Source organism: Euleptes europaea, chromosome 15 (genome assembly GCF_029931775.1).
Source record: "Euleptes europaea isolate rEulEur1 chromosome 15, rEulEur1.hap1, whole genome shotgun sequence".
Classification (NCBI taxonomy): Eukaryota; Metazoa; Chordata; class Lepidosauria; order Squamata; family Sphaerodactylidae; genus Euleptes; species Euleptes europaea.
Genome location: NC_079326.1, coordinates 44,707,051 through 44,995,408, shown reverse-complemented (window position 1 = coordinate 44,995,408; position 288,358 = coordinate 44,707,051). Strand labels below are relative to the sequence as shown.

The following is a 288,358-nucleotide window of genomic DNA, read 5'->3' as shown; positions in this document are numbered from 1 at the left end:
GAAAGTCTTAGCAAGCAAATTAATCTCCCGCATCATGACGCGCTTGGCCTCCTAGTGCCTGTTGTGTACACAGCCAGAGAGAGGCAGAGATTAAATCAGTTTGACAAATATTCCTATTTGCAATGGGTGAAAAAGGAAATCAGAGCTTAGAGGCCTTTATGGCTGTTTGCTCACAACTTTACCAGGCAAACTAGAGCAGGGCTGGTCAGCTTGCGGGGACCTGCCCCCCCTCCCACACCTCTGCCCGGGGCCTGAATGAGTCATCGGGCTTATGTCTAGTTTTGCAAGCTTGGAGAAGTCGTTAGGTTAAGTTTCAGAGCATCTTTTTCCATTTGCTGACGTCAGGGTGATGAAGTAAACGGAGGCAGCCCTACACATTTGTGCACTTCCAGGGCTGCGGAGGTAAATGACAACGGTGGTAACCATTGGTTGGGAGAGCATTTAAAACCTTGTTGGACTGATAGATGTGTAATTGTGCTAAGAAATCAAGCAATTTCCTTCATGACTGTGCCAGGGGTGCCGTTGTGCCAACCGTTCTGTGCAAATGAGAGTATTGGCAGTGTTGAGTGGAATCCAGCCAATTGGAAGGCTAGAAGGAGAACCTTAGAAGGGGGCTCCACCTTCCTAACATATGCCTCATGGGGTTTACCAAACCTAGAGATCTCCTGGAATTGCAACTGTTCTCCAGTTTACGGAAATCAGTTCCCCTGGAGGAAACAGCAGCTTCAGTCATGGATTCTATGGCATTAAACCCCTGCTAAATTCTCTCCCCTCCCCAAGCACCACACACAAATCTCCAGGAATTTCTCAATCCCGCATTGGCATCTCTACTCGCTGCTGACCCATACACCCGTCCTCCAGTGGGAGCAACATGGGTTTAACTGGACTCCTACTGGTACTGAGTGGGATTTTGTTTGGACCTTATCAAGTCCAGCAGTCTGTTCACACAGTGACCAACAAGGTGCCTCTAGGAAGTCCACAAACAAGACAACTGCAGCAGCATCCTGCCTGTGTTCCACAGCACCTAAAATAGTAGGCATGCTCCTCTGATACTGGAGATAATAGGTATGCATCATGACTGGTATCCATGTTTACTAGTAGTCATGAATAGCCCTCTCCTCCATGAACATGTCAACCTTGAGCCGGTTACCTGAAACTGACTTCTGTTGGGATCAAACTCAGGTAGTGAGCAGAGCTTGGGCTACAGTACTGCAGTTTACCACTCTGCACCACAGGGCTTATAGACAAAGCCAAGTGAAATACTTATTACACTTTGGAGAATCATAATCATAATCTTCCCTTCGGCCTGACCTGGATGGCCCAGGCTAGCCTGATCTTGTCAGATCTCAGAAGCTAAGCAGGGTCGGTCCTGGCTAGTACTTGGATGGGAGACCACGAAGGAATACCAGAGTCGCTATGCAGAGGAAGGCAACGGCAAACCACCTCTGTTAGTCTCTTGCCTTGAAAACCCTACTTTTGGGTTGCCCCAAATCAGCTGCAACTTTGCACACACAATCTTCACTTCCAGGATTTTCTTATCCAGACAGGAAAATCTGGGACCTGAATAATAGTGAGACATCTAATGACACGTGCATAGTTGGGGAAAGGGCTGTGACTGATCATCTGATTTGGGATTTCCATTATTCCACATGCTGCCAAGGATGGGAGCTGGGACAGGATGACCAGGAAAGTTCCAAGTGGGCCGTTGCCTTAGAGGGCCATTACCAACCAGCACCAAACCAAGCTTCACCGGTGTGGTGACGAGCTTCAGTGGGCCACGGTGGTGTAGATGTGTCTGACAAACATGCCTATGCCTGTCATAATTGTCACCATGGCCTGGGTTTGAGCCTGAAAATGCCTGCAGTGCTTCCAACTTGGTGTAGTGGTTAAGAGCCAGTGTGGTGTGGTGGTTAAGAGCAGTGGTTTGGAACGGTGGTCTCTGATCTGGAGAACCGGGTTTGATTCCCCACTCCTCCACATGAGCGGCGGAGGCTAATCTGGTGAACTGGATTTGTTTGCCCGCTTCTACACACGAAGCCACCTGGGTGACCTTGGGCTAGTCACACTCTCTCAGCCCCACCAACCTCACAGGGTGTCTGTTGTGGGGAGGGGAAGGAACGGTGATTGTAAGCCGGTGTGATTCTTCCTTAAGTGGTAGAGAAAGTCGGCATATAAAAACCCTCTTCTTCTTCTTCTTCTTCTTCTTCTTCTTCTTCTCCTTCTCCTTCTCCTTCTTCTTGTACTTCTACTTGGCTTGGCTTCTCCCAGGCCACCTTAGCAACCAAATATGGGAACACACACAGGGAATCCTTAGGATCGTTCTGTGAGATCATTGTTGACTGACTTCCGTTATTCCCTTTTTACTAACTAAACAAACCATAATCTGTCCACATGTCCAAGCCAGAATAAGATGTTAAACCCAGTTCAAAGTCCATTTTCCCTCTTAAGGAGCTTGGTTCAGTGGATTAATGTGGAGAGCAGTCTGGTTTGAGTCTCTCCCCTGGTGCTGCAATAAAATCGATGTTGCTATGCTTACAATTTTCTTTTGGCCGGTTAGACTTGCAACCTCCAAGCTTCTTGGGCTGGGAATTTCCTCCTTTATAGAAATATTTAATCTTCCCAAAGGCCATTTAGTTTGACCCTACTTCAGTGAAAGTGGCTGGTGAATCATTTCCTTAAAATTATAACCTCAAACCACTTGGTCGAGCGCAGCCTCTTTTATTGGTTTCTGAATAAGTACAAATCAAGTGGTTTGAAGATACTTTCACAGCAGTGGCCTTCGACCCACAAATCACACTTAAAACTAGAATAATTTTTACGTGATAGTTTTGGGAGGAAAGCCATATAGCCGCCGGTGAATACAAATGCAGGAGACGTCTTCTTGCATTTAAGCTGTTGTTTTGGAGGAATGGTAGAAGGCATCTCTTAACACATCATCAGAGTAATGTCTTCATATTTTGCAGTGGCCAAAATGAAGGTAATCTCCTGAGTTTCTCCCTTTCTCTCCCTTTCTTTCCACTTAGCTAAAATTATAGGGTATATTTCCAGGCAACTATCCAGTTGTGATGAAGATACATTTCCTTTCCAGGAGTGGCTATAAAGTGTGTGAATTTTCTGGCAGTGCCTTACTGCGTTTAAAAAAAAAAAATCCCCCCTAGTTTCCATTTCTGGGTGGAACCAAGAGGGCATTGTGCCGCTGTCCATTGGAGAAAAGAGGCAGCAGGACATTCTGCTGGAGCTCGAAATTAGCATTACAGACCCATTCTTAGTCATTCCACATAAGCAGTCAGCCTGAAGAACACACTTCAGGTCAAATTCCTTTGCTGTGTGAATGGGGCAAGGGGAAACGAGAAGACTGCTTAAGAAGAATTAAGAAGAGAGAAGTGACCTGAGGTTGTTGCAAGTCATAATCCTCAACCTCATGCTCAGCTTGAAGTAACGTGGCCTGTTTCTGCTGCGGTGGCCTAGTGCAAATTCAGATGCGGGAAGGTAAAGGTAAAGTGTGCTGTTGAGCAACAATGGACTCATAGTGAACCCATGAAGTTCTGCCGCATGGGGTTTTCATGGCAAAAGAGAGACTGACAGAGATGGATTGAACATAAGAAAAGCCCTGCTGTATCAGACCGCAGCCCATCAAGTCCAGCAGTCTGTTCACATGGTGGCCAACCAGGTGCCTCTAGGAAGCCCCCAAACAAGACGACTGCAGCAGCATTGTCCTGTCTGTATTTCACAGAACCTAATATAATAGGCATGCTCATCTAATCCTGGACAGAATAGGTATGCATCATGACTAGTATCCATTTTGACTAGTAGCCATGAATAGCCCTCTCCTCCATGAACATGTCCACTCCCCTCTTCAAGCTTCCCAAGTTGGCAGCCATCCCCACATCCTGGGGCAGGGAGTTCCACAATTTAACTATGCGTTGTGTGAAGAAATACTTCCCTTTAACTGTTTTGAATCTCTCACCCTCCAGCTTCAGCAGATGACCCCGCGTTCTAGTATTATGAGAGAGGGAGAAAAGCTTCTCCCTGTCCACTCTCTCCATACCATGCATAATTTTATAGACCTCGATCATGTCTCCGCTTAACCGCCTTCTTTCCAAGCTAAACAGCCCTAAGCGTCTTAACCGCTCCTCATAGGGCAGTTGCTCTAGCCCCCAAATCATTTTGGTTTCTCTTTTCTGCACTTACCATCGCCACTGCCTGGCTCTGCATAGCAGTCCCAGTCTTCTCTGGTGGTCTCCCATCCAAGTACCGACCAGGTTTAGCTTCTGAGCTGTGACAAGATCGGGCTGGTGTGGGCTGTTAGGGCTGCAGCAAGAAGAGTCTGGTTGCAATTTAATACACTGGCACTGCAATACCATTTCTTTCTTTCTTTAGAAGAGTTTGTTAACCACTTTTCAACTGTAACCTTTTGACCTATTTAAAAACCACAAATACAGAAATCTTTAAAACAATGATGTTTAAAAGGGAAGCCTACTTCCCAGCACCAATATATTACACAGCCTGTATAGCGTAACAGCCCAGTCTAAATGTAAAGGTTCTCTGGAACAGATAAGCCTTTAAAGAAATCTGGAACGCCATCTGGAATGTGGTCTTCCAGTCTCCAGGTACTAGCTCCAGGTACTACCCTCCTAGCTCCAGGTACTACCCTCCAGGTAGGGTTGCCAACCTCCAAGTACTAAGTTAACACAACCTATGCTGAATTAAGCTACGTTTACACAACAATGACAGCACAGTGGCTCAATAATTAATTATAACATGATTTTTTACTAAACAGAGTAAATATAGAAACTCCATAGAAGTGTATCCTTATCTACTGTTTTGGTTTTGGTTTTGTCTTGGACTCTGTATCCTGCTGAGGTGTCGTCTTCTTCTTTTGAAAATAGAATCCTTCTGGTGAAGCAACCAAGGTTCTGCAAAAAGAAAAAAGACTGTTGTTGTTGTTGTTGTTGTTGTTGTTGTTATTATTATTTTCTATAAGATTTTGTAGATAAGGATACACTTCTATGGAGTTTCTATATTTACTCTGTTTAGTAAAGATTTATGTTGTAATTAATTATTGAGCCACCGTGTTGTCATTGGTGTGTAAACCTCCAGGTACTAGCCGGAGATCTCCTGCTATTACAACTGATCTCCAGCTGATAGAGATCAGTTCACCTGGACAAAATGTCCGCTTTGGCGAGTGGACTCTATGGCATTGAAGTCCCTCCCCTCCCCAAACCCTGCCCTCCTCAGGTTCTGCCCCAAAAACCTCCCGCCGGTGGCGAAGAGGGACCTGGCAACTCTACCAAGAGGGCATTGTATAGGTGAGGGACAGCAATGGAAAATACCCTCTCTTGGGTCCCAGCCGGCCAACTTCGGTTAAGGCCTGTTCCCAAGGAAGGCCCTTCCTCAAGTCCTGGGTTGGACAATCTAAGTGGAGTGCTTTTTAGGTACCCAAGACCCAAGTCATTTAAGGCACGAAAAGGCAAAACCAGCACCTTGTACAGGGTTTGGAAACAAATTGGAAGCCAATACAAATGGCATGTGTGAGTGTAAAGTGCCGTCAAGTCGCAGTCGACTTATGGCGACCCCTTATGGGGTTTTCAAGGCAAGAGATTAACAGAGGTGGTTTGCCAGTGCCTTCCTCTGCACAGCAACCCTGGTATTCCTTGGTGGTCTCCCATCCAAATACTAACCAGGGCTGACCCTGCTTAGCTTCTGAGATCTGATGAGATCAGGCTAGCCTGGGCCATCCAGGTCAGGCATAACATAACATCCAGGACAAATGGCATAACACTGGCTAAATGTGGCCATGGCAGCATGTGCTACTATGGTCCCTCGATGGTACATTTTTGCCCCATTTCTGAACCATCTTCAAGGGCAGCCCTATGTAGGGCATGTTGCAGTAGTCAAGCCTGGATGTTACTACTGCATGTGTAACTGTGGCAAGGTTGCCTTTCTCTCAGAACAAGTGCAGGCCTCAGCTGGGGTAAAAGGCATTCTGGGAAACTTGCAACACTTGTTTGTCTAGAGAGAACACGAGACTCCAGAAGTACCCCCAGGTTGCATACTTGGTCATTAACAGTGTCAGCCTTTACCCGCTACAAAAGCCTGAACACCTACCACATTGGCTCGCATCTTGCTTGCCAGTCAAAGGGAAGGAGCCAGGTGTTGTAATGGTAAGGAGCTCAGATGTATCTGTTTCATACGATTATACCGCTTCCTCACATGTGCTGGAAAGCTTGGTCATTGTTGTCAACCTCCTTACAAAAAGCTTGTTGTACTCACCACTATTTTTTAAAAAAGCTTCAGTCGCATTCTTATCAGCCATTGTGAACAATCAGAAGAATGTGTTACTACGAGGATGACTTATTCCTTCGGCACCCCATAAAACCAATGGCAACGATAGTCACAAAGAAGACCTCAGGCTACAAACAGACTATTGAACAGCTTGAAAAGATAAAATTCCTCAGTTCAAAATCTGGGGGGAGGGGAGGTACATTAAAGTCTGGCACCTAACTGAAAGTAGTAGTAAGTATAGGGGGAAAGGCATTGCAAAGATGAGGCGCCACCACTGAAAAAGCCCTGTTAATGGCCGTCTCTCACCTCACCCCTGCAGGTAGGGGCACAAAGAGGATCCTTGACTGGTAGGCTCGACAGAATGAGAGGAGGTATAAAAATCTTCCTCATGTATGATATGCTAGCACATCTGGGGGAAAACAACATTAAACTTTATCTCTGATATATTAGTTTATGTGATACAGGAATGACATACGAGAGCACTGAAGGAACCAGTCCCTCGGTCTTCCTGTCTGTTGTCCACTGGCCTGCTAAGGACCAGCAGGGGAATTTTTTTTAAGGGTGGCACCATGCCAATGGTGTGACATCACTTCTGGCAAACAACTGGAAGCGATGTCACATCAGTGGCATGACACTGACACGATGCTCTAGGATTTGGACAAAACTCTATGGTTTGGCGTGACATCATTCCACCCTCGCCATCCCTGCCTCTCCCGCTGGTTGCCATCCAGCCCAGAATTTTAACCACTCCAGCTACTAGAGTCTCATTGACTCCAATTAACTACAACAGAACTGATTGGGTTTCTTGGTTTAAATATGTCGGGGAGCAACTTTGTTCCAGCGTGAAGTGTGGCTGACTTGGAATGTGGACTTTCGTCCTGCCAGCGGACCCCAGTCTTATTTTTCCTAACTCTAGTCGAGTCGCTCCGCTTTGTGTAGTTCGAGTCCCAGCAGCTGCAAACATCCCACTGTATTTCGGCCAACTGTGGGATACCAGACCGCGCGAGTGCCAAAAAATTAGGAGCAGCGGTTGAACATGCATAGTTGGCACCGCACATCAGCCCCAAATAATTACAGCCACGTCCTGAGGAGAAGCCAGGCACGAGGACCGAAACCGGCCGTCGCTGTTCATTTGCGTCGAGCTCCTCCAGCGGGACAAAGAAAGAAAGAAAGGAAAAAACTTTCTCAAAGCCCTTGCATGGGATTGCTGGAACAGCTGGAACACTTTTATTTTGAAGAAAGGGCAGCCTTCAAAGGCCAGCTTCCAAACGGTTTGCTTCCCAGTGCGAGGGAGACTCGGCTGAAGACTCTGACCAGCGTGTGTCAGAAGTGACTTGAAGTCATCTGGCAAGCCTGTTTTCTTTTGGTACCTGTCTTAGCAACTTGGCAAAGCTTCCTGTTTTCCTTGCACCGCTGAAAGGATTCCAGCGGACGTCCCCTGCCTCGATCGACTTGACTCCCAAACGCCAGCACAGCCTACATGCTCTGGGATTGCTTAGACGTGATGTGGCTTCTATGGCCCCAGTTTGTTCGACGGTCAGAGAGAGGGAGGGAGGTTTTCCCCAGCACCAAGAAAAAAACCGGTGTGTTCTCTGCAGCTCAGTAGTTAAGGACAAGTTTCCTGCTCCCAGATTTTCCTCTGGAACTGTTTTCCAGGACGAGGCAATCCCCCCTCCCCATTTAAATGGATGATTGTGTTACCATTAGGAAAAAGCATCTCCAAAGACCTATCTTTCGGTAAGTCGTACCATCCTTCCTCTGGAGAAAACAACAACAACATGCTGAGCCTTTTTTGCTTCCCCTCCTGCATCTCTTTTTGCTTACTTGGTTTGCAGATAGGAAAGCAAACAGCGGGCTTTCCGACTGCAGAAGTCTGGAGTTTTAACTCCCTGTGCCTGTCAGCAGTGTTTTGCAATGCTTTAGTCACTTTAGTGAAGGCTGGAGTAAACTTTAGTGGAAGTTTTTTTAAAAAAAGAAAAGAAACAAGGCAGGCAACCCACTTTCACTTGAGTTTTATGTGGGGTTTTCATGTTTGTGAAAGGCACGCTGAAACGGATTTCTTTTCCGAAAGCCCTGCAGTCTTCTGATCGTGTTCTGGAATGGTACTTCAGATACAGGGCAGTTTTCATGCTTGCTTTAGTGGATTCTGTTGCATGCCAAAAATGTAATATGGATGCATCTTTGCAATTTTTAGATGAACAAGTTTTCGTTTCGGGTTGTTTAGCTTGGAAAGAAGGCGGTTAAGGGGAGACATGATAGAGGTCTATAAAATTGTGCATGGTATGGAGAGAGTGGACAGGGACAAGCTTTTCTCCCTCTCTCATAATACTAGAACGCGGGGTCATCTGCTGAAGCTGGAGGGTGAGAGATTCAAAACAGATAAAAGGAAGTATTTCTTCACACAACGCATAGTTAAATTGTGGAACTCCCTGCCCCAGGATGTGGGGATGGCTGCCAACTTGGGAAGCTTGAAGAGGGGAGTGGACATGTTCATGGAGGAGAGGGCTATCCATAGCTACTAGTAAAAATGGATACTAATCATGATGCAAACGTATTCTCTCCAGGATGAGAGAAGCATTCCTATTATATTAGGTGCTTTGGAACACAGGCAGGTTAATACTATTGCAGTTGTCCTGTTTGTGGGCTTCCTAAAGGCACCTGGTTGGTCTCTGTGTGAACAGACTGCTGGATAGGGTTGCCAGGTCCCTCTTCGCCATCAGCGGGAGGTTTTTGCGGCAGAGCCTGAGGAGGGCAGGGTTTGAGGAGGGGAGGGACTTCAATGCCATAGAGTCCAATTGCCAAAGCAGCCATTTTCTCCAGGGGAACTGATCTCTATTGGCTGGAGATCAATTGTAATAGCAGGAGATCTCCAGCTAGTACCTGGAGGATGGCAACCCTACTGCTGGACTTGATGGATCTTGGGCTGATCCAGCATGGCCTTTCTTATGTTCTTATGTAACATGTAGAGCAATTTAGTATCCATATTCAACCACATTGCATAAAAAACTCCAACAACTACTTAGTCAGTATGACCCTATGAATGTTTTCTCAGAGGTTAAGTGCCGCTTACTTTGATGGGACTTACTCCCCAGTAAGTATGCATAGGATTGCAGGCCAAATGTATAAAAATGCTATCTTGGCTAACTATCAATCAACTGAGCAATTTGAGAGTTGATAGCTATGATCTTGCATATGGTTGATGCTTAAAGCTCATTGAAGTCACCTAGATTTATACAACTTCACTATGTGGAAGATTGCTTCCAGTATGATCTGTGGGCTTCAAGCAAAAATCAGGACCAACAGACATTTGTATACAGCCTCATCCAAATACTAATATGTATTCTCAATATATTTTGACCTGTAAAATAACGAGAAAAGTCCATCAGACAGCAACTGTATTTTTAAAATATGTATATTTTTTTATTAAAGGTATGGCAAAGGTCCTTCCACTAAGCTTGAAGAATTATGTACTTTGCTGTACTCAAATTTTTCATTTTGACTGAATGGCTTCTCAAGTTTGCAATCCTGGTTCTGTGAGCAAGAAATTATGTGTGTGTGTGTCAAGCGCTGTCAAGTCTCAGCCAATTTATGGCGATCCCTTAGGCTTTCCAAGGCAAGAGATGGAGTTGGTTTGCTGAACGAAAAACAAAAAACGGAGCAATCTGAAAGGGGGGGGAGAAATCCGTGTCTCGATTTTAAAAAGCCTTTCTTCTGCTCAGAAAGAACTCCCAGGAAACAGGAATCATTTGAATCCCTGCCTCTTTACATGCTGCTTTGTATTTGGCTGTGACAGAAACCAAGCTTGTGTTTCCCGCACTTTGCCTTATGCATGGGGATTTCACCCGGGCTGAGAGGGAAAGAGATGGAAGAATCAGGTTAACAGAGGAACAGGAAGACCTGGGATTTGTGAGGGTTGGCAGTAGGCTTACCAGGTCTTGCAGATCCACTGGCGGGAGCTTTTCTTTGGTGCGCGATGCCCGCGCATGCCTGGCGCAATGCGCCCACGTGCCTGGCATGACGCGCCTACATCACTTCTGGTTTTACCCAGAAGCGATGTGGATGCTCTGTCATTCTCTGCCAAAACTCTATGGTTTCCATAGAGTTTCGGCAGAGGCTGCTAGAGCTTCCGCGTCACTTTTGGGTAAAACCAAAAGGGACGTGGATGCATTGCGCTGGCACGCGTTGCCCGCTGGCCCTCAGGTGGTCGGCGGGCAGCCCGGTGGATTGGCAGGATTTTACCCGCCACCACCGGGCACTTGGCAACCCTAGCTGGCAGCGAGGCCACCTCTAATGGACAAAAAAACTCATGCATAACTCCAAGGAACAACTGAGACAGATGGGGGGTGAATGTGAGTGAAAGTACCCATGCATAAACGACCATTGTCAGGCATTCTCTGTAAGCCTCCCAGGGCCTTTGACAGGCAAGCGCGCATATCACGGTGGAGCAGTGGGGCCTGGAGAGCCTAGTGACGTGGTCTACCCACAGCATGTGGAAGCCAGTAGAAATGAACTAGGGGGAATCCTGAGGTTGCAGAGTGAACAGCACATCTTCAGATGCAGGTTGGAGGAATTACATCACTTCTGTTAGTAGAAACTTAACCCAGCAGGAAGAGGACTGGGCCAGGCCCTTGACCCTGAGGTTTTTAGTTCCCCGCTGTTACATCTCCAGAATTTGCAGCATTTGTAAAGCTGATCCCTGCAACATTTAACACTGAAGCTAGGTTATCTGTCATGCAAATATCAAAGCCTATATTGGCCGGAATGTCAGTGCTCATTGTGTATGTGTTAAGTGCCGTCAAGTCGCTTCCGACTCATGGCGACCCTATGAATCAACGTCCTCCAAAATGTCCTATCTTTAGCAGCCTTGCTTAGATCTTGAGGGCCGTGGCTTCCTTTATAGAGTCAATCCATCTCTTGTTGGATCTTCCTCTTTTCCTACTGCCTTCAACTTTTCCAAGCATTATTATCTTTTCCAGTGACTCTTGTCTTCCCATAATGTGACCAAAATGCGACAGCCTGAATTTAGTCATTTTAGCTTCTAGGGTCAGTTCAGGCTTGATTTGATCTATAACCCACTGATTTGTTTTTTAGCAGTTCACGGTATCTAGGGTTGCCAGCCTCCAGGTACTAGAAGGAGATCTGCCATTACAACTGATCCAGCTGATAGAGTTCAGTTCGCCTGGAGAAAATGGCCTTTTTAGCAATTGGACTCTATGGCATTGAAGTACTTCCCCTCCCCAAACCCTGCCCTCCTCAAGCTCCGCCCCAAAAACCTCGCGCCTGTGGCGAAGAGGGACCTGGCAACCCTAACAGTATCTGTAACACATTACGGTTTAAAAATGGCTTTATGCCACCATGGATGCTGCACTTTAATAAATCTGAAAGACTGGTTCATGTACTATAAATTAAGGGATATATTTAATAAGGATAACCTTACGGGGTTTAGTCAAAATAAATCTAAACTCGAAATTATATTAAATAAGGGGAATAAAGGGTTGATAGGAAGAGTTTATAAATTATTGATTGAAATGAACCTAGAACAGGAAAGGATTAAACCAGTGATGGTGAAATGGATGAGGGAATTAGGTTATAATATTGATTTGGAAATATGGTTAAATCTATGGAAGAAGGAATATAAATTTACCATCACCAATGAAATAAGAGAAAATTTATATAAAATGTTTTACAGATGGTATATAACCCCAGTATTGTTAAGTAAAATGAAAAAAGGAGATAAGGGTTTATGTTGGAAGTGTGGAATTGAAATAGGTACTTTTATGCATCTTTGGTGGTTTTGTAAAAAAAATAAGAGATTTTGGAGATTGGTAATAAAAGAAACCAATAATTTGATTAGTATAAATGTGAAAAGGGATCCCGCTTTCTGTTTATTGGGTATCCCAAAAGAAAATATGGATAAATTTGACAGAGTCATATGCCAGTATAGTTTTGCGGCAGCAAGAATTACAATTGCAAAAACCTGGAAGCAAATAAATAAATCTTCTATTAAAGACTGGAGAGAAAAATTATGGATGTATATGCGGATGACCAAACTTACAGATTTGTTACATGGTAAAGACATGGAACAGTTTAAAAAAACATGGTCTAGGGCCGCCGCATATTGGGATAAATTGGCGAAGATGAATTTTACAAGTATAGTTAATGAATTATAGATTAATGTCTTTTTGAATACATGGAGATAATGATAGTAATTTTAAACATTGTCAAAGCACTTCTCCGGAAGTCCAGAGGTGGTGGGAACACTGTTTGGGGGTGGGGGTGGGTAATGGAGCACTGTATTTTGCAATTTTATATTATATAATTGTAATTATGATGGCTTTATAAGTGCTCTTTTTTGTATTTTTATATTTTGTATGTTTTCTTTTTTATGTTTTGATTTAAGCATATCATAATTTTTTTTAATTATTTTGAAAAATAATAATAAAAATGTATATATAAAAAAATCTGAAAAACTGAAATGTGCTTGTTGTGTCATACATTTAAGGACATGCTAAACTGCAGTCCTGTGCATTGATTTCAGTGGGTTTCGAGCATCTCTGCCCATCAAATTTAAGCCCTGCCCTGCTCCTAGAATGTAAATGTCTGCATTGCAAAGATTGCCTTGTGCTGTTCGCAGCTGAAGTTGATATAGTTTTCAGCTCATGGGGCAGAGCTAGCAGTAGGGTTGCCAACCTCCAGGTACTAGCTGGAGATCTCCTGCTATACAACTGATCTCCAGCTGATAGAGATCAGTTCACCGGGAGAAAATGTCCGCTTTGGCGAGTGGACTCTATGGCATTGAAGTCCCTCCCCTCTCCAAACCCCGCCCTCATAGAGACAAAATGCCATCCCGAGTGGATTAAACAACACCTTTCGAAATCCATTGATATCCCTGGGTTTAGAATGGTGTAACTGTTGGCAACCCAATCAGTAAGCTTCATGACTGACTAGGGATTTCTCCAGTTCTAGCCTAACACTCTAACCACTACACCACACTGAGTCTTGAAGGTTAGCGAGGGTTTTATGGAAAAAATGAGGAGGTGAAAGAAAACAATGTAATCTGAAATGGGACCATGTGGACTGTGTTTTGTACACCTGGAATATACACCTGCTTTGTAGACACAGAAATATGAATAGTGGACAATAAAGCAGAAGTGGGCGGGAAACACCTGCCTTGTTTTGGCATCAGAATGCCGTTCGGCTGCGTTTAAACACCTGTTGTGTTGTTTGGATCCAGCTTCTTAGTTGTCCCCCTTCAAAGTGGAAGGTAGGTTGATCCCCCAGATACGTTGAGGGTAAACCAGCCGTAAATGGAGTGGGATTTAAAGAGGGCTAGTAAGGAAGGAAAGTTAAACAACAACACCAACACAGTTCTCTCTGCATATATTTTGACAGGGCGGCATTAATAGCAGTGAAGCATGCGGATTGTCAGGTGCAAGATGTTCCATTGCACACATGTATGGTTTGAATTTCCAATGTGGCATGTGATATCCAACAGTGCTAATGTGGCTAAGTGTGTTTGACATTGTTGCTTTTTAAAAAGTCATTTGAGGGGGGTCAAAGCGGATATGACAATCAGGAGGTCTATGCATGAATCCCAGGGTGTGTGTGTGTTTGTAAGGGTAATATCTGACGTTCATCCTGTCCTTCATCCAAGGAGCTCCGGACAAGGATGTGTTTCTCAGTGTGTTATCCTCATGACTTTCCTTTGAGGGGCGTTAGGTTGAGAGAGAATATCTGTCCCAGCGTTGCCTAGAATGCTTTACGGCTGTGTAGAAAATTGAAATTGTTGAAGACTTTCTATTCCTTGGCTCCATCCTCAACCAAAAGGGAGACTGCAGCCAAGAAATCAGAAGGAGATTGAGACTAAGGAGGTCAGCTGTGAAGGAGCTAGAAAAGATTCTTAAGTGTAACGGCATGTCACTGGCAACCAAGATCAAGATAATTGAATAAGAACCTTCTTAGAGTTATCAGTTCGTAGGAGTGGACATCTCATGTTATTTTTAAATACTCTTTGAGGAAAGATATTATATGAGTGAAGAAGGTCTCTCCTATGTAGCAAGATATCTGGCATACATGTCAGCACGAATCTTTGGGACCCGTTTGTTGCAGGTAGATATTCAACTTCAACCAGATCCACTTGCTGTCTTAGCTGTCTAGTAAGTTGGCTTAATGCTTTGATTATGCTGTTTTTGTCTTTCCATTTGCCTCTCTTCCAGGGTTCAGCTTCAATTAGGAGTGCTAGTCTATTTTTTTTGCAATTGGTATTGGGAGTGTTGATTTTGTGAAGACAAAGGTTTGTTTGCGTAGGCAGTATCCGTAATGGGTGCATTTGGTGTTAAAGTAAGTAGTTCTAGCTGGGAAGATATATTCCCTAGTTGGTGTACTAGAAACTTCATAGTTTCGCCCACCAACATAGCAAAGTTGGCAACTAATGTTAAAGGTAATTTATGCCATGGTATTCCCTATTACTGTTTCAGTTTCAGTCACCTTTATTGGCATGATGATTCCCTATTACTATGTATGGGTGTGAAAGCTGGACGTTGAAGAAAGCTGATAGGAAGAAAATAGATTCCGTTGAAATGTGGTGTTGGAGGAGAGTGTTACGGGTACCGTGGATGGCCAAAAAAAGCAAATCAGTGGGTTATAGATCAAATCAAGCCTGAACTGACCCTAGAAGCTAAAACGATTAAACTGAAGATATCGTATTCTGGTCACATTATGAGAAGACAAGAGTCACTGGAAAAGACAATCATGCTAGGAAAAGTTGAGGGCCGCAGGAAAAGAGGAAGACCCAACAAGAGATGGATTGACTCAATAAAGGAAGCCACAGCCCTCAGTTTGCAAGATCAGAGCAAGGCTGTCAAAGATAGGACATTTTGGAGGACTTGGATTCATTGGGTCGCCATGAGTCAGAAGTGACTTGACAGCACTTAACACACATACACAGAAAATTGAAACTGGGCCTCAGCGATCTTAAGCCAATGCTCTAACCGCTGCACTACACTCATGCTTAGGCAGGTGGTGGGAGGGAAGAAAGATGCCAGTGGAGGGGTCTGGTGATGGGCCAAGGAGGGGAGGGGCCCCTGATACCCCGAAACCTGGAGCCGACCCTGAACATAGCTATCCCCCAGGAACAGTTATTAGCCCTGGAAGAGAGAATAAAGCTGAGCATCCTGAACATAAGACTACAAGAACATAAGAAATGCCATGCTGGATCAGACCAAGGCCCATCAAGTCCAGCAGTATGTTCATACGAATGAGTACATGAAGCTGCCTTATATTGAATCAGATCCTTGGTCCATTAAAGTCAGCATTGTCTCCTCAGACTGGCAGCAGTTCTCCAGGGTCTCAGGCTGGCGTCCTTCACATCACCTACTTGCCTAGTCCCTTTAACTGGAGATACCTGGGATTGAACCTGGGACCTTGTGTACACCAAGCAGATGCCCTACCACTGAGCCACAGCCCATCCAGTGGCCAACTAGGTGCCTCTAGGAAGCCCACAAACAAGATGACTGCAGCAGCATCCTGCCTGTGTTCCACAGCACCTAATATAATAGGCATGCTCCTCTGATACTAGAGAGAATAGGTTGTCTTGTTGACTTGAAAATGTTCAGAGAGCTTTTCCAGGTGGGACATCTTTCTTGATCAGTTTCCATTAGACCATCTCATTCATACATAACTGCTGGGTTGAGACACGTGTGCTTGTCTGTCCATCGAAGAGGTTAATACAGGGAAAGCTTAAGAGTCGCTCAGTTCCCCTGAAGAAGAAGAATTGGTTTTTATATGCCGACTTTCTCTATCACTTAAGGGAGACTCAAACCAGCTTACAATCACCTTCCCTTCCCCTCCCCACAACAGACACCCTGTGAAGTAGGTGGGGCTAAGAGAGCTCTAACAGAGCTGTAACTTGCCCAAGGTCACCCAGCTGGCTTCATGTGGAGGAGTCAGGAAACAAACCTGGTTCTCCAGATTAACCTCCGCTGCTCACGTGGAGGAGTGGGGAATCAAACCCGGTTCTCCAGATCAGACTCCACCACTCCAAACCACCGCTCTTAACCATTACACCATGCTGGCTCTCAGTGCTCTAATCTGAGAGCCCATTCAGACTGTCCAGCAGAGAAAGAAACCACCAGAGAGCAATAAAGGCCAAGGCGGCACTGAGCGCTGAGCCGATCCCGACAGAGCTCCAGAAATGCGGTATTATTTTGTTTTCCATCCGACTGACTTGTATTCCAGCAGACTTTATTTAATTCTTTTTTAAAAAGTTTTTGTCCTTTTATGTACATTTGAAAAAGTTAATCATGGAAAAAGTGACACAAGCTGTCTAGTCACCTAAGAATGATTATGTTAAAATTTTAAAAGCCCGGAAAGCTATAAATAGGGACTAAAGAGGGACTTGAATCCTATTAAATTCATGCCAATTGAGGACCCTGCTCCCAAATTGCAACTAATGGGAAAAACCCAGATAAGTGACTTGTGGATAAAGCTTTATTGTCACTGTGTGTGTGTGTGTGTGTGTGTGTGTGTGTGTGTGTGTGTGTGTGTGTGTGTACGTACACAGGCTCTTCTGTAAGTTTAGAATTCTTTCCAGATTCTGCAGATTTAAATCATTTGGTCTGGCCACGCTATTTCATATGCTAAAACTGACATTTAATAGCAGAACACACTGCTACGACCTTTGAAATGCCGAGTTAATGCACATTAGATATGCCTGCTCCATTCTGATCGGAAAGAGATCTGGGTCTCTGAAATGTCGGACTTAACAGAGATGGGTCGCAAAAACAGAAATAAAACAATAGGGTCTCTTTAAGTGCTCGAGAAACAATCGAAACGGTAACCTCTCCTTTCATCTCTACCAGATTAATGCTTTCAAAAACTCTTTTTATTCAGCATCAGGAAGGAGAAGAAAGATAAGTGTTTCAACCAGGTCTCTTGAATTGCTGCACATCTTGAACAAAAGTAGTATTTTAAAAAGGATATAAAATCTTTCCATTACCTCATCTAATTATTTGGAAATTATTTGCGATGAAAAATGCGAGGAGAAGAAACATTATGAGATAATTGAAAATCAAAGAGGATAGCATCAAAACCCCGAAGCGGTGGTCTCGAGTAGTGAGTGACGGCCGCTCCCTGGGATGGTTTGAAAGGTAAATTCATGGGATGCCTTCATGGCTATTAGCCATAATTGTTAAATGGGGCCTTCATGGTCAGAGGCAGAATGTGTAATCTGAATACCAGCTGCTGTGACCCACCAACGACCTCTGTGACCTGCTCACCACGAGCTTTCTGCCTAGCATTGTGTAGTGGTTAAGAGCAGTGGTTTGGAGCGGTGGAACTCTGATCTGGAGAACCGGGTTTGATTCCCCACTCCTCCACATGAGCGGCGGGCTCTAATCTGGTGAACCGGGTTGGTTTCCCCACTCCAACACATGAAGCCATATGGGTGACCTTGGGCTAGTCACAGCTCTCCCAGCCCCACCTACCTCACAGGGTGTCTGTTGTGGGGAGGGGAATGGAAGGTGATTGTAAGGAAGTTTGATTCTTCCTTAAGTGGTAGAGAAAGTTGGCATATAAAAACCAACTCTTCTTCTACTTCTATTTGGATTAGTTGGACCATTGGTTTCATCCTGCAGGGCTAGGGTTGGTGGCTGGAGATCTCCCTCTATTACAACTCCAGGTGGTGATTGGAGATCTCCCTCTATTACAACTGATCTCCAGGCAATAGAGATCAGTTCTCCTGGAGAAAATGGCTGCTTTGGCAATTGGACAATATGGCATTGTCCCATACGCTCTCCCCCTGCATTTCCCTGCATTTTGCCCATGTTTTCAGATACCTGTTTTATCTCGAATTTGAAAATGCAGGCAAAACATGGAGAAACGTAAGGGAGGGGGAGTTAGGCAATCTCCGATGGTTGGAAATTACATGCATAATTAAAAAAAGGCCCGAAGTCGTCAGAGGGGTGACGGCGAGTGAAACAACCATGCATAAAAGACCATAACTCCCACCCTATAGAATGGGTTGCCCAAGAAAGTGAGGGTTGTGCCATCTATGTAGGAGGGGCTACAACTACTCCCATTTGCTAGAACATTTAATGGGGTGTAGGCTGCAAGGGGGTGCTATGAGATTTGATTGTATTTTAAAGAAACATGCATTTGTAATCCTCCTTGAGTTATGGGAAAGGTGGGATTTAAGCATTTCAATGAAATAAATAAATAGAAAGGAGACCATAGGAGTAACCCAACAAAGCAAGAGCGATGCAGGGTGAGATCATAAAAAATAAGAACCATCTAAAAGGTGAGGGAAAAGTTCAGCTAGAAGCTTGGGTAAATAGAAACACGTTCACCCGGCTCCTGTAAATATTAAGAGGGAGATAAAATGTGTTTAAGAGAGTTGACTGGTAAGAAGAGACGATCAAGAGCCGTTTAAGTTATCCATGACACACTGCCATTGGGTATTTCATAATAATGCAAGAAGATAAGAGAGAATCCTTGAAGGCATCAGATATACTAAATTAAAGCAATAGAAACCCCCAGTATTCTGTTGACAGAAGAATCCTCACATCTTGAAGTTTTATGGTAATCAAAGTATAACTTGGCATTTCAGGAGATTGACAGCAATGGAAAAATAACTTTGGGGCAGTTATTGAGTGGGTAGATATTTTGGAATAAAATTGATCATGGCTGAATGCAATGATAAGGGACTCAGCATTGGCTCACTCTCTTTCAGCAGACATGAGGTGAAGTCCAAATAATTTGTAAAATGAAAGGTTGCAGTTGAAGGCTGAAAATTGGAATTAAGTTTTTGTTTGATTGTTTTTAAATCCAGAAGGTACGCCTTCTCAACACTTAAAACAATGCAGAATTTTCAGAACAGAAGGTCCAAAATATGTACATAGGACATCAATACCAGTATCAAACATGCTTTTACGGAATATCTTTCTGGTTTTCAAGCCATTCACTGTTTGGAGACTCAGTTGCACAGTATAAACATGGACAGTCAACTGTCTCTTTCTTTTAGTGGTTTTTCAAAAACTGAAGAATGACCAAAGTTATGCAAAGATCATGGACCTTTGAAGGCCAGGCTACATGTTGGTGGGATACATATGAATGTTGCCAATTCCCATCTCCTCAGTAATGTGCAGTTGGAAAAAAAGTGTGATGTGATGTCATCTTCTTAATAGATTAGATCAGGGGTCCCCAACCCTTTTGAGCATGTGGGCCCATTTGGAATTCTGACAGGGCATGGTGGGCGCAATAACAAAATGGCTGCTGCAGAAGGTGGAGCCAGCCACAAAACGATTGCCACGGCTTAACTTTAGTCACCCAGTGCAGATCCTTGTGATGTGGTGGCAGCTATGGTGGCAGATTTTTAAAATCTGCTCATCCAATCAGATGCCTTGCTGGGCAAAAGACTTATCTGGCCCCACCCACTTCCTAAAAACAATTAGTGGGTGAATCCCTCATTGGAGCAAAGGGATAGTTAAAAATAATTCATGGTAGGCGTAGACATTGAACCTTCCCAAAATTTGAAAAATATTGATTCCCCCGCCCCCTGCCGCCACTAAGTTCACATCCCTAAAGGGAAGTGACAAATTCCCATTCAGTTGATGGAAATCATTTCCAACAGGAGAGATCAATACACATCCCATTACTCCCATATCCCCATTACTCCTGCTGTAGAGAGCTCGATAAACACAGCAGAACTGATTAAATGTCATTTGCGTTTTGCAAATATGGATTGATCCTATCTGTTGCTGCAAATTCCTCTTTTCTAACCTGATTAAATCCTACTCTTTGTATTAAGTTCCCTTGGAAGAATATTCTTTGTGTGACACTGCACTTTTCGGAGGTGAATTTAATGTTAACAAAGAGCTGATCCAATCTAGTAGTCTAGGGCTGTTAACGCATGACTAATTTGGTCTGCTTCTCCCCCCCTAATGTAGCGGTTTTCCAGTGGTCACACGCACGCTGTCCCCGCTCTGCGGATCAAATCTACCACGAGCGCGATTTACTTGCGTGTTTTCCAAGACCCGTCTTATCGCGAAATACAGATCACAATCAAGATAAATCTGGTTGTTTCGTCATGTGTGCGCTTCTGGGTTATTCCATTAGTCCTTGCCACCCAAGACTGCATGTGCGTGTGCGTGTGTGTGATAATCACCCGGCCAAACGCAACCGGGAGTGATTTTTTTTATTAGCGCCTGGCCGCCCTAAAGAGGGGTGTGTGTGTGAAATTCCCTGCCAAAGAGAGGAGGGGGGGCTCCTCCGGTAGATCAGCCACCCACTGACACCAGGCCCCATGTACACCTCTCACCGAGGCCGCGCCTCTCCCTCACGGGCTCACTCCCCTCAGGGGCTCAAAACCTCCCCTCCCCTAGCCAGGAAAGCGAGTGGGCGACGCCACTAAGCCTGACGAGACGGCCCAAGCGTCCGCTCGTATCTCGTGGCTCCCGCGGCACCCGCTGAGCTGCCGCTCAGCTGGCCAGTGGACTCAGTGTTCCCTGCTCTAGCCGCGCCTGCCCCAAGCTTTCGAGCCTCCTGCCGCCTCAAAAATGGAGACAGCGTTGCTGCGGGCCGGAGAGCTCGGCTTTTTGCTTCAGAGCAGGAGGGCAGAAGAAAAACTAACGTCCTGAAGTGAGTTGCGTTGGTATACCGGCATATCATTCTAGGGGGGAGAAGAAAAAAAAGGAAGACGTCAATCACATGACTGTGATGTAATGACGTCGGTAGCGACGGAGCACTCCCCAAATATCCGTTATCCCATGTCCCAAATGCATGGAGCATCGGGTGGTGCACATAGTGTGTGATGGGAGACGGACGTGCGTTTACTTTTATGATCCCAGATTAAAATAGTGTGAGATGAGAGAGAGATTAACCAGTGACATCTTGCCCATGCGTTAATGGCTAGGATTCTTTTCCTTTAAGTTGGTAGTAATTCAGCTGTATCCTTCAAAGGGAGATTGTAACTCATAATTTCACTCTCAACTCAGAGTGCTTTTCAAACATTGCATTCGGAGGTATCCGTCTGTGCTTTCTCATGCTACTTGAGATCCTCCCGATATAAGTGGTTGCCATTTCTTCTGCATAGGGCACCGTGCATATTTTTCGCTTCAGTACATGCTGTGTGAAACCCTGACCTTTGTGGGACTTTTCGGGAGGCTGCAGCAACACGGGGAAGATTAAAAGCACAAAGTGTCACTAGAACAGACCGGTCTGGCTGCATTCTGGCCATTAATAGCAACACTCTTTGATCAACTGAGTGTTTTTTTTTTTTTTTACCTGCTTTTCATTAGCAATGCAGTCAGATTTTCTGGAAAAAATTGACCACATCAATACATCACTTGGAGTAGTTGATGTTTTTTAAATTGCCAGAGTTCATGTATTTTCCACTCCCATAGCCTGCTTAACAACCTATTTTGGAATACATAGATATTCTTCTTACGTATTTCTTGTGAGTAAGCATGCACACCAATTAGCACTTATGTCTTCATTAGGATTCCCGTCTTCTCTCCTGCTGCTAGTGCTAAAAGGTGAACATTGTTGTTGTTACTATTTGTTTTATTATTAATCTCTGTTCGAGAAAACCTTGCTGAAAGATTTAAACATTCAGGAATGACCTGCTAACCTTTTGACTACAATGAATCTTGTGTGTTGCTCAGATTTTGCATGTAAATTGGTTGCTGCTGTAATCTGCGTAAAGCACATGACTACACCGGTACTAGGGTAGCATATTCCCATTACTCCTGCTGTAGAGAGCTCCATTAACACAGCAGGTTTTCGCAAATATGGATAGATCCTATCTGTTGCTGCAAATTCCCCTTTCCTAATCTGATTAAATCCAACTAACACATGCTCTGAGACTTCAGGGCGACTGTAGGATTACCTTTTTGGATATATCCTCCCAAGCGCTATAACATTTTTGTGGAATCCCCCATGATCTGAAAATGTTTCTGTTTTGTTGAGATGCTCAACAAAAATTGCCCCGTTGGTTTCCAGAGGGAGAATCTCATTACTTAAAATCTCTAACAATTGACTGTTCATTGGCAAAGGACAATGCCTAAAGTGTGGTTCAGAAATACAAGTAATGGGGGCATCATAGTAGTCGACCTCCTCATTCTGATCGGTTCTACAGCCCGAATTCCTATTGCATTGTTCACTGAATGTCCCATGCTGTCGATTTCATTGACTCAAGCCAGTTTGATTCTTCTTAAGTGGCTGAGAAAGTCGGCATATAAAAACCAACTCTTCTTCTTCTAAATCCACGCAGCAGTGTCAAAATCGGTGTAACAGCTTACCAGCTTGGTCTGATAACAAATGTATGTCGTCCTCATTTTGCATCAGTTAAAGTTTCTAGTGTTCAAGGGTGGTCCCGCATAGATCATGGTACAGTTCTTGAGTCTTAAGGGTATTGTAGCCTGACTAGATTGAGTCTAAGTTAGGCTGCAATGAGTCAGGAATCTCATACAGTCAATATTCTGTCCTTTCACTGCAGTTCCCCTCTGTTAGGGCTCTGGATGCTGTTGACGCCTTTAACCCAGATATCGGAATTAGCATTTGATATTGTTTCAATCTATGAAAAGGACGAGATTTTTTTTCCTTTCTTCGTTTCTCTTCATATTTGCCAGTGGTTTCAATTCTCCACTTTTTCTGTCAGTTTTGAACATTTGGTGTTGTGTTCACACGTGGTATGGGTTTTAATATGCTATTTGTAGGACATTTATATACATGGTATACATCATTTATAGGAGCCCCATGGTTCAGAGCAGTAAGCTCTGCTCACGACCAGAGTTCGATCCTGATGAAAGTCGGTTTCAGGTTAGCTGGCTCATGGTTGACTCAGCCTTCCATCCTTCTGAGGTCAGTAAAATGAGTACTCAGCTTGCTGGGAGTACAGTGTAGATGACTGGGGAAGGCAATGGCAAACCACCTCGTAAAAACAGTCTGCCTAGTAAACGTTGGGAAATAACGTCACCTCATGGGTCAGGAATGCCCCGGTGCTTGTACAGGGGACGACCTTTACCTTAACCTATACATCATTTATATGGATTTATTGATGTGCAAATGATGTTTCAAAATGCTTACACGTTACAAGAAGAAATTTAGTGCGAAGAAACAAAAGGGAAATGAAACTGGAGAATCACAGGTTTGGTTTGTACAGGGGAGAACTACCACAGAAACAGATCTCGGCAGAATGAATGAGCCTGGCTTTGCCAGGGCGGGCTGGCTAGAAATATAAAAAATGAATAGAATAAAATAATAAATCTGAAATCCTCTCTAATATATAATAGGACCCTGAAAAAAAGAATGCCACTCTAGACACTGATGGTGAGAATTTTCAATAGCAACTATACATACTCATAATTTCCCTCCAAAAGTATGCCTGAGGTAATAATGCAACTGTTACATTTTTCAAAGTCTAATTAGTACAATGTCAGCTGCAGGAAGTGCTGGATCTATTCTAAAAATGATGTTGCGGGGAGGATCATCAAAAAGGTTGGCACAGCTACCACTTAATGAAATGGCTTTCATCAGACTCCAAATAGACCAGATTTCAAAAAGCATGATTGATGAGGTTCTCTCATGGTGTGCCATGGTTGCCCATCCCTATCATAAATCTTCGTTATCACATTTGTGATATTATCAACCCTTCCTTCAGGGATATCAGGACAGTGTACACATGGAATTGCCTACTTTATTCTCACAACAGTCCTGACAGGTAGATTATGATGAATGCTAATCCTAGGTCACCCGGTAAGGTTCATCGCAGAGCAGAAATTTGAACCCAAGTCTAGTCATCATTCTGCCCGCATCACTATGCCATCTTTCTTTGCTTAAATCTTTGTTCCTGAATATTACAGCCCAAAACAGCAAGTGAAATCCCATTTGAAATGTGCACATGAAGCTGCCTTATACTGGATCAGACCCCTGTCTACTCAGACTGGCAGCGGCTCTCCAGGGTCTCAGGCGGAGGTCTTTCGCATCACCTACTTGCCTAGACCCTTTAACTGGAGATGCTGGGGATTGAACCTGGGACCTTCTGCATATCAAGCAGATGCTCTACCACTAAGCCACAGCCCCTCTGTTATAATTGCATGGGACAGAGAGCCTTAAACATGGCATTTGGGTTGTTATGTTAAAGGCAGGGTTGATGTACTGCTACATGGTCAGCAAAGCCAGAACTCTGGCCCTCTGGCCTTTAAAAAAATTAAGTTAAAATATTTGTAACTTCTCTTAAAAAGTCAGATTTTATCTGGGTTTTTGAATCCAGGTTTTTCCAACACAATAGATGTTTGTATTATTTGAAGAACAACATTTCTACCAAAACCTACGCCCATAATTCAGTATCCGAGCCAAATGTATACTAATGGGTAATGTTGTGAATGTTCGAGCAAATGTCTTTTGCAGATTTTTCGGCTGCATGGAGTTTTCAGAGTGAAGTTCTGTTATTCAATTTGAAAGCTTTTATTGCATAATTTGGCTCACTCCGTTTCTTCTCTGTGTTGCACAAGCCAATTAGGGTGGCATTTCCCAATGGTGTTATTTTGGAAACTGAGGAATAGCATCTGTACATTGTACAAAACATACGGTCTGAATGATTGACTGGTGGCACTGTTTCTAGTTTGCCCGATGATGTACTTTGTTGAAATGGAAAACATTTTGAGTGCTTTCAGATGTTCCCAGGATGACAAGCAAAGATGGCGTCATCTGCAGTATTTCAAATCATGTAATCGTAATGTATTTTTAAACATTATAAGAGGCCTTTCATTTAGTTTCTGCAATTGCCGGTCTTTAGATGAACAATCCAATCCAATGGCTTTGTGGGTAAGGAGCTTCCATCCACCCATACAAAGGCTTCATCCTATACAGGGTTGTCTCCATTCATTTCATCCTTAGGGGTATCTGTGTATACATATCCCCATATTTACTTGTGCATACAAGTAAAAAGTAAGTACAGAACTTATTAACTTATCAAAACTGCTACGTCAAGTCTGGGTGTCAAGTGCACACATTTTAAAAAGGGAGATTGCCTTACCCATATTGATAACATTGTTGTTATGAAGGATAGAGAAGGAATATTCTGAAGAACCATTGGGCCGAATCCAAAGACTCTCTTCCATTAAGTGAGGAATCATCCTTAAGGAGCCTTCCTTCCCATCCTTGCATAGGAAGAAGACTCCTCACTTAAGTGAAGGGAATCTTAGATCCAACGTAGTCACTGGGATCTAGTCGCTGTGCAAACAGAAAGCATCACTGCTTACACAGGTTGGGATAGGGTTGCCAGCTCTGGGTTGGGAAATACCGGGAGATTTTTGGGACGGAGCCTGAGGAGGGTGAGGTTTGGGGAGGGGAGGGACTTCAGTGCCATAGAGTGCAATTGCCAAAGTGGCCATTTTCTCGAGGTGAACCAGGTGATCGGCTGGAGATCAGTTGTAATAGCAGGAGACCTCCAGCTAGTGCCTGGAGGTTGGCAGCCCTAGGTTGGCTTGATTTCCCCCAACCAACTATTTCAACTGGTACTCCAGTTTGTGAGGATCTCCCACTTCTTTGGAGTAGGTTCGTGTCTGTGTGACTTTCTGTCAGTATGTTGGGAACTGGGAAGCAGTCAGGAATGCCCCATTTCACGAGCAGAATTCTTACAGATCTTAGAATACCAACCCAATGTTTTTTCTTTCATTTTAATCTTGAATATATCTAACGATGGGCCTTTTGACATGGTAATCAGTAAACACAGTTGTTAACTGTAAGAAAGGGAAATTTTGTGAGGATCTTAGTTCACCCAAAAACCTTTTCTGCCCCCTAGAGTACACCTCAGGGGAGATGAACCCTGCAGAACTGCATCCACACTTGACTGCCATCTCAGAAGGGTCTCCTCCCTGTCTAACACTTCTGGTTTGCATCACCTTGAAAATTGTTGCAATCCACCCTTGGTGTCTTTACCCCAATCCAGCTCACATGATCCTGGGGAAACCGTTCATTGGATTGGCTCTTTTTGGAGGGAACATCTGCATATAGCTTCTTTCTGATTGGTCTTAGAAAAGCCCTCTCCTTCCTGGGAACCCTAAAATAAAGGCTAGCAAAGAGGAGGCTTTTGTCAGCGTCTAACTATGAACTTTGGAAAGCCAGGAGACCTGAGAATCCTAAGTCCAGAGTAAGCTAGAAACAATACCTTTTCTAAGTCTTGTATTTCTCTTTCCTGATTCTCCTCATTTGTCTATCTCCCAGGGTGCTTAGACATCAGTGAGGTGTAGTGGTTAAGAGCGGTGGTTAAGAGCAGTGGCTTGGAGCGGTGGACTCTAATTTGCAGAACCAGGTTTGATTCTCCGCTCCTCCACATGAGCAGCAGACGCTAATCTGGTGAACCAGGTTGGTTTCCCCACTCCTACACATGAAGTCAGCTGGGTGACCTTGGGCTAATCACAGCTCTCTTAGAGCTCTCTCAGCCCCACCTACCTCACAGGGTGGCTGTTGTGGGGAGGGGAGGGGAAGGGAAGAAGTTTTATTAGCTGGTTTGATTCTCCCTTATGGGGAGAGAAAGTCGGCATACAAAAACAAACTCCTCCTCCTCCACTTCCTCCTCCTCCTCCTCCTTCTAGAATAAACTTTTAAAATTGGATCCTCAGTGGCTTCTTTTAGGCTAAAATCCCCCCATGTCCAGCTGCTCAACTCTCTGTACTAGATATGCAGGAAAGGCTGAAGAAGATGGAGTTGACTGGCGCTGCAGATGAAGGACTTGCCCAGTTCTCCCTTCTGGGGATGAGAAGAGGCTTTGTCACCCCCACACTGTAGCTCCTGAGTTCTGGGGCAGTCCATCAGGTCCACAAAAGTATTAACATCCCAGATGGTGGCAGTTCTGCCTGAGAGCAGAGGGTCTGAATAGACTAGGTGTTGCCCAAAGTGATTTAAAACCCACACACTCTGCAGTGGACCCCCCTACTTCTTTACAAACCTCACTGTGAATTCCCCCTCCCCACTCTCTTTAGTCTTCCTTTAAGGATATTTGAAATGGCACAAAACTGATAAGGTGGTGACTTCTACAATCTAGTGGCTAAAATAGTCAGCAGTACATATTAAAATGCAATGTCCCATTATTATGAATATTCTGCTGCAACATGGGGAAATATTTAGAGAGCTCTCCTTCTAAATCCTGCCCATGTTTGCTTTGCAAAGAACTGTTAAAACTCCATCTAGGAAGATGTGCACATGACAGACAATTTCTCCCATCATTGTTTACTTGTCTCCTGCCCTGAGGGATAAATTTCTATCTGACATGTTAGCCAAACGGTATTTCAGGGTAGCTCAATGCATTGTGTTGCCATGGAGACTCTCTGATCTCAGGTTCTGTATTTTAAGTTAGGTTTTTTGATTATTGGCTTGGGGTTAACTGGCGTTTGAATTCTGTAGTTAGTATTGTAACCTGATAGTTTATTGTTGGCGTACATCTTTGTGCCAGTGGCATGCATCCAACGACGTAGTTCCTCCAACAGAACTGCATTTCTTTTGCTGATTTCTGTCAATTTCCCTCTTCTTGCTACCGACCTCCACTTTGTCACTTGCCCTGTTCTTGAAGATCTGCTGATTCCCAGGGGCAGAATTTCAGGGCTGCAAAGTGGACTGTAGCAGGACAGGAAAAGTCTTCTTCCAGAGTCCATGGATGGTTGGATACATGCCACAGTCTTAGCTTATAAAGCATAGTGTAGTGGTTAAGAGTGGTGGTTTGGAGTGGTGGACTCTAATCTGGAGAACCGGGTTTGATTCCCCACTCCTCCACATGACCGGCAGACGCTAATCTGGTGAACTGGGTTGGTTTCTCCACTCCTACACATGAAGCCTGCTGGGTGACCTTGGACTAGTCACAACTCTCTTAGAGCTCTCTCAGCCCCACCTACCTCACAGGGTGTCTGTTGTGGGGAGGGGGAAGGGAAGGGAAGGTGATTGTAAGCCGGTTTGATTCTTCCTTAAATGGTAGAGAAAGTCAGCATATAAAAACCAACTCTTCTTCTACTTCTTCTAATATGTAAATATGTGTTAGATATATTGTCGTGGTCAATATATATTGTCATGATGTCGTGGTCGGAGTGTTGAACTAGGATCTGGGAGACCCAGGTTTGAATCCCTACTCTGCCATGAAGAATGCTGTGTGACCTTGGACCATCTACTCTTAACCTACCTCTCGTTTTTGTTGTGAGGATAAAATAGAGGCAAGGAACATAGGGTTGCCAACCTCCAGCCTGGAGGTCTCCTGGAATTAGAACTGATCACCAGGTGACAGAGATCACTTCCCCTAGAGAAAATGGCTGCTGTGGAGACTGGACTCTGTGGCATTACACCGTGTTGAGGCCCCTCCCCAAATCTCACCCCCCAGCCTCCACCTCCAAAGTCTCCAGGAATTTCCCAACCTAGAGTTGGCAAGCTTAAGGGAGCATGATGTTGCAGGGAAATGGGAGTCCCATTGGGGAGAAAAGCAGGGGTGTACATAGTTATTTAAGGTACGTACAATATTTGCTAAGAGTGTTCTGAGCAGAGCTGCTGAGACGAATATTCGTTAAATTTCTCTTCTGTGGAAAGTTGTGTTATTGACAAGGAAGAATCTTTTTTAAACAGGAATTCTAATCACATGATAAGTGTAGCCTTTTGGAACGTTTGTACAGTCTTCTCCATCTGGGCTTGTGTCCTGGACTTGAAGAAAAAATAAGGAAGACTTTGAAGGAACTGGCAATAGCAGAAATGAAACTAAATATCTAGCTCGAGCTTAGCTTTAGTTAGGGTGTATGATTTTAAGCAAATGCTACGGACCTCGTGACTGAAACATTCGGATGCAACACAAAAGGTTGGTGCAAAAGCCAAGGCAAAGCAACATTCCACCCTCAATCCTGAACATGCACAACTATTAAAGTGGACATGTTCATGGAGGATAGGGATATTCATGGCTACTAGTAAAGATGGATACTAGTCGTGATGCATACCTATTCTCTCCAGGATCGGATGGGCATGCCTATTATATTAGGTGCTTTGGAACCCAGGCAGGATGCTGCTGCTGGAGTCGTCTTGTTTGTGGGCTTCCTGGAGGCACCTGGTTGGCCACTGTGTGAACAGACTGCTGGACTTGATGGGCCTCGGTCTGATCCAGGAGGCCTTTCTTATGTTCAGAAGAAGAAGAAGAAGAAGAGGAGGAGGAGGAGGAGGAAGAAGAAGAAGTTCTTATGTTCTAATTGCCATCATGAGAGTGCATTAATAAAAGGAAGCAGGGCAACGGCATTTCTAAACTGACTACTCGAAAATGATAGAAGGAAACAGAGAAGGAGGATCTGCATTCACTGATGTTTACTTCTCTGCACACATTTTCTGGAGTTGTATAAATCTTTTGCTGTCTCCCCATCTTCAGCATCCGTATCTGGCGAAATCTCTCGCTCTGTGCCACCGTGAAGGGAAATGGACTATATATAAACAAATGTCACTGGCTTGTTCTTCGTTACACACGATTTGACCCCCATTTCCTTGTGTACTTTTTGGGCGGCAGTGACCCATCTGAGTTTTCTCAGATGAGAGAGGAGGTTTATAGAATGCAGGGAACACGAAGCTCATGGGAAAATGCCTTTGGTAACCTTTTCCCTGTTCCTTTTCTCAACTGCATGAAATGTGTCTGGCTCGGCCTGCGATTATTGATTACTCAGTTACTGACTTGACATGGATGTACAGCAGAGAGCTGCTTGACAGAGCAAAGTCAAGCTTCCAATTAAAAATACGAGGGCCGAAAATAACTTTTAAACAAACATCCCAATAATAGAAGAGGGAGCGACTTGTAGCTGTCTGAATAGTTCAATCTGGGAAATTGTCGCGGTGAGTTATCGGCACAGCGTGGACTCAAGGTCCCGTAGCTGTTAACACTCTTGAAATATTTCTCCCAGAAAAGTAGTCCCAAGTTACATGTCAGGCTGTTTCCTGAAATGTTCTGACAATATAGTTTTAGTGTAACCAGAAACCAAGTTATGAACAGATTTAGGACCTCATTGGTGAGCACGGAATAGCTCGACTGGCGAGTTCTTGACTTTCGTAACGGATGATGGATTAAAGGACTCAGTTATCTTGGAGCAAGCCCTTGTTGAAAGTGGACCAATACTGTGTGCTCCTTCATACTAAGGTTGTTGTCGCAAATCACATGCGTTGCTTGAACTCTGTGCAGTTGTTAAAAGATTAACGTATGTACGAATGTGGGTGGTTTAGTTTAAAGAAGACTGGATAAAAGTGTATCAAATTACACATGGGGAGGAGAAAGTAGACAGAGATGACTTTTTCCTCTCTGCCATAAACTGGCTGCATATTCAGGGCACCAAAGAAAAGTACTTCCTGATACAAAGAGTAATTGTCCTGTGGTATTCATTGTTACAGGATTTATCGATGGCCGGTAGTCTAGGTAGCAATGAAAAGGATTAGAGTCCCAAGGTTCAACAACATGGTGCCCATGAGCGCCATTATGCCTACTAACACCTTTCTTGGCACCCACCAAGTGTTTTTAGAAAGTGGGCAGGGCCAGTTGGGGCTTTTGCCCAGCAAGGATTCAGATTGGCCATTAGAGATCTGATTGGCTGTACAATTTTTTTTAATGTTGCTTTGGCAGCAGCTGCTACCACAGCACAAGGATCTTCAATGTGTCGCTGAAGGTAAGCTGTGGCGGCCGTTTTGTGGCTGGCTCCTGCACTTATAGCAGGAATTCTGTGGATGTGCCCACAATCCTATATCAGAATACTATAGGTTGCCACAGGACCCTGGATTAGACAAAGACAAATCCTTGAAGGAAACACCTGTCAATGGCTGTTAGGCATAACGACTAATTTTTCCCCCTATATCTTGATGACTGAGTATGCTGTGAAAGGAATACTTCTAGAGGAGCCTAAGATTATAAAGGCAACTTTGGATGAAATATACGTGAACAAATTTTAGACTTTACAATTTACAAATGTCAGCTTACTCAGTCTAAGGACTGTAAATTTTCTTATATACGCAGGCACTTTCAAAATGGCGCAGAATTGTATTATTTTGGACCACTGAAGAAGGCTTCACAGCCAGAACGCGTATGGTCTGAGCTGAGATATTGTTTGGGTATATTGTCACACTGTTGTCATTCTGTGTTTTTATCTTTATTTGGCATGTTCAGCACAGATACATAGAGGCTAGAACATGGCTACATACAAGTTGTTTATATTTACGTTAATTTTGTGTTTGCATTAAATTTATTCTATATTATTCACAAAATCACTTGTATCAATATTAGCCCATGATTCATGTTGATTCCTTGCCTTTTGGGTACCTTATTCTAGTTCTACAGGGTTAAGGTCCCCCCCTTTTTTGTTGTGAGTACATGGAAAGTCCATCTTTAGAGGCAGAAACCTCTGATTATCAGTTCTGGGGGAAGCAAAAACGGGGCAGAATTGTCACTCATGACTTGTAGGCCTCTAGGACATCTGGCTGGCCACTGCTGGATGACATGGGCCATTGGTGTGATCCAGCACAGTTGCTCTTATGTATTTTTATGAACATTTTGAAATGCTACATAAATACTCCCCGGTTTTACACAATCAAATGTAAAGGTCAGGATGTCAGCAGCTGATGTGATGCTGGAATACACCATCTGTGGTGTTATGCCATCTTTGCTAGAAGACTCGGGAGGTCACACTTGGGCTCAGCACTGTGAAGAGCCTTGCGTGGTGTTGTGCAATGCTGTTGCTGTACTGAGAACGCCCATGAGGGTCATGCGCACACAGTTTTCATGTCATGGAATGTTGTCAGCCACATAAGAACATAAGAAAGGCCCTGCTGGATCAGACCAAGGTCCATCAAGTCCAGCAGTCTGTTCACACAGTGGCCAACCAGGTGCCTTTAGGAAGCCACAAACAAGACGAGTGCAGCAGCACCATCCTGCCTGTGTTCCACAGCACCCAAAATAATAGGCCTGCTCCTCTGATACTAGAGAGAACAGGTATGCATCATGACTAGTATCCATTCCAACTAATAGCCATGAATACCCCTTTCCTCCATGAACATGTCCACTCCTCTCTTAAAGCCTCCAAGCTGGCAGCCATCACCACATCCTGGGGCAGGGAGTTCCACAATTTAACTATTTGTTGTGTGAAAAAATACTTCCTTTTATCTGTTTTGAATCTCTCACCCTCCAGCTTCAGCAGATGACCCCGCGTTCTAGTATTATGGGAAACAGATTAGCCTTCCTCCAAGCAGGTGGTTGCTGTAACTGCATTGATGCAACACAGTAACACTGAAAAATACAGATTTCCAAAACACAGTATTAGTTTGCACCTCTAGATTGCACCCATAGAAAGGTCAAGCATTCAACAGTCTATTGACATTAATGGCTGATGGAGCAAAACTTCCACAGTGAAAAAAGAAATCACCTGCCAGATATGAAGTCATTTAAGCAACATCTGTCAATCATATTTTTTATCCTTCCTTTCCTCAAATGAGCTGATAGAGAGCCAGTGTGGTGTAGTGGTTAGGAGTGGTGGTCTGGAGTGATGGACTTTGATCTGGAGAACCCGGTTTGATTCCCCACTCCTCCACATGAGTGGCGGAGACTAATCTGGTGAAGTGGATTTGTTTCCCCACTCTTACAGATGAAGCCAGCTGAGTGACCTTGGGCTAGTCACAGCTCTCTCAGCCTCACCTACCTCACAGGGTGTCTGCTGTGGGGAGGGGAAGGGAAGGTGATTGTAAGCCGGTTTGATTCTTCCTCAAGTGGCAGAGAAAGACGGCATATAAAAACCACCTCTTCTTCTGATAAACATTTCTGAAAAGATTATACTTAAGGAACTGGATTGATTGACAGATTCTTTGCTCAGCTCCCCAATGGAGCAAAATTGCACCATCCTGCCTCACCCATTTGGAGTATACCATTTATAAATGCATTAATTGTGTGGTCTGTTCTCAGAGCGTACTTGAGAAACTGATTGTGAGATCTGTGCTTGCACGTTGTTGCATTTGATGTGTATATCACTTTGTTGAATTTTGCATTTTTTGCATGGATATCTAGCTTCCTCAGAGGTGGGACATGCACCTCAGGTGGTGGGGAGGGCAAGCTGCCATTCCCTGCTCCCCATGGATTGAATTAGCAGGAGATCTCCTGCTACTACCTGGCAGTTGGCAACCCTAACTGCACCGCAGGGCCAAATTCTGAGTGGGACTACCACAGCATGGTTGGAGGAGCAATTCCCGCCTTCCCCTGTGCCTTTTCCTGATCTGAAACAGCACCAGGAGGTGTTATTTCCTGGTGGGAACTCACTGCTTTAAAATGGTGGGGTGTCCCTAGTCGCCCGGTAGTCTAGTGCCAAGAACACCACCATAGTTGACTGACCAATTTATCCATTTCTCAAGTGGCAAGCTGCAGCATCAAGAACATGCAGTAGACTCAGAAGGTAGTGGTAGGTATAGATATCCATGGTTCAAAATCATACTTTATTATCTTGGTTTTCAGTTCAGACCTAAATGAACATACCTCCTTCTCAATCCACATGTGCATGCTGGGTAGGGCTGTCAGGTCCCTTTTCGCTACCGGCGGGAGGTTTTTGGAGTGGAGCCTGAGGAGGGAGGGGTTTGAAGAGAGGAGAGTCTTCCGTGCCATAGAGTCCAATTGCCAAAGCAGCCATTTTCTCCAGGGGGACTGATCTCTATTGGCTGAGATCAGTTGTAATAGCAGGAGACCTCCTTCCACCACCTGGAGGTTGGCAACTCTATGAATCAGAACTTGGTCCATCAAAGTCAGTATTGTCTATTCAGACTGGCAGCAGCTCTCCAGGGTCTCAGGCACAGGTCTTTCACATCACCTACTTGCCCAGTCCCTTTAACTGGAGATGCCGGGGATTGAACCAGGGGCCTTCAACATGCCAAGCAGAGGCTCTACCACTGAGCCACAGCCCCTCCCCACAGCGTTTCATCTTTTTAGTTTGTCAAGGGCTAAACGACCCCCTAAGGTTTCTTCTACATTTATTTTTACATGACATTTTTCTTTTACAAATTTAGCCATCATGGTTGCGTTATCAAGGAGGAGAACAGCATGGGGCGAGATGGGGAAACTGTAATCTTTTCCTTCCCTGCATTTTCTTGCAGTAAAAGGCAGCCCCAAGCTTTTTCTGCCTCCACTGGGCAAACATTACTAGTATCCAATAATAAAAAAATCCTGGCAACTAAATTTGAAAAAAGAAAAAAAGTGACATTTAAGAGAGACATGGAAGTAACCGTAACATGTAGCTGAGTCCTAATTCCAAGATCAGGGACCTTTGTTTAATTGATGCAAGTCAGTTTGGAAGACAATTATTTGAAAAATGGAATACAAATCAATAAATACACATGGCATTATCTTTTCCTGGGGGGAAATCTGATCTACAGTGGCCTCATATTTTCTCTAGCATTGCCAGCTCTGGGGTGGAGATTTTGTGGGTGGAGCCTGGGAAGGGAGGGGTTGAGGAGGGGCAGGGCTTCAGTGGGATGCAATGCTATAGAGTCCACCCTCCAAAGCAGCCCTTTTCTCCAGGGGAATTCATCTCTGTCACCTGGAGATCAGTTCTACTTCCAGGAGATCTCCAGGCCACACCTGGAGGCCGGGAACCGTATGTACACCAAGCATGAGAATGCTCGTTCATTCCTCAAAATTACAGAATTAAAGCGCAATCTAAGCGATAAACAGCAAAACAGACAGACATAAAACAGTCAACTAGAATGTGCCAACTAAAGCCAAACTGAGATTAAAAAGAAAATGGTGGGAAGTAGCAGACTTCTAAATGGAGATGAACCCTAAAAGAACCAAAAATGCACAACAGTATTTCACACACACCCATAATGGGTACAGATTTTAAAAATAATGATAATATACCGTCATATTTTGTATGCAAGACCCAGTCCATGAGGGAATCCATATGCAAATCAGAACTTGCTGAATGAGAAAACATTTTCCCCCAGCATTAGGGTTGCCAACTTCCAGGTGGTGGAAGAAAAATAGACACCACCACTGTACTAGTATCGGGATGATTAGGAAATCAGTACAGGAGCGAAAAACATATAGAGTGCAAAAATAGATTTATGTGTGCTACTTAACTAAACACAACTATGTACATACACAACAAACAAACATATGAGACCTACAATATGACAACAAGGTACACCATGTAGGTGACAAAATTGTATATAGAGGAAATTCAAATAAGAATTTTAAAATGTCTCTGCTAGAGTACACACGTCATCATCAGGTAATTTTTCATGTAGTCTTGAATAGTTGTGTATGTACATAGTTGTGTTTAGTTAAGTAGCACACATAAATCTAGCTTCCAGGTGGTGGCTGGAGATCTCCTGCTATTACAACTGATCTCCAGCCAATAAAGATCAGTTCACCTGGAGAAAATGGCTGCTTTGGCAATTGGACTCTATGGCATTGAAGTCTCTTCCCTCCTCAAACCCCACCCTCCTCAGGCTCCGCCCCCCAAATCTCCCGCTGATAGAAAAGAGGGTCCTGGCAACCCTACTGATTCAGTAGAAGGCAGCTTCCTGTGTTCACAGGGGAAGATAAGAGAGATCAGCCTGACAATTCCAGGAGCACCTACATCCAGTAGGGGGGACTCAGTGGATAGGGTTGCCATCCTCCAGGTGGGGCCTGGAGTTCTCCCAGAATTGCACAACAGATCTCCAGACTACAAAGATCAATTTCCCTGGAAGAAATGGCCGCTTTGGAGAGCGACCTTTATGACATCACATTCCCTCTGAGTTCCACCCTCCCCAGACACCAACCCCAAATGTTCAAGAATTCCCCAAGCTGCCACTGGAAATCATATTCCCCTTTAGGGTTGCCAATCTCCAGGTGGTGATCTCCTGCTATTACAACGGATCTCCAGGAAATAGAAATCAGTTCCCCTGGAGAAAATGGCCGCTTTGGCAACTGGACTCTATGGCATTTAAGTCCCTCCCCTCTCCAAACCCCGCCCTCCTCAGACTCCACCCCCAAAATCTCCAGGTATTTCCTAGCCCAGAGCTGGCAGTCCTATTCCCCTTTTTTTTCTTGAAGGACGGATGTCAACCTTCTGATGACAGAGGCCAGAGACTCCCTCCTTTCATGTCTGTAGTCTCAGGACAGCTGGTAGTTGGAGCAGCATTCTTTCTGATAGGGAAGGGGGAACTGAGTTCTCTACAGCTGCTTGTTCTTTGACTGGTAACTGGGGACCGCCATTACAACTGGTCTCCAGCCAACAGAGATCAGTTCACCTGGAGAACATAGCTGCTTTGGCAACAGGACTCTATGGCATTGAAGTCCCTCCCCTCCCCAAACCCCGACTTCTTCAGGCTCCGCCCCAAAGACCTCCCACCAGTGGCAAAAAGGGACCTGGCAACCCTGCCTCCAAGGAATACCGGGGCCGTAATGCGGAGGCAGGCAATGACCTTTGAATGTCTCTTGCCTTGAAAACCCCGCTAGGGGTCATCAGAAGTCAGCTGTGACTTGACGACAAAATAAATAAAAAAATAAATAAGGGCATAGTGAAGGGGTCCACAGCTTTTGACTCTAGAGCCAAATGTAGCTGAGTAGAAAGCCAAATCTTTACCACTTCGGCTTTGTAGAGGTGAGGGGTATAAATATTTTAATAAATACATTTACGTTATGGTATATTAGAGGGGTAGGCGGGTTGCTAGAATAACTGGTGTGTGTGAAGGGAATGGCGGGCATTTGTAGGAATAAAGGGTTTCTTAGAGATGCTTTCCCCCCAAAAAAAGGGAAATGGCAGAGGTGACCAGTTGCCAGTAATTCAAGTACAAATTGATGCCACGGCACTAAAACAATCACCCACTGTGCTCCTTTGTAAACGTAGGACTTACTGTGACCCAGCACGTGCCATTTCCTAATAAAGGACTCATAACAACCAGCGTTTGGGCTGCAGAAATTGCAATCAACATGTCAAATGTTGGTAATGTTAAATTGTATGTTTTTAATTATGCAAGTAGGCCTCTTATACTGGCTCTTGGTTGCTCCCTTGCTCTGAATTTTGACGTAGTTTGGCCTTTTTAATTATAAAAAGTTGCTGTCCCCTGGTCTAATGGGTCAGATTTTGCACCTGAGAGATATGATATTAGAGAAGTTGCACTCTTTCACTTTTTAATATAATTTTCAGTTGTATTAAGTGGTTAAAAAGGGGGGATGACCTAAACCGTTCTGGCTAGGGTTGCCAGCTCTGGGCTGGGAAATACCTGGATATTTTGGGGGTGGAGGTTGAGGGGGTGGGTTTGGGGAGGGGAGGGACTTCAATGGGGTATAATGCCATAGAGTCCTCCTCCCAAAGCAGCTGTTTCCTCCAGGTGAACTGATCTCTGCTGCCTGGAGATCAGTTGTAATAGTGGGAGATCTCCAGCCACCACCCAGAGGTTGGCAACTCTAATTCTGGCTCTCTGTTGGCATATCCTAATCAAAACGGTATTAACGTTGAGAAGACATTTGTTTTTGCTTTTTTAAAGATGGAATTTACTTTGAAAGGGGAAGGTCACAACAGCGTTGAAATAACCTTGTCAAACTGCTGATGGCAGCATGCAGCCTTCAAACAGACCCTGGGAATGGTTCGCAGTAGGGCTGCTGGTACGGGCCCACATGAAACCCAGTCAAGTGAGAAACTGATAACAAGGTTGAATTTCCTCCTCCATGATAGGCTGGCAGGAAAATCTGTGATGGGTCAGATAGCAACACATCTCGTGGAGAAACATGGGGGCTCACACAGAAGGCAAGCCACAAACCAGTTGCTACGGCATCTTAAATAGGGTTGCCAGCCTCCGGGTAGCAGCTGGAGATCTCCTGTTATTACAACTGATCTCCAGCCAATAGAGATCAGTTCCCCTAAAGAAAATGGCCGCTTTGGCAATTGGACCCTACGACATCGAAGTCCCTCCCCTTCCCAAACCCTCTCCTCCTAAAGATAAAATGGACAGAAGTGATAGAGTCATATGTCAATATGGTTTTGCAGCAGCAAGAATTACAATAGCTAAAACCTGGAAGTAAATAAACCTTCAATTAATGACTGGAGAGAGAAATTATGGATGTATATGCGGATGGCCAAATTAACAGATTCTTTACATGGAAAGGATATGGAAGAATTTAAGAAAACATGGTCAAAGGCCATCGCATTTTGGGACAAACTGGCGAACATGAATTTTACTAATTTAGTTATTGAGTTATAGATAAATTGTTAATATATTTTATAATATTGTTAGTATACTAATTTTAAAACTGTTAAAACACTTCTCCGGAAGTTCACTATGGTGATGGGACACTGTATTAAGGTGGGTGGTGGGTTTGGGCATAGTGAACTTTGTAATTTTTACTATATTATGTAGTTTCAACGATTTGTAAGTGCTCTTTTGTATTTTCTTTTCTATTTTTATCTGTTTGTTTTGTTTTGCTTTTCATTATAAAAACAATAAAAATTTATTTAAAAAAAAGAAAAGAAAAAAAGAAAATGGCCGCTTTGGCAATTGAAGTCCTTCCCCTTCCCAAACTCTACGACATTGAAGTCCCTCCCCTTCCCAAACCCTCTCCTCCTCAGACTCCACCCCCAAAATTTCCAGGTATTTCCCAACCCAGAGCTGGCAACCCTACTTCTTCTTCATTCCTAATGAAAATCTTGGCCAGAGTTTGCTTCATGGAACACTTTGATTAGCCTGTTGTGGAACACTTATGCATTGCACGTGATTCTTGACGGGTGCTCTAGAGCATGTACGCATGTGCTAGAGCGTTTGACAAAGCCTGTTGGACTCCATTATTGCTTCATGTGAAATATGTGCAGATCTGTATGGGAGAACATGTTACATACTGGTAGCAGTGGACAGGCCCCAGGGAGGATTTTTGGCAGCCCTACCTGGGACCTATATATCTGAAGGACATGTTCATGGAGGATAGGGCTATCCATGGCTACTAGTCAAAATGAATTCTAGTTATGATGCATACCTATTCTCTCTAGTATCAGAGGAGCACGCCTATTATATTAGGTGCTGTGGAACACAGGCAGGATAATGCTGCTGCAGCCGTCTTGTTTGTGGGCTTCCTAGAGGCACCTGGTTGGCCACTGTGTGAACAGACTGATGGACTTGATGGGTCTTGGTCTGGGTGACCTTGGGCCAGACAGGCACTCCCAGCCTAACCTACCTCTCAGGATTGTTGTGAGGATAAAACAGAAAAGAGGAGAGCAATGTAAGCCACTTTGGGTTTGATTCCCCACTCCTACATGTGAAGCCAGCTGGGTGACCTTGGGCTAGTCACACTGTCTCAGCCCCACCTACCTCACAGGGTGTCTGTTGTGGGGAGGGGAAGGGAAGGTGATTGTAAGCCGGTTTGATTCTTCCTTAAGTTGTAGAGAAAGTCAGCATATAAAAAACAACTCTTCTTCATCTGACACTTAAATAAGCCACATTTCCATGTTCTTAAGCAGAGGTTCCCAAACTTATTGAGTCATGAAGCACTCTTCAAGAGAGAAATTCGTCATGGAGCACTAATTTTCACCTAGCACCTCTATATTAAACTAAACGAGAGTAGTATTTTTCTTTCCAATCTCTTCATGGAGCACTAGGAGATGTTTCACGGAGTTTGAGAACCTCTGTTCTAAAGGTTAGCTGGTAAGCAGTATTAACTGTTTCTCTGTGACGTAAATGCTAGATGCGTCTGTGCCCCAGGCAATGTGTTCTTTTTTAGAGCACTTAGGAGTTTTATATCCTTTCAGATGGAGGCAGAAACAAAGGAAGAATCAAATCATTCAAAGGGACATAACCGGTCAACTCTATAATCGGCTGGAATGAGTGTGGTGGATATTAGCGTTAGTAATAAAATAATGCACATTGGAGAAATATGGTTAACAAGTTAGTTCTTATGGCTGGTAAAGCTAAATATTAGCAATACATTCTAACCAACATTCTACAATGCAACGAAGTCAGTAAAGTGTTCGTGGGTATTTGCCAAGGGTGAAATGTGGCATTAAACATGCCATGTTCTGTTTACAAAGGAAACAATGATTATAGAGAGGAACGAAGGAATATTGACATGCTTTAGCAGCATTGCAGGAGCAAGAGTTTAAAAGGACTGGTATATAGTAGTACATAGAAGAAGAGAGCTGTGACTGGCTCAAGGTCACCCAGCTGGCTTAGTGTGTAGGAGTGGGGAAACAAATCCAGTTCACCAGACTAGCGTCCGCTGCTCATATGGAGGAGTGGGGAATCAAACCCGGTTTTCCAGATCAGTGTCTACCACCATTAACCACTATACTACACTGGCTATTTAACGGCTAGCTGTGTTCCTTAAAATATTCAATATTAATGTTTATATTTATGCACTGATTAACTTAAAGATCCGTTGGGAAGCTTCAGAAAAATATGAAATGGACGCTCGTTGGCTTGGATCAAACCTCCCTTTGCATGGGTAGAAAATGAGAAGAAGGTACAAAGAGGGAGCGATTTCCGTCAGTTCCCTTCATCTGCTAACCCCATATACTTCCCCATTCAGGGGTATCCCCTGACTCTCGAGTGTGATTTGGGGGAGGAGCCAGGGCTGCAGCAAGAAGAAGGAATGAGAAAATCCATATTTTGCAAGTCAATATGAACGGCCTCAAAATTAAAATGGCTTCAAAAATCAATGCCGTTATACCAAGGGCTGTGTATAAATCAAATAAACCAAACAATACTGTAGGAAGAAGAAGAGTTGATTTTTATATGCTGACTTTCTCTACCTTTTAAGGAGAATCAAACCAGCTTACAATCTCCTTCCCTTCCCCTCCCCACAACAGAAACCCTGTGAGATAGGTGGGGCTGAGAGAGCTCTCTCAGGGGCTGAGAGAGCTCTCTCAGGGTGGGCTGAGAGAGCTGTGACTGGCCCAAAATCACACAGCTGGCATCATGTGTAGGAGTGGGGAAACCAACCCGGTTCACCAGATTAGAATCCACTGCTCATGTGGAGGAGTGGGGAAGTAAACCCGGTTCTCTCACATCTGCCCACTTTTCCATTGTGATCATCATCACACTACTTCAGCTCATTTATAACCACCCCAAATTATTTTAGTTTTGTTTGCTGTTTTGCTTGTTTTCTATGACCTCTTATATGTCACACTATGGCACCTTTCTGTAGTGTTCTGAGGTGACACGTGTTATGCTGCCTCCTTGCCTTCCTTAGCATATCTTACTTATTTTATCTTACTTATTTTCACAGTCACTAAATGCTCTTGGTGTAGAGTTCTTAGTTAGACCCGAAGAACAGGATGGCTTAGTTATTTTTGGCACAATGATAGAATGATCAGCATGTTGGGGTGGCTGTAAGGTAAAAGAGGAACCTTTACTTTAAATTCAACAGCAGCTCTTAAACATAAATTGAGTTTATTTAGAAGTATAACAACATAATGGTTTCAGTAAAGTTCATAAGCGTGATGGTTTCAGATAGGCACAGTTCTTGTTTCTCTAAAGTTCCTTAAATAGATCTAGCTACAAAGTCTTATTTTTTCACTTGCCACTTAGGCTAATAACTTCCACAAAGAACACAGATTTCTCTCACAGCACCTCACTCTGCACCCGCTCAAATCTCTTCTACTCTCACACCCAAAAACTCTCTCTACACACCAGTCCACCCCTTGGGGTGGAGTGGAGCCTCCCTTCTTACGCCAGAGGCTTACATTTAAACCCACAGCAACATGTATATAAAACTTAGGGTTGCCAGGTCCTTCTTTGCCACTGGCAGGAGGTTTTTGGGGCAGAGCCTGAGGAGGGCGGGGTTTGGGGAGGGAGTTCATTGCCATAGAGTCCGATTGCCCCAGAAGCCATTTTCTCCAGGTGAACTGATCTCTATCGACTGGAAATCAGTTGTAATAGCAGGAGATATCCAGCTACTAACTAAAGGTTGGCAACCCTAATAAAACCTCACATTAAATCACAGGGCTGGATAGGAAGGCAAATATGATTCCTTTGCTGAATAGATTGACATGGTTGACCAAAATAAATAAAACATGCACAAAATATTTTCATGGCAGAACACCACATTTACTATTCCCATTTCAGATTCTTTGCCATTTTGGTGATTTATAATAATCCCAAATACTGATAAGAGTCCTTTGTTGTATCCTACAGCAATAAGAAAGAAAGTTCATTCTAAAGGAGTGTCAATGTCCCCTTTGACTCATGTTTGCATCTAGATTTGAGTATGACCATTTGAGAAGCCACGACATTTCAGTTACATTAAATTAAGCCCAGTTAATCATTTATTTACCCTTTACTAGTAAAACCTAATACCTTTGTTTGTAAAAAGGCTTCTAGCAAAATGTTAAGTGCTTGTAATAAACGGAGCCGCAACGCCGGCAAATTGTCTGGGCTGCAGGGTCACGTTAGGAGTGCCGTGTCCTGCCTTTGGGGGAACAAGGAGGGCTTCTTCCATTTAAAGTCAAGGGTTGGAATCTGACTTTGAACCTGGCATTGATACAGTAGTCCTTTTGATTTTGTTGGGGCTGTTACGGACAGCAATATCCTTTTATCAGTGTGGTGACAGAACGTGCCATCAGGTTGCAGCCAACTTCAGGCACCTCATGGAGTTTTCAAGGTAAGAGAAGAACAGAGGTAGTTTGCCATTGCCTGCCTCTGCGTCACAACCCGTGACTTTCTTGGTGGTCTCCCATCCAAGTACTAACCAGCTTCTGAGATCTGATGAGATTGGGATAGCCGGAGCCATCCAGGTCAGGGCTGGATAGGAAGGCAAATATGATTCCTTTGCTGAATAGATTGACATGGTTGACCAAAAATGTGGGGTACATATGCAGAGACAGCCACTCTCTCCCACGCTAACATACTTCACAAGGTTGTTGTGAACCCATGAAGTTGCCTTACACTGTCTTTTAAGTGCAGATCAGCCCACTGCCTGGTTGGTCAGACCAAGTTGGCTCCGATTACATGATCCCGACCACAAAACCAGTCCAAAAAAATAAAAAAAATTGGAGAAAGCACACAGACGTGCATCTGAGCAACAGTGAATAGCCGAACCCAAAAAAGCCAAATATTTATTCAGCTTTTTTAGGAATTAGCTATTCAGCTTCGAGGAAATACCCAGGTTATGGCATTCAGTAAAGCCGAAACCTGAACATTGCTGAAATGACTAATTTTGAGTTTATTTTTAGTTCGGGTATACCAATATGCACAACCGTACTCCAGGGCGTTGGGCAGAGGTCTTTCATCTCACCTGTTCCATCCTTCTCCTTTTAGCAAGAGATGCTGGGGATTGAACTTGGGATCTTCTGCATGCAAAGCAGATGGTCTTCCACTGAGCCACGGCTCCTCCAATGAGCAGCAGTGGCTCACGTGGTGGGATACATGGAATATGCTAACTCTACTCACTGAGTTCCACTGGAGGGGGAGGGGGATACAGTGCCCTTTCCAGAGGGTGTCAGGAGGCAGCATGGGAGGTGCTGTGGCCATGGCTGCCACAGGAGCAAGCATGTAGTTACTGAGTGATTAGCAGAACATGACACAGACACATGTGATGTCCTTGGCACCTTTGCCGCCATAATCGAAATGCCTTCCAGTGAAGACACTGTATCCCTTCTTCTTTTAATTGTGCTTGGTGCTGGGAGTTGGGATACTTCCTGCCACCCACCACAAAAGCTCGTGCTGGTTGTGAGGACAAAATGAAGGAGGGAAAAACCATGGGTTGGGTCCAACCAGTAGTGTCAACTGGTAGAAAGGGTAGAAGGGAGACCCCTTTGACTACCAAAGAGGCTGTGTTGGCAACCATTGGACCTGCATGGTAGGGTTGCCAACCTCCAGATACTAAACCAAAAAAAAACAGCACAATATAAATATGCAAATTACAAATATATTAGTGAAAAAAGTGAATGTACATATACAATATACAAAATTACAAAACACAACACACAAACAAGCACAGATAATTTTCTCCAGTCCAGAATCCTGCTTGAACAACAGCAATGCTGAGTACAATGTATTACCGGTATGTATAAAAGGTCTCAAAAATAGTTGGAATAATAATTCTCTTTTTTCTTCCTTTCAGAATGAAATAATAACTTGATCTGGAGATAAACATCAAAGCTGTCCCAAAGCTGAACAATCTGGACGTGTTGTCTAGATCATTTAACACGTTTCGCTTTGAGCTTCATCAGCCAAAAATCCTATGCAAGAAAATAAACCATCATAGATAAACCACAGTAGGTTCAAGTTTTCAATGAGCCATGTCAGCTTCACCCAAAGTATCTGGGGACTTAGATACTTTGGGTGAAGCTGTCATGGCTCGTTGAAAACTTGAATCTACTGTGGTTTATCTATGATGGTTTATTTTCTTGCAAAGGATTTTTGGCTGAAGAAGCTCAAAGCAAAACGTGTTAAATGATCTAGACAACACGTCCAGATTGTCCAGCTTTGGGACAGCTTTGATGTTTATCTCCAGATCAAGTTATTATTTCATTCTGAAAGGAAGAAAAAGGAGAATTATTATTCCAACTATTTTTGAGACCTTACTTACCTTTATACATAGTACATTGTACTCAGGATTGCTGTTGTTCAAGTAGGATTCTGGACTGGAGAAAATTATCTGTGCTTGTTTGTGTGTTGGTGTTTTGTAATTTTGTAATTTTTTATACTGTATATGTACATTCACTTTTTTCACTTTTTGCACTAATATATTTGTGATTTGCATATTTATATTGTGCTGTTTTTTTGGTTTGGTATACTCAATTTACAGCACAGAGCCTTTGTTTTTCTGGTGAACCTCCAGATACTAGCTGGAGATCTACTACTATTACAACTGATCTCCAGCCGATAGAGATCAGTTCACCTGGTGAAAATGGCCACTGTGGCCATTGGACTCTATAGCATTCAGGTCCCTCCTCTCCCCCAAACCTCGCCTTCCTCAGTCTCTACCCCAAAAACCTCCTGCTGGTGGCGAAGAGGGACCAGGCAACCCTACTGCATGGACAAAAATGTTGCAGAACAGGGGCTGTAATAAGGAGGAGAATTGGGTGAGGTTGAGCCCAAAATCTGGCAGGATCTAACCTCATGTGTGCCACCCTGAGCTTCTTGGAGGAGTGTGGGATAAAAGTAGGAAAGATGCTAAAAAATACAAAACCTGCTACATTCCATCATGACCAACTCTTATTGAAGGCACAGGGGCAGAGTCAATAAAGAGGCTAGAAACAGAAATTCTCTGGCAGTGTGACACCGTGGAGAAATTTCAGTTTTAAAACAATTTAGGATACTAGATTATAACAGTGGTTGTGTCATGGGAAGCATGCACTGCAAATTGGCAATTTCAAGTGATCAGCTGTTCCAGATTGGTAATCCTCTTTATATATAAAAAGCCCAAAGGTAATTAATAAGCATAGTATGGAGGCTGTACAGCTAATCCCAAAGACAGCACTGAGAGGTGAACATGGCATCTCTTTCCCATCATCTTTGTGGCTGTACACCAAATGTGGCCTGTTTCCCAGAACCTTTCACGATCATTTTATGTCTAGCCAATGAATTTGGTACTCGTAGTATAAAAGTACATCTTGGCCAAGAAAGCATAACTAAACAAAGTTGCCTAAAATATGACAAACTATTTATGAGATTAGAAGGAAATAAGCATAGCATTGGAACAAGTTTTCACAACATTTGCCAGAGTTTACTGGAATAGATAACGGTCTTTTATGCAGGGACGTTTCCCTGTGGTCACCCCCACCGACTGCTTCGGAGCTTCCTTTTGATTATGCATGACTTTTCCACCATCAGAGGTTGCCTCAGTTAGCAATCAGGTATCGTGAATGGTGTGTAGCTTTCCTTAATGGCTGATTTTGGATGGTTTTATCCAATTTGTATTCGGTTTTATCCAAATGTATGTTCTTCCTTTTGATATGCCAATAAAGGCGTGTTGTGTTGTGTTGTTGTGCTGTTCTATTGCAGACCAACACGGCTATCCTCTGAAACTATCTAGGGAATATAAATGGAATCTTTGAAATATTACAGAGATATTGTCATTAATAGAAATCTAGGCTTCTACGGGCAGAACTGTACCAGGCACAAACGATTTTCAGAATAATTTGCAAATGATTGGCTATCAGACTCTAATATTTTATGAAGACTATTGCAGCGAGGTTTTTCCAATAACTTGAATAGCCGTGGATTAGGAGAGGTTGGATAAACTGTGCTATATCCTATCTCTACACCTCAGACATCTTTCACCGTGACAACGGGGTAGCGGGGGAGGAAAAGCTGTCATTTACTGTAATCTTAAGAAATTAATTTTGGTGCGAGATTTAGTTGTAGATTAACAGTGCACTCCTAAATGGAGTTATACTCTTCTAGGCCTATTGACTTCTACGGACTTAGAAGGATGTAACTTTGTTCAGGATGGCACGGCAAATATGACTCTGGATTTAATCAGCAAAGTTCACAGAATGTCAATACAGTCTCCCTCTCCAAGGGATGAGTCAGCAATTCTGTAACGCAGAAGAAAACCGACTCTATTTCTGACCAAATGAAAGCTTCTTTTTCTTTCTTTTCTTTTTTTGAGCATTTTGCTAGTTGCCAGGGATATAGCGGACCTTTGTCAGTCGCACAATCCAACTGATGATGCTAGCAGGAAATGATTTAAATTGTGTAATTACGGCTGCCTTAATTGCTCCTTGGGACATCTGCCTCTATACAACCATGCGAGTCGCTTGTTTTCTGCACCTAGGCAGGCAGAGGAGTTGCAATGTGACCCGACAAAGAAGGCTCCTCCGAGTACCGGATTGCTGGCTTGTTTTCCAGATGCAGCTGTCAGCCCTCCAGGAAGTTCAACTAACCTTGCTTCTATGGTCCATTAACCTTGCGGTTAACATATGCCAAGACATGCATCTCCCTGCTCCCCACTCTTATTCACTAGTGAAACATTGACTGGGAATTTAATATTAAGGAGGTTGCCAGCTATGGGCGGGGAAATCATAGAATCATAGAATTGGAAGGGACCACCAGGGTCATCTAGTCCAACCCCATGCACAATGCAGGAAATTAACAACTACCTCCTCCTACATCCCCAGTGACCCCAACCCTCCACCCGCCATGCAGGATCCCACAATCAAAGCACTCCCGACAGATGGCCACCTAGCCTCTGCTTAAAGACTTCCAAAGATGGGGACTCCACCACCCTCCGAGGAGGGTGATTTGGAGATTCCTGGAGATTTGGAGGTGGACGCTGGGGATAAGGTTGCCAGCTCCAGGTTGGGAAATATTTGGAGATTTTGGGGGCAGAGCCTGAGGAGGGTGGGATTTGGTGAGGGGAGGGACTTCAATGCCATAGAGTCCAGTTGCCAAAGCAGCCGTTTTCTCCAGGGGAGATAATCTCTATCGGCTGGAGATCAGTTGTAATAGCGGGAGATCTCCAGCCACCATCTGGAGGTTGGCAGCCCTAGCTAGGGAGGGTGTGGTTTGAGGATGAGAGGGACTTCAGCAGGTGATAATGCCATAGAGGCTATCCTCTAAAGCAGTTATTTTCCTAGGCGAATTAATCTCTGTTGTCTGGAGATCATAGGGTTAATGCTATTGCCCAAGGGCACCCGATCACTCTGCTTTTCAGATAATGATTTGATTGGGGGGAAAACACACACACCAAAAAATCAGTTCTTTGGAATGCACATTCCTGCTCAATTACATGCATTCATCTGAACACCATGTGGTGCTCCCAGAACAAATTTTACAGTCAGCTGACTCTCTAAAGGAAAATATAGATCCTTCTTTTCTCTGGGCAAAGATTTATTCCTGGTGTGTCAGAGTGACGGTCCACAAATCCCGTTCTTCCGGTTGAAACAGCTTTCAATTTTCAAGCTTTCTATCTTTAAATGACAAATGCTCCTTGGGAAGAAGTTTTCCATGCACCTGCATTTTGACCCCCAGCCACAAACAAGACAGGAAATTATAGCTCAGATGCTTTTTTATGTAGTTTTTCCAGCGTTCATGATTTGCACCCCTGCATTATTGGTGAGGGCTGACTTTTTAAAACACTGGTGTTTCTCCCCTTCATTTTGTTTCAAACAAACACTGACAGATGTGGGAAATATACCTTCCTTGGGATCATCCTATGTATATTCAATTCCTTGTCTGTTCAAATAATCTGTGTCCTTCAAGCTGCTGGACTAAATTCTGAAATATTAGGCTCACCGCAGGGCCAGGGCCTTCAGGCACGTTCAAGTGAAGTTCCTACATGGATTCATTGATTTTTTCATATATTTATGTTATTTATAGCATGCCTTACTTCCTAAGATGCAAGGTGAATTATGCAGAGTAAATCAATACACTCGATAGGATGAGACATCTAATAAGCAATGTAATAGGACTGGGACTGGAGAAATCTCAGACAAAGCATACGTATTAAACACAATGTGAAACAAGCAGTAAATTGTACTACGTGAGTAGAATACTGTGCACTGAGAAAAGATCGTTCATATAGCAACAGATAACACATATTATACACACTGGTAAAGTCCACAGGTCCTGACCTGGTTGACCCTGGCTAGCCTGATCTCATCAGATCTCAGCAGTTAAGCAGGGTTGGCCCTGGTTAGTTCTTGGATGGGATACCACCAAAGAAATCTAGTGTTGTTATGCTGAGGAACCACCTCTGTTAATCCCTTTCCTTGAAAACCCTAATGCACTGACATAAGTCAGCTGTGACTTCAGTTCTTCACACACACACACACACACAAAGACCATAGACATGCTGCCTTCCTTGAAACATCTCCTGGACCATTTTAATATAGCCCTATCACCTTTATAACAATGTCCTCCTGCACAATTTTGTTTTATATACTTTGCAAAATACCTCCTGATCTCCTCAGGCAGGGCATTCCACAAAATGGGGGCCTCTACTAGGGTTGCCAACCCCTGTTTGGGGTGGGGGATAGCATACGCCAAGCTCCCCTTTCCCATTACCACTCAGACAAGAAGCCAGAGAGAAATAAAATTTAATAATGGCCGTCGGGCTGACAGCGTGGAGTCACTTCCAGGAAAACCCAGAAGCGATGTCAGTCCTCACTAGGTATCACCAAAAACTCTATGGCTTTACCATAGAGCATAGACAGGTAATGATTTTGCCCATTTACGGGCCTGTACCTGAAGAAGGCCTGTCTCCAAAGAGTAAAGCCGTCATGGTGGCGCATAGGAGGAGAGGTGGTCCTGCTGATATGAGGGTCCAACTCCATGAAGGTCTGTGACCATATGTAATGACCAGTACCTTGAATTGAACCTAATAGGTTATGGGAAGTCAATTTGGGTTGCCAGCTCCAGATTGGGAAATACTTAGAGATGTGAGGGGTTGAGCCTGAGAAAGGCGGGGTTTGGGGAGGGGAGGGACTTCAATGGGCTATAATATAATATAATATAATATAATATAATATAATATAATATAATATAATATAATATAATAGTTTCCGTCTAGAGATTATTAGGAATTTTCTAACAGTTAGAGGGGTTCCTCAGTGGAACAGGCATCCTCTGGAGGTGGTAAGCTCTCCTTCCCTGGAGGTTTTTAGGAAGAGGTTAGATGGCCATCTGTCAGCAATGCTGATTCTACGACCTTAAGCAGATGATGAGAGGGAGGGCATCTTGGCCATCTTCTGGGCATGGAGAAGGGGTCACTGGGGGTGTGGGGGGGAGGTACTTGTGAATTTCCTGCATTGTGCAGGGGGTTGGCCTAGATTCCAACGCTATGATTCTATGATAATGCCATAGGGTCCTCCTTCCAAAGTGGCCATTTTCTCCAGGGGAACTGATTTCTATCAGCTGGGGATCAGTTGTAATAGAGGGAGAGCTCCAGTCACCACCTGGAGGTTGACAACCCTACAGCCAATGGTGTGGCTACAAGATGGGTGTAATATGCACGCTCCTGCCAGCCCTCGATAATTACCAAGCTTCTGCATTCTGCACCACAGTCTTCAGCCTCATGTATTTGAGTAGTCGTGTGGGAACTGCAACACTGCACAACATTTAACGCAGTCACTCACAGCTTCCCCACAATGGTCGTCAGACTTGCAGTCATACTTCTTTTCAAACTGCTTTTAAAATCCTGATGTTTTCAGCTGGAGGACAGGCCAGGTCACACGTTACCGCCTCCCTCTTGGTGGCGATATCAAATGAAGGCAACATTGGACTCTTTGTTCCGTGAATTCGACGGATCTCTAGTCTTGGCTACACTGAGAATTAATTAACATTTAAAAATCAATTTCGGCATTGCAGTCATCATTCATTTCCCTGTCGTATCTTAATTGTGTGATCCATTACCAGGCATGCTTATGAAGTGCCTATTGATAGGCCTCAGAGCTAACTAAGAAAAAAACACCACCCACCAGGCAAATGGTCATTCCAGCAAACAAACAGCTCCTAGTTCTTGGACTAACTGGTCTTAATCGTCATGTTCCGTGACAGCCTGTGACCCCTTGTGCTGAATGCAACCCACACCAGCCATGTATCGGGTTGCCAAGTCCCTGTTTGCTATTGATGGGAGGTTTTTGGGGCGGAGACTGAGGAGGGTGGGGTTTGGAGAGGGGAGGGACTTCAATGCCATAGAGTCCAACTGCCAAAACGGCCATTTTTTCCCAGGTGAACTGATTTCTATTGGCTGGAGATCAGTTGTAATAGCAGGAGATCTCCAGCTAGCACCTGGAGGTTGGCAACCCTAGCCATGTAGAAGAAGAAGATGAGTTGGTTTTTATATGCTGACTTTCTCTACCACTTAAGGAAGAATCACACCAGCTTACAATCACCTTCCCTTCCCCTCCCCACGACAGACACCCTGTGAGGTAGGTGGAGCTGAGAGAGTGTGACTAGCCCAAGGTCACCCAGCTGGCTTCATGTGTAGGAGTGCGGAAACCAACCCGATCCACCAGATTAGAGTCTGCTGCTCATGTGTAGGAGTGGGGAATCAAACCCGGTTCTCCAAATTAGAGTCCACCGCTCTTTACTACACCTCTGTAAATCTTTTCTCACCCCTTAAGCTGCTTTAGAACTACCGTATATCTTCTTAAGTATTCTCTTTGTTCAGCCTCAAAAATATCTAAAATAAATCCAGGATTTGCAGGAAAATGTATGCCAGAATGGGAGAACCCTCCCTTCGGCACTGAGATAGCATTCCAAATGAATGCGACGAGGGGATGATGTTTGACTTCCGCAAATTATATCAGGGCCCTCTCCAGGCACTGGAGTCTTTCCACCATACCACAGCATTGTAAGATAAAGAGGCATTGAAGAAACATAATGGAGAAGGCACTCTGCTTGTATCAATGGGGCCAGCTCTGTGATCTCCGCCTAGCTTTCAAAGCACCTAAGGATACAACTCGATGTTTTCAATCTTCTCTTTCTTTCCGTAGTGAAAGCATACAGAAAACGTGAACTCTTTGTTAGGGCAAGGCTAACCCGGTATTGCCTTCCCCTTTCTACAAGAAAGGATGCCCTCTTGACATGAAGCACTGGAAACTTTTATGGCAATGCGCATTTGAAGAGGTTCTCATTATAAAGAGAGTTCTCTGAGCGCTAAATGCCCGACGTTCACACTCAGTGCAAGGTTAGGTATTTATATGCTGTTCATTGGAAGCGTTCCACTTTGATACCATTAGAGTTATTACGTAGTTCCATTTGGGAAAGTGTTGAAGCAATTTCAAGGACTAGGGAAGGGAAACAGACATCTCTAATTAGAAGAAGGAGAGTGGTATGCCAAATGGAAAATCTCCTTCCTCCAGTTTTCTCCAGAAAAGTTTTGAACAAGTAGAAGAGTTGGTTTTTATATGCCGACTTTCTCTACCACTTAAGGAAGAATCAAACCGGCTTACAATCACCTTCCCTTCCTCTCCCCACAACAGACACTTTGTGAGGTGGGTGGGGCTGAGAGAGGGTAGAGAACAGTGACTAGCCCAAGGTCACCCAGCTGGCTTTATGTGCAGGAGTGGGGAAACCAACCCAGTTCACCCGGTTAGAGTTCGCTGCTGATGTGGAGGAGTGGGGAATCCAACCCAGTTCTCCAGATTACAGTCCACTGCTCTTAACCACTATGCCACGCTGTAACTCTTCTATCGAATATAGCAATTGCTGCCTTTGGAAGAACTGGGCTTGCCTTCTCTCTGTTCTGCTCAGCAAACCTGTGGCAAAGAGGCCCTTCTTCTATATTGAGATAGGCCTTGCCCCTGGCTCAGGTTCCTTTCCACTCCCTGGCTAACTAGTAAAAATTAATACTAGTCATGATGCATACCTATCATCTCCAGGACCAGAAGAGCATGCCTGTTATATTAGGTGCTTTGGAACACAGGCAGGATGCTGCTGCTGTCATCTTCTTTGTGGGCTTCCTAGAGGCACCTGGTTGGCCACTGTGTGAACAGACCTTGGTCTGATCCAGCATGGCCTTTCTTATGTTCTTATGTTCCTATGGACAATATAACCAGGCACGGACAGTTGCTTCTGTTCTTTTTACATATTCTTTACTTGATACCGGAAAGGTCACTAGTGAGGAAAGATGAGGCATTTCTGGAAAGTAAAATTAGCTAAGTAAGGACTGGAAACACCCCCTCCCAGAATCTTGAACGTATTTAGATGGCTAAAGATCTTCTGGAATTCATTCTTACTAATTTCTGAGTCAGGGACCCCCTGTTTTTTCTTCTATTGTTCCAATGAGTAAGTGCAGGGGAATTTAGATTGGGAGTGGAAGTTTGCCCATATGGAGGCTAGGCAAATGGTAAGGCTATACCCTTCTCTCCTCCTACCCTATGGAGACAGGCTGGCTTCTCCACAAAGTTCAGCCTGTATGTCACCACTGATCTAGATAGGGGTCCTTGCAGCTGCTATCAAAGCTGAGGAAAGGGGCTAGGGACCCTTTCCCAGATCGCCAAACGTCGGGTCTAGATTGGCCCCGAGTCACTCCGAGAACTTCCACACCACGGGTTTGATGTTCTGCGTATTTTGGACAGATTCCCATTTTGCAAGCCATCAAAATCGCTTGGAGGCTTTCACTGGAAAAACAATGGCCTTTTAATTAGCTCCAACCACTGCATTAATTGCTGGGTGACACACTAGCTGATCTCCAGGAAGGAACCGTTAAAATCAAATAGAGAAATCTGCCTTCTCCAGTTGAGGGCCTGTCTCTGTCACGAATTTGCTAAGTTGGGCGTCTTAGTCAAAATACTCAAGCTCAACTTGCCCACAGACTCACAGTAATAGTACTGGCTAACTAACTAACTGAGTTGTTTCAGGATTACCAAGACAATGAGAAGTGGAATGAATGCTATACAGATTATTAACGTTTGTTGACTTTTCTGAAGGCAAGTCTAGCTTTACTCACAAATCATCACTATGTTAGCCATGAAAGAAAATCAGAAGGAATTAAGGACAGGCACATACACAGAAATGTTTACTGGGTCCTTTTCAAACAGCATGAAATTCTCAGAGTTTGTGCTACACACCCCAAGAATCTACCTTGCAAAATTTCGGGCAGATAGGAGCAATCATCCCAGCTAGGGGACACTTGCGATGCAGGCACATAGAGGCGTGAGAGTGTTGGTGTGTGTTTCTTCCTTTCCTTTAGGGTTGCCAACCTCCAGGTACTGGGGAAAACAAAGACAACACTGTACAAGTATCTGGAAATTTGGAAATCAGTACAGGAGCGAAAACAATTTTAACAAAGTGCAAAAAATTCTTTTATAAGCTACTACAAAAATACAGAGGCAACACAAGACAAGGTGTACAAAGAAGACCTACAAAAGCCTTCTATAAGTGTTCATATGTACAATAAGAGTAATTTATCAAATCTTCCAAAGTTGTCTTTGATATGTCTTCTTTGTACACCTTGTCTTGTGTTGTCTCTGTATTTTTGTAGTAGCTTATAAAAGAATTTTTTGCACTTCGTTAAAATTATTTTCGCTCCTGTACTGATTTCCAAACCTCCAGGTACTAGCTGGAGATCTCCCAATATTACATCTGATTTCCAGCAGACAGAGATCAGTTCACTTGGAGAAAATGGCAGCTTTGGCAAGTGGACTCTATGGCATTGAAGTCCCTCCCCTCCCAAAACCCTGCCCCCCTCAGGCTCCGCCCCAAAACCTCCCACTGGTGGCAAAGAGGGATCTGGCAACCCTACTTTCCTGGGGTGAGTGGGGCCTTACAACCAAAGAGTTGTAAGGTTTTTTTAAAATTATGAAACACCATTTGTTTTCAAGAAACATTCCTCATTCCAAATGTTCTGCAGACCAACAGTATGTTACAGGTGTTCCTGTAATTTAAAATAGAATACAAATTACAGCTCCTTGGTTTTGACATTCTAATAGATAATACGCGACTCGTTTATCAAATTAAACAGCTGTGCCGGGTGAATGGTTTGGCCTGACATACTCCTTGTAGAAGAGAATCGCCTAATAATTTTGAACCTCACCCAACCTACTAATTCACATTAGGAGGAAATTTGCTTGTACATTTGGATGTGAGGGAATCTTCTCCTGGATTAATGTACTTATTCTATGGTTTTTAACATCCAAATGCAGTCAAAGTGCTGGGTTGAAATGTATAACTGCAAGATTGCCGGCTCCTGGTGTGTGTATGTGTGTGGTGTGTGTGTGTATGTGAATTCTAAGTTCAATTCTAAGTAGAGTTACACCTTTCTAAGTGTTCGGAAGACAATAGGTTTAGAAGGGTTAAAAGTCAGATATGAAGCAGGGAAAAGTTAACGCAGCGTGTTATTTTGCATAGTAAAAAGCCGATGGGCAAAAGGCATCAATATAAAGTGGTGATATGCCTTTGAAATATTGAATGTATTCTGATGGGCTGAAATTGACTAAAATTATGAAAAGTGGCTGGCCGCTGCGGGAAATAAAAACAGAGTGGCAGAAATGCAACGGGTTTGCACTGAAGAAAGGGTGGCTGAAGAAGATTATAACGGAAACAGGGAGAAGCTACCGGAAACCTGTACCACCCACTTGCCTTGGACTGCTACCATTATTGTATTACCACCCATTTGTTGGACTGCTACCAGTTATGTATTATTATTTTGAACAAAAAATGATATTGAGGCCACTGTTAGCATCCTTAGAAAGAATGAGGATGCACTTGTAATTACATACATATGAAGACTCATATGTGAATATAGTTTAATTAATTGAAACTGTGTTTTGATATATTATATTATATTATATTATATTATATTATATTATATTATATTATATTATATTATATTATATTATATTATATTATATTATATCATAAGGGTTACATTGATGCCATAGTGGCTGCATATTTCTTATCAGTCTCTAGACCCTAGCAAGGCAATGGTACTTTTTGGAGTTATAAAAAAATGCGGCGACGAGACTCCTCATAAGGGTCTCTCCCCGAGAGCATATCAAGCCAGTGCTCCGCCAACTGCCCTGGCTCCAGCTGGAGTATCGGATCAGGTTCAAGGTGCTGGTTTTGACCTTTAAAGCCTTACACAGCCTGGGAACTTCGTATCTTCGGGACCACCTCTCCTGGTATACCCCTCAAAGATCTCTATGATAATCTGATAACAACCTACTGGTGGTCCCTGGCCCTAAGAGTGTGCAGCTGTCCTCGACAGGAGCCAGGCCCTTTTCGGCCCTGGCGCCGGCCTGGTGGACTGCTCTGTCCGGTGACATCAGGGCCCTGTGGGACCTTAAAGACTTCCGCAGGGCCTGCAAGACAGAGCTATTCCGCCAGGCCTATGGCTGAGGACAGCTGTGAATGTCATCTGCTGGCCTTAGGGTTGCCAACCTGCAGGTAATAGCAGAAGGTCTCCTGCTGTTACAACTAATCTCCAGCCGACAGAGCTCAGTTCACCTGGAGAAAATGTCCACTTTGGCAATAGGACTCTGTGGCATTGAAGTCCCTCCCCTCCCCAAAAACCTCTCGCCAGTGGCAAAGAGGGATCTGGTAACCCTAGCTGGCCTCCCTATCCCCCTCCTTTTATATTATTTTATGTTAACTGAGGGGTAACCTGCCACCTATCTCTGGCAACATGAGTGGTATTTAGGTGCCATCTGTAGTTTTTGTAGTTTCTAAGTTTTAATTGGGATTTTATTGTTTTAAATTTAGACTTTTTTGTTTGATTTTATTAATGATTACATTGATGTATTTTATATGACGTTACCCGCTCTGAGCCTGGCTTCGGCCGGGGAGGGCGGGCTAGAAATCACAAAATAAATAAAATAAATAAATAAAAAGAGGACTGCTTTCAGGTGTGGCTTATAATGTCAGATCAGTATTTTAGTATTTAGGAGGAATTGTTGAGGGAAATGGAATATGGAGACTGAATGTCCCATTTTGAATTGAACCAGCCAACCAAATCTGCAGCTGCAGGCTTCCGCTTTAAATGTTTAACATACCCTGAAGAGTGAATGGCTATCAACTGGAAAATATCCAAGCAAATAAACTAAATAGTCTAAGCCTTGCCGTTTGGTCACAGGATGGCTTTTCCTGAGAGAAGACAGCCCGGTTTCTTGTTCTCACATATATTTAAGTCTGTGGGAATACTTTAGAATGAAAGTGAAAACTTGGCAGACTCCATATAATTCGGGCTTCCCTCGTAGTCACATGGGCCACATTGCTTAAGCTCTTCCCAAACATTTCAGAGAACGTGAGCCAAGTTATGATTCCATTTACAACATAGAAGTTTCACATGTTATCAACGCTACACAATTTTAAAAGTCATTTTTTTCCCGGAACTTGCTTTGCATTTGCATTGCCAAAAGGTGGGCATCTTCTGATCCAAGATGTGGACATCTTTGTCTCAGGATTCCTTCTTTGGCTTTCGTTTATTCATGTTATTTTGGTCTGGTGGGTTTCACATTGAAGAGACTTTTTAGGTTAGGCTGGCTTTGGGGCAATTTTCAAATGGGGGTTTCCTTATGTGGCAGGTGGACTGGATTCAGCCGTGCAGGCCAGGTTTAAACAGATTTACAGAAGAAAGGGCAGCGTGGTCAAACTTTTTGCGTTCCAAACCTAAATAGGAGTCTCCAAGACAGTTGTTTTTTAGGCAAGATGCAGTGAAACTCTAAGCAAAGTTATACCCTGTTATGATTTGGGGACGCAAGGTGCTTCCAAGTGCATCGGGGAGTTCCTTGGATCCTGAGTAGTAAATAAGATTCATATTTGACTGTGTGGGATCCTGCCTGAAGGTCAACACCTGAAAGCTCAGACGAGTGCAAACTTGGTTGCCCGCTAAACTTAGACAGCGGTTGTTTATGCATGGGAGTTTTACCTGAGGTTAATTGCTTGCCGGACCCACACTTTTCTGTTGGGAGTCTGTGCACCAACAGTCTCCAAGTACAAATCAGGTAGTATTTGAATCCCCGCCCCTTGAAATGCTGCTTCATAATTGGCTGTAGTGAGAGAAAAGTTCCCTCCTCCCCAAACCCAATTGCCACATTCAAAAGCATTTTAAGAACATAAAACAAAAAATAGAGCAATCTGAAAAGAAAGGGGGGGGAATCCAAGCCTTGTTTTTAAAAAGCCTTTTTCTGCTCTGAAAAAGCTTAGAGGAAGCAGGAAGTATTTGAATCCCCGCCTCTGGACAGACTGCTTTGTAATTGGCTGTGAGCGAAACTAAGCTTGAGTGTCCCACACTTTGCTTTATGCATGGAGATTTCACCCGGGCTGAGCTCAGGAGAGAGGGAAGAATCGGGTTAATAGAGGAATGGAAATTTCCAGGATTTGTGAGGGCTGGCAGCGAGGTCATCTCTAATGGAAGGAAAACTCATGCATAACTCCAAGGAACAATCGACACAGACCGGGGGCGAACATGAGTGAAAATACCCATGCATAAACGACTAGTATGAGCCAATATATTAGGGGCTCTTTCATGTTGTAGCACCATAACCGTTTGTTTCCACTGCCTCCCCCTCCTACCAGTGCATGTTGCTGATATACCGATGAGCCATGGCTGTGTACGCGGATTGAAAAAATTTGGGCATAAGAGTAATGAAGATAGGCTCAGTCTTTTTCTGGTACTAGTCTGTTTAGTGGAACTAGTGCCAAATGATAGGTATCATTTCCTAATTTCAGATCACAGGCATGAGAGCTACAAAGGTAACGTTAATATCACAGTCCAAAGCCTCCCCACCCCCCCACAATCTTTGGCCTCTAAATCTGTAATTGCTTCTTTTCAAGATATTGTGTTTCCCTGGCTCCCGAGTGCTGAACTCAGATGGCATTTTTGCCCATTTAATTAGCTGTGCTGATGCGAGGACTCATTCTGAAAACTTAAAGCTGTTCTCCGTGATGCTCAGCACACATCTGCTCCCCACGGACTGGCATGAACCCGCTGCACATGCTGTTCTCTGTGATATGTCCCCCAGATTTATTGGCTCAGGAAATGAAAGGTGGCAGCAATATTCATTTACTTTACTATACACTCATGCTCTTTTGTAAGGTCTGGAGTCAATGGTAATTGCTCTGTATTGATGCCGTATTCAGATTATGCCCAAATCTGCTTCTTTAGGCCCTTCCTTGGATATATAATACAAGTGGGGAACCTGCAAGGACGCATCCTTTCACTTTTTATGAACTGTTGTAAACACTGGTTCTTGTAGGTTATCCGGGCTGTGTAACCGTGGTCTTGGAATTTTCTTTCCTGACGTTTCGCCAGCAGCTGTGGCAGGCATCTTCAGAGTAGTAACACTGAAGGACAGTGTCTCTCAGTGTCAAGTGTGTAGGAAGAGTCAGAGAGGGGTTGGGTTTGAGCTGAGTACTGTCCTGCAGACGTAATGTGCTAATCATTGTCCTGTAAGTATCAAGATAATGTACTAATGAGAGTGTGGTATGTTAATATGGAAGCATTGTATCCTGAAATTATCTGGTAATGTGTGAAATCCAAAACTAATCTGCATGGCTATTGTTGACTGTAGCCTTTGTTAGTCTGGAGGTTTTTCAGGGCAGGAAGCCAAGCCTTATTCATTCTTAAACTCTCTTCTTTTCTGTTAAAGTTGTGCTGATGTTTATGAATTTCAATGGCTTCTCTGTGCAATCTGACAAAATAGTTGGTAGAATTGTCCAGTCTTTCAGTGTCTTGGAATAAGACCCTGTGTCCTGTTTGTGTCAGTCCATGTTCAGCCACTGCTGATTTCTCAGGTTGGCCAAGTCTGCAGTATCTTTCATGTTCTTTTATCCTTGTTTGTATGCTGCATTTTGTGGTCCCGATGTAAACTTCTCCACAGCTGCAAAGTATACGATATACTCCTGCAGAGGTGAGGGGGTCTCTTTTGTCTTTTGCTGATCGTAGCATTTGTTGTATTTTCTTGGTGGGTTTAAACACTGTTTGTAGGTTATGTTTTTTCAAAAGTTTCTCCATCCTATCAGAGACTCCTTTAATAAATGGCAAGAATACCTTTCCTATGGGAGACTGTTTTTCCTGAGTTTTCTGATTTTTATTTGGTTTAATGGCCCTTCTGATTTCATTCTTGGAATAGCCGTTTGCTAGCAGTGTGTGATTTAAATTATTAGTTTCTTCCTTGAGAAACTGTGGTTCACAGATCCGTCTTGCACGGTCCATTAATGTTTTGATTATTCCTCTTTTCTGTCGGGGGTGGTGGTTGGAGTTTTTGTGTAAGTAGCGATCTGTGTGAGTTGGTTTCCGGTAGACCTTGTGACCTAACTGAAAGTTTGTTTTACGGATGACAAGGGTATCAAGAAATGGGAGTTTACCCTCAATTTCCTTTTCCATGGTAAACTGAATGTTTGGATGGATATTATTAAGATGGTTTAGAAAGTCCATTAATTTTTCTTCACCATGGCTCCAAATGGTAAATGTATCATCTACGAACCTGAACCAGACTGTAGGTTTGTAAGGTGCCGATTCTAATGCTGTCTTTTCAAAATATTCCATGTAAAAATTTGCTATTACTAAACTGAGTGGACTTCCCATAGCTACTCCATCAATCTGTTCATAAAATTCTTGATCCCATAGGAAATAACTTGTGGTCAAACAATGGTGAAATAAGGCTATTATATCTTCTTCGTTGTGTTGTAAACACCCTTCTTCTCTCTCCTCCTTTTATTTTTAACAAGTTATTATGTAGTGTAACGTATGCAATAATTACAATGAAAAACCGAAACTACAAAACAAGAGACAGAGGAGGTTTAAAAAAGGGTGCATCTATTCAGAGTATGGTGTGGAAAGTCAGAGTATAAATTCCAGGAAGATGGTTAAATTCTTCCCCAGATATCAAAAGCTCCTTGTTTGTGAAAATTATATATATATATATTTAAAAGCATGCAAGGGAGAAGAATTTTCTTCTTGCCATCCGTTCTCTTGTTTCCTAATTTTCCAGTTTTCCCATTATATCTTTGTACCTCATCTCTTAACCATATTCAGAGGTCCAGCTGATGGATTTTTTTGTCTTTATAAGGTCTGCATTTTGACATCAACCATGAATTGCTAAGCTACAGACTAAATTGCGTGTTCATTAGGCGTAAAGCTTGGTCCTGGGTGAGCACACAGACCAAGTATTAATGGAGGCAAAGGATGATGTAATATAAAAATAGAGCTCACAGTGGAGGGGGGGCTCCGTGACTTTATGTGCAGGTTCAGTCCCCAGTATCTCCACTTCAAGGGTCTCCAGTAGTCAGATGTTGAGAGAAAGACCTATATCTGCCAGAAAACTGTTGGTAGTCAGAGTAGACCATACCAAACTTCAACAATACTCTGTGGGTTTTCAAATTAGATATATCAAATTAAATGCTGGTTCACCTTCCCGCCCCCCCCCCCCCCACTGGTTTGTACAATTGCCAACTCTGGGTTAGGAAATTCCTGGAAATTTGGGGGTAGAGACCGGAAGGTTATAGTTTAGAGAGGCGGTATAATGCCATAGAATCCACCCTCAAAAGTAACCATTTTCTCCAGGCGGACTGATCTCTGTAGTCGGGAGATCAGTTGTTATTCTGGAAGATCTTCAAGAGACATTTATATATGATTTAAACCAGTGTTATGGAATCACATATAAGTACACAGCTCTTAAAGAACTTAAGATTTTCAGGCCATCCGTTATTTGCTGTGTTTCTGAAGTTCAGGAGATCTTGCAATCTGCAAGAAATAAAAGAAAACATCCTGCATGCGACAGGCTCTGTGCATACTTTGTCATTGATTGGAACAGCAATAAAAAAGTTGGGTGGATTTTCTTTTAGTTACCCATGAGATATATCAAGATTATTCGTCTGGACTTGTTAGGCGTACATCCTTGAAGTGACTGTATGACAAAGAGGACATCGTTTTTAAAAGCTTTCCAAAACACAGCTTTGTCCAAATTAAAAACAACGGTCAGATTTACTGAGACCACAGGTGGGTGGAGCACTCCCACTTCTCCCAGCCCTCTCTGAAAAAAGTCCCCAGGTCAGAAGTGTACAGCTGTGTTTTCATAAAGCAAATGTACAGTACAGTTCCAGCACAGCAATGGCAAAGGAACAAAGATCCTGCGTAGAATTCAATTGGGACGCACAAAATTGCATTGACATTGGAGTTCATTAAAGACATGGGACTGGTTCAAACATGCATGTTTATTGCTTGGTGATGACTGAAGTGCCAGTTAGTTTCACGAGCTATCGCAGAGAACAAATACTCCACGCTAATGACTTGGCACTGTGTAAAATTAAGTGCCGAGTAAACAAATGATGAGAAATGTGCATACGTGGATCATCTCCATGAATTCATGAAGCTGCCTTAGAATCATAGTTGGAAGGGACCACCAGAGTCATCTAGTCCAACCCCCTGAACAATACAGGAAATTCACAACTACCTACCCCACATACCCCCAGTGCCCAGAAGATGGCCAAGATGCCCTCCCCCTCATCATCTGCTTAAGGTTATAGAATCAGCATTGCTGACAGATGGCCATCTAGCCTCTGCTTAAAAACCTCCAGGGAAGGAGAGCTCACCACCTCGCAAGGAAGCCTGTTCCACTGATGACCCGCTCTTACTATTAGAAAGTTCTTCCTAATGTCTAGATGGAAACTCTTCTGATTTAATTTTAACCCGTTGGTTCTGGTCCGACCTTCTGGGCCTTATACTGAGTCGTACTATTCTTCTATCAACGTCAGAATTGTTTGCTCAGACTATTAGCAGGCCTCCAAGGTCTCACCGTGCAATCCACAAGCCCCCCCCCCCCCCGGAGCCATGTAAGAGCCGACGTGTCTCCCAGGCCAGTGTCTGTGCCACTTGGCCATGCAAACTGGCATGGATGCCGACATAGGGCCACTTATGCCAGCCTCCCTGGGTGCCAGCAGCTATGTGGGACTTGGGCGCCTGCAGGGCCTCCCGGTGACTTTCCCCCAGCGCATCTCCCCACGTCGGCATCCTACAGGGAGTTCCCAGGAGCAGAGCTGCCTTTAAGCAGTTTCCTAACCCCTTTTGGGCCAGGAGCACACCATTTTGCAGGCATCCAGTTATTCCCACAAAATCATGATGAAACTCTATGGGGAGTTCCATGGGTTTCCTCCTGAAAATACCTTTTACATTTTTTTAGAGCTGCTCTGGACGTGGTTCAGCTGTGGTGCTTCCGGCTGCCACCAAACCCCCACCCCCACACAGGAATGGGCTGCCTGTCAGTGGTCTTGTACATCACGGGCAAACAGATGCTAGAGGTTGAATCCTGGACCTTCTGCATGCAAAGCAGATGCTTTGCCATTGAGCCACAGCCAGATACAGGGATCCCCCCCCCCCGGTTGATACCAGTGGAGGCACAGCAACAGCAAGGATAGCCTGTTCCCCCCCCCCTCTGTGGAACTGAACAAGAAGGGCAACTCACAAGTAGCACAACGTGACAATGTCGGGTTAGACTGGAATCCCCGAAACAGAAAGATGGAGAGAGAAAATGGCTGAATATGCAGTGATGGCTAAGATGTCGTTTCTGTTGAATAGAAGACGTCCAGAGGAGTTTCAGAAGAAATGGAAATTTTATTATGATAATGCTCAATTGAAATTTTATTACTGTGCAGCAGAGTAATCTAAATATGAAGAACAGTTATTGATAGAGTAGGCAATAATGACGCAGGATAGAGTTTAGAGCTGATTTATTAGAAACAGGAATTAGCAATTCATAACTTGATTAATTCTATATGTAAGGTAGATGGTCTTAAAAAAAAATAAGCAAAGATTCATTAGGTAGCCATGCAAATATGTAGTCAAGAATGATAGTTTCTGACATAAAGTAAACCAACTTATTATAACGTAGTCTTTCAAGAATGATATGTTACTGCCCTGCTGTTATTAAAGCTGTTAATATATGGCACCCTTTGGAAGGTTTGTTAAATGGTATGTATGAGTATGTAAGTATGTTTTGTTTTGAATTTTAATAAAAAATTATGGAAAAAATGTTGGGTTAGATCCAGACAGGGAACCCTCCATAAACAGTGTGCGCAAGGGAGCTGTAGGTCTGCAGCTGAAGAGGGGAACCAGTGAAAACCAACCTCCTTCCATCAGCATAAACCCCACACTGGATCCCAGTCTGCGTTTTCCTAAGACTCTGATTTTCTGAAGGTTGCTGATCTTAGCCTTGGGCCTTTAACAGGCTGGAAAACTACATTGAGTTATTTTATGCTGTAATAAGGTAACAAAATCAGGGCATTAGAGAGAGCTTGTCTAATTTTTTTTAATACGGCATATATAAAAGTTAATCAAGCTTATCAAATATTGAGCTAAGGTTTAAAGAAGTCCTAGAGGATGAGCCTTGAGGCCTCATTATTTTCAATTAATCATCATTTTATGTGTCGGTACTGTAGCTTTGTTTTTTGACACAAGAGGCAGAAATGTAGAACTAATTTTCTCAAAGGAAATTAAATGACCACTAAAGCTGGATCTCATTTAAATGTATCTCTTTGTCCCAAAGTTTGTACAATATTAATACATGTGCATGAACAGACCTACTCACAGCAGTGTAAGTGAAATCATATGCCAAGTGATTCTCACCTTTTAAAATCCAAAAATTATATTATTCTAACAGTAAAGTGAAAAAATCCTGGAAGGCATCTCAGAACGGAGAAAATGGAAAGCTTAGAAATGCTTAATGAAGGAAAATATTTCTGGGTTAGAAATTTTGTGTCTGAAGAGTGTAGGTTAGCAGGAGAAGGGTATTTACAGAGGTTGCCCCACCAAGTTTAAAGCAAAGGTACCTTCACATGACTACTTCCATACACAGCAACAGTTAGCTAGTTGATTTGAGTTATTTATGAGTTGTATATGAGTTTTGATGTCTGCTCTTGCACAGAAACCATCCATTTTTTAAAACCTCCCTTTTAAAGTTTTGTTTTGTGTTTCTTTGCAAACCTGGGGCTACCCCCAGAACTTGCTGGATCATCTACTCTTTCTGTACCTGGCCCCAGTGTGCAGATTTTTTGATCCACACTCTGAAGCCAAGTTCGAAATTAGTTATATGCTTAATTGTTCACCACCACCACCCCAAAAAAATTGCCTGATATGGACTTGATATAATCCAGGAGCATAGTTTGTTGAATGCAGTTGAGTGTCAAGAAAGAGAGACAAGAGTAACTGGTTGGCCACTGTGTGAACAGACTGCTGGACTTGATGGACCTTGGTCTGATTCAGCATGGCCTTTCTTATGTTCTTATGTGTTCAAGCCCCTGAGACCTTATAGAATCACGTAGGTGGAGATCTTAAGGTAGGAGAATTTCAAACTTCATCTTTCCATGATTTTTCATGGGCCTCCAGCTTGTACCATTATATTTAACCTTTGCCTTCAGAAACTGTTTCTGCTACATTCCCCCTACCCGTAGTGACTAAGAACATCAAGGGTTGTTTTTTTAATTATTGTTTTTTTGTTTTTTTGTGCTCAAGTAACATTTGACTCATAGCAACTCCAGTACAGGGAAATTATTCAATCCCCAAATATTTGTATGATTAAGCCTTGAGCATGCTCAAAGGCAACATGACTATTGAAGATAGACTGAAGGTACATTTCCAAGGTCAAATAATACAAATAGGTTACCCAGAAGGCTCAATTACTCCCTTCTTCTTTTTTTCAAGTCATTCACGCAAAACTTTGTTTTTTTTCTGGAAATACTGTAAGGTTCTCCTTGTACCTGACTAAAATAAGCCTATGGGAGCAGGAGAGCTGAGACTATTACTATCAAGAACAAAAAAATTGCTGAAGCAACAGCATGTGTTGTAACTTTAAATAGATTCAAACACAAACAATGGAAACACTTGTAATGTATACAAATGTTCACCTACAATTGTTAGAAATTTCCAGAGGACAAACTGGTATTTAAGCTCATATTTATTGTTTGGCTGAAAAATAATCACTATCATTATAGGTGCCATGTATTTGGAGGAAGCACATCTATTGCACCTGAAGGTTTATGGAATATGCATCTTTGTGCATTAAGTACACACAGATATATGCCTCTTCCTGTGTCCTTTCTCATGCTGCAGAACCCCTTTCAGTGTGAATTAGCCAACTCAGTATCAGAGATGTGAGTAGATTTTGTTTTTGCTGCCTGCATCTTTCAAGATAACGCTTTTACTTTTCCCCAGTTAGAATGTGAGGCAAGTGATCATATGGGAGAAACGTAATGGATGTACCATTGAAGAGAGTTGAAACATGCTCTGTGACTTTAATATCTCTGTCAGTTGTCCTACAAAGTGTGGTTTGTTGCGGGGGTGCTAAGCTGGGGCTCTAAACTTTGGTTTGTAGTTGGCTTACTATATGGCTTGTCATGATGTCTGAATGCCGAAATCCCAGTTCATTCAGTACCACTGGCCATATCAGCCTCCTTCATACAGAGAAGGAATCATAGAGCAACATAAAACCTTGCCATACTCAACTATCAGTGGTGCTTTGTAAGGATGAGTCCACCATCCTTTCTTCTGCTTTCTTTTCCTAATTCCCCTCTCTGATTCAGCCAGTAGGACTTTACTTCAGATACTTCAGCCTTTCCAAAAGGGGCATTTAAAAGGCAGTGTGACAAAAGAGCTTGCTTAAACCTTGCTTTTTTCAGTTGGCCAATATGCACAATGGAAATTGCTCCATGTACAGTGATGTTACAGTCAAAAGAAGTTCACCACCCCCATACAGCCACAGCATCCTTGGTGGCGCAAATAAACCAATTTCTGCTTCCCGTTCTGTTTTCCTTCCCCCCTTTTTTATCTGATGCTCAATTCTCCTCAACATCATATGTTTTTCTTATAATCAGTTTGCATGATCTGTGCTCATAGGGTCATGGGAGTGAATCTTTTTTTTTTTTAACCTATGGACAGCTCGTAATTGGGGTGAATATATCCAGAATTTGCATATAGGATCCCAAATCACCCCCCACAGAAGTAAAAGATGAATATTGGATTTCATTTAACTGACTGTGTAATAATTTTTCTCCATTTTTCTTCTTCTCAACAGATTAAGATGTTTGGTAAAGCAACTGGAGAAAGGTGACGTCAATGTGATTGATCTGAAGAAGAATATCGAATATGCTGCATCTGTCTTGGAAGCAGTATATATTGATGAAACAAGGTAAGTTTTCAGAACCATTGACTGATCAGCCTGGAGAAACCTGTATGTCCATCTAACATCCAGACAGATATTCCTAAATCATATCAGTTCTGAGCAAGAGATAATAACAACAAACTGTTAAATTTTTGAAAACAATCATTGCGAGCACTCCTAAGTAGTTATATTCAGAATGCTGCTATGGTCAGTTTAGTGGGGATTACTCCCAGGAAAGCATTCTTAGGATTGTACTGTCATAGTCTGAAAGTGCCCAGACCTGGATAGCCTGATCTCGCCAGATCTTTGAAGCTAAGCAGGGTTGCCCCTGGTTAGTATTTGGATGGGCAACCTCCAAAGAATACCAGGGTCATGACACAGAGACAGGCAAGGGCAAACCACCTCCGAATGTCTCTTGCCTTGAAAACCTTACAGGGTCATCATAAGTCAGCTGTAACATGATGGCATACACACACACAGTCTTATAGTGCTTGCTTTATGTTAATCTTAAAGATTCAGGAATATAGTAAACAAGACGTTTTAAATTCTAGGTCTGCTTCTGAGAGCTGGCATAGTATATTGTCTGAGAGCAACCCCTGACCCAGGAAAGCCCTGGTCTGAACCTTGTTTCTGCCATGAATTTACTCGGTCTTGGGCAAGCCAAATTCTCTCAATCTTAAATGAGCAGATAATATCACTGACTTGATTTGTAAGGTCATTGTAAGGAATATCGAGTCTATTCGAGGTCCTCTGACCACTCAACAAGCACTACCTAAATACAATTGTTATTAAGTTTATATGTAGAATATTAGATTATCTTCTGCTGCATTACAGGGTCACTGTTCCCGTGACCTGCGTTCTCAGTGTGAGAGATTAAGGTACATTTATTAGAATGGGTACTCTGTGTGGTTCAGTTAGGCAGGCAATGTGTGATCTCTCTCTCCATAGTCTTTGAAAAATTAGCTTTTACCCACTCATTGTCTCTAATTCTCTGAACTGGATAACCAATAAAAAAGGTGTCTTTCCTTCTTTAAAAAAAAGGGAAAAAATAGCTTTTGCATTGCTATAAATGTAGAAAGCCATCATGGTTATCAAGCCTTGTACATACTGGAATTTCGCTGAAATAGTTTCACAGCTGATCTTTACGTGTTTCGTTTTTACTGCTTTTAAGACGGCTACGTAAGTGAAACTGTATCTAGTGCAAGATCAATTTTTCAGTGTGTTTACCTAAGTTTTAAATTTCACTACTGTGACCTTTTAACATTTCCTTCGGAACTGGATGTGCTTCTAAGCGTGGCTGCCAAAATGTGTCCAGTATCGCTCAGATATAGAGTGTGTGTCTGGTCCTATTTCCTTATTAAATTTAGAAAGGTCTGAGTTTTTCATAATTCAAGGAGCCAGTCTTGCTCTACTAAATGTGATATATGTGATTGTTTCACTGTATGGTTTATATGCTCATTACACATCTGGTGTTTTTGAATTGAAGGGACAAAAGGCATGGCCTGTCTGTGATTCATTATTACTTCTAGGGAGAAATAAAAATTAATAGAACATTATGCAACAAGTCTGCCTCATTTTCAGACTTTCGCCGCAATCCCATATGAAATCACTCCATTCTAAGCCTATTCGAATCGATGGCTTTAGACTGGAATATAACTCTGCCAAGGGCTGCACTGCTAGTGTAGCAGCTATTTATTATAGCCTATCGCTACTTTATATAAACATTTTATGGTCTAATTCCATCAGCAGAAGAAATTTACAGTGCCCCATTAAGATAGGCGATACATATTTTTCTGTGCAGGACTCGGAAGCCAACATTTCAAGACTCTGAACAGTATCCACCTTATTTGCAGCTCAGAAAGTTTAACCAACGTTCAGAATAGATCAGTTCAGCCGTAATGCAAAGCGATGGCTTACTGTAACTATGGTTAATTTGTGAAATATGGACTCTGCTCATAGACAGGCCATTTATGGAGGCTGTTTCGGTCGTGGTCACCCTGCTGACTGCTTGGGTGCTTCCTTTTGATTATGCATGCCTTTCCCGATGGTCACAGGTCACCTCGCTCTCCCTACACATCTCCCCCATGTTTTCTGGATGCTGGCTAAACAGCCTTCAGAAAATGCAGAGGGAAATGCATGGAGAGAGCTAGGCGACCTCTGACTGTCGGGAAAGGCATGCATAAACAAAACGAAGCACCCGAGAAGACGGCGGGGGTGTGTGTGACCATGGGGAAACAGCCCTGCATCAATGGCCACAGTTACTCAAATCCTGATTTGCTTCAACAAAAGCTGGTATCCTAACCTTCACTCTGACCAGATGTCTCCATAGTTGAGGAGTACGCAAGGACATTACTGAAGAACATAATACATGATAGTGGTCTATAAAATTATGGATGGTATGGAGTGGACAGGGAAAAGCTTTTCTCCCTCTCTCATAATACTAGAACGCGGGGTCATCTGCTGAAGCTGGAGGGTGACAGATTCAAAACAGATAAAAGGAAGTATTTCTTCACACAATACACCGTTAAATAGTGGAACTCCCAGCCCCAGGATGTGGTGATGGCTGCCAACTTGGAAGGCTTTAAGGGGGGAATGGACATGTTCATGGAGGAGAGGGGTATTCATGGCTGTTAGTAAAAATGAATACTTGTCATGATGCATACCTATTCTCTCCAGGATCAGAGGAGCAGGCCTATTATAATAGGTGCTTTGGAACATAGGCAGGATAATGCTGCTGCAGTTGTCTTCTTTGTGGACCTTGGTCTGATCCAGCATAACCTTTCTTATGTTATGTTATAAGAAACCAGGCTGTATGCCCTTGTGCATCATGTGGAACCATAGTTAAAATGGTGGTTAATAATCCAAGTTCCGACTTTCAGATAGCGGTTTGATGGGCCTTAACTAAGCACAGTTAGCGGAGTGGTCAGCATTCAGACAATCACACTAGTTGTACTTAGTTGAATTAAACCACCATTTCGCGAGATGTTTGAACTGAGTCATTGTATTAAAGCCCCTATCTGAATCTCAGTACTGATCAATTAAAAAAAATCTAAAGTAAATTACAAAACTTAATCTAAACTTAGATCTTGAAATCACTGAAGACCACCACTAAAAAAGCAACTGGACACAGCAGGGGTCCTAATTTTACAATATTTTACAGCCACTCCAGCAAGGGCATGGGTTGGGAAGGGCAGTCCCTTTTGCCCATGATTCTGATCCCGTATGATTATTCCCCTTTTATATTTAGGGTTGCCAACCTGGAGATCTCCTGCTATTACAATTGATCTCCAGATGTTCAAGATCAGTTCCCCTGGAGAAAATGGCTGCTTTGAAAGATGGACTCTATGGCATTATGCCCTCCTGAGGCCCCTCTTCTCCCCAAACCCCACCCAAACCCAGAGCTGGCCACCCTAATTTATAGTAGTGTCGGTGGTTAACTCCGCTTTTCAAAATGATAAACAAAAGTTACTCCCACGCCATCTACCCATCTTTATTATGGCCCACAGCCATACAGAAGCAGAACAAACAACGTTAATTCATTAATTACCTAAAATAATATCTCTACGTCTCATTCAGCTCAGTATATCAGACAGTGAAAAGGGTTAGAGGTTATCAGAGTAAATTATACACAAGGTATTATCTCAGCCTGCATTTTCATAGTAGAGGACAGGAACCAAACTGTTAGTGTCTGACTCCTGAGAGACATGTGAATTTAAAAACTACTTTTAAAAAAACAAACACCCACTAACACAGGCTAAATGTGAGGGTCTCTGTTTATGTGTCTCTGCTTCCCATCACCTGCTATCAGTGAACTCGTAAAAGCAGTTCACACCTTCTGGTCTCAGGCGCCAGGCCTGATTGCTCCAAGTATCTTCCCCCCCGCTGTTCTTCCTGTCAGTACTCCCTCAGGCCGATGCGGCCTTGGAAGTGTGATAGCTTCACCAGACTTCCTGGGACTCGTCTGATGTTTTGTATTATGCCAAGCTTGTAACTTCCCATAACAATAAGTGTGAACCCCAGTGCCCCAGTGCCCTGGAGTCAATATATTCTGTAAACCCGATTAGCCCCTCACTTGCAACTTGCTACCTGTGCCTGTCTCATCTCCTGATGTCTTCAATAAATCCTTTGTTTCTTTATCAACGTCTGAACATTTGATTTGGAGAAGTAAACTCAGAGAGAGGGGATCTCTCACATTAAGTTGCAAGTCATTGCCTCTCGAACTGCTGCTGTACCTTTTGGGACAGAATGTCAGGCGACGAGGAAAACACCCCTACTACCCCTGACGCACCGGACGGACCGGTGGTACCGGAGAAACCGGACCCCAAGGAGGAGGGTGCCAAGCCAAAGAAGCCTAGGGATCCCATCCCCGACCAAGGCCGGGACGGACGTCCCCGAGGACTTTTTAACAATTGGCTGGACTCCCCCAAGGGTTGGTCTCTCTCCCGAACCGCGGCGAAGGATCGCCGTTTGGCCTTTCCCAGCACGGGACTTGAGGGGGACCCGGCGCGCAAGGAGGCCCTGATGGAAGAGGAACGCAGGCAGTGGCTGGAGGATCGCCAAGCCATGCAGGAGCAGATGGAGTCCATGCGGCTTGTGATGGGTGAGATGGCAGCGGCCCTGGACGCGCTAAAAGTGCAACCGCCTGCCGGCAACCCCCCGGACGGAACACCGGCAGCCCCTCCCGCGCCTCCTAGCCTCCCGTCCCGCCGGGACCTGAAAGTCACGTATGACGGTTCAGGGGACCAGTTGACCTTCTTCATGGTCCAAGTGGACATTTTTATGCGAGAACAAGGCCGAACCTTCACTTCCGAGGAGTCCCGGGTGCAGTACGTGGCTTCCTTACTGCAAGGGGAGGCGGCCGCCTGGATGGTGTTGCAGTATGAACTCCGCTCACCGGTGCTGCGGACCCTGGACGAGTTTATGGTGGCACTCCGAAACCGCTTTGAGGACCCGACTCTGGGTGAGCGGGCTAAAGCCTCCCTGATGCAACTGCGCCAAGGGACCAAATCGGTGGCGCAGTATGCAAGTGAGTTCCAGTCACTGGCCAGCCGAATCCTGGACTGGAGTGAGGCCACTTTGGTACAGTGTTTCAGGGAGGGCCTCAACCCGGACCTCCAACATTGGGCTTTTATGCAAGGGAACCCCCCAGATGTGGAAGGTTGGGTTCGCCACGCTGCCGACATCGAGAATCGCAAACAACTCCTGACCTTGTCCAAACAACGCGTTGGACGAGACCCGAGACCCCGGAGTGACCGGGGCCGAGACTTCCGACCGAGAGGGAGCGGGGGTCCCTCGGCCGCTGAACGCCGCAAGCGTTTTGAGACCGGTGTCTGCCTGACCTGCGGGGGAAAGGGACACTTTGCGTCGCAATGCCCCTCTCGTTCCGGTCGTCCCAACCCCCCTCGCCAAACCCCGACCGAACCGCAGAAGGCGACCGCTGAGGACCAGCCCCGCCGCAGAAGCGGACCATCGGGCCGACGTTCCGGCGCACCCTCCGCTCTCCAGGCGCGCCCCCAGGATGTGATTTCCACCAACCTTCCATTACATTTCTTGGGTACGTGATTTCCCACCAAGGGTTAGAAATGGACCCCGCAAAGGTCCAGGCGGTGCTAGATTGGGAACCCCCCACTACCCGCCGCCAGCTTCAGCAGTTTTTGGGATTCGCTAACTTTTACCGAAACTTCATTCCCAACTTTGCCCAAGTTGCGCTTCCTCTCACTGCCCTGTTGCGTACCAAGGACAAGGGGGCTAGCGCCACGCTTCCCTCAGCCCGTTTGCAATGGTCCCCCCAGTGCCAGCAGGCTTTTGAACGTTTAAAGCTACTTTTTTCATCCGAACCCGTTTTGGCTCACCCGGATTGCACCAAGCCTTTCGTGGTGCAGGTGGATGCCTCGGATGTGGCCATGGGCGGGGCCCTCTTGCAGAGGGATGAAGGGGGGCGGTTGAGACCATGCGCCTACTTCTCCAAAAAGTTTTCCCAGTCCGAAATCAACTGGGCTATTTGGGAGAAGGAGGCGGCGGCAGTCAAACACGCCCTCACCATATGGAGACACTTCCTAGAGGGTGCCGAGCTGCCGTTTGAGGTGTGTACCGATCACAAGAATCTCGAAGCTCTCAAGGGAGCTAGAAAGCTCAACGCCAAACAAATTCGGTGGGCCCAATTTTTCGCCAAATTCCGGTTCACTCTCAAACATGTCCCGGGCAAGGAAAATGCCCTAGCCGACGCTTTGTCACGACTTCCCCAGTATCGCAACGAGTTCGATCGCCCTGTCGACTCCCTGTTCACTCCCGAGCAGCGTGGGGAGGTCCCCAGCCTAGCCGTCACTACCCGGTCCCAAGCCCGTCGACCGGAGACCCCCCCTATGCTCAAAGGTATCCCGGAAGCCTTCCAACAGCGGCTCCGGGACGCCTCCTTACAGGAGGAGGAGCACCATCTCCTCCCTGCTGGCCTGGAACGAACCAACACTTGGTGGATGCAAGGGGGAAAACTGTATGTCCCATCCTCCCTTCGCAAAGAGGTATTGGGACTTGTACATGGTGCCAGGTTGGCGGGTCATTTTGGGTTCATAAAAACACTTCACCTGGTACGGAGGCAGTTCTGGTGGCCCGGTATGAGAGCCGATGTGGAGCTGTATGTGCGCAGCTGCCCCACTTGCGCCACAGCTAAGAAACGGATGGGAAAACCCCCAGGGCTTCTCAAACCGCTGGAGAACCCCTCCCGCCCCTGGGAAGTCATAGCCATGGATTTTATCACCGACCTACCTCCTAGTCGGGGAAAAACGGTTCTCTGGGTAATCACGGACCTTTTTTCCAAACAGGTCCATTTTGTTCCATGTGCAGGTCTTCCTTCAGCCCAAGGTTTGGCTAAACTATTTGTTACACATGTCCTCAGGCTACACTCGGTCCCGAGGAAGGTCCTCTCCGACCGGGGGGTCCAGTTTGTTGCCAAATTCTGGCGAGCCTTCCTAAAGCTCATGGGGGTGGAGGAGCAGGGTTTGTCTTCCGCCTATCACCCCCAGACGGATGGTCAAACGGAACGAGTAAACGCGGTGGTTGAATGTTATTTGCGTTGCTATGTAAATTTTCACCAAGATGACTGGGTCGACCTGCTGCCATTCGCCGAATATGCGTACAACAATGCGCCTCATTCCTCTACCGGCTTTAGTCCCTTCCAAGTAATATACGGGACGGAATTCGGTCCTTTCGGTTCCGCCCCCGTCACGCCAGAGCTCCAAACCACCCCTGATCTTCAGGAGTGGATTCAGGCAGTTAAATCTACCTGGCCTTGGCTGCTCAAAAATCTTGAGAAGGCAAAAAGCAAGTACAAGGAACAGGCAGACAAACACCGGTCTCCGGGATGGGAGCTAAAGGTGGGGGAGCAAGTGTATCTGTCCACCAAAAACCTCCGCTCTCTTCGTCCCTGCAAAAAACTGAGCGACCGTTATGTGGGACCTTTCCCCATCACCAGAGTAATCAATGAGGTTACCGTGGAACTGAAACTCCCAAAGACCCTCAAGGGAGTCCATCCCGTATTTCATATTAGTCTCCTCAAACCTTATGTAGCAGCTCCCCAGTTCCACCCCCCTCCCGACAATGAGATTCCTACTGTGGTAGGAGGGGATACCCATCTGGAAATATCCAAGGTCTTAGATTCCAAATGGAAGAAGGGGAAACTGTTTTACTTTGTTCGTTGGAAAAACCTTGGGTCCGCTCACGACGAGTGGGTGGCCGCACCCCACATGGCGGCCCCTCGCTTGGTCCGAGAATTCCACCTCGCTTATCCCGATAAGCCTCGCCCTCTCGAGGACCCCGGGGGGGGGCCTTAAGGGGGGCAGAATGTGAGGGTCTCTGTTTATGTGTCTCTGCTTCCCATCACCTGCTATCAGTGAACTCGTAAAAGCAGTTCACACCTTCTGGTCTCAGGCGCCAGGCCTGATTGCTCCAAGTATCTTCCCCCCCGCTGTTCTTCCTGTCAGTACTCCCTCAGGCCGATGCGGCCTTGGAAGTGTGATAGCTTCACCAGACTTCCTGGGACTCGTCTGATGTTTTGTATTATGCCAAGCTTGTAACTTCCCATAACAATAAGTGTGAACCCCAGTGCCCCAGTGCCCTGGAGTCAATATATTCTGTAAACCCGATTAGCCCCTCACTTGCAACTTGCTACCTGTGCCTGTCTCATCTCCTGATGTCTTCAATAAATCCTTTGTTTCTTTATCAACGTCTGAACATTTGATTTGGAGAAGTAAACTCAGAGAGAGGGGATCTCTCACACTAAACAACCCATCTGTTCTGGGATTACATAACCTTCTTAAAGAAGATGATGAAAAGAAACCCCAGCTGTTAAAAGTATTTGGAAAGCTTAATTTTTTTTTGGCTTGCCTGAGTGTAATTTAAAAATTGCAGAAAGGGACAAAAAGAAAGATAGACTCATAGAATCATAGAGTTGGAAGGGAACACCAGGGTCATCTAGTCCAACCCCCTGCACAATGGCTGGCTATCATTGGTGTTTTTTCTTCACAGACTCTAAGGGACTCAGTATAAAACTAAAATTATTTCTGCCCAAACTAGCACTTAGTGACTACCAGTTATTTACAAAAACATTTTACAGAATTTTGTCAACAAACTTTTATTTAATGGATTGTGAATGGAATTGCACTGCATAAAAGGTGCCTGAGGAGGGCAGGGTCTGGGGAGGGGATTTCAATGCCATAGAGTCCAATCGCCAAAGCGGCTATTTTCTTCAGGTGAACTGATCTCTATTGGCTGGAAGATCGGCAGCTACTACCTGGAGGTTGGCAACCCTAAGCCCAGGAGGTATCACCTTTGGGTTCTCCAGGTGAGGTGTGTATTGATAAGAATGAGACAGCACTGTCGAATGGCAGGTTTCTCAATCTATGATCACATCTTCCTTGAATAATTTGGCAAACTCGCTCTTAAAGGTAAAAAAGGTAAAGGTCCCCTGTGCAAGCACCGGGTCATTCCTGACCCATGGGGTGACGTCACATCCCGACGTTTTCTAGGCAGACTTTGTTAATGGGGTGGTTTGTCAGTGCCTTCCCCCATCATCTTCCCTTTACCCCCAGCAAGCTGGGTACTCATTTTACCAACCTCGGAAGGCTGGAAGGCTGAGTCAACCTTCAGCCGGCTACCTGAAACCAACTTTCGTCGGGATTGAACTCAGGATGTGAGCAGAGATTGGACTGCAGTACTGCAGCTTACCACTCTGCGCCACAGGGCTCTTAGTAGGACACAAAACCAATTTTTCTGGTTCAAACAGGTACTCAAAGCTTAGCTAGCTGGCACCAATTGTTCGTGTCACAGTCCCGAACATTTTACTGGAAATAAATTCCACTGATATCACTACGACTTAGATCCAAAGAATTTGCTTTAATCACAGTCTTACACACCACTCTAGGCCTTTGTATTACAGCCCAAGGCCAACATGTATCATTTCATACTGACTTGGAAAGTTTCCAGTGTCCCTGTTTTTCGGGAGAGACTGGTTTTATTTGCACATACTGGAACTATTAAATATTTTCAAGAATTCTATGGAACATTTGAATGAAAGATTTCCCAAAGTTTCCCCAGCTGATTCTGGGCAATAATTGATTAAAAAAATATATATTCTGTTGATGCTTGGCACTGACATAAAAGGAAAAACAAAACAGAAAAGATTTTTCTATAGGTTGTGCTGTGGTAATTCTGAGTGTAATTATGCTGTGGTAAATGGTAAATTGGGAATACTGATGAGGATTACTGGTAATTTTTCAGATTTTAAGCAGTCCTGGGGAAATGCCAGCAAATCTGATATTTACCAGTAAATCTCAAAGCTAACTGTGCCTTTAATGTCTGAATGTTATCCTTATTCCCAAAATTAAATGAAAAAAGGCATTTAGAGCAGTTCCTCAGTGGAACAGGCTTCCTCGGGAGGTGGTAAGTGCTCCTTCCCTGGAGGTTTTTAAGCAGAGGCTAGATGGCCATCTCCCTGACCTGGATGGCCCAGGCTAGCCTGATCTCATCAGATCTCAGAAGCTAAGCAGGGTCAGCCTTGGTTAGTATTTGTATGGGAGACCACCAAGGAATACCAGGGTTGCTTTGCAGAGGAAGGCACTGGCAAACCACCTCTGTTAGTCTCTTGCCATGAAAACCCCAAAAAGGGTCACCATAAGTCGGCTGCGACTTGACAACACTTTACACACACAGAGATGGCTCTCTGTCAGCAGTGCTGATTCTATGACCTTAGGCAGTTCATGAGAGAGAGGGCACCTTGGCCATCTTCTGGGCATGGAGTAGGGGTTATTGTGGTGTGTGTGGGAGGTAGTTTTGAAATTCCTGCATTGTGCAGGAGGTTGGACTAGATGACCCTGGTGGTCCCTTCCAACTCTATGATTCTATGATTCAACATGTCACAATTGTGTCAAAAATGTGCTTTGTGAGATAAACATTTCTAACATTTCCTCCTTGGCCTCCTAAAAATCTCGATAATTACCACTAAATCATAGAATCATAGAGTTGGAAGGTAGCATATAGACCATCTTGCCCAACCCCCTGCTCACACCAATATCCACCGATGTCTGGCATTTGTTGCTGTCATTTGCTGTAACGTATCTACGTAAACTGTATCCTTTTGAAATAAGAATGTGAACAGCAACAGAAGTAACAGGAATATCCAGATGTCTTTAAAAGTCCCATGTGGGGCTGTGCTTCCAATATGGTGACTGATAAATTATGATAATACACAAAGGACGGTGTTTAAATCTAGAAGGCTGCTGCCCATAAGAAATCAAACCAAAATGTCCATCTGGCCCAGGATTTGGAACAGATCCCAGCCAGAAGCTTGATATGTATCAAGAGGGCCTTAACTATCCCTTGTTAAGCCAACTTGCACAACCACCAAATAAAAAAAGGTTGTGTGAAAGAGCAACTCGGACTTGGGATGCCCCTTTAAAGAGAAGGGGGGTAACACAGCTGTGCCCCTACAGAAAGGCTGCCTGCTGGACATTACATGTGGCTTGGTTTCATCTTTTTTGTACTATTTCATCCAGTTCCCCTCCTAATTCCATCACCCTTCCCACATAGCTTTTGTCTGTGCAGGTCATATTATCTTCAACATAGCAGTTTTGGGTAGTCCAAGGGAACTCCCTCCTTGTTCTTTCACCAGCAGAAAAGCTGGCCAGATCCAACCCAATGGACCTCAGATTATTACCAAATTTGACAGCACGAGTAGCAATCAGATTCAGTTCTGCAAATAGAACTATTGTGCTCAAATATCCACTAATTGTCAGGGCAGAGCTCCACTAAAGAGTAGCGTGAACTGTGAATGTAGACTGTCAGATATAGAATAGATGTTTGGTTGCATTAGGGTTGCCAGCTCTGGGTTGGGAAATACCTGGAGATTTTGGGGCAGAGCCTGAGGAGGGTGGGGTTTGGAGAGGGGAGTAACTTCAATGCCATAGAATCCAATTGCTGAAGCTGTCATTTTCTCCAGGTGAATGGATCTCTATTGGCTGGAAATCAGTTGTAATAGTGACTCTCCAGGGCTTTTCAGGTCAGAAAAATGGCACAGGGAGAAGGCTTAAGCCTCCTTTCCCTATGCACAGCAGTCTCAGTCCCAGTTGCCCCCCCACCCGCACATTGGGTTGCCAACTCCCAGGTGGTGGCTGGAGATCTCCCAGAATTACAGCTGATCTCCAGATGACAGATATCAGATCTTTCTGCCGCTTCAGAGGGTGGGCTGAATGCCATTATACCCTGCTGAGCTCCCTTCCTTCCCCAAACCCCACCCTCCTCAGGCTCCATCCCCAAATCTCCAGGAGTTTCCAAACCCAGAATTGACAGCCCTGCTTGTTTACTGGAGTTCTGAGCATGGGAGGAAAAAGGAGGGAGGAGTAGGGTTGTCAGCCTCCAGGTACTAGCAGGAGATCTGCTATTACAACTTATCTCCAGCCGATAGAGATCAATTCACCTGGAGAAAATGGCTGCTTTGGCAATTGGACTCTATGGCATTGAAGTCCCTCCCCTCCCCAAACCCCACCCTCCTCAGGCTCCACCCCAAAACCTCCTGCCAGTGGAGAAGAGGGACCTGGCAACCCTAGGGAGGAGAGACATGAAGACAACGTAACATAAATAGGCATATATGAGTGACCAGAGCAAATATTGAATGGTAATCTGACAATATGATTTTAAGATTGGTGTCCCCACAATTATGTATTTATTTTAGAAATCTAAGTTTTCATAAATGTTCTGAATTCATTAAAGAACACTCTACTGTCGCGGTTCGGGCCGTTAAGTGCCTACACTCTTAGAATGTACCATTTACTGAGAAATGGAGTTATCTATTCAGCGAGACACCACTAGACCGGAATCAACGGTTCCTAGAAACTTGTTATTGCTTCTAGGACATCTCTTGAACACGCCAATAAATTTATAATAATGGACAAGAGTAGAAGTATATATAAAAAACACATTTATTTACATTATACAATATATGCTTTTTGGTTGCAAAGCCTTAAAATATCATATAAGGATAGACATCATTAGTCTTAAACATGTTTATGTAGCAAGTAATCATTCACATTCTCTATGCCTCCATAAAGGAGTATCTTAGTCAGAATATACTCATAAAGTATCCTTAGTGCAATGCACCTTCATTCAGAATATAAGGTTACAAAAATCCTGTCAAAATATGGTTAATTCTTCGGAGAAAGATTTGGTTAGAAGCATCCTAACTTAAATCATTCAAAACATCATAACATTTCTGTACAGAAGACACACTATACCTTGCTGTGTCATCTGTGTCACCTGGAGTCCTTTAAAGACTTCTATTAATATCCTTAACTGATCATCATTAAGATCAGGCATTGTCTATGTACATGCTATGCATGCTCTTTCTAGTTTTAGACAGCAATGCTGAATATATAAATACTATGTGTTAGCTTAAAGCTATTTACAGTCTCTTTGACTGTGCCAATGTGTGTATGTGCATTGTGCATATCTCACAGAGTACAGAGAATCTCCTTTCCCTTCAGGAACTTCTCTGGTCTCTTGCTCTGAGGAGGTTCAGAAGTCCCTCTGTTAAGTAGAGGACGTTCTGACACAATCTCAGAGGTCTAGCTATTAGCCCTGTATTCAGGATGCTTCTTAGCATTGGTAAGCCAAATAGGCTTAGTTTGTAAGAATCCATAAATCTGATGGACTCTCAGTGTTCCAATACATGGAAAGATCACTGCACTTAGATTCCTATTCAAAGAATAGGAATTCTAAGGGTCTCTATCCTCTTCTAGGAATAGAGCAGTCTCACAAGAAGACTGTAAGTAAGATATGTTGAAATATCCAGATCTTGATACCTCAAGATATCTCTGAAAACTTCTGTCCACGCAAGAACAGAGTTTCAATGTTTTACATCTCAAGCCTTTTGAGATGGAGGTGCTACGCCAGACAGCTGCAGTCTGCCAGCCATAGAACTCTAAAGTGCCAGCTGGACTGTGGCTGTTATTTATACTTTTTCTAGACCCATTAAGAGTGAAGAGTGTTCCTTTTCCCCTCTTCCTTAGTCTTCAAAAGGGTACCTTTATTCCCCTTTCTTATCCGATACCAGGAGCTTAGTGGCTTCTGCTCCTGTCTTATGTCCTTATATGGATTTCCTTTTCTTTCAGTCCTCTGTGCCTAAAGTATAAATACTCATTTCTGAGTTACATGATCAAGTTACATATTTAATTTCTATACCATCCTCTTCGTTAGGACTATACGCATTAAATGAGACTACTTAGAAATCTGTAGCACAACGTTTAACTATATAACTCATGAAACATAATTTTAGCTGACATTGTCACTTTGCAAAGTGTTTTGTTTACATTAGTTAGCAGGTTTGCATCTGGCAAGATTACAGTAGAGCAAGGAAGCATATTACTCTTATCTTTAAGAGAACTATAATGCCTTTAGGCTATATTTTAAGCACAATTTCAACTATTAATGCACTCTTAGTACATTAAGATATCTTAAGACCTTGAAAAGGCCATTTAAGATTCTGACATCTGGCAGCTAAGTCAGAAAGATGACTTTTACGCTGCCCCTTCAAGGGCAAGCCAGAGTAACTTTAGTAGTTAGCTTTGATAGAGCTAACCTTGAGAGTAGTCAGTCAGCCTGACACAGAGTTGCCTGTCAGCATGACACAGACTTTCATTATACATTACACAAACCTCTGTATGTGTATGATGTGTTTAAGCTCTATATGGAATTAATTCTGCACATGTTCACAAGATACCATGATCATGTCAGGGGCTGTCATACTTATGTCTGATCCCTGAGCTTGCTCCAAGGTATACATGAAGTCATTGTGTATGTGGCCTTCTGTGCTCTTTCCAGTAAAGGAGAAATAAATCTCTGTGCCGCCCACTCCCTTCTATCTTTTCCTGTGGCTTATGGCCAAGACAAAGACACTTGAACCAAACTGAGCTAAATCTGTACCCTTCATTCAAGTGAATGATTGCATCCTTGCAGGCATGGAGGCCTTTGCCTATGAATTTTCATCCAATAGATCATTAGAATGACTTTTAAAGGATGCTGTTGGAAAGAACCAGCCCTAGTGGGAATTCGATTATTTGCTACTTGGTAGGTTGGACATACGTTTGTACATATCGATAAACCTGAACTGAAAATAAACCAAAAAATAGCAGTTTTGGTTATTTTCGTGCTTTGGGTTTACTGAACACCAGAACCTGAGTGTCTCTCTGAAGCCCAATAGGCGATTCCCAAAAAAGTCACATTCGGCTTTTTCGGGTTCGGCTGTTCATCTTTGCTCAGAGGCACGGCTCTGTGCTTTCTCTCCTTTTTCTATCTCCCCCCCTTTTTTGTTAGGGACCCATACTTGGGGCCCTTTTGAGATGGGGACCATGTAATTGGAGCCAACTTGGTCTGACCAACCTTTCAGTGGGTTGATCTGGATTCCCTTATAATGGGCCTGAATTTTTCGGTAAACCCGGTAATAAGCCGAATACCAATATTTACTAGTGTGGGTATTTGCCTATTCCGAGTTTACCCAAAAAAATTGAACCCAATAAACCCGAACCCGAAATTTACCGATTTTTTTCCCACAACCCTGGTTGCTATTGGAACTTTACTTTGGAGGGCAGGACATTCAGGAGGACTGGGGTATATAGTTAAAGGCAAACCAGGTTTGGGAAGGTATGGAATGTGTCCAGAGATGACCTGAGACAGGCTATCCAAATGGTGCCCCTTTGGGTGTTGAATAATATCTATCTATCTGGTACATTTTTATCCAGTCCTTCTTCCAAAGATCTGAGGGTGGTGTACGTGGTTCTCCCCCTAGACTATCCTCAGAGCAATCCTGTGAGAGAGGTTGGGTGAAATAATTAATAATTTGCTGGCCTTTAATGGTGTCCCCATTTCTGCTGTGGGCCAGCAGAGAGGTTGAGAGTGAGGCAAAAATTTTGTTATCACAGATAGTGGCATCATTAACTGTGGAGGCCATGAAACCTGGGCTAAGTAATTGAATTTTCAGGAAATTAATCAAGACAGGAATAAGATTATCTTGAATGGAATTACCATGGAGGTCTCATGATAAGCCTCTTGGAAGTTTCTACAAATTTATCAAGAGAAGAGGAAGACCCTAAAGAGAACTGAAGAATAATGAGGAACAAAAAAAAAGTGATTTAAAAAAATATATTACTTTGGTTTTCCATGAATGTCTATCACTGGCAGAGAAGCCCTCCTGTTTGGGTGAGATAATAGCCAGAGAAAACATAAAAAAGAAATGTGAAAGGAAAGGCATTAATTAGCAAACAGTTGTATGATGGTTCTTGTAGGTTATCCGGGCTGTGTAACCGTGGTCTTGGAATTTTCTTTCCTGACGTTTCGCCAGCAACTGTGGCAGGCATCTTCAGAGTAGTAACACTGAAGGACAGTGTTACTACTCTGAAGATGCCTGCCACAGTTGCTGGCGAAACGTCAGGAAAGAAAATTCCAAGACCACGGTTACACAGTCCGGATAACCTACAAGAACCAATGAACTCTGACCGTGAAAGCCTTCGACAACAGTTGTATGATGGTTCAGCCTCTCAATGTGCCCCTGGCATGACTGAAGAAAAGGAGAAAACATCCCGAGAGGGTGGAAAAAGTTTATTGTTCATATAAAAGTCAGAGGAATGCGTGTGCTGAGCAATGAGCTTTGTCTCAAGGCAAAAGATTGCATCCTTCAGGGAAGTCTATGTAAGACATCAACAGCATAATGAGAAAATGAGTAATTTTCATTGCCAAGAGCAGTCCCCCCCCCCCCACACACATATATACGTGGAACTCCCTATGTTGCTGAAGGAACACATTTTTTTTCTCTTGAGAAAAAGCTTTCCTGCACAAAATGTGTACAAATTGTGTATTTATACAAAATAAAATTGGGGGGTTGACAGCACTGGGGCTCCTCTCCTCTTTCTTGCCTTTCATCAAGAAATGGCCCCCTTTTCTCATCCATGTGTGTTTGAGGAAAAATACATTTATGTAATCACTGCTGTATTGAGGGCATTGTTCATCTTTATATGTAGCTTTAGTTCTTGTCCATTGCTCATTGAACCTACTATTTGTTTTGTCAGATGATGATCCAATCCATGTTTACCAATATGATGGGAAAAGAGGGGAATCTTCTTTTATTGAATCAATTTTTCTCATTATTGCAAAAGTAATGTAAAATATGATTGATAGATTTATCAAATTTGTTTTTGGGTGATGTGTTTGACAGATGCCAAGTATTCACGCTTGAGTACCCTGCATAGAGAGGTGGCATAGAAACCATTCAAATAAAATAATGTGTCAACACAGGAATTTAAAAGCAGCCCTGCTGGATTAGACCACCAGTCCATCTAGCTTAGCGTCTTTTCCTCCACAACGGCTAGCCAGATGCCCGTAAACAGGGAATGTAGGCAGCATAGAATTGTTTCAGATTTTTCAAGGGTATAATAAACAAATCAGAACTCCTTAAAATCAAAAAGGACCAATCTAGATGAGAGGGTAGCAGAGCAATACGTTTTTTTTTTGCAATAAATTGCAAAATCCTAAACAGTGAACTATATAAAAACATTAAAACCTACGAAGAGCCCTAGTAGAGCATATTAATGGTCCATCCAGTCCTGCATTCGGTTTCACACAATGGTTGACCACCGTGGAAGGCCCACAGCAGGAGCACAGTCTCTCACAGCATGCAAAGGTAAACTGCCTCCAAACACAGAGGTCCCATTCAATTATATCAATTTATCAAATTTTCAACAAGACTGCATCTATGGATGCCTAAATCCAGAGATTGGATCCATGAACAGGCAAGACATTTTCTACAAACCTGAGAAAACCCCAGGTTTGCAGAAAAATCTGAAATCTAAAACACACACACACAGTGGGGTGTTAAAACTTCCCAAAATTATTGAAGCAGCACCTATACCTTTAAGAAATAGATACCTTCTTCAGAGGCCAGTGTTGGGGTTGCTAGGCAACCACAAAAATATTGCTAGCCTTGGTTTCTGTCAGTAAGGGCAGGAGAAGATGCATGGCCCTTTCCAGTCCTGTTTTGGTCTTTGAGAGAGGGCTTAGTGGGGCCAGACACAGCTGTAACCACTGGAAGACCCAGCTGCTCGCTACTATTCAGCAGCAGCCACCACATGAAAGCTAGCACAGCATTGTAGTTAGAGTTTCAGACAAGAATCTGGGAAACCCAAATTCAAATCCCCACTCTGTTGTGGAAGCTCACTGAGTGTCTTTGGGCGTCACAGAATCCTAGCCTAACATACCTCACAAGGTTGTTATGAGGATAAAATGGAGAACGATATAAACGATATAAACTGCTTTGGATTCCCACTGGGGAGAAAGGTGGAGTATAAATGAAGTAAATAAATAATAAATATAACTAAAGATGGGAGGCAGATAAAAGGTAGATTGGCTGGTGGGTGGGAAGGAGAGAAGGAAGCAGGGAAAGGGGAGGGGATATGGAGACTGCCAGGACAAGGAAATGAAGAAATAGTAGGGGAGAGGATACAGGGGGAAATGAGATGCTCCCGCAAGTCCTTGTGGGTCCCCTACTTGTATAATTCTAAACCTTCATTAACAAAAATTATAAAGCTTACAGTAATACACTAACAATTGAATGCATATATTCTTTATATATTTTAACTTGGTACTTATTTTCCCATTCACATGTTTAAAAGGTGTGGCTCTAAAAATTTATGCTTCTATAATATGCTTACTTGTAGGAGACTCTTGGACACTGAGGATGAACTCTCGGATATCCAGTCCGATTCAGTCCCACTGGAAGTACGGGATTGGTTGGCTTCTACCTTCACGAGGAAAATGGGGATGACAAAAAGGAGGCCAGAGGAAAAACCCAAATTTCGAAGCATCGTGCATGCAGTGCAAGCTGGGATATTTGTAGAAAGGTGAGTGATCATTCTCTTTAATAATATGTCAGGGAATTAATACACAATTTACATCAAGGTTGGTGACCAAGCAAGCACTGAAGAATTTCTGATCTTTAACTCTGAATTCAAAAGTTGGCAAACAGTTGAACCATTTGCTGGATGCTATCATCCATGAACTCTGGAAGATCTGGCTATAAAATTGGATACTCGTTCCTAATTGTATCTAAATAACAACAAAAAGATTGATTATCTTACAGTTATATCTCATGTTATTCATAATGCAGTACAGCATTCTTTTAATGTGATATTTGACATGATCTTGACATGACATGAAACAAAGATGTAAGAGAACTTAAAATGTGATAAAGAAAGAATGACAAAGCTAGCATTTTATTTGTTAATTAATTTATATTCCCCTTGGTGACCATAAAATGTTGTTCTCAGATCTTTTGTTTGTTTGTTTATATTCCCTCCTTGTCCTTGGTGTAAATGTCACCATGAACGTTTGAAGATAAATATGATATACGCCCAGTTGGAACTGAAAGAGTTCTCAAATATATGTAATGGCTAAGTATTCTGAAAGGCCAGTCGCATTTATTTAGTGATTGTATTCATAGACAGCCTTCAACTAAAACGTCCCCAAGAGAGTTTACAGAGGTAAAAGTCAATAAAAAGCCACCGAAATAAAATAAATATTCAGTCTAAAATACTGTAAAATTGCATTATGCTTGCCACATCAAGGGTTGGATCCAGACTAAATTTTCCATCAGCAATATGGAACTCTCCTCCCTCCCACTGCAGCCTGCTACCCTCCATAGAATGGTGCTCCTGGTGGATAAAGTCCCTGTGGGAAAATATGAGGGGGTCTGCAGCGAGAAGGGGAAATCAGTGGAAATTTCCAGGTTAGTCTGGATCCAACCCCACAGATCTGATTTAAAGGTTCTCTGGAAAAGGCTGGTCTTCAGACCCATCCAAGAGTCTTTTAGGGAAACAGTCATTCTCAACTCCTGAATGGAGAAAGGTCCTAAAGGAGGTAGCATCCCATCAGTTCCCATGGCAGTTCCCAAAGGAAGACCTCAAGTGCATAAATTCAGAAATCCAGTAGATTAATTGATTATCAGTGCAATCCTTGACAGAGTTACACTCTTCTAAGTCCATTGAAGCCGATGGGTTTAAAAGCATGTAATTCTGCTTAGGATTGTGATCTAATTGTCGCTGGGTTGAGATGTAAAGTATCTGCCCTGGCAAAGAACTTTTCAGGGCTTTTTCTTCCATACACTTTCATGAAGCTCTTACTTCATTAACCCTACCCATATAAAAGTGACTTCATGAGAAACGATCCCAAGTAGGTGCCTTTTCACTTTGATTTCTTGTCTTCTAGAATGTATCGAAGAACTTCTAACATGGTTGGTTTGGCCTATCCAGCAGAAGTGATATCAACTTTTAAGGTAAGGTCAGTTCAAGAACTGTTTAGAATATCTGGCTTGGCCCTGCTGGAACTTTTCTGCGTAGTGAATTATTTCTGTTCACAAAGTGACACTTCCTTGCCTCCCTTGTCTGCTGAAGCTCAAAAAGCCCCTTGTAATACTTCTCTTGAGAGACGGGACCAGTTTGGGGGCGTTTGAGGCTGCAGTGGAAGGGGGAAGCAAGAAAGTTACTCTCAATGTGTGGAAATCCTTCTGTCCACAGAATCACTCTGGTAGGTCTAAGCCTGTGTGTCGCTCTGTCTGAATAACTGTATCATCAGATTACTTTCTGTATGAAAAAAATTAGCTTTGCCAAAACCCAAAGGGCCTAGTTCACCTGAAAACAAGAGGTTCTTACGTTCTTCATCTTAATCTGTATATAATCAAATGTATTAGCTTGTTGTAATTATCTGTAAAATACTGAAAGGTATAGATGTTCTTAATTATTTCCTTCCTCCTTTGCTGGTCTCTACAGGATGTTGATAAATGGTCATTTGATGTGTTTGCCCTCAACGAAGCAAGTGGCGGGCACAGCCTGAAATTCATGATGTACGAATTGTTTACCAGATACGACCTTTTGAGCCGTTTCAAGGTAGGAAATAAAGAAAGCTAATTCTCCCTGTAAATAATATCTATGACGACATATTGTAATGACTAGAATTTGATGGAAAATAGCATAAGAAGCAATCTAAGAATGGGCCGCATCCTGCCACTCTAGTGGGCTGAGACCCTATTGTGAGGACAAAATGAACCTTGCTCTGATGGAATGTACTACTGCATGGGGTGATAGGATACAGCCCATGAAACCTGTTCCTTAAATATGGAATTGTCAAAGTCAAATGTACAGTGCTCACAATTGAGGGCAGGAGGAACACCCGATGAAGGACGATGCCTACAAGCCGAATTCAGGCAGGCTGAACACTAATCAAGGTAGACAAGCTTCTAGCAGAGAATGACCCATTGATGGCCTTCCTCAGTCATCAACTGTACAAACAGAAGAGGGCTGAACTTGAAGTGATAATGGCTGGCATTGGGTATATCTTTCAGTACAGTTGGAAGCAGAATTACACCCTTACAAGGCCATTAACATCAATAGACTTTAAAGGGTGTAACTATTCTTGTGTGTCTGCTTGTTCACTAATCACTACTAATCCTAAAGAGAGTTACTCCAGTCTAAGCCCCTTCATTTCAATGAGCTTAGACTGGAGTAACTCTGTTTAGGATTGCACTGCAAGTTACCCTTTAATGAAAGCAGTGCACATAAGCAAGGGAAGCTACAATTTGCCTGACCAGCCCAAGGGCTTTTGGCATTTTTCTTCCAGCCTGGTTCACTTAGACTATCAGAGCCTGTTGGGGAGAAAAATCCATAAAGCAATAGAATGCCATAAGGGAAGGAAGGGAAGGGTCAGGGTGACTGGGGTGGAATCACTCACAACATGCTAAGCTAATAAAAAAATTCAATGAGTACATGATGTATTTGTGCATCCGTGTCTGATAAACACACCTCCATTCTTGAGAAACCATAACTCTAATTTACTCGTATGAATGAAAAGTTGTTGTCTGAATGTGCCCTGAAATGATCCTATATTTTATCCCAGCAGGTGCAGGAATTTTTGTTTATTTCTCTTTATTGCATCGTTCTAGTGACATTTGGACACTGAAATGGCACAATTAGCAGGGCGTGTTGTCTGACAAACCTCGTAATTGCAATGCGAATTTTCTCGTTAATTTGTTTTTACAAATTTTGTCTTTTTCAGATCCCTGTTCCCAGTCTTATTTCGTTTGGGGAGGCTCTGGAAATAGGCTACAGCAAATACAAAAACCCTTACCACAACTTAATCCACGCAGCGGATGTCACACACACGGTGCATTGCATCATGCTTCTGACTGGTATCATGGTAAGAAATGTCAAGGCCATATGTTCTTGATGCATGCACAGAGTATGCCCCTAAAAGTTGACTAGGTAAATAACCTAAACCTGTTCCTAGAAAGGCAAAGGTCACACTCCATTACCGTTAGGGGAAATTTTAGCCACAGGCATCTGGGGCAGCTGTCATAGGCCCCAGGCTGGGGTGGGGGTAGGGTTAGAACATAAGAACATAAGAAAAGCCGTGTTGGATCAGACCAAGGCCCATCAAGTCCAGCAATCTGTTCACACAGTGGCCAACCAGGTGCCTCTAGGAAGCCCACAAACAAGACAACTACAGCAGCACCATCCTGCCTGTGTTCTACAGAACCTAATATATTTCTCATGCTCCTCTGATCCTGGAGAGAATAGGTGTGCATCATGACTAGCATCCATTTTAACTAGTAGCCATGGTTGGTAGCCATCACCACATCCTGGGGCAGGGAGTTCCACAATTTAATTATGCGTTGCATGAATAATTTTCTGGGTTGCCAGGTGGTTTGAAATGGTGGGCAATTCACATCAGTGTTGGAGTCGAAAGGAGAGAGAAAGACACCTAATCTAAAGAGTGCTATTCCCTATTACAAGTGACCAGCGAATCTGGTAGCACATGTGCGGAAGTAAAAGAGCACGGCTTCTACAGAAGAGACCTATAGATGCATCCTGCTCCTTGCAGGTCCAGGAAGAGAGAGCTGGAAGGGCAGATAAAACAGATAAAAGGAAGTATTTCTTCACACAACGCATAGTTAAATTGTGGAACTCCCTGACCCAGGATGTGGTGATGGATGCCAAGTTGGAAGGCTTTAAGAGGGGAGTGGACGTGTTCATGGAGGAGAGGGCTAACCATGGCTACTAGTCAAAATGGCTCCTAGTCATGATGCACACCTATTCTCTCCAGTATCAGAGGAGCATGCCTGTTATATTAGGTGGAACACAGGCTTGACAATGCTGCTACAGTCATTTTATTTGGGGGCTTCCTAGAGGATGTGGTCGGCCACTGTGTGAACAGACTACTGGGCTTGATGGACCTTAGTCTCATCCAGCATGGCCTTTCTTATGTTCTTATGATGGCAGCAGTGGGGAATGAGACAAGGCCTCCCTATACTTTGCCGTTTTCGGTGGCCAGCCCAGACTGATGTCAGTCTTTTAAATCATTAGCATGAAGGGCCCAAACTACATAATGTCCTACATTAGAAACAAGGTAAGGCACGTTTTACGTTTTATTGGCATAAAGTTTACCTGGAGTGGAGCTATTTGCCTATCATGGACTCTTGTTTTTGTTGGCTAGCACTGGCTCACTGAACTGGAAATACTAGCAATGATTTTTGCAGCTGCAGTCCATGACTACGAGCACAATGGGACGACGAACAATTTCCACATTCAGACCAGGTAAGCCTACTGCAGAAATAGGGTTGCCGACCTCCAGGTGGTGGCTGGAGATCTCCGGCTATTACATCTGATCTACAGGGCACAGAAATTAGTTCAGCTGGAGAAAATGGCCACTTAGGAAGGTGGACTCTATGGCATTGAAGTCCCTCCCCTCCCCAAACCCTGCCCTCCTCAGGCTCCACCCCCAAAGTCTCCAGGTATTTTCAAACCCAGAGCTGGCCACCCTAGCCATTCCCTGCTGGATATCATGCTGTCATTGCACGATAGTAATCATTCACAACTCTATTTTCCTGTGTAAGGAAGACAATTCAGGAGGTGAAGGGTCACTGGGTAGTACTATAAACTGTACTGAGATATTAAATGATGAGTGGATTCAGCTTATGTCCGCTTTGAGGATCCTGGATTTCTCCCTCTCTGGCAGCAGCTGGAACCTTGGAGTCTCTGCTCTCTTTGCAGACGAGGATTGGGAGAGCCTTCCAGAAGTTGTTGCTTAGTGACATGGTGGAAATAAAATGGAATCTTCTGGAGACAAAAAGCAGACAAAAATCACTAGTTTAGGATGAAGGAATGCGGTTTGGATCCACTGGAAGTATTTTTGCTCGTTCTTACTTCCTGTCTCTCACTATCCCTAGGGTTGTCAGTCTTCAGGTGTGGCCTGAGATCTCCTGGAATGACAACTGATCTCCAGACCACATATGCTGGAGAAAATGGCTGCTTTGGAGCATGGACTCTTTGGCTTTATACCCTGCTGAAGTCTCTCCCTTCCCCAAAATCCACCTTCCCAGGCTTCACCCCCAAATCCCCAAGAATTTCCCAACCCTGAGTTGACAGCCCTACTTGTTTCCTGAAAGTCGCATTTCGGGCTGCAGTGGGAGAAAGCCACTGAGAAAGTTGTGCTCCGTGGGTAAAAATCCTTCTGCCCTCAGAAACGATCCAGCAGATCCAAGGCTGGGTCTAGGGCTGTGCATATCAATAAACCCGAACCAAAAACATACCGAAAAGAGCCTTTTTGGTAAATTTCGGGTTTAAGTTTACTGAGTCTCTAAAACGGGGGAGGATGGCAAAGCCGAATTTGCAAAACCCCCAAAAGCCAGATAACTAAATATCCTGCTTTTTCGTGAATGGCTTTTATTCTGGGGGCTGCTAGCGCTCGGTGGGTTGAAGAGGTGCAATCCCTCCAAGGGCATAAAGACACTTTGTAATGAGAATACACTCTTAATAAAGTTTTGTTTCTGTTACTGTCATTTGATGAAGAAAAGAGAGCTCAGTGGTTTCACTATTCAGAAGATAAATGCTCAGAATATGCGTGTTGATTTATTTATCTAATGTTGTATCTGATCCTATGGTGACCCCGTCAGCCTTTTCCCAAACTAACATTTACAGATGTCAGCTAATAATAACATTTACTATTCAGTCCAGCAATTCCCAATTTAAACCACTTTTCTGTTTTGATCCTAAGTGCTGTGAAAAATGGAAGAAAAAGTCATCTCATCCCATTCAGAATTTGCTACTAAAACAAAATGCCAAAAAGACTTTACTCAGGGAAATATTTCCCACCCTTCTGTTCTTAAATGATATTGTATTATAAATCTTTCTGCTGACACGCAAGCAGATTATCCTATAATATTGTCCTCTGGACTATAGCTTACATTTTTTTCAAAGTGATATACATTAACATAAATTGGAGATGAGCAAAGTTGCCTCTTTGGCATTTGCAGTCTAACTTATATGCTGCTTCACGGTTTATCTATTGTTGCATGGCACTACCCCAACTGTCGTGTAGCAGTGCTCTGAGAGGGCAGACTTTTTATAAGATGGCAAAATGCTGTTCTCAGCATTTGGACTCAGCCAGATATAAATCCTTTTATTAACCTAACAGAAAGATAAACCCATAATGAAGCAATCAACTCTCACATAATTTCATTCTCTACATCTAGGTCGGATGTTGCCATTTTGTACAATGATCGCTCGGTTCTTGAAAACCATCATGTGAGTGCTGCTTACAGAATAATGCAAGAAGAAGAAATGAACATCCTGGTAAACTTAACCAAAGATGAATGGCGGTAAGACTTGAAAATATATTAAGGATACTCATCAGAAGCCTGATTCATGTTGTCTCAGCAGTCACAAAACCATGCCCCATTAGCTATTTACCATGTCTCCAAGGTACCATGTGACAACCTCATCCAGTATGGGTTTTCTGTATCGCAAAGGTCTGTCCCAAGTGAGTGTTGCCCTTCAATAAGAGTATTAACTGGGTGACCTGGGAGACAGCCAACAAGGAATGGTTTGGTGGAAGTGACCATACTGTGAAGCTCTTAATCATACATTTCCCATTAGTATTTAAGAGCTTAATTCAGGAATAATTTGACATTATGGAAAACCAGCCATAGCATATGAACTGTTTCATTCACAACGATTCTCTAAATTAAGGGTTGAGTCACACGTGGCTAGCTATTATTCATCACTTAATGATCTGAAGGTTAACATTGGGACTACTTTCACTGAATGCTAGATGCTATGAAAGTTCTGGCTATGGTTGTTGATCAGGGGTGGTTCTTTGACACATGCAAGCCACATTTGAATCATAATAGGTTCCAGTGGTACTATTGCAGAATAGAACAGGCCATTTGGGTCAGTATTCTGATCTCAGCAATGGCCAGCCCCTGGGAAGCCTACAAGCAAGGCATTATTTGGGCTCTGGCAGCTGTCTGGTATTACCTGGTAGCTTCTGCTAGATGATCTCTCGAAGTCCAAATGTAATATTTAGAGTGGCTTACCAGATGGTTCTTCCATATCTTCAACATAGCAAGTTGCAATACAATTTCCTGAAGGCATCCACTGCTGTCATAGAAACTCTTTATGTAGCCCCCCCCCCATAGAATTCTCTTGATGAGCTGTGCTAAAGTTTAGAGTCAAGCACAGTAAATCACCAGTTGGAAAAAGCCTCTTATGTAGGGCAGCTGTAGTAGTGTTCAGCCCCAAGGGTTGGTATTGGAAAATAAGAACATAAGAAAGACCATGCTGGATCAGACCAAGGTCCATCAAGTCCAGCAGTCCATTCACACATTGGCCAACCAGTTGCTTCTAGGACGCCCACAAACAAGACAAATGCAGCAGCATTGTCCTGCCTGTGTTCCAATTCACCTACTATAATAGGCATGCTCCACTGATCCTGGAAATAATGTATTGTTCAGGTTAACCAGACACCTCTTGATGTTCATGAATTTTATTCTGTATTGCTAGGCTGGCTTTATCTTACAGCCAATTTGTCATTTTGTTGACTGCCTTTATTGTCTCTGATGTATTTTTTCTATCAGTTTTAACTTTTGCTGGTTATTGTGGTGTTTGAGGTTAAGTTTAGTTATTCTTGTAGCATTTTGTTTCCGGTAATATGTTTCTAGAGTTTTTTCTAGTACTTCTTTGTTGTAATTTCTTGATTACGTAAGCCACCTTGAGTATTATTTCCAACAAGATGACAACTTAGGAGTAGTTGTGAGGGATGGAAAATTCCATCCGCTTCTCCAGCGTGGTGTAGTGGTTAAGAGCAGTGGACTCTAATCCAGAGAACCGGGTTTGATTCCCGACTCCTCCACATGAGCGGGGGACTCTAATCTGGTGAACAGGGTTGGTTTCCCCACTCCTCCACATGAAGCCTTCTGGGAGACCTTGGGCCAGTCACAGTTCTCTCAGAACTCTATCAGCCCCACCTACCTCACAGGGTGTCTGTTGTGGGGAGAGGAAGGGAAGGCAATTGTAAGCCGCTTTGAGACTCCTTAAAAAAGAAGAGAAAATCGGGGTGTAAAAACCAACTCTTCTTCTTCTGCCAATTTTTTACATTCTTGCAAAGCATTTATTTATTTATTTATTTGTTTGTTTGTTTGTTTATTTGCTAGGCAATTCAAGATGTCAGCCATGTTTTAGCTTTGTTTTTGTTTTTGAAATTTTGCACCTGCACAGATGTCACATTACTTTTAAAGGGAGGGTTAACCCCCTAATTTTGAAATATTTCTGTTTATAATTTTTTATATTTTTTAAAAAACTAGGGGTTGCCCCAGTTTTGCAGAAAGATATACCCTAGCCCCCTTTGCGGACTTTTAGATTTGCACAGGAAGGTCACCCATTGTTATTAGATGCATGATAGAAAGGCAGGGGATAAACTCTCAGAATAAATAACAGAAAGCATTAGAAACAACAGTGGCAAGGGAGATAGGAATAAGGCGAATAGTCTTCTCAACACCAAGACAAATCGTAGTCTGACCTCTTACGGCAACCGAACTGATGAAATAGAAGCTGTAAGGGTTCATCCAGAAGATCCACTGCAAAGTTCTTTGTAGAAAGGAGCAAGAGTCCAGTAGCACCTTAAAGCCTAACACAATTTCTGGCAGGGCATGAACTTGTTGAAGAAGCGGTATCTGAAGAAGTAATCTGTAGCTCACGAAAGCTCATAGCCTGCCAGAAATTTTGTTAGTCTTTAAGGTGCTACTGGACTCCTGCTCTTTTCTAGTACTATTGACAGTCTAACACGGCTACCCATCATGAAAGTTCTTTGTGATTGGTATACTGAGAGGGCAGATGATATAACTTCATATGAGAGACTGGAATGAACTGTTGTGCTTAGTGTTACAAGACAGCTATAGTGAGGTACTAGCTGGAGATCTGCTACTACAATTAATCTACAGCTGATAGAAATCAGTTCACCTGGAGAAAATGGCCGCTTTGGCAATTGGACTCTATGGCGTTGAAGTCCCTCCCCTCCCCAGACCCCACCCTCCTCAGGCTCCATCCCAAAAACCTCCTGCCAGTGGCAAAGAGGGACCTGTCAACCCTAGCGATAGTGTTTGAGTGAGAGAGCAAACTTTATGCAGGATAAAAAGTTCCCCCAACATGGCATTAGGGCCATCCCTCTGCCTGCCCTTCACATAGTTTTAGAAGTGCTTTCTCTCAGTGACTGACGGTCCTTTATGAGTGACTGAAGAGTAATAAGGGAACATGGCAATATTATCCAATTCCTGTGGATCTGTATAAAGAGACTGGAGTGTCTCATATCTGTATCTCATTGCCAGCTTGGTTAAAAATAATTAAACTATGAACAAATAAATGCCCTTACAAAATTATTTTTATGGAAGAAGAAGAAGAAGAAGAAGAAGAAGAGTTAGTGTTTTATATGCTGACTTTTTCTACCACTTAAGGAAGAATCAGACCGGCTTATAATCACCTTTCCTTCCCCTCCCCACAACAGACACCCTGTGAGGTAGGTGGGGCTGAGAGAGTTTGACTAGCCCAAGGTCACCCAGCTGGCTTCATGTGGAGGAGTGGGGAATCAAACCCGGTTTTCCAGAACAGAGTCCACTGCTCCAAACCACCGCTTTTAACCACTACACCACGCTTGATCTCCAGGGATGTCAAAGCTTCCATGACAGTATTTCTTTATGCAGAAAATGATAGATCTCGTTATTTCAAACCTATTTGGCCCATTGTTGCAGTAATGATGTTGTTTGGGTTGAAGGACATTGTTTCATATAAATGTACAGGAGGAACCAAAGTTAATTGCTTGCCTGCAGTTAGCTCAGGCAAGTCAAGAATTTTACTCACCACCAGTTACTATGGCTGCACATTGTCATTTCAACACAAATAATAGGCCCACTTGGTAATGTCAGTTGCAACCCCAGAGTTATACCTACTTGAAATCAGAATGGAAAAATCAAGCTGAGTTGTTTTACCTTCAGATTTTATACATGGTCTTAAGCTAGAGAGACATCACCTTTTCAAAAGAGGGGTTCATAGAACGGCTGTTTAGGATATTTTTAACCAGGTTAATAGCAGTATAATCCTGTGCAGAGTTGCTCCAGGTTAAACTGATTCATTGCCATGGGTTTAGACTAGAATCACTCTGCATATTAGTAGCAGTAGGCTGCAATCCTAAGAACATTTTCTTGGGAGCAAGCCCCATAGATATAAAAAGTAGACCTGTTTAGGATTGCTGTGATAGTCTGTGTGACCTCCATATTCCAGAAAGGGATTTTTAAAAATGCAGTAATAGTCACAAGATTATATCTCAGCAGCAAACTAGGTCCAAACTTTTCTGAGTCACGAAGGCATAGCCAAGGGATGGTTTTTCTGCAGTGTTGACTCACACCTTCAGCCAACCAGACCAAAAGAGATAAAAAGTAAAGTAGGAGGTAGATTTATGCCTGAGAGTCATGAGCATGTTGTAGATTAGTAAAGGGAAAGTTGACAAGATTATTTGTGTACTGAATTTATAATAGGCTCTTGCCATTCTCAGATTCATAATTCACAGTGTTACTCATGGGCAGTCAACAGTCCAAACACATGATGTGGCCTCCAACTTACGGTAACTCTTGCTACTCCATCAGCCAGCATGGTGTAGTGGTTAAGAGCGGAGGTTTGGAGCGGTGGACTCTAATCTGGAGAACCGGGTTTGATTCCCCACTCCTCCACATGAGTGTTGGACGCTAATCTGGTGAACTGGATTTGTTTCCCCACTCCCACACATAAAGCCAGCTGGGTGACCTTGGGCTAGTCACCACTCTCTTACATCTCTCTCAGCCCCACCTACCTCACAGGGTGTCTGTTGTGAGGAGGGGAAGGGAAGGTGATTGTAAGCCGGTTTGATTCTCCCTTAAGTGGTAGAGAAAGTCGGCATATAAAAACCCGCTCTTCTTCTTCATATTCATTGCATCACTAAATTTGGTTGTTTTTCATATGAAAACCATCTCTTTTTCTTCTTCATATTCATTGCATCACTAAATTTGGTTGTTCTGCTACTGGGAGGCAGCAGCATCCCAGTATTCATGGATTTCACCATTTGTGGTGATCCTGGGAACAGATCCCCCCACAAATGGCGAGGGTCTCCTGTGCTCCAGAGCTGCATTGGTCCCACATATGGTGAGAAGGTGCTCCATTCACTGCATCAGCTGCTCCTCACTATCCTCTTGTGTACAACCATCCAAACAGCCACAGCTTCTATGCAGATACTCCTCTTTGCAGCCCCTACACTGTGGAACAGTCTCCCCAAGTGCATGAGTACAGCCTCCCCCGCATACGATTAGCATTCAGAAGTTGTTTTGCACACAAAGTATGCACTTATTCTTTGATCCACTCTCACAAAAGTTCGGTATCCTTGACGAATGCTTCGTTGAGTGGATGTAGTAATATGTGTTTTTACTACGTGGTAGATGTGCTTTCGCCCTGACCTGGATGGCTCAGGCTAGCCTGATTTCGTCAGATCTCAGAAGCTAAGCAGGGTCAGCCCTGGTTAGTATTTGGATGGGAGACCACCAAGGAAGTCCAGGGTTGATGTGCAGAGGAAGGCACTGGCAAACCACCTCTGTTAGTCTCTTGCCTTGAAAACCCCATAAGGGGTCGCCATAAATCGGCTGCGACTTGACGGCACTTTACACACACAGAGAGGTGCTTTCAGAATCGTGTCTTAACAGGTGAATATTGGAAGTGCCATCTGGTGACTCTTTGTTGAGACTGATTGCGATAAATCGTGATCGTGTGGATCATCGATTAAACACACACACAAAATGCAAGACACGTTGCTTTCTTTCACAAAATATAGAAGTTTGCTATCTCAAAAGGAGGGGTAAAACTGGGATGTAAAATCACAACTCTTAACTACAACTGCTTTCCTAAACTCTTGCCAGCACATGGCTAGCAGTCTCCAAGGCTTAAAACACAGTAAAGAATATGGCTACCGTTCTCTGCTCTTGTTTCCTGTTTGGGCTTATAAATCGAAGAGAGGAAGTGAAGTGGGGCTCTTCTTAACAAAAGAAGCAGGTTTTTTTTAATTTCTAGGAGTGCGCCAGAGCATCACATGACTAATGGTTTTTGATCTGACCAATTAACCTTGGCCAAGTGGCTAACATCATCTTCCTGAGACAATGTAAACGAAACCCAAACATTTAACCCTATTGTGATCCTGGCAGAGACAAAACTCGCAGACTAATTCCCAACACTCTTGGATTATCAAACTGGCTGTCTCCCTGGCTACTCATCTTTTTAGGAAGGCCTGATGTACTCTTTGAGGAACGCTGCCTTAAGGGTTCTATTTGACAAGGAATTCTCCACCCTCTACATGGGTATTTCGATCCACTTCGTCTCTTCTGTCGCTGTTTCCCAGGGAAGTAAGGGCAATGCCTGAGGCAGACTCATGCCCTCACATCATTCTGCGGAACGCCATGGCGAGGAAAATAAAGCCAAGCATCCCACCCCAAGTGTCTGAAGCGCTCGTAATGATAGTTTATCATTCAGTAAAGAGGAATAACAATACAGCGGGGGTGAAACGGTAATGGCAGGGTTGGCTTTTAAAATGCGCATCTGCAGTCGACAATCACGAGGGGTGGAGGTTTGCTGTTAATAACGATTTTAAGTGCTTTTTAATTTTTTTATCTATATAAAATGTTCACTTGGCACGGACGGGTAAATTAATCCAGGCTTTGTAATCAAACGTCTCATTGCAACATAAATGCATTTGTAAACTAGTAATTGTGATTGCCTTCAGGGAACTGCGCAGCCTAGTCATTGAGATGGTCTTGTCTACAGACATGTCAGGTCATTTCCAGCAAATCAAAACCATGAGGCACACTCTGCAGCAGACGGAGGGGTAAGTTGTTTCCTCTCGCTTTTGCCTCTTGTTGGGCCAGGGGGTTATTTTTATTTTAAAATTTCTAGCCCGCCCTCATCAGCCAAGGCCAGGCTTAGGGTTGGTAACAGCAATAAAAAAAACCAGTCGCATATACATATATCTCATTAAAACATTTATAACAATAAAATACAACACATTTTCAAAGCCCTACTGAATCCCCTGCTCTAACTTAGAGACAAGTCAACAACAACGCATGCAAATAAATACCGTCCCTCCCTTCCCTCACTCCTTCTGACGTCTCTCCCCCCCACCCCGTGATTTTCTTACTTTACTTTGAACACATGAAGCTGCCTTATACTGAATCAGACCCTGGGTCCATCAAAATCAGTATTGTCATGCTTGTATAAGCATGGCTGCTGCCCAGTTGTTTTTTGGTTCGATGGAACTTTACGCAGGGCTTCTGCATAGCCCCACTGGAATGAACAGAGGAGGCTGCTGGGCTTCCCGTTCTCAGTGTAGTTGACTGCTGCTTCCAAGTTATTAATTGTATAATAAATACTATGCTTAATAAAGCTGATTGTTTTTCAAGCGCCTGCCAGTTGTTGATAGAGATGGAAGGGGCTGCTAATTCACTCTGGAGATCCTTCCCCCACTTTCCCCGGCTGTAGTGGCAGATTTGTTTCCTACAATACTTTGCTTGCAAAGTGTGATGCTGTCAGTAAAGCAGGTGGTGGCTAATAAACCAGATTTCTTGTTACAAAAAAAAAAATCAATATTGTCTACTCAGACCAGCAGCGGCTCTCCAGGGTCTCAGGCGGAGGTCTTTCACATCACCTCCTTGCCTAGTCCCTTGAACTGGAGATGCCAGGGATTGAACCTGGGACCTTCTGCATGCCAAGCAGATGCTCTGCCACTGAGCCACAGCCCCTACCCAGCCACAGCCTTCCCCTTCCCATGCTCTTTCTCTCCCCCTCTCACTTTCTGCCCACCTTCATCTCCCTTCTGGTGCAGAAGCAAGCCACCCTCCTAATTTCCCCCTCTTAGAAAAAAGCTTTTAATCTGACCCTCTGGTAGAGGTCCCTGTCTGACAGTCAGGTTCTCCGAGGGTCTGTAGCCCCGGCCGCCCTGCTTCCTCCCACCCATCTAGCCAAGAGAAACACAAACAAACAAGGAGAGGGCTAGACAGAAAAGAAAAACCATCTCCCAGCTGAAGGGAACCGGTCTCCTCCCAAACCCTGCTTTTAATCCTAGAATAATCAGCGCTATCAGGTTGTATAGTTAAATTGAGTCCCTGCCTTGGGGCAATGCATGCTGTTGTTGTGAGATAATGAGGGAATGTCTTTGCATTGACAGGATAGACAAAGCCAAAGCCATGTCTCTGGTTCTGCATGCTGCTGACATAAGCCATCCTGCAAAGTCCTGGGAACTGCACCACCGGTGGACCATGGCACTGATGGAAGAGTTTTTTCGACAGGTGCCATTTTTCAAAATGCATTTGTAAATGTTGCTAGTTCTAGGCTTTCCATAACTCACCCTGCTGATGGGTTCCTGGATCCATTTCTTAGGATCACGGCCCAAGCATCATTTATCTGGGCCTGGCATACAACCATAATGCTCCACCAATCCCAACCTGTAATATTGGCCATTTATGCATGGCTTTTTCCACAGAGTGGTAAGCTGCAGTACTGCAGTCCAAGCTCTGCTCACGACCTGAGTTAGATCCCGATGGAAGTCGGTTTCAGGTAGCCGGCTCAAGGTTGACTCAGCCTTCCATCCTTCCGAGGTCGGTAAAATGAGTCCCCAGCTTGCTGGGGGTAAAGGGAAGACGACTGGGGAAGGCACTGGCAAACCACCCCATAAAGAAAGTCTGCCTAGTAAACGTTGGGATGTGACGTCACCCCATGGGTCAGGAATGACCCGGTGCTTGCATAGGGGACCTTTACCTTTTTCCCCCTTCAGGGTCACCCCGCTGACTACTTCAGGGCTTTGCCTTGATTATGTATGCATTTTCCGACCGTCAGTAGTCGCCTCTCTCTCCCCTCGAGTTTCCGTGCATTTTGCTCGTGTTTTCTGATTTGGGAGGAGACATGCAGTTAAGTATTTGACTCAACAGAGGAAGCCACGGCCTTCAGTTTGCAAGACCAGAGCAAGCCTGTCAGTGATAGGATGTTTTGGAGGTCATTAATTCATAGGGTCACCATAAGTCAGAAGCAGCTTGACAGAACATACACATACACACATAGGGGACTTCAATGTAACTTTGGTTGAATCATACTTCAGTATTCTACATTTTTGACTACCTAATTAGATTTAGATTTAATATGGCTCTTTTGTGAAGCATTTCAGCTATAATTAAACTTGCTAATAGCAGGCGGAAATATGTCACCAGCTGTACCTGGTGTTGTATTTTGAACTGATAAAGAAGAAACAGCTATGAAATGCTGGTGTTTAGTGTTTTCCTTGGTATTTGTGAATAGAATATTTTTGTACCTAGAGCCCAAGAACATGTTACAGGAACTCTGTCGATTTCAGTGGAGCTTAAAAGCCTAAAAATAAAAAAGCTTATTTTAAAAAATGTAAGTATGATTAAGTGCATCTCCTTAAATGACAAAAAAAGGGAAATAGCCATTTCTTGCTTACTATTCTTGCTGTTATTTGGTCTAACCTCTTCTTATTTGGGCAGAAAACTTCTACAAGCACTTATCTGACTAGGTCATAATAAACATTTACATAGTTAAGCCTGTCCACTTCATCAGGTAGTGAAAAGTCATTGATACCTGTGCTAGGAGGCAACACCAAGGAAGGCCTTAGGCAGCGTGGTGTAGTGGTTAGGAGAGGTGGACTCTTATCTGTAGATCCGGGTTTGATTCCCCACTCCTCCACATGAACGGCGGACTCTAATCTGGTGAACCGGGTCAGTTTCCCCACTCCTACATGTGAAGCCAGCAGGGTGACCTTGGGCTAGTCACAGTTCTCTCAGAACTCTCTCAGACCCACCTACCTCATAAGGTGTCTGTTGTGGGGAGGGGAAGGGAAGGAGATTGCAAGACGGTTTGATTCTCCTTAAAAGGTAGAGGAAGTCAGCATATAAAAACCAACTCTTCTTCTTCTCTGCCAAGGCAACTGATTGACCGCTGTGTGAAATAGGCTGCTTGGATCGATGGACCACCGGACTTACCCAGCAGGGCACCTGTTATGTTCTTGTGTATTGCTACAGGGTTTTGTTTCTTTTAGATGAGAAACTCACTGGCAAATTTGGGTGGCTTTATGACATCTTTGTAAATTTACAAGCAGACTATAGGGAAAGTAAATACTCCTGCAGCAGCCATCAGAACTGGTGGTCCTGCGCCAGATTTCCAAGGAGATAAGATTCCCAAAGTTTCTGGAAATTCCCTAGCCCTTCCCTCCAGGTTGCCGCCAGGACTAAACTCAACTCAGGACTCTTTAGTCACTGCTTTCTGACTATTTTCCAACTGCTTCTGTGTCCCTCCCACAAGCTCTGAGCCAAAGGTAAAGGAGAGATTTCTTAAGGCACTAAGTAAAATATCACCAATCTGCAACCATGATTAATACTCTTTTGTCAAGTCTCTGAATACCAATTATTCTCTGGCAGGTGAGCCATAGCAGTGGTCCCACTTATGCTATGAAGACAGCAAACCTCATAACAATGTGTTCTTGCTCACTGGCCCAGCCTCCTCCACACATTCATCTACAGCTGTCTACGGTCTTTTATGCTTGGCTGTTTCACTCGCCGTCACCCCTCAGACGATTTTGGGTCTTTGTGCTGATTATCCAGGCTGTTTCCCACCATCAGAGGTCACCTCGCTCTCCTCCTGCTTTTCCCCACGTTTTGCCCGCATTTTCAGACACCTCCTCTATGAATGTATCTCCCTGCATATATCGAAGAGCTAGATGCAAATTCCCTCCCAGCCAGCATCCATTTTTGCTGGTGCGCATTGCTCACTTGGATTGGCATCTTAATGTTGGGAGTGATTATTTTGTTTAACCACAGCGACATAACCTAGTGACAAAAAAATTAATAGGTTTAGGTTATCATTCAAACCCCACACATTCATGGCATTTCTGTTACAAACTGGGTACAAAGTGTTTCCCTTTTCTGTTATAACCAGTGGGGAAACACTGTTTGCATATGCATGGGATTCTTTTGTGTGTGTGTTCGTTCTCCTTCTGGAACAATATTGCCTGCAAGCTGGTTTTGTTAAACAGTTGGAGGTATGTTTTGGTGCATTCGGTGACTTGCTTTCAGCTGTGCATTTAGATTTACTGTTTCAATGCTTTTTCTCCCCAGGGAGACAAAGAGGCTGAACTGGGGCTGCCATTTTCTCCCCTCTGTGATCGTAAATCTACCATGGTGGCTCAGTCCCAAATAGGTAATGCTCAGAGTGTGTCTGTCTGTCTGTGCGTGTGTCTTTTAAAATCTGTTCTGGTCAAAGCAACGATGGTGGGAACTTCGTCAAATAGGAATACCCAGGTTTTTAAGCCTGAAGAACGTCTTGCTTCATCAACCAACTGAATTCACCCAGTTAAGGCTTCTGGGAAGACTGGGGCCTTTACTCTTTAAAAGCCCCACTCCCTGAGGAGAAATGTAGGCTAGTCTCACTGGTTTTAGAAAAGAAGGGGGTGAGAACAATAATTACAAAAAATTATGTTTGTATATTTAAATATAATTTTAATATAGTGCTTGGCTTTTCTGGGTAACAGCGATAACAATAACAACAACCACCACATCAAGAGATCTGTCGCCAGTCTCCTGGGCGGGGTTGCCAGGTCCCTCTTCGTCACCGGTGGGAGGTTTTTGGGGCGGAGCCTCAGGAGGGCGGGGTTTGGGGAGGGGAGGGACCAATGCCATAGAGTCTAGTTGCCAAAGCGGCCATTTTATCCAGGTGAACTGATCTCTGTCACCTGGAGATCAATTGTAATAGGAGGAGATCTCCAGCTAGTACCTGGAGGTTGGCAACCCTACTCCTGGCTCTGGAGTCAGAAACTCACCTGCTGCAGGTTGCTTATGCTTGGGGCCACCTGTGCTGTCTGGCCAGCCAGCAAGGAAGAAGATGGTGGTCTGTAAAGCTACTGCACTCCCCTTGCTTGGTGTGGAGATGCAGGGGAAGTGTAGTAGGGCTGCCAACTCCAGGTTAGGAAATACCTGGACAATTTGGGGGTGGAGTCTGAGGAGGGCGGGGTTTGGGGAGGGGGGCTTCAATGGGGTACAGTGTCACACAGTCCAACTGCCAAAGCGGCCATTTTCTCCAGGGGAGCTGATCTGTGTCACCTGGAGATCAGTTGCAATAGCAGGAGATCTCCAGCCACCACCTGGAGGTTGGCAACCCTTGGTTACAGTCGGGCTGCACCACTGGCCCTTGAGACAGCTCGGCCTACTCAGCTTGGAAGGCAGCTTCCAGGACAGAGGCTGAGCTGCCTCAGGTGACTTCCTTTACCTCTCTGGGAGTTTGAATGGTTAAAGGCCCGTTGTGATGCGCCACTTTCTGGTGTAAACCGGAAGTGACGCAGTCACGATGGTGCGGCTGCGCACACAAGCAATCCCCACTTCTGAGCTGGGCAATGGTTTGGCAGGCAATTGCCCGCCAGCCTAAGTGACCTGGCAACCCTACCCGCCACATACTGATTGAGGGTTACTTATGGTTCTGCTGTCATCTCCTCCCAGTGCCAAACAGCTATATGATTAAGCCAGAGGTGTCAAGGTTTTCCTGGAGACTGAAGAGTGGCTGCAATCTTTCCCAAATTCTTTCCACCAGCATTAGTTTGCTCATGCGAGCAGTGTGCTCATGTGAGCGGTGGTTCCTGCAAACGAGTCATCTGCAACACCTTTGGCACTGACTCGATCCCCTGTACGTGAGAGCTGGCTTTGCTGATTCAGCAATGCACTGAGCACATTCTCAGATGTAGCTCTCTCGTGCCGTCAAATATAGAAAGTGGAAATATAGAGCTGGAAGGGACCTCACGGGTCCTCCAGTTCAACCCTCTGCACATTGCAGGACATTCTTCCCTGGCTCCTGAGTCACTGCGAGACCCGGCCTCCCCACAGAGAGAGTTTTCCCAAGGTCCCCCCTACAGCCCCAGTGTCCCCTGCCTAGCTAACAAATGATAGGGGAGGCTCAAGTGGAAGAGTCTCTCCCTCTGATCATAACCATTTTCAATAAGATAACAAGCTCCAGTTTGCTTTTGTGATCGGTGCATTTATCTAACATGTAGAGAAGATGCGACATCTGCTGCCGTTCCATCTCCTATCGAATTTTTTTGCCTGTTCAGTTCCCCGCAGGGAATAATGCTTTGTTCTCTGTGCAATTTCTTGCCTTGAGGAGCATTTTGTTTAAAAAAGACATTGTTCAGTACTGACATCTCAGAACTGAGGGTTGAATTCAGTTCTCCCAGGGATATTGCTTGTTTCCATTCACTGATTTGACAGAACACCGCTAACACATTGTGAACTTATACTTGTTCGGAATAATAAACAATAATTTGGAATATCAACTCAGTCACAAAATGGTCCTGATTCAGACATCCTCACAGGCAGCAGCATGGAAAGATCTCTTCTGCTCAGAAGGTCCCAGGTTCAATCTCCGGCATCTCCAGTTAAAGGGACCCGGCAAGTAGGTGATATAAAAGACCTCTGCCTGAGACCCTGGAGAGCCGTTTCTGCTCTGAGTAAACAATACTGACTTCGATGGACCAAGGGTCTGGTTCAGTATAAGGCAGCTTCATGTGTTCATGTGATTATTTGGATGTAGAAGACTTTTTCCACCCATAGTTTACATCTGCTACCACATTTTTATCTTACCCTCCCTCTAAGGCAGCCTTTCCAGACCTGGAACCCACGGAGCATGGGCCCCAGTGGATTTTAAGAACATGACAGGAACTCATGTGACATAAGAGTCATGTAACAGGAAAAGGGAAAGCCAGAATTAATACGCCAGCAGTATCAAGGCCAGGACTGAGCTTTATTTATAGAGTTGCCAACCTCCAGGTACTAACTGGAGACCTCCTGCTATTACAACTGTTCCCCAGCCAATAGAGATCAGTTCACCTGGAGAAAATGGCCACTTGGGCAATTGGACTCTATGGCATTGAAGTCCCTCCCCTCTCCAAACCTCAGGATCAGCTCCAAAAACCTCTCGCCGGTGGCAAAGAGGGACCTAGAACCCTACTGGCCTGCCATTCCATTCCATTCCATTCCCCTCACCTACACCTCATCCTTGTCTACTTCCAATATGCCAGGAACCATTTTGGGTGGCTTTGGCAGTATCTGTCCAAACTGTGTTTTGTTGTTGTCTTTTTTCCAGATTTCACTGTCAACTTTGGGGATTTTAAAACTTTTTGAGAATATTTGTACAAATGGAAGGGTTCCCCTGGGTTTGCAGAACCCAGAATGGTTTTTGGAACTGGCCTGTTTGAGTGGACTTTTGGGACCTGTTTTGTGGTGACTGGCCCTTGGCTATTAGACAAAAGGACGGATATTCAATTGTTCTTTAACACTCAGCTGGTAAAAGTCACCTCATGCTGAAGAAATAAGTAGTTACTCACTATACTTATGAGTGCCTCTTTTTCTTTAGAAAGTTCAGAGTGCTAATGTGGAGCTTCCAGAGGTTTCCGAAGTGGCATAATTCCCTTTTACCTTCAATAATGCTAGAGTACTGGGTGTTCCAAAACCCACTTAGATTCTGCTGTTACTTACTTACCGACAGGCCAAAGAAAGGGGAAACTCAACACATTCTTTTATTCTTCTCCTACAGGTTTCATTGATTTCATAGTGAAGCCAACATTTTCTCTCCTTACTGACTCCATGGAGAAAATTGTTTTTCCTCTTATAGAGGAAGCTTCAAAATTGGAAAGCCCTCCTTTTGTGACAACACCCAGGTATGATTTTTTTAAACATTATCCAATAAATGCTTTTTTTTTATTTAGCCACAATATAACTTTCGCTCTTAAGGTTTTCAATTTATTGAACACTGAAAAATAGCTAATAGGATATCGCCACCTAATGGCGATTTTTAACAACTGTATTGCAGACGTCTATTATACAGGACAGAAACAACTTCTTATACAGAGAATTAAATTCCAACAAATTGGAACTGAAATTTTCTGTTGGCAATATCAGGGAAGAAGAGTTTCTTGGAAATGCCTAGCTCAAGTATGAAGGCTATTTAGCCAAGGAAAATGTTGAGGAAGTTAGTTTTTCAGCCGCAGTTATGATAGGACTGCCATCTGAGGAAGTTTCTGAAGGTAGCTTTGTTGGTAGGGTTGCCAGCTTCGGGTTGGGAAATACCTGGAGATTTTGGGGGTGGAGCCTGAGGAAGGCGGGGTTTGGGGAAGAGAGGGACTTCAGTGCCATAGAGTCCAATTGCCAAAGAGGCCATTTTCTCCAGGGGAACTGATTCCTGGAGATCAGTTGTAATAGTGGGAGATCTCCAGCCACCACCTGGAGATTGGCAACCCTATGTGTTGTCCTAGAAGAGCTAGATTTGAGTCCAGTAGGACCTTAGATGTTGGAGGTGTGAGCTCTTGAGAGTCAAAGCTCCCTTCGTGAGATGCCATCCGAGCCAAGGAAATTTGTCGTTGAAGAAAAGGTTTGCAGTTCTGCATCTCATAGTTCAAGGACACTGAAGGTTTTGATGTCATATCCTAGATTTAAAAAAGGAAGAAGCAGTTCTACTATTTGACTCGGGGAAGAAGAAAGCAGGAGGTCAGGGGTACTCTTGATATTCTTCATCCAGTTTGTGTTCTGTTCTTTACTTGTTCGATGCAGGAAAAAATATCTATGGGCTCTGTCTGTTTGCCTTTCCCATGGGAAAGCACATAGGGTTGCCAACCTCCAGGTACTAGTTGGAGATCTCCCGCTATTACAACTGATCTCCAGCTGATAGAGATCAGTTCCCCTGGAGAAAATGGCCACTTTGGCAATTGGACTCTGTGGCAATGAAGTCCCTTCCCTCCCCAAACCCCACCCACCCTTTTCAGGTTCCGAATTTCTCCAGGTGTTTCCCAACCTGGAGCTGGCAACCCTATCTGCACATACTCTCTGGAGGCACCTGGGATTTTACTGCTTCAGTAATAATGTGCCATTCATTTCACTCGAAAAAGTCCTATCAAATATCCCTGTGCAAGGAACTTCCATGGCACACCATACAACTGAGCCCTCTTACTCTGTTTCCAATCTGGTTCATTTCTCCTTCCTCTCTAGTGAGAACAGCACTGGAGTCAGCAGCAGCGACGCTCACAAAAGAATCGGGGCTCGAAGCGCCGCGTGCTATGGTGGGACTTGCTCAGAAAACTCGTTAGCAACGGTGGATTTAATGAGCTTCAAGGACAACTTGGTTCAGGTCATCCAAGAAAACAAAGACAGGTGGAAAGAGTTAGCCGAAAAAGGTATAGTTCAACTTTGCCAATTTACCTGGGCACGTCATCGCCATGCAGTTCGATTCCCCCATTGTATATCTGCCTTCATCTACATTTATTATGTTTGCTTGGAATGGGCAACTATTGCCTGTGATAATTTTGAAGTAGGATGAGTCATGTGCACCAGGGAAGAACAATCCCTTCGACTTTGGTATCCCCCTGTGTGCCCAGTAGAGTCTTGTGCACACGGGTAAGCTGGTTTGATTCTTCCTTAAATGGTAGAGAAAGTCGGCATATAAAAACCAATTCTTCTTCTGCTTCTGCTTCTTCTGCTGCTGCTTCTGCTGCTTCTTCTTCTTCTGCATCTGCTGCTTCTGCTGCTTCTGCTTCTGCTTCTGCTGCTGCTGCTGCTGCTATGAAGGAGCTCCTGGATGCTGTCAGCTTCCAGCAAGCTGGTCAGCAGCAAAGATCACCATTTTTGAAAAAGGCATAGCCCTTTCTTGTGTATATGGAATATTTCAATTAACAACATCTTTGATTGCCATTGGAAGGAGGATCACAATCTGAATACCCACATGTTGAAATTTTGGACTACGCACTGTAACAACGCTAGTTCTAGCATTCGAATATCGCCCAAGCTTTCTTTTAAGTGACGTGATTAATGGGTACAGTTTGCAAAGTGTGGGCTTTATAGTTCTATATAAAGAGCAACCTTCACTTCCCTGTTGTGAGAGTTGCTACATTAGTGTTCATTTTCACGAAGCCGAAGCTTTTTCCAGTGAACCCAACTGCTGCTTTTATTTATTTAATTTATTAATTAATCATGTTTATAGCCCACCCTCCCCAGCAAGCCGGGCTCAGGGTGGCTTACAACATAATCATTCAATACTATAAAAACACAGAAGCAATTAAAATAAAAAGCATAAATAGTCCAAACCCAAACAGATTTTAAACAGCCCCAAAGTCCTCATTAGATATAGGAATAAAATAGTATAGCAATGCTCAGACTCTTGATATCAAAGCATGAACGTACCGATGGCTCCCATTGTGTGATAAAATCTGGATGTTGAAATTACTTATTGAAATCTGACCACACTCTGTGTACTGGATTGGATTGTCTTTTTTCCCAGTCTGGAGTTCGGGGCCTTGATTTGGAGGAGAGGGGATTGTTTTGCCAGTTCCCCCTCCCATGGGGAACTGATTGGATGGTAGTTGTATCCTGGATGGAATTCTCTCAGCCCCACCTACCTCACAAGGTGTCTGTGTGAGGAGAGGAAGGGAAGGAAATTGTAAGCCGGTTTCTCCTTAAAAGGTAGAGAAAGTCGGCGTATAAGAACATAAGAAAAGCCATGCTGGGTCAGACCAAGGCCCATCAAGTCCAGCAGTTTGTTCTCACAGTGGCCAACCAGGTGCCTCTAGGAAGTCCCCAAACAAGACAACAGCAGCAGCACCGCCCTGCCTGTGTTCCACAGCACCTAATATAATAGGCATGCTCCTCTGATCCTGGAGAGAACAGGTGTGCATCATGACTTGTTTCATTTTAACTAGTAGCCATGAATACCCCTCTCCTCCATGAACATGGAGGAAACCAACTCTTCTTCTTCTTCAAGTGTTACATATAAGGGGTCTCAGAGTAAGAGTAAAAACATTACACAGTCAAAAAGCAAAAAGATGAGATTTATGAAGCCCCTGGGGAAATTGTGGGCAGTATTTGGCTTGGTGAGCTGGGCAGGCCTGCCGTAGAGGAAAGCCACTGCATGACCAAACAAACCTAATGTGTGTGTTTTGTTCTCTTCCCTAGAAGAACTTGTGCAAAATGTTGGCGGGCAGCACAAAGGCCAGCCTAAAGACCAAAGCCGACCTGCCACAGGCACGCAATTAGAGGAGGTGGCAACTAGGACGCCAAACGAGAATAAGCAGGGAAGCGACGACACAGCGTTGTCAATAGACCCGCCCCCCAACTCCGTGGTTCTTCAAATGAACTCTCTCAATTCACCTATCAATGTACCTGGCTCTGAGACCGTGTCTAAACTTCCTGCAAATATGAAAGGAATGGCCGATGGACAGCAAGAAACTCAGGCTACCGCTCCTCTAAATGGTAATACCCCATTGTCAATTATGTGTCCTCGAGGATTTTTCAGGAGGTGTATGCCGTGCTCTTGTTCTATCACTATTAAGTCAGACCTGCTGATCACAGGAGGGAAGGAGGCATGGTGTTGGCCAATCTCATCAGATCTTGGAAGCTAAGTGGTGTTGGTACTTGGATGGGAGACCGCCAAGGAAAATTCTGCAGAGGAAGGCCATGGCAAACCACCTCTGCTTCTCACTTGCCTTGAAAGCCCCTCGGTGGGGTATCCATAAGTCTTGGATGGGAGACCGCCAAGGAAAACTCTGCAGAGGAAGGCAACAGCAAACCGCCTCTGCTACTCACCTGCCTTGAGTAGCCATATGTCATAGAATCCATAGAAGCCATACGGTGTGGTTGCCATATGTCGGATGTGACTTGACAGCACTGATGTATTGGCCACATCTGCAGTTAATGGAAGATCCATGGGATAGGCATGCACAAAGACTGATGTGTCACCACATGGAAAAATTAAATATGTGCCCCCCTCCAACAATTTCTGATGGGTGAAATAGCTCTGATGGACATGCAATGCTTTCAGGCTATGTTCTCAGGGCTGATTCACATGTCACAAAGTGTCTGTGTATGTCATGAGGACTTTGGATCACGCATATGTTGGGATTCCATGCTTCCCAGGCACATACAGGTCCAAGTCAGATTGGGACAGCAATGCACAATGAGAATGGGCGCCAGCCTTCCCATCAGCACATTTTGTCAAGCTGAAATGTCCCAAAGGACATTTCTCTGTTGGGGGAACTGAAAAAAGCTTTGCTTTTTAAGTATGGGATGATTTTAAAACATTTTAAAACATTTAGAAGAAGAGTTGTTTTTTATATGCTGACTTTCTCTACCACTTACGGGAGACTCAAACTGGCTTACAATCACCTTCCCTTCCCCTCTCCACAACAGATACCCTGCGAGGTAGGTGGGGCTGAGAGAGTTCTAACAGAGCTGTGACTTGCCCAAGGTCAGCAGCTGGCTTCGTGTGTAGGAGCGGGGAAACAAATCCACCAGATTAGCCTCCACCGCTCATGTGGAGGAGTGGGAAATCAAACCCAGTCCTCCAGATCAGGCTCCACCGCTCCAAACCACTGCTCTTAACCACTACACCATGCTGTATGAGAAAGTTTGGCTTCCAATATTTTAACAGAAGCCTTTGTTGTCACTTTAAATAGTTGCTGTAAGTGTTGCTGCAAAGTAATGTTAAGGATGCTCCCCCCAGAAAATAATGATGACTGATTTCTTTTTCTGTCTGTGTAATTCTCTTCCTGTTATTACTGTACCTCCCACTAATTGTAGGCACTTAACATCATCAGAAGCCTTTTTCTAATTTTACATCATAATGAGATGCATTCCAAATAGAAGAAGTAGGTATAGAAGTTTCATTTCATTAGTATTGAAGATTACTTTGATGGTATGGAGTGGGAGAAGAGAATCGCAAAAAGAACAAGAACATGCCGTCGAGTCGCAGCTGACTCACAGGGACCCTGTCCACAGGACGTTCCAGGCAAGAGACAAGCAGAAGTGATTTGTTTGTGCCTTCCTCGGCATAGCAACCCTGGTCTTCCTTGGTAGTCTTCCATCCAAGTACTGACTATGGCCAACCCCGCTAAGCCGGGCTATTCAGGCTGCTATAGCCAAAACACCTTCATAAATATATATTGTGATAAGCAACTTGAGTTAAAGGTGATGAAACTAATAATAGAATCATAGAGTTGGAAGGGGCCATACATAGCAATTCTGCATATTCAGATTATCAAGCATTCGTTGTAAGTCAGGGTTGCCAGGTCCCTCTTCGCCACCGGCGGGAGGTTTTTGGGGCGGAACCTAAGGAGGGCAGAGGTGGGGAGGGACTTCAATGCCATAGAATCCAATTGCCAAAGCGGTCATTTTCTCCAGATGAACTGATCTCTATCGGCTGGAGATCAGTTGTAATAGCCGGAGATCTCCAGCTAGTACCTGGAGATTGGCAACCAAGTACTATAAATATCATGCAACTAGGGACAAGCAGAAGTTTGCATTGTGGCAATTCAGAGTATATGAACTACGGGTGCCAGTAATTTTTGAGCCAAATGAGCCAAAGGCTGGTGGCTCGGATCTTACCATTCCACTCGGCTAAGTTTGGAGACTTCCTTGGGCCTGAGGAACTTTCCATCCAAGGACGTGGTGCTTCCATTGGTGGAATAGCCAAGCTGTTCGAGGAAGGCACCTTGGACTGGAGGAAGGATACATGCCAGTATAATTTACCCAGTTTATCTCACATAGTCCCCTAAGGGTGAATAAGTGTCAGACGCAGGGATATGTTGGTTATCCTCTCTTCTTTGCTGCAAATCCCAAATATGCCTTGCAAGATACAAGGAACCTTCAGGTTACGTAACCAGTGCTTTGGCCCTTAGGGAGCTAAAAGTGAAGTCCTATGGGAATGTGCACAGGCTTTTGGTGACGTTTACCAGATGTTTGTGTGTGTTTTCTGTCAGGTGAGCCTAAACTTTGCAAGAATACAGAAGAGCCAGTACAAGCATCAGAACCAAACCAGGCTATGATACGCAACTAGAAGACCTGCATCTTCCTTGTTTCTTGCCATTTTGAAAATGAGAGGTAAAGTGCTCTTTTTCTGCAGTGTATCAGTGACCCTCCACCTAGGTCTTTTAAAAAACAGCAACACACCATTAAATATGCTCGACTTGCTTTGAGAATTGACAAATTCACAAAACAGGAGGCGAGGAGGAGGAAGAGATGATTCCTAAGCCCCACCTCAAATTAGGTTCCAATTTGGGATAGAAGAAGAAAAGGTGTTTTTTGAGCTGACTTTCGCTACCACTTAAGAAAGAATCAAACTGGCTTACAATCACCTTCCCTTCTCCTCCCCACAACAGACACCCTGTGGGGCAAGTCGCAGCTCTTAAAGTGGGGCTAGTCACAGCTCTTATAGCTCTCTCAGCCCCACCTACCTCACCTTACAAGATGATTGTAAGCTGGTTTGATTCTTCCTTAAGTGGTAGTGAAAGTCTTCTTCTTCTTCTTGTTCTCGCTGCTCACAAAACCTGGTGAGCCTTTAACTATCAAGAGAGAAATCTGGATACGTAAGTGATTGTGAAACCCGGAATACCTCCTTGGCCTCTGAATTCATTGCACGTTTGACATCTGCCAGTCTTGCTCTGAGTTCATGATCTGTTTCCTACGATAACATGAAACAGCCTATTCTGTTATTCGGAACATGTTTAGATTTTCAAATTATTCAAATACCTTTATTGGCATAGTACAATCTGCAGTATATAAAAGGATAAAAGTTAAAGTAAAATAAAATTAATATAAATCATTTCTTAATGTTGTGATTCTACTTTCGACTGGATTCCCATTGGTTGACTGCTATCATCAGAACTTTTGCCACGTTTTTGGCTATCTCAGGATCCTTATCAGCTATTAGTTTGTAAAGTATTTTTGTATTATTTGAGGAGAAGTTCAAAACTATAGGTTTTTTGAGGTTTCCTCTTGGGGAATCATAAAGATGGCAGTCCAAAAGAATATGAGACAGGGAGTCAGGACCTCCCGCGCCACATCTGCAGACTCTTTCAGTGTAAGGTGTTTTCAGGAATCTGCCATGGAGGATCGCTGAAGGCAATGAATTAGTTCTAGCTTGCATAAAGACTTTCCTGAGCTTAGGATTGTCAAGATGGTCCAGGTAGTTTAAATAGAAATTAGGTGGAAGTCCAAAGTATTGAGGTGAGCAAATTGGCGGCGTTAAAGGAAATTTGCGCTGGAGCTAGTGATCGGCTAGTCTTTGTTTTATTAGACTTAGGATATAACTCTCGCTGGACAGAAGCAGGGAGTCCAGGTCGATGCCTATCTGGGCAATTTTCTTTTTAATCTTGATTGTCCATTCAGAACGTTCAGTCCAGTAGAGGTCTTCTAGTAGGTATTTTAACAGGGTTGATTCCCCCGCATGATAATGGATCCGTAGCCAACATTTTATGGCAGATGACCAGGCCCTAGTTGTTACTAATTTTTGATTTGTTTCGGAGCAGATGGTGAGATAAGAGACACAATTTGGGAGCCCTACAAGACGTCTGAGAAAGCGGCCTTGGATCCGTTCCACTTCATCTGAGTAGTCATGAATCCAGATTGTCAGAGTGCATAGCAGTTGTGACAATACTTTCAGATTGAAGATTTGTAGTGCTGCTGGGATTTGTTGGTTCCCTTGATGGTAGAAGATCCTTACTATGGCCTGTGGTGAACATCTGGCTTGGTTCACTGTGCGTGTTTTGTGCTGTGTCCAGCTTAAATTATAGGTAAAAGTCAGACCTAGATATTTGAAACTCTTGACCTGTTCTAAGGTGGTGCTGCTGACTTTCCAATTATAATGTCTCCAGGTTTTGGCAAAGACCATAATCTTTGATTTTTCTGCATTGATGGTGAGCCCATTTTGTTGACAATAGGCAGTGAAGGCCAGGAGGTATCTTTTAAAGCCAATTGGAATCCTGGCCAAGATTACAGCATTGTTGGCATACAGTAGCAGGGGAGTTAGATGATTGTTCAGTTTAGGCGGATGACCGTCTACCTTGTCAAGAGCTGTAGCTAGGTCATTGATGAACAAATTAAAAAGATGATGGGCCATGACACACCCTTGCCTCACGCCTTTTTGACTGGAATTTTTGTTGTTAGGTCACTATTAGTGTTGAATTTAACCTGACAGGTTGTCTTGGTATACAGGCGGCGTATTAGTGCAAGGAGTCGCTAGTCTATTTTCAGTTTTTCCAATTTCTGCCATAGGAGGTCTTTGGAAATTGTGTCGAAGGCTCCTTTTAGGTCAATAAAGGCCACAAAAAGCTTCCCCCCTTCTCCTCTCATGTATTTTTCAGCTAGTGACATTAGAATTAGACAATGGTCCAGAGTAGTTTTTCCAGGTCTGAACCCAATTTGCTCACAGCCCAGGATGGCTTAGGAAGTTATCCAGTGATTGAGTTTCTTCTCAAGGTGTTTGCCATACAGCTTCCCAATAACTGATAGTAAACTGCTCGGATGAAAGTTTTCCGGTAAGTCTGGTGCACCTTTTTTGAATATGGGAATGATTATTGAGTTAAGCCATGCCTCGGGCAGAATTCCATAGTGGTTTAGTATGGAGAAAAAGTTCGCGAGAGCATGAGTCCACCAATCCGCTAAATTTTTTCGCAGCTCATTTGGGATGCCATCAGGGCCAGGAGATTTGTGTTTTTTCAGTGAGTTAATTAATGATAAAATTTCTTCGATAACAACTGGAGGCCAAGCTGGGATGGAGGATGAAATTACTTTGTTATTGTCAGCCAAAGACTGTGTATAGTCATTGAATATATTGGTATAATGCTGGACCCATATCAATTTGGAGATGTTTGGACTTGATGTTTTATCAGAGCGTTGTAAAACTTTTGTCACACAGGTCCAGAATTCTCTTGTGTTATTGGATTTTGCTTTGGTCAGAAGTGATGCCCATTTCTGATCAGAGTAGTTTTTCTTTTTCAGTGAAATCAGTTTGGTATAGGTTGATTTAGTGTAATAATATTCCTGCCAGCTGTGGTAGTCTTCTTTCTGTCTTGCGTCATGAAATTTCCGACGTAGGTCCTTTTTCTTCTGGAGTTTAGATTTGCAAAGTCCACCTTGGAAAAAAGCAGATAGTGGCACATGATGCCAGCAAAAAACCCAAACTTTAAACATAGAAAGGCTTGTGACACCTTAAAATCTAGCAGCGTTGTTGATGCATATACTAGATCCCACTTCATCAGATCACAATAAATCTATTCATCTTCAAGCTCCCAAAAAAGCTTTTGCTTCTGCCGCAAAAATGGTTTATTTAGGTTTTTTGCAATATGTTGTCTCCTTTATGTCCTACTTAAATGCTCCCGTTGATCTTTCTCCAGTTAAATGCCTGAAGTATCACATTACAGTAAAGTCATTTTTCTTCTCTTTAATTCTATTGCAGGATGAATAAAACGGCACTAAAGCAACTTCATTTCCCACCAGGCTGTTATCTTCCCTGCCAAATCATCCTTGGACCATTTTATCTATATGTAGGGCTGATGGATACAAATGTTTGCCTTTGAAAAACTACACAGCCTTGAGCGGGTAACTCGAGGTGCTTATAATAGAGCTCAAGATTTGGCGTTATTTTCTTTCTGCTTCATTCTGCCATCCTGAACTGAGCTGGAATACATTTTTTAGGCACAAAAAGAAGAAGGAAGAAATTATTTCACTCAATGACACCACCCGTTACCATTTCACCATATACAAATATGTGCCACAGAAGACTGATATATAGAGACTTCAAAGACTGATCTAGGTAGATACTTGTAGATGAAAGGTGGGGCGCAGAGCTGAAGTTTCTACTCCATTTTTTTTTTTTTTGCGGTCATATTGCATAATGATATTTATACCCAAATGTCCAGTTTTTAAAAACTTTCTGGAAGGGTGGGCAGGGGAAAATTCAGGAATCATCGGAAGTCTCCTAAGTTGAGCAACGAACGACTGTACCTCAACGCCATGTCCTTATGTGGTGAAGGTTGGTTGAAAGCTACCAACATGGTGGTACATCGGAGTACACGATAAGGTCACCGGGCAAGGGAGGGCCATGCTTCTGTGGTACAGCACAGATGCAGAGGTCCCCAGGGTCAATCCATCTCCAGTTAAAAGGATCTCAGGTAGCTGGCCTGGGAGAAACCTCCATCTAACACTGGAGAACTTCTGCCTGTCACAATAGGTGTGACCGGGCTGGAGGTGGTCTGATTCCAGATAAAGTGGCTTCATGTGCTCAATGCCAGCTCCAATAGGTATGCTGTGGAATGATATCATTTCCGTAGACAAAGAACCACCACCGATTGGGACGCATGGGTGTAACTTGTTTAAAACCACTGGCAAAGTAGCACGTGGGAGACACTGAGAATCGGAAGCCTGCTGGCCCCCTCAGGGCATTACAAGGACGACACATGATGTCATAGGAACTTTGGTGATGTCATAGGAATTTGAGTGGCTCGGCACTGCTCTGTGGGTTTTCTCTGCTTCTTTTGGCCTTCCCCTATTTGAGCTGTGTATGTTCCACACTATCAGGGATCGGTATAAGAGAATACCAAGAAGTCGTAACGTCAGTTGCCATGAAAGCCATATATGAGCTGTGCATCTTGTGTATGAATTATTTAATTTCAGGGGTGGGGGTGGGGAGGGGTTGTGTGTGCATACCGAGAATGAAAATGAAATAAAAAAATCTTTTGTGAATAAGGGCCACTGCTTGCATTTAGCATGGACTTCGTGTACCGTGCAGTAAACAAATGACATTTTAATGAATAAACTGTATGATATATTGTGTAAGGCAAGTTATAGTTTTGCTAAGACTGAAAGCTTTCATTTGCATATACACACAGAGAGAGAGAAACATAAATATGTTCAAGCTATTACCCAGGGATCTGGATCAGTCGCTGCACCCTTACCTTTATGTTGTCTTATGAAATTGCTCTGCCCTTATAATAGAAGTGGTTTGCTTCATAGATAATCAAAAAGTTAGAAAAGAAAGGCATCAAGAGTTTCTGAACACTCGGGTTCATCCTCAGAATTCCTGAGGAAAACATCAAAATTCCCTAGTCCAGAGCACTATTGTCTCAACATTTCCATTTCTTACAACAAAGCTCTTGGATAAGCAACAAATACTTCTAGGGAGAAAGCTGAAGCGACAGTGGAAGAAGTGGCAGAACCAGAACCATTTAAAACATGGACCTCAAACCACCCTGAAGGAGGGGGGAAAGAAGAAGAGCCGGCTCTTGCCCCTACTTGGTACCTGCCCCATCTGCGGCTCAGGCAACTGGACTCTGGGGGCAGTGGTGGATCCCACCCACTTGGTATAGGGTGAGGGTCATCCCTTGTTTGGCCCAGGCAGGGGGTCTGGCAGTGGGGTGGCAGTGATTCTACAGCCTCATCCTGGACTTTTGCCCAGGGTCCCAGAATCATTAATCTGCCCCTTGGACTCTTCAGCCTATATCGGTCACCTATATGGTTGCCAACCTCCAGGTACTAGCTGTAGATCTCCTGCTATTACAACTGGTCTCCAGCTGATAGAGATCAGTGGAAAAACTGCACTAGATCTTGCACCCATGGGAATATGGGTAAGATCCAAATGGCTGTGTTTTATTTGGTTTCAGAGCCATAAAGGTAAAGGTAGTCACCGTGCAAGCACCGGGTCATTCCTGACCCATGGGGTGATGTCACATCCCGATGTTTACTAGGCAGACTATGTTTACGGGGTAGTTTGCCATTGCCTTCCCCAGTCGTCTACACTTTACCCTCAGCAAGCTGGGTACTCATTTTACTGAGCTTGGAAGGATGGAAGGCTGAGTCAACCTTGAGCGGGCTACCTGAAACCGACTTCTTCAAAATTGAGATGCATAACAAATCATTCATTATAATAAAGCAAAAAGGAATACAAATTGCACAGAACTCTTATGGAGCAAGAGCAACCATCCCTCAACCTTTTACAAGTAATGAAGACATCCATCAGCCACCCTTTTCACCTAGCATGTAACTACTTATCCTATTATATTTTGTTGCTTCCAAAGAGGCTTAGTCACCCACTAGGAAGCGACAGAGGTCAGATCAGTGAGTGACTTAGTCCATTACCTCATTAGCCAATCTGGCCATCTGCCGCTGGGAATACAACCTCCGTTCCGAAATCCTTACTGGTGGTTTTGAAGAGTTATGTTTGGAAGCTCATTGACTGGGGGATTTAGCAGCATTGTGCTAATGAAGTCTGCTAATTATGACATGTAGCTGGTAGACATATGTTGGTATCCTTCTCCGGAGATGGAAATCATAATGATGAGGAATTTGAAGACACAAGGGAAGGGATCAATTACCCAAATATACATACCACTCAATGAGGTCAAAAAGGCCATTTGAGACATAAGGAGCACACAGACACGGACCCATGGGACAGGGAAGCATGATGCATACGCCAGAGAAGGTTGTAGGATAAGGGTCTATTATCAAGTATATAACATAACTGAGCGAAGTAAGTTCCACCTTCTCTTTTCACTGACAAGAACCCCTCTAATTCTAACCTTGCAATAGTTCAGCATTGCTAATTAAGATTAAATTCCCACGACCCAAAAGGAGAAGAATTGTCTCAGAACTGCCTATCTGAAGGTGGAAAATAATGCTGCACTGGGCACAGAATTGCCATCAAAACTGGCAGTCTTGTATAAAGGCCCTCTGGCTATTTATGTGACATCATTGTGCTTTGTATTTAGGGCTGCTGGGGGGGGGGGATGGTGGCGGCGGAAAGTGCTGTCAAGTCTTAGCCAATTTACGGAGACCCCGTAAGGCTTTCAAGGCAAGAAAGGAACAGAGGTGCTTTGCCATTGCCTGACTCTGCGTAGCAAACCTGGACTTCCTTGGTGGTCTCCCATCCAAGTACTAACCAGAGCCAACCCTGCTTAGCTTCTGATATCTGATGAGATCAGGCTAGAATTGGGGCATCCAATAGGGGAACAAAATTGTGGAATCCCTGGTCAACCTAGAAGTCTATGGCAGTGGGCAAGTCATGTCTTATAATATTGGGGCTGGGGATGGATGGTGTGAAGGAGACCCAGTGGGAATCTTGGCCTGGGACCCATGGTGCCTCTCAGCAACTCAGTCTGTGCTTCCGTTATTCCACATCATGGATAGGGATGCTGCCAATTTTGCCAAGAAGAAGAGTTGGCTTTTATACGCCGACTTTGTCTACCATTTAAAGAAGAATCAAACCGGCTTACAATCACCTTCCCTTCCCCTCCCCTCATTATGACTTAGTGATGTGAATGGCTGCCAATCAGTTTGAATCAGCATTGTCTGTGTGCGAGTGCAGTTTTGGGAAAACCCCAATGCAAACTGGCTCAGGAAGTCTTTGAGGTTGCTCAGCATGAACCCAACAGACCAAGATCGTGTCTGATCACCGCCTTCAAACACAATAAGTTCACCAATCAAACTTGAGAGCCAGTGTGGTGAAGTGGTTAAGAGCGTTGGTTTGGAGTGGTGGACTCTGATCTGGAGAACCGGGTTTGGTTCCTCACTTCTCCACATGAGCAGTGGATGCTAATCTGGTGAACTGGCTTGGTTTCCCCACTCCTACACATAAAGCCAGCTGGGTGACTTTGGGCTAGTCACAGTTCTCTCCAAACTCTCCCAGCCTCACCTACCTCACAGGGTGTTTGTTGTGGGGAGAGGAAGGGAAGGAGATGGCAAGCTGGTTTGATTCTCCTTAAAAGGTAGAGAAAGTCAGCATATAAATAAAAAACCCAAAACCAACCTACTTTGATGTATCCTTTAAAAAAAATTTTTTAAAGATATTATTCATGACTGACATCTCCAAGCAATGAATTTGGTCTCCCAGGGATATTACTTGTTCTGTTCACTGAACTGACAGAACACTCCTACATAGTGAGAAATAATATAGTGATTCCACTGAATAATAACAAGTCATTCGAAATATCAGTTCCCATGGTGTGTGCCTCACAAGGCAACACAACTTTGCCCATTGTCCTAACAATGTCTTTGCTTTTGTTCAGTAATTAAAAGCAACGTAAAACAGAGTGTTTATTGCAAATATTTTTTTTATAGTTTTAGGATAATTTTTGGAAGGCTGTCGTTAATGGTGGAGACTTTTTTTTTTTAACCACAAACATTAGGGGTGTGCACCGATTTTTAAAGGTATTTTTGGGATACAGGTTTATTAGACCCGGAAATTTTAAAAAAAATCCAGAAAAAGCTGAGCACTTAATTCGGCTTTCCACGAAAAATTGAGTTTTGGGGGGTTAATAAGCCCGAAAAATACGGGGCGCAGAGCTGAAGGCTGGGCTTAGAGCAAGCTCAGCCCTCAGTTCTGTGCGCGGGCAGCCCAGTCCTAACTGGGGGGGGGGGGCAAACTGGCTTAGGAGCTGGCATGACCCCAGCACCAGCATTAGTGCCACTTGTGCCAGCTAAACTGGCACTAACGCCAGCCCCAGGGAGCAGCATGAGCCACGGACACCAGTACAGCCTTGCTGGCAGCATTTTCCTGGCATGCGGGCTCATGCCAGCATCAAAGGGGGCGTTCCCAGGGGGGAGCTGGCCAAGTTACGCCTGGAAAAAGGCAGGTGTAGCCCCAAGAAACCCTATAGGGGAGTTTCACGGAGTTTTGTTAAAATGACTTTTTTACTTTCCTTTTGGGGGCCGCGAAGTCACTCAGGAGGCAGTGTGGTGGCGCCATCCTCGGGCACTTCTTAACCACCACCACCCCTTAGGATTGCGCAGTAAGTCTGTTTATGTTTCTGCTTCTGCATCACTGAATCCAAGCCTTTGGCTGGAATAAGATCCATCATCTGAGTGAGGAGTATTCGATAGAACTCTAGGGGCTAACTTTGTTCATTTGTGAAGCATAGGGTGTTTATTGGTTGTAGAGTGCGCACTAGATGGTAGACAACATGGGAAACATGTATCACCTGTCCTGGGAGTGCAGCAGTTCTGTAAGCAAGTGCACTAAAGGTAAAGGTCCCCTGTGCAAGCACTGGGTCATTCCTGATCCATGGGGTGATGTCACATCCCGACTTTTACTAGGCAGACTTTGTTTACGGGGTGGTTTGCCAGTGCCTTCCCCAGTCATCTTCCCTTTACCCCCAGCAAGCTGGGTACTCATTTTACCAACCTCGGAAGGAGGAAGGCTGAGTTAACCTTGAGACGGCTACCTGAAACCAACTTCCGTTGGGATCGAACTCATGTTGTGAGCAGAGCTTGGACTGCAGTACTGCAACTTACCACTCTAAATTTCCAGAGCAAATTGGTTCCTGGTAGTTGCTCTTTTATTACATGACTAAATACGATTCTAGCCATTTGTTTTTCTTTCTAATTGCCGAAGAGTAAAATAGTGTCCCAACCATAGCTAGAAAAAGGAGAGCGCTGAGATGTTATGGAATAATAAAAATCATGTACAGAAACATACGGGGGAACTTTATGAGTCTAAAATGGCTCATAAACAGCTTTTTTATTGACACTCACCTGGAAAATGTCATCCCAATAGAGAGCTTAGTGGTCCATCCACAAGTGTAGTAGCAATTCACTCCACAGTTTTGTAAGAAATGTTCAAGGCCTGTAAGCTTAATTAACATGGAATTTATGGTTTGGAGCTCAATTGCAACAAAAATAAAAATATATGCAGTGTACTAAATGTGCAGTAAAACATGATTCGCTAAACCCTATTATGGGTCAAGGCTCATTAGAATAGTGTTTTGCAAAAGAACAAGGTACTTCACTCTGTCTGAAGTCAGGAAATGTATCCCTGGAGATTTATTTTTCATTGCACCCCATTAATCTTTGGAGGGACCAAAGGATATAATAAATACTGCACACATGAAGTCACAATCAATTTATGACACCTTTAAGCAGGTTCCGCCCAATGAATATTAAAATACTGCAAATGTAAATATGAAACTGTAGGATGCACTTAAAATGGGTGCTTCAAAGAGCAAAGAGTCAAGGTCCCTGATAGAAAGACCATGTAGAAAAGGAAAGAAAAATGTACATGGTTAAATATGCCATCAAATGCCAGCAATGCCCTTCCACTCTCTATATCGGACAAACAGGTCAGTCCCTATGCAAAAGAAGGGTTGGGATCACTGGGGATGTGGGGGGAGGTAGTTGTTAATTTCCTGCATTGTGCAGGGGGTTGGACTAGGAGGATGACCCTGGTGGTCCCTTCCAACTCTATGATTCTATGATTCTAATAAGTGGCCATAAATCCGACTTTAAAAACCAGAACACCAGTGGGAGAACATTTTAATCTTCCATGTCATTCCACTGCTGACCTAAGAGTGGCAGTCCTCAAACAAAGGAATTTCAAGGGGAAATTACAACCCGAGATTGCTGAATCTGAGAATTCACAAGTGCAGAACAATAGACACTGGGCTGAATAGGGTCATAGGATTTTTATCTCACTAAAAGTGAAAGGTAAAGGTCCTTTGTGCAAGCACCGGGTCATTCCTGACCCATGGGGTGATGTCACATCCCGACGTTTACTAGGCAGACTTTCTTTATGGGGTGGGTTTGCCAGTGCCTTCCCCAGTCATCTTCCCTTTACCCCCAGCAAGCTGGGTACTCGTTTGACCGACCTCGGAAGGATGGAAGGCTGAGTCAACCTTGAGCCGGCTACCTGAAACCAACTTCCTTTGGGATCGAACTCAGGTGTGAGCAGGGCTACAGATGCTAATTTTCTGCATCCTAAGTATGCAATAACATAAATACAGTAGTGAAAGACTAAATCAAAAATGTGACATGAGTTCATTTGCATGATCATAAAACACACTTATGCTGAGATCAGGAAAAGTTGCAAATGAAAAATCTGTGTGTAGTAATGGCAATGTTCACTTTGAGCATTACCGCTTAAGATATCTGTTTATATATATATAAATATATATTTATATATATATTTAAAATTCAACCAATCGCGATTTAGTCTCTTTGATCCTGAGTCATCACCAGATAAAATTACTGCTTTTTTAATGCAAAGAATATGCATTTGAAAATGTGGAAATTAAGCCCTAAATCATCGAGGGCTCATAGAGGTCTGCCATCCTGATGTGAAGATCGACATCTGAGCTTTTTGTGCCGCAACCACAAACAGAGCCATCTGCCTCTTGTATTCATATCCGCATTGCAAGCATTTTATCAGTTTTTTTCCATGGCTTTCCCAAATGATGTAAGAATCTTTGGTGGGAAGTAGAAAACTCAGTTAGAGATCTCTAGCATTCGTATCAGAACTCAAGTTCCCAGAGATCACTTGACTGCCCCTTTTGATACTTTTATGATGGATCAAGCTTGAAGAAGAAGGGTTGGTTTGTATATGCCGGCTTTCTCTACCACTTAAGGGAGAATCAAACTGGCTTACAATCACCTTCCCTTCCCCTCCCCACAACAGACACCCTGTGAGGTAGGTGGGGCTGAGAGAGCTCTAAGAGAGCTGTGACTAGCCCAAGGTCACCCACTGGCTTCATGTGTAGGAGTGGGGAAACCAATCCGGTTCACCAGATTAGCATCCGCCGCTCATGTGGAGGAGTGGGGAATCAAACCCGGTTCTCCAGATCAGAGTCCTCCGCTCCAAACCACCGCTCTTAACCACTTCACCACGCTGGCACTCTTGAGTGTGCCAACCATCTGCTGTGCAGAGGAACTTGGGTGTGTTATTTTAATCCTGCAACAGGAACTCACACTAGAGACAGGAATCCAAATGGAGAGCGCAGTATCCAGCAAAGATGCATAGGACCACTTTGGCACACATGGGACCCAATCCATCAATTAGAACTGTACGTGGAAACCCGCTGTCCCCTCCCACAAAGATTGCCCTTGTACTCCCTGAGTGTTGGTCTGTACATTCCTGTGCGAATAAGGACTGCAGTGTACAATAAGCATGAAAGTTACAGCCAATGGTGGTGATGGTGATAATGATGATAATAATAATAAACACCCACCTGCCATCCATATAACATTTTTATTTATTATTATTGACCTCCATGTCAGTTTTTAATCAATTTCTACGGAGTGTTTTAAAAAAAGCAGTTAAAAGGCCCATATAATGTAGAACCCCCTTGATAAATGCAATAAACAAATGACATATTCAGAGGAGGGGAATCAGCATCCCATTAGAACAGGGAAAGGAAGATGAGAACGACATATGGTTGTATAATTAGCGTGATTAGAAAGGCACGAGAGAACCGAGGGGAAGCTTTAGGGAATGTGTAATAAGAAACCAACATCTCTAGTTCCTTGTTAAGTCAACTTTAAAACCACACTTTATTGTTTAAAAAGGGAGCACAGAAAAAAGAAAGCAGACACAATCTAGCCAAAGTTAAGCATTTCAGGCTACAATCCTGTGCATGCTTCCCTTGGGAGTGAATCCTATTGAGCTCAGTGAGATTTACTTCCAAGTAGACGTGCTCAGGACTGCATGGTTAGCAACCTCTTTCATTTCTGTGGACACAGATTTAAGCACATGCTTTGTTTGCCATGGGAATCCCTTGCCACAACTTTCCCACAAACCCTGTCCCCCCCCCCCACACACACATACACACACCATTAGGTAGCTGAGGCAGAGTTGGTGGTTCAAGGGCTTGGCTCTGGATGTTGCTGGTGTCACGGCTATTTTCTCCAGGTGATCTGATCTCTATCAGCTGGAGATCACTTTTAAGAGCAGGAGATCTCCAGCTAGTACCTAGAGGTTGGCAACCCTATACTGGAGTCATGGTGAGTGTTGGATTTGTGATGGAGAGGCAGCAGCATTCCTGAGCAACAGGTTGTCTTGAAACAACCTGGCCATGTCATTGAAAATCCAGAATGCATCATAAATCTTTTAACCAAACCCTTCCCCATTAACAGTAGTTTAGGATTGAAATACCAGAACCTGGACTAGGATTGCCTGGGCCCCCACTCCCCAAGCCACTGGTGGGGGGGTAGGGTTGCCAGATCCAATTTAGGAAACTCCTAGAGATTTGGGGACGGAGCCTGGGGAGGACACTAGGATTGGGGCTGGGGGAGGGGAGGGACTTCAATGCCATACAGTCCAATTGCCAAAGCAGCCATTTTCTCTAGGGAAACTTATCCCTAACGGCTGGAGATCAGTTGAAATAGCAGGAGATCTCCAGCTTGTACCTGGAGGCTGGCAACCCTAGGAGGACAGGGACCTCAGTGGGGTACAATACCATGCAGTCTGACTGAAGGACTGTGAAAAAATACACCAGTTTGTCTAAATGTATCTTGCCTTTTATTTTGCAGCATTGAAATCTGTACTATTTACAATTGATCTTAGACTGCATTCAGAGTTTCAGGCGTGGCAGCACTAAAGAGAGACGACTTAACATGTTTGCAAACTACATATCAGAAGTCATTAAAAACAAGAAGGAAAATGGCTGTAAAAGAAAGGGTTAACCCCCCCCCCCATTATAAGGTATCTCAGGCCAATTCAGCAAACTGCTGTCAATTCCACAATGAAATATTTCCTGCTATTGGTACTGAGGTGAAGACTTTGGGTCAGGAACACGAAGCGTCGGAGTTCCATTGTAAGTACGGAAAGTTTAGCAGTTCAGTTATTAATAAGAAAGGTCCCCCCACAGACCCTCGGCACCAGTTATGGGCTCCACTCTTCGTCTCTTTCGTTGACCCCTTCGTCTTCCTCTGGGAATGCGGAGCCAGTCTGGTTTTTCAGGTGCTTAACCCCTGCAAGTAGAAAGTGTCTTTAACACCACACAAGCAAGCCAAAAGCCTTTGTCTTTTCTGTGGAAGGAAGAAGTAAATCAAATCAAATCTGTGTATAGCATCAGGCTGCCTGAAGAAGTTATTCTTGTTGGCAAGATTATGTTTAAATGGACCACAACAGTGGCACCTTGGGGCTATCAGAGGAAGCATTCAGATATCTCTCTGGATCCAGCTCTGACACTTCCTCCAGCTTCTCCAAATGTATGAGGACATCAAAGGGAAAATAGGGTTGCCAAGTCCAGATTGGGACATTCCTGGAGATTTGGGGGTAGAGCCTGAGGAGGGCAGGGTTTTGGGGAGGAGAGGGACCTCAGTGGGATATACCATATACAGTCCACCCTCCAAAGCAGCCATTTTCTCTAGGGAAACTGATCTCTGTGGTCAGGAGAGCCGTTGTAATTCCAGGAAATCTCCAGGCCTTACCTGGAGATTGGCAACTCTAGGAAGGGAGGAAGGAGCTAGGACGTTCCTGCTCTCCCTCCACCTACCAGCTGCCATTATGAGGCTGTAAGAGGGAGAGCAGAGATCCATCCACCGCTCCTGGTTCCAGTTCCAACTTTTCTTAGAAGCATAGTCTTTTCCTGTGAGTCTTGTCTTCTCATAATGGGACCAAAGCACGATAGCCACTGTTTAGTCATTTCAGCTTCTAGGGAAAGTTCAGGCTCGATTCAACCTACAACCCACTTATTTGTCTTTTTGGCATTTTCTGCTAAAGCCCCCCAAATATCTGTTTTGAGCTGGCTCCCTGGACCCAAATTTTACCAGAGCAGTGCAGAAACCAGCCAAGTTAATACAGGAAGGGAAACCATAACTTGACAGAGCCTGTGGCTTCTCTTACAAGTTACTGGAGCAGCGTGCCACCCAAAATCAATTTTCTACACCGTTCCAGTAACAGAAGACCTAGCCCTCTGGTTATATTTATATCCACATCACTCAAAATGCATTTTCAGTTTGCAGGGTTGCCAAGGCCGTTGCCTCGATGCGAGCGGCATAGCTGTTGACAACTCTCAATATAAACCAGTGCTTCTTTCGTAAAAGGAAGATTTGGGTTATTTGATACCATCCGTCACCTCCATTCCTTTTGCCACGGCATACCTGTCTGCTATAATTCAATGTAGCCCCCTCAGCTTTCTTGCTCAGAGGACATTCTGGGAGAAAACGCACGGTCGCTTTATCCTCCTTTAATCCCTGTTTTAGCCAGGATCGAACGCACGCGTTTCGCCTAATGTGCGTTCGATCCTGGCTAAAACAGGGATTAAAGGAGGATAAAGTGACCATGCGTTTTCACCGTCTGTTTATACAAAGCACAGCTGCCCTGAAGTCATTCTGTTCACCCTCTGCGGTACCTTTTGTGTTCGGCTATGACTGGGCTCCTCATTCCCGAATGGAGATCTCTGGGCTCTGACTGAAATGCTGTTTGGCATTTCAGCTTTTGTCTGGCGGTGTTCTTCCTCTCTCACCATCTGTCCTACAGCAAGGCTTCTCAGCATACCGATGATTTCCCTGGGCCCAGGTTTCCTTTCTACCCCACAACAATCAGAAGGCACCCCTAGGTTCGCCTGCCTCAGAATGACCCTGATCGATTTCCCTGATGTCACAAATTGAGTGAGAAGGGTATCGATGTTTGAGGCTTTTTTTTTTGGTCTCGCTTCTGAAGCGTGCTATGTTCTTCGTTCCTTTCCCTCAAAAGGTTCCAATTTCACTGCAGGTAATTTAATCCAATTAATGTCGAGGAGGAAAGCCTGAATGCCAAGTCGTTTTCTGTAAGCAGGCGCTCATACGCTCTGAACTGGTAATGCATTTTAGATTAAATCACCACCTCCGAGCATATTTGCAGATTCGGGACAAATTATCTGCGCAAACGAGGCCACTCTCTGACATTCCCACAGTCGTAGCATGAAATCTCCAGTGGGAAAATGAAAATCTGACAGCTGGCTACCCTATCTGGCTAAATGGACATGAAATTTGAAAGTAAGCTTCAACAATATGCCACAACGCTGCTAAACATTCTTGGCCTGTACAGTAGCTCAAACGGTTGATACAGATCCAAGCTGCTGATTAAATTCAATAAATTAAAACTTTTAAAGTTGGCTTTTAAACATAATGTGGGTTACCTATAGAAGAACTGATCTAAAGATTCTCTAAGGCACTCCCAGAGTGTTCCTGATCTCCTCATTCAACTCAATAGGAGAGTTTTGTAATATTTCATCTACCAGGGGGGGGAAAAGTTTGTCTGGAGCTGATAATGCTACAAAAGAAACTAATGACTACTACCGGTTGAGTATCCCTTATCTGGACTGCTTGGGACCAGAAATGGTCCATATTTTGGATCTTTCCGTATACTGGAATATTTTGGAATTTTTGCATATACATAATGAGATGTCATTTAGAGGAGGGTGCTGCATTAGTTTTCTGCTGCCCCAGAAGGTCAGACCAGAACTAATGGGTTGAAATTAAATCAAAAGAGTTTCCATCTAGATATTAGGAAGAATTTTCTAACAGTTAGAGTGGCTCCCCAGTGGAACAGGCTTCCTCGGGAGGTGGTAAGTGCTCCTTCCCTGGAGGTTTTTAAGCAGAGGCTAGATGGCCATCTGTCAGCAAGGCTGATTCTATGACCTTAGGCAGATGATGAGAGGGAGGGCATCTTGGCCATCTTCTGGGAATGGAGCAGGGGACACTTGGTGTGTGGGGGGGAGGTAGTTGTGAAAGTCCTGCATTGTGCAGGGGGTTGGACTAGATGACCCTGGTGGTCCCTTCCAACTCTATGATTCTATGATTCTATCTTGGGGATGGGACCCAAATTCATTTATGTTTTATATACCATTTATACACATAGCCTGAATGTAATTTTAAACGATTTTAAAAATAATTTTGTGTACATTGAACCATCAGAAAGCAAAGGTGTAGCTATCTCACCAGAATACCTGTATCAGCAGTTAAACAAGAGCAACAACAAACAAACTAACAACGGCAGGCTTTCAGTCTCCACCTACAATGCTGTGTACACTGCATTTTATTTTTTTAGGTGAGAATAAACATTGAAAGAAAGCAGCACGGATCTGCCTGCATGCCAGCTCGAAGGGTCCAGTTTTCAGATCAGTTCGGATATGGGATGTCCAGTTAAGGGATACTCTGTCTGTACTGTATTCTCAGTTCTCAAAGGGGGGAAATTGCCTCTTGTTTGATTTAAGGCTGAGTTTTTCTTTTTGTTTTGTGTGACATCAGAATGTAACTGAGGCATTGTAGTTTACCAAAAAGAAAGCATCATACAGGAGCATCTTCAATCTTTGTTTAAAATCCTGGGGTGGGAGGTAGAAACATTAGTTCTTGTTTTTTTACAACTGGATATATGTATGCCAAGGAAATATGTCTAGCCACTTTCCTGTTGGGTGAAAGACAAATACCAGAAGGATAGCCATGTTAATTGGTTACCACAAAAACAACCAAACCAGAATTTAAAGATGAATTGAGCTTTTGTGATCTAGAACCCACCACAGATGGGTGAAATATATTCTCAGAGCCCAGTGATTATTTTTTCATGTGTGTGTATGTACATACACATATACTCTTCCCAACTGAGAGTTCACTGTATAAATCTGATCTGCAAAATATTATGTCATGATAAATCTGTTGGTCCTTAAGATGCCACAATATATGCCAGCGTGGTGTAGTGGTTAAGAGCGGTGGAGTCTGATCTGGAGAACTGGGTATGATTCCCCTCTCCACATGAGTGGCGGACTCTAATCTGGTGAACCAGCTTGTTTTCCCCACTCCTACACATGAAGCCAGCTGGGTGACCTTGGGCTAGTCACAGTTCTCTCTGAACTCTCTCAGCCACACATACTTCACCAGGTGTCTGTTGTGAGGAGAGGAAGGGAAGGTGATTGCAAACTGGGAGGGCATCTTGGCCATCTTCTGGTCACTAGGGGTGTGGAGGGGGGAGGTAGTTGTGAATTTCCTGCATTGTGCAGGGGGTTGGACTTGATGGCCCTGGTGGTCCCTTCCAACTCTATGATTCTATGGTTTGAACCTCCTTAAAGTAGAGAAAATTAGGGTATAAAAACCAACTCCTACTCCTCCTCTTCTACCTGTCAACATTTTATTCTACATTGTCTCAAAGGAGCTTGAGACAGCATGCACGGTTCTCCCCTCCTCCACTGTATTTTCACAACAATCCTATGAGGTAGATTAGGCTGAGAAAGAGAGCGACAGAGCCAAGATCACTCAAAGACCTTCACGGTGAACTGAACCCAGGCCTTCAAAGTCCTAGTCCGGCTCTCTAACCCCCGTACCACACTACAAGGTCCCTTTATGTCCTCTGAATGTTTGATTAGGAATGTATTATAAATGGATGTATTTTTCCCTCTTACGTACCAAGACGTCTGCTGCTCATCTAAATCTTGTTTATGGGAACAACGTACCTCATTTTCTATATACAACGGAAAAACCTAGCCTGGGACTTTGGCCCTGATTAATCAACCCATTTTAGATAAGGCCTCTTAATTTGCAGCCATGCTATATTAAGGTTTGCTTTGAAATAGTTTAAGGGGTCAGGCAGCATTGGGTCAGTATGTCAGGGAAGAGAAAGGAAAACTCTGGTCTCCCAAGAGTCTATTTTGGGCATTGTGGTCGAGTCCTTTTTTAAAGAAAAGAAACTCGGCCCTTGTATCTATATCTAAGACATATTTTGCACGGAACAAGTTCTGAAAACATTATATTCCCCAAAGTTCTGCAACAGGCTAGGGAAGGAAGGTTCTCAGAAGGAGACAGTCCAAAGGCCCATGGATAGGGTTGCCAACCCCCAGGTAATTACAATTAATCTCCTGCTATTACAACTGATCTCCAGCGGATAGAGATTAGTTCACCTGGAGAAAATGGCCGCTTTGGCAATTGGACTCTATGGCATTGAAGTCCCTCCCCTCCCCAAACCACGCCCTCCTCAGGCTCTGCCCTAAAAACCTCCTGCTGGTGGCAAAGAGGGACCTGGCTACCCTACCCATAGAGTAATTTGCCCTTCGGAGTTTAGACAGTCCTTTTTCCAATATGCTCATGAGTTACCTGTAGATCCATAAAAGACCATCACTGTCAAAACAAACTAATACTATGCAGTAAAAACAGGAATATTTTCTGCCTCAAGATGAGTTCAGAATTGCCACAGATGCTTCAAAGGTAATGCTGCTTAGTCGTGTTGCCAACCTCCAGGTACTAGCTGGAGATCTCCTGCTATTACAAGTGATCTCCAGGTGAAATAGATGAGTTCACCTGGAGAATATTTGGTAATTGGACTCTATGTCATTGAAGTCCCTCCCCTCCCCAAACCCCACCCTCCTCAAGCTCCACCTCAAAAATCTCCAGGTATTTCCCAACCCAGAGCAGGCAACCCTACTGCTTAGTGGCATCTGGGGAATCCCCTGGAATTACAGCTCATCTCCAGAGTACAGAGATCAGTTCTCCTGGAGGACATGGATGCTTTGGAGATTGGATTGTATGGCACTGTACCCCACTGAGGTCCCTGTCCTCCCCAGGCTCCCTCTCCAAATCTCCTACTTTCCTTTGAATGCAGGATTCCAAATAGCACTGAATCCTGCAGGGTTGCCTTTAGCAACTCGAATGGTGTCACACATTTCTGTTGAGCCCCCTCCTCTCCCCAAACTTCTCCCTTCTCAAGCATCATTCCCAAATCTCCATGAATCTGCCAAGCTGGAGTTGGTAACCCCAAGAACTCCATAACCTCCAACCTCCAGGTAGCAGCTGGAGGTCTCCAGCTATTACAACTGATCTCCAACTGATAGAGATCAGTTCACCTTAGGGTTGCCAACCTCCAGGTGGTGGCAGGAGATCTCCCACTATTACAACTGATCTCCAGCCAATAGAGATCAATTCATCTGGAGAAAATGGCGGCGTTGGCAATTGGACTCTATGGCATTGAAGTCCCTCCCCTCTCCAAACCCCCACCCTCCTCAGGCTCCACCTCCAAAACCTCCAGCCGGTGGTGAAGAGGGAGCTGGAAACCCCACTGTGAATTGTCTGGAAACCCTAGTTCACCTGGAGAAAATAGCCAATTTGGCAATTGGACTCTATGGCATTGAAGTTCCTCCCTTCCCCAAACCCCGCCTTCCTCAGGCTCCGCCCCCAAAACCTCTTGCCGGTGGTGAAGAGGGAGCTGGAAACCCTAATAGCATGGTGTAAAAAACTCAGAATGGTCATCAATGACCACACCGCAGCTGGGGCAAAGTGAAACTGAAATATGGGATCAAAAGGAACAAAACTGGCCCGATCGCTTCCTCCCTGCCCCTCAGGGCAGTCAATGGAGGAACACAGAAAGGCTGTTTTCAAAATGGAAGTGTGCCTCTTTATTCTCTCAGACTGCCCAGCTTCAGTTCCTTTTAAATCACGTTTTAAAAGTTGCTATGAGCAGGGGTGGATCCTCATGACTGGCATAGAGAAAAGCTTCTTCGGCACAATGCTGCCATATCTGCTGAGTGCACAAAGCGTGCGTGAGCGAGAGAGAGACCTGGGGTTTGGTTTAGCTTGTGGCTGAACTGCGATGCGACTCTTTTGCTGACAGCGTTCAAAAACGGCAGCCGTGAAGGCTTTCATCCCTTCAGGCAAGCTTTGCCAGCGTGCAAACATTTCACATGCGCTGGTTCCTCCGTTCCCTCACTAGTCCTCAGACAGAACGCGCCAGCCAGTCAGGAGACTTCCGATGGAAGAAATCACTTGAGTTGAACCCAAGGCCTGCTGCTTAGTCAGCGGTATTCACCGAAAGCAAGATGAGGTTTCTGAACTGATTTCTCTCTCTCAAGCCCTACAGTTCTTAGCTGGGTGCCCTTAACAATTGCTTTAGATTTGCCCAAGGGGCAAGAAAAACACCGAATATTTATAATAAAATTCCACATTGGGGTCACATGAGTGGTGGCACACTGGAGTTTTCTTGTCAGGCCAAACTGGATGAGTCTGACCTTGTGAGCGTCAACTCACACGACATTTTGTCCAACTGTGGTTTGTCAGCATGTGTTTGTTAGAATTATCACAATAAATATTATGTACGACAGCTTTAGGGTTGCCAGGTCCTTCTTCGCCATTGGCGGGAGGTTTCTGGGGTGGAGCCTAAGGAGGGCGGGGTTGGGGAGGGACTTCAGTGCCATAGAGTCCAATGGCCAAAGCGGCCATTTTCTCCAGGTGAACTAATCTCTTATCGGCTGGAGATCAGCTGTAATAGCAGGAGATCTCCAGGTAGTACCTGGAGGTTGGCAACCCTATAAAGTTTCAAAACTGGGATTGTCAACTCTGGGTTGGGACTAGGGTTGCCAGGTCCCTCTTCGCCACCAGCAAGAGGTTTTGAGGCAGAGCTTGAGGAGGGTGGGGTTTGGGGAGGGGAGGGACTTCAATGCCATAGAGTCCAATTGCCAAAGCGGCCACTTTCTCCAGGTGAACTGATCTCTATCGGCTGGAGATCAGTTGTAATAGCAGGAGATCTCCAGCTATTACCTGGAGGTTGGCAAAAAGGAAACCCAGGAAACCAACATGACAGTTTTTTATGCATTTGTTTAGTGTGCTGATAGGCATCAGTTGAACAACAGAAGACAAAGCAAAGTTGACAGATCTCAGAAACCCTCTCATGGGTATGTTAAAACAGCTCTCTTCCTTGGTTACCATGCCACCCAAAATAACAACCACCATTGTTCTCTCTTATATCTCCCTGTAAAGCATCCTAGAGAAGACGTATTTGCAGAACCGCTTGCAATAGACAGCAATGTCAAAAATAAATGCACGGAGTGAACATTAATAAAATGAGAACAATTCCATTCCCTCAGTGGAAACCAAATATTTATCTCCTCACATGATTGTATTTGCCTGGATGGTGGATGGGAAGGGAATGTAGGGGGGAAATCCCATGTACACTTAACGGAAGATATCTTATTTTAAGTATGGAACTGAGGTTTTACTACCAATAAGTACTTTTGCCCTCAGCCCGATACAGCAGCAGATGTTGGCTTGGAAGCCGGAGGGGAAATGTCATAGAAACACTGCAACACAAACATTCGATCCTTGAATTGGTTTAGCTGCAGACAGCTGATCATCCTGAACTTTAGGGAAACATAGGCAAGAAGCCCAGTAATGCTTCTTCTATACAGAAGAAGAGTTGATTTTTATATGCCAGCTTTCTCTGCCACTTAAGGGAGACTCAAACCAGCTTACAATCCCCTCCTTCTCCTCACAACAGACACCCTGTGAGGTAGGTGGGGCTGAGAGAGCTCTAAGAGAGCTGTGACTAGCCCAAAGTCAGCCAGCTGGCTTCATATGTAGGTGTGGGGAAACCAACCCAGTTGACCAGATGTGTCCATTGCTCATGTGGAGTGGGGAATCAAACCTGGTTCTCCAGATCAGAGTCCACCACTCCAAACCATCGCTCTTAACCGCTACACCATGCTGGCTCTCAGATATTCACTGTTATGTGTAGCAGGCAAATCCTTTTTGTTAAGTGTTAACCTCCAGGTGGTGGCTGGAGATCTCTCGCTATTACAACTAATCCCCAGGCGATAGAAATCAGTTCACCTGGAGAAAATGGCAGCTTGGCAATTGGCCTCTATGGCATTGAAGTCCCTCCTCTCTCCAAACCCCGCCCTCTTCAGGCTCCACCCCCAAAATCTCCAACCCAGAGCTGGCAAGCCTATTGATGTGGTCTTTACGTGATTTTTAGAAGCCAGAATGGGCAAGGATCCAGGGCACAGGCCTTCACTGATGTTTGGGAAATTCCTTGAGATACAGAGGTGCTGCTTGCAGAAGGCAGAGTTTGGGGAGGGAGCCCAGGCAGGATTTGATTTCATAAAGTCCACCATACAAAGCCGCTATTTCTTTGGGGGGAAACTGATCTTTGTACTCTGGAGCTCAGCTGTAATTCCGGGAGAACTCCAAGCCCCACCTGGAGATTGGCAACCCTACTCCCAGCCCTTTGTAAAGGCTAGTGTACTAGTGGGGGAAACAATATGACAAGGAAGGTTATTAGTGATCTGCAACAACTGAGCTGGCTCAGTTTTCTAAGTTTTCTCGGAAAAAAGCTTTAGAGGATCTGAGCTTTTTTCTGAGAATTTGCTTAAAAATAAAACTTGGGAAAACTGGATCCATTCTGAACCGCACCAGTGATTTTTCCCTTGAAAAGAATAAGCGCTTAATATTTAAAATATGTACAAATGGAATGTTAACCCCTGCAAGGCATATGGATGACAGTTTTCCAGGTGGACAGAATCTGGTCTGTTGATTGGAGCGCATGTGACGGACATCACAATGAGCAGCAAACCCCATGGAATCTGATCAGTTCATCTGATGCAAAAAAGATGGCCATCGATATCCAGGCTTGGATCCAGCACAAACGCTATGTGAAGTCCATGCAAGAATCCCCAGTCTTCCTGGCTCTGTCCTGCCCAAGCATATTTCCAACCTGCTTAGATGGGGGACCCAGATGGAGCAATAGCCCCATGGGTCAAGAAGCTGCAGTGGGGAGGGGAAGATGGGTAAAATGGCTGTTTTGCTTCTTTCCGACAGCAGAGCTCTTATCAAGCAAGAGGCGGGGAGAGCGGTTTTGCCCCCTTCCCTCTCCCTGCTGTGGTCTCTTGACCCACATGGCTATCATTTCATGCAGATCACATTACTTTGGAAATAAACTATACCAAGTTTAGAAATGGCTGCTGGAGAGGTGGGAAAGTGGTGAAGATCAGTTACTGTCAGCACCTTCTGCTAAAGAATCACTGCAGCCAATCCCCAGGGTCATTTGCTGCACAGAACAAAATGCGATTAAAATTGGAGAAGGTCTGCTAGGCATATTGAAAACCGGTATCTGATGGATTGGCTCACTGGAAATGACAATAATGCTAGGAAAAGTTGATGGCAATAGGAAAAGAGGAAGACCCAACATGAGATGGATTGGCTCAATCAAGGAAGCCACAGCCATCCATTTGCAAGACCTGAGCAAGGCTTTTACTAACAGGATGTTTTGGAGGTAATTCATTCATATAGGGCCACTGTAAGTCAAAAGTTACTTCATGGCACTTGACACACACAAGGTCTGCTAGGCATATTGAAAACTGGCATTTGATCGATGCCCTTATAGTTGGGTTTGCCTTTCCTATCAGCTTGGATATTTATGACAGAATTAAAGTCTTGGAATGAAATATCTCTTATTGCAAGAAAAACTCATAGGAACATGACTGTTTGGTCCTAATAAGATGTTTGGTTTCAGAAATAAAGGTAAAGGTAGTCCCCTGTGCAAGCACCGAGTCATTACTGGCCCATAGAGTGACGTTTACTAGGCAGACTATGGTCATTTACGCATGGGTATTTGGACTCATGTTCGCCCCCGTCTGACTCAGTTGTTCCTTGGAGTTAGGATTGCCAACCTCCAGGTAGTAGCTGGAGATCTCATGCTATTACAACTGATCTCTAGCAGATAGAGATCAGTTCACCTGGAGAAAATGGCCGCTTTGGCAATTGGACTCTATGGCATTGAAATCCCTCCCCTTCCCAAACCCTGCCCTCCTCAGGCCCCAAAAACCTCCCGCTGGTGGGGAAGAGGGACCTGGCAACCATACTTGGAGTTCTGCATGAGTTAGAAATGACCTCGCTGCCAGCCCTCGCAATGTCCGGGTCTTCCCATTCCGCTGTTCACCCAACTCTTTCCTCTCCCCTGAGCTCAGCCCGGCTGAAATCTCAGTGCAAAAGGCAAAGCAGGGGACACAGAAGCTTGCTTTCTCTCAGCCAGTCACAAAGCAGAGGTGGGGATTAAAAGAGGTGGGGATTAAAATGCTTCCTGCTTCCTCAGGGCTCTTTCTGAGCAAAAGAAAGGCTTTTTAAAACCCAGGCTTGAAATTCTCCCCCCCCCCCCACCACCTTCATTTCAGATTGCTCCGGGTTTTGTTTTTGGTTCTTAAAAGGCTTTTTAATGCGGCATTTGGGGTTGGGGGGTAGGTTTCCTCTCACAGGAATCCCTGCGAAGTAAGCCAATTACAAAGCATCATTTAAAGGGGCGGGACTTGATTTGAATTTGGAGACCGCTGGTGCAGAGATTCCCAACAGGAAAGTGTGGGTCCAGCCAGCAACGAACCTCAGGTGAAGCTCCCATGCATAAATGACCTATGTTTACGGGGTGGTTTTCCATTGCCTTCCCCAGTCGTCTACACTTTACCCCCAGCAAGCCGGGTAGTCATTTTACAGACCTCAGAAGGGTGGAAGGCTGAGTCTAGAAATAGGGTGCCAAGAATTAAACATGCAATGAGCCTTCAGAACCACTGGAGGGAACATTGTCACTAAATATAGCAAGTTTGAATCCAAGTACAAGGAATCCATCTGAAGCCCTTCTCCTTGTTCTCGTCACATTGACCACAATGAAAATGAAGGTATCCTCGCTACGCTGCAGAAAGTAATAAAATAAGACAACAGTGTAACTATGGCTGGACAGCAGAGGTTCTTTGCCCTGAGCGCGGCCACATGCGCTTCTACACTTTCTGCCTTACAACAAAAAAAGCACAAAGAAAAAAAACCTAACGGTAGGTGTGGTACTTTAGGAAAGAATAATTCTAGCCTACAAATACCATTCCTTTCCCTAGATTTAACAGCTGTTGGCTATTCATCTACCATTTCACACTTTAAAAAAAGGGGGAAATGAAATTTAATTTTTCCTTGACAATTTAAAGAGAAATGTTGCCACATCTCTCACGCAATTGACCGATCTACTTGACAGCAGATAATGCAGTATCCACTTCTCAGAAAGTGTCTTTAGCTGTTTTATCCAGGGAGTGATATATTTATTTCGTGCAATATTATTTTGTGGACATGCTAAAACAATGTGGGCTAGGGAGTTTACTTGATCCAGACAAAATGGGCATTTGCGTTCTTCTGTGATAATTTTATCGTATTGCCCTTGTGTCTCGGCTGAGTCTAAGGCATTACATCTCACCAATAAGAAAGCTCATCTAAACTTATGGACCATAAATACCATTGATAAAGAACAAATTTGATATACCCATTTCGCATACAATTCATGCAGGACAACTAAACACGTCACAGCGTTGATTCTCATCACATGCTAAAAGCACTGAATGCCTTACTGAAACCAATGGGAATCGTTATTGAGGACAATGGGCCCAGCAGGTTTTTAACTCTACTTAGGATGGCACTATTAACCACCTGGTTTACGTACACTGATTTTCAAGGTAAAGTCCTGAAATCCTGCTACATCTTAATTACGGATTACATGGATTCCTGCAGGAGAAAAATTATATATGTCCAAACCTCACAGGTGGTAGATGGCTTGCTTCAAGTAAACCAGTGGCTCCCTCAAGAGTATCTTGGAAGGTATTTACCCATTATACCTGCTGGCACCTCCATGAGGGAGACATTTAGGGCCAACTAGGCTTTACAACATCCACGGGTCCAGCCCAGAGACACCGATACCATTTCAGAGAAGAATCCAGCCATTTAAAAATGCTGCAAGGGCCCAATCCTGATCAGGCCTGTGGCAGGACCAGGCAATCTTGTTTCCCCTCCCACATGCCTTTTCAAGTGCCAAAACAGTCCCCCTCGTGGCATTTTTAAATGGATGAATTCTTCCCTAAAATGTGTTGGAGTCTGCAGGTCATCATATTTGTGGACCCTGTAACATCGAGACCATTAATGCATGGCTGTTTCCTCGCGGTCACCCCACCGACTACTTCAGGGCTTCGCTTTGATTATGCTTGCATTTTCCGACCATCAGAGGTCGACTCTCCCCGCGCATTTCCGTGCATTTTGCCCACGTTTTCTGGATTCATGTTTAGCCATCATCCAGAAAACGCTGGGGAAACGTGTGGAAACACGCGGGGAGAGCGAGGCGACAGCTGACAATTGGAAAATGCAAGCATAATCAAAGCAAAGCCCCGAAGTAGTCATCGGGGTGACCGCGAGGAAACAGCCATGACTAAATGGCCCTATTTTGGCACTCAGTCATGAAGCTGACTGCGTGACCTTGGGCCAGTTTTAGGGATCCCTTCTTACTGTAGTTCACTGAACCACGTGGCTATGTGGTACCCATGAGCCCAGGAATCATCTTTCCCAGAGTCAGAAGGAAATGCTGGCAAGAGGCGAAAGTGAAGAATATCCACAACCACCAATACCTTCCACTGATAGATCCCTGAATCCAACCCATCCTGTTTCCTGTTACTTTGATTTTAGGTGTTTTTCCCCAATGGCTCAGCATTTTCCAGATTATCTTGACGTAAGTATGAAAAGCAAGGTTCTCCTCATTCCCCCAAAAGCTAGATTGGTATAGTAGGAAGAATGTTGGTCTAGAACTGGGGAGATCCAGGTCCAAATGGCCACTCTACTATGGCCATTTCCTCTGTTGAAGTCTAAGTTACCTCACAGGGCTGTTGTGAAAATTAAAGGAGAATGGGGAAGTTAAATATGCCACCCTGAGCTCCTTGGGGGAAGGTTATGAAAAAAACAAAGAGATAAGATCTAGTACAAAACTCTAATTTGTAACTGCACCTGTTGTACAAGCCTGTTCTTTTCATGGCTTACACAGAGCTGGAATCTTGCCTACTTATGAGAGGGATTGCTAGTTTGTGTACAAAGCTGGCTCTCCAAACCGAAGCTGCCAGAAATACGACAGCCTCATGGAGTTGTCCTTAGCTGCTCATGAAGTCGTTCTCAAGAAACACCTTCCCATGCTAATCCTGGACCTTTCACCCTGGCGATCGACTGCAAAGGGGCTCCCTGGAATTGTGAACATGACCAGAAAGGCACCGCAAGTCGCTTCCCATGAAGCTAGGGTTGCCAGGTCCCTTTGCACTATCGGCGGGAGATTTTTGGGGCGGAACCTGAGGAGGGGTTTTGGGAGGGGAGGGATTTCAATGCCATAGAGCCCAATTGCCAAAGCGGCCATTTTCTCCAGGGGAACTGATCTCTATCGGCTGGAGATCAGTTGCAATAGCAGGAGATCTTCTGCTATTACCTGGAGGTTGGCAACCCTACATGAAGCCGCATAGTTAAAGCCACTACAGCATCAGAAACCACATTCCTGGCAGATGTTACAGAACCCGCCAGCTGATCTGAGCATGGATTTGGAACAGGTGGCAGCTCCCTGCCCTGCCCTGCTTTCATTTTGCAAAGCAATTTCCACGTATTAACACTGTTATCCTTACAACAGCTCTTTAAGTTAAGCTACTAGTATTGTCCCCATGCCCTGACCTAGATAGCCCAGGCTAGCCTGATCTCATCAAATCTCAGAAGCTAAGCAGGGTCGACCCTGGCAAGTATTTGGATGGGAGATCTCCAAGGAGTACCAGTGGTCGGGACATGGAGGCAGGCAATGGCAAAAACCACCTCTGAATATGTGTTGCCTTGAAAACCCTACAGGGTTGCACTACATCAGCTTTGACTTGATGGCACTTTATACACACACAAAGCCACATGTGGGAGGGAAGGTAGGGCTACCAACCTCCAGGTCCTAGCTGGAGATCTCCTGCTATTACAACTGATCTCCAGCCGATAGAGATCAGTTCACCTGGAGAAAATGGCTGCTTTAGCAATTGGTCTCTATGGTATTGAAGTCCCTCCCCTCTCCAACCCCCACCCTCCTCAGGCTCCACCCCAAAAACATCCCACTGGTGGCGAAGTGGGACCTGGCAATCCTAAGGGAAGGTGACATAGCACAGCCAGATCTCGTTGGATTTCTGAAGGTGAGCAGGGTCGGTACGTGGGTGAGAGACCACCGAGGAAGACTGCTGAGGAAGGCACTGGCAAACCACCTCTGCTTCTCACATGCCTTGAAAGCCCCTTTATGTATGGACATAAAGCCACATGGAAGAGATGAAATTTGAGGCAACAACATTGCGGAACACAGATCAATCTCTTCATTACTACACATACCTCATGTGAAGTGTGGATGTGTGAATAATGGAGATAGATGTTTGGGCAAGAGGTCCCAAAACACACAAAAGGAGCCAACGAATAACATCTGTAATGAACCAAAAAAACTACACTCTCCAGTCTACAAGGCTGCCAAGCACACACACAATACGCCGGCATCCGCCAGCATCCAGTCAGCGCCACAGGGGAGAAGAGAGTTTTTCAAGAGCAAAATGGAGACACTGTCTCCCAACATCCATTAAGCACAGAAACATAATCTTCGTGAGGATCCTCTCCTGAATGGTTATCTGGCTGCTTTTGCTCGAGAGATTATCTTTGCAATCAATAGCACTCAGATTGATTTTTCCGGCATGGTGCATTCCAGTAAAACACACACATGCACAGAAGGGAAAAACGTTTCCTGCCTGCTGGATTGAGCCTCTGCTGGTTGTTGTTGTTTTTTTTTTTTTTTTGTAATGCAAATCAAAACACAGAAGAAGGGGAATAGAGGAAGAACACAGGGCTGTTGGTTCTACAGTAGGATTATACAAGGCCTCTGAATAAGCATCGTTGTTGCAGATGGCAGCCCGTTGTACTCAATACCCCAATGGAACATAGAAAGAAAAGGAGGGTTATGATGTGGAGAGTCACAGAGCAATGGTATAGCAAACCTTGTGCATACAGAAGATGCTGGGCTGAATCCTCCACATCTCCAGGTAAAAGAATCACAGGCAACAGGCAATGCGAAAGACTTTCTCAGCCTAAGCCCTCAGAGAGCTGCTGTCAATCAAAATGGACAGCACAGGGATTGAGGAGCCAATGCTCCAGTTCTAAGGCAGCTTCTCTACATCTTCACAGAGTACGTCGTGGCAGCCCCGAGGGACATCCTGTGTTTTCTAGCTTAGCCTTGTACAAGATAGCGCACCACTTACCATGCCTTGTTGCTAAGAGTTCTATTTTTAAAGACAGCTGGCAAAACTAGATGTAGAGGCGTCCACAGGTCTGACCCATGGACGTTGCTGCCATTTTAAAAGGCAGCAAGGCCCTATCTTGATCGGGCCTGCATCGCAGAGGATCTCTTGTTCTCCTGCCCCGAGCCTTGCAAAACATCTGCAAGAGGGTAGCGCTTGGATACTGTTTTCGGCAAAGCTGATCTCTGAGTGTAAGCAAAGTGATGAGCTTTCTAGGTCTAGGACCATAAAGGGGGAAAAGTATGCTTTGTGGGCTTCCGGAGCAGACAAATGGCCTTGTCAGCTATGGGGACACCATGTTGAAAGGGCTTGTTTTGTGCACATCTTGGTTTTCTAGATATGTGAGGCAGTGTGGTTAGGGTTTCGGACCACAATCCAAGGCCCTGATTCAAATCTCCATTTAGCCCTGAAGTTTGTTGGGTGACTGTCTGCAGTGTGGGGGTGGGCTGTGAAAATTTCCCCCTTCCATCCATGAAAATCCTCCATGGGCTCCAAGCCCTATGGAGTGATGTCACATATCTTAGAATACACATATACTTGCTTTGTGTCCATAGCATTCATAATGCAATCCTTTGCTGAGTTACTCCAGTCTAGGCCCACTGACATGAATGGGTTTAGACTGGAGTAACTCAGCATAGGACTGCTCTGTTAGTGACTCCTGTAGTATTGGCAAAGGCATTTCTCACCTTCTTAGATCAGTTCATTCATTATGTTCTTCCTTAGATAATTTCAGCTAATCACAATAATCTAAATATGTAACAGTGATTTCTGTCACATCTGTCTTGAGAGATCCCAGAAATGACATTATCAGTCATTACTTGACGGGTCATGATGATTTTGTTGCCAGTTTAAGTGACCATCAGGTTTAGGGACAGAAAACAAGGGGAGAGCCTCCCTAAATCCCCCCATGCAACCATGGATGAAAGAACAGTGAGCTACCCTTGAGAACCCCTGAGTCAGACCACACTTCTGACCTGCGGCCATTCTTCCCTGGAGAAAGTTCATGACCTGTGGATGGCAATGTGCCTCTTTTCTGTCCACATTATGATCCATTTATGAAAAACAAATTAAGATTTGCATTGTTTTGGGTCTTGAGAGGTGAAACAAAGCCATGAACAAAAGTCATGATCAGGAACAAAAACCAGGCCTTAGCTTTATAAGAAACAGTACCTGAACAGTACCTTTCATGGCTGGAGGGGTATAGACACTCTGCTTCCTTTGTTTGGGGGAGGCATTCTGTGACTACGAATAAAACAAAAAAGATGTTTTAAGAAAACTGAGAGTACGGAAATAAACAATAAACTTTGTTAAACACAACCAACATTTATTCCTGAGGGGTCCCCAATCTTTTCGAGCCTGTGAGCGCCTTTATTTGATTGTTTGTTTTATTAGACTTATAGCCCACCCACCCCAGCAGATGCCAAGCTCAGGGCGGCTCACGCAGTAATAGATATACAATAAAACAACATAAGCATATAAATTATGATACAGAATGATGGGCACAATCACAAAATGGCCACCTCAGGAGGAAGAGCCACACACACAGAGGAAGCCCAAGTGCAGGTGACACAAGGAGCAAATTTTTTTTTAATTCATCAGGAAAGAGGAGGGTGAGAGAGAATAAAACCAACACTGTGGTGGTAACTTTTGCTGAAACAATATTGTTTTAATCTGTACAGCCAGTCAGATCTCCAATGAGCCCCATGACTCCACCCACCTTCCAAAAACACTCGAGCACACAGTAAATTGTCATTAGGTGCCACAGCATCCATGGAAACCACACTGGTGCCCCTGGTTTAATCTGTTAATGTTTGCATTAGGACTAAACTAAACTGAGGGAAGACATCACTTTTTATTAAACATTTGCACAACAATAACATCTATTCTCCATTTTATGCTAATCTGGGATGGGAGCTGTTCTAAAACGGGATGAAAGTGTTTGCCCATTTAGAGAGAAAGTGAAGGCTGATCTACGAATTATTACCTTCTCTCACCCAATTGGCATTGTGATGTCATTATGTAGTCAAATCTGGCTGGTCACAGAGTGTTGTGATGTCAAGACATTCACTAGGTTATTCCTTATTGGCTAGGAGGATCAATATTCCTGGAAAGACAATGACCTCTCTTAAATAAAATGTTGCAGAAGCAGCAGATTATGGGATGGACAAGGAGTAGGCAAAGGGAGTTGAAGGGAAATTTCCTCTCAAGCTGTCTTGAATGTCAGAATTAATGCAGCACTTTTTTGTACATTACATTTTTATTTCTGTGTTATGCACCCTGAGTGTCCTTGGTGTGGAGCATGTTTTTAAAAAAATTAACACAAAAGAGAAGATTAGGGCATTTGACTCATAGTGTTAGGCACTCTGCCTTCCTTTAATGGTTAAAGACTGTGTATTGTCACATGTACTCTAATCACTGGATCACAAGTGAGCAACTATGAGCCTTCTTTAGATCTTCATACTGTACTCACCAACATGCCCTACAACTAGCCAAAGCCACATGAACCCCTCTATGCACAAAGGACAAGATCCTCTCTGCCTTCCAAAGTCGGTCAGTTCTCCCATGTCCAAAGCACACAAAAAAAAAAGTTTTGACATTCAAAGGTTGATCAGTAGCCATTTAACAATACACACAAACAACAAATGTGCTCTCAAATCCCAGTCAAAGCATTTTCCTGTGTTAGCAGATATGTTAAGTATGCAAAGAAGCGCCAGACTTACCTCTAGCTGTCTAACTAGCTAAGGAGGGAGAGAAAAGGCTAGTCAGGCAGCTAGAGGCTCTCTCTCTCTATCTAAAATGTAGTTCCTTAATAAAGAACAACTTTATGCTTAATCAGTGAGTCTGATGCTTCTCTGCATATTAACATATCTGCCACAAAGGTTATGGGCCCAGTAAACCTTCTGTGGGCAGATATTTTAAGCATCAGAGAAGCGCTGGGCTCAACTTTATCTTTAATCAGTGAGACCAGTGCTTCTCTGCATACTTAACATATCTGGCAACATCCTGTAAAACAAACCTGTATTCTCATGAGGTGGGGGCTGCTACACCTGCCCTTCTTGACTTGGTTCAGCACCTGGGGCTATGTGCACATCGCTCAGTCACATCACCTGTTATAACCCCAATTGGCTGTTTGGGAGTGAGGTGAAACATTGCCTCTTAACAGAACTGACTTCATCATATACACAGAAGGATCAGGGCTGAACCTCCTCACCCAGTTATCAAATAGAATTGTGGCAGCAAATGGATGACTCCTGCCAAAATACAGCATACAAGGCAGGTGAGCCATCTACCAGTTAAGAAAAACTCTAGATACCATTAAAATGTAAAATTGACTGGGATTATATAAGAAACTGTAGGGCATATATCTCAAGATGTTGAGGGTATTTTTAGAGTGGGTTCTCTCTGTACCAGTTCCTGGAATTCTTATAAGGAGTTGACACCACTGGAACATCACATTTTGTTATCTTTCATGTGAAAAATATTAAATTATTATTTTAAAAGATCTATCCAATGTCAAAATACCACCAATATCACTTGAGTGGTACAAAATGATTTTAAAATGTTCAGTTTCGCACATCAAATAAAGTTCTGCAAATTCATCCCACACCATGTAATCATCATGAGATCACAGAAGTGGAGACTATTTTAATGTCTTAGCTTTAAAAGCTTTACAGTATTTTCTTGGATATTTAGGTCTGGTACCCAAGAAGAATATTTTTAACATGCTGAGTTTAATCAATGAAGATTTAGCAAAGATACCAGTAAGACCTCTGTCTGTGTCTGTCTGTCTGTCTCTGTCTGTGTCTGTCTGTCTGTCTCTCTCTGTCTCTGTCTCTCTCTGTCACTGTCTCTGTCTGTCTGTCTCTGTCTCTGTTTGTCTGTTTGTCTGTCTGTCTGTCTCTGTCTGTCTCTGTCTCTCTGTCTCTCTCTCTCTCTCTATATATATATATATATAAGCGATTCATAATATTTAATGGTAATGGATGGAAAGATGCTATTTATGAATAAAAGATTGGGTACGCTCAGAAAGTGCAAATTATATTTATTGCATGACGGGATGTTGAGTCTCATCACTGAATGCTTGTAAATGTTTGGGAGCTAAATCTGAGGAGGAAATAATCAATAGTATACATTGCTATTTAAAGCAATGCCAGGTTGTCTGGATCTCTGATGAAAAGGGAAGAGATTTGGAACACCACGAAAGAGTACAAAGAGGCGGAAGAAAATAATAATGTTGTGCATTTAAGGACTGATTCAGTGCCGACTTTAAGTTTTAATCAGGAATAGGCTCTGAATTCAATCAGACTTCCATGTTAATAAATACAAGGTTGGATTCCACAAACCATTTCCACGGACAGAAGGATTTCCACTGATTCTACCCTTCTGCTATTATTGCTGGAGGTCCCCTTACCTCAGATGCAGATTTGGGGGACATTTTGGAGGGCAGGGAAGGGGAGAAAATAACACTTTACTGACCGAAATCCCCATTAAAGAGTTGAAGGGGGGAGATAAATGAGTGTGTTTTGAAGGCAGTGCTAAGCTCCACCGCCATCACTCAGATTGGCTTCAGGCACAGAGAGGCTCTGTCCACAAACATAGCATCATTTCCCCTTTACGCTGGAGCAAAGGAGGTTTTTCTTTGCTCCAAATGGAAAGCTGCAGAAGCCTCGTGAGTCATGGCCAGAAGTTGCATAACAGTGTGGAGGCTTATTTAAAAGGCGGGGACGTTCTGGGGTCTGTGTGTGTGTGTGGAATCTGTCTATGGGCACAGTCCTGCTGTCAGAAGAGCCTTCCACAGTGTTTCTGAGTGAGTCGGTGTTCTGAGTGCGCCATCTGATTGGAAGGGGGCAACGGGCAACTCCTTCAGAGGAAAAAATCATTTTATTAATTGTTGTTAGCCACTCTGAGCCCCGCTTTGCATTGGGGAGGGTGGGATATAAATAAAATAAATAAATGCTGTTTCCGTATTGGCAGTGACTGAACGGTTCAGGAATAAATGCTGTAGAGATAGGTAAAAGAACTCAAAATTATAGGTCAGAAAGATGAAAGGCCAGAGATTATGCAGAGTCTTGGCACACACCCTCTTCCAGGAATCCGTTATTTTGAAATTCATGTGCTCATACTATTTAAAGTGTTTACTTTTTGTGACACGCTAGCAGTTCTCTGATGTCATACTAGCTCACCCTGAGACACAGTTCGGCAGTTACTGTTATAATTTAATGCAATCCAATAAGGGAAAAAAATAGCATATATCAAAATGTTTGTTCAGCAGTTCCGGAGGATTAACCTCCCCCCCTCCCATAATTAACTTACTTCTTCTTGAGAGTTGTTGTTCATTCTCTTGTCATCTATTTCTAAGGGATGGAAAAATACAATTAGAGGATGGACCACACGAAAATAGTCTTTATCATACACAGCTGATATTTTGATCTAAATAAAACATACAGTAAATGGCGAAAATGTCAACTCTTCTTCCTTATGAAGGTGATCCATCTTTCAGCATACCTGCGTTCTGATCTACATGTGTGTACCCGGAGTATTGTACGCAACACTTGATAAGTCTATTTCAAGTGAAAGGGACGGGGCAGTAGCCCTTGTGGCACCTCATTGCACATAGGTATCTGGGACCTATCTGTCCTTGGTCCTGCCTTGTTCAACATCTTTATAAATGATTTGGATGAGTCCAATTGCCAAAGCGGCCATTTTCTCCAGGTGAAGTGATGTCTCTCGACTGGAGATCAGTTGTAATAGCAGGAGATCTCCAGCTAGTACTGGAAGTTGGCAACCCTAACCACAAAGCTGGAAGGAGGGAGATTGGCAGATAGGGTTGCCAACCTCCAGGTACTAGCCGGAGATCTCCTGCTATTACAACTGATCTCCAGCCGAGAGAGATCAGTTCACCTGGAGAAAATGGCTGCTTTGGCAACTGGACTCTATGGCATTGAAGGCCCTCCCCTCCCCAAGCCCCACCCTCCTCAGGCTCTGCCCCCCAAAACCTCCCACCGGTGGCAAAGAGGGACCTGGCAACCCTTCCTCTCTCCTCCATTGGGGTGTGGGATGGCAGGCTGGGCGAACAGCCCCACTCCAAGCTACCCCACCTCCTGCAAAGCTGGAGGGGAAGGAGGGAGTGGACCCCAGCATGATGGATCTCGTGCCCCTGTTCTTCCTCCCACAATCCCTCCCTCCTTCAAGTAGGAAGGCAAGCAGGGTGAACAGGTGGCGGGGCTGGGAGCCCTGCTCATCTTCTGGTGTCTCTGGTGCTCCTGCCCTCTCATGCCCTAGGCAATTGCTTAGGAGTGCCTAAAGGGCAGGCCACTCCTGCATCCAACTGATTTCCAATTTTGACTTCAGTCTTCCCTTGTAGAAACAATCTTATTTATTTTTTTATGTATTTAGGTCATTGATACCCCGCCTTTCTCCCTCATGGGGACCCAAAGCGGCTTACATCATTCTCCTCACCTCCATTTTATCTTCACAACAACCCTTTGAGGTAGGTTAGAGTGAGAGAGTGTGACTGGCCCAAGGTCACCCAGCAAGCTTCCATGCCACAAGTGGGGATTCCAGCTTGGATCTTCCATAGCTTGGGAAGCTTGTTTTGCTTGGAAAGAAGGCGGTTCAGGGGAGACATGATCGAGTTCTATAATATTATGCATGGTGTGGAGAGAGTGGACAGGGAGAAGATTTTCTCCCTTTCCCATAATACCAGAACTTGGAGGTCATCTGCTGAAGCTGGAGGGTGAGAGATTCAAAACACATAAAAGGAAGTATTTCTTCACACAACACATAGTTAAACTGTGGAACTCCCTGCCCCAGGATGTGGGGATGGCTGCCAACTTGGAAGGCTTAGAGGGGAGTGGACATGTTCATGGAAGAGAGTGCTATTCATGGTTACCAGTCAAAATGGATACTAGTCATGATGCATCCCTATTCTCTCCAGGATCAGAGGAGCATGCCTATTATTTTGGGTGCGGTGGAACACAGGCAGGACTATACTGCTGCAGTCTTACTGTTTGTGGGCTTCCTGGAGGCACCTGGTTGGCCACTGTGTGAACAGACTGCTGGACTTGATGGGCCTTGGTCTGATCCAGCAGGACTTTTCTTATGTTCATAGTAGTCCAACACTCTTAACCACGAAACTCACTGGTCTTTACTGGATATAAAGAAGAGGGTCTATTTTTCTAGAGATGACACCAACCATTTTTTCCACATAAAGCTCCCTCTCTGTGCCAGATAAATTTATCTCTCAGTATTCAAAAATGTCCAGTTTCCCCCACCAAGAAAATCTTTCACACTCAGACTTCAGTAAAAAAAAAAAAAAAATTAAAAAAAAAATTCGGCTGTTTTTTCCATTTGAAAATTCTGCCCTCTCAACCTCTCCCATCTATCTACTTCGTACGATTTTATACATTTTAACCTCAGCCAGAAATTTCTGTAAATTCACATGTCTGCTGCTTTCAGGGTCTTATATAAAACTGCTTACGGGCTCTGGCCTGATTAATGGACTTTTTAGTCTGATTAATGGATTTTGCTCTGTCTCCGTTCCTTTCTTCAGTTCTTTGGCATTTGACTTGCAGGGCCGTGAAGAGGCTTGCAGAAATTACTTCTGTACCTCAGGGAAGATCAGTGTCAGAGGCCAAATGACTTCCTGTTGTCATTTACTGTATTTCTGTATTATTTATGCTGTCACATTAGTAGTGTGGGATGTCCATTTGTGTACAGGTTTTACTGCTTCAGGTGTTCCCGCCTTCTGAGATTAGGTGGTGGCAATATACTCACAAACCTCAGTAAAGTTATGCCCTTCTATGCCCATTGACTTTAATGCATTTAGAAGGGACCAAGTCTGCACTGTTAATTTTACTGGATGTTCTTAGAATAGGTAGCTGTAAATGGATATTGTAGCCAGCGTGGTGTAGTGGTTAAGTACGGTGGTTTGGAGCAGTGGACGCTAATCTGGAGAACTGGGTTTGATTCCCCAGTTCCCCACATGAGCGGCGGAGGCTAATCTGGTGAACTGGATTTGTTTCCCCACGCCTACACATGAAGCCAGCTGGGTGACCTTGGTCTAGTCACACACTCTCAGCCCCACCTACCTCACTGGGTGTCTGTTGTGGGGAGGGGAAGGGTTTGTAAGCCGGTTTGATTCTGCCTTAAGTGGTAGAGAAAGTCGGCATATAAAAACCAACTCTTCTTCTTCTCCTCCTCCTCCTTCTCCCAGTCTGGACTGGATGGGTTCTCTCTGTCTGCCATTCCTGTACCTTACAGATAATTCTTGTTTTAAATAGCATTATGCTTCATAAATGAAAGGAAATGCATTCACTGGAGCCTAAAAATTAATACCTCTGATGAATGGTTCCATTATTTTTTTCCTGTACATGATGTCATGGAATAATATGTACATAACAAACCATATCTTATGTAAAGACAAGTAATGATAAAGAAATTATAGAGTATAAATGACAGGTAATGTGCCAATTAGAAGTACTTCCACTTCCTTGAGCAATAAATCACGCACTAGCTAATTAAATTTAACCAAAAAAATCAGCTAAGGAGAAGAAGAAGTGTTGGTTTTTACTTACTGGCTTTCTCTACCACTTAAGGAAGAATCAAACCAGCTTACAATCACCTTCCTTTCCCCTCCCCACAACAAACACCCTGTGAGGTAGGTGGGGCTGAGAGTATGTGACTAGCCCAAGGTCACCCAGGTGGCTTCATGTGGAGGAGTGGGGAAACAAATCCAGTTTACCAGATTAGCCTCCGCCGCTCATGTGGAGGAGCAGGGAATCAAACCCGGAGGTTGGCAACCTTATCCTTGGGGGGGTCCCTCCAAGTACTGACCTGGCTCATCTTGCAAGATCTGATGAAGTCAGGCTAGATCATGCTGCCTTCTCTCCCATCATTCCATATACCCTTCTATAAAGTATGTACTGTGCATAGTAAAACCCTAGCTCCACTAATACTTGTCTTAGGCACCCAACTTAGTGCTTCTAGAATTGTTTTGTAAAACAGAGGGGGAAAACAGCTGCACTGCCTGCTTAAAAAAAAATTAGTAGAAACCAGTAGTCGTTAATGATTGCTTTTGCAGATACATGGCTTCTGTCAGAAGGCTGAGGGGCTGAAGCCAAAAGCTGAAGTTTGCAATTGAGAACAGCTGGTACTGGCTTCGCGAAGCCAAAAAAGATACAGCATGCCTTATTCCAAGCAGAGGCTAAGTGCTTTCGAAAATAACGTAGAAGTTCACAAAATACATTTCTTGAAAAACCCAGAATTCTATGTGAGTTTAGCCTAGAAGAAGCTGAAGGGTGCCTTAATTGTGCCAGATCAGAAGGGGGGAAATGCCAGGCTTCTGCCAGGCTGTAATGGAATCAAATTATTTAGAAAGAGCTTCTTTCGATCATCCCGTCAGGTTAGATAGGGCTGCCGTGGATGCTCCAGAGCTATTTATTTATTTTTCTCATTATTTTATACATACAACTAGGGTTGCCAACCACCGGGTAGTAGCTGGAGATCTCCTGCTATTACAATCGATCTCCAGCCAGTAGTTCACCTGGAGCAAATGGCCATTTTGGCAATTGGACTCTATGGCATTGAAATCCCGCCCCTCCCCAAACCCCGCCCTTCTCAGGCTTCACCCCAAAAGCCTCCCATGGGTGGTGAAGAGGAACCTGGCAACCCTACATACAACACAGCAACCTGGAGGTTGGCAATCCTAGGATCATTTGTAATACTAGGAGATCTCCAAATAGCACCTGGAGGTTTGTAACCCTATTGGGAACTGATCTCTGTATTCAGGAGATCAGTTGGAATTCCAGGAAGATCCCCAGGCCCTGCCTGGAGGTTGGCAACACTATTACCCAATGAACTTCACGAGCGAGTTGGGATTTGAATGCAGGGCCTTCCAGTCATAGCCCAGTACCACTACAACTCATTGGCCATTTATACAGGGTCGATTTTGATGCTCGCTCAAAGCTTCTTTCTTAAATTCGACCTTTAAAATGCCTATTCATGGTCCTGATGGAAGAGGAGAAAGTCAAACAAACTCCACCCCCTCACTCGCCTGCTCCTTCATTCCTTCATTTGCATAGCCATTAGCAATAATTGTCTGCATAGCTAACTCACGGCTGTGATTCTTCATGCTTCTTTGAGTGGTTGCTTCAAGGCAGGGAGGGAGCAAATAAAAAAGGTTGCGTTAAAGGGGCTCTTAAGAAATGCAGAGCAGGGATGCACTGGCTTCACAGTGACTTCTGGAATGACAGTTCAGCATGAAGAACTCAAAAAAATATGCAGGGCACTTCAGCCTGGAACGCGCTGCTAATTACCAAGCATACACGGCCATTGAGGGACTTTTAGAAGGTCCCTTTCCAGATCTTACAGCCTGACACAGCAAATACATGCAGACGTATACGTGACTGCTACTCCTTCTCAGTATTCCAGAAAGAAAACCACCCAGTTCCTGTTTTTTAGATATCACACAGAGAGACCGAGCTTCTTAGAATGTGTCGGCCTGGGCGATTAGTCATCAGCCCTTTGTACAGAGTGTTGCAACGCGCTGCGTCGACATCTGGTCTTGATATAATCTGGTCCTGTGGAGCAACATTCCTAACAGGCAAAACTATTTCAGAGAAAGCCAAGGGAACAGTGAGAAGCCACCTGTTATACCACAGATAGATTACCTTCTATCGAGAATTTGTTTCCCCACTCCTCCACATGAAGCCAGTTGGGTGACCTTGGGCTAGTCACAGCTCTCTTAGAGCTCTCTCAGCTTCACCTACCTCACAGGGTGTCTGTTGTGGGGAGAGGAAGGGAAGGCGATTGTAAGCCGGTTTGATTCTTCCTTAAGTGGTAGAGAAAGTCGGCATAAAAAAACCAACTCTTCTTCTTCTTATCCAACAGCACTGGTCAAGATGGGCATATTTATTTATTTGGAATATGTCTTTGCTGCCTCTCCAGAGAACTTGCTTGTGATAGATAAACACCTCTCTGGGTGGGTTAGAACCCACAGACCTGTTCTGCTAACAGTGGTGCCTCCCCTTGGTGGAAGAAGCACTTCTGGAAACTTCACACATCAAGGGAAGGTGCTGCCATCAGTGGGATCTAGCTAGAGTTGCCAGCTCCGGGTTGGGAAACACCTGGAAATTTTGGGCTGGAGCCTGGGGAAGTAGGAGTTTGGGGAGGGGAGGGACTTCAGTGGGGTGTAATGCCATAGAGTCCACCTTCCAAAGCAGCCATTTTCTCCAGTTGAACTGATCTCTGTTGCCTGGAGATCAGACATAATAGCAAGAGATCTCCAGCCACCATCTGGAAGTTCAGAACCCTAGATCTAGGCCAGAGTAAGGCGTCTCCTTTCAGCCCGCAATCGGAAGCATCCGTTGTAGCGGTACCAGGAAGTCCCAACAATGAAGGCAGCTCTTGTGAAGAACTGGCAGGGAAGGGGGTCTTTTATAGCTGACTTTTGTCTCTTTTTAATCTCCAGTTCCTCTTTTTTTTGTTCAGGAAACATCCATTCTTCGAAAGAGCTGCAGTTGTTGAGAACATACAGCATATCCTACAGCCAATGGGTGAGCTCTTCATGCATTGCCGTTAAGTGATTCTAAGGTTGTTTATGCATGGGTACTTTCACTCACATTTGCCCTAGGTCTGACTCGGTTGTTCCTTGAAGTTATGCATGAGTTTTCCATCCATTAGAGATGACCTCACGGCCAGCTCTCTCAAATCCTGGGACGTCCCATTCCTCTATCAACCCAATTCTTCAATCTCTCCTGAGATCACCTTAGGTGAAATCCCCATGCATACGGCAAAGCGCGGGACACGGAAGCTTGGATGAGTGACATTTCTCTCACAGAAAGCACTACAGCCAATTACAAAGCAGCGTGTCAAGGGGCAGGGATTCAAATGCTTCCTGCTTCCTGCTTCCTCAGAGTTCTTTCTGAGCAGAAGAAAGGATTTTAAAAAAAGGCTTCGGTTTCTCTCCCCCACCCCTCAATTTCTTTTAGACAGCTCAGTTTTTTAAAATGCTTTTTTTCACAGCACTTGGGTTTCCGCAGGAAGGGGGACGGACTTTTCTCTCACAGTAAGCACTACAGCCAATTACAAAGCAGCGTTTCAAGGGGTGGGGACTCAAATGCTTCTTGATTTGTGCTTGGAGACTGCTGGTGCATTGATCCACAACAGGAAAGTGTGGGTCCAGCGAGCAACAAACCTCAGGTAAAACTCCCATGCAGAAACGACCTAAGTGTGTCGAGGAAGATATTCCAATCAATGTCTCCCTCTCCTCTCCTCCCCTCCCCGTGCACGCTGAGCATATTTCTTAATGCCCAACCCGCAATCAGTGTTTAAATCATTCAGCATGGTCTCACGTGCCGCATCTCCTTGGAAGCAAAGGTTGAGGAACTCGAGCGGGCTGCTCAGATCATTTCCGAGAAAGAGCCATTAGATCAAAACGATTTAGCAGGAGCAACCATTTCATTTTCCACACGGCATTGCATCAGAGCAGCTTCTGCTTATGTCAATAGTGTTAGACTCCTGTGCTTGTGAACTGCAACTGGCAGTTGCATCAGGAGGCATTAGGGTAGAGTGTACTTGCTCTTAGCAAAAATTAAGAAAGTGTACGTAATCTGGGAGGATGGCTGAGCTGAGTGTCTGTTGGAAGAGAGAAGGGTGTTTCCGTCTTCCCGCCCAAAGAAAATGAATGTAACCTCGTGTTCCTGCCTCCTCCAGAAAACTAAATCCATAAAATTGCATAGCTGACAACAGTCTTGAAGATCTCAAAAGGAATCAAAAACGTTCTGAAGGGGCAGAGCAAATATTTGGGGGTAGGGTTGCCAGGTCCCTCTTCGCCACCGGTGGGAGATTTTTAGGGCAGAACCTGAGAAGGGCAGGGTTTGGGGAGGGGAGGGCCTTCAGTGCCATAGAGTCCAATTGTCAAAGCGGCCATTTTCTCCGGGTGAACTGATCTCTATTGGCAGGAGATCAGCTGTAATAGCAGGAGATCTCCAGCTAGGACCTGGAGGTTGGCAACCCTATTTGGGGACATGTCAATAAGAGCAAAACAAGCCCCAATGCAAACCTTCGGGCGATAAAAGTATGCTGCCGGGATGGACTCTTTGTCTTTCTCTGTGAATGTATTAATTGAAAATATTAATGGGCCCACCTTTTTACCCAATCTTTAGGATGCAAGGTGTGTAACAGCAAGAGTTTAAAAAAATAACACTGCTACATTGGAAAACAATAAAATAAAATACGCTCAACAGGAAAAACAGAATAATTCCCTTAAGTCCAGATATAAAGCTATTCCCTGAAGCGACCCACACTCCAAACCACTCCCCCCTGAGGAGCCTAGGTCCTTCCCAAAGTGTCTAACTGTATGTGTGTGTTAAGCGCTATCAAGTTGCTTCTGACTTAAGGAGACCCTATGAATTAATGACCTTTAAATAGGGTTGCCAACCTCCAGGTACTAGCTGGAGATCTCCTGCTATTACAACTGATCTCCGGCCAATAGAGATCAGTTCACCTGAAAAAAATGGCCACTTTGGCAATTGGACTCTATGGCATTGAAGATCCTCCCCTCTCCAAACCCTGCCCTTTTCAGGCTCCACCCCAAAAACCTTCCACTGGTGGCGAAGAGGGACCTGGCAACCCTACCTTCAAATCATCCTATAGTTAACATCCTCGCTCAGGTCTTGCAAACTGAGGGCTGTGGCTTCCTTTATAAAGTCAATCCATCTCCTTTGGAAAGAGCATGGCGTTGTGTGGAAGCTCACAAATAAAGTGGGTGTGTGGAGGGGATGCTGCATCCCCCCCTTGGAGAAAATTCCCTGGGTGGAAACACCCGATTACCCACTCTTAAAGTTAGGCAGAAATAACGCACCAAGTTCAGGCTCCGAACAATGTGTTTCTTTATTTACTCAACATGTTTAGATGTTGCCTTATCTCCTTAGAAACCGCTAGAAAAACATTTATTGACGCCAGCGGTGCCAAAATCTTGCATACTGTCCAGAATGTGTTTGTATTATGTTTACTAATGCTAAGGCAAAATAAATATTTGCTTTAAAATGTCAAAATATATTATTACTTCCCCCCTCTTCCAGGGACTATGCTGGGCGGGGTTCCCTTTTGAGGAGACAGCACAAGAGATTGATGGCATGTCTGTAATATTTGCTTATATGCCAAGTACACAAGATGAGAGCAGCTGGAGGCACGGAGACACTTTGACGGGGCAGCAGCTCCACTACCTAGGGCTGCCACATCCAGGTTGGGAAATCCCTGGAGATTTTGGGGGTGGAGCCTGAGAAGGGCAGGGTTTGGAGAGGGAACTTCAATGCCATAGAGTCCAATTGCCAAAGTGGCCATTTTCTACAGGGGAACTGATCTCTGTCACCTGGAGATCAGTTGTAATACCAGGAGATCTCCAGCCACCATCTGCAGGTTGGCAACCCTACCACTAACCCCACCTCAGAGAAACAACAAAGCCCCAAATGCCTGACTCACATGGTGGTGTTAACTGACCAATGCAGTATTCCAGAATCCTCTGCAGTGCCTTACAGCTCCAGGTTGGAAGATATATGGATATTTTGGGGGTGGGGCCAGCTCAAGGTTGGGAAATTAGGGTTGCCAGGTCCCTCTTTGCAACCGGTGGGAGATTTTGGAGGTGGAGCCTGAGGAGGGCGGGGTTTGGGAAGGGGAGGGACTTCAATGCCATGGAGTCCAATTGCCAAGCAGCCCTTTTCTCCAGGTGAACTGATCTCTATCTGATGGAGATCAATTGTAATAGCAGGATATCTGCAGCTATTACCTGGAGGTTGGCAACCCTATGGGAAATACATGGATATTTTGGGGGTGGAGACTGAGGAGGACGAGTTCTGGGGAGGGACTTCAATGGGGTATAATATCATAGAGTCCATCTTCCAATGTAACTGTTTTCTCCAGGTGAACAGATCTCTGTCGCCTTGAGATCAGTTACAATAGCAGGAGATCTCTAGTCACCACCTGGAGGTTGGCAACCCCATTCATGGATGATCTTACAGAAGGTAGGTGCTGCAGTGCTACACTCAATGTTCACACAAGTGTACCGTTTGCATGAACCATGGGGTTGTTGCTTTGCTGTTGCTGAGTCAGGGAAATGGCAAGATGGCTGTGGGTGGAGCATCTAGGCGAATACTCTGCCTACAGCAAATATGGGGAGATGGGGCGGATCTAACCTGGGGGAGCCTCCAGCAATCTTGGCAAAGGGGGCAGGCAGGGGGGTGGGGACGCAAACAGCACACCACGTCTGCTTCCATTCTGCTCACTGGAGCAAGTTTTTGCACCCCGCCGAGGAAACATCTAAAGTCAGCATTGGTGTGTAATCGGAACCAAGTTGGGTGTGACGCAGCTCTCTGTGCGCGCATACAGAACTATCTCCTCACATCACCCCTTTTGCAGATGGACAGCAGCATTGTCCGTAGGCACAGAATTCTCTGCAGAAGAAGAGCTCTTTCCCATCCAAACAAAGGCACCAAGGGACAGCCTCTTGTTTTCCATCTCCCGTAAAGCCCTGCTGCTTATTGCCTAAGCCAAAAATGGTTTGAAACACCCAGCCTAGCATTTCTTAATGGCTGCGATATGCCGTAAGGCTTGGATAGAAAACGGGAAAGGAGCTTCGGTAAACAGACGTGGGGCTTTTCAAATGGATTTTAAATGGACAGTGGTGAAAATTGATTGGGAAATCTGTCAATGGCTTTACTTTGAGGATGCATTAGCGGTACATGGGTCTAAATTTGGCCCTTCTCTGGGCTGCTGCACTGTAAGATGAGAAGCATCATGTTATAACACGTTAAAAGCATCTCTCCGTTTTACCTTCAGGCAGGCAGACATCAAACGTCCAAATGTCACGTTCGGTATATTTTCATTCTACCCTTCCTCTAGGTTGCTCAGAGTGGCATATATCAACTGCCCCCTCTTCCATTTTACCCTCACAACAACCCTGGAAGGTAGGCTGGGAGAGAGTGACTGGCTCATTGTTACCCAGCGAGCTCCCATGGCAGAGTCGGAATTTGAACCCAGGTCTCCAAGATCCTAATCTAGCACTCTAACCATGACACCACACTGGCTCTCATGAGGCAGAATCTCTGGACTCACAAGCATCTAGAGACGTGTCTTTACCATTCTAGTCATCTTTAGATTTATGCTACATTGGCATATCTGAAACAGCCCTAAATTACGTCTTTATCTGTAGGAAGTCATTTTAAAGAAGCCTTTCTTATTTTAAGAAGATACGACTCCTTAAGAGCTGACTGCAGCAGAATGTTAAAGTTTGATAAACACGACATGTCGTTATTGAATGACATTCTTCATATTTTTAAGTTACTATTACACAAATGACTTCATAACCTCCAAACAGGTACGTAACATGTTTCCTCTGCTTCTTTCTCTCTCTGGGCGAAAACGCCTGGTCGCTTTAGCCTCCTTTATTCCCTGTTTCAGCCAGGATTCAGCCTGGATCGAACGCACGTTTGGTGAAACACATGCGTTCGATCCTGGCTGAATCCTGGCTGAAACAGGGAATAAAGGAGGCTAAAGCGACCATGCGTTTTTGCCCCCCCCTCTTGAATTAGAGCCACTTCCCGCCCCCCCTCTCTCTCTCTCACACACACACACACACAAACCACAACAATAGGGTTGCCAACCTCCAGGTGGTGGCTGCAGATCTGCTATTACAACTGATCTCCAGCCGATAGAGATCAGTGGCCGCTTTTCCAATTGGACTCTACAGCATTGAAGTCCCTCCCCTCCCCAAACCCTGCCCTCCTTAAGCTCCCCCCCAAAATCTCCAGGTATTTCCCAACCTGGACCTGGCAACCTTACACAACAACCATTCTTGCAGTTAAAACATTTTGTTGATACAATGGGGTGATTTTGGCACAGTGTTGCCGCACCTGGACTTGTTATTACCCTATCCCCCTCCCCATTCAGACAGGCCTCTTGAATTATGTGGCTGTTGCACAGAATATCCACAGTTAGGGTTGCCAACCTCCAGGAGAGGCCTGGAGATTTCTCAGAATTACAACATCTAGAGCCTATAGAGGTCTGTTCCCCTGAAGAAAATGGCAGCTTTGGAGGGTGGACTCCATCCTTACTGAGTTCCCTTCTCTCCCCAAACTCTGCTTTCCACTGACTTCACCCCCAAAATCTCCAGGAATTTCCTTATTTTGAGTCGGCAACCCTATCCACAGGATCAGAAATGTAAGACCCTCTCCATGATTTACAAAAATAATGTAGGGAAAAGGAAAGTAGTAATTTGCTGCATGTAGGGTTGCCAGGTCCCTCTTCATCATCCGTGGGAGGTTTTGGGGGCAGAGTCTGAGGAGGGCGGGGTTTGGGGAGTGGAGGGACTTCAATGCCATAGACTCCAATTGCCAAAGTGGCCATTTTCTCCAGGTGAACTGGTGGCTGGAGATCAGTTGTAAAAGCAGGAGAACAGCTAGTACCTGGAGGTTGGCAACCCTACCTGCATGTCCATTTTCATTTTGAGTGAACCCTAAGCCCCCAGAAAATCATTGTACTATGACTTTCTATTCCTAATTTTGGTTTTCTTTTTCTTACAGAATAATTTGACATAATCAACTCTTCACTGAAGTACATGCCTAGCCATTTTAGATGCTACAGAAGTGACTTACCAGGAGGCGAATCAGTCATAATGACTAGTGATGCTGGGGTAGGCCGCCTTTTCCTGATCTGTGGAAGACATAGGCCCCAAGAGATTTGTTAAAAACAGCTGCAACTAAAATTGATGGCAAATTGCTGGGCAGTTCTATTATAACACAATGTTGGTCATCAAAAAGCACTTTCAGACAGCATTCAAACTACCCACTGCTTTTAAGATCAACTGAAACAAAACTTGCAAAGCCTTGTCATGTCCGCTGTAAAAGTTAACACTGTTATGTTAGTCCACCCTTATCTGTATGGTTACCATCCATAAATGGCAGCCTACTCAAATATAAAAAATCTTAAGCATACTTTGTGTACTTTTTACTAAGTGTACAAGGGATAGGATTAGATAGTGCCATCTAGGGGTGCCAGGAATTCTGCTATGGTGGGAGACCTGGTAATCCCCAACAATTAGGGTTGCCAGGTCCCTCTTTGCCACTGGTGGCAGGTTTTTGGGGCCGAGCCTGAGGAGGGGAGGGTTTGGGGAGGGGAGGGACTTCAGTGCCATTGAGTCTAATTGCCAAAGCAGCCATTTTCGCCAGATGAACTGATCTCTAGTGCCTGGAGATCAGTGTTAATAGCTGGAGATCTCCAGCTAGTACCTGGAGGTTGGCAACCCTACCAACGTGAAAAATTACTTCTTTGTGTTGGTCATCTCTAGTTGACCATTACATCTTGGCCTCCAGTTCACCCCCCCCCCCTCAACCCTAATGATGTTAGAGAAACTTTCACTTCAGGACATCTCTTTCTGTAAACATTTTTCTCCTTCTATTATATTTGTTGGTCTTCTAAGTTTCTTTTTGCAAGATGTATGTTCAGTGCTTACACTTTAATAAAACAATTACTTTCACTGTTGGACATTGTTTTGGCTTTGTGCAACTATTGAGTAAAAATCTGCAGATAGTACATAACCCTGGTCAGATCTGCTCAAGTGACAGTAGTATAATAGCACTATTGAAAAATATTCATTAGCTTTTTGATGAAATTATTATCAGTCTAACAGATCAGCTGGTCAAGATCCAAAGAACTAATTCCATGAGCACAAAAGGAATTTGGAATGTTTTTTTCTCCCTTGTGCTACATGGCAAACTGCTTTGGAAATTTGGAGGTGTTTTAAAATTATTTTGTGATATGGCATGGGCGTTTTATTTAAGGGAAACCAACAAAAGATTCCACTGAGTTGGCCCAAACCCTTGGTGTGACCCGAGGCAGTTCTTTGGCACCGATCCTACAATGCCTTTCTAACCATCAAATAACAATGGCGTCAGAATGCCTGATCCTGATTCCAGCACTCTGTGTGTCTTCTCCTTAGCATTCATTGCTGGTGAAGAAAGGGTTTGATCAGCGGATAGTAAAGATATTCTGCCTTAAATATCCTGTCTGCTATCTGGGACATTGGAAGACGTGTAGAAGAAGAAGAGTTGGTTTTTATATGCTGACTTTCTTTACCACTTAAGGAAGAATCAAACCGGCTTACAATTACTGTCCCTTCCTCTCCCCACAACAGACACCCTGTGGGGCTGAGAGTGTGTGACTAGCCCAAGGTCACCCAGCTGGCTTCATGTGTAGGAGTGGGGAAACAAATCCAGTTCACCAGATTAGCCTCCGCCACTCATGTGGAGGAGTGGGGAAACAAATCCAGTTCACCAGATTAGCCTCCGCCACTCATGTGGAGGAGTGGGGAAACAAATCCAGTTCACCAGATTAGCCTTCGCCACTCATGTGGAGGAGTGGGGAAACAAATCCAGTTCACCAGATTAGCCTTCGCCACTCATGTGGAGGAGTGGGGAAACAAATCCAGTTCACCAGATTAGCCTCCGCCACTCATGTGGAGGAGTGGGGAAACAAATCCAGTTCACCAGATTAGCCTTCGCCACTCATGTGGAGGAGTGGGGAAACAAATCCAGTTCACCAGATTAGCCTCCGCCACTCATGTGGAGGAGTGGGGAATCGTACCCGGTTCTCCAGATTAGAGTCCACTGCTCCAAACCACCGCTCTTAACCACTATACCATATAACAGTACAGGGCCTAGTTTGTAACAATTTTGATGTCTACCAACCATGAAACAAGCAGGCTAGCTGATACACACAGTGGTATTTAATGATGGGCAGAATACTTGAGTTATTGTCGGCATGATCCTTGCTGATTTTAATGGGGAACATGGTTCTAGTAATTACATATTTTCCTCTGAAGATCATGTAACATTCAGTAAACTGTTCTCATTATGATTATCTCACTCTCCAGAAAATCTTTGAACATGGACTAAGCACTCTGGTTCATTCTATGGCTACCAATAGCAGGCCATTTCTTTCTGGCAAAGGCTGTACTGTCCTGTAGAACATTTATGATGGAACACCAATGATATACAAAGCCCTGTTTTGCATGTATAACAGAAATATGGACACATAAATCTAGACAGTCAGAGTGGTGGATTCCAAGCAATCAAGCAGATCCCCTATTAGACTTCCAAGATTTCAGCATTTTTATGATAAAGCATACATGTGTTAAATTATATGCTTTCAAAAATTCAGTTTACAATATATTGTAAAATGTGCGTAAATTCCTGACCATTCGTTTAGTATATGTGAGTGTGTGTATGTTTCACACGCACAAAATTATAGGTATTCTTTTAGAGGACTGTAGTTTTTCTCAACATCTTTTTTCAAGTTCGTCACTCAAGTGCTTCCAAATAAAAACTCCTGCCCTTTTTATGAAATAGCAATTATACTTTCCTGAATTCCTTACACATATGCATGACACAATGACATCTCTTTTTAAAAAATTCTGACATTTACCCATGTATATTTTAGTACAGAATCTTTTTAGTACAGAATCTGTACAGAGCAGTACCAGAAAAAAAGCAGAACGATCGCTACAGCAAAGTGTCTGTTCTAATGAAGAAACCAATATTTGTTCAAGGGGTGGGGGGAAGCACATGCTTCATTGGGAATATCCAAAAGAGAATTGTGCCCTTTCCTAGAAGTACATCTTATAGAACTTCATCGCTTCTGTTGAGCTATGTGCAATTTTTCTACTGTTGTAGCATCCCTTTCAACCTCTCCTCTGGGCAGTGAAGATAAAACCAGCTTACCTGTTCAGCGGCTTCAGGATCTATTTGACTTTGAAATAACGGCACAGCAAATTGTATCTTTTTTGGACTGTTCGGCTCCATGACAATAACCAGAAGAGACCCCCCCAGAACGGCTGAAAAACGAGACAGAAAGCAAGCAAGCGTCGTTTCTGTGATTATCCCCGGCACGCTCCCGGAAGCCACGCCAAGCACTCCTTAATAACAGCTGTAATTCCCGAGTTAGCAAGCAAAGCTGCCCTGGATTGAGAAACTCCTCTTATTCCACAGCAAAGCCCCTGGCTGGAACCACGATGGCTCTTCCTTTGGTCCTCCAAAAAAGCCTCTCAGCACAAAGTCGAAGGCAACAATAAACTAATTGTGCGCTGGTTGCCTTCCACGTATGCCAAGCATTCACTCAGGAGCTAATTGAAAATGCAATACTAGCCGATCTTGGCCTGATGCCCTGGGATTTGAAAGATGGGATCTCTCCACTGTACATTACTAACTGGCTGCTCCAAAGTGCAGGGTAAGCGCCCTTCGGAGTATTGCTTGATGGGCCATGAATTATTGATAGACGCAGAGATCAGGATGTTTGCAGATCCGAGGTGTGGAGCGGGCAGGATGTGATCACTTGATCCCCTCATGAGGTGCCTGCAGAATCATCTCTGTCTCTCTCCATCTCTTTTTGTAGCAAGTCAACCAGAGCTTGGGTTGCCAGGTCCTTCTTTGCCACCAGCGGGAGGTTTCTGGGGTGAGCCTGAGGAGGGCGGGGTTTGGGGAGGGGAGGGACTTCAATGCCATATTGTTTACTTTGCCATAGTGATTGCCCTTTGGTTGAATAGCTTCTTAATGCAATCCAAGTTTACTTGCAAGTTGTAGTACCTGGAGGTTGGCAACGCTACCCCAATCTTACAAACGTGTCAATGTCAAATCATTTTCTGAACACTGTTATGCTTCAGAGAAACCAGTTTTCCAGGGCCAAGAAGAATCGTCCTGCTGAATCCAGCTTCTTGGGTTGGATCCTGTGGATCTGTTTCAAGTAGTGAATAAACTTTTCTTCCAGCAGAGTGTCTTACGTCAGGAGAAATCTCCTTTCACAAGAGGAAAGTGCCTCCAATACCAAAAAGTTACATGCTCACAGGAGAATTATTACTATGGGACATTTGCAGGGGAGGAAAGTCCTGCTCAGATGGAAACATCTAAGGAATTTCAAGGGAAAGAAATAGAGGTTCAATGGGACTAATTATATTTGGAGGGAGGATGGGATTCCCGTACATCCTTAAGTTGCTCCCACATTTTGCCTTATTGACATTTTGACTTAGGGTTCCTGTTTGGATGAAACATCTGAGAAGTTCTACATCCCTCTACATCAAACTTTGCAGATAAGACTAATCAAGATTTCTCAGGGGGCAGGGCAGTCTTCTCACTTGTAGAGGCCAGGAATTTCCACATGGGAATAAGGTTCCCAGGTCCCTCTTTGCCACCAACGGGAGGTTTTGGGGGCGGAGCCTGAGGAGGGCAGGGTTTGGGGAGGGGAGGGACTTCAATGCCATAGAGTCCAATTGCCAAAGCGGCCATTTTCTCCAGGCAGACTGATCTCTATCGGATGGAGATCAGTTGTAATAGCAGGAGATCTCCAGCTAGTACCTGGAGGCTGGCAACCCTACATGGGAAGCACATGCACAAGGGTTTCCCCATTCAGTACAAATGCCCGAGATAGCTGTTACACATTCATCCATGGTATTTTTTCCCTTCTCTCCTTTCCCCTGTGGAGGTCAAGGCAGTAAACACAGTTCATCGTCCACCTTTCTGTCCTCTCAACAGGCCCCAAGAAGCTGTGTGAGAGAGACTGACATGTCACTCAGAGTGAGCTTCATGCCAAATTGAGGATTTGAACCGATGTATCCTCAGTCCAGCCACTACACTGTCTTTCTATTGGGACCCAAAATTGGGACCTGGCAGGAGCTCTGGCTGCCCACTGGAATACCCATGGAAAAGGATGATCTCTGTCTACACTACTTGACCTCTAGAATTGAGAGAGGGGGAGAAGTCTGTGCTTCTCATGTAAGCACAACAAGTCACGTCTTAGGCTTAAAAAAAGACACCTGGAGAAGGCTGTTCAAATTTCTAAAGAGCAGGTGGGAACGATATGAATGAAGACAGTGCAGTCAATTTCCCATGGCATGGTGCCATCAGTTAGGCAGCAGGAAAGAGATAAGCCAATGTCAGTCAAAGGCAGCTAGAGAGAAGTGGAGCACGTGTCCAATAAAGAACTGGCTCAGACGTTACCACTGGCAGGCTAACAGTGCATTCCTGAGCTTTTGGCGTGCGGGGAGGGCGGGGAGGCGGCACCTCCTAAGCAGTTCCCCACCCGCTGGCGTATCCGGGGTGAAAGGGGACAGAAGGCTGCCTACGGGCAGCCCTGCCCCCCGGAACACCCCGGGAACGCCCCCTGGAATGCCAGTGCGGGCCTTTACGCCAGTGGGACGCTGGCGGAAGGCCCTGTTGGCGTCCTGGGATGGCGCTGCTGTGGCAGTGCCAGGAGACTGGTGTCCGGGCCTCCCCACCAGCGTTGGGGCCACTTACTGTGGCATAAATAGCCCGGATGCCGGCATGGGGGCCCCCGCAGCCCCTCCCTGGCCTTCTGAGGACTTTCATCCTCAGAAGTCAGGAATGCACTGTAACTCCTGTAACTAACAGTTTATGCAAGTGGTCTATTCCCATCTGAAGTGGCGACACAAGAACGGCGGCTGCTGCATGTATTGCAAGATGCACTTTGCTGCTGCGCTCTTTTGCAATCTAATACATACTGTAAAAACTGACAGAACATCTTGGCAAATTTAGCGTTGATGCATAGTTTTTAACCATCATAGCTGTGCCATTTATTTTATTCAGGGGATTTGTACGCTGCTTCTCAAGAGACCTGTCTGAGAAACCTTTCCATAGATTCATACCAGTCTGTCTGTTTCTGTAATACAAGGGTTCCCAACCCTGAGGACATATTTGGAATTTATTTTTTAAAAATAGAAGTACAGTATTCAAATGCAAGACAATGGGTATGGCATGAAAAAAGGGGGAGTCGTCTTACAATCACATACAAGTGATAGTTACATCCAATAATAAATTTGGTGTGCATCACATTTGAAGGGGGGTCATCTTATATTCATAGGGTTGCCAGGTCCTTCTTCATCACCGGCAGGAGGTTTTTGGGGCAGAGCCTGAGGAGGGCGGGGTTTGGGGAGGGGAGGGACTTCAATGCCATAGAGTCCAATTGCCAAAGTGGCCATTTTCTCCAAGGGAAGTGATCTCTACTCATAAACTGGACAAGAACCTTTCACTCTGATGCGCTATTATTTTATTTATTAGTTATTTGCAGTTTTCAAATTGGTGATGGATATTAAAATTAGGGGTACTGCAAATTTCACAGCGAACATGCTAAAGACAGTAAAATTTACCATGCTTGACTGTGTTGATCAAATATGAACAGATCATCAGGTCTGTTCAGTACCGACTGAGGAGGGGCTGTGGCTCAGTGGTAGAGCATCTGCTTGGCATACGGAAGGTCCTAGGTTCAATCTTCGGCATCTCCAGTTAAAAGATCTGGCAGCAGGTGACTGAAAGACTTCCACTAGAGACCCTGGAGAGCCGCTGCCAGTCTGAGTAGACAATGCCAAGATTGAATGACTGATGGCCTGATTCAATATAAGGCAGCTTCATGTGATCATGTGAATGAAGTAACTGGGAGTTAAAATTACCCTGCCACTCCCCTCAATGCAGGGGGAATAAGGAGGCTTGCTTTTAGTGGGGATACTGGCTCCTCTGAGGCAATCAGAAGCTTTTTACATTTGTATCTCTGTCTCCAAGATGGAAGCTCCTGCTCCCCTTGAGGTGGGCCATTTTCCTTGGTGGCTTTAATGGCTCATCTGCCTCTGATTGATTTATATGATTTGTGACTGTCCATTTAAACTGTTGCCTGCCAAGTGGGACAATGGATAAAAGGTAAAGGTAGTCCCCTGTGCAAGCGCTGGGTCATTACCGGGTAATCCTGACATTTACTAGGCAGACTGTGTGGCTTGCTATTGCCTTCCCCAGTCATCTACACTTTACCCAAAGCAAGCTGGGTGCTTATTTTACTGACCTCGGAAGGATGAAAGGCTGAGTCAACCTTGATCTGGCTACCTGAAACAGACTTCCACCAGGATCGAACTCAGGTCGTGAGCAGAGCTTTTGACTGCAGTACTGCAGCTCATCACTCTGCGCCACGGGGCTCTCTGGTACAATGGGGGGGGGAATAAAATTTCACTGGGCAGCATGACAACAAGTTTGTGCAATACGCCAATAGTGTTGCATTGTATTTTTAGGAATAGCAGAAGAAGTCTGCCAAGTCTGCCAAGCAGCCATAAATGGGTCAACGAACGGACGAACAGTCCATCAAAAAATTGCCTCTCTGTTCGTGACAAATGAACAGGACATGAGTCGAACTGGCGGGTGTTCGAGCATCCCTAATTAAAATGTGACTCTCCCCATATATAGTCATGGACCGGCACAGCCGATTCTGTCTCCTCAAAAGTTTATCATCTCCATTTACCACATGCGCAGAACAGCCCAAAACTATGGCCTGTCCCCAAACAGGATTAAAAGGAAGGGGTTTGGGACCAGGTGGCTTGGATTGGGAGCTGGGGCTCTAGCATCTGTCACAGGCGACACTGTTTTGCAAATACACTTTGAAAATTTAAATTACATTACAAATTATCTGGCTCCTCTTAATGCTTTACCTGAGAGATAATATCTAAACAATTTGATTTAAAGGTAGAGATGTTCATTGCTGTCATACGTCGAAAGTGCAAGGCCAACATATAGGAAATGGGAGTGAAGATATAACCTTGTTATAAATTGAAAACCGTGCTTCATTGTTCAGGCTACCGTTCAACATTTAGAGAGGTAAATGGTTTGCTAGCGCCCAGTTCCTAAACACATTTATGGGAAAGGAAGCTTAAATCGATTTCACTGAAGATTAGGTTCTACCGACATATATTTAATTAGGAAAGCATCATGTATTTAGGATGTACCGAGATAGCTGGAAATCTATTGCGTTACCAGCAGTCCACATTTGTAATTGGGTTATTTAGAATAAAAAAGAGCAATAATCGTGGCTCGATTATTGCTTCGCTGTCAAGCTGCTTTCTGAAAAGAACATCTCTAACTGCCATAACGACGATAAGAACTTGGGTCTTCCAAAATCTTCAGATTATTTGTAATACTGTACAGCAGTGTTTAACTATTATATACAAGTAAAGCAAGAAAAGAAATGTGAGTTCAGACTCTCCCAATGGGCACATTTCACAAAAATATGTTAGAAGTTTAAGATGAAGTGGGAAAATAAAACTGCAGATAAAACACCCCCGTTTCTAGTTATGGCCACTTTCTTTGCCATTCATTCTAGAGGGGCAGGCATGTAGACTGCTGCAGGAAAAAATTGGGGGGCCTGTTTTAGTACTTGAAAAGGCAAAGGGGGGGGGAACAAGATTGCCTAGTCCCTCTGTGCTGTGAGAAGTAGGCCCTAATGGCATTTTTCAAACAGTCACAATGTTTTCTAAAATGGCGTCAGCAGCCACTGGTCAAAGTTGTGGTGGTCATAACACCTAGTTGGCTCTAAGGCAGGTTCAGTTAACAAGCTGCTCACATAGATCTGTCACGTATTGTGCCAGAGAATCGTGGAAGGATGCAAGCTTTCCTTTTCATACTGTAAAGAAGAATCTGCCCTGCCTAGTAAGCTAGTGTTTCACAAGAAGAAGATGTAGAGTTTGGCCAACCCTCTGGAGCTATTTTGCCCACAGGTGGAAGTGCATATACCCTAACCTTGTACAGTTCCTCCAGGGCACTGTGAGATAGCTACAACAATATGGGAGGAATGTGCCAAATTGCCAAAGGTGGGAATCATAGAGGCCCTAATCAACCCAGAGCCCAGTGAAGCAGGCAAGTTACCTCTAGAGGACAGTATCAGCATATTGAGCCTAATAAAACATCTTGTGTTTGTTTTTTTTTGGAGTGGGGAGGCATGGCAGAAGGACTTCTGTCAGGGAGCCTGTGGTAGCTCTCTGCAGCCTTGGGCTAGAATTATAATCTCGGCCTGCATCTCGTCTAGTTCGCTGTACCTTCCCAAAAGATTTGTATTCTGTTTACAATGAAGATTCAGTCATATTTCAGCACTATATTCACTACATCTGAAAAATAAGCCATTTATGTCCCTGCCGTACCAGCAACAGCCAGAAAAAAAATGACTTAGGTATGTGCAGTTCTACTCAGTGTCAGAAAAACATTGATCTTTAAGGGTAAGATTGCCTGGTTTGAGCCATGTTTCATAAATAGTTGATGGAAGTATAGAAATAGGAAGAAAACTATCCCAAGTGGAAAGGCCATACAGTCTCCTACATACATTCAGTCGCATCACAATACCTGCAGACCCGAACCGTATGGTCTTTCTGTTAAATGTTACCTGGAATCAAGCTCTTGTTACTCTAGTTGCATGAGAGTCAGACAAGTAACTGTGGTGGGTTCCCAGATGGCTTCTTAAATAGTGGCAAAGGTTAAGAAAGAACAAAATTGTTCATTTCTTTGGGGCAGTTTAACATAAAACTGCTTGAACTTAATCCTTGCTTTAAAATATGTTCTCACAACTTTAGTACTGTTAAGATCTACATGTTCAAAGTCACTTCAATAAAGAAAACCAAGGAGTGCGACCTTTTTCTGTGATGGTGCTGAGGCAATGGAATGGACTCTGGCGGGGGTGGTTGTTGACATCTACACTTGCTGATTGGCAAGAAATAGCTTTTCAAAAAAAACCTTTCATGGACTCCAATAGTGCTACAACTGATTTATTGCTGGTTTACTTCCTGAAGGCCGATTTTCAGGGTTGCTTTTATCTTATGTTTTTATGAGGGTATTTTTGGTAATCTGCCTCAAACATAACAGATGAGTACTGGAGAGGCTTTTCAAATACTGAGGTGAACTTTACAAAATGGAGACCAAACACGTTGCGTTTCTATGAAAAAGATGGACAGAACCAGCTGATACTAAGATCTTCTGAAACTAGCACAAAAATCAACATAAACTGATGTTAGTTTTATGCTAAGGTTTAGAGAGATCATAAGTTGAATCCAACATCTTCATGTCTTCTGGGCTGCACGCTCTTGGATCTGTCCATATGAGGGTTAGCAACAATTTTCCTTTACACAGATGACATCAGGCCAGGTCCAGCACCCTCCGTTTTAGCAGACTGAGGTAGTCAAACCCTTGAGATGGCATGGCTCATCCTACCATTTCAAGTTGCCTGGGGTGGCCACTTTTTTGAGAGTACTCCTACAGAAGAAACTACAAGCAGAAAACTAACACTGTAACCTAAGGAGAATGATCATGATGGGTAGCAGTGTTAGTCTGTCTGTAGCAGTAGAAAAGAACAAGAGTCCAGTAGCACCTTAAAGACTAACAAAATTTCTGGTAGGGTATGAGCTTTCATGAGTCACTAACAAAATTTCTGGTAGGGTATGAGCTTTTGTGAGACACAGCTATCTGAGCAAGTGAGCTGTGACTCACGAAAACTCGTACCGTACCAGAAATGTTTTTTTTTGTACACATTTTTATTTTCATTATATAATGGGGAATACAGAAAGGAAAAAGAAGGGAGAAAATAAACATATCTCATATTCTTCAAATCTCTGCATCTACCAGAAATGTTGTTAGTCTTTAAGGTGCTATTGGACTCTTGCTCTTTTCTACTGTAATCCAAGAACCTCTTGCTGACATTCTACTTTTTTTCAAATGTGAAAAAGTGTCCAAAAAATGGAACATCTTGCACACAATCTGAAATACTGCAGACCATTCTACTGACTCACAATTCTAACAACTTATTGTCCTGCATGCGTAGACCAGGATTCCTTTGTCCGCCGGGAGCTCCTCACAAATACCCAGTAGCAGAGAGACTATTCACACAATCCCCACCCCCACCAGAGGATTTCAGTCTCCGATTACAAACAGAACCCAGTAAAAGCAAAGAATTCAAACAATGAAACAGATGACTTATAGGCAAAATAAATATTTTATTGGCATTAAGAGCCCCTTTTAAAAAGAAAATCAGCCCTTAGGTGTATTCCAAACACACTGATAAATCTTTGGACATACTTTCCACCTTAGAATATTGCTGTTATAGGTTTACTAGTCATTAATACACACAGGCTTAAAATGTTTTTATTAGCTGAAAACAAACAGAAACCTTTAGGAATCCCAGCAGCATTCCAATATTGTTATATTTCAGCTATCTAGCATCCTGTAGACAAAAAACGACAACACATGTACTAAAACCCTGCCAACCTCCAATCTTATTTATTACAATCAAAGCCACTTTCCCCCAGGCTCTAGTAAAACTTTACAAAAAGTGTCGAGGAAATAAGGACCCAAGCTCCACATAATACCCATTCAAAGTGATCAACCCACTTCAAGTTACACACAGCCGTTTCTTCGTTTTAAACTAGTGTTTTATAGACTTTTTTAAAAAAGAGGAAAAGACCTCCTCCTGCTATAGCTGAGAAGTAGTCCATTTATATATTAAAACATTTTCTTTAACGATAAGGCACATCCCTAAGGAAAAAGAGAATTAAAGGAAGCAACAGACATTGTAAAATGGTATCTATGGCACAAAAATAAGGCTTTCAGTGTAAGAATCTGTAGTAGCTTTTCTTTTTCAGGTAAGTTCATGTCATTCGCTAAACTCATTGCAAACAGTAACTTCTCCCCAGAGAGAACAGCAATTTTTCTTTTCTTTTTTTACAACAGGTTATTCTCTTTGTTTTTGAAGTGGCACAAAGTAACAGCAGTGGGGAAAAAAAGTATTGATTGTTTCAAGCTCTCAGAGTGAATCAGTTATTGCACAAATACCTCACGGAGGTCAGTGGGTTTTTAAAAATAGAACAAAACAGATGGACAATTCTAGCCTATTTATAACTGGGGTAGGTCCAGAAACCTTCAAGTTTTTACGAAGAACACAGCTCTACACAGAAGTAAAAACTCTGCACAAATGAACAGTAGGAAAACATACAAATAAATATTCAGGCTTGCCAGATAGCCAGACTTCTTGTGATGATTTCTGCGCAGTAGTAAAGATGTCTCCACTGTGGCATGGGAACCTGGAGAGGGACGCAATCCACCACATGAGTGCAGATAGTACACAACAGTCTTCTCTTTTGTCCTCTAGAGAACAGACAGACAATTGCATCTACTCGGTCTACAGTGTCCTCGGAACACAGGTCAACCTTTGAGTGGGGGGGGGGGAGATACGAAGTAAATTTCAGTAGAAGTCAAAGTAAACATGTTTTTATGAATAAGCATGTTTAACTTGATAAGATGCCAGGAGACCTATGAGTAGGGTTGCCAACCTCCAGGTAGTAGCTGGAGATCTTCCATTATTACAACTGATCTCCAGCCAATAGAGATCAGTGCTCCTGGAGAAAAGGGCCGCTTTGGCAATTGGACTCTATGGCATTGAAGTCCCTCCCCTCCCCAAACCCCACCCTCCTCAGACTCTGCCCCCAAAATCTCCAGGTATTTCCCAACTCCGAGCTGGCAACCCTATCTATGATGGGAATGGAAATAGCAGCTGTGCAAGTTTGAACTTGATTCAAAACTTAGCTGAGTGGTTGTAGATTACAGTAAACATCTTTCTTGCTTTGAGTGAACTCCAGCTGATGTGCACCTGGGCACAAAGTGTGGATTTTGACCTCCAAAGCCCTGTGGTCTGGGACTAGGGTAGCTAAAGGATTGTCAAGTCCATTATGAATCTGCCCGTGACAATTAAGGCCATCTTCAGAAGCACTGCTGTGTGTGTCCCCTTCCAGTGATGACATCGGGGCCAGACACTGAGACGGCAGCCTGGGGCTCCAGTCACCCTGCTTCAGAAGAGAAGCCACCAAATGCAAATTGTAGCTACAGATGGGTAAGACATGCCCAATTCACCTCCATCTTCATTTCTTCACTTCTTTCCCCAGTGCATTCTGGGAACTTCCTAGAAGTTCTGGGAAGTTCCTAGAATGCCGGGCATTAATGAGGAAGGCGTCCACTTAAATTCATTACGCTCATAATCTAAAATCACCTAACTGCAACACTGCCCCTTTTTTTGGAATTGCGTTACCAGAGACTGGGCTTGTTTTGGTTGGCTCCTGGTCTTATGTATTCTTACCCCACCAAATTTGTTATATTTCAGGTGCCAGTTTTTTTAAAAAATAGATTCTTATTCTGGCTTGGCACAATAATACAACCACCAGTCCTAGGGTAAAAAAGTAAAGAACTCACAGTATGATAACTGACCATCTAGCTGTCAACTGGTGGAAGAGAGAGACCTGGATGAAAGCCAATAGAGAAAATAGGAGGGCATAATGAAACCAGGTGTTTGGGCAGGATCACTAGGATTGCCAGGTCGCTCCTCGCCACCAGTGGAAGCTTTGGGCGGCGTGGCTGGGAACTGTGATCTTCACGCATACGCGACACACCAACGTCACTTCCGGATTTTCCCAGAAGTGACAGACGCTCTAACAATCGCCTCCGAAAACTCTACGGCTCCATTTTAGAGAGAGCACTAGAGCATTTGCGTCACTTCTGGGTAAAACTGGAAGTGACATCAGCGCATCACACGCACATGGATCGCAGCCCCCCCCCCCAATGGCCCTCTTCCGCCCGCCGACCAGCTGAGGGCCAGCAGGCAGCCCCATAACTTGGTGGGCAATTGCCCGCCACTACCTGGCAGTTGGCAAGCCTATGGATCACTGATATCCACTTTTTTTTAAATTGAATGAGAAAATTTTCTGATGCCCTAAAGAGAGCATGATCTGGTTTGGAATGTTTGTTTTGATCTCGATTTAATAAACTAAAATTTTCTTGTTATACGGGTCATTTTGTAAACTACTCTGCAGGCTTTTTTAGACAGGAGTGTGAGATACCAATGCTTTAAATAAAGCAAACTGTACTTCAGAGTGCAGGAAGCAATAGAAGGGGCTCTACATCACTGTGTCGCAATGAAGGATTCTACAGTGCGGAAGAGGGAAAGAAAATTCAGAGGTAACTGAGAGTTCAAAATGCGTTTCTCATCCCTTAAAAGAACAACAACCCTCAAGTCTTTCTGCCAAACTACACATTGCGTTTAATGGGCTGGGTTGGGGTTTCCTGGACTTGATTCACTTCCCCTGCTATGACACAGCAGCTGTGGGGAATGGCATTTTAAAGGTCGGCAGGGGCCTGATTCACCTCAGGGGGAGGCACTCCTCCTTCCTTCCCTTGTCATTTCCCCTGAAATAGAGAGCAGTGAACTCTAATCTGGAGGTTTGATTCCCCCACTCCTCCACATGAGCAGCGGACACTAATCTGGTGAACCAGGTTTGATTTCCTGCTCCGCCACATGAAGCCAGCTGGGTGACCTTGGGCTAGTCACAGTTTAGTTCAGCCCCACCCACCTCACAGGGTGTCTGTTACGAGGAGGGGGAGGGAAGGCGATTGTAAACCGGTTTGATTCTTCCCTAAGTCGTAGAGAAAGTTGGAATATAAAAACCAACTCTTTTTTTTTTTTTTTTGAGATATACATACTGCACAGGGAATCCGGACCCAACTTGTTATAAAGTGTAACATGTAGTTTGGCCCTTTCTTTCAGTTAATACAGATTAAAAAAAGACTGGAGAAGTTACCTGTTGTGCCAGTTCATGGCTGTGTTTCCTGCTTAGTGCTTCCTCTGTTTGGGGAAGAGACAGCTGCTAACAGACCACTTACGATTTCCCGTCTGATTTCACCAACAATAGAGTCTTTGATCTAAAACAAGATTTTCAGTTTGCCTAGGTTAAGCAAGGTAGGGTTTAAAGAAAAACATATTTCTTTAGATACAAATTTGTACACCCAGCTGCCAAAGATTAAGAGCAGGTAAAGCAAAAATACACACACAAAAATCAGCAAAAAGAATGAGATTATCTAATTCAATAAAGCTGAGCAAAGTTTGAAGCCTTCCTTCAGTATAAGCAGGCTTTAAGATGGAGGGAAGGACACAGAGTGTAGCACGCTCACTCTGTTAAGGAGGCAGTAGGGTGGATCCAACCATCTTCTAACGAGCCTTCCTCCAACTTAAGAGGCTTTTCTGTTGGAGGAAGCACCACTTAAGTTGGAGGAAGGCTCTTCAGGCTGGAGGATGGTTGGATCCACTCACTGCTTCCATATTAGGGTGAGCAAGCAACACTCTATAGGTTTTTCCCCCATATTAAATGTCCTTCAGGGACATACTTTTGGCTTATAAAACCACTAAAAATACAGTAGACCAGTTGGTAAGCCTAATACCTTCTAGGACAAGTAGCTTATGCCAAAAGTGAGCTAGAAAAACCCTATGTACAACATGGGATGAGTGCCACCCACAGTTGGTTCACCACCTAAATAACTGAAGTGGCTACTTTGGTCACACCAATTGGCAGAGAGAGTGTAAAGAGTGCCCCTACTTTCTGGGCCAAGATGGCGGCCTTGGAGGTCACCTCTGAGGTGGTGGCAAAATACCCTGAGCCACCCTTGGGGCAACCAGTCCCACTCCCAGTTTTTCTCTTTCCTGAGCCACAAGTCAGTGCTGCCCAGTGTGGCTGCTTACAGACATAGCTCTGCTTCTCCTGTCTGATGCTACAAGGGGGAGAGAACATGTGTGGATCTACCCTAGCACCGTGTAGTTTGCTACTTTGGGATCAGGGCAGCTGCTCTGCTTGCCCCAGGCAAGCAGCAAAATTATAAGGCTGTGAATACTTCTGATGACGGAAACAAAGACCGCATTCCAAAACAAACCAGTGATAGCTTCCTAAATTAACAGAGTTAATGGATGGGGGAAAACAAAAGGATGGATACATCTTTGTGGAAAGAAACAGGCCTAGGAACAGGCAACTTATGTTCTATTCCTGGCTTTGCTACAGACAGCCAGACTTCCTGTGTGACCTTAGCAGGATGTTGGAAGCCCTCTGCTCCAAAATTTGCTCACTGTTAAATAGTAATACTTGTGCACTTTTTCAGAGGTGTTGAGTGGCTCTGTTAAGTAATGTTTGCTAAGGATTTGATTTATCCCCTGAATGGCTGTACTGAAGAAAGAAGCCATGAGCCTTGCAACTGGTTTGCTATTTTTGTTTTTTTTAAGAAAAAGGTCTTCTAGGTGATTATACTCCTAAAGGAAGTTTAAAAACAAACAGCGTGTCTTCCCAGAAACAGCATTTGGCAAGTTCTTGCCCAATAGGTAAATTACATGTACATAATGAAGACCAGCTGTTTCTGGGGAGAAGCTTCTTGGAGGCTGGCGTCTTAAAAATTCCCTAAGGTGACATTCCATTGGTGCAGCAGAAGTTCTTCCAGTGGATTTGCATTGACAGAGGAAACCAAGGTGATTTCTGGTAAGCCTCTTGTCCCAAGGAATCAAGATCCTCGTACTATCCTCTTGTGAGAGGACACCGGGGTCTTGCAAAGTAATACGGAGGTGCCCATAGATATTATCCCATCTACCGAAATGCACATAACCCTTTCAGAATCAGTTTGTTTAAATCTGTCATTCGTCAATCTAATAGATTTTGTCACTGTTGATGTTACAACACATCTGGAGACATTTTTTTTGCAACAGATACTTGTGCTAGCAAAATACCATGTTGAAAGACCTATGATTGGTAGTATTAATTCACATCTAGCCACATAGGATATAAGGTCTACAAATTTCAGGTAAAATAACTTGTAAAGGGTAAAGTGAATTTCTGGATGTGTTTTTGAATAATCATGTTTTGTATAATTTGACCAATGAGAAAGGCCCAAGAGGCCAAAACGCATATGGTCTATTGGTCATTTATATTTTAGATATCATCAGTGGCATTATTTTTGTAAAGGCTTATACTTGTGATTTTATAGATAGCCTGCAGTCCAGGCCCAGTGTTTTCATCCATTGTATTGTGTACACCTAATAAATATATTTTAAAAGAATTTTTAGTTCTTAGCTCAACCCTTAGGTTCCCTGTACTTTTCTTGGTTGAGTTCATGTCCCCCCCCCCTATTTGTGTTGTGTATTTGTCAATCACTGACAGATCAATTAATTTAAACACAGAATGTCAGTATATATTATTGCTTTCTAGAACTAGAGGTGAGACAGACTATTTTAGAAGGCCAGACTGCGCGCTCCGGAATAAAAAAAAGAACAGTTAACCATCTTGGCATTTTGCAAAGCTCTTCTGTGGGAGTGTATTCATTCTATCTGAAGGGTTAGTGGGTTCTTTTTCATTCCAGAAAATAGTTACTGGTCAAAGGTCAACCACATTACAGTCCAGTCAGGCATGCTCTTAAACACTGTACACTTTTTATACTCTTTCTTTTTTAAAGAAAGGATATAATTCAAGTACACAGAAGGAGGGAAAATTATTCAGTAGGCCACAAGTTCAGCATTTGTACCAAAATATCAAGAATGCATACTAATAGATTGCTTGTCAATGGATGCATTCTGTTTTGGAAGTAAGTGGATGCTTTTGGTATGTACGAGATGCAAATGTGGATTAAATAGTTTTCCTGTAGGCGCTGGGTGGGGGAAAAAACACCCTCTTACGATACATACAAACTAAATGGTTTGGTCATCTCTTTGTGACGGGTTATTGCAAGAACATCCAAGGGACACCTTTAAACAGGGATCCACAAAGAAGGCTGCCATGAGCAGCCCTCGATTTAAACTGGGCATCTGTCTCTCTCTCCCAGACATCCAGTTCATTACTCTGAATTTTATATAAGAACATAAGAACCTTGGATCAGACCAAGGTCCATCAAGTCCAGCAGTCTGTTCACACAGTGGCCAACCAGGTGCCTCTAGGAAGCCCACAAACAAGACGACTGCAGCAGCATTATCCTGCCTATGTTCCAAAGCACCTAATATAATGGGCATGCTCCTCTGATCCTGGATAGAATAGGTATACATCGTGACTACTATCCATTTTTACTAGTAGACATGAATAGCCCTCTCCCCTTTTAAAGCCTTCCAAGTTGGCAGCCGTTGCCACATCCTGGGCAGGGAGTTCCACAATTTAATTTATATGCGTCATGGAAGACTCAGAGTCAACAGAGACCAAATCCACCTCACTCCATGGTCTCTGTCATGCACAAAGACCTTTTAGAAGGCCCAGGTATTGTCTGCCCCCTCACCTGCTGGGTTTATGTCATATACTATGGAAGACAGGATGCACTGATGATTGCTTCAGAGGGTAGCCATGTTGGTCTGCAGTGGAAGAGCTAGATTCGAGTCCAGTACTCCTTAGAGACCAATAAGATTTCCAGGGTATAAGCTTTTGAGAGTCCAAGCTCCCTCTGTCAGATATATGATGAAGGGAGCTTGGACTATCGGAATTTATACCCCAAAAATCTTGTTGGTCTCTCAGGAGCTACTAGCTCTTCTGACAGTCTCCAAAGTCCAATATGAAGAGAGAGCCCAAACCCATCCCTCCTTTTATTCTCTAGGCAGGCCAGAAGGTTTGAGCACAGAGAGGGGACCATTGTTTGTTCATTATTATGAAAATAATGATTGGTTATAACCAGAGGCAAAATTCAAGGATCTTTAATTTTATGTGGCAATCCTAGGCAGACTAACCGGAAAATAAACTCTATTGAAATAAGTTAGGATGTTTCCATATATGCCCTTTTGGTTTGGAAGGTGAGAAGTTTGAGTTACATAGTTCCTGCCCTATACTCTTTTTTTATTATAAAGTTGAAGCCAACTTATGATGACCCCGTAGGGTTTTCAAGGCAAGAGACATTCAGAGGTGGTTTGCCATTGCCTGTCTCTTCATTTTTCTGGGTGGTCTCCCATCCAAATACTAACCAGGGCCATAAGAACATAAGAAAGGCCCTGCTGGATCAGACCAAGGCTCATTAAGTCCAGCACTCTGTTCACACAGTGGCCAACCAGGTGCCTCTAGGAAGCCACAAACAAGACGAGTGCAGCAGAACCATCCTGCCTGTGTTCCACCACACCCAAAATAATAGGCATGCTCCTCTGATACTAGAGAGAATAGGTATGCAGCATGACTAGTATCCATTTTAACTAATAGCCATGAATACCCCTTACCTCCATGAATATGTCTACTCCCCTCTTAAAGCCTTCCAAGTTGGCAGCCAACCCGGCTTAGCTTCCAAAATGCTTACATAAACAATTATGCGTAACAACGCACTGATGCTTTTGTGTGCAGCAATGGGCAATGCAAAAAGATCTCTTCCCCCCTTCCAACAGATAGCCAATGCCGTGATTAGCTGCAGAAGGGTAGAAGCAAAGAGTGTCTTCTAATGCTCATTCAGCTAGGTTACAACTAAAAGCACTGACCAATTGTCCCTTCCTAGATCACGATGCACACATTTCAATGGTTTTATCTAATTCACTGGCCTTCAGAGGCCCCAAAGATTCTTCAATTGACCATAGTTGGCTACTGCCTTTTTGGAAAAAAAGGCATTATCTACTTGGAAGTAGCTTTAACTTGTTGCATTGCTGAGGATGAAAAGTGCTTGTAGCCGCATGGTGAAGCCCATACTTTGAATGGAAAAGGCTCCAGAGTTCAGCCCACCTCTCCATTTAAAGGGATCTGAAGGAGCTGGTCTGGGACAGAATTCTCTACCTGTGACCTTGGAGATGGCTAGATGGAACACTTCTTCAATTGGGAGTGGCTGAAAAATAGCCTTTATGGCCTTGCTCCCACACAATGCTCCTTGAAGAATGACTCACAACAGACTTGCTCTTCATCACATCAGGACAAACTCATATTTGGCTGACCAAAGACACACATTTTTTCCCCTTAAGGTTCTCTCTGGACTCTGTGTGCCGAGTTTTCCCTTGTCCTACTGTTATCTTTGAGCTATCTTGGAGTAACTTCATCCAGTTTGAAACCTTCAGCTAATGTAAGATTTATGAAGACGAGAGCTCCTGAGGGAAAAACTTCCAAGCCAGATTGCTTTTACCTCTCGGATGACTTGCTGCAGTTCATCATTCTCTGTGCTTCTATGAACTTCTTCGACAGAAAATGCAAGAGCCCCCTTGTCAAGTTTTGCTTCGGCCTCCGATTGGGAGGATACGGGGTCTTCAGAACATTCAGGGGCTCGAACAGTTCCTGATCTTGCCGGTGGAGTGGGCATCAAGGCGACGCATGCTCGATATACTTTTTTGCTCTGGGGCTTGGACTTGACAGTTGCTTTCCGGCTGGCTTGACTGGAACACACTGATGAAGAATCTGAATTTCCGTGATCGAAAGATTCTGAACTATCTCCCGCAGGAGTCTCCATTCCGAGTTCTCCCAGCCCCAACCCCAACTCTGACTTCAGAAACGATTGTTCTCTCATGAGTTCAGAAACCTGTGGATTGAAGGAGGAGAGAAAGGTCAGCTGTTTCACTTGCTGCCTTGTGAAAATGGCAGACAGCCAATCTCTTTCCACAGGACTGAATACAAAATAGCATCTCACACTATGACAATGACCCACCTTTCAAATGAAGGGGGACGTACCACATTCTCAGGCCTAGCAAGAATATGACAGCTAACCACACTTATTTCATACACTATGGAATTATGTGGAAATGTCATGGGGGTATCTGCTGGGGGTATCACAACATTCCAATACAGTCTGTAATACAGCCCAACATGTTCCATCAGCCTGGATGTGTGTGTGTGCATGCACTGTCAAGTCACAGCTGACTTATGGCGACCCCATAGGGTTTTCAAGGCAAGAGATGTTCGGAGGGGGTTTGCCATTGCCTGCCTCTGCGTGGGCTGAGAGAGTTTGGAGAGAACTTTGACTGGCCCAAGGTCACCCAGCAGGCTTCATGTGGAGGAGTGGGGAATCAAACTCAGTTCTCCAGATTAGAGTCTTGGTCCATCAAGGTCAATATTGTCTACTCAAACTGGCAGCAGCTCTCCAGGATCGCAGGCGAGGTCTTTCATATCACCTACTACTTTGGTCCATCCAACTAGAGAAGCCAGGGATTGAACTTGGAATGTTCAGCATGCCAAGAAGAAGCTCTACCATTCAGCCATGGCCCCTCTTCTAAACACCTCTACTGAATTGAAATTATGTGCATTCCTGTCTTGGTTCTGTTTGTTGACTTACCGGCTCCATCACATTCAGCGGAGACGGGCATGACAAATTATCAGTACTTCTGCTTCCATACATGCCCTGCAAGAAAACAGCAGAAACTCAGAGCGTTGACCCTTTTAGAAACTGCCAAAGATGTTAGCTGTCTTGTTCAGCGCTGCAACCTTTGAGGAAGCACTGAGGCACTGAGCCAGAAAGCAGCTGGAGAAATAACACAATTTTAGTCTATTCTGGCATTTGAGAAGCTGGAACGAATCCAAGCATGAATGTAGTAGAGGAGAAAAAAACATTTAAAGAATTATGTAGGTTTATTGTCATTTCCCCCAAATGCTTCCTTGTTTTCTCTCCAGCACTTGCCTCCTCAATAGAGAAATACTCCGCTGCTGCGAAGCAGTGCTGGAATTACCAATAGGCTTGGCAGGCCTAGGGCCTCAAAATCTAGGGGGCCTTCGGCCAAGGTGTATAATATTTTGGTTGTCGTCATAGGCCTTTTTTACACATGCTATTATAATGCACTGTCTCTAAACAACCCTTCAGTTGTTCCTTGCACTCCATTTCAGAATTCTGGCTTATTCCACAAAATTACAAAGTTCAATTATTGCAAAAAAATTTTACAGTGTTAATTTTAACATTTATGCTTTTTTGCCCCAGTCACTATTTAAAAATAACATCTTACGTCCTTTAGAACAAAACTTCTTAAAACTGTGGGTCGTGTAACTGAATGTGAGGGTCACTTAACGGAATGTGGGGGTCACGAAACAAGCACATCCATCTCATTAGTATGCAAATTTGCTTTCGTCTTTAATAAATGATAAAATTATATGTATACCAAAGAATCGTTTTAAAATAAATTTCTTTATGACTTATTATCAGTAAATGTTTGATTTGTATACTTATTTTATATACCTATATAACGGGGTCACATAAAAATTTCTTGAGCAAAAAGGGGTTGCGAGTGGAAAAAGTTTAAGTAGCCCTCCTTTAGAGGAAGAATTGTGAATTTCGGAATTTTAAACACCCACCATCCTCCTTGGCTTCACTGAATTTTGTTTAAAACACTCTTCCATCTTCCTCTAGGTGGGGCTGGGGGGTTGGGAGGGCCTGACAAGTGGAACAGCTTAGGCCCTCTCTTCATCAATTGCTGAGAGGAGATGGGAGGAACTTCTCCTAGGATCCACACCCCCTCATATGGATGGTCCTAAAATCCAATACAGTTGTTTTTGTCTTGAGTTGTGCTGGCCCCAGAGGAACATTTATGCAACAAAACCAGGCAGGGTACCAGAGGAACTGGGGGTGCGGCTGGAAAACAGCACTATGGCATCAGATTACCTTAAAGGCACAGTAATGCAATTCAGTGGTACGTTGAACCTCCTATAGCAGAACACTGCTCCAGTGATTTGTGGGATCTGGGCAGTGCAATCACACGTACAACCCTGCTCTCCATCCACACACATGGTAGAGACAGCTTCACGCTGTCCTGGCTTTGGTCTTCAGACAATGAGCGCCATCAGCATACTTTTATCTACGGGACAGCATCAATGTCTAAGTCTTTACCATCGCAAGGCTCTCAGAGCTTCTGTTTGTCTGTCCGCCTCAAAGCCCCTGGTGTCACAGGCTTGGAAACAGGCCAATATGGCGAGTGCTGAATTGCATTAAATTATGGAACATGGAACCATGTGGAAAAAAATATCACTCTACCTTAAAAGAAAATGCCAGGTTCATGTTGCTTGTTACTTTAGTAATGTAACAATGAGCTGGAATGGGAGTCAGTCATCCCTGATACAGCCAGTGCTTCTACTTTTCCCACACAGAAGGCAAAATGATTGTTTGGTTAGAAACAAACACTTGCTTTGCCACTCTGAAAATATCTGCACAGGAGTATTATTCTCTGGGAGGCACTGTGGTCCCTAAAGAGCAAGGCAACTGTTGTAAACATTTCTTTCTGAGCTACATGGATGATTGCAGCAATTGATACCCACCATGAGCGATTGTGGTCTGTAAGGTGACGAAACGTGTAAATTCCTAAGCTGCTCTTCCAGAGTAAGTAGGCGTTCCTCCAACTGCATTTCTAATTCCTGAAGCTCCATCCGAACAGATTTTCTCAGTGTCTGGAGCTGATCAGCTTCATACCTAAATCAGAAGGAAGATCAATGGAAAAAAGAATACACCCCCCTGTTAGCAGAACATGATCATCAGAAACAAATGAGAAACTTATCCTGGGTCAGAAGAGTGGCATGCTGTCCTTTGCATGTTCACATGTAATCTATGAAGGGGTGGGGATCTTTAATCTTTCCAAACTTGGGACGCCACCAAACATGGGACAAACTGAGCTTCAAGCATGGAACTGGAAGTTATGTGGTTTCATGTTCATGTGACAGGAAGACAAGGATCCAGAAGTATGACCTAGACCAGGGCTGAGGGCATGAGATCAAGAGCAAGAGACAGGTAACCTAAGTCACACACCAGGTGAGGAACAGGTTAAGGATCAGAGCCATGGATGGATCCTTTCCACCATGAGAGACTTTGCCTGCTGCTCTCAGTAGGTGTCCAAAGATAGAAGTAGGAAGCCTGACATTGTTGCACACTAGCAGCTGGTTCTTCCAAAAAGGAGCACATTTTCTATTCTATGTATATATACACAGAGAGAGAGGGGGGAGTGCTATAGGGGGGCTGCGACTCAGCAGGTAGGGCTCAATGACCCACCTGAGGCTCCTGCCACATGGATTCAAGGCCACTCTCATCTAGGGCACCATCTACCAAGAATAGGAATCATAGAAACAAAGAGTTGGAAAGGACCACCAGGGTCATCTACTCCAACCCCCTGCACAATGCAGGAAATTCACCACTACCTCCCTCCCACACTCACAGTGACCCCTACTCCGTGCCCAGAAGATGGCAACAAAACCCCTTAAGGATCCCTGGCCAATCTCGCCTGGAGGAAAATTGCTTCCTGACCCCAAAGTGGCGATCGGCATTACCCTGGGCATATAAGAAAGGGCCATGAGAGCCAAACATTGACACAACCCTTCCTGCCCTGCTTCTCATGAAATATGGAAGAAACATTGCATTCCACATTTACTTCTTTTTTTGTTTTTCAAAGCAGGCCAGAAAATCCATTGGAGCAACTATTAAGAAGAAAATTAATCTTTTAGGAAAGATAGTATGGCTTGCCAAGCTAACTGGAATATTTACAAAATCCGTAAATTAAGTGCTATATAGAGCTGTGTATGACCCACGAACAGGGACCAGTATGTTAGAACTGAAAAATGGAGTAGGTTGCACAGATGGAAAATGTTTGTAATGGGAAGTGCAAGACACCATTGGTAGAAGTGTGGCTACCCAACTACCATTTTCGTCCATTCACACATGGTAACCTCTGCAGTGACACAGAACTGGTATTTTAACGAAATTCAATTGAACGCATACATGAACCTGTCTTATACTGAGTCAGACCACTCGTCTATCAAGCTCCGTACTCTAACTGCCAGTGACTCTCCAGGATTTCAGACACAGGTTTTTCATGGCATCTATTATGTTAACCTTTCAATTGGAGATGGGGGGAACTGAGCCTGGGAACTTCTGCCTGCAAAGAAGATGCTCTGCGTCTGAGCCGCAGCACCTCCCCGGTTGTCCGAAGGTTGTGAATCAACAAAAGAGACTGCACAGTAGACCTCAGAGGTGAGAACTGCTTGGTAAGAGCATGGCGGCCATTGCAAATTGGTATTCTGAGATATTTTGAGATATCCTAGTTCCACAAAAAAATATCTACCATATGGTAATTGCAAAAGTCACCGTTGTGGTTGAGGAAGAAAGCTGTAAAATGAATGCTGGCCTCCCCATTTGCTGGGCTCCCCATCCTCCCCAACCAGATTTGGGGGTCCACTGTTCTCCAGGCCTGTGCAGTGTCTAGTGGCTGCAAATGAAAGGGAATGTCATCTTGTTCTATTGTTTTAATGTATAATGAAGAATAATTTAAAAGTATGTTTTAATATATGCTTTAACCTATGTTTTATCTTGTTGTGACCCGCTCTGAACGGGATAGAAATGCAATCAATCAATCAAGCCTAAGCATCCAAACCATCCCTAAGGAAATGCAGAAAGCCCTTTAGACCAGGAACTTGAAGTTAAATGAAGAGAACTTACCACAAGGGGAGAGGTCATAATAAAAGGACGGAAAGCTGACAGAAGTACTCTTGAAAGAAGGATTCTGAGCCAAGTGAAGAGGAGGAGAGAGGTTGCAGTGATCAGTACGAGCCACGAGCAGAAACCAAGGATTTCAGCAGCGGAGGAAGCAACTGGGCGCTGGCTCTAGGTATGCATTACGGGGAGGAGGAGAAAGCGATGTGCCAGTTTGCTTGGGGTGGGGAGAAGAACAAAAGGAGGCTTGTGATTTATTCAGGGTCGCTCGCCTAAGAAGAAAAAGTGCTCTGAGAACGAAAGAGAACGGAGCGTGTGCGCGCAGATTTTAGCAGACATAGGGAACTGAGAATACACACAAACACAATTAGAAGCTGTCCGAGTGAGAGCCGTCAGGTTCCCTGTTCAGAATCTGTCCCCAACTATTTTTTTTACCTTTCTTCTTCAGTCATGTGCTGGTAAACTGTCGTCTGCTGGCGCAACATGGTCAGTTCTAAATCCATCATCTGCGTTCGAAAGAGGTTGAGGCTTCTCCGAACCGCTTGAAGATCTTGGAATGTATTCTAGATGGGCATGGAGAAAGAGGAACCGTTTACACCCTGAGCTCCAAGTAAAACAGCCAGGTCTCCCACTGAGTTTTCATTGACATCATCTAGGCTCCCACTGGAGGCCAGCAGTTGAGTAATGAACTAGTCTTCCTGACGATGGTCATCTACTAACTGGCAGGAGAGGAAGCTGGAAAGAGCCTGAAAGCTGGCTAGCAGCAGCTGAAAAAGATCTGGCTGAGTTTGTTCCTCCTCTGCTCACTGGTATTTAAGGCCTGGGCCTGCCCGGGATGCAAGCTAAAGGGCAAAACCTAAAGGGTTTTTTACTCTGACCTTTGGCCTGAGGATCATAGCCTAGAGCTGGAGCAGACAGAGACCTACTCTTCGCTCAGAAACCTTCCCTCTCTCTTTCCCTTGTTGGTGTGATATGTATTTCTGTATTGTATGGTGCTTTGGGTCCCACTGGGGAGAAAGGCGGGTCATCAATAAACCAAACAAAACTTTTATCTGACTCCAGTTCCATTTCCTGTCTTCAAACAGCTTAGGTTGGGAGGATAGGGAAGAACTGAATAGAGGTCTATACAATTATGCATAGTATGGAGAGAGTAGACAGGGAGTAGCTTTTCTCCCTCTCTCATAATACCAGAACACGGGGTCATCTGCTGAAGCTGGAGGGCAAGAGATTCAAAACTGATAAACTGAAGTATTTCTTCACACAATACATAGTTAAATTGTGGAATTCCCTGCCCCAGGATGTGGTGATGGCTGCCAACTTGGAAGGCTTGAAGAGGGGAGTGGAGGAGAGGGCTAGTCATGGAGAGGGCTAGCCTCCTCATGGAGGAGAGGGCTAGTCATGACTACTAGTAAAAATGGGTACTAGTCATGATGCATATTCTCTCTAGTATCAGAGGAGCATGCCTATTATTCTGGGTGCGGTGGAACAGAGGCAGGATGCTGCTGCTGCAGTCGTCTTGTTTGTGGCTTTCTAGAGGCACCTGGTTGGCAACAGGGTGAACAGACTGCTGGACTTGATGGGCCTTGGTCTGATCCAGCATGGCCCTTCTTATGTTCTTATGTGAAGAGGAAAACTCTTTTCTGCCATACCCACACACTGAAATATTTTCATGTTTTTATATTTATTTGTAATTGCTTTCCTTCCATGAGATGAAAAGTGAAGTTTGAATGATCTATACGTTTATAATTTAAAGAGTAAACAGACGTTCATCACGCACAGGGAAAAACATTGAAGGAAAAGTGCCATTTACTTCATAAAGAGGTAGAATGGATGATCTCTGAGTACTGTAAGAAGGTGTCGTAATGTCGTGACCTCTCATCACAGCATTCTAGAGAAAAAGAACCAACATGTTATATAAATCAGTAAGAGAGTATAAACAGGATAGTTGAATTTACAAACTAAAGCAATAGGCCAGGCTTGTCCAATCTGAGCCCCCCTGGGCCGCATGCGGCCCAGGATGGCTATGAATGCAGCCCAACACAAAACCGTAAACCTACTTAAAATATTATGTTAGTGTATTTTATGTGTGGCCCAAGACAATTCTTCTTCTTCCAATGTGGCCCAGGGAAGCCAAAAGATTGGACACCCCTGCAATAGGCAATAGTTAAATACCATAAAACTGGTGATATGGAGAAACCAGATCGTGAACGACCTTACAAGAATGTAGGCAGTTGGCTAGTTTACAGTCATGTAATGATTAGTAATAAATTAATTAGCATTGCTTGAAGTTGCATTAAACACATTAAAGCAATAGGCAATAGTTAAGCACCATAAAACTGGTGATAAGGAGTAATCTGATTGTGAACAACCTTACCAGAATGTAGACAGTTGGCTAGTGGACTCCAGCCTAGTCTATAATCATTGAAGCTCACTGGGTGAGCTAGGGCTAGTTACTTTACCTCAGCCTGACCTGCCTCACTGGAGTAATGCAAGCACAAAACGGGGAGGGAAGAGTCATATGTGCCGCTCTTAGCTCTTTAGAGAAAAGGATGGGATTAAAAAAAAGTGAGCACTCGATTTTGTAAGCTCCCGCCCCCCACCTCTCCCGGTAAGGGGGAAAGCTTACCTCAGAAGGCACATGAAATATTATTTCTTCATAAAGGGTTTTTTCTGAGCTACATGGATGATTGCAGCAATTGGCACCCACCATGAGCAATTGTGACATGGTCACTCATGAACAATGTTCTGCTCATTCTAGGTCTATAGTGCATGGCATTCAGGAAGGAAAGCATGTTGGAATATATCACAGGACTATTAAGCAGAAATGGGAAAAATCTCAGACTGAGCTTTACAAGGCTTAATTAAGTGAAAATAACTTTATATTTTTATATTTCTTCCTAGTTTCTGTGCTAGCTTTATTTGGCTTAAACCTGGCTTGTACACAAACGCCACCTGCTCCATCTGTGTTCACGGCAGCACTTGAAAATGGCCGTGCCTCAGGTTTGCAGCACAAAAGAGCTATTTGGACAGCCGCTGGTTCAGAGCCAGCAACCAGGACAAACACCCCCTTTGTTCAAGCAGGCAGACAAGTCCTGTACCCAGCATAAGCATGCCTGGAGCCCCATTGTATGCTACAAATATGCCATCATTATGTTGAAAGCACATACAAGAAGCAGTAGAGCAGTTAGCAGATGAGTGCTGAGCAGAGAGAATTTCTCTGCAAGAGCTCCATCACGCCACCATTTGATGTTTCAATTTGTTTCTCGGTCAACAAAGACACCACCGAACTGCTGGGGAAACTGGAATATTAATCCCTGGAAGATTATTGAGGCCCGCTCGGATCTAATCTTCCATATCACCTTGGGTAGTATCAGGCAATGTGTAGTGGTAAGGAGCGTGGTATAGTGGTTAGAAGTGGTGGACTCTAGTATGGAGAACAGGGTTTGATTCCCCAGTACTCCACATGAGCGGTGGACTTTAAACTGGAGAACAGGAGTTGGTTTCCTCACTCCTACACGTGAAGCCAGCTGGGTGACCTTGGGCCAGTCACAGTTCTCTGTGAACTCTCTCAGCCTCACCGACCTCACAACATCTGTTGTGGGGAGGGGAAGGGAAGGAAATTGTAAGGTCTGATTCTTCTTAAAAGGTAGAGAAAGGGGGCATATTCTCCTTAAAAGGCAGAGAAAGGCGGCATATAGAAACCAACTCTTCTTCTCGTGTTCTGTTCATGAAGAAGAAGAGTTGGTTTTTATATGCCGGCTTTCTCTACCACTTAAGGCAGAATCAAACCGGCTTACAATCACTTTCCCTTTCCCTCCCAACAAACGACACCTTGTGAGGTAGATGGGGCTGAGTGTGCTGTGACTAACCCAAGGCCACCCAGCTGGCTTCGTGTGCAGGAGTGGGGAAACGAATCCAGTTCACCAGATTAGCCTCGGCCGCTCATGTGGAGGAGTGGGGAATCAAAACCTGGTTCTCCAGATCAGAGTCCACCACTCCAAACCACCACTCTTAACCACTACACCACACCTGCCACATGCTTGCCAATAACTTATATTTCTAGCAAGGCAAAACACTTCATGGCTAAAACAGGTACAGGCCACCCCCTGGTTTATGTGCCCGACAGCGGAAAGCCAGATCATCCTGCTTGGCATGCATGGCCAGTCTGCCATCCAAGGAAAGCCGCTGAGTGGAGCTGGCAGCTTGGAAGGCAGCCACGGACATAGTTCATACCCACCTCCCGGTCTTGCACAACTGCCCAGGGGGTGCAAAGGCAAAACCCCTGAAGTGCTGGCAGTACAACGGAGCTAGGCCTTCGCTGGCCAAGGACAGCACTTTCTTGCTTCTTCTCCACCTTGTTGTGAGACAGAACAGCAGCATCTTCACACCTAGATGCTGCCTTTCCTCCCCCGGTACTTGGGCCAAAAACAAGTGCTTACCTCAGAATAAATTAATGTAATTCCTTTAGGATGGATGGGCCAACTCCAGCTTACAGGTCAGTTGCTGGCTATGGAGGATCTTCACTGCTTTCCCTTGCTCCCTTCCCCTCCCCTACAGCCATTTCCAACCCTGGGAAACTGATTTCCCCCGGTCGGGAAGCTGCACAGGAGAGGGGGAAGGGGACGGAATCACCATCTATGATAACCATCTTCAAGTACTTGAAGGGCTCTCATGGCCCTTTCTTACATGCCCAGGGTAGTACCGATCACCACTTTGGGGTCCGGAAGCAATTTTCCTCCAGGCCAGGCTGGTCAGGGATCCAGGAGGGGTTTTTTTCTGCATCTTCTGGGTGTGGAGTGGGGGTCACTGGGTGTGTGTGGGGGGGAGGTAGTTATGAATGTCCTGCATTGTTCAGGGGGAGTGACTACATGACCCTGGTGGTCCCTTCCAACTCTATGATTCCCTCCTGCCTCTTCTGGGAACTCCAGTGACACAAGAAAAAGAAGTAGTAATTTCACTCCCTTTCCACTGCAGCTCTCCAGCCCACATGACTATTATGCTATGTGGGTCCTGCATCGCTGGGAATTAACTTTCCCAGGGTCAGAAATGGATACTGAGAGAGGGGAAATCGGGGAAGAACCACTGTCCTTACGCAGTCTTCATACAGTCCTTCAGCAAGACCCAGCCTGTTATTTAGTTTTTTACAACTACACCCCCCTACACACACAAACACAAACACACAAGCTCAACTCTCTCTTACCTGCGACAAGTTCTGCAAAGAGCTTCGGATGTCATGCAAGACCCTCCTAAGCTGCATTTCGACTGTGGAGGGAGCATGCGCCGGGTGGGCGTGGCCCAGGCTCCTCAGGGAGAAAGGACAGCCAAAGGGAGAAGGCAAGCCGCCGCAGGAGGAGCCGGGGGTGCTCGGGATGCTGTGCGTACTGAACGTTCTCGCGTGAGCGCAAAGCGGCCTCTCCAGGAAATCGGAGTGGAGAGAATGGAGCGAACACGACGACTGAGACATGTGCGCGGGGAGATGCAATGGGCAGCTCTGGATCCTGTTCCGGCAGGGCTCGTCCGCTGCCTTGCTCGCCCCTCCAGGCAGAGACGTTCCTTTCCTAACAGATGTCGGGGCGATAAAAAGGGTGGATTTGCAGCGGGGAGGGCTGTCCTGGGCCTCCCCGACAGATTTCGCTTCCTCGTGGTCCTTCCTCCCTCCTTCCTCAGGCGTGTCGTACTTATAAGTAAAAGAAGGTGGGCTGCACAGAGTCTGTTTGCCCGGATTGAGTTGGACGTTCACGGAGGAGACAACCTTCACGGGGTTTAGTAGCGTGGTGGGGAGGGACTGCGAGCGCCGGAGGGGATAGCTGAGGTTGGCAATTTGATGCCGGTGCTTGAAAAGAAGGTCTTTTGATTTTAGCAGAACGCGTCCAGCTCTGGAACTGGACGAAGTGCTGATCTTCTTCTGGGCTCTTTCCAAAGCAATGTTAACCCGGTCTCCAGGGGAAGGGGATGAGCTGGTGCTTTCTATAGAGGCCATAGACTTGAGAATGTGGTGAGTATTATACTGAGGAAACTCACACTCGCTGCTTCGATCTAAATCGCTTTCTTCACTGTCTTCTTCCAGTACTTCAAACGCAACCTGCTCCACAGGAACGCCTTCATTTTTCCTCAGAAAACTTCCTTGGCCAAACTCCGTGTCTTCTCCAGTTTCAGCCTGACCGGGTTTGCATTCCGGAATGTTCTCACCTTCTCCCGCATTTACCTCAGAAGCCATCTCCCCCATCTGTCGCTCGACTTCTGAGAGGAGAAATTTCTCCTCGTCAAGTTCGTTGAAATAGGACTGTTCGGCTATCGGTGTCTTGAGTTCTTCGCTGTAAGATGTAACCGTCGTTTCACTGTCGCAGCTGTCAGCGCTGCTCCCCATGGCCTGCAACGACTCATGTGCCTGCGGACGTACACAGGGTGAAAAGTGACAATTAAATATTCCCAAAAGTATTTGTGCCTCCATATAAAGAAAAGTTAATTAGAGAAGGTGGGTGAGCCAGTGTGGTGGAGTGGCCAGAGTGTTGGACTAGGGTCCTGAGAAACCCAGGTTCAGATCCCCACAGCCAAATTTACCTCAGATAAAATGGAGGATAAAATGGAGGGGAGGACAATGTATGTCAACCTGAGCTGCCTAGAGAAGGGTGTGGTAAAACATACCAAATACATTTCAGAAATAAAATGTTATGGGTTGTATCCAATACTCGCTTTCTGGAGGCAGAAGAATATTTGTAGAGATACACGCTAATCCAAAATAGGGACAGTCGGCTGGCAGTCTGAAGACTGAGTTCAGTCACCAAAGCAATGTTACCTGATTCTAAACAGCCTACCAAATTTAAAATCTAGGTATGCTAAAAACAGTTGTCCACCATGCCATTCATCAGGAGTTCAGAATGTGTGGCCAAATATATTTCTGAGCAGAACCGAATAGATTGTTCCTCTGAGAAGACAGGAGTTGACAAACAGTAGATCAGATCAAAATATTGTCAAAGGCTTTCACGGTCAGAGTTCATCGGTTCTTGTAGGTTATCCGGGATGTGACCGTGGTCTTGGTATACCAAGACCACGGTCACACAGCCCAGATAACCTACAAGAACCCAGTAGATCAGATCCTCCCCATGATTGCCACGTTCTCCTAACATGCTTTGCTCCCAGGATGTAATTCTTTGAAACAGCTAACAAGAAGAAGGAGAAGGAGAGGGAGAAGAAGAGTTGGTTTTTATATGCCAACTTTCTCTACCTTTTAAGGAGAATCAAACCACCTTACAATCTTCTTCCTCTCCCCACAACAGGAACCTTGTGAGATAGGTGGGGCTGAGAGAGTTCGGAGCGAACTGTGACTGCCCAAGGTCACCCAGCCGGCTTCATGTATAAGAGTGGGGAAACCAACCCAGTTCACCAGATTGGCATCCGCCGCTCATGTGGAGGAGTGGAGAAGTGAGGCAGTGAAAAGCCACACAGACTACATTTTTAGTGCAGTTCACAGAATCATAGGGTTGGAAGGGACCACCAGGGTCATCTAGTCCAACCCCTGCACAATGCAGGAAATTCAAAACTACCTCCCCCACACACACCCAGTGCCCAGAAGATGGCCAAGATGGGTTCCCTCTCATGAACTGCCTAAGTTAATAGAATCAGCATTACTGACAGATGGCCATCTAGCCTCTGCTTAAAAACCTCCAGTGAAGGAGAGCTTCGTCCTCTAGCCGGCTTTGGTAACCGACTTCACTTACGCAATCCATCTACCACAAAACCGGTAGAGAGACTGCATCAGCTGGGCCAACCTCTGTGTTAAAAACCTGCCTGCGTAAATTCACTTTCAAATATTCTACAGGGCAATCAGACAGGCCCATTACCTGGCAACCGCCCCCGCATCCCACCATATATAGAACATATAAGCCGGGGGTGGGTGAAACAGTTTCGATACCTAAACAAAACACTAAAAAGAGACCGACTTATCTAGAAAGATGAATAAAGAGCATGTGAGAGGGTGTGCACACACACAGTGTGCAGCTGTTGACAAGGGGAAGCCCCAAGGAGATCACTTCTGTTTCCTACAGGCTCATGTGATAGCGGGCACACACCCTTGCCACACACAGCTGTTCCCAAATTCAAGAAGACAGCCATGGGCATCTAAACCAGAGGTTCTTAACCTGGGGTCCATGGACAGATTTCAGGGGGGTTCGTGAACTTGGATGGGGAAAAAATTTACATCTTTATTTTCACTAACCTCTAACTGAAATTTAGCATAACCGTATTTCAATATTATTATTGGTTTCTTTTGTAATCCTATATATTTTAGTTTAGACATTTAAAAACATTATTCTGGAAGGAAGAAGAAGAAGTGGTTTTTATATGGCAACTTTCTCTGCTACTCAAGGCAGAATCAAACCGGCTTACAATCACCTTCTCTTCCTCTCCCCATAACAGATACCCTGTGAGGTAGGTGGGGCTGAGAGAGCTCTAACAGAGCTGTGACTAGCCCAAGGTCACCAAGCTGGCTTCATGTGGAGGAGTGGGGAAACAAATCCAGTTCACCAGATTAGTGTCTGCCACTCATGTGGAAGAGTGGGGAATCAAACCTGGTTCTCCAGATAAGAATCCACTACTCCAAACCATCGCTTTTAATCACTAACCCACACTGGCTCCCTAGCAATGGAAGGGGTCCATCGACTTCACCAGACTGCCAAAGGAGTCCATGGATGAAAAAGGGGTCAATGGATGAAAAAGAACCCTTTATCTAAACGTTCGAAGTGTGTCCAGATCAACAAGTTTTTCACAAAATCCAGTATGGATATTAGCAAGAAAAGGGAACACAGAAGATACCATGTCTATCATATTTTTATGCCACTGCTCCACTCAGGTGTTCAGGGTGGCTTATATAATCCTCTCCCCTTCTTCTGGCTACCCTTGATATTTCTGTGACGTAGGCTAGTCTGACAGAGCATCACCCAGGGAGGGTTTCTGGTTGAGGTTTTTTTTAATCTGAATCTATGGGCGAAAATGCATGGTCACTATAGCCTCCTTTATTCCGTTTCAGCCAGGATTCAGCCAGGATCAAACGCATGCATTTCGCCGAACGTGTGTTCGATCCTGGCTGAATCCTGGCTGAAACAGGGAATAAAGGAGGCTAAAGCGACCATGCGTTTTCGCCCTGTATCTCCCCACTCCTAGTCCAGCCCTCTGACAACTATTCCATACTGGCTCTGTGGATCTTCACACTTCAGTATCTGTAATTAGAAACATAATGGGGAAACTCTGAAAGGATGTTGTACAAAATTCATGGCTGTAAGAGAAATGATATGATCTATCGGTGGGATACTGCTCCCATTATATGCATTGAGGTAGGCACTTAACCGCACACGGGGGATTCCTCCAGAAAAGAACCAGTGACTGAGAGGAGAATGAAGATGAGCTTCATTAACCACAAGGTGCTGTAGGCAGAGAAAAACAAGTCCGAGCAGAAGATAGTTCAAGGAGTGGTTGGGGAGGAGGAAGCAGCTACCCTCTTCATGAGTTTAGTGGGTGACATTTTGTTCTTTATATTATTACGAGACTAGACATTAATGGCGAAATATTTTCTCAGAAGTCAGCCCCACTGAGCACAATGCAAGTTCCTCTCTGGTCAAGTGCGTTAAGGATTGCAGCCTAATTATTAATAATTTAAACTACATAGGTCTCAAAATATTGTCAAAGGCTTTCACGGTCAGAGTTCATTGGTTCTTGTAGGTTATCCGGGCTGTGTAACCGTGGTCTTGGAATTTTCATTCCAAGAGGTCTCCTTTCTATTTTAGATTAGATATAATTATCTAGACTTATCTACTATTTGTGTTACATGACTTCACATTATTGTTATTATATAATTTTGATAGGTTCAAGTGTTTAATATTAGATCTATAGAATAACAATAATGTATTGTTATCTACTAAGGACATACGTATATTGAATATAGCATATCTACTAGAATTATGTACTGCTAGCCGTTAATTATGTACTGCTAGCCATATGTATATCGAATATAGCATATTTATTAATAAAAGCAATTAAATATTGTTACTTATGTATACAGTGGTAGGTAGGAGAATATGCTTATGTCTCTCTCTTCCTTTAAAAGACTTGTTTTACCCTAGATTTATAAATAAGTAAATAGGTTTGGTATGATTTATACCCGCTCCAAAAAGTAGCCGATGGGTATTTTGTAATAGGTACTTAGTTGTGTTTATGTATAATGTGTGTATGTTGCTTGCTTGGCCTGTTTTGTTCTATGTTGTTTTGAATTTTTTTTTTAAAGGATTGCAGCCTAATTATTGTAAATATTATCAGGGTACAGGCGATTGTGTGCTCATTGTTTCTGCTGAAATCCAGACTTCAGTTTCCTAAGTGCCCCAATGAACGTGGAAAGATAAACTTGAAACTTTCCTTTCTGTAACTTGCTTTTAAACGCTGGGACGCTATTGAGCTCTCAAAGAAAAAACTGTAACAGTAGAGGGCACTGATTTATCATATATATGTAGAAGATGCAAGCGGTTCAGATTTTTTTTTTTAAAAAAAAAGTCCTCCTCAGCAATTACATTCAGGTTTCTTTTTGTTCCGCTGTCTCTGCAGTGCGCCGGAAAGATCTAGACAGACACTTCTTTATGCACGCTATGACACAAACCGAGCTTGTTTCGTCTGAAGTCAACATTACATATTGCCAGGAAGTCAATGTGTTCATTCATTCAGACAAGCAGACTTTACCCATGACACCAACAAGCAACCGTTTTGTTTCTTTGTCCCCTTTTTTTCCTGGCCTTGAGAACTTGAGCTAATGGCAGGCAGCTATGCATGGAATAAAGAAAAGAACTTGTTGGTCGGTGCAATTTTGTTACAAAGGCAAGTGATCCTTAGCACGCTTGCTTGTACCCTCTCCGCTCCACTTGGCAAAGTCTGAGGCCTGAATTTTTTTTTTCAACTGTCCAAATTTTCTTTTGGAACTGCACATCTTCCCTTCCCCATAAACACACACATGGAATGGGACATTTTTCGAAGCCCTGGGAAATGGTAAACATAAGAAGCTGTAAAAGGAGAAGCAGATTTGGAAATAGGGATAAGGCAGCATCTCAGTAGCTGCTGAGTGGTTCCGGCAATGCGCGGTAAACTTACCTGCAGCTGATTTAGCAAGAAGCAGTCTGTAGAAGAATCCTCGGCAAAGCCGCTGCTGTCAGAATGCTGACTCGCAGATCGTAATAGCTGGTCTGTGGAAAGAAAGAAGTGGGGGACTAAAACGTAAGTACGCAGGCCACGTCTCGTGAACCAACACATACACAATACATCTATCTGGTTGATACTGGCATGCACTCCTTGTATGGAAGGCTAACACAGCACAGAAAAGAACAAGCAGAAAGTATTGCACGGCAGCGGGCTCTTTAATTTTATACATTTTATAGAATATATTGGGCACAGAGTCAAATTGGAATACATCCCTACTTAAGCACCTGGGTTGTTATAATTCTGCTACAATACTGTTACACATGTTGGATTATGTACTGGTGTGCGTTATAAGCAATGATATCAGACCACTGGTGTATGCCAGAGGGCTGAAACACATTTGGACTGTGGTTTTAGTTTATCAACCTGTATTAGCTGCCATTTGTGCTTTCTTTTAATATAATTTTAAAATGTTTTTAATATAGATATCAGCGCCTTAAAATAAATATACTTCTATACATAATTGTGTCTTTCCCCACCCAACCTTTGGGTACCCAGCTTTGGTTTTAGGTTGGGTCTTTTCTTCCCCTTTTTGTTTTTTGACAACATGTACACAAGTCATATTTGGGTATCAAGAAGACACATGCATTTATTTGTGGAATACTGGTTTCTAGCCTGTCCCAAAAACTTTGAAATGACTGTTGTTGTTGTTGTTTAAAAAAGAGATCTGACAGGACTTTCTAAATCTTACTGCAAGGACCAAAAATGCAAGAGGTAATGATTTTCCTTTTCACATGGAATTACGAGACATAATTCTGGGGGAAAGCACACACTCTCAAAAAAGAGTCCTACTTGTGAAATTTCTACTGACGGCGGGATAGCAGCCATCTTTCATTTCCTGTTTTGAAGGAGAGGGAAACATCATTTGTTCAAAATTCACAGGAGCATCACGCGGTTTATGCAGGCACCACTAATTTTCTGAGCCTTCCTTAACAGCAGAGAGCTTCAAAATTCAGAACATTCTCGAGCCTCGGAAAAACAGCTTGCACAGACATGCTCAACTGACATGCACAGCTCACCAGCCACGCAAGGTGGCCATCCAAGCATTTCAGCACCTTGCAAAGTATCTGCTCGGCCGCCACAGTGGTGGTGGAAAGTGCCAGCAATTCACAGCCAACCTCCGGCGACCCCTTATAGGGTTTTCAAGGCAAGAGAGGAACAGAGGTGGTTTGCCATTGCCTGTAATCTGTGTGGCAACCACAGACGCCCTTGGTGGTCTCCCATCCAAGACCTAACCAGGGCTGAACCTGCTTAGCTTCCTATATCTGACGAGATCGGGCTAGCAGGTATCATCCAGGTGACTGGAAAGGACCTCAAGCCTGATAGGTTCAGAATGTTATACCAGCATGGTGTTCTAAACCTCCATTGACTTCACTGGGTCTTATTAAGCACCTCAGTTTATGTTCATGCTAAGAGAAGGATCTATTGAATTTGGGTCAGATCCTTACTGTACAAATAAATATCGGGAGAGAAACAGTAGCTAAGTCCCTATTATGCTATGCCTGGTAATGAGGACACTTTAAAGCAGATCTTACACTATGCTATTGTGGCAGTTCTCCCATGATTCCATTATACGTTGCAATAGTAATTGGGTGCCCCATAAGGGGTAGCCATAAGTTGGCTGCGACTTGATGGCACTTTACACACACACACACACACGGTAATGCCTGGACCTGGGAAGTAACGTGGGAGAAACCAGTGACACAGTTATGCCGCATAGCACTGTAATGTGCTGCTCAGCACTAGAGTAAAGCATAACCACCACATTGGCCAATCCCAGACGATTTCCAGCATACAGATCCCCTCTTACCGGGCTAGCACAGTACAGGACAGAGGCACAAGTAAGATACCACACCTGCAGTGCAAAAACTGGACACGAGCCTATAACTAGTGACAAAGAGCTCGAACAAATATCATGAAGTGTTGGTTTCCACGATGATTCTCTTTGCTTCCTTCCACCTCCGCCCCAGCAAATTGTGTATGACCAGTAATGCATATGAAATATTGTTGCCAAGAATACTTGGCTACAACCTCAGTTATTGAGGCTTAGGTTTTCACTTGGAGCAGATTCCCACAAAGTATTTCCATATGTAGATCCAGAGTTGGGCCAGGGAAGCACACAGTTAGAGCCATGGGATGGCCACATTTGTGTATTCTTTCAACCCAAAGTGTGGTGAATAACACTACTACTGGGATGAAAACATTCCTGTGTTACAAAGCATATTCCCATATGAGATTTTTTTAAAATAAATATACAATGCTGGAATCAGCTCTGAGTTTCTCCACCAGAGATATTACCCATCTGTAAATAATTCTGGTGCAGCTTTATTGAAATTTACCCCTTACTACCCTTGTCTCTCTGTTGTATTCGGTACAATCAATTTTACAATATTAGTGTTAGGGGTTAGGGACTGTCTTTTCATACACAAAAAGAACCCCAACTTATAAAATAAAAAGATGTCCATAATTTTTCTGTATGCATTTAATTCATTTACACCTGCCTTTCTCCCCCAATTGGGACCCAAAGTGGTTTACATCATTCATTTTATCTTCATAACAACCCTGAAAGGTAGGTTAGGCTGAGAGAGTGTGACTGGCCTAAGGTCACCCAATGAGTTTCCATGGCAAGAGGGGGAATTTGAACCTGGGTCTCCCAGAAACTAGTCCATCACTCTTAACCACTATACCACACTGGCTCTCATAATGCCATCAAGTTGCACGATGTTTTATAAACCAAAAGGGATGGGTCTGCACTCCAATGAATTTAAAAGTGGACATTAGATAAGGGGGGAGATTGGGATAAATAGGAAGAAATGTGTATTTACTTGACTTAAAAGTAATGAAGGAGCCCGTGGCACAGAGTGGTAAGCTGCAGCAATGCAGTCAAAAGCTCTGCTCACGACATGAGTTTGATCCTGATTGAGGTCGGTTTCAGGCATCCGGCTCAAGGTTGACTCAGCCTTCCATCCTTCCGAGCTCAGTAAAATGAATACCCAGCTTGCTGGGGGTAAAGTGTAGATGACTGGGGAAGGCAAACCACCCTGTAAACACAGTCTGCCTAGTAAACGTTGGGATGTGACGCCAGCCCATGGATCAGAAATGACCCAGTGCTTGGCAAAGGGGAACCTTTACCAAAAAGTAATGAGCGACTGCATAATAAATTGGCATCTGTCTAGTACAGATTATCCCATCTTTGTCCGAGGATCTCAGAACTGCAGACATAGCTCTGCTTACCCCCATTTTATCATCACAGCAACCTTGAGAAGTAGGTTAGGCAGGGAGGGTGCAACTGGACAAAGGTCACCTAATAAGCTTTGGTGGCTGAGTAGGGGTTTGAACCAGAGTCTGTAGCCCAACACTGTACCACACTGGTCCCCAGAATCTCCACTAGCATGACAGAGTCTTTATCATTATCATAATTATCATAGTTTGGAGCGGTGGACTCTGATCTGGAGAACCAGGTTTGATTCCCCACTCCTCCACCTGAGCAGCAGACACTAATCTGGTGAATTGAGTTGGTTTCCCCACTCCTCCACATGAAGCCAGCTGGATGACCTTGGGCTAGTCACAGCTCTGTTAGAGCTCTCTCAGCCCCACCTACCTCACAGGGTGTCTGTTGTGAGGAGGGGAAGGGAAGGTGATTGTAAGCCGGTTTGATTCTGCCTTAAGTGGTAGAGAAAGTCGGCATATAAAAACCAACTCTTCTTCTTCTAATCTACAATTGCATTGGATTATTGATGGTGCTGTATGGATAAATTATGGTTTAGGACCCATTAGATTGAGGGGGGGGAGGTTGAAAGAGGAAGAACAATGTGCCATTAAGTCACAACTGACTCACGGTGACCCCAACCATGGAGTATTCAAGGCAAGAGATAAGCAGAGGCGGTTTGCCATTGCCTTCCTCTGCATAGCGACCCCACTCAGTCTTCCTCGGTGGGTCAAGTTTGAGGAATGGGATATGTTCCACATTATTCGTGAATGGTAAGTCACAGAAACGGGTAAGCCTTAACACTATACCAGCTGGATAGCCCAGAAACAGCCCAGAATGGATTTTGACCACCTGGTCGATCAGTAGTGATGCAAAAGGCAGGGAAGGTGGAGGAACTGGAACCTCTGGCCCACACTCATTGGTGACGGGATATGAGGAACTGATTTTTATAGGAACAGACAGGCCTCACTGACTGCAGAGGCTTAACAATTTGTCAAAAAGGGCCAGCCATCTTCATTCCGCCAAGTCGGGTGCTCCCTCAAGCAACAATAACTTCTTCCCCAGCTTGCTTCATTTTAGAAATTCTTCCAAAACGGGCATTTACGGACCCCACAACAAATTTACGGTTCAATACAGAGCTTCTGACTCTGCCCCAGCAGGCCTTGGGACACTTTAGAAGTTCTGTTCTATGTCAAATATCCCAAAGAGGTATTTTACAACACAGAGCTCCCAGTTTATGGGCACTTTGAACTAACTGGCTTTTAGATTTATTTTGTGTTTAAATCTTGCCAGTATTAGTATCCAAGGCAAGCGTTCTGGCAGGACTTAAATGCAAATCCCCTGTTCCCCTCGCCAGCTACAACATATGCAAATAGACTTGCGGAATTTTGTAAAAGTTGGTGAAAGGTTTTTACCCAGAAAAGATATTACAGCAAGAACCCTTTTACAACTTGGTTCTAACACTAACAGAAGTCCAAAGTGCCCAAGAGCTCCCAAGAGTGAATCAAGGGGATTAAATCAGATGTAGTTAATAAATCAAGGAGGGTTTTTTTTCTCAATTTGCTACTGCTGAACCTGTCATTCTTACAATATGCATAATTTGATTACTTCACATAAATTGTTGCTCAGATCTACCTCCATCCTTTCTCCCCATTATGAAGTGTTGTTTTACAATTTTAACAAAGAATTGATGCAGTCAGCGCACGACCCTAGTACACACATACACACTTCAGACTAGGGTTGCTAGGTAGTGGTTGGCAACAGTGGGAGCTGGGAGGGTCAGGGACATGGAAAGACGTGGTCAGCAGGGCGGTGTTAGAAAACCCAACAGTGGCGTCATGCCTTTCTAGGAATCACAGGAAACTATATTTCTGTAACGTTGTGTAAAGGAAGCTTCCCATGTCATAGTTAGAGCCTTCTGCATATTCAAGACACAGTGGTGTTAATTTTCACTGTACCCAGCCAGACGTATGTTTTAAAATGAGAGTTAGGGTCATCGCAAGAGCTGATGGGACACCACAAGAGAGATTCTGCCCATGTTCAGGTCACACTTAATGAAACAAACCCAAAAAGTGGTGTTCCTGAGACAAAGCTTCCCCCAGCTCGCTGGCATTGTACTCCACAAAGCATTTTAGAAAGTCCTTCCAGTTTCCTCACAAGTGAAGCCTTTAATTCCCATTCTGCCTCTTCACAAAAAAGGAAAACAAAGAGCGAAACACATCTCTGTTCGAGTTACGTAATAACAAGCACCGCGGCGGCATTCTGCAGAGAAACTCGTTTGGTGACATGTAAGATGCGCCTCCTAACCAAAACGCCGCGTCATCTGCATAGGAGTTTTTTTGTTTTCGCAACCGTGTGTTTCCAAGGGCGGGGGGACGACCAAAGGCAAATGATTATTTCAAGCTCCCCCACCACTTAAAAAATAAAACCCGAAAGCACAATTCGTAACCAAAGTGCAGAATGAAAATCAAGCCGTGTGCGTTACCGCACGGCATCAGTAGCTGTAAAACTCAGCGGATTTTACATAAAAGTCCAAAGGATGTCTTTATGGTCGCTTATAAAACAAAAAAGAGGAAGAAAGGCCGCACCAATCAGCGTCGGCTTGAGACGGGGTACAGTTCACAACCCGCCTACTAAAAACATCACTCAGACTGCAATAAAAGTTAGAGAGCAACCACGGTCTCCTCTGTAGCGGCGCAACGCCACCATAAACACATCTGAAATTCATAACATTCTGTGCTGAAGAGCATAACTCTGGTATGGGCAGTGAAATAGCCTGAGAGGCACAGGGGCCAAGGCGTGAAAGAAAAAAAAGGCGCTTCTGAACTAAGTTTTGGACTTTGGAAACAGGCCGCGGAAAACAGGCGGTCAAGAACAAGATCATCCACTGCGGCAGAAGAACAGGGCTTCAGTGCGTCGCAGAAGGAAGGGTAAAAGGAGAGGGATAGAAAATGAGGGCAAGACGAGCTTATTACTTAATTACTAATAAGAACGAGGCCCCCGGTTGAACTAAGTGCACTCACATGGGCAGACACCCGGATGCCTGCATCCAACTGCATTCCAGACTTTTGACTCCTGGAGCAAAGCTTTTTTTCGAAGACATGGGCTCAAAAATATACAGGCAGGCATTTTCTCAGCCAGCTGCCAGAGCGATGGGCAAGTTCCCCCCCCTTTGCAACAGAAACCTACATTATTATTTTTTAAATCAGCAACTAAACATTGTTCTAACAATGTGTGTGACAGGCACTCTGAATCTCCAGCTTTCGTTTATTTGTTTTTAAAGAGTAAGTCTCTAGCCTCTTTTTGCTGCAGAGATATGCCTTTCCCTTTATATCTCTGCAATGAAAGGGGCTAGAAAGGCACTTTTTAAAACAAAATGATGGCTGGAGATTCAGAGAGGCCGTCACACATCAATATAACAATGTTCAGTTGCTATATCAATATAACAATGTTCAGTTGCTGATTTTGAATGAATAGCTCCTTGTGTTCGGGGGGAGGAAATGACCACTGTGGGGAAAATGGCTGCCATGTGAAAAATCTGATTTCTCCTGCCCACATGACAGCCAGCCAGGCTTTATTGGGTGTTTCCCAAAGCTTCAGAGCAAAGTGGGTTTGTGAAAGATTGGGGGAAAGCCAAGGAAACACCGGGAGGTACATGAATGTACCATAATGATGTGGGGAAGCAGTAAAAAAAACACTCCCAACAGTTTGAGGGGAGTAACTGGTCATTGTATGAGGCAGGATGCTGGATTCGATGGGGATCTTCTTATATTCTTAGCACTGAACCCAGGGCAAATCAGTCATGTGGAAGCAGCCTAGATCACCCACACGTTTGTTTAAAGCTTTTGTTGTTGTTGTTGCAAAATCAGTTCCAGAACATTCTCAACTGAAAATAAGGCCCAACGCACTGCACTTCTCTGCGGTGAGTGATCTGAGGAACATTCAAATCCTGCATGCAACAGACAATTTAGGCTTACAGAACATGTAATTTTAAGGTTTAAAATGGACATTTTAAATGACAGGGCTCGGCAATAAAAACATACCATCTTTCAATTTCTCTCCCCAGTCTTTGGAGTACTGAGAAGTCAAACCATTAACTGAGGTTACCCGCCTTGATTTCCCCCCTGTCATTTAAGGTGCCACTTCGCAAGAAAAACACCATGGTTTGAAAACTAACTGGGAAGCAGAACAAGACCTTTTGGGTGGGCTGAGCTGCGAGTACTAAAATCGACATGTCAAACCGACACTCTGAGAAATAAAAGGGCCGCGTGGAGCTGTCTGCCAGGCGAAAGAAGTTCACTCACCTTTTTTCGTTTTCGCTAAGGCCAGCTGGCCTGTACTAGGGGTATGTGGGATCTCTCCCTCGGTGCTTTGGATCTACAACGAAAGAAGGAAAAATCCAAGTATTTTAGAGTTATGATTAACCGGCATTGTGTCCCCTGGTCAGTTCATGTGAAACGAAACACCCTGCAGAACTGGTTATTTTGCTGACCAGCAATTCTAATGCAGCCAAGTTTGGCAAGCTGAAGAAACAGCTCAGGGCTTCTTCACCATCTGCACATCTCCTTTTCGACTTCTTGGACTGGCAACTAAATACTTTGGCAGAAGCACACAGGACTCTAATGTTAAAAGACCAAGACATCATGTCAGTATTTCACGTTGACAAAGTGTTTTCTTTTTTTAAATGGAGATGCTGCACAATGATTACCTTGTTTATATCCATTCCGTGGGGGTCCTTTTAAAAAAAAGAAAATACAAAGCAGCAAGAATACACTTTTGCATTTCACAGACTTCTCCCTCAGGCTCCGTGTCTGCAAAGGGCATTATGTTACAGATCTTCAGATAGTAACATAAGCCCCTTTCAGATGTTACAGTCCACATACCGGTATACCGGGAGCCCAGCAACTGTGGTCAAATTCTCTTGACGTGCATGGCTATCAGTTGTCTGAAAGGAGCAACGTGTGGATTTTCAGCTTCAGTGCACACTATGCCAAACCCTGGAAAAAAACACACCAGGGTTCTGTGAAGCATTAACAGAAGTTGCACATATGTGTGAAATCCACAGGCTGCCCCATTCAGACAACACGGAGACTTGTGCCTAGCAGAAGGAGGGCTGCCAGGTCCCCCCTCTTGATCAGCGGGAGGTTTCAGGGAGCGGGATGGGCCTGGCCAAGCACACACAATGACTTCACTTCCGGTTTTACTTCCGGAAGCGCCACATTGCCGCAGCCAATTTAACACTCAAACCTCCAAATCCAGAGCGGCTGGGTGGATTGGAGGGCAACTGCCCACCAAAAATACCCACCTGGCAACCCTAATCAAGAGGCCTGGGGGAAGCTCAAACTCCCAATATGCATGGTTGGCAACTGCCCAGTATGTGTGACTGTAACATCTGAAAAGGACTCTATGGCAGCAGCAATTCCACACTTCTTTTTGGAAATGACTCTTGTTCTCCCCCCTCCCCTTTCTATTCACCCCCTACGTTTAAACAAATAAGAGACTGTGAAAGGCAAAAGCTAGATCTTACTTGATCACTTTTCAGTTGGTCCCTAACAAAGATACGGGGAGGGAAGGCTGCAGGGTATAGCCCAATCTCATCAGACCTTGGAACTTATGCAGGGTCGGTGTTAGATGGGAGACCACCAAAGAAGACTCTGCAGGAGAAGGCAATGGCCAACCATTTCTGCTTCTCTCTTGCCTTGAAAGCCCCTTGCTAGAGTTGCATCAGTCGATGGCGACTTGACAGCACACACATTCCTAACAAAGATACTATGGGTTTATTTGAACAAAATCATGAATGTCACAGAATAGAGCAGGGCTTCTTAAACGTTTTCCACTTGCAACCCCTTTTCCCCCCGAGAAATATTTTATGCGACCCCGGGTATATAGGTATATAAAATAGGTATACACAAACCTTTTACTGTTGCCAAATTTTTTGCGACTCCCACATTCAGTTACACAACCCACAGTTTAAGAAGCTTTGGAATAGAGGATAAAGGTGCATTCGCAAATGCAGGTTCATCATCAAATACTACAGAGAGGTTTCCATTCATATCAGCTAGAGTTATCACTAGAACCAGGCATTCCGACAGTCATCACTGCAGGATAGATCAAGGGCATGCATCTCCACCATTTCCTTTTGGAAACCCCCTGATATACTCCAATATAGGTTAACCTGCTTACAGGCTAAAGAAACGGCAGTATGATGTACCTCCTTTGTTTCAGCAGCCCCCCCCCCCAAAAGCCACTATAAATTAATTGCTAGGTAAGCAGTTCCTGTGTGATTTTTTTTTCCAAATCACGGAGCTGGACAGGAAGGCTTTTGTTTGAAGGCCATTTTGCACATTTATACACACAACAAAAGAGCCGTTTGAGAGACGCCGGTCCAGGCTATTGAAGGAAAATCAGTGCCTAGGCAGAAATCAAAATAAATCATAACAGTTACTAGAAGAGAAAGAAGAGTTGGTTTTTAAATCCCAACTTTCTCTAACACTTGAAGAAGAATCAAACCGGCTTACAATCTGCTTCCCCTCCCCACAACAGACACCCTGTGAGGCAGGTGAGGCTGAGAGAGCTCTAAGAGAGATGTGACTCGCTCAAGGTCACCCAGCTGGCTTCATGTGTAGGAGTGGGGAAACCAACCCGATTCACCAGATTAGGGTCCGTTGCTCATGTGGAGCAGTGGGGAATCAAACCTGGTTCTCTTGATCAGAGTCCACCGCTCCAAACCACCACTCTCAACCACTACACCACGCTGCTCGCATCCCATTAATCCCTTGTAATTAAAGACAAACAAATGGGCTTTACAATCATAAATGTGCCACAGAGCTTTGTGGTGTTGGCTCCATAGTTAAATTAGCTTTGCCCCCAGGGTACTTATATCTTTGGGTTGCAAGTCTTCTCTGTGTAGACTTTCATTTACCTCTCAGGAGTTACCTCTAGCCACCTTTTAGATGTTCTGACCACCCTACATACATAATACAGCAATTAAAAAAGGTAAAGGTCCCCTGTGCAAGCACCGGGTCATTCCTGACCCATGGGGTGACATCACATCCTGACGTTTCCTAGGCAGACTTTGTTTTAAGGGGTGGTTTGCCAGTGCCTTCCCCAGTCATCTTCCCCTTACCCCAAGCAAGCTGGGTACTCATTTGATCGACCCTGGAAGGATGGAAGGCTGAGTCAACCTTGAGCCGGCTACCTGAAACCGACTTCCGTTGGGATCGAACTCAGGTCGTGAGCAGAGCTTGGACTGCAGTACTGCAGCTTACCACTCTGCGCCACGGGGCTCCTACTACAGCAATTACCTCTTGTCATATTACCCAAGGGGAAAAACTCAAGTATGTCGTTAAATAAATCTGCTTCAATAGAAAAAGTGACATTACAACATAATATAGAGAAAATCCTGTACTCTTCTATTCCAGTCAAAACAATAGAGACTAGTGTAGCTCCTTAAAGACAAACAAATATGTTTATCCTTAAGATGCCGCAAGACACTTTGTTACTTTCAACGTATTAATTTAATTCTTCTGATTATGGTGAATCTTTGAGGCATTCAGGTTATAACATAAATTTGTTATGACACAAAGAGGCTTGAGGCTTTCTATAATTTTATTTTTAGAGCTACTTCTGGGTGTTGAAATGTTCAAACTCACATTGAGTTTGCTGGTTACAGAAGAATCTGTCGGAATAAAGTTAAATATTATGAAGTACAGGACATTGCCTCCTTTGTTTTATTGGCTTTTTGGGGACATCCTGCCCCCTTTTGTTATTCACATTAGAAACCAAGAAACCTATTTTTAGTTTGTAAAGCATTCTGAAGCTGAATGACACAAGAAGCTATAAAAATAGCTACTTTTTAATTACAGAGGAGGAGGATGCACCCAAATTCTAAATATGCAAGGAAGGCAAAACTTTCAACCACAGTACTTGAAGAAATAAGAAATGCAAAACACTCGAATCTTCAATTTTGAAGAGGGAGATAATCTCCCAAATTTCATAACATTGTTTTATTAGTCTTTACAGGAAGGGATTTATACTCAGTGAATATTCATCTGGCAGATTATTTTGGAATTTTCTAGAAATAGAGGCACAGCATTTGAAATTTGAAATGACTGTGTCAACAGCCTACTCAACGTTTATTTTATATGTATGTGTGCCTTCCAATATGATTTCCCCCCCCAAAAAATATCCAAGTTGTACCAGACTAAGAGAGCTTTGACTCTCAAAAGCTTATACCCTGAAAATCTCGTTGTTCTCTAAGGTGCTACTGGGCCTCCTTCCCGCCAGTGGTGAAGAGGAACCTGGCAACCCTACCAACACCACTCAAAAAATTAAAAATGCCAGCATCCTCTGCGCTGGTACATCACTTCCAGATACAACCCAGAAGTGACAATGGGTAGCTCTAAGAATTGCCAGAAATGCTATGGTTTTACAGTAGAGTTTCCGAACGATTCCTAGAGCTACCCACCAATGTCGCATGCCCCCATGTTCCCGCTCAGTGGTTCCCAGGGTTGGGTGCAACCCTATCCTCTGCCCGGTTCTGAATTCTAACCACTGCATTAGGCTAGCTGACAGTTTCTATTGGGAGAGTACGACCTATCCTCCAGTGAAGAATATAACAGAAGAGAGGTTCCCAATCAGCATCCAAAGACTGCACTTTCTTTCACTGTTGGCCTAGCAGAAATTAGGGATTAGTCTGTGAGGCAAAGGCTGAAAAAGAACTGCTGTGCTGGCCTTTGGAAAAAGAATCTTTTCTAGTAAGAATAATTTCCCAAGCACTCTTTCTCTCTGTGGCTCTGGGGCAGAGCATCTACTTTGCAGGCAGAAGGTCCCAAGTTCAATCCCCAGCATGTCCAGTTAAAAAGGACTAAGCAGTAGGTGACGTGAAAGACCTCTGCCTGAGACCCTGGAGAGCCGCTGCCTGTCTGAGTAGACAATGCTGAGTAGACGGGCCAACGGTCTGATTCAGTATAAGGCAGCTTCTTCATGTGTATGTGTACTGGGGTGACCCCAACAGTCCATTTCCATCACACCACGTTTTAATAGCCCAGTCGTCTAACGGTTGTTGCAAAATGCAGGTTTAAATTGGAAAAGACAACATGCCCTTGAAATGGGGCCAACGAATGGATTACTGGAATGGGAAAATTGGGAAATTCACCTTTGAAACCCGCAGAGCTACTGACTTTCCTTCTGGCTTCAGAACAGAACATGCAGCATGTAAGAGTTGCAACTATTTAAGCCTATTTGATTAAGCAGCTCAACACCTAACTACAGGGATCTTTTTTTAAGCACTTGGCCGCCTCATTTCACGCCCCCCCCCCAGCTTTTAGATGTTTCCTCAATCTTAAAATGGCCTTGGTTGATAAAATGGCTTCGTTTCTCTTCTTTCCCAAAACAAAACTCTTGACAGCACCGTGGTTTATTAATATAGGCACAGCCATTATCAAAAGACTTCCTCTCAGGAAAAGGCATATTTTCAAAATATCCAAGCTGAAAGCACCCAGTCCCTCCTAGCATGCCTTAAAAATGGATAAAATAGTACTGAAACAAAAAGTGCTTGAGCTCTGCCCGGGGAAACAATGTAGAGATATTTTGGTATGCGTTTGTGTTGTAATACCAATTGTCTTCAGGGGCGAAGGGAGGCAAAATATCCCCTGTGCCCATTCTAGTTGGCATCCTGAACAATACGGTCCTACGCAAGAGAAGGGGTGACAGAACCCTCAGGGGGTTGGGGCTTCAAATGCTGTTACAAATAGGAAGTGGTTCAAAACAAGCCTTAGGAGAAAGAAAAAACAACACCACTATGTGGAACCAACAAATTTGGCTCTGGCCCACAAACGTTCACGATAGATAGAAACTAATAAATCTGCTGTTTTTAAAGGGACCAATGGACCCTTTGGGGCAATATGCAGCAACATGGCTACTCCTTAGGGTTGCCTGCCATATGCCTGCTGGAGCAGAAGATCTCTTGCCCCCAGTGGGTCTTGCCCGCTGGCTCTACACCAGGCAGCGGCAGAAAAATAAACTGCCACCAATGGTGGCATGACAGCACCTATGGGGAAATCCTGGAAGCGGCATCCCGACTCTCTAGGAATTGCTGGACACTCTAAGGGTTTACCATAGAGTTTCCAGCAATTCCTGGAGAGTCGTGACACCACTTCTGGAGTTTTCCTGCAAGTGACGGCCGCCCTCCATGTCCCCACCCTTCCCAGTCTCCTGCTAGTTGCCAAGCCTGGCAACCATACCGCTCCTCCAGAAGAATATTTGGCAGGCCTGGCATTCTACTACTCCTCTGGCGGAATATCACAGACTAATTTTGAAATCAGTTTCACTATTGACATAGCAACTTCACCATTTTCCACAATGGTATCTCACAAAAATGCTGTGGTAAAGTCAGAGTAAGGGTACATCATCATGTTAATAGCTCACAAACTATATATGAAAACTATGCAGGCATCGTTAATAACTTGGCACTTTTATAGGCTAAATTTAGTTCCTGACAGTGTAGGATTATCCACTATGACACATTTCTCCCTTAGTTCAAGTAACACTGGTACAGACATTAATACATATCTTAGCTGCAGGTAAAGTTTGAAAAGGATGTGAGATCACTTCTGGATGACACTCTAGAAATTTCCCCTGATCTCTATGGTAAAGATCATAGAGATTAAGGGAAATACCTACAGTGACACTGTGGAGGCCATGTTTTTCTTCCACTCCTCAATTTCTTAAGAATGAAAGATTGGGGCTAGGGGAAGGGAATTCCCCACCAGGCCCAGGCAAGAGGGAAAATAATTCCACTCCCATATACCATTCCTGTAAGCAGGATGATATATAGGGCTGTTGAATTTAAAAAAATTCGGTATAGTTCGGATTCGGCCGAATTCAGCCCGTTTAGATTCGGGATATGCCAAAGTCCGAACTCCCCCACTTCGGATCCGTTCAATTCGGCGGGAATTCAAAGTTCGGAAAAAAAGTCGGTCGAATAAAGCCATTAAAAACACAATCGCGCCTTTCCGTGGCTCTGGGGGGGGGCATTTTTGGGGTTAGAGGTCCCAAACCTTCGGCAGAGCTTCAAAGGACGTTTATTGAAAGACCCCCCAAGATTGGGTCAGGGGGGGCTGAGATATGGGCCCTGAAAGGGGTCCCCCCACCCTTAATGTGCATCTCTCAGCAGAGCTTGCCGCCCACGCACAAAGCTCCCAGCCCCGACAACAGTTTGCAAAGCAACTCAACCTTGTAAAACAACACCTTTGCAACAGGGAAAAACCAGAAGACACACAACTGAAACCTCCCCCCTCAAACCAGGGAGCGAGAGACTCGAGGGGAAACACACACCCCAGGCAGAACCGACGAAAGCCCCCTTTGGCTTCCCCCCCACCCACAGAAACTGCTCCCTCCCCCCACACACACAGACTCTGCTTTCCCCCACACACACACACATACACAGGAGAAAAATTATAGATTAAAGCCCCCAAAGGGGTCTTACTGTGGCTGTCTTCTGTTCCATCAAAAGGGGCTGAAGAGGACTTGTAATCCAAGATGATTCCAATTAGGCACGGGAGGTTTTGCTCTGGAGAAGATGCACAGGATCGGCTGATCCATTCATCCCAATAGGGAAAAGGGGAAAGGGGAAAGGGGAAAGCCCATATCTCGGGACCCCCTGACCCAATGTTCACAAAACTTGGGGGGAATCTTAAGAACACTGGTCTGAAACTCCGCTCAAAGTTTGGGATCTGCACCCCCAAAAATGCGCCCCCTGCAGCCATGGAAAGAGAAAAGGGGGGAGGTGATATTTCTGCCCCCACTGAACCCATCTTTACAAAACTTGGGTAGTAACTTAAGAATAATTGTCTGAAGCTATGCTAAAAGTTTGGGGGCTATATGCCCAAAAAAGCGCCCCCTGCAGCCACATAAATGGAAAAAGGGGGGAAGGGAAAAGGGGGAGAGCCCATATCTCGAGACCCCCTGACCCAATGTTTACAAAACTTGGGGGGTATCTTAAGAAGCTTCATCTGAAGCTCCAGTGAATGTTTGGGGTCTGTACCTCCAAAAATGCACCCCCTGCAGCCATGGAAAGAAAAAGGGGGGAGCCCATATCTCGGGACCCCCTGACCCAATGTTTACAAAACTTGGGGGTATCTTAAGAAGCTTCATCTGAAGCTCCAGTGAAAGTTTTGTGTCTGTACCCCCAAAAATATGCCCCCTGCAGCCACAGAAAGGAGTGAATGTGCACAAGCACCCCCCACACACACACGAGGATTTCGCTCTCTCTCTCTCTCTCCCTGGCCGGGCCGGGCCGCACATCAGCTGATTCCTCGTACTCAATCCTGACTGATTGGCCAGAAGAAGACCCAGCTTGGCCACCGATTGGCCGGGGGAGGAGAATGCTGCTTACTGACGGTTATGCTGCTTACTGACGGCCGAATTTGCCGAATTTATTCGCGAACTCCCGAACTCGCTGAATTCGGCCCCCCCGGTTGCCCGCCAGTTTTGAGTTCGGTTCCTCCCGAACTAAAAACCACCGAATCAGGGGAAATTCGGCTGATTTTCAGTTCGGGCCGAACCGAATTGACAGCCCTAATGATATATTGCCTTTATATGTAACTTGAAGGCAACCCAATGTAGCCCTCAGCAATTGCTCCATATTTTATGTTTAACCTCTGTTAAAAAGCGAACAACTATACAATGCGCACTATATGGCTAGTGAAACACTGCATTAAAAATGCTGTTCACAGATCTAACAAAACCACAAGAAACACCTATGCTGAAAAACAACCACATTTAAACAAAGTAACCAGCACCATGGCCAATACTAAATAGTACATTGGAAGCAATGTATTATGCAAACAAGACCAAAAGCTTTATGCTATATAATAGGAATGTTTAGTTGTGAATAAAGAAATGTCATCTACTACAGGCTATAAGCTGAATTCTGCCAGCTTTCCTTTAGTTTCTTCCACTGTCCCGCTCAGAACAGATCAGAAGCCAAGTATCATTAAATCACTATTACTGAATACAGAATTGTCAACATACACAGCATTTTATAGCCTAAGCACAAGAAAGCGTCCTGCCCCAAACAGATTCCAATCTAAAATTTGACATTGGAGGATTAATTTTATTTATTTAAAATATTTCATCTGGCCTTTCTACAACGCGGCCTCCAAAACAGAAACCCACACAGTAGAAACACATAAAGTCATGCACATCAAATTAGAAATGCCACTCTTGCAACATATATCACCACCTGCTGCCAACCAATGACATTCATATTTATTTAACATGACAGTGAACAGGGTAGGGAAGGAGATGGGCAAAGGAACGAGGGACAAATGGGAACAGATGCAGCGATGCCATACGACCAGAGAAGTCAACAAGGGCTCCAAACGCATAGCGAGGTTATTTACAAATGACTCCCCTGCACACATCTTGGCATGAGATAACCAAAGAAATTAGTTCTCCCCTAAGGACAAAAAGCAACTGCCTTTGTCAAGCTCTTAGTGGGAAAAGATTCTCATTTACAAACTCAGCCCTACAGGATGCAGACTTAATATACAATCCCAGATCTCTAAATGGCTTTGGACCAGGGAACCTAGAGTCTGCTTCCATACAGAACCTGCCTGAGCTTTAAGATAATCTTCAGAGTCCACATTGTTTTAGCATGTTCACAAAATAATGCTGCACTAAATAAATATATTACTCCCTGGGGAAAATAGTTAATTAAACTTTCTGAGAAGTGGATACTGCGTTATCTGCTGACAAATAGATCAGTGAATTGCATGAGAGATGTGGCAACTCTTCTCTTTATAGTGTCAAGAAAAAATTAAGTGTGAAATGGTAGATAAATAGCCAATTGTTGTTAAATCTAGGGAAAGGAAAGAGTTCTTCTTTGGGCATCTCCCATCCGCAGAATGTCAGGGAAAAGGCTGCTAGAGAAAGGACCCATTCTGTTATGGAGCAATTACGGAATACCCTCCCAAGAAAAGTTCACCAGCACCTACTTTACTGTGCTTCAGCTTAAAGCATCTTTATTTGCATAAGCTTTTAATGATCTTAAAAACAAAAACAAAAAAACGTAGAGCTGGAAGGACCCCAAGGGTCATCTAGTCCAAGCCCCTGCACAACGCTAGACATTCAAAACTACCTCCCCACTCTTCCAGTGACCCTTTGCTCTATGCCCAAAGAAACGCAACAAACTTCTAGGATCCTAGGCCAATCTGGTCGGGAGCAATGTTCCTTCCTGACCCGAGTTCTCTTGCTGTTGCATACAGTTGTATAGGCTGTTGATTAAGGTCTACTGCAAGGGGTTTTTCTGATGTATGTCTTGATGGAAGCCAGCTAGGAAATTCTTTTCGAAAGGAAGGGTCAAAACATTTGAAATAAAATACAAATAAGTACTACATTGGCATGTCTTTTAATTGCACCAAAAATACAAGACCTCTAAGCCTACTGTCATTTCTGACACCGAAGTTAAATCTAAAAACTAGAGAATACCGACCCAGCGCGCCAGTTTCGATGTTAACTTGGGAACTTAATTAAACTCATCGCTTCACTTAAGTACACAATGTTTTGAGGTTCATAACATTTTAGTATTTGGATAAGATATTATGGCGATGATAAAAACTTTACAAGTCTCTGGATATGAAGGTGAAATGCTTCATGGCTTGTGCAGAAACCTACACTCAGGAAGTAGTATTTAAAAATCAATTTGATGGGGTTTGAAGCCCTAGACCATCACTCCCTACAACACCCTTGCTTTCTCAAGAGAAGTTAAGAGAAACTACTTGCATTGTTGCGGAAGATATGTGGTATATTTAGGTACTGAGCCCTAAATCTGTACTCATGGTCTTCATCATGCATATAATCGGTTTCTAGAGCGGTTTAGCTTGGAATGGTTAAGGGGAGACATGATAGAGGTCTATAAAATTATGCATGGTATGGAGAGAGTGGACATGGAGAAGCTTTTCTCCCTCTCTCATAATACTAGAATGGGGGTCATCTGCTGAAGCTGGAGGGTGAGAGATTCAAAACAGATAAAAAGAAGTATTTCTTCACACAACGCACAGTTAAATTGTGGAACTCCCTGCTTTGGCAACTGGACTCTATCGCATTGAAGTCCCTCCCCCTCCAAACCCTGCCCTTCTCAGGCTCCGCCCCAAAAATCTCCAGGTATTTCCCAACCCGGAGCTGGCAACCCTACATATCCCCTCCTATTTTCATGCTTCATGTTGGGGAAAAAATACTTTTTTTTAAGAGGCAGTAAATACAAAAGATACAATTATGTCCATATTAGTATTTGTTGTATTTAAGAAGATGTATGCTGTGTCCAGGGTGTAAGGAGACTTGGGATATGTGGACTATCTAACATCAACTGTATGAACTTGCCCATGAAGCAGCCATGAGTCAGACCCTTGTAGTGCAATACTAAGAAGAGTTACCTTTTTTCAAGCCCATTGACCAGCATGGTGTAGAGCGGTGGTTTTGAATGGCGGACTCTGAGCTGTAGAACCAGGTTTGATTCCCCACTCCACCACATGAGCGGCAGACGCTAATCTGGTGAACCGGGTTGGTTTCCCCACTCCTACATATGAAGCCAGCTGGGTGACCTTGGGTCGGTCACAGTTCTCTCTGCACTCTCTCAGCCCCACCTACCCTTACCAGGTGTCTGTTGTGGGGAGAGGAAGGGAAGGAGATTGTAAACCGGTTTGATTCTTCCTTAAGTGGTAGAGAGAGTCGGCATATAAAAACCCACTCTTCTTCTACCATAGGGAGCCCCGTGGTACAGAGTGGTAAGCTGCAGTACTGCAGTCGAAGCTCTGCTCACGACCCGAGTTCGATCCCATAGGAAGTCGGTTTCAGGTAGTCATCTCAAGGTTGACTCAGACTTCCTTCCTTCCGAGGTTGGTAAAATGAGTAGTTGGCTTGCTGGGAGTAAAGTGTAGACAACTGGGGAAGGCAATGGCAAACCACCCCATAAATATAGTCCGCCTCATAAACATTGTGATGTGGCGTCACCCCATGGGTCAGTAATGACCCAGTGCTTGCACAGGGGACTACCATTACCTTTAACTCTGCTTTGGAGTGCACTGCAAGCTTACCACAACCAGGGTTATCTACTCTGAATGGCAGCAGCACTCCAGGGGTCTCAGGCAGAGATCTTTCACATCACTTACTACCTGACCCTTTTAATTGGGGATTGAACCTGGAGCCTTCAGCATGCAAGTCAAACACTCTACTATTGAGCCACAGCCCATAGCTTGGTCTTGGACAGCCTGAAGAACGACATTCCCCAGTTTCCCAATACCTGATCTACCACTACCATGTCCAAGATATCAGGGTGGGACAGATGCTTCACCCAGAGGCCTCCGTATGACCTTCTTCCTTATGACCTTCATCCACCAAGAATTAAAGGGGAAGCAAACCAGGCAGTTGAGGGCTGATGGCACAGGCAAGTTTGTTTTAATTTTACCTCTTTTTTTGCACATGCCACTACTCTCAGCATGTTTCCGGACCAGAAAAAGCACACATTGCAGTAGCTCATGCAGAGATATAACAGGCAGCCTCCTCCACAGAAGACATGCTGAGTCTGTGCACTGGGAATGATTTAATGACTCAATCATACGTAAAAGAGGAATTACCCCAGTGGAGGCTTACTGGAAAGAAGAAAGCCAGATCACAGAATGATGCAGTGAAGAAGAGTTTTCTCTGGGCAGAGGTTCTGTGGCCTCATAGCAGCCTTTAGTTCGCTGGATGCACAAGAGGAGCAGGAGGAGGACAGTTGGTTTTTATACCCCATTTTTCTCTACCGAAAGGAGTCTCAAAGTGGTTTACCATCACCTTCCCTTCCCCACAACAGACACCATGTGATGTAGGTAAGGCTGAGTTTGGAGAGAAGTGTGACTGGCCCAAGGTCACCCAGCAGGCTGCATGTGGAGGAGTGGGGAATCAAACCCGGTTCTCCAGAGTAGAGTCCCGCTGCTCTTAACCACTACACCATGCTGGAAATGAATGCCTCTTCACAAACCACACTTAACCATGTTATCATTCTTCATTGTTGACCAGCGATTCAGGATACTGGTTTCATGCAAGCCAATAGCCAGAACCCAGCAACACAAAAAACCGAATCCAACAACTTCCCAATGACTACAACCAAGCGCAGATGAAGACATTTGATTCCCTTCTTCCCAATTCAAAAACAACAATAATGTTCAGTCTGCATCAGGGGGTTCAGAAGAATCTAAACAGTGCTGTCTGTCCTAAATTCATAACGCTGCGATTGCCAGAGAGCACTGAGACGAAAAGGCAGGACACATGGGATTCAGAACATATCACAGTAAATCATAACTGGGTGGGGAAAGACCACGGGAAAGGGTGAAGCCCATGCAAAGGAATAAATCAAACCTTATAATTGGAAACACACAGATGCACATCCCTTCTAATCTCAGAATGGTTCACAAATCTTGCCTTCATCTTTTTAAAATTCACCTCCACAACCCTCGTGCAGATTAGGCACTTCCTTAAGAAAAAGATCCAATATCTAACAGATCCCTCCCCCAAAGAAGCCAGACATTCGCTGTCTGTAGCCACTCAGTACATTAGAGGTTTCTAAACTGTGCTCCGTGGAGCACTTGGTGCTCCGCGAAACATCTCCCAGTGCTCCGTGAACAGATTGGAAAGAGAAACACTACTGTCATTCGGTTTAGAATATAGGTGCTTAGGGGGAAATTAGTGCTCCGCGATGCATTTCTCTCCTGAAAAGTGCTCCATGACTCAAAACATTTGGGAACCTCTGCAGTACATTAACACCCTTGCCTTCACCTGCAGTACAAAGCTCTTAGATCTGTCCTATCATGGCCAAAACATGAGGAAAGATAAAAATGAAACACACATTTCCATAATTCAAACAGAACACAAATATAGATGAATATAAGTTTAAACAACAGATACTGCATTTTTTTTCAAAATAAATCTATTTGATTTATGATGATGATGATGTATTAGTTTTGTATCCCGCCCACTATCCCGGCCAAGGATATATAAGTTATCTTACATGCCATTTGATGGGTCTGGATTTGCCGGTGAGATACTGGGGTGGCTATTACTTGTTCTTTCGGTCATCCGTCCTTTGTTTGGGCCGCAGGATCCAAACAGGGCCTGCATTTCGGTCTGCCGTTTTGTAAGCCTTGCCCCACTCCACCCATTCCCAACTTCCTTAGCCAATATCAACAGTAGGCACCAGCTGCAGAGAATCCTGATTGGACCGCAGAACAGAGGACCCCCACACACACACACAAAAAAAAGTGGCGGAGGAAACTTTGCTCTGACTCATGCCCGCAGTGGATATCTTGACAGCAACAGACTTCCTAAAGGAGCACAAACCTCAAAGGCTTCAGGGTGACATGGAAAAAACAACAACCCTGCTTTAACATCTCTGTCGAGTTCTGCTTATGGGGGAAAAGTTGCAGAAGCAAAGCTAGGGAAGTGGCAGACTAGGAGCCCCTTTGTCACATTTCAACACCTTCTTATTGTTGAAAATATGTCCCTTAAGATTTATCACCCACAAAAAATGAGGAATTATTCCTATTTTTGGTTGTGACATCTGGGATTTCTCACTTGCATGGATTAAAATTCTGAAACTAAAGTGTGTGTGTGTGTGTGTTATGAACAGTCACTTCCAATGTAAGGTGACCTTATGAATTAATGACCTCCAAAACATCCTATAATGAACAGCCTTGTTCAGATCTTGGCAGCTGAGGCCATGGCTTCCTTTCTTTCTCTTTTCTTGCAGCCTTCAACTTTTCCTAGCAATATTGTCTTTCCCCGTGAGTCTTAAAGCAGCTCATGGCATAATGCAGCTGTCTTGCTGAAGCTAAGCAGTTCCAGATCTGATCAGTGCCTAGATGTGGGGAGGGGGGAACCTCCCGAGAACCTAGTGCTATAAGTTCCATGGTTTGTGGGAGGGGGCACAGTTATAGCTATTGCGTTGTTTTGCTATGTAATTTATTGTTACGGCCATTGGCCAGCATAAAATAACAAAGCAATACAGGTACCTATATAACATTAATAAAAAATAGAAGGAAAAAGGAAAAATAAAAAGTAAAATAACATGGCCTAAAATAAACTGATTAAATACATTATCAGCGTAACAAAGTACCAAATAAACATTGCACATTATATATTGTACCCGTCACTCATCATCTGATGAATCACTAATAATATCACCCTTTTTATTTTGAACATTCCTTTTAGTAATGGCCTCCCGGCAAAATTTAGCTACATCGTAAGAAATAGCGGGGGTTTTATCTTCAAGCAAAAATTGGATAATTGAGCTCTCTTCAATTATAGATTGATGAGAATGACCAAATCATTGTTGTTTTGCTATGTAAATATTTTGTGTTTTGTTTGTGTGATTTAATGTGGCAATATGTATGTTGCAAGATGTATGTTGCTGTTGATTTAAAATGCATGCCTCCAGAGTAAGAAAGAGGGGGACAATTATGATTGGATGGCACCTGTTCCCAAGGGGGCGGACTTGACTTGTTTGTGGAGAGAGTTTTGTTCTGTGTGTGAGGGAGGAGAGTTGATGGAGCTGCTGTGGAGAATGTGTTCTTGGTGGCAAGTTAGGAAATTAAGCTTTTGTGGAAATTAGCAGCCTAAGCAGCTAGTGAGAAAATAAGCCTTTGTGGCTAAGTCTATTTAAGGAACTCTAGAGAAAGAAGAACTGTACCTATCTGAAACCATTACGCTCCTGGACTTTACAGACACCATTATCCAGTTATACCTCTAAATAAACTCTAGATATGTTTAAAAGAACAGCTGTTTTGTTTGGTATGAAGGATTCCCTTTTACTTCACACCCACCCCCACGTGCTGACCATTCTGTCATTCTACCAAATATAACTAAATATAATTAAACTGAGGCTATCGTATTTTGGTCACATTATAAGAAGACAAGAGTCACTGGAAAAGATCATCATGCTAGGAAAAGTTGAGGGCAGCAGGAAAAGAGGAAGACCCAACAAGAGATGGATTGACGAAATAAAGGAAGCCACAGCCCTGTTTGCAAGATCTGAGCAAGGCTGTCAAAGATAGGACATTTCGGAGGACTTTGATTCATAGGGTCGCCATGAGTCAGAAGCAACTTGACAGCACTTAACACACACACACAGAGAGAAAGAAGAACTGAACCTACCTGAAACCATTACGCTCATGAACTCTACAGGCACCATTATGCAGTTATACCTCAAATAAACTCTATATATGTTTAAAAGAACAGATGTTTTGTTTAGTATGAAGGATCCCCTTTTACCCACCCCCCTTCCCACATGCTGACTGTTCTGTCATTCTACCAAATATAACTAAGCCATCCCGTTCTTGGGGTTCAACTAGGAAGTCTATGAGAACCTTTTGTGGCAGTGAAACTATGTAGGAAACGCTAAGGAAGGAAAGGAGGCGGCATAATACACATCTCCTCAGAACACTACAGAGAGGTGCCTTTACAGGTGTTACATAAAAGGGGTTTCAGAAAAGAACAAAACATTAAAGCTATGAAATTGTGTATGTTGGCTTTTTGTGTAATACGGGAAAAATGAATTGACGATTTGTGGGTTTAAAGATTAAAAGAATAAGAATGTAGGCATGATTGAGAAAAGTTTGGTTGTAAGAATATTTAAAAAATAATTTTGTATTTGTAGCTACAGAACAGGTAATAATTTCTTAATTAGATTTATATTCGATACAAACTAAAACAGAAGTATCTTTTTGTCTGTTTGGTTCTTTCTTTCTCTTTCTTTCTCTCTTTCTTTCCCCTTTTTATCCTGTTTATCATCTTGATGTAATTTTGTTGGCAATAAATTTAATTTTTTTAAAAAGAAATTGTACATGTTGGTTTTGTTAGCAAAGTAACACAGCAATACAACTAATTACTGTTATTACCTGCCGTGGGTCCCACTTTGGTGTGGGAGAAAGGTGGTTTATAAATGCTTCAATAAATGCAAAGAAACAAAACCCCACAGAGTTGGCCTTTTAAGTCTAACTTGCCATTTCGAATGTTAACGTTCAACACCATGGCGGTTGTCCTCCAACACCATGGAGGACACAAATATTGCATTGCACAGTGCTTTCCACTTACCTCTTCCATCTCAAAAGAGTCCTTCTGCTGCAGTATGAGATTGACAATGGATGGGTTTGCTATCGGAGCACAGGGTTCTTTATCCGGCAGTGACATCAGAAGCTCTGGCAGCTCAGAATTACCCTCAAGGCCACAAGTGCCCGAGACGGGTATTTCGCTCTCGAGACCGGATGAGCCCTTAACAGCAGCTTGCTCATTAGGTCCATCTGAATGACCAAGGGAGTCCTGATTTTGCTCATCTTCACAAGGCGTGTGGTTGCCTTGCATTCCTTGTGTAATGTTAGCTCCAGAAGAAAGTTCGGAAGCATGAACATCCATAATGCTCAGCTGATTGCCAGGTACCTCCTCTTTCACTGTAGCCAGCAAAGATGCTTTGAAGTGTTTTGGTGTTTTGGGTTCATTTTTAGAGTCAGAGTCCTCAAGCTGCCCGCTTTCAGCTTTCCCCTTTTCAACCGGCGAAGGCGTTGAACAACTGCCCGCTTCAGCAGCCGGCTGGTTCCCGCAGAGGTTGAGCTTAGATAAGGTCTTCATCAAACGGCTCGCAGTGTTGCTTCGGGTTAGAGGCGGTGGGCTCGCTGCCTCTTTGCTGGAAGCCGTCGAGTTCATGCTCCCGATTTTCTGCAACGGGGTGCCAGAAACTTGCGAATATAAGGAAGAGAACGCATTGGCCACAGTAGTGAGCACTTCAATTTGACGAAAGCGACCTGGCAGAGACAAAACAGATGACAAACAGAACAATGGATGGCATTGTAAAATTCAGCCATGAAGCTACGAATGACTTGGAACTGGCAAAGGTGAAAAAGCAAACACACAAAAGCAGTGAAGAGTTCAGTTTCTCACAGCAAGATAACTTGGCTATAACACATTGACAGCTTCAAGTTTCTGAAATCTGGTTAAATCACAAGTTTGGACTTTAAAGGGAAAAAAATCCCTCTTCTAAGGAAAGCTATGTCCTCAAAATGATGTGTCAGATAGGATTTCATACCTTTATTCTTTTTTAGATCACTACTATTACTACTATAGTCCACACACACTAAACTCCACAGTTGCTGAGGAACCACCTTTTGAAGGAAACTAAACATTGGATCCAGGGAATGGATCATGCAGAGGCCATGGATCTTCCCAGCCTTCCTGTTTCCCCCACATCCTTTCCAAGCCCAGGAAATTTTATCCCCAGGTTGTGAGAGCCACATGGAGTAAAAGCTACATGGTTCACAAGGCCACAGCAGAGAAATCATTCTCTTCCTCCTCATACATCAGCGGAGCTCCACTCCCGGAAGAAGCAAGGAGTGATTTTGCCAACGTCCCCCTACAACCTCCCAACCTGCACAGCTCCACATGGGTCTTGCGACTCCAGAAATAAACTTTCATGTAGCTGGAAAAAACTGTTGCTGGGAGGAGAAAGCTGAGAAGATGGCTCCAACCCATCAGGTATATTTCCAACTATGTGCCTAAGAATCTCACAGGTATAGAAGCAGCAGGGTTTTGGTTTTTGGTGAGTGTTTTTTGTGATGTGGGTAAAAAGAGGGCAGAGAAATTCTATAACCTTTGCCCGCACCAATCCTTACTTCCCCCCCTTTCCTCCCCTTCTCCATTAAGTCCAACACCTCCTCATCTCTCTCAAGACAGCTTCTCACCCTTTTAATTCATCTACTTTGAACATAACATAAGAAAGGCCATGCTGGAAAAGACCAAGGCCCATCAAGTCCAGCAGCCAGTTCACACAGTGGCCAACCAGGTGCCTCTAGGAAGCCCACAAACAAGACGACTGCAGCAACATTGTCCCGCCTGTGTTCCAAAGCACGTAATATAATAGGCAAGCTCCTCTGATCCTGGAGAGAATAGGTATGCCTCATGACTAGTATCCATTTTAACTAGTAGCCATGAATTGCCCTCTCCTCCATGAACATATCCACCCCTCTTAAAGCCTTCCAAGTTGGCAGCCATCACCACATCCTGGGGCAGGGAGTTCCACAATTTAATGATGCGTTGTGTGAAGAAGTACCTCCTTTTATCTGTCTTGAATCTGTCACCCTCCAGCTTCTGCAGATGACCCCACATTCTAGTATGATGAGAGAGGGAGAAAAGCTTCTCCCTGTCCACTCTCTCCACACCATGCATAATTTTATAGACCTCTATCATGTCTCCCCTTAACTGCCTTCTACTTCCCACTAGATCGCCTTATTTACTTCATTTATACCCTGCCTTTCTCCCCAGCGGGGATCCAAAGCGGCTTACATCCTTCTACTTTCTTCCATTTCACCCACACAACAACTCTGTGTTTCTGCACCACTGACACCGCTATTGCTTTTTCGCTTCCCATAGGTTAAGAACAAAACCGAGACCATATATTTCCGGAACATGTGACCTCACCTCTAAAGCAATGTAACACTTTATTATGCTTTAATTGCATACGGCATTACTTACTTGTCAAAGCAAAATTTGGATTTTCTACTTCCATGCGTTGCAACTGGGCATTCAGAAACACTTTGATATCTATCCCTCTGGCGAACGATGATGAGTTAAAAAACCTTGGCGGGATTTTAGAAGCAATATCTGGTTCATCACGGCCGAACCCCAGATTGTAGAGAACCTCTTCAGGATCCTCCTCGTACAGTTCTAGTAGTTCAGACACACTAGACAAAAAAATATACAAGAATTTTCTTCTCCCGCTCTAGGAAATAACACCTTTAATATGGATAGGTAGTCTGCTGAGTTTACTTCAAAACTTTCATTTCGAAAACAGAGGACTTAGGCTGGTTTAGATGCAACTTCTATCAAAGTGAGACTTACTTTCAAGGAAAGTAAGTTTAGAAAGAAAGAGGAGGGGAGGGGCTGTGGCTCAGCGGTAGAGCATCTGCTTGGCATGGAGAAGGTCCCAGGTTCAATCCCCGGCATCTCCAGTTAAAGGGACTAGGCAAGGAGGTGATGTGAATGCCTGAGACCCTGGAGAGCTGCTGCTGGCCTGAGTAGACAATACTGACTTTGATGAACCAAGGGCCTGATTCAGTATAAGGCAACTTCATGTGATGTTTAGAACCAGGATGTAACACCATAACTTCTTTCCCATATAGAGTCTCAAATTGAAGCATTGTAGATTTTAAGGGAACATATGTCAATGCAAATTCCATGCTTACATCTGCCTTTGGTCAGTGGATATAAATCAGTTCCCACATGAAGCTGCTTTATACTGAATCAGACCACCAGTACATCAAGGCCATTGCCTATGCAGCAGCTCTGCACATTTAAAGCTAAAATAAAAGCTTGAACAAAGGATTTCCTCAGCTTAAGAAGAGTTTTTTTTTATATGCCGACTTTCTCTACCTTTTTTTAAGGAGAATCAAACTGGCTTACAATCACCTTCCCTTCCTCCCCCCACAACAGACACCTTGTGAGGTAGGTGGGGCTGAGAGAGCTCGGAGAGAACTGTGACTAGCCCAAGGTCACCCAGCTGGCTTCATGTGTATGTCAACATATGAGTGGGGAAACCAACCAGGTTACTGCACATTACAGTCCGCTGCTCATGCGGAGGAGTGGGGAATCGAACCCGGTTCTCCAGATTAGAGTCCACCACTCTGATGGTTAAGCATTGTGCCTTGTTGTATTAAAATATCTGTCCTCATCACAATTAAATACCAAGACAATCAACAGCAGGAAAGTTTCTCAAGCAGGGTGCAAAATTTGGTGGAACCTTAAACGTATGTTTTAAGACCTCTAGCTAAAAACACAAAACTCGTTCGTTGAACTCTTCTGAGAACCAAGATGCAAAACATTGAGGACACTTGCCCATAATTATTCTTGGAATGGCCTGCTCTCCTATTTATGAAGAAAGAGAACCATCAGAAAAAGAAGGGAGCAGCCCAACTACATCCCACCTCCTAACACTGACCTAGTCCTAGGTGGAGAAAAGAGAAAGAATGGCAGAGCAGCTGACAAGGCTGGCAAATCCTGTTTCTTCACAACAACAAAATCAAGCCCATTTGGAGCCTTGAAACCAACCCAAAGGGACAGCCATGGTTCTTGTTTGCATATGTGTGTGTTAAATGCCGTCAAGTCGCTTCCGACTCAGGGCGACCCTATGAATCAATATCCTCAAAAACATCCTATCGTTAACAGCCTTGCTCAGATCTTGCAAAGTGAGGGCTGTGGCTTCCTTTATAGAGAGTCAACCCATCTCTTATTGGGTCTTCCTCTTTTCCTGCTGCCTTCAACTTTTCCTAGCATGATTGTCTTTCCAGTGACTCTTGTCTTCTCATAATGTGACCAAAGTATGATAGCCTCAGTTTAGTCGAAGCCTTTAAACAGTTTAGTCATATGTTGATCTACAGGAAGAGTTAAGTGGATATGTCATATGTTGACATATTTTCATATGATGGCATATAGGAGGGGTTAAGTGGATGGTGGTCAGATTCTAACATCAAAAAGGGTGAGCAGCTGAGCAGGGGGGCTCTAATTGATCCAAGGTGACAGGAAAATGCATGGGAAACTGGGGAGGTGGGAGCAAGGGAAGTTACAGGGTGAGTAGCTGTAGCTTAGAGGCAGAGCTTCTCCTTGACATGCAGAAGGTCCCAGGTTCAATCCCCGGCATCTCCAGTTTAAAGGCTCGGGCAGTAAGTGATGCAAAAAACCTCAACCTGTGACTGCAGAGAGCCGCTGCCAGTCTGAGAAGACAATACTGACTGTGATGGACCAAGAACCTGATTCAGTATAAGGCAGCTTCATGCATCTTCCCTTTACTCACATGTCCCTCCCGAACATTAAAATCAGCTCCACCCATTCAGCTAGCTTTAGACCCAAAGTAGATGGATCCATGAATGACAAACAAGGCTGTCCCTCATGATGTCTAGCTTGACTCACAGCTGATAAAACTCTGGGAGCTATGAGTTAGTATCTATACGCCCAATGGGATATTAGCAAACTAGACATCAAAAGCTGTTCAGGACACTGACCAAAGTTAATTCAGGAAGGGTATCCGGTGCGGGGGGGGGGGGAGAAGGAGAGAGTACATAAGAAAAGCCACGCTGGATCAGACCAAGGCCCATCAAGTCCAGCAGTCTGTTCACACAGTGGCCAACCAGGGGCCTCTAGGAAAGCCCACAAACAAGACAACTGCAGCAACACCATCCTGCCTGTGTTCCACAGAACAAGACATTTCATTGACCTATTCCACACGGCTAGGATATCAGTTCTTTGCTTACCTTGACACTGTTGCACTGCTTTTCCCAGAGCCAGTCGAATTCATGCTTCGGCCCTTCTGATGAAACTGAAGCCTCTTGTCCTTCGCCAACATACCGTTACTGACCATACAAATGAATCAAGAATAATAAGGCCATAAGTTTCCTTTCTTCCAAAGGGGTTCAACATTATTTCTATTTTCTTAAGGGTTCATCATTGTCATGAGTGCAAGGGGGGGGGACATCTTTGACTAAAACATGTCCTTGAAGTATGTCGTTCATCCATGTACTAAAAAGCAGGAGTCCTCCAAAAACCTTCTCTTATCTTAGAATTGGAAGGGACCACCAGCGTCATCTAGTCCAACCCCCTGCACAATGCAGGAAATTCACAACCAACTCCCCCAGACCCCCAGTGACCCCCCCCCACTCCATGCCCACAAGGTGGCAAAAAAAAATACCCCCAGGATCCCTGGACAATCTGGCCTGGAGGAAAATTACTTCCCGACCCCAAAGTGGTGATTGATACTACCCTGGGCATGCAAGAAAGGGCCACAAGAGCCAAACACTGATGCAAACCTTCCTGCCCTCCCTCTCATGAACTGCCTAAACTCACAGAATTAGCATTTCTCTTCTTTTGCATCTTCTCTCCTCTGATATTGTCTCCGCTGAGAAGCCGTCGGGGGGGGTATGTTTCACTTTCAGGGAACTGTCCCAAATGTCTTCACAGATCTAGTCAAAGTGCTCTGTTCTGTATTTTTGGCACAGTTTCCTTCCAGAGTCTGACTGCAGCCACAGGCCACAAATGGAGCACTCTCACCACCTCCAGTAAGTCACATGAAAGAGCCTTGGCTTCCAGGCCTCACCCCGCAGATCCAGCTGCCAGATCACAGCAGGAGAAAAGAGCCCTGAGCACATACAGAGACCCAGAATGCACACCAAGGTGTGGAGGCCCCGGGTTCAAACACCCATTCCGTTGGGAAGCTTGTTGGGTTACCCCGAGACAATCACTCTTGGTCAGCCTCACTTCCTTCACTTCCTATGAGGACAACATTAAGGAGGAGAACCACGTACATCTCCCTGAACTCCTTGGAGGAAAGGCAAGATAAGAAAGCACTAAAAAAAAAAAAAACACAAATGCCAACGGGGGCCCTATGTGTCTGTGGGGATCTGACCCAGGTATTTTGAGATAGGTCCTTTAAAAGCTTTTTAAAAAAAATATCTTTTCAATCCTTTTTAAAAATAATTTTTCAATTTGCTTGGACATTATTAAAAATGCTTCCCCACAATCACTTTTTCTAAGCTTAAAGAACAAGCTCCCAATAGTGACACTTCAGAGAAATTAATGTTTTGCAGAGAATGCCAGCCATTATTCCCATGCCAGAAATGAGATTATTTACCAGATTTCCATTTGTTCACCACCTTGGTGCAGCTGATTAGCTGAAAAGGGAAACAATACACATAAATTTCCTGCACTGTAATATAAATAACCGTGAACAAATAGCAACCACCAGATCCAATAATAAACAGTGTAGTTCTTTTCAGCTTGGGCATTAGTGCTATAAAGTCTTATAGTACATGCAGCCAACTTCATACATTAACACTCATGAATCTGCCTTATACTGAATCAGACCCTCGGTCCATCAAGGACAGTATTGTCTACTCAGACTGGCAGCGGCTCTCCAGGGTCTCAGGCAGAGATCTTCTACATTACCTACTGCTCGGTCCTTTTAACTAGAGATGCCAGAGATTGAAACAGGGACTTTCTGCATGTCGAGCAGATGCTCTACCGCTGAGCCATGGCCCCTCCCATACATACTAGATTAGGATTAAGGACACACGGCTTGTGCAGGAAGCTTTTCTAGGGTGAAGCTGAGGGACACTGGTGTACAAGGAGGAAGAGTCAGGTGACAGGATGAGGAGACTGTCCTCCCACTGTGGAAAGGCAACAACCACTTTCCTTATTTGTGAGATAAGACTGAGCAAATTGAATGAACAGCCGATCCCAGGGACTAATGTGGTGCTGAGCCTACCATTTCAAGGATCATAGAATCATAGAGTTGGAAGGGGCCATACAGGCCATCTAGTCCAACCCCATGCTCAATACAGGATTGGCCTAGAGCATCCCTGAGAAGTGCTTGTCCAGTCGCTGCTTAAAGACTGCCAGTGAGGGGGAGCTCACCACCTCCATAGGTTGCTGATTCCACTGTCAAACAACTCTTACTGTAAAAAATTTTTTTCTTAATATCCAGCCAGTACCTTTTCCCCCACAATTTAAACCCATTATTGCGAGTCCTCTCCTCTGCTGGCAACAGGAACGGCTCCCTGCCCTCCTCTAAGTGACAGCTCTTCCAATACTTAAAGAGAGTAACCATGTCCCTCCTCAACCTCCTCTTCTCCAGATGAAACCTTCCCAAGTCCCTCAGCCTTTCCTCGCAGGGCTTGGTCTCCAGGCCCCTGATCATCCTCGTCGCCCTCCTCTGCATCCCTCCATTCTGTCCACATCCTTTTTGAAGTGAGGCCTTCAGAAGTGCAAAGTTCATCTGAATACCAACAGCCTGTACAGGTTAGGTTTACCCTACGCAGCTATCACCCCTGCCTCCTTCTCTTTGCAAAGGTGTCCACGTGTCACACATGATGCCTGAAGAGCCATTTGAGGCAGGGCACAGGCAACAGGCTTTTCAAAGGCTTGATGCATAAAGGTGCCAACCCCTTGGTGGTGGCTGGAGATCTCCTGCTATTACAACTCTTCTCCAGCCAACAGAGATCAGTTCCCCTGGAGAAAATGGCCACTTTGGCAATTGGACTGTATGGCATTGAAGTCCTTCCCCTCTCCAAACCCCGCCCTCCTGAGGCTCCACCCCAAAAATCTCCAAGTATTTCCCCAACCTGGAGCTGGCAACCCTACTGATGCATGATGATATCATTGCTGTTCATGGAGCATGTAGTCACTGTCACCTCCTGTTATGGTCTCTTTGCAATCAGGTGCTTCAGAAAAACCCACAAAATGTAGCCTGACTGGAATCAATTCAGATCCAGGATTAGGCCATGATCTGAGACCTCCAGCATGGTGTTGTGGTTAAGAGCTGTGGTTTGGAGAAGTGGACTCTGATCAGGAGAGCCGGGTTTGATTTCCCACTCCTCCACATGAGCAGAGGAGCCTAATCTGGTGAACTGGATTTGTTTCTCCGCTCGTACACATGAAGCCAGCTGGGTGACATTGGGCAAGTCACATTCTCTCAGCCCCACCTACCTCACAGGGTGTCTGTTGTGGGGAGGGGGAGGGAAGGTGATTGTAAGCCGGTTTGAATCTCCCTTAAGTGGTAGAGAAAGTTGGCATATAAAAACCAATTCTTCTTCTTCTTCTTTTTAAGTAAGCCTTGAACCTGGCTGAAGGTATATCTGACACCAGGCAGTACAGGAATATATAAATTTGGGCATGGTCAGAGGTACAAGTCCTTTGGTTGTGAGCCAAAGGGCTCTCCTGGCCCTTACCCTGTGGCTCATAACCTTAAATGAACTGGACCACTGGATTGAAGACCAGCACGAGTTATAGCTGGTTGTGTTCTGTTTTGTTTTATTTAAATTGTATTTATGAATCTTGTAAGCTGATCTGGCTATCCTGAGGGAGAAAAGCGGTGAATGAACGTACTAATTATGTAAGCAACAGAGGGACAGGGAACCAAAAAGAATGTACCAAGTTCATTGCTCTCAACAATGCAAGTCATGCTACCCTTCAAAGCTCTGAAAAGGTGAACCATCCATAACCAGACTTCTTAGTCTACAGGTCTGACTCCACGATAGGAAACGTATATTGAATATTCAGAAGCCATTGGCTTAAAACAATAACTCAGGAAGCAATGCAGGTCTTATAAGTGAGTCTTGGCAGACATCAAGACAAGCCATAAATTCCTCTCCATATTCTGGCATTAAATGTAATCCTCATCTCCTAGACTCCTTTGTGAATGCCACTTCAACGCAGCTATTTCACAATCAGGTCACTTTTAGTACATTTAACCATAGGCTATTACAACAAGACACCAATTGCACCTGGTAACGGAGGGGAAGATTAACCACACACATTTCGCAATAAAGCCCAACACCTATATAATCACCTACACAAACTGCAAGCTGTCTCAATCTCAGCCCAATTTTTTTTAAAAAAACTATATTTGCAAAAACAGTTGCTCTTGATACACACCCTCATAAAAGACAGCAAATAATAACTGCTGTAGACCAATCTTTACAAAGGGAAGGAGTCAAAATTCCTTTCACGTCCCTTCATACAATGGGCACCTTAACACATAATGCATTATGTTTTCAACTGGTACAACTTCCATTTTGCTCATAGATGGATACAGTCGGATAGCAATACAAATAGATAAAGTAAATTTTACCAACCTAAACTGAACGTCTGTTACAGTGAAATTGTTTTACCCCATATATTACTGATTTCGTACAATTATGTAAAAGGAAAGGCAATATGTCTGTCTGTGTGTGTTTAGATCAACACAGATGTTGGTAAATACATTTTGTTCTCTGCCGCCATTCTGAATTTTTTAATTTGCAATAATGATGGCACCTCCCATCAAAGCCTTGATCCTGCTGCATCTAAACAAGATGTCAACAACAGCTGACAAAACATACAAGAGATGGTATTTCCTCCAAAATATTTTAATATCCCAAGAAAGACCAAGAACAGCAGCCTCAGTTTCTGTTTTCATAAACATCTTAGAACCCATGATAAATGGGTCAGGTTGATTGGCCAGGGATATCCTGTCCGATCGCCCGCCATTATCTTGCCCTAGATCCTGTCTTCTTTGACAGTCCACTATCTGCTGTAAACATCTCTGGCTACACCTGCTTTTGCTTGAGCCAGCCATAGCCAAAACCTCTAAGCTCTCCTGAAAGCTGTTCTGTGTAAAGAATAGCAGACTACATGGTGGTTACCTAGTACATGGTGGTTATCTAGTAGTTGCCCAAATGTTTTGTACTTTCCACTCCCCTAAAACAATTTCATGCTGGCCCAAGAATTTGAGAAGGTGTCTAACATAAGACATGGCAATTGGTGGAGATGGTCCCTGCTTCCAATCTCAGCTTAGCCATGAAGTCAATGGAGAGCCTTTTTTGTACAGGTCATCTGTATTGGTTGGTGCTACTGGACTTTTAATTACAGAACTAAAGAGTTCCAGAGCATAGCTGTGTTGGTCTGCTAGATTCGAGTCCAGTAGCACCTTAAAGGCCAACAAGATTCTCGGGGTATAAGCTTTTGACAGTCAGATCTGACAAACGGAGGGTTGACTCTCAAAAGCTCATACCCCGAAAATCTTGTTCAACTAAAAAGAGGAGACATTAACATTCTCTTCAACTTGACACCCTGCCTTTCTTTCAGGGACACCAAAGAGGCACTGATGAGCAGACCCAAGGAAACTTAGCTTCAGCAGTACTGCTAAATCACATGCCTTCAGAACATTGTGTGAACTCTTTACTACCTACCCTCAGTCAAGCCCAGTGTCAAGAGGGATGCTGTTAGACCCCACTGGAAGGGTTTACTACAGCTAACTTTTTTAGAGTGATGCACCTCCGTTTCTCATCCCACAGGCACGAAAAGCAGGAAAATCATTTTCTCTAGTACCATACTACTTTATTAAAGGATAGCTATTTAATAGAATTTTAGTATGCCTCGTGGGGGTAAACAATGCTTCAGTGTGGAGGGAACTATTTTATCTTTTGTTACGGTGGCAGGTAATTTAATTAAAACAGGGGTAATCCATTGATCATGATAAGAATTGTATTGGGGACACTCCAACATCATATGAAATAGTGTGTCAACTTACTTCAGATCACATGGACAAAGTCTATCTGAATAAGGTAAGTTATTGTATCTTCCATTTAACACCACTGGAGGAGCGGTGTTCAAACAAGCAAGCATAAAAGCTCTGCAAAGTCCCCAGGTTCAATCCCCTGCATCTCCAGTTAAAAGGATTAGTTAGTAGGCTATGGGCAAGACCCTGGAAAGCCACTGGTTTGTGGGAGGAGCCATGGCTCAGTCGTAGAGGACCTGGCTTCATGTGCAGGAAGTCTCAGGTTCAATCTCCAGCATCTGAAGCTAAAGTCCTTGTATAGTAGGGTAATGTGAAAGGCTTCCACCTGAGACCCTGGAAAGCCACTGCCAGTCTGAGTAGACAAATCAGACCTAGATAAACCAGTGGTCTGAATTTGTAGAAGGGCAGCTTCATGCATTCACGTAATGAGGTAATTTAAATGCTGTGTGCTTTTCATTAGCTTTTAGATTGTCATAACTTATTTGCGGCCCACCAAGAACAATGCTTAATCTCCAAAGTGAGAGATGCCAGGGCTCGAGGTTGGCATTTCTCATTTTCATGCCATCTGCTGGAAGCCTTGGACGTGTGGAGGCCGGCCGCAGTGGCTTTAGAACAAACAGAAGGAACTCCGTACCTGCTCAAAGGCACTCTCTTACTTCATATATTCCATGGCTGATCCCTAGCAACAAAGCCGGCTCCAAAGCAAAGCTCTCTTTCAAATTAAGCCCCAGACAGAGCCTTTTCAACTGTTTTTATAATATAACTGACTTTAAAAAAAAACTGGTTTTTTCATGTAGAGACATGAATCAGTCTTTTCTCAAAAAGACAACGAAAACACGTGTTCAGTAAAACTGCGATGCTTTACTGAAATCACCCCGTATTTAACACAGGAGCCTCATTTCGAACTTTGAGCTTCGCCTCCTGCCTCCGACCCCGTTTATCAACCAATGAAGCCCCACTCGTCTAAGAACAGCCTTCCATTTGACAATCAGCAGCTTTGAACAAGAAGAACAATCACATGTCAGTGGCCACACCCACCTTCTGCTCCCAGGGATAAGTCATCTTCAAAACTTCCTCCATTTCTCACCAGCATGCCTTGAAAAAAAGAAAAAGAAAAAAGGAAGGATGTAAACTTCAGCAAGTTCAGTGTCGAGCGCCAACGCCTGCATTTCTGACATAAAAGTCTGCAAACTTTAAAAAACCAAACACTAAATATGATAGTTTTTTTAAAAACAATGTTTTAAAATGCTTCCCTCCCCCATTTCTTTTTTGGGTTGGAGACCCAATTAGCTCTCAGTAATGCATTGCAAAGAGCCTCAAGCGGACAGATGTTGCTATTCAGAATGCAGACCTTAAAATACAGGAAGGGACGCCGGCGAGACTTCCACGGCTGCTCTTTCAAAACTTTCCTGCTAGGGAAGCCTGCCTCGTCGTAAATCACGAGCAGATCGCAGCTTGCATGAACGGCATATGACAAAAACACAAAGACTGCATCTCAAGACTCGCTTTGGGGACCTTACCGGGGAGCTCCGAACCCGCAGGACGTCCGGGATCAGACATCCCCTCTCGTCTCCGTGCATTGGGAAAGAAAAAGGGCGCTCCGGCGACCGCTTCTTATATGCCTTGTCACTACCTGCAGATTCTTGTTGTGCTTTGAACTTTGGCATTCTGGTTGGTTCAGGTGGTAACTTTTCAGGCGTGGCAAGTTCAGTCAGAGCCAGCCAAGAAAAACTGTACCAAAAAAAAGTTGACCTACTTCTCTGCATGTGCACTTGACAAATTTTATCTCCCACACACCATACCACCACGCTTCTTCCCCCGAACAATTAAAATCTCCCATCGAACCCTTTCAGGGAAAACAAAGCGCTTGCAGCAACTTCCCCCAGCTGCCAATTTAACTGTGTTTGCATTATTGTTTCCAATTTATACCTCCTCCAAAAAGACAGAGAGACAGGGAGAGAGACAGAGAGACGGCAGGAAAGTGCTTAACCATCAGATCCTTACCCTTTAAAGTCTGGTTGCTCTGCTCGTCCAGAGAGGCTCCCAGCGGCGTTCTGAAACCAAGGAAGAGATTAAAAGAAATACATGACTGTCTCAAAAAAGTTGCTTCTTCACATCCTTCCTTAAAGCAGCACACTGTCATATCTGCAACCCCCACTCTTCCCGAACATGCACGCATGTGAGAAGGGTGAAAAACAACCCACGGAGCAACCTCTGACAAAGCCAAGACCCTAATGGTAGTAGATGCAAAAAAAATTAATAGAAGAGGCACATTAATATGGTACGTCCCAGCAACTAACAGCCTGAGTTTATGCAGGAAGTAAGCTTGGAGAAATAGAGGAATGTAAAGCTATGCAGAGGTAGGCAATGAATGGCAGACTACCTCTGCTAGTCTCTTGCCTTGAAAACCGTGCAGTCTCGCCATAAGTCAGCTGCAACTTGATAGCACTGCACGCACACACACACAGGTCATTTATGCATGGGAGTTTTACCTGGGGTTCGTTGCTTGCTGGACCCACACTTTTCTGTTGGGAATCTATGAACCAGCAGTCTCCAAGCTCAAATCAAGTCCCGCCCCTTTAAATGCTGCTTTGTAATTGGCTTACTTGTAGTGCTTACTGTGAGAGAAAATCCCCCTCCAAAACCCACTTGCCACATAAAAAAGCATTTTAAGAACAACATAAAAAGGAGCAACCTGAAAGGAGTGGAGGGGGGAGAGAAATCCAAGCCTCGGTTTTAAAAATATTTTCTTCTACTAAGAATGAGCTCCGAGGAAGCAAGAAGTATTTCACTCCCCACCTCTGGACATGCTGCTTTGTAATTGGCTGTGTGCAAAATTAAGCTTCCGTGCTCTGCACTTTGCCTTATGCATGGGGATTTCACCTGGACTTTGCTCAGGGAAGGTGGAAGAGTCGGGTTATCAGACGAATGGGAAGACCCGGACATTGAGAGGGCTGGCAGTGAGGTCATCTCTAATGGAGGGAAAATTCATGCATAACTAACTCCAAGGAAGAATCGAGACAATGTGAGTGAAAGTGCCCATGCATAAACAACCACACACATACAGGATTGCAACATAAGGGGGGGGGGGAAATGTCTCACAACTGATGAGTTACTCCTTCAAAAGAAAAAGATACTAGCTTTACTCCACTATCCTGTTTATTATTGACTCATAAATTTAAAAATCCCTGCTGCATTATATTTAATCACCATTCACTTTTTATGCTGTACATTTCTTATAAATTTCTCCACCACCACCCTTTCTGAAACATTGGCATTCACATGTGCCACACACTAAGGGGAAAAAGCAACACTATTAGGGTTGGATCTAGACTAAATTGGCAGTTTCCACCAATTATACCTTCCTGCTGCTGACCCCCTCAGGGTCCCCCCAGAGATCAGTGGGCTGCAGTGGGAGGGGAGAGGCTTCCATGCCACTGACAGAAAATTCAGTCCGGATCCAACCCCTAGGATCTATGATTGCCGCAAGAAGAAAGAAATCTGCATCAACTTAACAATGAAGCTCAAGACAGTACACTCTCTTGGACTGAATAGAGATCTGGGATTCCTGTCTCATTACCAATGCTAATTTCTCCATGCCTACTAACCCAATCACGCCTGCTAATGTCATCTACTTGCTTTTGACATTTACACTGCCATTGTGTGTCTACTTCACTCTTCTTTACTTAAGGATAGATGGAATCAAATTCTAGCTGTATCTGAAAAAGTGAGCTGTAGCTCATGAAAGCTCATACCCTGCCAGAAATTTTGTTAGTCTTTAAGGTGCTACTGGACTCTTCTCTACTGCACCAACTTAGACATACTCTTGTATAACAGCCTTTTGGGAAGGAGCCATGGCTCAGTGGTGCAGTACCCACTTGGCACACAGAAAGTTCCAGGTTCAATCCCCAGCTTCTCCACTTAAAAGGACCAGCCAATGGTGATACAAAAGACCCCTACCTAGGTCCCTGGAGAGCCACTGCCAGTCTGAGTGAACGCCACTGACCTCGATGGACCAATGGCCTGTCCGATTCCATATAAGGCAGCTCCGAGTGTGTTCATTTGTGTGTCATTTTCGTTCCTTTCCCCATCTTTGACCATGAGTCCGTAGTAGAGTGGCTATTGGTCAACCAAAAATTACACTGCCCATTAAAAAAAAAGAAGAACTCAGAAGGGAGAGGCTGTGGCTCAGTGGTAGAACATCTGCTTGGCATGCAGAAGGTCCCAGGTTCAATCCCCGGCATCTCCAGTTAAAGGGATTAGGCAAGTAGGTGATGTGAAAGACCTCAGCTTGAGACCTTGGAGAGCTGCTGCCAGTCTGAGTAGACAATACTGACTTAGATGGACCAAGGGTCTGATTCAGTATAAGGCAGCTTCACATGTTCATTTGTGCGTGTTTTTCGTTCCTCTCCCCATCTTTGACCATGAGTCCGTAGTAGACTGGCTAGCGATCAACCAAAAATTACACTGCCCATTAAAAAAAAAAAAAAGAACTCAGAAGGGAAGGGGCTGTGGCTCAGTTACACTGCCCACTACCCACTTGGCACGCAGAAAGTTCCAGGTTCAATCCCCAGCAACTCCACTTAAACGGGCCAGCCAGTAGTGACATGAAAGACCCCTACCTAGGTCCCTGGAGAACCACTGCCAGTCCAAGTGAACGCCACTGACCTTGATGGACCAATGGCCTGTCTGAGTCCTCTCCTCATCTACTGACTCCCCATCTACTGACTTTGATGGACCAAGGTTCTGATTCAGTATAAGGCAGCTTCATGTGTTCAAGCAGTGAAAAAGCATATGGTCACTGCACGTCTTGCCCCAATAGCCCTCCTCGCCCACACCTGCAGGACTTTTGCCCCATGAAAGACTGTGGGGGGGGGGGGGCAGGGAGAGTGCATAGAGGCAGCAGTATCCTCCCTCCCTGCTTTAGAACACTGAAAGTGACAAGAGGAACATGGAGTTTGACAACTGCCAATTCTAGCCCTTGGACAAGGTTTAAATTGAGCAGGAAAGAAGCCAGACTTGCTCTTGTGCCTTTCAACAGCAGCGAAAGTGTGCAGGAATCAGCAGATGAAGCTTCTGGTACCTGGGAGATAAAAGCATTGCCGCATGCGAATGCCTGTGTACCAACCTGCTGCAGCAGGTTGAAAATTGGCAACCCTCTCCTTTCAAGGGCAGAAAACCACTTTGCATAGGGATCAGGTTGTTTTTAACCCATCCAAATCCCTTGGGCGGGAGACGGGTTCTCAAAAGAAACCGAGGTCTTCATCATGAGCCAGCTTTCAAAGATTTTACTGCTTCAACTATTACGCAAAGCACTGAAATCACCCAGCTTAATCCAGAAACTTCAAGTTTTTTAAGTAAACTGTGTGGGGGAAAGAGAGACGGAGGGAGAATCAAGAATTATTTTCTATGCTTTCCAAGCATCGTGGGAGCAACTGTGTGGGGTAACATGGCTACTTGATGTGCCAACAGCACCCTGCCACGCAGATTCTTGGGTTAGGCAAGCAACAGGATTAGTTTCTGTGCCAAAGACACTGATCCTTAGGGGAAGGGCAACTTGGCATGCAAAGCAACCACATCAGACCCGTACAGTTACGTTCGACCGATGTTACTGGAGGGAAATGGAAGCAGCCAAATCAAACCAGCTTCCACAATGTACAACAGGGGTCTTATACAGAGTGAATCTGGCTGTTTTGCATGGTTTCCATTGGTTTCTATACCAGCGGTTAGCTCTAAATCACATTAATACATGAAGCTGCCTTATACTGAATCAGACCCTTGGTCCATCAAAGTCAGTATTGTCTACTCAGACCAGCAGCGGCTCTCAGGAAGGGGTCTATCACATCACCTACTTGCCTAGTACCTTTAACTGGAGATGCTGGGGATTGAACCTGGGACCTTCTGCATGCCAAGCAGATGCTCCAACAATGAGCCACAGCCCCTCCCCTAAACACATGAACATATGAAGCTGCCTTGTACTGAATCAGACCCTTGGTCCATCAAAGTCAGTATTGTCTACTCAGACCAGCAGCGTCTCTCCAGGGTCTCAGGCAGAGGTCTTTCGCATCACCTACTTGCCTAGTCCCTTTAACTGGAGATGCCGGGGATTGAACCTGGGACCGTCTGCATGCCAAGCAGATGCTCTACCACTGAGCCACAGCCCCTCCCCTGAAACTGAGGTAAACAATAAGATTGTCACCAACACTGGATGGGCCATCTCATTGCTCCTACTGTAAATGTTTTGTTCCTGATTCTATAACGCACAGTCCCACAAAAATTAACAGAGTACTCGTTCAGGACAACACTGTTCCACTGGGCTGCATCCATTAGGCATCTGGGCGATTCCATGCTGAAATCTTTATCTAGTTACCAGGGAAGAACTTTGTTGATTTTCTTCGGGGGCTCCCTGTGTTAGGGGTAATCGGCGTGGTCACTGTAAACCTGGCGCACTAGCTAGGAGAAGAGAAAATGTGTACAGCACATATTTTGAAACCTGAGTGCCAGCTGACTTTAAATGACCTGAAGCCTTCCGTTCAAGAACCAGGAACAGACTGCACAACTGCCAACCTCTGACCTTGCACCCAAATGACATCCATTGTTCTTTTCTGGTCCCTGCCAGCTCTCAAGCCTTTGGGCACCTTTTGAAAATATTCAAGTACGCATTCCACATTTAGAGTTTTCTATGCATATTTTTAAAGTGTTACTGCTTGGAAATAGACATGGGGGGGTTGCAGCTAGCCAGCGTGGTGGTTAAGAGCTGTGGACTCTAATCTGGAGAACCGGGTTGGTTTCCCCACTCCTCCACATGAAGCCTGCTGGGTGACCTTCAACTAGTCGCAGTTCCCTCCGAACTCTCTCAGCCCCACCTACCTCACAAGGTGTCTGTTGTGGGAAGGGGAAGGGAAGACAATTGTAAGCCAGTTTGAGACTCCTTAAAGGCAGAGAAAATCAGGGTATAAAAACTAACCTTCTTCACTCAGTCTTACCCCATTCCCTCCTTATTGCAGCCCCCGTCCCAAGTGGCTTTTGTATATACAGGTCCCACCGTCTCCAGCACAGATTTTTTGGTGGTCAAAGGGGACTCCCATCTCCCCCCCTTTTTTTACTAGCAGAAAAGCTGGCTGGATCCAACCCTTGGTAGGTAAAGCCTATATCAGCAAACACTTCATCACTGGCAAGAAAAGACAGTCAAAAGAAAGCGGAGCAAGGAAAGCAGGTACTTTCTGTCCTCCAAAAACTATGGATGGAGGATTGGCAAACAAAACACTTTAAAATCTTCTGTGTATTGGAAACCTGAAGGTTTTCAATATGATAATCTGAGGAATCTGGGCCAAACTTCCTTGGTAATGGCAAAGTTGTATTTATTCCGTTTTTAGAGCCAAATCGTGTCACAAGTCCATGTGTAGGAGTGGGGAAACAAATCCAGTTCACCAGATTAGCCTCCGCAGCTCATGTGGAGTAGTGGGGAATCAAACCCAGCTCTCCAGATCAGACTCCCCCACTCCAAGCCATCGCTCTTAACCACTACACCACGCTGGCTCTCAAGTAAAGGAACAATTTTCAAACAGTTCTCAAGAAGCAATGCGTGAGCCCAAGGACTTAAGAGTCATTCCCCAAATACCACACAATATGATTTGTCCTTACATCCAAACGCAGACCGTTCCCTGACAGCCCTGCGTGTTTCCCAATGATGAGTTTGTAACTATTGTTACACACCCTATGTTTGAGATGAGATCAACCACAAAACAACAGCACACTTTGTAACACCCATTCTGGACGTGATCAGTCAATGGAAGCGAGTGAGGAAGTTTCAATAGGGAGTGGGTGCCAGATGGTAAGCAGGTCTCTGGCAATCCGAGTCTGATGCAATCTCAGCAAATTTTCAGGTCAGTGAGCGAAGTTTCAGAAGAAGATTTTTGAGCGATGGCCTTTCTAAAGCTCAGGCGGAAAACAACAGCCCTTGTCGTTTATACCTCGGACTTTCGACAGCTCTTTTCAAACTCTTCTCCTCAGCTTACTTAGTGGTCACTTTAGAAAGCCTGTTTTTTTCTTTCCAAAACCTTCCTAGGCTGGTGCCAATGATACCTACGTTGGCTGATAGCCAAATGGTAGGTGGGCTCCGGATGTCAGCACTCTCCTTTAAGAGCTAAACTTTCCCTCTCAGAAGCCCGTTAACCAGTAGAGCAACTCTGGCAAGCAGTTTGCAATTTCTTTGCACGGATGCAAAAACTGGAAAATGCGAGGGGGTCAGTCTAGCTGCGGGATCCGACCTGGTGCCCTGGATTTTCAGTGTTTAATGGATGCTTATGAAGATGCTTAGCTACACTCAGAACTGGGGAACTTCATTTTAGTCCTGGGCTACGGGAGCTGCAGAATGTTTGGGAGGTGGGGGTGATTTCCACCTTAGAATTGCCTTGGCTTTTGTGTGTTGCATTTTTTATTGTGTTCAAAACATAATTGCTTTGGAATGTTTTATGATGGTCTTTGCAGCGCTTAATGGTAGATATTAATTTTTATTTTATTTTTTGCTGTCCATTTTGTTTTTCCTGGGGACTGGACATGTGGTCTGAGCGGGTTTTTTTTTCTTTTCTGTCCTTATTATTTCTTTCTATGTATTTTAATAATAAAATAAGATACAGCTGAACGAAGGAAGAAAGAGAATTTATTCTTTTGCGGTTAACCATAACTAGAAGGGGAAACTACTGGAAAGCAAAATAAGAGCTAGAGTTTACAAGGCCACGGATCAGAAATTCTTTATTTCTTATTTTAAGACAATTATTCCCCTACCACTCTATCAAAATAGTCCCTTGAAGGTGACTTTAGATGCAGTCCTCAGCATCTCTTGGGGCAGATCTAACAGCAGCACCAACATCTTGTTCCACAACATTACGCAGGCATGACATTTGGCATAGTCCACTGTAAACTTTTACTAGCTTACACAGCAGAACTCATGAATAAGCGCTAAGAACACAAACCACGAACTTGCTTGTTGGTTTTGAATATTTGTATTGACTTTCAAAGCTATGGAGAGAGAAGCGACCAGCTCGCATTTCTAACACAGCATGGGCAAGCGCAGCTTCTTGCCTGCCACCTTCCCAACTGTAAAATGGGCACGGCGGATTTATCTATCCCCTTAGGACCGCCTCCAGGACACCAGAAAGAAACTGAAGTTTGTTCCACATCGGGAGAGCTATAGAAGCAATTCCGTTTTAAATCGTTTGAGGAAAGCCATGAGCCAACAAAGGCTGTGTCAGCAGATGCTACTTTTTCAGCTGGATGCCTACCCCAGCCATAAGGATCTTTCTTTGTTTCCTGAACCGCTGCATCTCCAGACCCAGTGTGGTATGGTGGTTGGAATGCTGGAAGAGAGGGCCCCGGGTTCATAATCCCCACTCAGCCACGGATTCTCGCTGGGTGGCTGTGGGCCAGTCCTTCTCTCTGAACCTCACCTACCACATAGCATAGTAGTGATGGTAAAACAGAGGTCAGGAGAACCAGGCAGGCCACCCTGAGCTTGCTCGAATCCCACGGGCAAAAAAATCGACCGCACGGGACAGGGGACAGGGACAAACAAATGAAGAGGGGTAGCAGCAGCCCCCTAGAGATGCGCCTCTTCCTCCCCCTCTGCCCCAACTCCCGTGCCCTCCTCCGCCTCTCCCCAGCACCAGCTGGCGTTTCTGCCCACCTCACAGCCTGCTGCCCGGAGCCCCACAGTCGGAGAGTTGAAGCGGCGAGGCGGTGGCTCCTTCTGGCGCCGACGCCAAGCACTTCCAGCTGACGCTTCGCCGCTTCAACTCTGTGGGGATCCAGGCTGCAGGCTGCGAGGTGGGCTGAAACGACGGCTGGTGCTGGGGAGAGGTAGAGAGGGGTAAGGGGGGGGGGAGCCACCATTGCTGTTGTCATGGCTGGGCAGTCTCCTGGCAGGGAGTCGACCTGGGTGCCGAAAACCCACCGGAGAACTCTGGGAAGCGTTGCGCACTTCCCATTAAAAGTCGCAACAAGCCAGGATCTGGATAACCTGGAAATGTAGCGAGGTGGGTTGAGCGCCTGTGTGGGAGAAGGACATGCGTTTCAACTTCATGGATTTGCTACATTCCTGGGAGAACAGAGAGACAAAACAGCCATGTGTAATTGACCCTAGTTTTAAGAAATGCCCCCAGGTGTCTGAACCTTTTTACTATTTTTGTTCTTGCGAAAGAACTCTCCTCTCCCCCAAGCATTCATTGAGATACTTCAGACTGAATGTTTGCTAATATTCCAGTTGCTCAAGGGGAAGCGTCTACAGTAGTATGACAACACAGAGAAAAAATGAGGGAAGTAAAAGGTCACCATGGGTAGGAAAAATCAGATACAAGTCCTCTGGAAAACAGAAGATAAGAACTGGTTTTATATGCCGACTTTCTCTACCACTTAAGGCAGAATCAAACCGGCTTACAATCACCTTCCCTTCCCGCAACAGACACCCTGTGAGATAGGCAGGACTAAGAGAACTGTGACTGGCCCAAGGTCACCCAGCTGACTTCATGTGAAGGAGTGGGGAAACAAATCCAGTCCACCAAATTAGCCTCCACCGCTGATGTGGAGGAGTGGGGAATCAAACCCAGTTCTCCAGATCAGAGTCCACCGCTCCAAACCACCGCTCTTAACCACACCACCCTGGCCCTCCAGAAGGGACTTGAGCCATACAAATAGTGAGTGTGTGGGTACAAATACACAGGCTAGAAGTCTGATATTAAATCAATAGCCATTACTGATCATTATTTTCTTTAGCATCTTTATCAGGAAAGATTTCTATACTTTGCATTGAAAAACCAAGCTGAAAAACCCGTTTGATTTAGTACCGGCAGAAGCTAATAAGGACCGCTTTAGGGCTGCACCCGCTTGATGTGGGAATGGAAGCCAAGTGAGAAAAGGGCCCCGGAAGTATGGTTGCTACAGGAAGGAGACCACAGCTACACAGAGCATTAAAAAGGCCAAAGTCTGTAGGAAAGAGAGGAAGAGAAGAAGAAAAGTTGGTTTTTATATGCTGACTTTCACTACCACCTAAGGGAGAATCAAAGCGGCTTACAATTACCTTTCCTTCCCCCCAACAGACACCCTGTGAGGTAAGTGGGGCTGAGAGAGCTGTGATTAGCCCAAGGTCACCCAGCTGGCCTTATGTGTAGGAGTGGGGAAACCAACGGTTCACCAGATTAGTGTCGGCCGCTCATGTGGAGGAGGGGGGAATCAAACCTGGTCCTCCAGATCAGAGTCCACCGCTCCAAACCATCACTCTTAACCACTACACCAGAGCTGAGAGGGGAGAGTAAAGGCCAGATAGAAGGGGTGGGTGGGGGAAAAAAGAGAACTGGGACTTTGGTGGTGGCACGAGAAGCTGAAGAGAAGACAGACATCTGATGCCAATGGCAAGCCATCTCTGTTAGTCTCTTACTTTGAAAACCCTACGGGATCGGCAGAAGTCAGGTGCAATTTCACAGCGCTTTACAGAGAGAGGGGGGAGGGGAGAGGGAGAGAGAGAGAGACTGCCTCTTGCTGGTCTGTTGTGACCCAACCCACCAAGGGTTTTGCAGAACCGTAAAGACCAGCAAACCAATCCGGTAGGTGTTTTAAGATCTACAGCCGCCTTTATCAGATGGCACGAAGGGTTACACTCCAGCTAATAGATGTATGTGTATGTCAATATGTATACACACACAAGCAAGAGAATGTGGGTGAGAGAACAAAGGGAAGCCAGAAGACCTAAGACAAGTTTATTACAATACATAGCACAGATGGAAAATAAGACCCAGGTCGTTTCTGCATGAGAGTTTTACCTGAGGTTCGTTGCTTGCTGGACCCACACTTTCCTGTTGGGAATCCATGCACCAGCAATCTCCAAGCTCAAATCAAGTCCCCGCCCCTTTAAATGCAGCTTTGTAATTGGCTTACTTTGTAGTGCTTACTGTGAGAGAAAATCCCCCCCAAACCCAATTGCTGCATAAAAAAGCATTTTAAGAACAACAAAAAATTGGCGCAATCTGAAATAATGCACTTTCAAGCCACTTTGTAACTGGATTTTACTGGGTGAAACTGGAAAATCCACTTGCAAATAATCGCTAGAGTGGATTGAAAAGTGCATTATTCAGCATGTAAATGTGATGCTGCATCAGACAGGCAATCGATCTCCCAGTCCAAATTCTCACCATGGTTTAAACAGTTTGAAAGGGATCATGTCAGAGCTTCATACCTGGTCAGTATCCCCTTCCATAACCTCAGAATAGCTCTTCCCTCCCTCCGGCTTCAAACCATGCCAACGGTTTGGATAGCTGGACGTTACTCCCAAACACCATGGGCCTCTCACCTATGTATTTTTGGAGCCGCTCCAGAGGACCCTAATTCATTACACCTCATTCTGTCCTCTTTACACAGAGCCCAGATCTAAATTTCTTGGAGTGTTTCTAAAGGGCCAAATCTTTTTCCAGATCCAGAGAAGCTGCTCTTTCTCCTACCAGACGCCAATCCTGATGTCCTACAAAGTTTCGCTCTTTGCTTTAGCAGCCAAGAAAATCCGAGCTAAAGCTGTTTTTAATCAGGGAACTTAACATATTTAATTACTAGCTTCTTGAGGGTCAGATTGCTTTAAAGTTATTTCTGTGTAATTTTATGTTATTTTAATGTTTTGTATTATAGATTGTGATGGTCTTCGGCTGCAAACAGTAAACTTTATCATCATCATTATTCAGCATGTGTGCTTGCCACCCTTGGTCCTTAAATCCAAGCTTATTACGCCCAACTGCATACGCATTTCCACTTAGTAAATAGCGAAGACTTGAAATGACTACTGCTGAAAGCTAAAAGAGAAAGTGCCAAAGCAGGGCTGCAGCTGAACATCAGGAAGACAAAAGTAATGACTACAGGAGAATTACACAACTTTAAGGTTGACGATGAGGAAATTGAAATTGTTGAAGACTTTCTATTCCTTGGCTCCATCATCAACCAAAAGGGAGATTGCAGCCAAGAAATAAGGAGATTGAGACTGGGAAGGGCAGCCATGAAGGAGCTAGAATAGATTCTGAAGTGTAAGGATGTGTCACTGGCCACCAAGATTAAGTTAATTCATGCCATCGTATTCCCTATTACTATGTATGGGTGTGAGAGGTGGACAATGAAGAAAGCTGATAGGAAGAAAGTGGATTCCTTTGAAATGGGGTGTTGGAGGAAAGTGTTACAGATACCCTGGACTGCCAAAAAAACAAATCAGTGGGTTTTAGATCAAATCAAGCCTGAACTGACCCTAGAAGCTAAAATAACTAAACTGAGGCTTTCGTACTTTGGACACATTATGAGAAGACAAGAGTCACTGGAAAAGACAGTCATGCTAAGAAAAGTTGAAGGCAGCAGGAAAAGAGAGATGGATTGACTTTATAAAGGAAGCTACAGCCCTCAATTTGCAAGATCTGAGCAAGGCTGTTAAGGATAGGACACTTTGGAGGACATTGATTCATAGGGTCGCCATGAGTCGGAAGCGACTTGACGGCACTTAACACACACACACAAACTTCACCTTGCAGTCACTCTTCAAAACTTTGTTTTTTGTTGATGGCATCCAGGAATGCCTACTGGTTATCTGAGAACTTCCGCAATTAAATGTCTGATTTGTGTCACTTTAAGCAAGAGGACAATAGAACAACTGAAGGCTGGGAAAGAGACCCTGATGGTGAAAGGAAAACAGAGGCAGTGGGCTGAGAAGCAGAAACTTTGGGGGATGATTTATGGGGGCGGGTGCAGAAACGTGAGACAGAGAAGGTTTGGAGGAGAAGATGGAAATGGAGAAAAGGAAGGGCTGAAGACAACACGATCCTAGGAAAGCAGAGATTGTGGGATGTGATCAGGAAAAGAAAAACCAACCAAGAAGCTTACAGATTCAAGACATGTTGCATACAAATTTTTATAATGTGACAGAGGAGACAGCCCTGTATACCACTTTGAATTCCTTGCAAGCAGGGTGGAGATCAATCAAGATCAATAAAAAAAAATGACTAACTACTAGCCAAGGTTTTTGGCAGCAGATTTTACAGGCTGGAGCTTCTGCCTCTAACTATACACACCCATGAATGTTAGTATCATTGTGCATTACAAACATATATATAGTTTCCCAGAAGAATAAACCACATTATCTATAGCCAGCAATATGGTGGGTGGGAAAGGACTTGCAGGTGCAGAATGAGATCATTACGTCAATGCCAAACAACTAAACCCTAAAAAATACAAGCAGTCCAAAAGCGAAATAGCTGGCAACAGTAAGACTCAATTTCAGCAAAATGGTGCATCTGCAAAAAAAGCCCTGACCACGATTCAGGGAATGTGCATGCATTACTCAAACCAACAAAAGGCAGGAGAAGTTTTAATTCTCAGTGAGCAATTGGATGGGAAACTGCCTGGGTGTTTCTTCTTACGTATCAAGGAAAGGACTAACAGTGGAAGAAGGAGGAGTAGGAGTTGGTTTTTATATGCCAACTTTCTCTACCACATAAGGCAGAATCAAACTGGCCTACAATCACCTTCCCTCCCCCTCCCCACAACAGACACACTGTGAGGTAGGTGGGGCTGAGAGAGCTCAAAGAGAACTGTGACTAGCCCAAGGTCACCCAGATGGCTTCAGGTGTAGGAATGGGGAAACCAACCTGATTCTCCAGATTAGAGTCTGCCGCTCAAGTGGAGGAGTGGGGAATCGAACCTGGTTCTTCTGATCAGAGTTACTCCAGTACAACCCCAGGGTCTTACACGAGTGGACTAACTCCACATAGGGTTACACTACAAGAGACGCACTTTGAAGAATTAAAACCTGAGGGATTCAGGGAAAGAACCTAGAACAGTGGTTCCCAACATGGTGCCCAAGGACACCGTGGCAGCATGGCCAGTGTGGTGTAGTGGTTAAGAGCTGTGGTTTGGAGCAGTGGACTCTAATCTGGAGAACTGGGTTGGATTCCCCACTCCTACACATGCAGCCAGCTGGGTGACCTTGGGCTAGTCACAGTTAAATGTTCTGTCCCACACACCTGTACTAAAGCATTGCAGAGCCTCAAAGCTAGAGGAACAACCAAGATAAGTTATTTTCAAACAAGCTACAAATTAGCAAGGCAATAAAAAACCCCACTGCAGACTCTCGCTTTCATGCATAAGATGCCTTTTGCAGGGGTTAGTTTGGAGGACACCCCTCCACCTTCCTTTTCACACCAGGTAGGCAATTTCCTCCTTCGATGGGAGGGAGGAGATTTCCACAGTGGCAAAATGCAGGAGATGGGATGCCCAGCCACTTAATTTAACACAAAGGGCTAGTTTCGCCAAGCGGCCTCTGCACTGGTACTGCTTCCTTGAAGGAAACCCACTGGGTAGCAGATGTTCTTGTGCAAGAAGAAGAAGAGTTGGTTTTTATATGCCAACTTTCTCTACCACTTTAAGGAAGAATCAAACCAACTTACAACTACCTCCCCTTCCCCTACCCACAACAGACACCCTGTGAGGTAGGTGGGGCTGAGAGAGCTGTGACTAGTCCAAGGTCACCCAGCTGGCTTCGTGTGGAGGAGCGGGGAAACAAATCCAGTTCTCCAGATTAGCCTCCGCCGCTCATGTGGAGGAGCGGGGAATCCAACCTGGTTCTCCAGATCAGACTCCACTTCTCCAAACCACCGCTCTTAACCACGACACCACACTGGCTCTCTGGGGGAAGCAGGAGAATCTCTGAATGACCCTGAGAACAATGAACCCTCCCACGCCCCCCAAAAAGTCTCTCTTGTCACTTGTTTCAGCTGCAGAGCTCTGCAGTGAAAACAAAGCTGCTCATGTCTGAGCTCTTCCTGAGATCTGCTGAAAAGTTAATTCTCTTTCAGACAAGCCTGTAAGTCACGGAAACGGCCTCCCCCCCTCGTTCCAGATGAAACAGTCATTTACAATCAAATCAGTGAGATATGCCAGATCTAAATTCCAAGCTTCTGCTGTATAGCAAACACTGCAAGCCTTTTATTTTCCTTCCCCCTTCCACAGCCGTCCGTCTACAAAGAGACTGCTTGATTCACGCATCAGCGTTTCATCCCAGACTTCTGAAACTCAAGTATGTGAGCTAGACAGCTGACCACTGGCTTTCCCTTCACGGGTTAAAACGGCAGAAGGCGAAATCTCACAGAGCAATCTGACAAAATGATGGTTGAACACCTAAAGTAATCCCCCCCCCCACTTCACTCCATACTATATTCTGCTTAGGATCGGGCACCTGGCCTGTCAAAAGAGACTTAGCCAGTAGATGGGTGAAATGTTTTCAAAGCAATGAATTCATTTGAACAAAACAATCCTTTTTATTATCAACAGACTCGAATCGGCTTGTTTTTTTGCAATTAACATAACTGTGACGTGTAAGCGATGGAGTCAATGGTAATATTTTATTATGACTTCTAACAACGGTAGGCAAGATTGTCGCACATGGGGAACAATTCTCTCTCTTTGGCTTTTCTCCTAGAACAATAGGGGCAGTTTTACAAAAGGAAAAATGAAATTATCTGGAGCCCCAGGAGGCCTGGGAATGAGGCGGGTACATACATATTTCAAACCAAAGAATATCGGATTATATAAAAGCAGAAATCAAGCAAGGTCATGTGTGTGTGTAAAGTGCCGTCAAGTCGCAGCCGACGTATGGCGACCCCTTTTGGGGTTTTCATGGCAAGAGACTAACAGAGGTGGTTTGCCAGTGCCTTCCTCTGCACAGCAACCCTGCTATTCCTTGGTGGTCTCCCATCCAAATACTAACCAGGGCTGACCCTGCTTAGCTTATGAGATCTGAAGAGATCCGGCTAGCCTGGACCATCCAGGTCAGGGCACAGCAAGGCCATAGTCAGCGTTAAAAACAGGAAAGGTTTGTTGGGAGTCACCTGCAGTTACACCAGGTGGCCAGCAGGAGAAGCTTTGGCATGCTGATCAGTCTGCCCCTGGATGCTGATTGGCTACGAGTCAGCAGCCCTGGGCCTTGCTAACAAAGAGCATTGTAACGAAATTTCAAAAGGAAGCTGCTACCTTCTCAGCAACATTCCTGGCTTTGGGCAAGAGTCCGACCATAGCTAATAAATAAGCAGTAAAGGTTCCCTGTGCAAGCACCAGGTCATTCCTGACCCATGGGGTGACGTCACATCCCAATGTTTCCTAGGCAGACTTTGTTTATGGGGTGGTTTGCCAGTGCCTTCCCCAGTCATCTTCCCTTTACCCCCAGCAAGCTGGGTCCTCATTTCACCGATCTCGGAAGGATGGAAGGCTGAGTCAACCTTGAGCCGGCTACCTGCAACCGACTTCCGTTGGGATCGAACTCAGGTCGTGAGCAGAGCTTGGACTGCAGCACTGAAGCTTACCACTCTGCGCCACGGGGCTCTCTTAATAAGCAGTACGCTGACTTATAATGGAAAAGACAATCATCCCAGGAAAAGAGGAAGACCCAACAAGAGATGGGATTGACTCCGTCACGGAAGCCACGACCCTCAGTTTGCAAGGCCTGAGCAAGGCTGTTCAGGATAGGACGTTTTGGAGGACATTGATTCATAGGGTCGCCATGAGCAATCAATCTTTACTATTACAGTCAAAGACCAGCATATACACAAATTACAGTCATAAATTCAAAAAATAAAAACCATGACTGAATAAATAAACTAAGGATAACTATATAGCTGTCCTAAGTGAATTATGCGAACCTCAGCTACAATATAAGTTAGTACTGTGTAAACAAGGGTTGTAAATAAGGGCTGTGTAAATAAGGGGAAGGGCTGTGGCTCAGTGGCAGACCCTCTGCTTGGCATGCAGAAGGTCCCAGTTCAACCCCCAGCATCTCCAGTTAAGGGGCTAGGCATGTAGATGACGTGAAAGACCCCTGCCTGAGACCCTGGAGAGCCGCTGCCGGTCTGAGTAGACAATAATGACTCTGATGGATCAAGGGTCTGATTTAGTATAAGGCAGCTTCATATGTTCATAATTCACCTCCTTACTTGTGAGCGTGTTTCTGTTCTTAATGGCTAAAAAGCAGAATTTTGCCATTGCATGCGTCAGAAGTGACTTGAGGGCACTTAACACACACACACACACTGACTACCTTGGGCTGATGTGCCAAACCATAATCAGTGTTTGAAATTCTTCCACCGTTTCAACAGTGGTTTGTTACATTGCCTCTGAGATTTTGTCTATTTGAATTAGCTACATGAGGAATGTTCGACGCAGTTATTTTGTAATCAAACAATGAGAGACGTTTATTCGAGAAAATGGTGAAGGTTGCTTTAAACCAGTGATCGGGAAATTTGACAGGTTAAGGTTTGGTTGCCAATTCCCCCCACCCAAAAAAAATATCAAGAACAAAGCACTGCTGAGAACCAGTGTGGTGTTGTGGTTAAAGTGTTGGACTAGGAGCTGGGAGAACCCGGATCGAATCCCCCCTCGGCCATGGAAGCTCGCTGAGTGAGCTTGGGCCAGTCACACACTCTCAAGCCTAACCTACCTTACAGGGCTGCTGAGAGGATAAAGCAAAGGAGAGAAGAAGAATGTAAGCAGCTTTAGGTCCCCACTGCAGAGAAAGGCAGGGTACAAATAAAATGAAATATCTATGTTCTGCATTACAATTTCAAAACCAGCACATAGGAGGAACAGCCATTCTGCCTCGCTGTTTTACATTTAATGGAAGCAAGGCATTCAGGATGGAAATTGGGAGGGAGGGAGTTGGGAGTAAGTAGGACAGAGGTATCCTGACTGAGCTGTGCCTCAGTAGAAGAGCTTCTGCTTGGAATGCAGAAGGTCCCAGGTTCAAATCCTCCGCATCTACAGTTCAAAGGATCAGGCAACAGGTGATGGGAAAGCCTTTCACCTGAAACCCCGGAGACCTGCTTCCAGTCTGAGCAGACAATACTGACCTTGATGGACCGATGGTTGGATTCAGTATAAGGCCTATGCGTGCATCAATGTGTGAAGAATCGAACCAGCTTACAATCTCCTTCCCTTCCCCTACCGACAACAGTAAACCTGAGGTAGGTGGAGCTGAGAGAGCTCTAAGACAGCTGTGACTATCTCAAGGTCACCCAGCTGGCTTCAAGTGTAGGAGTGAGAAAACAAACCCGGTTCACCAGATTAGCATCAACCGCTCATGTGGAAGATTGAGGAATCAATCCCAGTTCAGAGGAACAGTACAATCCTATGGAGGGTTTAGACAGGACTAAAATCTGCATAGGATTGCACTATACGGTTCCAGTACTTATACCCACTTATCCAAGAGTAAGCCTCAAAGAACACCCTTCTCAGTAAACCTGCACAAGATTGCTCAGTGGAGTCTGATAACAGCCAGATTTCAAAGACATTATTTCACAGGGAAGAAAATCCAGCTAATTGAAAAGTGACACGTTCAAGACGACAGCTTTAACGCATTCAAGACAACAGCTAAAATCACAAATTGCAGACAGTGTACAGGATTTAATCTGTTTCCTTTAAAAAAAAAGTAATGTTTCCAAACTACAGCATTACGCGGTTGCTTCGCGTCTCTCTTTATGACACAGAACCTGCAGTTCCAGAGAACAGCTGCTGTTTCCTGAACAACATCAGGAACTGTAAACCAAACAACACTGACTGAGTATTTTTCCTTCACTCCCTAAACAAAAACCTTCACAAAACATACACACACAGAAAGAAAGAAAAAACAGGATCTGGTCCCTGTCCAACACAGAGGTAGGAATACGTGAACCCAATGAAACCAACAGACTGAAACATGCCTGACAGCAGAGATCCATGCAGGTCTACTCGGAAGAAAGCCCCCAAAACTCCCAAGCATGCATGCATAGAACGATGGCCGTCCCCGAATGCACTTCTTTGGAAGGGATCCAGGCAATCGTTGGGATTTACTCCCAAGTAGCACTGCCAAGGAAGGGATTAAGGTTGAAGAGGAAGGCTGAAGCCACCGATGCTTCTGACCAACCCGAGACACCGAAGAAGCTCTTTCCTGCAGTGCAATCCTAAACAGAGTTATATCCTTCTAAGGCCATCAAAGTCAACCGGCTTGGAAACGCATTACTCTGCTTAGCCCTGTGCTGTAGGCATCAGAACGGAAGTCAAGAGAGGCACACACGGATTGCCCAAAATTAAAGTGACAGCTTTAGCAGTTATTGTAATTCACCAAACGGCTAACTTACCTGCAATCTTTAAGCCATATTGCAATCTTTTCATTTGGGATATTGCCTGGAGAATGGAGAAAAATGGGGGAAGGGAGAGAGCAAGGAATTGCAAGAGAGGAACGGTGCATTAAAAAGAGAAACAATTTAAAAAAAACCGCACAGTGCAGGAAATCAACAGTGGGAGGGAGGGGAACGATACATTTCGGTTTCCAAATACAATTTGGCGCCTCACAGTTCAATCCCAAAGTAGCCTTACTCATGAGTAAGCCCGGCTGAAGCCACACGCGCGCCCTGGAACTCAGCCCGACCGAACTCGGCCAGCACACGTGTTTAGGATGGCACGCTCAACAGCCCCGGCCTCCCCCACCACGCACAGCGCACTTGACAGCTGCAGGCGTGCCCCCCTACCCATCCCAGCCGCGTTTACTCAGAAGTAAGCCCCTCCCAGATCAACGAGGGATCGCCGCGACCCAGCTGGGGGTCGTTGGCCGAGCCACGGCGGACGCAGGCAAAGGAGGGCTAGGAGGGGTGCTGGCACAGACCTCCTTCCCGCCCCGGGTTCAGCTCCGGCGCTTCTGGCGAGAGCCGCTCGGCCTCCGACGCCTGCCAGGAATCCCGGCTCTTCGCCCAGGCCTTCCTCTTGCGGCCAGCCCCCCGGCCCTCGTCGCCGGCCGCCGCGGCTTCCTCCATCCCGCTCTGCAGGGGGGGGTCGCCCGCTCCGCCTGCAAAGGCCAACTCCGGGGGGCGGGTGGGCAGGAGCGCGCCGGGCACCCGACGGCCCTCTTGCAAAGGCTGCCCCGGGAGCACAAGCGGGCGGAAGGCGAGCTCGCCCCGCTAAGAGCAGCTGCAGCAGCGGCGGCGCTGGGGGCGAGCAGACATCTGCCCCGCACAGCTGGCGGGCAGCCTCCCGGGCACTGCCCACCGGACCCCCCACCCCACCCGCCGCGACCTCCGCTTCCCCGGGCTACCCAGCGCCTCTGCAGGCGGTCCCCGCTTGCAACATAGTGGCAAAGAGCGGCCCCGCGGGGAGGGCGGGAGGAAAGGGAGGAGGAGGAGAGGAGGAGGAGGAGGGGATCGCGCCGCCAATGCTGCGCTTGGTACCTCCCGGCCGCGCCCAGGTTCCCCGGCTTCCTCCCGGGCCGCCCCCGGGGCGCTGCTCCGCCCGGCCTGCTCCTCGCGGCCCCGAGGGGAACCCGTCTGCCTAGCCGCCGGGGGAGAAGGACGGCGAGGAGGCACCCCGGAGCCGGGGCCGGTTCGAGCCCGCCCGCGCCTGTCCCCGGAGGAGCGCGCGGCCGGCAACCAGAGAGTTTAACCGAGCAGGGTGTTCTGCTTCCCCCCCCCCCGGGGAGGGGAGGCTTTGGGAGCGGGGATCCGGCTCCTCCTCCCAGACCCGGGCTTGCGGGGCGGGGCAAGTTTAGGGGGGCTCCGCATGCAAGTGAATGTGGGGGGGGGTGCGTAGCTTTTTAATATATATATTTTTTTATTTTTTTATAATAATAAAAAAGAGGAAAAATTGTAATATACATAAAACGAAACACAGGGGGGAAAAAGAAAACATAAAATACAAAAAAGAGCACTTTTTTGCGTAGCTTTGGGGGGGGGGGCCGTCCGGCTCTGCAAAGGACCTGCACGCACTGGCAGCCTCGCCCCCGCTTCCTCATACCGCAGTGGCCAGAGGCCGGGCTGCAGCCGACGCCCACTTCGCCAGCCGCTGCCTCCTCCTTAGGGTTGCCAACCTCCAGGTAGTCAAAGTACAAAATTACAAAATAATTATTAGTGATTAGGACAAATTATAGCAAGTGTTATACAACAACCACAAAAGCTGTCCTACTATGATACATATATGTACACCTGTGTGGTTGACAAAGAGAGAATTTTGTATATATGTATCATAGTAGGATAGCTTTTGTGGTTGTTGTATAACACTTGTTGTAATTTGTCCTAATCACTAATAATAATTTTATAATTTTGTACTTTGTGCTGATTTCCAAACCTACTAGGTACAGGCATAGTGATGCTCTCATTTGTTTAACCTCCAGGTAGTGGCTGGAGATCTCTTCCTAGTACAACTGATATCCAGCCAGGGTTGCCAACCTCCAGGTACCAGCTGGGTATGTCCTGCTATTACAACTAGGGTTGCCAACATCCAGGTAGTAGCTGGAGATCTCCTGCTAGTACAACTGATCTCCAGCCGAAAGAGATCAGTTCACCTGGAGAAAATGGCCACTTTGGCAATTGGACTCTATGGCACTGAAGTCCCTCCCCTCCACAAACCCCACCCTCCTCAGTCTCCACCCCAAAAACTTCCCACAGGTGGCGAAGAGGGACCTGGCAACCCTAGCCACACCACATAAGAGAAGTGCTTTGAGCTGGTGTCACAATGGCATCTTACGCTTTGGAAATTGTATAATATTTGTGGTACAACTGAAAGCAGATATTGGTATCCTGAAGCAATGAACAAACGGAGATTTCGCACATTTGTATTGAGAATTTGTCAATTGGACTCTATGGCATTGCAGTCCCTCCCCAAATCCCACCTTCCTCAGGCTCCACTCCAGTGGGGAAGAGGGACCTGGCAACCCTATTAGTTAATGCCCTATTCCTGTTAATGCCCAGGAATATAGGGACTGATTGTAAGGCATTTAATGACCCCTCTCCCCAATTTTCTTGACCTGAAATGGCTCCTTCCTCTCCCCATTCTGAGGTGTAGGGATCTTGGGGCTGGCCCCACACAATGGGGGATGGACACCTCTGGCCTGGCCCAAGGGAAGTGTCACAGCTGTGCCTACCTTAGTGCCAAGTAAACATGATTGATTGATTATCTTTCATTTATATTATAATTATATTGGAGGTGTCGCTGCTAAAGAATTGAGATGATTCACAGTGCAGGCCTCAGCAGAGTTACACCCTTCTGAGCCTGTTGAAGGCAATGGGCTTAGAACCAGCCATTGGACTGCACAGGAAGGCTACATTCCTCAGTAAGGTTGCCAAACTCCAGGTGGTGGCTAGAGATCTGCTATTACAGCTGTTCTCCAGGCAATAGAAATCAGTTCCCTTAGAGAAAATGGCCACTTCGGCAATTGGACTCTATGGCATTGAAGTCCCTCCCCTCCCCAAAACCCTGCCCTCCTCAGACTCTTCCCCCAAAATCTCCAGGTATTTCCCATCCCAGAGCTGGAAACCCTATTCCTCAGCCTGCTTGCTAGGAACACTTGCTTCTGGAACTTGTTTCTGAGTAAACTGGAGTAGGATCTGTGGTATGAGCAATTGTGGATTACAACACTGATGGGAAAATTAACATTTCAAATTAAATCAATAGAAAATCAACCAAGTGCGAATGTTGTTTGGAGGTCATTTATATCCTTCGTCAGCCTTTGCTTAACAACTCTTCCATCTCCTATTTAATTCTAGGAAATTACGGAAAGATGTGATTCAATAAACAATGCAGGTACAGGTGATAAAGCTGACAAAACATCTTGTTAAAACTGTAAAACAAAATGTATAAATAATTGCTAATGTTTTCTTTTTTCCTTCTTTGTTTATTTTATTTTATGTATTTGCCTTTCTGCTTTCCTGTCTTGTTTATTGTGTTTTGTTAATGTACCATTATGAGTATTTGTGGTGTAATTGAGTGATATGTTTTTTAAATGAAGTAGGATTGGGCTGTACAAGTTTTAACCCTATATTGCATTAATGAATAATGCAACTGTCAACAGCGTAAAGTGCCGTCAAGTCCCAGCTGACTCATGGCAAACCCGTAGGGTTCTCAAGGGAAGAGACTTTCAGAGGTGGTTAGCCGTTGCCTGCCTCTGCGTGGGCTGAGAGTTCTGAGAGAACTGTGACTGGCCCAGTGTTACCCAGCAGGCTTCATGTGGAGGAGTGGGGAATCGTACACAGTTCTCCAGATTAGAATCCGCTGCTCCTAACCACTACACCACGCTGACTCTCTAATACAGCTGTTAGACTGCACCATATCATTAGACCAAGTGAAAACTGACAACGTATCAATCGCAGTAAGTCTGGGACCAGGGTATGTGGAGGACTGCCAACTATCAGCTTCCCCCGTTGTGTGTGTCAGCATTATCTAGAATAAGGTAGATACGAAGACTGTGCTTCCTCTGTGGTAGCATTTTCATTATGGAATGTCGTCTCTACAGATACCCAGCAGGCACTGATCATTCGGCATTTCCTGTGTCAGCTAAAGTCAGTCTAGTTTACTCAGGCTTTCTGTCGAGTGCTTTTTGAAAGCAGTCGTAACACGCAATTATTGTTTTCCATCTTTTGTAATTCTCCTGCAGACTGCTTCAAGCACCTTTCGCGAAGAGTGTCGGACGGGAAATAAATAAGATCATTAAGAATTAAGTAAATGTGCGACGCCATATGAAAAGCTGTAGATATCACAGTCTCGTTTGATTCATGATCTGCGGCGCTTTGAGAGCCAGCGTGGTGTAGTGGCTAAGAGCGGTGGTTTGGAGCAGTGGAGTCTGATCTGGAGAACTGGGTTTGATTCCCCACTCCTCCACATGAACGACGGAGGCTAATCTGGTGGACTGGATTTGTTTCCCCACCCCTACTCAAGAAGCCAGCTGGGTGACCTTGGGCGAGTCACACTCTCTCAGCCTCACCTACTTCACAAGTGGGTAGCCGTGTTAGTCTGTTTGCAGTAGTCAAAAAATTTACCTGGGCTGAATAAAGACCTTGCATTCATGGCCCATTACCAATGCTGATTTCTCCACACCCATCTCTCCCCTGGACATCACAGACTCTTCTGCATATCACACCTAATCCCATCAAGCCTGCTATTCACATTTACATACTGTTCCTCTACTTAAAGACCGATGGATTCACATTCTAGCTGTATCTGAAGAAGTGAGCTGTGGCTCACGAAAGCTCATACCCTACCAGAAAATATTTTTGTTAGTCTTTAAGGTGCTACTGGACTCTTGCCCTTTTTGACTACTACTTCACAAGGTGTCTGTTGTGGGTAGGGGAAGGTGATTGTAAGCCGGTTTGAGTCTCCCTTGTGGTAGAGAAAGTAGGCATATAAAAACCAACCCTTCTTCTTCTTCTTAGGAGAAGGATGGGCAGCCCAATCCTAACAGCGGGGTACTTATGATGGGCTCAGGGATGGTGTAGCTGCGCCCCATCCTTTAGCTTTCAGCGGTGCGGAAGCAAAAATAAAACAACCTCCCCAAGCCCCGTGAAGCTCTATGGAGGAGTTTCATGGGGCTTGGGGTGGTTGTTTTATTGGGGTGGGGTGGGGTTGCACCTGCCTTTTTGTAGGTGTAACTTGGTTGGCACCTGCAAAAAGGGCCGTTCCCTGGCCCCCAGGAATGTCCCCTTTGACGCTGGCACAAGGCCTTGCACCGGGGAAATGCCTGCAAGGCTACACCAGTACCCGTAGCTCATGCAACACCGGCATAAGTGTCCTGCCGCCAGCGTTAGTACCTACTTAGCCAGCACAAGTGGCACTAACGCTGACGGCGGGATCATGCCAGCTCCTGTCTCCTTTCACCCCCTGGCTAGCATTGCGCAGTTAATGCCAGCTTCCAGGAAATCATCAGGCTTGGACACTGGTAACTCCCCCCTCTCCAAGGTGTTACAGTTTTTCTGTGTGCCTGTAATTATCATTCCGTCTGGTGTATGGGTAAATAGTCCAATCAAAAGGGATTTATTTTGATTAATATAAAAAGCCCTCTTGGAAACCTGCCGCAGGGTCTTAAGTCAATGAGCAACTGCTTCTGCAAGAATGGTCGCTGTGACCTCAGGGTAAGGTTGCCAACCTCCAGGTACTAGCTGGAGATCTTCTATTAAAACTGATCTCCAGCAGATAGAGATCAGTTCACCTGGAGAATATGGCCGCTTTGGCAATTGGACTCTTATGGCATTGAAGTCCCTCCCCCTCCCCAAACCCTGCCTCCACAGGCTCCACCCCAAAAACCGCTGGTAGCGAAGAGGGACCTGGCAACCCTACCTAAGAGGGTTCCTGGGCTTTTCTGAAGTACTCCTGTACTAGGGTTGCCAACCTCCAGGTAGTAGCTGGAGATCTCCAGCCGATAGAGATCAGTTCACCTGGAGAAAATGGCCACATTGGCAATTGGACTCTATGGCATTGAAGTCCCTCCCCAAACCCCACCCTCCTCAGGCTCCGTCCCAAAAACCTCCTGCCGGTGGTGAAGAGGGACCTGGCAACCCTATCCTGTACCAGGAGGCGGAGGGAAGCCGGGATGTGGGTTTTTTTTAAGCTTTGGGAAAGACATGATGCTTGGTTTCAATTTCCAAAGAAAGAGGAAGTTTGGTGCTTCCACAGACACACACAGAGAGAGGTTCCCAGCCCAAAAACCTCAGAAAGTTTTTTGTCAGTGGCTAAATTCAGGGTGTGCAGCTGTGACTTACCTATACCTGGGATGAGTTCAATGCTTTGGGCTTAAATAGCTTGTGTTCTAACACTGTGGTATTTAATTGTAAGCCACCTCGAGCAGAACTCTGAAGAGGCAGCATAGAAGTATTCTAAATAAATGAATATTAGTTTGTAGCGAACAACTGCTTTTTAAAATTCTGTTCTTCAAGATTCTCACAGCTCAAAAAGTAAGTCGGCCCCAGGACAAATCAGTGGGTGTAGGGTTGCCAACCTCCAGGTAGTAAATGGCTTAAGACAAGTATTAGTAGAGCTAGGATTTTACTATGCTCAGAATATACTTTATAGAAGGGTATATGGAATGATGGGAGAGAAGGCAGCATGATCTAGCCTGACTTCATCAGATCTTGCAAGATCAGCCAGGTCAGTACTTGGAAGGGAGACCACCAAGGATAAGGTTGCCAACCTCCAGGTAGTAGCTGGAGATCTCCTGTTATTACAAGTGATCTCCAGCTGATATAGATCAGTTCCCCTGGAGAAAATGGCCACTTTGGCAATTGGACTCTATGGCATTGAAGTCCCTCCCCAAACTCCGCCCTCCTCAGGCTCCACCCCAAAAACCTCCCACCAGTGGCGAAGAGGCAACACTAAGTGGGTGCCACATGGCACTTGTGGGCATCCCTGGAGTGTCATTGCTTCCTATCTTAAATGGCTCCATTTGTTCATGCCTTCTTAAAGTACTTGTCCTGCTCAGTCCAGTTCTCCTGTCTATCAGGTGGAGTTTCAGGAAACTTAGGCTGAGGCCTAGTGACTTATCCCTCAAGGTCAGACAGTGAACTTCATGGCTAAATAAAAGGCTCATTTCTTGACTGGGGCCAATCGTTGGGGGGGGGGGAATTTGCCCTGGCCCTCCAGCTCAAAGTTAAACTCACATTGAGGCCCTTGCTAAGTTTGACAATTTGTTTTTATATGCATTGTGTGTCAGTGTTTTTATTATTATTATTATTATTATTATTATTATGACGGCCAGGGGCCTCAAAGGCTGGAAATGACCTGGGCCTCCCTGCATCTCAAGAGCCTGCTTCCTGAATGATGTCAGTCTGAGATCTCTCCTACTCCTACTACTACTACTACACACACACACTGCTGGGGGGGTCACTGTACTCCCCCCTCCAAAAGTCTAAAACTCTGAGTCGCCATCCTTCCAAATGCAGAGATTTTGTCACAATGGAAGTTATTAATCCATGTATATAATTTTCACCGTTAAATTTTGGTGCACAGCACGTCAGTTCTGTCACCTCTGACTGACAGCCGACACCCTAGTCAATGTGTTTTTCCAGCAATGTGTAGTCTCTTTTTAACTGGAAATGCCAGGAATCAAACCAAAGCCCAGTAGCAGTGCCCTAGGCCTGAGCTATGGCTTTCCCCTGATTTAGCCAGGTATCCCCCGTCTCTAATCACAAATAAACAGGGAATGACCAAACATTGAAATGTACAATATGGAGCGCACTCACTCTACATTGAAAAGCTGTTCCTTTTTATAGGATAAATAGTGTAACGGTTCAGCATAAGTCACTTGGCCTTCTACTGCCTGTTCATTGCAAAGAGCTAAAACTTGATAATCCTCTTCTGATTCCTTCGGTACTCCATAAAACTCCTGCTGATTGGATCCTTTTAAAATCTCATTTGAATTCATTTGAAGCCTTTATAAAACCTCTAAAACTTGCAGTTAAGCGGATTAAAGCAGCTAGTGCTTTCTGGAAATCCAAATCCGGGTAGAATGGAGGTTTAAGGCCTAGAAGTGAATGGCTGTGTGCAAAAATCCTACTTTGGTGGTATCCTGTAGCGTACTGGGGTCTTTCCTGGAACCAAAGACAGACATCCTGTCCCTCATCGTACCTCATGAAAACCCCTTTTGTGTATCGAGCTGAGCTCTGCTGAAGTTGCCAGATGTCCCAGAGGTCATCCTCTGGGTTGTCCATCAAGCTTGATGTTTTAATAGTGCAAACTATATTGTGCTGAGCAAAACAGCTGACTTAGGCCTTTTATGCATGGCTGTTTCCCTCACAGTCACCCCCCAATGACTTTGAGTTTTTGCTTGGATTATGCGTGCTGTTTTTGACTGTCACAGTCACAGGTCACCTCGCTCTCCCTAGGGCTGTCGATTCGGTTTGTCCCGAACCGAAAAACAGCCGAATTTCCCCTGATTCGGCGGTTTTTCGGATGGAACCGAACTCAAAAAAAGGCGGGAAAACGGGGAGCCGAATTCAGCAAGTTCGGGGTGCTCGGCGAATAAATTCAGCAAATTCAGGGTTCGTCGCAGCAGCATAACCGTCAGTTAGTAAGCAGCATTCTCCTGCGGCCAATCGGTGGCCAAGCTGGGTCTTCTTCCCCACCCTTAATGTGCATCTCTGACAATGGGGGTTTGCAATTAGCAGAGCTTGCCGCCCACGGCCAAAGCTCCCAGCCCCGACAAACAGCTGAGCTGCGGGGAGCAAGGGTGGGGCAGGTGCGAAGAAGATGGAACAGAAGACAACCACAGAAAGACCCATTTTGGGGCTTTTCTCTATAATGTTTCTCCTGTGTGTGGGTGGGGGGGGGGAAGCAGAGTCTGTGTGTGTGTGTGGAGGGAGCAGTTTCTGTGGGTGGGGGGGAAGCTAAAGGGGGCTTTCACCTGTTCTGCCTGGGGGGGTGTGCCCCCTTGAGTCTCTCTCTCCCTGGTTTGAGGGGGGGGCTTCAGTTATGTGTCCTCAGGTTTTCCCTCATTCATAAGATCGGTTAGGTCTATTTTGATGCTTGCTCAAAACTGGTTTTCAAATTGTGACTTAAAGAATGCATTAGCCTGGTCCTGAGTCCGATGCAAAAGGGGAAATTCCACCCCCTCCTGCTCCTTATGTATAGCTAGCTGCCTCTGTCCCTTTCCATGGTTTGCAAACTCCCAGGTGTCAGGTGTTGCTTTGCATGGTTGCAAACATGTTGCTTTGCATGGTTTGTATGGTTGCAAATGTGTTGCTTTGCATGGTTTGCATGGCTGCAAATGTGTTGCTTTGTATGGTTGCAAATGTGTTGCTTTGCATGGTTTGCAAACTTCTTCGCACCTGCCCCGTCCTTGCTCCCCGCAGCTCAGCTGTTTGTCAGGGCTGGGAGCTTCAGGAGTGGGCGGCAAGCTCTGCTAATTGCAAACCCCCATTGTCAGAGATGCACATTAAGGAGGGGGGACCCCTTTTGGGGCCCATATCTCAGCCCCCCCGACCCAATCTTTACAAAACTTGGGGGTTCTTGCAAGAAGGGTCCCCTCAAGCTACGCTGAAAGTTTCGGACCTCTACCCCCAAAAATGCCCCCCGGAGCCACAGAAAGGCGTGATTATGTTTTTAATGGCTTTATTCGGCCGAATTTCCCCCCGAACTCTGGCTCTCTGCCGAATTGCACGGACCCGAAGTGGGGGAGTTCGGACTTCGGCATTTCCCGAATAAAAACGGGCCAAATTTTGCTGAATCCGAATTGTACCAAAAAAAAATTTCAACAGCCCTAGCTCTCCCCCTGCATTTTCCCGTGTTTTGTCTGCGTTTTCAAATTTGAGAAAAAACAGGTCTCTGAAAACGCGGGCAAAACGTGGGGAAACGCAGTGGGAGAGCGAGGTGAACTCTGATGGTCAGAAACGGCATGCATATTCCAAACAAAGACCCGGTCATCAGAGCAGTGACGGTGAGGGAAATAGCCATGCTTAAAAGACCTTGGACTCCCCCTAATTCAGGTTCTCATTGTGTGTAGGGGGGTGTCCCGGAAGCAGCAACTCACACTAAGGGGCTGCTGAGAGTAAATAACCAAAGGGGAGGCTGCCCTAGACTTTTTAGAAGAGTCCCTGCTCTTTCCACAGTGATGGAACCCAGAGGCTTGAATGTTTAAATTTCTAATTTCTACATTACAGCATTGGTATCAAAAGGACACTAAGCTGCTAGTCGGCCTTCAAACTGTGCTGTCTCCAAACTCTTCGACACCAGTGGGAGGTTGTGGGGGCGGAGCCTGGGGAGGGCGGGGTTTGGAGAGGAGAGGGACTTCAATGCCAGAGAGTCCAATGGCCAAAGCGGCCATTTTCACCAGGTGAACTGATCTGTCGGCTGGAGATCAGCTGTAATAGCAGGAGATCTCCAGCTACTACCTGGAGTTTGACAACCCTAATTAGGAATCATATTCCTGGTATTATGAATCATAGAAGCCATCATATTAGAAATTATAAGAGTCATCAAGGCCAAGAGAAGAAGTCCTAACATCAGCACAGACCCTTGTAAACTGGCACAAGAAATGCAGGGAGAGGGGTAAGCAGACTAAAAACATACACTGATAGTCCCTGGATCTTATTCCCTACACATGAAATAATGCACACATAGAGCAGTGGGGTCCAATGTGGTAAAGGGGTTAGAGCAACGATCCTCCATGTGGTGCCCTTGAATGTGTTATCTGGTGCCCATTTCCTTCTTGTCCAAAGCCTGTCTTCCCAAAGCAGAGAACAACCCTGGCTTTCCACCATCTCATGGGAGGAGGTGCTTCAGAAGAGCCCAGGAGGCGTCGCCGTGGCATCTGCAGGGAGCGCCCACTCAGAAACAACCACCTCCAGAGCCAGCATGGTGTAGGGGTTAAGAGCAGTGGTTTGGAGCGGTGAACTCTGTTCTGGAGAACCGGGTTCGATTCCCCACTCCTCCACCTAAGCAGCGGACACCAATCTGGTGAACCAGGTTGGTTTCTCCACTCCTTGACACGAAGCCAGCTGGGTGACCTTGGGCTAGTCGCAATTCTATTAAGAGCTCTATCAGCTCCACCTACCTCACAGGGTGTCTGTTGTGGGGAAGGGAAGGGAAGGTGATTGTAAGCCGGTTTGATTCTGCCTTAAGTGGTAGAGAAAGTCGGCTTATAAAAACCAGCTCTTCTTCTTCCATCGTAGGACAATGCTTGGCTTGGCAACTTTCCATGTTTCATGACTGAACCCAGTCAACCCACCCACATGCTCAGCCGTTTTGTGGCTGCTCTCTGTTTTCAAAACTTCGAAAATGCCCATAAAGTTCAACAAGGTTTAGAATGACCGACTACAACCGGGGAGGCCCACATTCCAACCACCACTCTGCCAAGAAGGATAACCTTTAATCATATAGACTGCAATCCTAAGAACACTTTCCTGGGAGGAAACCCCATTGAATAAAATGGGACTTACTTCTGAGTGGTCCACTTAGGACTGTGCCCTCTCTCTAGGGCTAATGCACTTCACTGGGATGGGGAAAATGAAGGCGGGGTGACCCATATGTGCTTCCCCCACAGTTCCTTGGAGGAAGGGTGGGATAAAAATGTGGTAGAAAACAGATGTGCCAGCAGGGAACTATTATATCAACTCTTCAGCCTGTAAAGCCGACTTGAAATGTTCATAATCTGTCGAGAGGAAGTTGCATCTTCCTTTACAGTAAATTTCTAGGCGTCCTGAATCGTCAAGTTAAGATGGGTAAGGAAGCCTGGGCAGCAATCTGACAAAAACAGTTTTGATTCTCGAAAGTTTATACCTCAGAAATCTTGTTGGTCTCTTAAGGTGCTCAATGCTAGCTCTTCTACTGCAGAAGGTGCTCAATGCTAGCTCTTCTACTACCCTCTGGAACTATTAAGAACATAACAGCCATGCTGGATCAGACCAAGGCCCATCAAGTCCAGCAGTCCGTTCACACATTGGCCAACCAGGTGCCTCTAGGAAGCCCACAAACAAGACGACTGCAGCAGCACTGCCTGCCTGTGTTCCCCAGCACGTAATATAACAGGCATGCTCCTCTGATACTAGAGAGAATAGGTATGCAGCATGACTTGTATCCATTTTGACCAGTAGCCATGAATAGCCCTCTCCTCCATAAACATGTTCGCTCCCGTCTTAAAGCCTTCCAGGTTGGCAGCCATCACCACATCCTGGGGCAGGGAGTTCCACAATTTAACTATTCTTAGGTTGGGAATTGTATGTATATTGTGGAAGCTGACCAGATGCTAAGCAAAATGGAGCAGAGGCATTCTTTTTTTCAGCTGGCCTTGTTTATCTATATTCTAACAGGTTGTCTCGACGTGTCGGATGAGATTGTACACTTTTGTAAACAAAGAATTACCTGAAGTTTCAAAAGCGGGTAGGCAATATGTAGAAATGTGAAGGTGTGGTTGTTCAAACAGGAAGACAAATTGCATTAAGATCCAGTGCACTTATTCAGTTCTCTGGATTGTGACCAGTGAGTTTAATGAAGTCGTGTTATTAACTCATTGAAGAACCCCACTTCCTTCCAGAAACTGAGCTTTCGCGGGCCAAGCAATAGCTTTGAAACTATTATTGGCGTAACCCAAATAAAGGAGTCTAAATGAGTCACAAAAGCATTTAAATATTTAATGTGTATAAATAGTAACCAGCCTGACAAGTGGAGCCCTGTACCCTAAGCAGTCAAGTTAGTAAAACAGTAGTAGAATGTATTTACAAACAACACGCCCAGCTGTATCTGGGCCAAAACCCTGAATGAAGTTTGCCTCGGCAAGACGCAGAGTTGTTAGGCTCGACTTTGTCCATTTTTAAGCACTTCTTAATGGCAGACTCATTCACGGGTCACGACTAGGGCAGTTTTAACGCTCAAGAACCATGTGTGACACATGAATTCAAAATTTCTTTCCTCTCTAGGGTATTTCTTTCAGTGATTCCTAATATGAATAGGAGGGCAGGGATTTACGGTGCAATCCTTAGCCAAGTTAGACTCCTCCAAGTCCATCAGAGTCAATGGGCATACAAGGATGTAACTCTGCTAAGGATTGCACTGCTAAATGCGGCATAGAGATGATTTCTTTGATATTTATTCATTTCAGATTAATTATTTATTAATACAGCAAATGCCATTAAAAACATTTATATCAGTTACAGAATTAAAATTGGAGCATATACAGTAACTAAAACTATAGGATATACAATTCATAAACAGTTTATATAATTTATTTCTAAATAATTTTTAATCTAATTAATATTAATGCAAAAGCAACCATCACAGCATCAATTTACAAATAACTAGTAGGCAATTGTCATCTGTCTAGTTTTAAGCATACTATTGGGATATCTAAATAATTCTTAAAATATGAAAGAAAATGAATCCCAGAAAATGAAATGGAGAATCTTGTGGAAGAATGCTTAATTCAATTACCGCCCCCCTCCATGCAAAACAGCAATTGTTTCCCAGGCAGCCATCAGGTCTTTGGATGAACTGGCAGACTGCCAATGGCAGGATGAGAGAGAAGAAAGCTGAGGTCGGGGATATCATTAAATTTATACTAACCCATGTAGAACTTAAAGTCAAGGTATCATTAGAGAAAGAGAAGCCTTGGGGAACAACCTGCAGAAAGGCACTAGTTTACCGCTGGGCATTAAGTACCTATTCTTCACTTGTACTTCCTCCAGGCCTTGGGAGCTCTTAATGAATACATTCATCTGGATTTTGATAAATTAATTTGTAGACCCAAGGAAGGGGGCTTTTACTTTTCTCAAGTTAGAGGTTTTCTATGACTTTGTATATACATCCCAAAGTGTGGGATGGCCGAGCATCTCCCTATGGGAGATGTATGCATTCCATTCCCTGCCCCAGGATGTGGTGATGGCTGCCAGCTTGGAGGGCTTTAAGAGGGGAGTGGACATATCCATGGAGGAGAGGGGTATTCATGAGGCTGTTAGTTAGAATGGATACTAGTCATGCTGCATACCTATTCTCTCTAGTATCAGAGGAGCATGCCTATTATTTTGGGTGCGGTGGAACACAGGCAGGATGGTGCTGCTGCACTCGTCTTGTTAGTGGCTTCCTAGAGGCACCTGGTTGGCCACTGTGTGAACAGACTGCTCAACTTGATGGGCCTTGGTCTGATCCAGCAGGGCCTTTCTTATGTTCTTATGCATAAACATGATGAGATAGGCAAGTCACTTGTGCATCTGCTGAATGCCATTGCCAAAGCCTTCCCTCCTCTGTCTAGATATATGGCTGCTTATAACTCTCTTCCACCTCTCAGTTCTTACACTGAATACTCATTCCCTGAAAACCCCTTTGTAAACTGGTCAATAAACAGTTTATATCATTTAAACAGACCTCGAATTAATAAAACAAATTATATTTATTCTAAACATTGTATTATATTTATTCTAAACATTGTATTGAACCTCTCAGTTCTTACACTGAATACTCATTCCCTGAAAACCCCTTTGTAAACTGGTCAATAAACAGTTTATATCATTTAAACAGACCTCGAATTAATAAAACAAATTATATTTATTCTAAAACATTGTATTATTCTAAACATTGTATCTAGGGTTGCCAACCTCCAGGTGGTGGCAGGAGATCTCCCGCTATTACAACTGATCTCCAGACGATAGAGATCAGTTCCCCTGGAAAAAATGGCCGCTTTGGCCATTGGAATCTAAGGCATCGAAGTCCCTTCCCTCCCCAAGCCCCGCCCTCCTCACTCTCTGCCCCAAAAACCTCCCGCCAGTGGCGAAGAGGGACCTGGCAACCCTTGCCTCGCCACATAAAAGAAGTGCTTTAGGCTGGGGTCACAATGGCATCTTACACCTTGGAAATTGTATAATATTTGTGGTACAACTGAAAGCAGCTATTGGTATCCTGAAGCAAATAACAAATGGAGATTTTGCACATCTGTACTAAGAAAGCAGAGCTTCAAGGGTCTGGGGAAAAGGATCATTATGGGTTTGCTATATGATATGGTTCTGTGGCCTGCTTTTTTAAACTCTGTGAAGGGTTGTCTATTCAGAAATAAACAAGAGACAGTCTTAAATCTCCTAGCAAGAGGCATGCTGGTATGTACAAGAAATCAACTGGAACGCTACTTTGGAAAAGAAGAAGAATGTTTAGACAAAGTCTTATATGCGATTGAAAGGGTAACGTTCACTGCACATAAAGCTCAAAGAAAACAGAGCAGTACGCATGAAAAAGTACATTAACTAAAGGAGTAGAAGATACAAGGAATTATGCTGACTGATGAGAACAATGATGCTACATTGTGCTATGCTTAAGAGATTCTAAACAGTTGGATTAGTTTGGAATATACCTATATGTTTGTGTTTTACATTTACAATACAGCTGCAGGGCTAACAAGAACCTCCAGAAAAATATTCCACCCACCCCCATTTATTTCTGCCAGACTCAACCCAACCACCACCTAAGAGCACAAAAGGTGCCGGGCAGGATGAAACCATGGGTATTCAGATGTTTACTCCCTCTAAGTGTGGAAATTCACCATGTCACCGTGGCTAGTAGCCACTGATGGAACTTTCCTCCATGAATATGACAGCAAATTTCATGACTTGTCCCGCGCCATGGTCCTCCAAATTGACTCAGCCTTCCTGGAATTTTGTCTCCTAATAACCTCATGTCCATGGTCCTTGTTTGGATGTTCTAGCCAGCGTGCTGTAGTGGTTAAGAGCAGTGTTTTGGAGTGTTGGATTCTAATCTGGAGAACTGGGTTTGATTCCCCACTCCTCCACATGAGCGGCAGACTCTAATCTTGTGAACTGGGTTGGTTTCCCCACTCCTAAACCTGAAGACAGTTGGGTGACCTTGGTCTAGTCACACTCTCACAGCCCCACCTACCTCACAGGGTGTCTGTTGGGGGGGAGGGAAGGTGATTGTAACCCTGTTTGATTCTGCCTTAAGTGGTAGAGAAAGTTGGCATATAAAAACCAACTCTTCTTCTTCTAAAAGTGTTAAAATTGTTGTTGTTTTGTACTGACAAGTTTGCTATGCTCAAATGCTGGTGGATTGCGAGGACACCCGGCTTCTGTGTTCATCAAGAGAAGCTACAAAGTCTTTGTGTTAAAAAGAATCCTCCCCAAAGAATGATTTCATAATGCATCAAAGTCTTCAGAGACTTCTCATTAAAGGTCTAATTGCACCATTTTGACCTTGCTTTTGGCTGTTTCTTGAACTCCTGAACTTGTGATAAATTCCCTCCCACAAAGAACGAAAACCCAACCTGTCCCCTCACAGACAAAACTACCCTACCAACTATCATCTCTTCCCCTCCCAGACTTAAAAAGTTTGTGAATTTGCATGCATTAAAAAAAAAAAACCTCCCCACTTGATATCTGCTTCTTCTCAAGAGTGTTTTTATTGCCAGAATCATACACAACGCTGACATTTGGCAACTGGGAAAAAAAGATCTCCCTTCAGCCAGCTTACTTTCTCACATATTCGCAAAGGCCAGGAGACTGAGTCTTGTTTTATGAGATTATAATCAGTTCCTGTGGGAACCGTCCCACCATTACAACTCGAAAATTATAAATTGTAGTTGAGAAAAGGCAGGAGGAGCGTGATTTACAAGCTCCCAACTCTGTGGACAAATGGGTTTCATTAGACCAAACTCTGCTGTGTTGAACATGTGTGTGTGTGTGGGGGGGGGGGGTGGCCATTCCTACTTCCATTGTAATTAATGGCTTGGGATCTATTGGCAGCAGATTCTCTGGGAGTGAAAGGCACCGCTGTTCCTTCTACTGAACTGCATCTGTTCAGTTGCAGCTTTGTGTGCTTATGGAGCAAGCAGTTTTTTCTCCAATATGATGCCTTTCTAGACATTATATATAATTTAATCCGATAAAAAGGACAGCATGTGTGGTACAGAGGTTAGGGCCTTTTATGCATGGGCGATTCCCTTGCCATCACCCCTCCGACGACTTTGGGTCTTTGTTGTGATTATGCATGCTGTTTCCCTCCGTCAGAGGTCGCCACGCTCTCCCCCCTGCGTTTCCCTGTGTTTTGCCCACGTTTTCAAATTCGAGATATAACAGGTCCCTGAAAACGATGGTAAAGCGCACGGAAATGCAGGGGGAGAGAGAGAGGCGACCTCTGAAGGTCAGAAACATACCACTTCCAGGTACGCAACAATACTGTGCATCAACCAGCTCCGCCTCCCCCCCAAAGCTCCCGGCGTTTGCCAGCCCTTGGTTGGCTACTCCACTCGGATAGCCATTGCCAGTGAGAGGAGATGGTACAGACTATGCAGCAACAAAAAAAGCTAATGCAATTTTGAGGTGCATCAACAGAGGCATCACATCCAAATCGCAAGATGTCATAGTCCCGCTGTACACTGCATTAATCAGGCAGCACCTGCAATACTGTGTGCAGTTCTGGAGACCTCACTTCAAAAAGGATGTGGACAGAATGGAGCAGAGGAAAGCAAGGAGGATGATCAGGGGCCTGGAGACCAAGCCCTCTGAGGAAAGGCTGAGGGAATTGGGAAGGTTTCAACTGGAGAAGAGAAGGTTGAGGAGGGACATGATTGCTCTCTTTAAATATTTGAAGGGGTGTCACTTAAAGGAGGGCAGGGAGTTGTTCCTGTTGGCAGCAGAGGATAGGACTTGCAATAATGAGTTTAAATTGCAGGCGGCTGGATATTGGGGGGGGGATTTACAGTAAGAGTTGTTAGACAGTGGAATTGGCTACCTAGAGAGGTGGTGAGCTCCCCCTCACTGGCAGTCTTTAAGCAGCGCCTGGACAAACACTTGTTGGGGATGCTCTAGGCTGATCCTGCATTAAGCAGGAGGTTGGGCTAGATGGCCTGAATGGCCCCTTCCAACTCTATGATTCTATGACAGTCCAGTGTTCTGCCTTAGTATTAGGAAGGTTCAGTATGTGTGAAGCAGCTGCCTAGTAGTTAAGAGTTCCAGCCTAAGATTGGAGAAAACAAGGTTCAGACCCCTGCCAGGAAACCCATTGAATGACCTTGGGCGAATGGTGACTCCAAATTATTCTTTTCAAAGGCATCTGATTTCTGTGGGAACTCGAGGCTTTTCCAGGTTGGCCGAAAAGTCATCAGGGCAGAACCTGTTTTGTGGATTGGTTTTTTTGATCCTCACAAGTATTAGACGCAACCTAAAATAATCCGTATTCAGAGAGCATTTCTTTTACAAACACCATTTCCTGTCTGAGATGTCTGCTGTCTGTCAGCGGGACGAGAACCGTGTCCTGATTTAACATCCACATACAATTAGAAAACCAATTAGCGAGGGCCGACGTTATACCTGCCTGTAGACAGTCATTCGTTTGGCAAGGTTAGGCCAAGAATCGGCCATCCAGAAGTCTTTTTTTCACCGGCCAGTTATTGTTTGAAGGATAAGGACAAAGTGGAATGACGCACGTGGCCCCGACGGTGTTTGCTTTGGCTGAGCTTGGATCGAACCCATCTGTACCTTTTCCCAGCCTCTTGCTTTCCGGGGACTGTGAACATCAGCTTCTGAAAGGAACCCTTTCAGAATTTTATGTGAAGAACACACCATGCCGATGCTATCATTTGAAGAGAGGGATTATCTAATTACAGGGCTTGTTTAAACAATTAAGGCTCAGAGGCCTTTTCTCGGCTAGAGGAGAAAGGAATTCTCCGGCATTCCATCCCACACCTTCTTACAGGCTATTTGGATTCCTTTGTAGGGCATTTACTGTCTGGAATGGTGAGACCAACTTGTCGGAACAACTCTGCTATTATTTATATGGATGAGCATGCCATAGGGTTGCCAGCCTCCAGGTGGTGGCTGGAGAACTCCTGCTATTACAACTGATCTCTAGCCGATAGTGATCAGGTCACCTGGAGAGAATGGCTGCTTTGGCTATTGGACTCTATGGCATTGAAGTCCCTCCCCTCCCCAAACCTTCCTCAGGCTCCACCCCAAAAACCTCCCACCAGTGGCAAAGAGGGACCTGGCAACCCTAGCGTGCCAGGAGGCAAAGCCAAGAGCCTCTGATATGGTCGGAGCTCTTGACTCTCCAATTCACCAGTGGGTCAAACCAAACAAGGTGTTTCTCATACAAGATCTCGACTTGAGACGGTGGGGCTGTAACTTAATGGTAGAGCCTCTGCAACACCATTCCCCATCCTCCATGGATCCCCCTGGAATTGAAGTTAGTTTTCTCATGGAACTTCCAAATTCAGAGGCAGCTGAATACCAACTGCTGAGTTTGTTTTCTCCTCTCCTTGCGAGTACTTAATCCTGTGCGTAGCCAGAGGTGCAAATCTTGAAGCCAAAAAAGGTGTAAGACTCACAGCCTGGGTTTTTTTTTAGCCAGCCCAGTGAATCTGGATCTGCCCTGAATGTGCTTGATTTATTTCTCTGAAACAGACTTGTGTACATTGGCTATAGTCCTTTATGCATGGCTGTTTCACTCGCTGTCACCCCTCCAACGACTTCAGGTCTTTGTGTTGAAGATGCATGCCATTTCCAACCATCAAAGGTCACCCCGCTCTCCCCCTTCATTCCCCTGGGGTTTTGCCCACGTTTTTAAATTCGAGATAAAACAGGTCTCTGAAAACGCAGGCAAAACACGGGGAAACGCAGGGGGAGAGCGATGCGACCTGATGGTCAGAAACGGCACACATAATCCAAACAAAGACCAGAAGTCGTTGGAGGGGTGACAATGAGTTAAACAGCCATGCACAAAAGACCTATCTTGTGTTTTTGGAATTCCTGTAAACCATTTTGGGTCCCCCTTTAGGAAGAAATGTAGCAGAGAAACACTCAAATAAGTCCATAACCACTTTGCAGGGGAATCATTTGCAGAACAACTGGTCAAATGTGTCAAAGCATGCCAGTTCATGGTGGTGGTGTGGAGCGTGAGGCCACTTGGCTTGCTGCACAGCTCAGGGAAAGAGAATGTAATGGCTGCCTGGCATCCTAAGATGCAGCCCACACCTTGCCTTTGTTTGCAGAGGACCAACCTCCATGCTCAGGCATCTCTCGCCATGTTTGCATAAAACCACAGGCGAGGCGTGGTGCCAGCTGATATCGTGCAATCGATCATTACTGTGGCTTTTCCTAGCAGGTCACGTACTTCAGACTCACCTTCCTCTTGCAACTGACGCAGTGCTCCCCAAACGCTTCAGCATAAGACCATCCTTGTGGGTGAAGTTGGAGAGAAGCAGGGCTGACTCATTGTCTGCTTTGTGAGTCAGCTGTTTAATGGGCTGTTATGACTTCAAACATGATACACCAGGAAATGTTCTGCGGTGGGCGTGAATCTCTTTCCTCGCCTTTCGAATTGCACAAATGAGCTTAGCAGCTTCACTGGCCCTGCTGTGGAACTTTTTTCACAAGTCAATTCAACATACCTTTGCTTCCAAACTTTTTTCAAACAGAGGAAAATTCAATAAGCTTTCTTAGCAGTTTGGTATACAAATCAATCATTACCATTTCCAAAAGCATCCCCTTTAAGGGTTACTATAACTCTCTCCTTCTGCATTTTAAACCGATTGATTGTTTATCCTCTTTATGACCTATTTGTACTAGATCCCCTTCCTACCATTACAGGATCCCTTTCCTACTGTTACGGGGTGATAAATTCCACTTCTAGACAAAATGTGGTCAAAACTGAGATAGTTATCTACCTTACTATCATCCATTACTGGCTTGACCTGTTTGCTCCATGCTTTCCGACTAATTAAGCTGTTTTCCGGGGGGGGGGGCACCTTTCTGATGCATTTAATATATTAAAAATCAAACCGACTGTTTTAGAGAAGGTGTCCTATATAGGATGCATTTCAGAATCTGATTAAAATCCCGCAATGCTTTAATTCTCCTTCAGGTGTAACTAAACAACAAGTAAATCTACAAATTATGACCAACTAGGAATATTAGTACTAAGCAACACTGAAATAATGCTTTAAAAATCCTAAAAGAAAACTTTAGGACTGGCAAACCACTTTTGTGATACGCAGCGGTACTCTGAGACCAAGGCTGCAAGGTTGCCAGGTACCTCTTCACAACTGGTAGGAGGCTTTTGGGGAGGAATCTGAGGAGGGAGGGGTTTGGGGGAGGGGAGGGACTTCAATGCCATAGAGTCCAATTGCCAAAGCGGCCATTTCCTCCAGGGGAACTGATCTCTGTTGCCTGGAGATCAGTTGTAATAGCGGGAAATCTCCAGCTAGTACCTCGAGATTGACAACCCTACAAGGCTGGCATCAGCGAGATACATTAAGAATTAACAACTACTCTTGATAGGAAACAGACTTTTGAAATGAATGGCTTTAGACTGGATTAACTCTCCTTAGGACTGTAAATGAACAGCAGCCAATTAGCTGAAAGGTTTGAAAAGGTGCAATTTCATATTTGGGTGCCTGAAGAATGGAGGCCTCCTGACTCGACTTGCCTCACCGAATCGTTGCACCAACACGGTTATAAAATGTGATTCAACATGGCACCCAGCTCCACCTTTCTGACTTGGCAGAGCAACAGTTTTTTTGGGGGGGAATGCTATTGGGAGGTGTTAATTAAGTGCTCACAGCACATTCCCAAAGCCAGCAAACGTGCGCTGAACTTGTACTGTCTGGTTTCTGCTAAGCTGGGAGATGCCAGGAATAAATGGACAGAGGGCACAGCTTTCGTTTAACTTTATCTTTAATTACTGCAATGGGCCTTTTTTCCGAGAGCCAGTGTGGTGCGGTGGTTAAGAGTGATGGTTTGGAGCGGTGGACTCTGATCTGGAGAACCGGGTTTGATTCCCCACTCCTCCACATGAGCAGCGGAGGCTTATCTGGTGAACTGGATTTGTTTCCTCACTCTTCCGCATGAAGCCAGCTGTGTGACCTTGGGCTAGTCACACTCTCTCAGCCCCACTTACCTCACAGGGTGTCTGTTGTGGGGAGGGGAAGGGAAGGTGATTGTAAGCCGATTTGAGTCTCCCTTAAGTGGAAGAGAAAGTCAGCATATAAAAACTTCTTCTTCTTCTTCTTCTTCTTCTACCACCTATCTCCAGGTATTTTCCAACTAGGGTTGCCAGGTCCCTCTTCGCCCACGGCAGGAGGTTTTTGGCGCGGAGCCTGAGGAGGGCAGGGTTTGGGATGGGGAGGGACTTCAATGCCATAGAGTCCAATGGCCAAAGCAGCCATTTTCTCCAGGTGAACTGATCTCTAGCGGCTGGAGATCAGTTGAAATAGCAGGAGATCTCCTGCTACTACCTGGAGGTTGGCAACCTTATTCCCAACCCAGAGCTGGCAACCCTATTCGTAGATCAGGTTTTTATTTGAGTTTTGCCTGCGTTTTCAAATTCGAGATAAAACAGGTCTCTGAAAACACGGGCAAAATGCAGGGAAAAGCAGGGGGAGAGCGAGGCTACCTGTGACGGTCAGAAACAGCTTGCATAATCCAAACAAAGACCCGAAGTCAGAGGGGTGATGGCGAGTGAAACAGACATGCATAAAAGACCTATGTCCCTTGCAGGATCAGACCAAAGTCCAGCATTCTTTGCAAGAATCGCAGCAACCTGCAGGTGGGTGCTAGAAAGCCTAATGGAAATTGGCTAGTGATTCACCTTTTGCCCAACCCTGACACGGGTGACTTGCTTTTCATCAAAACCTTGAGATTTATATTACGAAGACTTTTAAGGCAGATGTCAATTCCTCTACAGCTTGTCGTGCTTTAAAATGCACTTCAGCGTATAAATACCAGAACACCTGTGTTATGATTTGAAACTCTCCTTGCTTCCTGCACTCAGCCAGTCAGTTATGGGAGCCAAAGGAAGGTGAGGCGCTAAGCACGGTGAACTTCTAAAGTTTAGAAAGTTTCATCAGACAAAAAAAAAATACACCTGAGATCAGAAGTGCTCTTTAAAAATATGGGCTCATGTAGACATAAACATATTTGGACTCTGCGCATTGTTTGCTTGGTGAAACTTCCTTTCCAGAGCAGGGTTACTCACTCAGTGGTTTGGAAGCCCTTTGGGGCTGTTTCCCATGCCAACTGTGGCTCTTCTGAGCACCATTCCCCAATGCATAGGGTTGAGAAATACCTGGAGATTTTCAGAGGGAAGCCTGAGGAGGGTGGGGTTTGAAGAGGGGAGGGACTTCAATGCCATAGAGCCCAATTGCCAAAGCAGCCATTTTCTCCAGGCGAACTGATCTCTGTGGCCTGGAGATCACTTGTAATAGTGGGGCATTTCCAGCCACCACCTGGAGGTTGTTAACCCTACCAATGTGGAACCTGCCCCAGTATTTCAGGATGCTAGGCAATGCCCTTTCCTACTGTGGCTTCTGGTTGGCAGGTGGTTTTCACCTCAAAAAAACATTTAATGTAAACCTAATTTAAGTATTATTTTGGCTTGTTATGCTGATAGTTTGGTTTCTTGGTTGAGATTTCAGCATAAAGTTTTATATATATATTCTTACAGTGCCATCCTAAACAGGGTTACACCCTTTCAAGTGTAACCATTGACTCTCCTACCTCACAGGGTGTCTGTTGTGGGGAGGGGGAGGGAAGGTGATTGTAAGCTAGTTTGATTCTGCCTTAAGTGGTAGAGACAGTCGGCATATAAAAACCAACTCTTCTTCTTCTTCTTCAAGTAACAGTGCACTCCTAAGCAGGACTTACTCAGAAGTAAGGGAAAGCATAGGAACACCTTCCTGAGAGTACACCCCATGAGATAGTCCTGAGCAGGATTCTGAGTAGGACCGCTCAGGTTTTTTTTTTTTACAGTTCACACACATAAAAAATGCTCTGAAATGCTTTTGCAAGAGCGAAAGAAATAGGTCCCATTTCTTGGCTGAACCCCCTTCCCTTTGGCCCGATGCAGTCATTTCAGGCTAACCACCTCATTTTGTCTCTGGAGGTTCTTGCATCACTTCTGCCTTGCCCCATTGCACAATGTCGAGCATTTTTTTTTAAGTTTACTGTTGAAAAACAGGGGAAAATATATAGCATTTCTGGCATTTCTAGGTAGCAGCAGCACACTCTTAATGAATACCCCCCATATTATTATTATTATTATTTACTAAGTTTGGAACTCCAGTGCAACGGGAGAAGAAAAAAAAAGCATTTTCAAAAGAGGTTCAGCAGCCAATAAGAGTACTGAGTAGATCAGTACTGCATCAAATAGGAGTACTGAGCAGATCCCAAGGCAATGGGTGTGAGCCCATCATTGCCATCCATTTGATGCATGTATTTCTACACCATCTTTTTCTTGCCCAGGTGATAGGTCTCTCATGTTCCTTTCCTGCAGGAAAGGAAATTTTGTGGTCAGTTTATTCTTGACATTTGGTTGTACAGCACACACCTGACATATGGCATTCCAATGGAGCCAGGTGAGTCACCTTTCAGGTTGGTTCCTTGCAAGCTATCAGCAGTAGAGGCCAGAAATATCCAACAGAGAGGTGGAAACCCTCCACGCAATGCGGGCTATAAACATGTGAAACTGCCTTATACTGAATCAGACCCCAGGATCATTCAGCTCAATAGGGTCCAGTGGTACTTACTCCATAATCTGCGAGTTTCATGTGTCTCCTTCACATGCCATTGTGGCTCTTCTGCTCCTAATTTTGGATTCCAGAGGTGTGTTTCAGTCCTCTGACGATGGGGAGGGGCTGTGGCTCAGTGGCAGAACATCTGCTTGGCATGCAGAAGGTCCCAGGTTCAATCCCCAGCATCTCCAGTTAAAGGGACTAGGCAAGTAGGTGATATGAAAGACCTCCACCTGAGACCCTGAAGAGCCGCTGCCAGTCTAAGTAGACAATACTGACTTTGATGGACCACGGATCTGATTCAATGTAAAACAGCTTCATGTGTTCATGTGTTCACCCAGAAGTAAACATGGGTGTACCAAAAGTAACACAGGAATGGGCAACAAACTTGAGATAAAACCACAGAGGAAAACCTTTGGAGAACTGCAGGGCATTGGAAGGAGGAGGTAAAGAAAGCACATCTGAGAGAAAGAGGAATGGCAGGAGAATGAGCCGAGACAGAGTCTGAGAACCCGAGACCGGAAGAAAAAGGTGAGCATCTATTTGGGTTGATGGTGACGTGAGTCGCCGTGAACTACGGAGTGAGTACCACTCCATGCTAAGTGGCAGCTAGCTCTACAATCCTCATACAAAGAAAGTCTTATGCAATTTCTGCCACATGAGATCCTTTAACAGGAGATGTCAGGAACTGAACCTGAGACCACCTGGATACAAATGCTCTACCACTCAGCCATAGTCCCACAATGCTGCAGAGAACACAGAATGGTATGGTGTAGTTTTTCAAGCCAGCAAGGTGTAACGGTTAAGAACGGCAGACTCTAATCTAGAGAACTGGGTTTGATTTCACATGAAGCCTGCTGGGTGACCTTGGGCCAGTCACGGTTCTCTCAGAACTCTCTCAGCCCACGCAGGGGAAGGCAATAGTAATCCTCCTCCAAACATCGCTTGCCTGGGAAACCCTACTTGACAGCACACACGTACACACAGAGTCTTCCAAGAAAAGCTTATTCAACAACTTCCACATAAATTGGTACTATGAACTGTTTTAACATTAGCGTATCTACTGGTCAGCTACTGGATGTTGGGGGCATTTTGGACTCCTATTCACAGAACATGATTCCCCCTCCCTCGTGTTCTGTGAGTAGGAGTCCTTGTGCCTTAGCCTGGATCCAACATAAAGGATAGAAATGGGCCCTCATTTCAACTCTGAGGGGGGAAACCCCTCTTGAAGAAACACATCACAGGGCATCCAAGCGAAACCAAATCTATCATAAGACTAGGAATCTTAAACTCACTCCTCCAGATGAATCTTAACGGTTGTCCTGCTGTTAAAAAACCAATTATAATGGAAAAGGTGGGTTTGGGATGATGATAATGATCTACCTGAGATCCTCTACAATTTACTTTTTCAAAAATCTAAACAATATTCACCTGCTAACCAAACCCAGCTCCTTTCATACCACAGTTAGCACTAGGATAATGGGATGTGAAATGTTTTGTATGTAGGGCTGCCAACCTCCAGGTACTAGCTAGAGATCTCTTGCTATTACAGCTGATCTCCAGCCGATAGAGATCAGTTCACCTGGAGAAAATGGCTGCTTTGGCAATTGGACTCTATGGCATTGAAGTCCCTCCCCCCACCAAACCCCACCCTCCTCAGGCTCCACTGAAAAACCTCCCACTGGTGGCAAAGAGGGACCTGGCAACGCTATTTGCATGAAATGTAGCCATTATAAGAGAGCATTATTTTAAAAACCCATGCATGTAAACAAAAGACAGCAGTAATAAAGTTGCACTGAACTCAAACAATGCTCAGCTTCTCATTGCCTCCAGCCTGGAAAGGTCCCCTCCACCAGCATTCTTTGATTTACCACAATTCCACCCATTATGTCAAGCTGGCAGTCTCTTGATTCGAGATAGCACCAGGCACTGATGTGCGATGCAACTGTTGCATGATGCTTCCGGGCTGATTTAATCATCTGCTACATTCCTGCAAAGTCACTGTGCGTTCATGTGTATATGTGTAAAAACAAGGGAAAGGAAAGGCAGAGAGGTGGAATGAATTCCCCCAAAGTCTCATGGGCCATTTAAGCTTGGTAATTAGCAACGCGTTCCAGGCTGAAGTGCCCCGCATATTTTTTTGAGTTTTTCAAGCTGAACCGTCATTTAGGAAGCGACTGCGAAGCCGGTGCATACCTGCTTCGCATTTCTTAAGAGACGCCTTTTAATGCGACCTTTTGTGTTTGCTCCGCCCCGCCTCGAAGAATCCCCTCAAGGAAGCATGCAAAATCACAGCTGCGCGTTAGCTACGCAAACAGCGGCTGCTAATGGAAGAAACGAAGGAGCAGGCGAGTGGGGGATGGTGGAACTTCTCCTTTTGCATCGGGACTGTGAATAGGCATTTTAAAGGTCGCATTTTTAAAAAGAGCTTTGAGAAAGCATCAAAATTGACCCTGCATAAATGGCCATGGTGTGCCTGGGTCAGGAACAAAACTGGAACCCATTCGCAGGCTGCATTTATCCTTTAGGCTATGCTGAGTCTACTGCACATTACACTCTCCACCACTAAAAGTCATCCTGACAGTGACTAATATTAGAATAGCTCTCACAGCTTAAAGCAGCGGCTGGCTTTCAAGGGCAAATGTTCTGTTCCATAGTTACCGAAAGAAAGAAAAAAACCCTCCCTTCCCCTAGTAGGATTAAGGAGCAATTTACTAATCTGTTTGACCCGTCCCCCCTTTCTGTGGGTTACAGAACACAAGGGAATAATTTAGCTGGTAGCTTTGGCTAACTTCCTTTGTTTTCCCAGGACCAAGAAATATATTCTTGGCTATAAACAGGATAAACTTTAAGCAGCTGTTCAGTGAGACTGAAATCTATGGCTGATTAAAAACTGGTTCTCTGCCCTCCGCTGAAGGCATACGCCCAATAGCGTTCTTCCCAAAGCGATGTCACGTTAATGTTCAATTTGCCCCCAGTCTTCATTATCAGAACCTCATATCCATATGGCTGAAGGGAAGGCGGAAAACATAATTCTAGTCCAAACAAAGCATTAGACAGCACGACGAACCGAGATACGGCATGCAAACAGAAACCTATTTCCCTAAACCAGAAAAGAGCATTCCATAGAAATAATATTCTGGGGTGTGTGTGTGTGTGTTTTTCTTGATGTGATGCAAATTCATTTCAATCATTAACTCACGGTAATTGACGTAGGACCTGAGAAACTGCCAACTGGAAAAACATTCCGAGATGTGCTCCTATTATTACCGGACTGTAAACTTCTGAGAAATGAATTATTATACCTGACCTGATATCAAGGTGGCCTTGATTTTCCTCTCCCCTGGAGCTACAAAATACATCAACTGAACATAAATCCATTACTAAACATGACTAGTAAAAGCCAGAAAGAACCCTGCTGCAGTCACTTGAAACCAAGCATGTATTTTTTTTTAATACCAGGGTGGGGGGGAGCACCCATAGGGTTGCCAGCATCCAGGTACTAGCAGGAGATCTGGGTACCCAAAGGTTGGGTGGGGAAATACTCAATTAGGTAGTGTGTGTGTGTGTGTGTGTGTTAAGTGCCGTCAAGTCGCTTCCGACTCATGGCGACCCTATGAATGAAAGTCCTCCAAAATGTCCTATCTTTGACAGCCTTGCTCAGATCTTGTGAATTGAAGGCTGTGGCTTCCTTTATTGAGTCAATCCATCTCTTGTTGGGTCTTCCTCTGTTCCTGCTGCCCTCAACTTTTTCAACATGACTGTCTTTTCCAGTGACTCTTGTCGTCTCATGGTGTGACCAAAATACGATAGCCAATTAGGTATAGACATATATTTATTTTAAGGCACTGATATCTATATTAAAAACATTAACATTATATTAAAAGGAAGGACACTGGCAACTAATACAGGTTGATAAACTAAAACCACATTCCAAAGGCGTTTCATGTTTTTAATATAGATATCAGCGCCTTAAAATAAATATATTTCTATGCATAACTGAGTCTTTTTCCACCCAACCTTTGGGTACCCAGCTCTGGTTATTAGGCTGGGTCTTTCATTCCCCCTTTTGTTTTTTGTCACTAGCAGATCTCCTGCTATTACAACTGATCTCCAGCCAATAGAAATGCCAAAGCGGCCATCTTCTCCAGGCGAACAGATCTCTGTGGCTGGAGATCAGTTGTAATAGCAGGAGATCTCCAGCTAGTACCTGGAGGTTGGCAACCCTAAGGGTATCTGAAGGACAGTCTTCTCCCATATGTTCCTGCCCAGGAATTAGGATCACAGGGAGAGGCCCTCCTGACTGTCCCATCAATCAAAGAAGCTCTTCGGGGGGGGGGGACACACACAACAAAGGGTCTTTTCAGTGGTAGCCCCATGATTATGGACAACCTTCCCATGGAGATGCCCCTGGCCCCCTCACTTTCAATCTCTAGGAGGGAGCTGAAGACTGTTTTATTGAGTGTGACATTTGATTAAAACAGTCCAAATAGGGTTGCCAGGTCCTTCTTTGCCACCGGCGGGAGGTTTTTGGGGCGGAGCCTGAGGAGGGCAGGGTTTGGGGAGGGAAGGGACTTCAGTGCCTTAGAGTCCATTGCCAAAGAAGCCATTTTCTCCAGGTGAACTGATCTCTAGTGGCTGGAGATCAGTTGTAATAGCAGATCTCCAGCTAGTACCTGGAGGTTGGCAACCCTAAGTCCAAAGCTGTGATTTTAAATTTTGGTTTTCTGTATTTTTAGGTATTCTATTTGATTTGAATTCTATGTATTTTATTTTTATTGTAAGCTGCCTTGAGTTCTGTAAAGAAGAAAAGTGACTAATAAAACTTTAAATAAATAGTAAAATAATTAAATAGGATTCACCCAAAACCCTGTGGTAAAACCAACGGCAGGCAACCCTAGCAGTGCTGGAGCTGCCAGGGCTTTGCTCTTCTTGTTCCTGGTCAAAAGCATCCCACCAGGAAATTTTCCCAGTAAGTTAAATGGCCAGTCCAAACTTGACTGATATTTCTTTGGATGTATCCATAGGGTTGCCAACCTCCAAGTGGTGGCCGGAGATCTCCTGCTATTACAGCTGATCTCCAGGCGACTGAGATCAGTTCCCCTGGAGAAAATGGCCACTTTGGTGATTGAAGTCCCTCCCCTCTCTAAACCACGCCCTCCTCAGGCTCCACCCCCCAACATTTTCAGGTATTTCCCAACCCAGAGCTGGCAACCCTATGTTTCCATCAAGGGCTGACCGCAGCAAAAGCCCATGTAAAGGATTAATAATCACACTTCGCACTTTAGAACATTCAAAGCATTAACCACCGAAATTGCGTTGGAATCCTAAAGTAACTCAGTGCTCTTATTGAAGGAGTAAGGGAGAGTGGAAGGTAAGGCAAATTTGCCCAGGGCTACAAATTTAGATTCTATCTGGGGACTTCCTGGTCCATTGATCAATCTTTTACCTACGCCAGAATGAAAAGTTGGGCAACAGGCTTACCCAAAGGTCATAATCTACCTGGACCGTTGCTCTTGTGTTTCCCCCACATGTTCCACAGTGATATTTATTCTGGAAAGAGCGTGGTGGATTGTCCTAACTAATGTCATGGGATTGTCGCAACTTTATTTTATGGCAGGCAGCAAATAACCACATAATGGCAGGGCCGGTACCTTTATGCCCCCATATTTCTATGTCTCTTTGGGAAGTACTTTAGAAAGGATGTAAATAGTGAGAGAATACATTTTTAAATAGCTAATTTCTCTCCTGGTTAGAAGAAAAAGAAGAGTTGGTTTTTATATGCGACTTTCTCTACCACTTCAGGGAGACTCAAACCGGCCTTCAATCACCTTCCCTTCCCCTCCCCGCAACAGACACCCTGTGAGGCAGGTGGGGCTGAGAGAGCTCTAAGAGAGCTGTGACTAGCCCAAGGTCACCCAGCTGGCTTTGTGTGTAGGAGTGGGGAAACAAATCCAGTTCACCAGATGAGCCTTCGCTGCTCATGTGAAGGAATGAGGAATCAAACCTGGTTCTCCAGATCAGACTCCACCGCGCCAAACCACCGCTCTTAACCACTACACCACACCGGCTCTTGTTACAGCCAGGGCACTACTTATCTTCCTTAAGCTACCAAAGCTAATAAGCTCTTCCATTTTGGAAGAGGCACTGGGAAACCAAGGCTGCTTCCTGGTGGGGTGTGTGAAAACGGGCTCCCACCATGGTGGCAGCCGCAAAAAGTGTGGGAATAGATGGGAACACATACCCTGTTCTTGCGCCTCTCACTGCTGCCACTGCCCTGCCCTTCCTTCTTTCCCCCATCCTGAGGCATGATGGAGTTTTTTCCAGGAAACCCCCCCCCCCCATGGCCCAGAATCCTCCTTTCCTTTCTTTGCCAAGCTGTGCTGTACCACTTCAGGGCAGCTTGACAGGGAAAGCAGAAAAAATCCCTTTAATAGGTTCAAATAATGAAAAAGGTACTGGGGCAGTGAGCTGCCCCATGCCATTTCAAAAGTGCCCCTTCTCCATAGTGGTTACAGGAGAATGTCTAGATCAGGGGTGTCAAACATAAGGCCCATGGACCGAATCCGGCCCCTTGAGAGCTCTCATCTGGCCCGCGAGCCAGTTGAGGCAGCCAACCCCCTACTCCTGATCTGGGCTGGTGAGCAGGGTTGCCAACCTCCAGGTAATTGCTGGAGATCTCCTGCTATTACAACTGACCTCCAGCCGATAGAGATCAGTTCACCTGGAGGAAATGGCGGCTTTGGCAGTTGGACTCTATGGCATTGAAGTCCCTCCCCTCCCCAAACCCCGCCCCCTCAGGCTCCACCCCAAAAACCTCCCACTGGTGGCGAAGCGGGTCCTGGCAACCCTACTGTTGAGGCATGGCCCGGCCAAACCAAGTGACATTTATGTCATATCCAGCCCTTCTAAAAAATGAGTTCGACACCCCTGGTCTAAATGGACTCTCCAGCTGCAGCTAGCCTGCATATTCCCTAGTGAGTTTTTGAATCATGAAAGCTTATCCCCAGGAAAATTTTATTGATCTCTAAGGTGTTACTGGACTCAAATTTTGTTCTGCAGATTCCTTGTAAATTCAGATTCCCTGCACTGTAAATCAAACGGGAAAAAATCCTAAGCAGACATTGTAGGACTTTTAAATGCAAGAGCATAAACCTATGTTTGTTTGTTTGTTTATGGAATGGAAGCTACAAACACCCTGGATTAATATCTTAGATCGCCGGTGGGAAGGCACAGAGGAAATCACAAGGTTTATATCGAGCATTTCAGTATAAGATGCTTTGTCAAGACTGTGAAACATCACATTCGACCTTTTTCCCCCCTCTCAGCTGTTATGAAGCGAAGGAAATAGCTTGCAAATCCCATTTATCTTAGGAAGCTTCCTGTGGTTTGTAGAACAAATCATACCATAGCTAGGCCAACAAACAGAGCCTAAAGGATTCCCAGAAAGTACTACAAGATCTGAGAAAAAACCACAGTTGACATATTTCTGCATTTGAATGGCTGGGTTTTGGTTCATGTATTTGTTTAGAGCATATACCTTAATTCACCTTTTGTTTTACGCTTCAGTGTTTAGGAGTTCAGTGGAGAGAGCTGAAGATGAAAGGCAGTCCAAAGTGGAGGGAGAAGAAAGGAAAAGTCCTGTTAAAGTAGGTTTTGTGTCAGCTTGCTACAATTGGTTCAATTAATTAATTTAATTAAGTTACATGCTCCCAACTTGAGAATTTAGAAGCATCAAGACCACAGCGGGACCTGGAGATTTCCCAGGACCTCCAGATAGGGTTGCCAACCTCCAGGTGGTAGCTGGAAATCTCCTGCTATTACAACTGATCTCCAGGTGATAGAAATCAGTTTCCCTGGAGAAAATGGCCACTTTGGCAATTGGACTCTATGGCATGGAATTCCATCCCCTCTCCGAACCCCACCCTCCTCCACCCCCAAAATCTCCAGGTATTTCCCAACCCAGAGCTGGCAACCCTACCTCCAGAGGACAGAGATCAGTTCCCCTGGAGAAAATGGATGCTTTGGAAGCTGGACTCTATGGCATTATACCCTGCTGAAGTCCTTTCCCTCCCTAAACCCCACCCTCCCCAATCTCCACCCCCAAATCTCCAGGAATTTCCCAACCTTCAGTGTTGGCAACTCTAATTGGGACAAGAATTCCAAACCAATAATATGGTAACACTGTTCAGTATCTGCATCACAGGCAGAAATGCAAGGCTGATGGACCATGGAGGATTCCAATCTCCATGTAGCATTTAGTAGGATGGAACTGCATGTATTCACGAAGAAGGAACCACCCACTTACCTGTGTTGTCTAGAACTGAATTACCATTCATTACCTTTCTGCTTTTTACTAACGTGTGGGAAATTCAGCATATTTAAAACTGCCCAGTGGTTTGGATTATGCTTATGGTTTAAAAAATAATAATCCCAAAACACTATAAACCACAGATTGCTGACCATTAACCTGGTGACAACCATAGATCCTTACAAAGGCTAGATATGACGTGAGAATTTAATCCTGAGAAAGGATTAAATGGGAACTGAGGTCAGTGTGATTTAATCTAGTTAGCAGAGCATTTTAGCTCAAGTAAAACTGATGTCCCCAACATTTACCTGCTATAGGGATGCAAGTGAGGGAATCAGTAAGTCTAATACAGTCCAAGACCAGCAAATAAAAGATATACATAAATATACATATACTGTACATACATAAAAAGGATAGCCCAATAAAAAGGATATACCCCAATAAATACTTGTCGTGAGTTATAGTTACTGGCAAGAAGAAAATAGTGCAGGCAATTGTAGCAAAAACATATATTCAAAAGTGTATTACATCAAACAACAGTGCTAATACATCAAAACTATCACAAATACTATCACAATTATACAATATATATACAAGGCTATTCACAATGTGAACGCAGTATTAAATAAAGCACAATGGCTCTTTTCCAACGGAACAAAGTCCAATATCAAGCTTCAAAAGTCAGCGTCTGCTGGAACACCTCTTGCTGCTCCAAAATAGGTGACAGAGGGAACGCTATCCCGGATATTTGTAGCGCTTTCACCAATTATTTGGCTTCATCAGCCTGAAATATTATTATATACCGGTAAGTTGGTAATTTTGTAACTTATATAATAATATTTCAGGCTGATGAAGCCAAATAATATATACAGTGCTACAATTGCCTGCACTATTTTCTTCTTGCCAGTACCTGGAGGTTGGCAACCCTAATAAGTATTCACATGACACATTAAGTGGTACGTAAATTATAGAAATAGGATTCTACTTAACGATAAGGTAAACACAGCAGTATAGACCACCGTCTCTAATCATTTATCCAAGCAAGTTTGTAAAACCACACTGTGCAGTGGTTTTATCTGCGCAGAAAAGTCCTCTTGAATAGTTCAGTTTTGCATAGTTTGCGAAAAGCCAGGAGAGTGGGAGCTTTTCTGACCACCTTGGGTTGGCCTTTCCGTAAGGTGGGAGCCATAACGGAGAAAGCACGTGTAAGGGCAGTTGTCGATTTTGCCCATTTGCAGGTTGGCGCCTACAGAAGCCCCTGCCGACTTGGGGGAAGTTGTCGTTGCAGAGCATAGGGAAAGAGGCGGTCCCGCAGGGTATGATGCCCCAGAGTCCACCCTCCAAAGCTGCCATTTTCTCCAGAGGAACTGATCTCTGTTGTCTGGAGATCAGTTGTAAATCTGGGAGACCACCAGGCCCCACCTGGAGACTGGCATCTCTAAATCTTAAACAGAGATGTATTCTTCTTCCCAGACATCACCAGGAGGAAGATGGCCTCTCCACCAAACATTAACTCTTTCTTAACTGCATCATTCTTTGCCACATTGTGGAAGCTAAAAAAAAAGCCCACACAAAAACCAGGAGGATGTCTTGCTTTGTTCAGTTAGCCCTGGCATGATTTCATATGACAATGTACTCTCTTTCATGCCTGCTAAAGATAGGGTCAGGATTCTAGCAGGTGTTTCCTTTCAGAAATCTATACATAATTTCTTGAGGAGGGCAAGGTTATTTGTTTTGGTTATTAAAACAGTGATAATATAATTCCCACAATCTTAGCATTTTTAAGGTGAAAAGAAAGTTCACCTTTCCTGTTTATATTATACTCTTTCATAGGCCAAACAGAATATTTTCAGACAGTCGAAAGCAAGGAAGTATTAAAGCATTCCCTAAGTCCCTGGTTGAGCATTTAAGCCTTCATGTCTTTCAGCAGTTCATTCTCTGAACAGTGCCCAGGAATATCCAAAGATATTTTGGTACCCTTGTCAGAAAATCCAGATGTTTCCCCACCAATAACAACAGCGGAGAGGATCCAAAGCTTTGCGGTTTTGAGAGAGTTCACAGAAGCCATATTCCATCCCCTCCGTTACCCCACCAACTATTTGAGTTCCCTGAAAAGCCATTGCTGAGGGGTCAGAGAGCCACCCAGAACAATATGTTATGTGCCCCTTGGGGGAAGGTATACTTCATATATTGATTTAAAGCATTACCTTCCCATCATAAAGGCAGCTTACAGAGCACAAACCAACAACTATATGAACAATAACCAACAAATTAAAAATAGACAAATTAAAAACAGACAGCATACAAAATGAAACATCATGTATGGTGTAGTGGTTAGGAGTGGCGGATTCTAATCTGGAGAACCGGGTTTGATTTCTCACTCTTCCACATGAGCAGCGGACTCTAATCTGGTGAACTGGGTTGGTTTCCTCACACCTCCACATGAAGCCAGCTGGGTGACCATGGGCTAGTCACAGTTCTTTTTGAACTCTCTCAGCCTCACCTACCTCACAAGGTGTCTGTTGTGGGGAGAGGAAGGGAAGGAGATTGTAAATGGGGTTGAATCTCCTTAAAAGGTAGAGAAAGTCGGCATATAAAAAAATTATTCTTCTCCCCCCCCTTCTCCTTCTTCTCTGTTATACTCTATTATATTCTGTCTGTCTTGCCGGACCTCTGGCAAGACAGACTAAACTTTAACCTCTTCAGGAAGACCATTCCAAAGAACAGGGGCTAATAGAGAATAGTAAATGGGTTGGAGAAGATCTTACAGCCCTGATGGATGGAATGGTCACCAGTAAAAGTTGTGGGGAAGAATGCAGATGTTCCATTGGTTCATATAGGTGGTTTAAGCATGTGGTTCTGAGGCTAGGGTGTAAGGTATCTGCTTAAGTTGGTAGAGTATCAGATAATTTTCTGCTCTATTGTGGCTCATGAACAACAAAATGATAGGATATTTAGCTCATTAAGAGAAAGGGTCTGTGTCCATGACTTCTGGTTTGGGTACCACCAATGACAGGTGACTCTGAGGTTCAGGGCAGGGTTTGGATGTAGAGTGTGGCTATGAGCAGTGGGGGGGGGAGAAAGAGAGAGATTGGAGTTCCTAGTTTGATTTGGGAAATCTGTCCATCTCTGCATGATCGCCTGCTGGGTAGGATCAGCTCTGATCCCAGAAACAATTCCACCCGCACTCCCCAAATGCCACCCCAAATGGGTGGGTCCAGCCATGATTGGAGGTGCTATAAGCATGGCACCATTGTATACCATTGATGCCCTGCTTATGATTCCAGATCATGAACCATCGAAAACAGCTCCTTAAAATGAGCCTGTAAACAACAGACAAGATGGACGAATCAGCCAAAATTCTCCCTCCTTGTGTATTCTTATTCAAAGTTTTGCTTAATTCATAGAGCTTGCCCTGATTAATACCACCACTGTTAAAAGTGTATACATCTTAGCATTTGCTATATCCATGCACAGTGCCTGCTGAGTGTAGCATGTCATTT

General features: G+C 44.6%; 3 protein-coding genes across 4 annotated transcripts in view; 1 reads left to right on the top strand and 2 right to left on the bottom strand.

The window, feature by feature from the left end:
* Positions 1–112,642, top strand: part of PDE1A (phosphodiesterase 1A) — a 153,433-nt gene extending 40,791 nt beyond the window's left edge. Inside the window, exons 2-15 of the mRNA XM_056861112.1 lie at positions 66,678–66,791; positions 85,013–85,195; positions 86,559–86,625; positions 87,119–87,235; positions 88,401–88,541; positions 89,838–89,938; positions 91,876–92,001; positions 98,469–98,570; positions 99,906–100,026; positions 102,862–102,943; positions 106,322–106,445; positions 107,770–107,954; positions 109,726–110,022; positions 112,527–112,642. Coding sequence (XP_056717090.1) covers positions 66,678–66,791; positions 85,013–85,195; positions 86,559–86,625; positions 87,119–87,235; positions 88,401–88,541; positions 89,838–89,938; positions 91,876–92,001; positions 98,469–98,570; positions 99,906–100,026; positions 102,862–102,943; positions 106,322–106,445; positions 107,770–107,954; positions 109,726–110,022; positions 112,527–112,603 — 1,837 coding nt within the window. The 3' untranslated portion in view covers positions 112,604–112,642. The remainder of the gene's footprint in view (positions 1–66,677; positions 66,792–85,012; positions 85,196–86,558; positions 86,626–87,118; positions 87,236–88,400; positions 88,542–89,837; positions 89,939–91,875; positions 92,002–98,468; positions 98,571–99,905; positions 100,027–102,861; positions 102,944–106,321; positions 106,446–107,769; positions 107,955–109,725; positions 110,023–112,526) is intronic.
* A 13,519-nt stretch (positions 112,643–126,161) lies between these two features.
* PPP1R1C (protein phosphatase 1 regulatory inhibitor subunit 1C) lies at positions 126,162–163,036 on the bottom strand. Of its 2 annotated transcripts, none has more exons than XM_056861535.1 (5): positions 162,944–163,036; positions 159,821–159,878; positions 147,483–147,523; positions 143,351–143,411; positions 126,162–126,276 (listed from the first exon to the last, which is right to left on the bottom strand). In XM_056861535.1, exons 1-5 carry the CDS (start codon positions 163,022–163,024, stop codon positions 126,188–126,190), a joined length of 330 nt encoding a protein of 109 aa, XP_056717513.1. In that variant the 5' UTR covers positions 163,025–163,036; the 3' UTR covers positions 126,162–126,187. The 2 variants fall into 2 exon arrangements, with proteins under 2 accessions (XP_056717513.1, XP_056717514.1); XM_056861536.1 differs by having other exon boundaries at positions 126,172–126,276; positions 143,340–143,411.
* Positions 163,037–172,191: 9,155 nt separating this feature from the next.
* ITPRID2 (ITPR interacting domain containing 2) lies at positions 172,192–252,594 on the bottom strand. Its single transcript, XM_056861254.1, has 18 exons — positions 252,464–252,594; positions 251,940–251,985; positions 233,767–233,816; positions 232,801–232,857; positions 227,338–227,377; positions 225,965–226,063; positions 223,194–223,402; positions 220,767–221,470; positions 203,942–204,014; positions 196,325–196,416; positions 190,398–191,585; positions 187,008–187,085; positions 185,633–185,760; positions 183,040–183,190; positions 181,076–181,141; positions 179,936–180,325; positions 174,646–174,766; positions 172,192–172,227 (listed from the first exon to the last, which is right to left on the bottom strand). Exons 4-17 carry the CDS (start codon positions 232,853–232,855, stop codon positions 174,659–174,661), a joined length of 3,381 nt encoding a protein of 1,126 aa, XP_056717232.1. The 5' UTR covers positions 232,856–232,857; positions 233,767–233,816; positions 251,940–251,985; positions 252,464–252,594; the 3' UTR covers positions 172,192–172,227; positions 174,646–174,658.
* Positions 252,595–288,358: the final 35,764 nt, after the last annotated feature.

Bases quoted from the DNA above. Each gene is read 5' to 3' on its own strand.
- ITPRID2 (XM_056861254.1), bottom strand. From the start codon at position 232,855: ATGCTGGTGAGAAATGGAGGAAGTTTTGAAGATGACTTATCCCTGGGA. The intron at 185,761-187,007 runs GTAAATGGCACT...ATGCCCATCTAG, and splicing joins CCATTCTACCTCTTTATGAA to AATACATTCCAAGATCTTCA. The intron at 180,326-181,075 runs GTAAGTCAACAA...TTCAATCCACAG, and splicing joins CGCTGAATGTGATGGAGCCG to GTTTCTGAACTCATGAGAGA.
- PPP1R1C (XM_056861535.1), bottom strand. From the start codon at position 163,024: ATGGAGCCGAACAGTCCAAAAAAGATACAATTTGCTGTGCCGTTATTT. The intron at 143,412-147,482 runs GTAAGTTAATTA...TTTTATTCGTAG, and splicing joins ACAACAACTCTCAAGAAGAA to TCACAGAATGCCTCCCCCAA. The intron at 126,277-143,350 runs GTACTGTTCAGG...TTCTACTTGCAG, and splicing joins TACCCCTCCAGCCATGAAAG to GGGTTAAGCACCTGAAAAAC.